The sequence below is a fragment of the Odocoileus virginianus genome, chromosome 4 (assembly GCF_023699985.2).
Source record: "Odocoileus virginianus isolate 20LAN1187 ecotype Illinois chromosome 4, Ovbor_1.2, whole genome shotgun sequence".
NCBI lineage: Eukaryota > Metazoa > Chordata > Mammalia > Artiodactyla > Cervidae > Odocoileus > Odocoileus virginianus.
In genome coordinates, this window is record NC_069677.1 from 40,777,363 (window position 1) to 41,065,720 (window position 288,358).

At 37.3% G+C, this 288,358-nt stretch overlaps 1 protein-coding gene across 9 annotated transcripts; it reads left to right on the top strand.

Moving 5' to 3' along the window:
- Positions 1–5,317: 5,317 nt before the first annotated feature.
- Positions 5,318–119,915, top strand: ZBBX (zinc finger B-box domain containing). Of its 9 annotated transcripts, XM_070466469.1 has the most exons (22): positions 5,318–5,665; positions 7,014–7,055; positions 7,478–7,592; positions 13,413–13,526; positions 17,666–17,779; positions 22,193–22,283; positions 29,761–29,809; positions 30,690–30,799; positions 36,934–37,029; positions 62,024–62,182; positions 68,217–68,388; positions 77,402–77,522; positions 84,983–85,092; positions 85,447–85,547; positions 86,960–87,039; positions 89,334–89,470; positions 97,115–97,422; positions 100,602–100,755; positions 101,502–101,618; positions 107,885–108,139; positions 117,730–117,868; positions 119,637–119,915. In XM_070466469.1, exons 4-22 carry the CDS (start codon positions 13,459–13,461, stop codon positions 119,761–119,763), a joined length of 2,508 nt encoding a protein of 835 aa, XP_070322570.1. In that variant the 5' UTR covers positions 5,318–5,665; positions 7,014–7,055; positions 7,478–7,592; positions 13,413–13,458; the 3' UTR covers positions 119,764–119,915. The 9 variants fall into 9 exon arrangements, with proteins under 9 accessions (XP_070322570.1, XP_070322569.1, XP_070322568.1 ...); XM_070466468.1 differs by lacking the exon at positions 7,478–7,592; XM_070466467.1 differs by lacking the exons at positions 7,014–7,055; positions 7,478–7,592.
- The last annotated feature ends 168,443 nt before the right edge of the window (positions 119,916–288,358 follow it).

Here is a 288,358-nt window from a genome sequence, read left to right on the forward strand (position 1 = left end):
TCTGAACGTTTTTACCTAAGCTGATGTAGGTGTATTTGTATTGGCAACACGTTTCAGGGACCAATGGAATTCTTTTTTTCCTTACCACTTTCTTTAGTGCATGCTTCTCAGTGGTGAATATATGAATGACACTGAGAATAACTGAGAATCACATTAATACATTCATGCATGGTGTCATGTTCATTTGTGAGGACCTTGCAATGAACACCGCAAGATAAAAAGGCCAAGTATGAATTTCATATCCATCTATTTTAGGTATGTTGGATGAATATCTCTATCAAATCCATCTCCTCCATAGTTTTTGGAAGGCTCCTGGGACGTTTTCACTCCTCCTTTAGCTGTGGTTTCTCTCTATATGTTGATGGCATGACCAGACACTCTAATATACATGACCCATCACTTTCCCTACAACTCGAGCTAATTTTAGTTTTGAAATAACAATCAGAAACAATAAAAATATTTCCGATTGCTATCTCAAAATTAAAAGCTTGAAAAGTGAACTCATTTCTGTGCCATCTCTGTGGTCCTCATTCTGTGAACTGTTCCCTACTTGACATCCACATTTCTTCAATCTTCAGATCCTGCTGGAGTTTATGAAATCCCCTTGAATCTCTTTCCTTTGGCCTGTGCCCTCTGCATCAATTTATTGCAGACTCATCATTTCTATCTTAGACGAATATAACCAGACTTTAAATATATCTTTTTGTCTCCATTTTATCCTTTGGTTCTATTTGCATCTCAGCAGGCTGAGATGATTATTTTCTGTTTTAAAAAAAATTTTGTAGTTTACATTGTGAACAATGTAATGTCTGCCGCTGCTGCTGCTGCTAAGTCGCTTCAGTCGTGTCTGACTCTGTGCGACCCCATAGACGGCAGCCCACCAAGCTCCCCCGTCCCTGGGATTCTCCAGGCAAGAACAATGGACTGGGTTGCCATTTCCTTCTCCAATGCATCAAAGTGAAAAGTGAAAGTGAAGTCGCTCAGTCGTATCCGACTCTTCGTGACCCCATGGACTGCAGCCTACTTGACTCTAGCACAGCTTTTTATCTTATCTCCCTGCCACGTATATTATGTCTGGACCAACCAGAACTTCTGGCTATGCCACACATGGCTTTCTCCCATACTTTGTGAATACAGTACTTGCTACATTACATATTAATTACTTGTGATCTCTTACTTTCCTCAATAGACAAGGGGTTCCTCAAAGGCAGAGATACAGCCTTTGCTCCTGTTTGTATCCACTTTAGGCAGTGTCTACAAGAGAGCAAGTGTTGAATAAATGCTGGTTGAAAATTGCATGCCCATTGAAGAAGCTTATATATTTATTTTTTCAACTGGGAAAGGACTATATATTGAAGGAAGCAGGAATTTATCATACTTCCTGATGATTTTCCTCCACTTGTGAAACATCAGTAATCATTGCCTTATGTTATGGAAATTTATTTGCTGAAGAATTCTATGCCATGGGTGACAGCCAGAAATTACAATGTGAGAAAAATTACAAAAAGGACAATGTCTCACCTTAACTATAAGTTTCTTCTTTTTCCTTTTTAAGTTTAGTTCATAAGATATATCTAAGTGCATTTATATCATACTAATTTATGTTTTTTAAAAATTGTTTTATAATTTTATGTTGCCTTTAAAGCTTGACTATCCTTGACAATTTGAAAAATCCCATACATATGTAATAGGATGTTATATTCAGTGTCTGCCTGGGCATGAGGAAAGTAGATGTTCCATTTCAAAGTAAGGCTAAATTTCAGGACTTGTAAAAAGGAGATGATAGAAAATCTGTTTTATAATCCTGATTTGATCATCAACTTCTCCCTATAATAAACTTTGGGTAGCCAAGAGTGGAGGGGATATTGAAAGAGCACTTTTGGCAAGTTTCTGCTCTGTAATATGTCCCATCTCCCTTCAGAAGAGGAAAGCTTGGTATCCACTATCAAAATATAATTTCAGAAATTAAGAACATGATGTTCTATAAATATATTAATAGAATTCACACATTTATTTGATTCATAAAGGAAGGAACCACCAGGATGGTTAAACTGGTTCAAAAATCTATATGCAAATGATGTGAAAATTGTAGATGGAATAAACCTATCAATTAATATATTACTTCACAGAATCAGAGCTTTATGACTAGTAAATGATAATCACAGAAAGGAATATTTTCCTAGAGGATAACCTTTGAGTGGGCTTTTAGAGTGTATCTGAAATGACATGTAGTTATTCCTTTAAGTGATTTCCAAGTTTCAGACAATGTTTATTAACTGTCCCTGACCGTCATTTCAAGCCTGGTAAGATGTACATCAGTGGGTCCATGCAGTTGGGGACACAGTGGGCTGGTTTTATATTCCATCTGAGCAGTCAGAAGTACAATTGCTAGGCTGGCAGGTTGCTGGTGTTTGAGCCAAAGAGAGATGACCATGCTGGCTGTCCTGCATTCCCACAGAGTGGCAGGGAGAGTATGAAAGAGCATTTTCTGTAGGTCTGACATGGAACATGCGAAAATATAAGAGAAAGTAGGTCATTTAAAATTCTCTCCAGGAGAACCACGGAGGCCCTGCAGAGAGAAATAAGAATGATCAGTTGATGCCTAGGGGTTCAGTAAGCAAAGGTCTAAGAAGAACGCATGGTGTGCATCCAGAGCAAGGCAGGTAAGAGGTCCTCAGTGGATGTAGGGGGGCAGTGGATGTGGTCTTTGGGGAGTGATCTTTCAACACCTGTGAGGCTCACACCAGGCAAAGCAGGACTTTTTTGTTTTAACCCTTACCCTTTCTGATGATCCTAATATAGGCAATCAATAAGACTAAAACATGAATGGATGATGCAGAATGGAAATCTAAGCTTTTCTTCAGGGTTCTGTGACTCCAGGCTTCCCTGCATTCAGGAGGCCCAGCCACTGTGAAAAAGAAAAGCCTTAGTGCTGTCACAGGTGGAGTTTTGACAATTATGTGGGACTAAACCTTTGTATTACTCATCTAAGAGCTTTTATTACCTGTGAGAGACTAGAAAGTCCTGAGAACAGCCACAGCTTTCCTCCACGTAGGGTCAACCAAGTGCAAAATAAGGTTACTTGATGAGTTGGGCTTGCTCAACGGAAGTTATGTGTTTGTGGGGGTGTGTGTGTGTGTGTGTGTGTGTGTGTGTGAGAGAGAGAGAGAGAGAGAGAGAGAGAGAGAGAGAGAGAGAATGAATGTGTCTTTTTAAGCATGACCTTGCAGTTACTTTTTGAAATCAGTTAAGTCTGTGCTCAATTTCTTCACAGTTAATTTTTATCTTTTTAAACTGACTATCTCCAGTTCAGAAAACTTGCATTCAGATCTTGTCTTCAGATCAGCACAGTAAAGCATGGATTTGCCCAAATCCTCAGGAATACCATTCCCTCCCTTGATATAGACGTGGCAACCTATTTGTAGAATAGTGTGCCAGTTTTGCTGGTACGTCAGTTAAACATACTCTGCATCAGCAGAAAGGATATTCTCTCTCTAGAGCTGTTACTTCTTTTACATGTTCAATTTGTCACGAATCATGTTTTGAAAGACAAGCACATCCTATTTTTCACTTTACTATGTAACTTGGCAGGGGATTGTTTCTTAGCTGTGTTTTGTTTTGCATAAGTGTGCATGAACTAAGATATTTTCCTAAATATAAGTATGTTAATGTCCATCTAAAGTTTTTGAAAAGTGCCAGAATAATTTATACAATATGACAATATTTTTATGAGTTTAATTTTCTATTGCTGCAGTCAATATGTTGCAAAAACTCATTTTTGAAGTAAAATCAGTGCTGGACAGAATTGATTAGGGTTTCACACAGCAGACTGCTCTAGACTGAGCTGGAATTGAAGTTTGTTTACTGCTCCCTCTGTCTGGAATGCTTCTTGCCTTGACTGTCCCATGTCTTCCTCTATTATTCAGAGACTTCTCTGATAATCTAACCTAATTTGAACTCTTAATTATTTCCTATTTCTTGATCCTGCTTATTCTTCAAAGCCCCCGACCAATAATTATATGTTTGTTTATTGTCAAATAAAATATACATTTGACAACAGGAGGGGCTATGTTTTCTTCACAGCAGTATTTTCAGAACCTAGAACAATGTTTTCAGAACTTGGAACTCCATAAATATTTGTTGAATAAATGAATGAATGAATGGATGAATGAATGAAGAGAAGAATGCTGGAAATAACTTTCCTGGCAATTCAAAGTACTCAGCTGCCTGAAAAATACAGTCCTGCACAAGAAAGTTCTAGTAGTATTACACATTCACTTGAAATTTGTCATTGCACTAGATTTAAAGGAAGGACTTGGTGAATTTTTACCATGAGCACTAAGATAACCACCGTAGCTACAAAATCACCACTATTTTTCAGCCATTTAGCATCTACTGTAGTTTAGTGCCTAAAACTTAACATACATTGTTTCATTTAATCTTTCATGTTACATCATACGTGGGCTAAACCAACGGTTACCTTATTTAACCAGTTAAACTGGGCCTTACAATTCCCTCAAGGTCCCACAGCAGGTGAGTTGTGGCAGGACCAGGACTCAAACTCAGCTCTGCCCTCATTTCTAAGCCCAGTCATAGCTGCAAGGCTATCATTGTCTTTTCTCATCTATGCTGGTTATAATCTTACACAGTTGAATCTACCAAGTGAAAACATTTAATGTGTTCTTAAATAGGTATTGGCAGGCACATTAATATGGAAAGCAGTGGTGCAAGAGTTAGTATCTCAGCTATTGCTTAGCAGTTGAGATTATTAGTCCAGTAATGAGATTCAGTGTGAACAAGCTTAGACATTTTTTAGACTGACTGCAGAACAAACCCCTGACGGCTCAGACGGTAAAGAGTTTGCCTGCAATGCAGGAGACCTGGGATCAATCCCCGGGTTGGGAAGATCCACTCCAGTATTCTTGTCTGGAGAATCCCCATAGACAGAGGAGCCTGGGGAGCTATATCGTCCATGGGGTCGCAAAGAGTCGGAAATGACCGAGGGACTAAGCCCAGCTCAGCAGAATCAACCAGACACCCTACTTGCAGCTTAAGTAAAAACAGAGATGAAAAACTACAGCATATTTGGAAAGCCAAAAATAAGTTCACCACAGGTGACTCTCTGCAAGGGAAAAGTTGAGAAGTGTGAGTTGATTCTCTCTCTCTCTCAACTCTTACATGCCCGCCCCCCATGTGTCGTATATTTGATATAAGGAAAAGAGCGTTTTAGGCATGTCAGAGACTTAGATTCTAGTCCCGAGTTTGCCTATTGTGACCTTTGGTAAGCAACTGAACAGTATGTATGTGAGAGTTCTGAACTGCTTGCGTTAATTCTTCGTGGGTCTGCCATTTGCTAGCTCTGTAATTTTGTGTCGTTATTCAAACTTTCTAGAACATAGCAGGGGCTCAGTAAGTGTTAGCCAACTGTTAGCTTCCGGCACCTGCCCTTTCCCTTTTCTCCCCTTTTCTTTTTCTCTTCCGCTCTCTCCTTCTTCCTCCTATTCTAAAGGGCTCCCTTGCGCCCTCTGCGGGCCGACGGCCATAGTACCAAGCCTTCTGGTTGCTATGGATACCGAGGTAACGCGGTAACCAAGGAGACCAAGGCGGAAGCTCTGGGCTGCCGGCTGCGGCTTGCTCGGGTGACGCCGACGTCTGGGGGCTCCAGGTGGGTCGGCTGGGTGCGGTGGCGGCGGGCGGTGGCCACCGCTTCGCAGTCGGCTTAGCGGGCAGCGCGCCGGGTCTGGGTGGTGCTGGAGCGGGCGGGACAGCAGGAAAGGAGACTGGGCTCCGGGGGAAGCTGGGGGTGCAGGCCCCGCAAGTGTTTGTTGAGCACCTGCCCTGGGTCTTACGGTGGGCCAGGCACGCGGGCCGCAGGAAGTGGCCTGACTTCCGGAGTTGAGCGTCTTTCTCTCCAAACAAAAGACTTTCCAGGCAGTGATGCTGTTGAATTCATGAAGGAGGGTGAACCCCAGATAGTGAAACTTGGGGCTTCTTCTCATCACTTGTACCCTTTCTATAACACAGACTTCTGGAATGAAGTCTTTTGAATCTTACTTGAAAAATTTGGTGCCCTGACAAAAATCATTTTCACGCTCCTTTTGTAACCTTCCTTCTGCCTGGGCAGCCACGTTCAGGCACTTCATTCTTAGAAGTCAACTCTTCCCAAGTAAAGATCTCGGTGAGGGGTGCCAGATTCCTGAGAAATCTGAAGCTGTGGAAGTTTTTTCTTCTTCCTCCAGTCAGCGTTAGAGGAGCTCAGATATATAAGTTCACTTACGTGTGTTTGTTATGCAGAGGTAGCAAGAAGTTAAAAGAGTATAAAGTTGGTTACCCAGGATTAGAACTATGCTAACTGTACGTTTATGGAAGACTAAACACATACACAAACATTACACACACAAACATACACACACACCTACCTCTACTTCCCTTTAGCACCTTGTCTAGAGTCTACTAAAGGTCTGTCCTGTCCTCCCATTATATTGCCGATTGTGTCACAAATTAATTATTTGAAGGAATCTCAGTCCTTTGTTTATTTCCTTCAGATCACTTAATACTTCCCACAATTATTTGCTTTTAAATTTTTTCCTACCTCCTCCATCAGAGTGTAAGTTTAATGAGGGTTAGTGCTATCCTTGCCTGGTCCACGTTGTTCCTCAGTGCTTTACCTGGTATATGACGCATGGAAAAAAGCAAACAGAATGATCTGTTGAAGTAGAAAAGAGGGTGTGTTTGTTTTAATTATTTTTTTTTCCGTTGAGTAGATTATTCATTGAATTTAAAGCAGTGGAAAAAATTGAGTACTAAAATCTAGCACATTATTAGTGATAGTACACTGCGTGTGGGCACTCCACTAATTGCTGGGGATTCAAAGTCCAGTGGTAGGTCTGCCTTCAAACATTTGGGATACTTGGGGAAATAACCTTTACATAAGCAAAGTGGGTGAAAAAAATAACACAAGGCAGCATAATAGCAAATGAGTGTAATACACATTATTATACATGTTCTTACAGGAGAGAATCTCACTTCTGATGGAAGAAACCTTCATGATAAAGGTGGCCTTCGAACTGGGCACTGAATAAAATAAAAGTTGGTGAACTGAAAAAGTGGAAAATAATGCATAAGGCTTAGGAAGATTGGAATGCATAATGGAGGATCTTAACTACTAAGCAGAGTAGCTAGGTATTTTTTCCCTGTGTTTAGGGGGAACTATTTAGAGACTAAATACATGGGAGCAATTTGACGCACACTAGGGTTTCAGTGGTGTCTAAATAAATTGCTGTAAAATTTAGAAAATAGTTTTGGTCAAACAGTTCTTTCTCTAAATTTTATGACAGGTTAAGAGTACAATAGTGGGAAAAATCTGAATGATATAGATTATTTTAAGTTGTAGATTTTAAATCCAAAGAGCATCTAACAGGACTGAGAATAAAATCATAATTTCTGGTTTGTCACCAATCTTTGACGGGAGCCTTAGTTTTCCCAGGCCTGAAAGATATTCACAAGAGAACACCTTGGATAACAGTGGCTTGTATGAGAGTGGATGGGAGAAATAGACTATCAATATATAAAAGGACTTAAGTTTCTAAAAGGTATGGTTTATACATTTAGAACTTATTATATGTAATCATATAAAGATTTTAGTTGATATAGAGCTAATAATAATTATATATTACTTTATTATTGTGCCTTTCAAATGACTTTTTAAGCTCCAGTAGAGTTTAAGTCTGACCCAGAGGCTCATTATGTTAAAAATAGACTTGAAATCAGAGCAGCTATGAATAAAGCAGCCTTGCCGCTCCCCTCTCTTACTTCTCAAGATGGTTTCTAAGACTTCCCCTTTCTGTGAACCCTGAACTCTCTGAAGCCCTTTAGGAGCTCACAGCTTTATAGCCACGAATCAGAGACCTTTTGTTGGATATTCTGCAAATTAGGGAGGAGGAGGCCCGCAGCATCTTACACCAGATAAACAATGAGGCTCAGAGACCCCTCTCACACAAAGGTCTCTTGAGTGTAAACTCGGTATTTTTAATATTATCATTTTTATTTTATTTAAGAAATATATTGAAATGTTCATTTACAGTGTTGTATTGGTTTTCAGATGTACAGCAAAATAGTTCAGTTATATATTATTCAGATATTGAGTATAGTTCTCTGTGCTATGCAGTAGGTCCTTGTTGGTTATCTGTTTTGTATATAGTAGTCTGCATATTTTATCCTTTCTCCTCCCCTTTCCCTTTTGATAACTATAAGTTTGTTTTCTATGTCTGTGGGTCTCTTTCTGTTTTGTAAGTAAGTTCATTTGTATCAGTTTTTGGGATTCCACATATAAGTGATATCATATGATATTTGTCTTTTATTTTCCCCTGGTGGCTCAGACAGTAAAAATTCTGCCTGCAGTGCAAGAGATCCAGGTTCGTTCCCTGGGTTGGGAAGATTACCCCAAAGGGAATTGCTACCCACTCCAGTATTCTTGCTTGAAGAATTCTATGGACAGAGGAACCTGGTGGACTACAGTCCACGGGGTCGCAAAGAGTTGGACACGACTGAGCGACCAACACTTCTGCTACTTCACTTAGTATTATAACCTCTAGGTCCATTTCATTCCTTTTTTACGGCTAGTAACATCCCATTGTCATTTTCACAGAACTACTTTTCAGTTTTAGTTAGAAGTTATTTTAAAACGATATCTTACCCCTTGATGTAAAGCCGAATTTTTTCAGTTTTTTGTAAATGAACCTGCACAGAGAAGGTAAAAAGTGGGTGACTTGGGTACCATTTAGTGCTGTGAGGGAGTGCTTAATTATCTTAATTGGCTGAAATACTGAATGCAGCCATGATATTAATCTCTGATTTACTTTCAAGGCCCATGGTAGGAGAAAATGACATGTACTTATTTAGTAGGCCACTCAAGCACAAGATATTATGCTATGGATTGTGTGTTTATAGTCCTTTCCTTAGCTTTTAAAAAAGACGTTAATTTTAAAATATTATATGTAGCATAATATTTTAATATTATAATATATTGTATATATAATACATGTGTATTTAAAATAAGGATCATATCAGACAGATAAATTATTTCCATTTTTTATTTAAGCAGTTTTAATTAAATTCATTTTCATTTAACATTTCTTGCTTGGGTCTTTAATTTCTTAGTACTATGGTAAATATTTTAATCTATTCAAAACAGCTTGCTTATTAGACCCCTTTAGTATGTGCTAAAGTAAGGAAAAATCCTTATTTATCGACTTTTAAATCTTCAGGTCTAAGATTATCTGGATGGCTAGAAGAATCAACTAACCTTAGAAAAGATAAATTTTCTATTACATGAAAACAGTGGTTTCCCAAATAGCCCATTGTGCCAGTGGTGTGATGGTAAATTCTCTTTGCCTAGGGCAGCTTTTGGGGAGAGGGGAGGGAGGCTCAGAAGGGAAGGGACATATACATATAATTATGACTAATTTGCATTGTTGGATGACCAAAATCAACACAACACTGTAAATTGACTTTTCACCAGTTAAAAAATAAATACAACGAGAAACAAAAACAAAGGAACAAAATACATGAGCCATTCTGGGTCATATTGTGTATATGTATCTGGGGGAGAACAAAGTTGAGGAGAGAAAAATGATGCAACCTAATAAATCAGGTAAGGAGAAAACTTTCCAAGCAGCTACTGAACTTTTGCTATTCAGTTATAAGAAAAAAAATTGATCAGAGGACATATGGAATTATGAGGTTTGCGTAACTGTATTTCCCTGGTTCCATTAGGAGACTAAAGTTTTGTGCTTTGCTATTCTTCCTGCTTGCATTGTTACATCCTTGTTGTCCCAAGAAGGTGACTAATTCTCTCCTGGTTTTAGGAAAGGAAATAGGCAGAACAGCATGACTCACAATTATAATTTTCCTTTATTCTTCATGCAGGAAAATTGACTCATGTGTGATTTGATAAAACATTTAATTGAGAAGAAGCCTCACTAATTGCATTCAGTGAAGTGAAATGCCCACTGAATAAGACTATTTATTGGTTAAGTAACATTATCAGCAGAGCTGTAAATTTGAATTATCTCACCCTAATGAAATTTACAGATTTTTCTTTCATTCATTTCAGTCTTTATGTATCCATTCAGCTTTATGCATAATGTACATACACATATAAAATTGTATTGTATATATCAATGTATAAATGAAGCTAAGGCAATTTAAGCTACTGTAATTAATCAGACATATTAATTTTCCTTTTTTCTTTTTTTTTAAATGATAATGATTACATTATGGAACTTTTCATGGAAAACTTACAGTCAATTGAGGGTCTGGCAGTTGGATTTCTGATAAAAATAAAAAAGGGATATATAGACTATGTTACTCTATGTTCTAGAATTTTTAAAAAGGTATCTTGTAGCCTCTGTTTGATAGAAATTTTACGAAAGTTTTATCTACAAAGAAAGGATAGGAGCAAACCAAATTTGGTTTTTCATTCCTGTGATTTCTTTAGTTCTCTTTGACACTGATTTCAGCTTTGAAAGACAGAACTGGGTGGTGGAGAAATGAATCTGAGTTTGATGTTTTTCCTAGTACTTTCTCCTTTCAGAATGTCCCACAGTATTGTCTTTATTTGTGTGATTTTTCCCTTTGACTGTGAGTTCTTTGAGGGAAGAAACCATGTCTCCATTCAAGTCACCATTGTGACTTTAGGACTTGCAATATGCATCAGAAAGGAGCAGCTGAATAACTGTTGATTGAAGGCACAAATAAACCTAGTCTTATGATATAGCCATTACGTTACTTACAATGTAAAATTATTTAGTATAATTCCATTTTGGAGTTCTCTTCAGAGAATAAATTCCTTCAAGATTTCTCCAAAGTAGTAAAAATCTACACTTCCAGGCTCGATTTGATTTCTGGAGGCAGAGTAACTTGAAACTAGATTTGAGTGAACAGTTGTTCCTGCTGGACAGTATCATTTTTAGTTTTGAATGAAGAATAGCAAAGTAGATTTGTGTGTTTGTGGACTCAGCAGACAGTCTCAAAAGAGACATTCCAAAAATGTTTTGATCAGTGGGTGCATCATTGAAATTATAAAGTAATCCCCCAGAGATTTGATTCATTTGATTGTGTGGACTTTAACGTTAAAATAGATTTACACTTGATTACTCCTATTTTATTACACTTGATACTGTATTTACTCAGGGTCGGGAAGATCTCCTGGAGGAGGGGAAGGCTACCCACTCCAGTATTCTGGCTTGGAGAATTCCATGGATTGTATAGCCATGGGGGTCGCAAGGAGTCAGGCATGACTGAGTGACTTTTACTTCACTCACTCCTATTCTGATGCCGTTTCTCCTAAGTCTTTGAGCAAAACTTCCAGATTTATTTCCTGTTCTTCCTTATAAAATTTTCATGCTGAGTTAAGTAAGTCAGGCAAAGAAGGAGAAATATCATATAACATCCTTTTTACGTGGAGTCTAAAAAGAAATGATACAAATGGACTTACAAAATGGAAAGAGACCTACAAACTTGGAGAATTAACTTATGGTTTCAGGGGTGGGGAACGGATGGGAGAAAGGGATAGCTGGGGAGTTAGAGATGGATATATACACACTGCTGTGTTTAAAATGGATAACCAGCAAGGACCTACTGTAAGGAGCTCTGTTCAGTGTTGTGTGCTGGCCTGGATGGGATGGGAGTTTGGGGGAGAACGGTTCACACGTACACATGTGGTTGGGTCCCTGCCCTGTTCACCTGAGTGTCACACATTGTTTGTTAATCAGCTATACTTCACTACAAAATAGAAAGTTAAAAAAAAAGTTTTATCAGGGACTCTCATTAGCTACATTCTGTATTCTGCATTACGAATGCTTTAACTAGGCACTTAAAGTCACCCATATTGGGCCTCAGCCTACATTTCCAAATTTACACCTACTTTCCCCTCTCCATTCAAGAGCTGCTTTCCCCCCACAGTGAGGAAAGTTCATCCAATCCACATGTTCATATGTTAGCCTCCTTTCACATTAAAGCCCCACATTAAATGCTAGCCAGCTTGAATTCTCTTCTTTGGCTCCCCTCTTATACCGGTGAATTTTATAGCCTTTGTAATTGCTACCTTGTTTTATGGTGTTTGTGTATAGGTCTTTTGTGCCCTGTTTGACTCTATACTATGAGCCAGAAAGCAGATCTTCTCCTTGAGTCCTTCATATCTCTCAGTATAGTGCTGTGTGTGTAATAGAGCCTTAATAAACATTTGTAGGGGTTATGAGCATATATATAAAATGATGGTATCAGATAGTTTGAGCATTTATACTATGGACTCTATGATATTGCCTCTTACATTTAAGAGTGTCTGAACCTTGAAAGTTTTTATTTATATAAAAATCTAATTGTGTATATGCTGTGCTTAGTTGTGTCCAACTCTTTTGCGACCTCATGGACTGCAGCCTGCCGGGTGCCTCTGTCCTTGGGGATTCTGCAGGCAAGAATACTAGAGTGGGTTGCCATGCCCTCTTCCAGGGGATCTTCCCAACCCAGGGGTTGAACCCAGGTCTCGAGTGGGTTGCCATGCCCTCTTCCAGGGGATCTTCCCAACCCAGGGATCGAACCCAGGTCTCCCGCACTGTGGGCGGATTCTTTACTGACTCAACCACAAGGGAAGCCCAATAGTTGTGCATGCAATTCAGTAATTCAGTGTTACAGAGTAAATGATTCTAGAACCCCGAGTAACTGGTTACTCAGGAAATAGGGTGTTCTGCATAACTTAATTTTCTGGTTAACTTGGAGTTAGGCAAAAAATCTTTTTTTATTTCATTTCTCATTGAAAAATTCTTTCTAAATATGCTAATTTCTGATTGTAGGCAGAGTATTGTTATAGTTTTTTGATAAATGAGGATATTAGACTACCTTAGGGTAATTACTGCATACCTTAATTCTTATTTTACATTATCATATATATATATATATATATATATATATATATATGTTTTGAGTTTGAATTGTGTTTCTAAGGTTCTTTTCACTATATTTAGCTCTGGATTTTATTTTTGGCTAGCAACAAATATCTGATATATATTTTTGTAATCTTAATCATAGAAAGAGTCAGAATATGTGCTCTTTTTGTTTTAATAAATTTATTCTTCACTTTCAGTTGAATGTTTCCACAGTCTTGTGCTATGTAATTTTTGGTAAAATTTTTGTTCCATCAGATATGTTATAGCTATAGCTATATTAGGGTGTAAATATTTGTATAACTTATATTTAGTATATATAATAATTTCTTGTTGCTTAACCTTTGATTTGACCTCATCTCTTAAAATTATTTCTGGTTTAAAATTTTTCCTGAATTATATGTAGTTTCAAATTCGTAATGTAGTCATTTTACCTCTGAAGTAATTCTTTTGCTTTTATTACTTTTTCAGAAATTTTCGCAAGTCACAATAATTTTTAGGCAATACTAAGAAAATCATGAACACCAAAGATTTTATGGTTCTTCCATGGGGAAAACCTGGAAATTCTGTAAAGCTAAAATATAAGTAAGTGCATATATGTTTATTACTTAAGTAGAAGCAGTTGCTAAAGTTTCTATATATCATAATTTAAATACTTTTCACGTGAAGCTGTTAAGAGTTGAAGTAAAATTTTGTGAATTATCATCTCCATTTTCTTCACATTGCTCTATTTTTATAAGAGAGTAGCTTTGAAATATCATAAATCTATCATGGTTTAAAATGAGGACTAAAAATATTTATGGCACAAGAATCTATGTGAATTGGGATCATCAACTATTGAAGCAACTGAACAGAAAGTTACTAATTTTTCTAACATTTATTCAAAATTATAAAAGAATCTCCCTGAAGAACTGAAAGAAATTGAAATTGAGAGAGACTGTTAAGGTGAGAAACCTTTAAACAGGGAAAAGAAATGACTAACTACCCTGAATTCCCTGCACTCTAGAGCAGCTTCCTTCCCAATAGCTATTTTACACATGGTAATGTATCTATTTCAGTGCTACTCTCTCAGGGTGTGTACCTAGGGCTGATTCATGTTGATGTATGGCAGAAACCAACATAACATTGTAAAGGAATTATCCTCTCATTAAAAAGAAATAAAATTTAAAAAATTTATAAAAAAAGATGTCAGTGATTACCCTTGCACTTTGCAATTTAAAGAACATTACATTGAATCAGTTCTCCTAGGAAGGGTACCTCCTGTCTTACTTAGATTGCCTGGAAGATGCAATCAGCCTGAACCAAACAATTCTGGGTATCGTGGGAATTTCAGGACTTGTAGGGGTACCAAAGGGTTCAGTGTACTCTTCCCCTTTGAGGTCATCTAGAATCACTGGAAATTTCCAAGGCCTTCCTCTCAAATATTATTCAGGACCAGCCAGCATGGGCTAGGGGCAGAGTATTGATTTTTAATATTAGTTTCTGAGTTCCCTGATCCAGATCAATAGTACTGTGGTTACTTAGTATCTTTAGAGCTTTCCTAACTCTCACTTCACCTTTGAGATACTGTGTGTAAAAGCATTGTGTCAACTAGAAGATGTTACATGGCATTATCATTATTAGGTTTATTAGCTTTTGGTAGGGAATGGAGCTATCTAATTGCTAGTATTGCCAATTTTCCTTTTTTAGTGCAAAAGAAATGGATCGTGCATTTTGCTAATGTGTTTTAAGTCTATGTGTATTTACCTTTAAACACTCATTTAACATTTGTTAAGTACACATATTCTACACACTGTGCTAAGGAATGATGGATACAAAAGAAGGAAGTCACAGTCTGCCCTCAGGCAGCTTGTGGAGGATGCGAATATATAAAACTGTATCTACAAAGTCATGTGAAACATGGTGTGATATTAAAGCACAGGCAGTTATGAGAACATGGCCTAAACTGCTAGGGCAGAGATGAGGAGGTCTTCAAGCTTTGCCTGAAAGATGCAGTTACTTGGGTGGTTACTGGGTGAAATGTGTGCAAAGACACACAGACACATAGTCTGGGGACTTTCAGGCTTAGCCAGTTTGCTAAGATTTATAGAACAAAATTGGAGAGACTTGCAAGTCACCCAGTTAATAAATTAACTTGTATGCCACTCTAAGGAGTTTAGGATTTGTCTTGGAGATGAGGGGGAGTCACTGTTCCCTGGCCTGTGTGTCTTCTTGATTCACCCATGATTCACAACCTATAGAGACTAGGCTGGGATCCCCCATTCTAAGGTCATTGCTCTGGAGTTTCTTTTCTTGCCCTTTCCTGTTCCAAGTCGTTTTTGTTTGGCATTGTCTTCACAATTGTCTTAGTGTTGTCTGACATGTTAGAGATTTCTCCAGCTCTTCTCTTTGTTTTCCAGCCTCCACACAGTTTTAGCGGGTTGTTCCTGCCTCTCAGATTTGCTGTGTTGACATGGTCTCTGTAGGATCAACTTCAGCTGCCCTTCTGGGTCTGCTGTCTCCAGGAGGAATCTTCTGTGTTGTTCTAGACCCACAGAATCCCACAGAATCAGTTTGACCACTTGGTCAGGAGGCCAGTTCCTTTTTTTAGTCTCTTTCCTCTACCACAGTGAGAACTTCCAAAACATTAAAACTTTTGTAAGCGAATAAGTGACACAGTCACATCTGTGCTTTTGGACTCTTCCTCTGGAGGCCATGTGGAAAGTGTTGTAAGCCACTGAGACTTCAGGCCAGTGATTCTGAACTGTGCCCACAGCCCATCCCGGAGTGACCTCGTTCAGGAAACAGCTCCTAGGGTTAGCTCGGGTTCCTTCCTTTTCCCTTTTCTGCTCAGTCTTTAAGTCCAGTTAATTTTGTTTCCTTATAGTTCTCGAATGTTGCCATTTTTGTCCCCACTGTCTCTATCTAGTCAGACCAGCACAATATCAGGGCTATGGAAATAGCCTTCTAACTGGCTTCCTTACTGTCAGCTTTGCACCCTCTAATTAATATTCCATTATACAGCCAGAGTGATGGTTCTTAAATGCAAGTCTGATCAATTCTCAATTCTCTTAAAACTTTTTAAAGGTGCTTATTGCTCATAGAGTACAAATCCCAGTTTCTCATCGTGGCCTGCACAGCTCCTCATGATGCGGCCACTGTCCGCCTCATCTGTTCCATTTCTTGCCACTTTCCCCTTCCTGTGCTTCACGTCTGGGGACGTGGCACTCCTAGTTCCTGGACCCACACACCGCTCTTTTCTACCTGTGCCCGCACTTTGCTTTCTTCCTGGAATACTGCTCTCACCACCTTCCCTTTGACCGGCTCTGTCCTCTCATCCTTTTGGGGCTCAGCTCAGCCTCCGTTCCCTTCAGGAACGGTTCCGCTGCCCCCAGGGGCTCGGAATGTGCCCTTATGTGCTCAGGCGTCCCCCTGGACTTCGCGATGAAAGCACCGTTACACTGTCCTTCAGTTACCTTCGTGCTTGGCTGTGTTCCTCTCTAGAATGGAAGCTCCACTGGGTCTCACATCCTGTCACTTACGAGTGCTTGTTTGTAGTTAGGGCTGAGTTACTCCTTGTGGAACAGATGTAATGAAAATAATGCCTCTCTTTCTCAATTTCTTCACCCACTTCACTGAACCCGCTGTGTAGCTTTTGCCTCCTCTTACTTTTCATTTATCTCCCTGGACTTGGGGTCATATCTTTGGCTCACTTGCTTTTTGGTGACTGCTCACTACCTCTGAATTATTCTCCTTTCTTATCTTCTTTATTTTTATTTTGGTTCCTTGCCAGAGCACACATACCCAAGTAGTCCACGTTGCTTAATTATAATAAAGCACCAATGAAATAATGAAGAAATTTAAACTCATGATAGATAATGAAAGCTAGAGAACTAGGTTGGTTTACTTCTACGAAACAGAGAGAGTGAGTGACTAAGGCTGAGAAGGACCAGAGTTGTAAGACAAAGGAAATGGCTGTCAAAAGCTTGCTGAGATTCAGACATTATTACAGAATCTTTTGTCCAGGAATCTGTTAGGGGGCTCTGCTCTATCCTCAGAAAGTTTTCTTTTTGTTGCTTTCCTTCGTGGGAAACAATCAGTGGTGCTTGCCTCAGTTTCCATTTATCCCTTTGATGGCTCCTTAACCAAAACTCTCAACAGATGCTTTCTTCCTAATAGGCTCCAAGCAAACTCTTCTCTCTCTCTCTCTCTCTTTCGTATTGTACATACATGGCATAAAGGTAGAAATTTATTGGAGTTTTCCAAGATGATTTATTTAGCAAAAATATGTATTCTGCCTATACAGAATAGTTATTTTAAACACTGTGATTCAAACTACTTGACTCCTTTGAAGGCAGTGTGAAAATTAGAAAATGATTTTTAGTTTATTTTCTGTTTGCGTGTCATGGATATTTGTGCATATATAAAGACATAGCTCATGCATAAAGTGAATATGATTTGAAACCTCTGGCAATGTAATATGAAAAACAAAAGTCCAAGATTTGAAGTTGTACCTTGCTTGAGGTTATTAATTGATGGCAAATGCTAGCTTTAGAAACCGTATTTCAAAGACAAAAAAGGAAGTAGTTAAAATATGCTATGACATATTTATTACTCCTAATTTTAATTAAGGACAAATAGGACTATAAAATTATTTTGCCTTTTTTATTTTTTTGGGAAGGGTTGGTTTGTTTGCCTCAGATGAAATTTTACATTTAAATCTTCTGCACTTAAATCTTATTCAGAAATGCTCAAGAACTGAGGATGGAGAAAGTACAGCTAGAGCTGGAGAATCAAGAGATGGAAAAGAAACTACAAGAGTTCCAATCAACAAGAAATAAAGAAAAGGAAAAACGAGGGTGGGTGACGCTTTTAAAGAATTTTAGAGAAATAAACTGATTTCCTTTTTATAAGCTGAGGTCCTTATGTCAAGAACTGTTTTATGTTCATGTTTTATGTTAATGTCAAGAACTTCCAATTTTTCCCTGGTGACTCAGAGAGTAAAGAATCTACCTGTAAATGCAGGAAAGCTGGATTCGATCCCTGGGTCAGGAAGATCCCCTGAAGAAGGGAATGGCTACTCACTCCAGTAGTCTTGCCTGGAGAATCCCATGGAGAGGAGCCTGGCAGGCTACAGTCTCTGGGGTAGCAAAGAGTCAAACATGACTGAGCAACTAACATGTTCACTTTTTTTTTTCCTTCCAGTGACGATCTGTCCTGAATGAATCCTTTTTGGATTTTACTGATGAACAAGCAATTTTATTTATTTATTTATTTATTTATTTTTTAATTTTTCCATTTATTTTTATTAGTTGGAGGTTAATTACTTTACATCATTGCAGTGATTTTGTCATACATTGAAATGAATTAGCCACGGTTTTACATGTATTCCCCATCCCGGTCCCCCCTCCCACCTCCCTCTCCACCCGATCCCTCTGGGTCTTCCCAGTGCACCAGGCCTGAGCACTTGTCTCATGCACCCAACCTGGGCTGGTGATCTGTTTCACCCTAGATAATATACATGTTTCGATGCTGTTCTCTTGAAACATCCCACCCTCGCCTTCTCCCAGAGTCCAGAAGTCTGTTCTATACATCTGAGTCTCTTTTTCTGTTTTGCATATAGGGTTATCGTTACCATCTTTCTAAATTCCATATATATGTGCTAGTATACTGTAATGGTCTTTATCTTTCTGGCTTACTTCGCTCTGTATAATGGGCTCCAGTTTCATCCATCTCATTAGAACTGATTCAAATGAATTCTTTTTAAGGGCTGAGTAATATTCCATGCTGTATATGTACCACAGCTTCCTCATCCATTCGTCTGCTGATGGGCATCTAGGTTGCTTCCCTGTCCTGGCTATTATAAACAGTGCTGCGATGAACATTGGGGTGCACGTGTCTCTTTCAGATCTGGTTTCCTTGGTGTGTATGCCCAGAAGTGGGATTGCTGGGTCATATGGCAGTTCTATTTCCAGCTTTTTAAGAAATCTCCACACTGTTTTCCATAGTGGCTGTACTAGTTTGCATTCCCACCAACAGTGTAAGAGGGTTCCCTTTTCTCCATACCCTCTCCAGCATTTATTGCTTGTAGACTTTTGGATAGCAGCCATCCTGACTGGTGTGTAATGGTACCTCATTGTGGTTTTGATTTGCATTTCTCTGATAAGGATTAATCTTAAAAATATACAAGCAACTCCTCCAGCTCAACTCCAGAAAAATAAATGACCCAATCAAAAAATGGGCCAAAGAACTAAACAGACATTTCTCCAAGGAAGACATACAGATGGCTAACAAACACATGAAAAGATGCTCAAGCAATTTTAAATTGCCCCGCATTTTTCTAACTGTGTTCCTTTCCTCTAAACCTTATTTGGTCTTTGCATGCGTGTCTGCTAAGTCACTTCAGTTGTGTCCGACTCTTTGTGACTCTATGGACTGTAGCCCGTCAGGCTCCTCTGTCCATAGGATTCTCCAGGCAAGAATACTGGAGTGGGTGGCCATGCCCTCCTCCAGGGATCTTCCCAACCAAGGGATCAAACCCGTGTCTTTCATGTCTCCTGCATTGACAGGTGGGTTCTTTACCACTAGTGCTGCCTCTTCTTGCAGTACTCTTCTTAACCATTTATAGTTGGGAATGCTGGGGCTTCTCAGGTGGCTCAGAGAATCTGTCTGCAGTGCAGGAGACATAAAAGACGTAGATTTGATCCCTGGGCTGGGAAGATCCCCTGGAGTAGAAAATGGCAACCTGCTCCAGTATTCTTTCCTGGAAAACTCCATGGACAGAGTAGCCTGGTGGGCAGGCTACAGTCCACGGGGTCACAAAAAGTTGGAAACAGTTGAGTACTGAGCACCCACGTATTGAGAACAGCAGTGCAGAGTTTCTCTTTGCTCCCATAAAAGTGCCATCAACAGGTGATTGCCAGTTTATGAGCAGCATATTTTTATTTATTTAAAAGACTTTTGGGATAGGGATTTACATGCACACAAATAAGAGTTTTCAAACCCTCAAGTATGTTTGAAATATTGTTAGCAAATATGCTTTAGCTGAAATTTCATTAGTGAGAACTCTCTAATAATGCTTGCATACCTGTACTAACTTTATGGAGAATTTTGCTTTGTTGTAAAAATAATAAATATAATTAAAATCAAGTATAACTGATAGTTATGTAATGGAAATGATCTCTTCTTCTCTCTAGGCTGACTCCCAACCCATTTTGTAGTACCACTTTTAACAATTAAAATGTTTGTCCCCACAAATGTCTTTGTACAAGCCTGTATACATATGTGTGCGTGTGTATGTGTATGTATGTGTGTAGGTGCGTATTTGGCATGTCTTTTACATTTTTACAAGTGAAGTCATCTATAAAAATATGTGAATGGATTCACATTCTACTTTTCTCCTTGCTATTTTTGCTACTCTTGCCACGTCAGCACACGGTGATCTCATTGTTTTAATGAGTGCATAATATTTCTTTGTGTGGATATAATAGCACTTATTTTTCAGATCTTTATTAAGTTTTTAGTATTTTGTGATTATATATGCTGTCATGAATATGCTTCTATATGTATTTTTGCTTACACATGTAAGAGTATCTATGGGATAAATTCCTACACTTGTAATTTTATATCAGAGTATATGGCAGCTTACCTTTTGGTAGATACTGGAGAACTTTTCTTTCCAATAGGCTGCAAAAGTGCCTAACTTTTTTCCTATGGAGAATGAGAGTGCATTCATATACTTTCGGTGTTCCTGAAAGTCTGGTAACCAGACTCGGTGTATTCAGTTTGCTTTGCTTAGCACTCAGGTGATAATCATCAAATATCTGTGAATTACCTTCTGAACCATTAAAGAAAATTCAAAAGTTGATTATAGTTTCAGTGGTATTTATCTTTAGAGACTAAGTCTTTGAAAAAATGTTTACGACAGAGCTAAGTCGCTTGAGTTGTGTCTGACTCTGCAACCCTATGGACTGTAGCGCCCACTAAACTCCTCTGTCCGTGGGATTCTCCAGGCAAGAATACTGGAGTGGGTTGCCAGGTCCTCCTCAAGGGGATCTTTCCAACCCAGGTATCAAACCCACGCCTCTTATGTCTCTTGCATTGCAGGCAGGTTCTTTACCACTAGTGCCACCTGGAAGCCTTCGTGACACATGCACACATCTAATAAGCAGAGCATTGGGGTTTTTTTTAAGAAAAACTAATTTTATATTGGCGAGCATTGATTTAATCAAAGATTTCAATGCGGTACATCATCCCAGGTGACAAAGTATATTGTGTGTCTTGGTGTCCTTATCCTAAAGATCCAATGGCCAGTTCTCCCTTTTTTATTGTTGTTTTTGGGTTTTTGTTTTCTTTTGTCTTTTTATTTTTTTGTAAACTTCACTGCTTTGGACTTAGTTTGGGCTCCTCAGTGGACCATGAATAAATATATCTGTGAAACGGAGTTCCTGAAATTAGCCCCCAAGAGTAAGTTTCCATTAGTGGAGGAACCTTTTCTAGATGTTTTAAAAAATGTTCTAAAGCTTGCCTGGGTTTTCAGAATAGTAAAATGCTTTTCTAAGGTCACATAGATAGTAAATGTCATAGCCCAAATGAGAACCTGCCACTCACTGGTCAGGAAGATGGAAGTTTGGTTTTCCAGTCTTGGTTTTATTATTTATTATCTCTGTGACCTTGGGCAACTTTTCTTCTCATTATTGTTTAAAATGGGACTTGGGCTCCCTGCTCTGTTGACTTAAGAGGAGTTTGTGAGGCTCAAATGAAAGTGCTTTGAAACTATAAAATGAAACCTTTTGCCTTCTTAGCAATCTCTGTTATCTTTCACTGTGGGAACTAATTTGAAGTCTTAATAAGGCATTCATCACGTAGTCGATCTGCTGAATTTGGGGGCATATTGCTTTGCTTCCTTTTTCTCTTTACATTTGTGAACACTTAGCTTTTAAAACTGCATGGCAATCTGTAAAATTTCCTATAACTCAATAAAACTATCTTTAGTCATTGTAAATGTCTTTAAAAATGAAATTCTTCATCTGTGTTTGGACATTTCACTTTTATTCATTTCTTTTCAAATCTTCCAAATATAGTAGAGTTATATTTTAGAATTACTGAGGCTATTGTGGCATTATTGATATTTCATTTTCATTTTGTGGTGGTCTGTTACATGTTAACAACTGAATTTCCATTTCCTGAAACAGGGAAAATATATTTGTTTTCATTAAAAGGAGAAATGTATTTAGTAATTACATTTTGTCTTCCATTGATATATATTGAAGGTCAAGTGGATATCATTGGAAATCTGGACAAGTGGGCAAATTGGGTAATCAATCATACATGATGTCACAAAATAAAGGAAATGTTATTAAGGTAAGAAAACACTATTTGATTCTCAAGCAGTTTGCTAAGAATATATAAATTATTTTTTCAGATCTTGCCTTCCCTTCCATACTTAAGAACTGACAATTCTTGTTTTTAAAAGCTTTGCATATTACTGGATTTTAAATTTTATTAAATTTTATGGGTTAGTATGCAACTTTCACTATTCAGATATGTTTTTGTTTTTCATCTGCAAGTTGATTTTTAAAAATTCACCTTCAGTTGAATTTTTCTAACTTCAGTTTCTCCTTTCAATTCAGTTCTGGTTTTCAAGTATGGGAAGTAGAACTACATAGTTCTGTATTAAAGTGAAAGTGAAGTTATTTGATCTAACAGATGACAGACTTTTTCTGCCTTTTTATTGTATCACATTTATTTAATGTGTTCATGTTCTGCTTGAATAATAATTATTCATAGGTTGTTGATTCCATGTGTGAAGATACCCAAGGGAAAACTGCTTTAAAATTTCCCAGCTATAGAATTTCTTTATCTTTACTGTGTATTGTAAAATATAACATTACATTATATTTAAGGTTAAAAGCAAAGGAGTATCCTTATGTAATGAAAACTGCTTTGCTTCTGTATTCTTTAGTACAAGATCCGTGACTTTGTAAGTTTTAACTTATATAGCTTTTTCCTTTTTATATACCTATCATTAAACTTTCATTGGACCAGTTGGCATCTACAAATATCTTATTCGGCACTTCTAGCCTTTTTGGCTTTGAAAAGGCATTTTATTCTTTACTGTCTTTCTCTTACTGAGATATGTGACTTTAATTTTTGAGTTAAAAGTTTTATAATCCGCTTTGCATTTTTCATTATCTTTCTGAGACATTGTTCCAGGCTTTAGATGTTGTTGTAAATATATTAAAAGTGCTGACTCTTTGTGATTATTGATTTATTTATTCAATAGCATTTATTAAGTTCCTTCTTTGTCTCATAGCAAATTGTCCTTGTTCTCAAGGAGATCCTTACATAATGTAGAAGACAAGGCACATATGAACATATCTATAAGAAAAGTTGCTATGTAATTTTTGCCATTTAGTGTATGAATCATTTGTGCTTGGGAAATAATAGTATACCTCTAAAATATTTGAGAGTGTGCTAGATATATTTGTTAGGAAAATTGATGAATAAGTCATAATGCCAGTTCCCATAAACCTAATAATTGAGTAGGAGTCACCCTCCTACTCATGGGTTATGAGTAGGGAGCATGGGGTGGGGTGGGGAGGCACAGAGATGGGAGATAAAGCAAGATTGGACAGGATGGGAGGAGGACTGAAAACCAGACTCAGGAGTCTTGACTTTTTTCACTGGGTGAATGGAATTTCCTAAGAGTTTTGATGGCAAATTTAAGGTAATGATGTGTATTGGCTAATCTTCTCAACATCCAGTGCATTTGGAGTTTGTAAGTAGAGTATCAGTTCAGTTCAGTCACTCAGTCGTGTCCGACTCTTTGCGACCCCATGTGTCGCAGCATGCTAGGCCTCCCTGTCCATCACCAACTCCCAGAGTTTACTCAAATTCATATCCATCGAGTCGGTGATGCCATCCAGCCATCTCATCCTCTGCCGTCCCCTTCTCCTTCTGCCCCCAATCCCTCCCAGCATCAAGGTCTTTTACAATGAGTCAACTCCTCACATGAGGTGGCCAAAGTATTGGAGTTTCAGCTTCAGCATCAGTCCTTCCAATGAACACCCAGGACTGATCTGCTTTAGGATGGACTGGTTGGATATCCTTGCAGTCCAAGGGACTCTCAAGAGTCTTCTCCAACACCACAGTTCAAAAGCATCAATTCTTTGGTGCTCAGCTTTCTTCACAGTCCAACTCTCACATCCATACATGACCACTGGAAAAACCATAGCCTTGACTAGATGGACCTTTAGAGCAAGTGATATTCACATTCTTTTTGATCATGTACCATATCAATAAAGAATTCATCTTGAGAATGAACTTTCTATCCACAATTTTTTATTTGCTTATAGATATAATTTATTTATATGCATACTAATTTACTAATATGTGCATTGTAAAACAAAATATGGAAGTTAATCAAGGATGATATAAATATGAAAAGGTGTTTCTTTTTCTCTCTTTGGGCTTCTCCTGAGCTGTCTCAGGCATGCATGTATGCTACTTTTGAGGCCACTGGTACAGAAACAGAGAGACTACTTACAAGACTATTAAAAGGTCAGATGAGAAGAGTTTGAATTAGAATGTAGTGGAAGAAATCTAAAGGAAACATGGAACCAAACACAGTGAGAAAGAAAAGGAGGAAGTAAAATATATGTGATATTCCAGGATGAATTGCCTAAAAGATAGAATAAATAAAGGAGCTGGAGAAAAATTTCTGGTGTTTAGATTTAGACTTCTTCCTTCCTTCCCTCTCTTTCTTTTCCCAGACCTATTGAGGTATGATTGGCTAATAAAATTATAAGATATTTAAAGAATACAACATGATGGTTTGATATACATATACATTGTGAATGGATTTCCCCCATTGAGTTAATTAACATATCCATATTTGCTTTATCTTTTATAAGAACATTTAAGTTCTACTCGTAACAAATTTCAAAGACTTGGAATTTTGTTTGCACTCTAATGTGCTGGCTGGAGCTGAGAGAGTAAATGTGCACCCTAAGAATTTGTAAAAAAGGAGAAAAAAGGTGTGAAGGATAAAGGGCAGGTATGAAGGATAGAGCTCAGAAAATATGGAGGCAAAGAAAACTTTAATATTTGCTCACTACCTGTTTTATACCAACCAACAGTGCTTTTCCTGTTTTATCTCTTTAAGCGCTTGTATCACTCTTAAGAGACAGTTCCTCTTTTTTACAGTTCCACAGATGAAGTAATTTAACACCAAAAAAGTTGAATAACTTGCTCATGTCTAAGGTCAGGGCCAAGATTTGGAATGTAGGTTTTCAGCTGAAGTTCTAAGATAGTTCAGCTTAGTTCTAAGATAATTTGCCAGCCCTCTATGAAAGGAGCCTGAGAGGAGAAAGAATGGGAGAAATAGAGTCAAAGTAATGTAATTTCATAGGAGATAAAAGTCAAAGAGAACATCTTTAGGAAAAAAATGGAGAAGTCAACCTTGACTGATGTATTTGTAACAAAAGAGTTGAGTATAGTTTTAGATCGATGTTTTTCGGTGGGGGGCCGTTTTATCCCCCAGGAGACACTTGGCGATGTCTGGACACATATTTTGCTATAACCACTGAGAGGGATATTTCTGGCCAATGGCAGTGGCCTCAAGTCAGGAGTACTGCTGAACATTCGAGAATGAGCTGGGCAGCCCTCATAACAGAGCATTATTTGGCCTAAAACAGTGGTACCAAGGTCACAGAATCCTGTGCTACACAATATAAAGTCCTGACTCATCTAGTTTTGTGATTTTAGACAAAAATTTAACCTTTTCAGGCAAAAATCTAACCGGTGACCTTTCTTGGTCTTATGTTACCATATTTGTAAACATGCATAACAGTACTTGCTGACTACTTCACAGAGTTTCGAGCAGTGCATGAGATAATATGTGTGAAACCAATTGTAACATGAGCTGAAAATCATATTAAAATGGTTATTTACAGAGAGTGAGAATTTTTTAAAAACAATACATTTGATTTGATGGTTGGGTTGTCATCAGATGTAAGAATTTATTTCAAGTTGTTGAAAAAGAAAGGCAGGTGGCAATAAGTAAAGGCTAATACCTTATTATGTGGGAGACAATGTGAGCCCGTTTGTAGCTGAGGGGTATGTTGACTAGTGGAGGAAACGCTGAAGATTAAATGAGTGAGGTGCCAGTTGCTCGGGGCTTTGAAGAGGTGGCTCCTTGAGGAGGGCTTGACCAAGGGAAGGAAGGCGCATTTCCTTGAGACAGGAAAGATGGAAAACAGGTGACAGTGAAGATACATTTTTAGAGGTTGCTTTTGACAGGCAGAGAGGCAGAAAGCTGTGGAAAAATCTTTTCTAGGAAAACCTCAACCTCCTTAGCAAACTTGTAGGCAAGATCAACTGTCCACATTAAGGAAGGGAAATGGGGGTGAATTTGAGTTTTGGGGACTGGAGAAGATCTGGAGCTGCCACTGTGGGAATCACGTTTGAGGTTTATTGGAGATGAGCACACAGGTTGCTGAAGAGCCATAGGAACCCAGTAGGCTTGTTCAGACTGGATTTGTAGAGGGCCCAGGAACTAATGGGGCTTCCCTGGTGTCTAGGACAGTGAGGAATCTGCCACCTGTGTGGGAGATCCAGGGTCAGTCCCTGAGTCAGAAAGATCCCCTGCAGAAGGGAAGGGCCACCCACTCCAGCATTCTTGCCTAGAGAATTCCATGGACAGAGGAGCCTGACAGGCTACAGTCTAAGGGGTCACAAAGAGTCGGATACAACTGAGCAACTAACACTTTCAGTTGCTATTATTTCATCACAGTGGTAGGTAGTTTTGGGATGTCTAAAAGGAAGGAGGTAAGGAGATTGTGGTTAGGGCCCAAAGAAACTCTGACTTTGGGATTTTGAAGGTGTGGCCATTCAGCTTGCTGCTTAGGTCCCAGGTTTGGTCATAATGGTCAGGGGGTGCTGAAGAGGCACTTTAGATATGCATGGCAGTCAGCCTGTAGGAGGGTTTTCAGCATCAGGATGTCAGGTGAACACAGACATTGAGCCTCCAAGACCATCACCTTAGAGAAGTGATGGAGAGCAATACTGAGCAGATGGCTGAGGTTCAGATGGGAGAGGATTCTGGGCCCTGGGAAAGGCAGTGAGTGGATGGTGGGAGCTTCGGTAGAGGCAACTCGGCTGAATGATGAGAGCAGAACAGTGTTCTGGAAGCAGCACTGAGGAGCAAACAGGGAGAACATTTTCCTTCTCTCTGAGTGAGTGCAAGGGAATAGAAATGTAGCTAGTCCCTCTGGAGAGTCCTGTGGGGAAGGATGTGTGTGAGAAAGATGAGTCCAGTTACTGTGAACTTTTGGAAGAGATATGTTAAGAAAAGGTTTAAGGCATAATACAGTTAGATGACTATTTAATAAGGGTTTCATAGAAAGGTGGGGCAGCCTGGATGGAAGGAAAAGTAGTGGAGAATGGCAAAGGTTAAGTAGCTAATTGGATTAAGAATGATACTTTTGGAAAAAGTGGCTTGTGGAAGGAGCGTGGGCCCAGCATGGCAGTTTAGGGCATTAGTGGCAGTTTGGAAGCATTTGTGAATGCTAGGGAGGCCGATGAAGACAGCATAGTCTGACCCCAATGGCCCAGATGATATGTCTGAGCCTCTAAACTGTCCTGACTCCTGATGAGACCCCCTTTAGTATCTCCTGGTGGAGGCATAAGTTGGCTAATGAGGTATATAGCTTCAGTTTATTGAATTCCTAATGTTTTATGCATACAAATATAGGCATATCCATATATATATATATATATATAACATATGTATGTATATATGTGTGTGTATATGTGTTTTCAGTCATGTGAGCATTGAGTCCTGTGAGCATATAGTCCATGGGGGTCACAAACAGTGACCAGGCTCCTCTCTCCATGGAATTTTCATGCAAGAATACTGAAGTGGGTTGCCGTTTGCTACTCCAGGGGATCTTCCTGACCCAGGGACTGAACCTATGTCTCTTGTACCTCCTGCATTGGCAGGCAGATTTCCACTTTGCTACCTGGTAAGCTTTTGGACTGCAAGAAGATCCAACCAGTCCATCATAAAGGAGATCAGTCCTGGGTGTTTCTTGGAAAGACTGATGTTGAAGCTGAAACTTTAATATTTTGGCCACTGCATGCGAAGAGTTGATTCATTGGAAAAGACCCTAATGCTGGGAAGGATTGGGCGCATGAGGAGAAAGGGACGACAGAGAATGAGATGGCTGACTGATGTCACCGACTCAGTGAACATGAGTTTGAGTAAACTCCGGGAGTTGGTGATGGACAGGGAGGCCTGGCGTGCTGCGATTCATGGGGTCGCAAAGGGTCGGACATGACTGAGCGACTGAACTGAACTGAAGCTTCTGGAGCAGGGTTGGATTAGGGATACACACACACGCACAAAACCATATGTTTGCATATGTGTGTGTGTGTGTGTGTGTGTGTGTGTATCCCTGGTCCAACCCTACTCCACCCTCATCTTTTTCCCCAACAGATAAAAATCAGACTTAGGAGGAAATTCTGTTTGCCTGAAAATAGCAAGCTAGCAGTTTGTTCATTGAAATATTGTATGCAGTTTGATTCATTTGAAGTAAATATGGCTGTATTCACAGAGCTGAAAAATATTCACAATAACAAGAACAAGCTACAATATGTCCCTAATAATGGGTTCATTCTGCCTTAGTATGTCCATTCTGCCCAGGTAGCCTATAACCACATGTTTCAATTCAAATGTATCATTAAGGTAAAAATATTGGAGAATTTGGTTATGAAAAAAGGGATTAAATTATCTGTAACTTGTATAACACTGCCAGTTTACAAATAAAAGAGTTTTTCACATAAAAAATGACTATTTCAATTCTATTTTCTAGTCTGCTGTGTTTGGTACATAGCATCTGAGCAGCTCCTTAAAGAATGTGAGAAAACAAATGCTCTTTTGAAGCAAACCCACTAGATTTACTGAGAATAATTAGGCCTAAATTTTCAAAGATGACTGCAGTGGTACAAGTTATAGACATAGAGGCAACCATTGTTCTCATATTCTCATGTGCAAATTGGGCAATTGAGCATGGAAATTGAAAATTGAAAATAAGGCATGAATTGACAGTGTGTGTGTAAGTGTGCACCATGCTCTGTGAATGTCTGTGTACTTCAGATGTTGGTTTTAATAAGACCAAAGCAGGTACTTGGAATCGGCAAGTCTGTTTCATTTCTTAAAATCTGAAGATCCAAGGATTTTAGGCAATTATTTATTTGAAATACCTAGCCATAATTCTTACATACTCAATTTTTTGGCTACACCTTGGGAAAGTCCGGGATAACAAATAATATATTTGAAAAAGGCTATGTCTATGACGCTTAAATGCTTTTCTAAATTGGGCAAATACAGATAATAATGTTAGCTTTTTACAGTTTTGTGAGCAGAATAGCTCAGTCAGAATTCAGTTTAGATTCAGTCTACACAAATATTAGACTTTGTGTGTTTTGGAAAGATCAGAGATGGAAAAGGCATACTGAGCCTTTATAATATTTAAAAGCTAGTGCTTTCGTAAAATCATTTCATACAGATGTGTAACTTTTGTTTAAAGATAATTTATGACATTTTTTTCTGAAAGTTGGCTTATATATGTTTCTAAAATACATTTTCCATTTGTGAATTTTCTCTTGATTTAATTAAAAGCTCTATATTTGCAGTAAAGATGATCTCCTATTATATTATTCAAAAAATGTTTGTTTTGTTCAAGATGCAGAAAAATGTTATGGCTTTATAGTATTTTTGTTAGTCACTTAAACTTTGAGTTATATCTGAAAAATAGTATCTGTTTTGTTAATACAGTTTTCTGCTGGAAAAGTGAAATTAAAATTACTGAAGGAGCAACTTGAAGGTAAGCAGTTTACACTGTATTATTAGGTATTGTAGATATAATTATTTTTTTAACCTTTGAATTACATAGAAAATTGAAGTTCTAAGACTATTCATGTAGTATAATGACTCTAAACCCAAAATGTTGACTCTTTAGCTGTGATATTCACAATATATTTTATCTGTGTTTTGGGGAAGGGCAATTATTTTATATAAAAAATCAACAGGATATGACTATAATAATAGTATTTTTGAAAGATGAGGACTTACATAGCATTGCTCCTTAAACTTTATTAATTAATATCTTAAACAGGAAGAAAATTCTAGCAGTATAAAATTATAAATTGAAATTTTACCCTAGGAAATTAAAGGAACATTGAAAATTGCTTCTTAAAAAGAGTTTAAAAGTAGCAAAACCAAATTTTGAATTTATGGTAATTCTAAAAGAAATGAGATTTATAATATAGAGGATAAATATTTAATTTGAATAATTAAGATAATTTGATAGACTATGTTCTAGAGATATGTATAACATTTATTATAGAAGTTGTTCTGTATTGGCTTCAGTTTCATCCAGAAATGGGACAGAACTCTATAAGAATTCTATCCAAAGTACAGTTTTTAACATTCTGTAATTTTATGTGTCTAGTTCAGTTGAGCTTACAGCAGAATGTATATGGATGGATGTGTGTGGCCCCGTGGTCACAGGGGCTGGGAGGGAGACTGTGGGCTCCCCAGTCTACTGGGAAGATTAGACTTGGCTACATGCCATTCTTATTGGGTACCTGATATGTATATACTATTTGAGAATATAGAAATGTGCATAATTTCCTTACTTTATCAGTCAGAAAACTGAACATTGTATTTTAATGTGATTAGTCTTTCTTTGTTTTTCCTTTCAGGACCAGTGAAACAACCACTAAATTATAAAATGGCAAATTCTTCTGAAAGTAACAAACCCAAGATAAAAGGGCAGGTTTGCGGGCAGTGTGAGAAGAAAGCTGCTCTGCTAGTACGTACACTGGGGTCAAATCTTGGAGCAGAACTCTCACATGAGCTCATACACTTGTCCTGACTTAACCTGCTTTGGTAGCCACGCACTTTTCCTTCATGACCCTTGCTAGGAGTGAATTGTGCAGGCTGCTGGGAAAGGCCAGTGCTAAATGATGCACTGAATCTCAACTTCTCATTCCTGTTTAAGAACATGACCTAACTCTTGTCCTCTCTTCCTTGAATCATGCCTATCAGCACAGAAATATGCTGCAGTATTTCCCAGACCAAAGAAGAAATTCTTCTTTGATCCCCAGATCTCTTCTTGCATCCCTTTCAGTAACACTTCTGAAGAGTTGTCTGCACTTACTATCATTGTAGTCTCTCCTCCCATTAGTTATAATTTACCTACTGTGAAATGGGCAGATCTTAAATGTATATGTCCCCATCGAGAAAATATAATATCCCAGAAGGTTCCCTTGTACCTTTTCCAATTAATTCCCTTTGCAAAACCAACTACAATTTGGATTTTTAGCAGCATACCTTTAGTGGTGCTAAACTTATTCTTGGAATTTATAAAAATGGAATGATATTGTATATTTTTTCTGTGTAAGGCTTTGTTGTTTTTTTGTATTCTTGACCCCTTTGTTTTGGAGTGCCACAGGGCTTAGTCCTCAGCCTCTTCTGTAGTCTGTTTATGTGGTTCTTTAGTCACTAAGTCATGTCTGACTCTCTAGCAACCTAGTCCATGGGACTTTCCAAGGTAGAATATTACAATGGGTTGCCTTTCCTTCTCCAGGGGATCTTCCTGACCCAGAGATCGAACTTGTGTCTCCTGCATTGACAGCCAAATTCTTTACAACTGAGCCAGCAGGGAATCCAGTCTATTTGTACTTACTGTTTGAATAGTTCCATCTCCTCTCTTGGCTTTAAAGACCATCTCTATTTTGATGGTTTCCAAACTTATGAACACATCTCTAATTAATATTTCCCCCCTGAACTTTCAACTCAGACTCCCAGTCAACACTTCTACTTGGATGACTAACGAAAATCACTAATTTAACATGTTCAAAATTCAACCCTTCAGATGTCCCCAACAATTTTTTTTCCTTACCAAGGTCTCATATCAATAAAGGTCAATTCAAACTACAGCCCTTTATAAAACAGGAACAGCTGAGTTGTACTCTCTAGTTTTGTGAAGCTGCCTCATCCATCAATACAACATTTATCCCTCTTTAGTGTATGTTTATTTTCTGTTTACCTACGATGTAAACTTCATGAGCATACGGACTTTAGCTTTCTTCACTGCTCTGTGCCCACCACCTAGAATTATGCCTGCAATTTAGTAGGTACTCAGCACATACTTGTTGAATGTGTTTATTTCTTTAGGGCTTCCCCAGTGGCTCAAAGGGTGAAGAATCTGCTTGTAATTCAGAAGACATAGGAGATGTGGGTTCAGTCCCTGGGTTGGAAAGATCCCCTGGAGGAGGAAATGGCAATACATTCCAGCATTTTTGCTTGAAAAATTCCATGGACAGTGGAGCCTGGCAGGCTATAGTCCATGGGTCCGCAAAGAGTTGGACACAATTAGTGACTAAGCACAGCGCACAAGCACACACATTTCTTTAAAATGTTTCTGTTGTTGAAAACATTGTTATCACTGAAACTAACTGAAAGAAAGATATCCAATATCTTTTGCAATTAAAATATCACACACTTTGGAAGCAGGTTTTTCTCCAAAGAATGTGATGGTTATAACTAATATTTGTGGGTTACTATAAATAATATTTACTATAATTTCAGAGAATTTAGCTGTAATCACTTCTGATTTAAGATTGTCTTACTGGCCTTATTTCATGGCAATTTTAACTGAACTCAGAGATTTAGAATTCTTTCTAGTAAAGAGCTAATAATACTAAATGTAAAACCCTGGCTCTTGGTATAATGCTGTTACTATTATATAATACTTCTTTTCTTCTTACTGATGTAATGGTGGACTATAATTTGAGGAATTTTAGCAAGTTATACTTACCCAGAAATGTTTAGAAAATATAAACAAGTGCTAATATTCCTGAAGCTTGAAGTATGAAAGCTAAAAGGGACTTAAGGGCAGAACTGAATTGTTGGAATCCACTGTTCATGATCTGAAAATCATTTGGCATAGGAGGTATGAGTCAATATTTCTTGTGCCTCCTTTTCTATGTGAACACTGTATAAAGGCCATGGAATTTGAAAAAAAATGGCACATGTAGATAAGACTTGACTTGGAAATAAAGGATCTGTTTTTCCAGGGAGAAGGAAAAGCAAGCAAAGGACATTCCAGACAGTGTAAATGGCTCCTGCTTTGGCTGGAAAGCAGATGAGAATAACAGTGTACAGTGATGACAAAACTGATCTGCCTGAAAACTGTTGTAAATAGAAGCCAGGATTTAGGCTCTAACTTAAGAAAGGATATTGTTTGATTTTAAATGAAATTAACATCCCATCATGCTTTTAAAGCACAATGTTATTTTTTTTAAAAAATATCAAGCTTGGCAAATGTAATGAACTCTGTAGTGTTGAATTCTAAGGTTACCTTGTGTTCTTAGCTTCCATCATTCTAGATCGTCATGCTGATTGGATAATCAGAATCAACCTCTTTATATCTTATGGCTTGACCTTCCTCAGAGAAGATTGTATAGGGATGGGAGGTAGGGATTAAGAGCTTGCCTTTTGGAGGTTGGCATTTCAACTTTACCTGTTGTTAGCTCTGTGACCTTTAGCAAATGACTTAATTCTTTTATATTTCTCTTTTCTCATTTGTAAAATGGGATAAAATGGATAACAGTAGTCTAGACCTCAGAGTTATTGAAGATAATGGTTAATGCATGTGAAGTATTTAACATCGTGCCTAGCACATTAAGAGGAGGTAGTAAATTGTATGCCTTTTTTGTTGGCACATTTTATATATGTTGTCTTCATATATATTGGTGGTAAAAATAAACCCTTCAATTTGCAAATTTCTTATTTTGAAAAGAAATTCCAGAGGCTTTTGGCTGTTTCTTTATGGCAAACGGGAAATGGATAGTTGAAAATTACTTATTAATTTGGCAAATGTGGATAATTTAATTAAACTCAGATGGATTCTAAAGTCTTAGCATAACTGACCCAGCTTTGATCAAATTAAAAAGTTATATGCTAGAACTGCACTTGGGTATTCCATCATTGACGAATCATCTGTGGTAGAATGAAGCCCTTATCTGTGTTTTTAGTATATTCCTGCCAGATATACAAATTGCCTAAAAAGATTTTCTAGTTGTTGGTCATTTTCCCCCAATTTAAATCCAAATATGCTTGTATAACAAAATATATGAGCTTGCTCTGTGACTCCAGCTTTGATCTTCCAGTACAATATCCCTTTGTTTACTTTCATTAAAAATCTATTGTTAGCAAATATTTGACCTAGAATTATATGCTGAAGGCTTCCCTTGTGGCTCAGACGGTAAAGAGTCTGCCTGCAATGCAGGAGACCCGGGTTTGATCCCTGAGTTGGGAAGATCCCTGGAGAAGGAAATGACAACCCACTCCAGTATTCTTGCCTGGAAAATTCCATGGATGGAGGAGCCTGGCAGGCTACAGTCCATGGGGTCACAAAGAGTTGGACACATTTTCACTGTATGCTCAGACTGACACTCAGTCGTCTATATTACATTGTGAAAATGGTGTCCAATATTTATGAGACATTCATTAAAATATCAGCTGGTATGTTGTAGAATACATTTTGAAACCTACATTAATACAATACTACTTCCATATGTGTATGTGAAAGTATAGCTTTTAATTTTGTACTTAAAAATTATGGATTTAGTTGTTTGTATCTTCATTTATTTGACGCTATAGCTCTTGAAACAAGAGTTGACAGGCTATAACTATTTCCTGTACTGGGGATAGTACTTATTTTTCTTCTGCTAAAATTATAAATCCAATTTTGTGTAGCTATAATCTCACTTGACAAATGCACTTGAATTCTGATAAATACTAGACCATGCCATTATTTGACATATTAGACTTATTTTATTGCAGATTTTATCAAGGTTTTCCCATAAATGATTAGTATTTGCAATCAATGGTCAATGATTAATTATTAGTAATGTGGGTATGGGTAAGAGTTTAAGCTTTGAGTCAGACCCTGGGGTTGAAATCCTGTCTCCAATAGCTGTATGATTGGACAAATTCTCAATCATTATGTTCCTTTGTTGCCTCATCTTCACAATGGAGGTACAGTGGTCATGCCAACCTTATGGGGTTCTTGTTAGAATTAAATGAGATGGAACACATGAAACCCTTAGAACAATGAGTAAGTGCTTCCCGAATGCTGTGAATATTGTCATTTGATTTGACTTTTCCTTTTTAGTTTCATTTTAGTTACATAAAATTAGTTACTCTTTTAACATTTTTTGCGGTAGTTTTCTTAATCATTTCATGTTTAGTAAACATGGCTACATTATTGTAGGTAATTGCATCATCATATGGGAATTTGCAATATAATTTAAAAAAATTAGTGAACTCCTTTTGAGTTTTATTGTATTTATTTTTCATTGAGGTATACTTGATTTACAATGTTGTGTTAGTTTCAGGTATACAGCAAAGTGATTTAGTTAAATATATATATATGTGAATATATATATATGTACATTTAGTTATGTATGTGTGTATATATATATATTTTCAGATTCTTTCCCTTTATAGGTTATTAAAAATATTGAGTATAGTTCTCTGTCTATACAGTAGGTCCTTGTTGTTTATCTATTTTATATATGGCAGTGTGTATCTGTTAGTACCAAGCTCCTAATTTAACCTCTCACCTTCCCCTAAGTTTAGTCTACTTTTTTTCATCCTACACACTCTAATACGCACTGTGTGATCTGCATCCAACAGCTGGTGGACATCACCTGGGAGCTTGTTAGAATGCAGGATCTCAATCCCATTCAGACCTCCCAAACCAGAGTGTGCACTGTAGCTAAATCCCAGGAGATTCATATACATGTGCAGTTTGAGAAGCGTCACCGCTGCATTGCACATCAGGCTACCACTGAACCGGAGGAGGCAGAAGACCCTGGTCTGTCACTCCCCAGCCTGCTCCAGCTGCTTTATGCATATTGTACCCTGATACAATGAGAGAAGAAGGAGGGGAGAAGATTGGTGGGCATCCTAAAGGGGGAGGAAATGAAAGAAAGCTGAAGGGAGTGTGAGCTCCTTGACACAGGCTTCCTGACTATCTCCAAGCCTTGTGCTTTCTTATTTGTGCTATCAGTTATTCTCAACCTAGGCCAAACTCAAGGGAATGAGGGCTATTAGCCATTTGCACCATTTTTTATCATACTGTAAGAGGTGTTGGGGTGCCTGTGCATCTACACAGTAGTAATTGCTCTTGCAGTAAAAATTTCATTTTCTTTCCTCACTTTCACTCTTGCTCAGCACCATCATAGGTAGAAGTATATCACATTTTCTGACTTGTCCACAAATTTAAAAAAATTACATTTTAACAGCATATAGCATTTGCTAGATAAATACACATTTGTGCATAATCATTTCATCAGGCATAAGCATTGCTGACATGTTTTTTCTTACACTTTTTTTTCCTTTGATGAATCTTCTAAGTATGCTTTTAAAAATCACATTTTGAGAATCACCAGTGAAGCAGTGCCATTCAGAGAAGTCTGTGGGGATTTTTGGAGACAAATGAATGATACACGCATCCTTTGAAACAAATTATGTCATATAAATCCATACAGAAAGATAGAAGAACTCATAATGAAGTAGTTTTGACCCAGAGATAACACTGTTAATTTTTACCAGGTTAAGAAATTTGATCTGAGGTTGCTGGGGTTTTTTTTTTTTTAGTGATTTATTAAAAAGTTTTACATATGTACATGCAACTAGCACTGAAGCCTACTTGCAGCTGTTATATTTATTTTGTCATGAGAATAGTTAAGGGTTTTCAAGTTAATTTTTCGGAGTTACATCTTAACTGGCACAAATGTCCTATTTCCTTGGGCTTCTCAATTTCTTGGTGTGTAATTGGAGAAATAAAGATGAGAGCAATGAGTTCTTTATGCATATGTTTTCTCAAAGTCATATTTGATGAGACTGTATGATTTTTCAATATCTTTTAAGGTATGCCTTGAATGTGGAGAAGATTATTGCTCAGGCTGCTTTGCTAAAATCCACCAGAAGGGGGCACTGAAACTCCACAGAACAACTCTTCTGCAGGTATGACATCTTAAAATGCTCTACTTGTAGTGTATTTATAAAATGTTTCAACAGGAAGACATACAAGACTTGTTTAATTATCTAGAATTTAGGACGATTTGCATTAATTTCTAAAATTCTATTATGTACAGTCTTTACATGTAACTTAAAATTACTTGACAACGGTAATCTGGATTTTATTTTGCTGTTTAAACTGTTCTTTAATATAGCTCCTGAAACACTTAGCTTGATTAGAATTTTTACATTAAGCATTCTAACTGTGAACTTGACATTTAAAACTTAGACAATATTTTTTTTCTATTGTGGTTTCAAATAAACACACAATTTGTTTTAAGTATTATTTCTATCTAGTTTATAAATAGAAATCTCTTGCTTTCTTCTCATGTTTATTTTTAAAAAAAGTCTTTTATTTGTCCTCCCTCACTGTTGTTTAAATAAGCTTATTTCTCAGGTTTCTACTTTTCCTCCTACATATCACCAGCGTTTATTATCCCCATGTAATCATTTTTTTTTAAATGCTTAAACTCAAACCCTGTCAGATATCTTTAAGTTTCCAATATTTAAACAATAAATATGGCTAGATATAGACTTGACATTTTATGCCAGATACATTTGATGATGCACTGGTTCGTAGATTTCACTTATTGTACAGAGTCAGTGCGAGGCAGTGACCCTGTACTGATGAATACTACTAGGATCCTGCTCCTAAGGACCTGGAGATAAAAGTAAGAACCCAGGATCTTGGGGTTAAGGGATTTAATATTATCGTGTATATTTTATGATTGTCTATATTTGGAAAGATCACTGGTAGACTTTAATCATTACATGTTGCTTCAACATATATAAGTGTCAATAGCTCTCACAGATGCTGAAGACCCGAGTCATAACGGACATAAAGCATAACACTGACCTTCCTTTTATCAGTATTTACCAAAGTCAGTTACTTTTGAGTGGCTCTTCAGTGTTTAGAGCCTTCTGGCAGAAGTGAAAGAGGGAAAACAAAAATCCACTGTCTATTCCCCTGTTTCAGGAAGTATTGTACAACTGGACAGTCATAGGAAATTAAAATGAATGTGCATAAACGTGAGTGTAATAGTTGAGTGTAATAGTTAATAGATAAATCATATAGAATTTAACTAAAGACACTCCACTGTGAGGGTAAGGAGTATAATCACCCCACTGTGAATTCACATTAGAATTTTCCATTCAGTGATTTATTCAGCATATTTTTCTAATTGTCACTCAGTGAATTTAGGCACTGTTTTAGCTGTACGGAGTATCAGTTCACTTCAGTTCAGTCTTCGGTCGTGTTCAACTCTTTGTGACCCTATGGACTGAAACTCGCCAGGCTTCTCTGTCCATAGGATTTTTCAGGCAAGAATACTGGACTGGGTTGCATTTTTCTCCTCCAGGGAATCTTCCTGACCCAGGAATCAATCCCCCATCTTGTCTTTTGTGTCTTCTGCATTGGCAGGCAGATTCTTTACCACTAGCGCCACCCTGGGAAGCCTTTCTTGCCTTTAATCAATCGTCCCATTGACTATCTGTCATTTTCTTACTATTTCTGTACGCTCTTTAGTTCTTTGATTTTTTTCAGTCATCTTGCTTTATTTTCTCCTTGTTTCCATCATTCTTCTCTGTGCATTAAGGTAATGTTTTGATGCTGTTGTATGTTGACCTGATGGTCGTTGTTAAGCAGTGAGCGTATATCTCTTTCTGCTTGGTGGTTTAGTCATATTAATCAGCCATAGTATTTTTAGTTCTTCACCATTTTTGGTAAAAGTCATGAGACTCCTTTTGGTCACCTGTAATTCACATACTATTGTAGGTCAACTGTATCTTAATTTAAAATATACATATTGTGGAAACAAGAAAAAAAAGTAATGAGTTTTTTTCAATGACTGTTGAATTCATACCTAATCTGAGAATTTATATCTGAATATTAAGCAATACTATATAAAAAGAAACCATTCTAGGCTAATGGCTGCTGTACTTTGTATTATTTAACCTATGGTGGCATTTAAGAATGACCTGTTTTAAGTGTTGTAAACCATTTTAACCCCAGCCTACAGATCAGTGAGTCTTTACAAAGTTCACAGTCAGTAGGGACCATTTTGTTCTGGCATATCTTGTTTCATTTAAGAGATAAATCCCTAAAAATTATCAAAGGCAAACTATTACCATTTCCATGTTGAATAAAATAATTTCAAAGGGTCTGTCTTTTGGTTTACAATTGATTTATACTTAGAAGTGATTTCAACACACGTTTATTTATTTTTTACCTTCTCCAGACCTCTGTGAAATAGTTAATTATCTGCAAAATAATGTGTAAATGCATAGAGTTACTGAGGATGAAAATTCTACTTCTATATTTGGAATAAATTTTCAACAATAAAAGTTGAAAAGAAAGATTTTTTTCCACTGGGAAAGCCTCACATTGGTGAAAAATAAGGTTTTAATATATCAGGAATTTGTATTTCCTTTTAACAACAAAAGATCAAGCAGAAGAGAACAAGGATAATTAGAAATAAAGGAAAATGGGGGAAAACAGATGAAAGGCATTCCATTTTGAAGTATGACATGCACAGAGGGAGGATGGATTGAGTAAATCATTGCTATAATCTGGTATGTATATTTTAAAAATTGGAATGGAGATTTTCTTAACCAGAGGAGGAACCTTGGGAAGGGAGTTGGTCAGTCATGAGGCAAGAGATAATTGAAATAGAATTTCCATGTTTTCTAGTAAGAAGCATTTATGTTCATCCTTTTTATCTACAAGATAAGGTATACCTATATACATATGGATTATAAGTGGGAATATTTGTTCATTTGAACATACATACAGGAGAATAATTGCCAGGCAGAACCTCAGTTATCATCAGAATACTATATGTTTTCTGACTTAATGGTAGAGTGTTTTCTTTCGTTTGACAATGACCAGTATCAGCTTTTAGATTCACATTATCATTATTTGTTAATGTTTAGAATACTACAGTATTTTTCGACCATGGCTAGTCATTTAGATAGTAACATGGTTACTTACTTGATGATCTTAAGGTACCAGTTTTAAATGCTATGTGCAGACATACTGGAGATGCTATGTTGTAACACCCAGATCCTCCTCTTTAGAACTGAGAAACCTTCCCTAACCTCCTGGAATGCTGTCTGCAGGTAGATCATGGCAGAGTTTCTCCCCAGGAATTGCCTTTGCCCAAAGAGAACTGCCTGGATTCTCTTGTGGCTCAGCTTGTAAAGAATCCACCTTCAATGAGGGAGACCTGGCTTTGATCCCTGGGTTGGGAAGATCCTCTGGAGAAGGGAAAGGCTACCCACTCCAGTATTCTGACCTGGAGAATTCCATAGACTGTACAGTCCTTGGGGTCTCCAAGAGTCGGACATGACTGAGCAACTTTCACACAAAGAGAACCGCCACCTCCAAGTTTACACTCCATTCTGGAGGCAGCCCATCCTCTGGTCAAATATCTGGTCTAGGTTAAGGTACAAATTCTCAGAAACCCATTGCCTCAATTGAGGATGACTCAGATGGTCTATTACAGCTGTCTTTGGGGGTTGACAGTTGCATCAAATTCAACTTTTCTCTTTGTACAGTTCTGCTATCTTCACTCTTTCACAGCCCACAGGTATTATTCTTAGAGCACACCCCAGTAGAAGTCAGGCAGGCAAATCTCAGAATCTTGGTGAACCTGATCTGTGACACTGTGTAATGTAGAGTCAGATTGTAGATGATTGTTGGCCAATTTTAGAATGTAGTGAAATTTTTGAAGGGCAATATATCACAACTCTTTCTTCACTTTCCAGATTCTAAACCAATTGAGCAATAGGTATTAGAGTCAGAAGGTAGAAATCAAAATATCAGTTCTATTATTGATACAGTCAGAATTAGTGGTTGCAGCACAGGTGTTCAGATAAATTCAGCTTCCTGATGCTTCCTGAAATTTAACTTTTTGTCCCTTCTCCCAGCCCTCAGATTGTAGACATTTCCCTTTGGCAGGGCAGGCTCAGTCTCTTAAGTCCTATTCTTTGTGACCCCATGGACTGTAGCCCCCCTGGCTCTTGTGTCCATGGGATTCTTCAGGCAACATTACTGGAGTGGGTTGCCATTTCCTCCTCCAGGGGATCTTCCCCACCCAGGGATTGAACCTGGGTCTCCACTGGGAGGCGGATTCTTTACCACTGTGCCACCGGGGAAGTTGGCACGGCAGGATTCACCCAGAAAAAACCCTCAGTGGAGATCTAGATTGGAATATCTTTCTCAGGGCAGTCAGCCCTTGGAGAAGCCAGGACAGGCAGAGGTGAGCCTACGCTCTTTTTCTTCCCAAAGCTTCACAGACAAGAATAGAAAGAGAAGGATGGGGAGTACATGTTCCCTCAAATTAAAGTACAGGTAATGTCAATATCTTGACATTATATAGCAATATATAAATTTGCTATTTATGAATATACTTAGCATTATACAAAAGAAAAAAAAATATTTAGAATATATATATACACAACTGAGTATTAGCTCAGTTTTTCTTTTCTTTCTTAAATATGAATAATTCCATATAATTTTGAGCTTGTCAAAGGGTTTTTTAAGCTGTTTTCTTATTGACCATTTTCTCCTCTATATCTTCTGATAACTTTCATATCTTCTAAGGAGAACTATTTCTGTCTTATTCATCACTGTATTCTTAGTGCTTAACATCATAGCTGGCATGTAAAAATCACATTTTTGAATGAATGAAAGAAAACATGCATAAATCCTGATGGATATGATTAAGCTCATGAAATAATTTAAGACTACATTTTAAGTGGCACAGTTTCTTTTTCTCTGAATTTTGAAAACCAAAGATTGCATAATTAATTACATGGTATGTTAGTAAGTTATGTTGGTGAAGGATTAAGGAAAGCTTTTCGTCTTGTGTCTGAGAATTTGACCTTCAGTTACCTTTCTAGCTCTTTTTTTTTTCTCCTAGGAAACAGATAAAAGTCTTAATATCAACTATGTTTCTAGACCATATATTCATAAAATGACTCTGGATTGGCAGATTGCCTCTTAACAGGAGGGCCATAGTTATAATACCCGGGGTGAGCCACAACTCTCCCAGCGCAGTGTGGGGAGCTTTGTAACCGAAGACCCTCTGGGGCTTCAGAACCATCAGAATGGGACTGACTCGGGAAATAAGTCCTTTAAGCGGCTCTGTCCCTCACCTCTCTGAGTGGTACTTCTGTGTGAGCTATTGCAAAACTCCCACCAAAAAATAACAGCTGATGCCATCTCATGGGCAAACTGTTGTTCCTGTCCTTCACCTTCTGAGCAGACTGTTGCCAAGAAGTGGTTTGATGACAACCTGGTGAGTCTGAAAGTTTATTTTACTCAGGTAGACTCCATGAAGGATGGTCAATTAAGTCTTTGTTTAGCTGACATTTCAGAAAACAGAATGATGTTATACCCAAAAGATAAATAAAGGACACATATATAGACATCACTGACAAGAATTTTTTAAAAAGCAGTTTTTATTAAGATGTAGCTCACATATGCTACAACTCATCCGTATGAAGTCTGCGATTCAGTGGATTTTAGTATATTATGGATGTGTGGTCTTTGATGACTAGCTGCTTTTCAGGTTCCATCTATGTTGTAGCATGTATTAGTGATTCACTTATTTATGGCCAAGTAACATTCCATTGTATGAATATCCATTCATCATTTGATGGACATGTAGCTATTTCCATCATTTGGCCATTATGAATAGTGCTGCTGTGAATATTTATGTACAGTTTTTTTTGGGATATGTTTTAACTTCTCATTGTTATATCTCTAGTATGGAATTTCTGGGTTGTATGATAACTCTAATTAAGGAATGGCCAGAGAGTGACTGCTCTATTTTATACTACTATCAACAGAGAATGGAAGTTCTGATTTCCCTGTGCCCTAGCCAACACTTACATCTGACTTTTTGATTCTAGTAGCCTAGTGGGCATGAAGTAGTATCTCACTGTGGTTTTCGTTTGCATTTCCCCCAATTACTAATTATGTTGAACATCTTTTCATGTGCTTATGGCTATTTTATATCTTCCTTGGAAAAATTTTGATAAGGATTTTTGTGAAGACAGTTTCAGAATACAGGGCATGTTTTAAATGTGGATGCATTTTAATAGCCTCTACCTCAGTGAAGTTGTATCTGTGATGGTGATATTTTTAGATGCCATACTAAGAAAAGCTGGGGGAAGGGAAGAGACTAAATTTGAAAGGGGTGTGAAAAGTGAGAGTAGGACTTCTGCTATCACCAGTGAAGAATTGGAAGAACATGAGTGGTTTAGAGAGTATATTACAGAATAAAGTGACAGAGTAACAGATGCAGTGGAGAAAAAAGAAGCAATGTGAGGGTTTAATGCAGTGATGGCCCAAATCCATCTCAAAGGGAAGTGAGGGTGTTTCTATAATATTTAGGCTAAAAGAATCTGTAATATAAAACTCATATATGCAAGCTCAGGAGCTTGCAAAAATATTGGGAGGATCAGATTAAATGACAACAAATATGAAAGTATCCTATTCATAGCAGGTGCTCCATACATTCGGTTTTATTAGTCAGGATATAGTATTTAAAGAAATTCAATGTTAATTGTTAGACCACCCACATTTAGAATCTAGGAAACAAGGTATATTAATGATAATGAGTCAAAGGGATAATGAGTCAAGAGATACAGTTTGAGGAACATTTTCAAAAATATTAGAGTAATATATATCTTGGAAGACTTTTGTGAAAATACAGTGAGGTAAAATTTTAGAGAAATATAGACTTCCTCCTTATCCAGACAGAGAATAATTAATCTCAATAATTAGAGGGGGCAGTAAAGATCATTAATCTGAGAACCCATGACTTACCAATAGAATATGACAAAGGTGAAGGGATTTTGCAAACGTATTTATGGTTCCAGATAAGTTGATTTTGAGTTATAAAAAGAGAGCTGATTTTGGGTGGACCTGATTTAATCAGATGAAAGCCCTTAAAAGGGAAACTAAGGCCCTTTCTGAGTCAGAGAGATCCTCTTGCTGGCCTTGAAGAGTAACTTGCCCCGGAGTGAGAGGGCCTGGGAGAGGCCACGTGACAAAGTATGGGCAGCCTCTAGGAGCTGACAGTAGCCAGCCAGAAAACTGGAACCTCAGTCCTGTAGCCTCAGGAACTGAATTCTGCCGACAACCTTGTAAGCTCAGAAGAGAACCCTAGACTCAGGAAGGAATGTGTCCTGAACCACACCTTGACTGCAGTCTTCTGAGACCTGAGCAGAGCATCCAGTTAAGCTGGATTTAGATTCTGACCCAAGGAACCCATGAGATAATAAATGTGTGTTGTTTAAAAAAAAATCATTAGTCTAATCACATGTCTGAACCTTTACTCAATCACAATGATGCTGATTATTTGAGGAGTCTTTATAATTTGCAAGTACTACTTATATTGTCTTAGTTTTTTCATGGAGTCTGATAAATTTTACAATAGTTTTTTATTTTTACTCTATTTTATGTTCATTTGTATTTATGAGATAAAAATCATCAGTTGTGAGGTAAAAGTATTGCTATGTATAATAAAACAAGTGGACAATTATTGATTGTTATTTATTGGTGAGTTTATTCTGATATGCCTAAGTGTATTAGTCGCTCAGTTATGTCTGACTCCTTGCGACCCCATGGACTGTAGTATGCCTTAAAATCTGTTTTTCAAAGTATTGCATATTAAATCACTTGTTCTTCATGTGTCTCAAATATGCGTAATTGCTGAAAGCAGCTAACTCATCTGGATGCATTGTACATGTAATATTAGTTGAAAACAATAGTACTTGCTAAGATAATTAATATAGTGCATAATTATATGGCATTGAAACTGCAAATAGAAAGCAGATTGCAGGTGTGAATTTTCTATGTTGTTTTCTTGTTGCTATTCTGGCTCTTTTAAGATTGCTCTCTAAATAGAATTTTTAATGTTGCAATAAAATTTGAAAGGCTGAGATCACATTTTGTTATCTTTTTTTTTTAGTGTCAAGTGATTGAAAAATTTTGACAATATATTACCTTTTGTGCCATTACATTTATATGCTATATTGTCTTGTTTTTAAATAGTTTAACTGCATTTAGTGTTTTATTTCATTATTCTCACATGTTACTTTATGATAGTACTAAATATTGAGTCCAGATTACTTTTATTTGACATTTACTGTCTATTGAATAGTAAATTGCATTTATAATCAGAGGCATGTATCCAGATGCTTGCTTATTTTTTATCTCTTTATGTGTCAAGGGGGAATAATAATATATAAATCTTTGATTAATAAAACCTATAGTTTCCGTTAGACCTTTAGAGGAAAGGAAAATCTAAGGGTTCTTTAAGTTCTACTTAAAGTTATACTGAAAGAGTGCTAGAATAAGCAATAAACTTCAGTCACATGAATGTCACACTTCTAGGATTTGATTCCTATCTAGCTTGCACTAAGTAGTTCTTTCTACCACTGACGTTTTTGTACTACTCAACGCAAATTCCATATCTGTTTTTAGAAATATGATGAGCAGTACTGGATTTGAAACATGATTCTGTTGTGAGTTCCTCTGCTACAGTTTTCTTTCATCCTGCAAATAATTTAGTTTTCTCCTATTTCTTCATATATTTATATGGGGACTTTTATTCAAACCCTGTTCTTCTTTTTGGTGTCTGCTAAATGGAAATTTCTGTCCTTGTTTCTTTACCTTTTAGCTGGCCTGAAGTTGGCCTTTTTTCTTTCTTTTGATCCTAACAGTAGATGAAAACTTTGCTCAAGCCATTTATTTAGGGTATCTTTTACTTCAAAGTTTCATAGAAAATTCAGAATTGACCCTATGGCAAAGCCTATTTTTAGGGAATAAATTTGTACTAAGACTACCTGTAAAGACGGATTCACTAAAAGTAAAATAACAGTTTGCCCCAAGAAAAGAGTATATATTTTAATAATGTGAAAAAACTGAGAGATAAATTTCATCTTGATCTTGGAAAAACAGCAACAAGGTCTTTGTTCCCTGCCCAGGAATTGAATCTGGGTAACCTGAATGAAGACTCAGAATCTTGGCCACTAGACCACCAGGGGCTAGAGGCTAGAAGCAAGGTTCCCCTGTCTCTTCTCGCCCCATTTGAAAAATGAATTTCTCAAGGAAGCAAAAACTGTAAAAACAGGCACAAAGTTTATTACTAGAGACACAACACAACATGGGGGAAGCTCGCAGAGAAAGACTATTTAGGACAGAAGCAAGGCAGAAATACACCTCGGGAGAGAAAGGGCTGTGGGCATCCTTCCTGATGAGGAGTGCAGTAAAGAGGCAGTTAACTCAGGGATACGGGGCAGTTCTTCCGGGTCTTTGCTTACCTTTGGCCAGTTATCTGGATTCTCTTCCCGCATCTGACCTGCTCTAGGACACTCCCCAACATGAAAAAGTGAAAGTGAAAATGTTAGTCGCTCAGTTGTGTCCGACTCTTTGTGATCCCATGGACTGTAACCCACCAGGCTCCTCTGTCCCACGGGATTCTCCAGGCAAGAATACTGGAGTGGGTTGCCATTCCCTTCTCCAGGGATCTCCCACCTCAGGGATCAAACCTGGGTCTCCCGCATTGCAGGCAGATTCTCAGGACACTCACCAACATGAGTGTGTGTCTTTTTGCCAACATGGATTCCAGCGTAGAGGGTAGTGGGAGGTTTGACAGCACCTATTATGGGTTGGTGCCCCCTCCCTTTTGACCCCAAAGCCTTTCTGCACAGATGCAGTCCAGGAGGTCTCTTTGACCTCAGGAGTGGTCATCTTATCTCTCTACTTCAGCAGCGCTCAGCTCCTGTCAGTAACTTGGTCCTTAAAGTGTCTGGCAAAGTCAAAGCTCCAATTTTACTCTGCTTGACAAACAGCAGCTGTCCAGCCCAGGGGCCCATTTACCATCTATCTCAAACTTTTTCATTCCTGTTTAATGGTTAGGATGTTCATAATTATGCATTTTTATAAATACTTTTTACTTTGCAAAGGTATTTTTACTAGGTGGAAATTTAATGGGCTTGTTGCATCTTGTTATAGATACATGATAATTTCAGAAAATTTATCTGCTTGATGTGGTTAGTAGTCCTTTTTTAATGTAGCTCCCGACTCAGAGAGATATAGTCTGGTTTGATATTGTTGATTTTAGATAACAGGATCCTTATACTCTCATCATGCACTGTATTTAAAGCAATATATAAATAGAAATATGCTAGCCAAATTAATTGGTGGAGGAGATTTCTTTGGGTAAATATACCTTGAGCAAATGTTTTGATGGTTTTTAATAAAAAGTATACTTTACTCTAAAACATACTTCTTCAGTGTACATGTATTACTGCCATAACACAATAAATGATTTCTAAAAAACTTGCTCTTCTGGATAATCCCCGACCTACCTAACAGGGCTCCGCATATAATTAGAGTTAGGGCTCTACGTATAATTCAAATCCTATGAGACTTTGTTATCAAAGCCCTAACAAAAACAGTAAACTCTCCTTATAAAACCACTGATGCATGGACCTTGAGGACTTGTGTTTTCTGTAATACAGGTCCTGCTAGCAGTTCACATCTAATGTCATCATTTTGCTTAAATGAAAACTCTGAATCAAACTGCTGTCTCCTTTATTAATCCATTACTTTGAATCAGAGAGAGTATCTTTATAACATCTTTATCTGCTCAATTGTGTCTGACTCTTTGCTACCCCATGAACTGTAGCCTGCATGGAATTTCCAGGCGAGAATACTGGAGTGGGTTGCCATTGCCTTCTTCAGGGGACCTTCCCGACCCAGAGATCAAACGCAGGTCTTCCTGCATTGCGGGCAGATTCTTTACATGAAAGTAAAGTGAAAGTCACTTAGTCTTGTCCGAACTCTTTGCGGCCCCATGGTCCATGCAGTCCATGGAATTCTCCAGGCCGGAATACTGGAGTGGGTAGCCTTTCCCTTCTCCAGGGGATGTTCCCAACCCAGCAATCGAACCCAGGTCTCCCAGTTGCAGGTGGATTCTTTACCAGTTGAGCCACAAGGGAAGCCCATTTCAGAAGATACTGTCTGAAAGTGTCTTTATAACTTCTTTATCTGCACTCATCTTCTTTCCAGATAGCTTAACTTAGTGGAATGCATGGTTATTAAAGTCATTAAAATAGTCTGTATTCCCACTGTGGGGAGGTCTTTTTATAGATTTTCAGCTTTTTTCCTAAGGTCTTTATATATTGCTAAGATTTTGGCTTTAATTGTGAGACAGCTTGCCCCTGATTACTTCAAAACAGTAATGTTGCTGGAAAGGAAAACTTAAGAATCAGTACCAGTCCACAGTTATACTGACATCATTCCCCTATTTACCAATTGTGTGTGAGGTAATTCACATCAAAGAAACCAAACTGTACATTTGAAAAATATTCTCGATAAGAGGGAAATGTGTTTTCTCAAAAGTAAGGCCAATAAAACTTATGCATACACATATTCCCATAAAAAATTCCATTAGTGCATAATTGGATCTTCCTGAAATGATTTTTATAATTAAAAGCTATCTGAATTCCAACTGTGTTCAACAGTCCTTGTAACCAGTGAATCCATAATGTTTTCTTGGGTTCTGTGCATATGGGACACATTTTTCCCCCTGTGTTTCTGCATATGTGTATACCTCTGTCTCTACCTCTATTGTTTGCCTCTATTATGTTGTACCCCATTGCTCATTCATGTTTGACTCTTCTGACCCCCTGGACTGTAGCCTGCCAGACTCTTCTGTCCATGGAATTTTCCAGAAAAGAATACTGGAGTGGGTTGCCATGCCCTCCTCCAGCGGATCTTCCTGATGCAGGGATCGAACCCACCTCTCTTGCATCTCTTGCGTTGGCAGGTAGATTCTTTACCTCTGTGCCACCTAGAATACAAATGTCCAAACATCTCTTCTGCAAGTATTAGTTTTCATTTTTAATACAAGGCTGTGGTTGCAGTAAATCTCTTCTAAAATTTTGGAACTGGAATATCAATGAAAGTTAGCACCATGAAAAGAGACATTTGAACATTTTTTTCAGACTTAGAACGTAACATAGGTCTAAACCGTGTGTGAACCTCATTGAACTGGAACTTCTGGATCGTATAAGGAGGCCTGGCTATGTCAACATGATCATTAATATTTATTGCTGGAGAGCCAGTGTTTGGGATGATGCTATAGTTAGAGTTCTGAAGCACTGACACTATATAAAGTATATCATTTTTCTAACTAAACTAAAACTTTTACTTTTGTACCTTAACTTCTGTAAGGTGCCATCCATTCTAAAATGCTATAAAATATCAGCCCTCTTTACTTTGATTAATGATACATTGTCAGAGTGATGAATTCTTCTAGAGTGTAATTTGAAAGATAATATTCTCGGGAGAAAAAAAAGTTCATAAGAATTTAGAACAGTTACCAGATGAAATCCTTACCATCATGGAGTGTAGCGAAGGATGTGGGGGAATCTGGAAATGCTGGCAGTAAATCACATTCTTTGGCTTTAGTTTAAGCTTCCATCTTACAGTGAGATATATGATTTACTATGTGTCCTGAAGGCTGTTTTAGTTTGATTTTTTAAACATTTTTAGTATGTGGAGAAGTTGCACACGTAAATTTATTCAATTTCAGTCTCCTCTGCCTCCTGTTGCTACCTATCAGTACTACTGTAGGTAAATTTTCATATTTAAAAGATGGACATGAAATTATCTGTAAGTTTTAAAATTTGAAAAGATCTTAATAGATATCTGGTAGCATTATGACACTTGATATTTATAGTTATCTATTTTAAATATTTTAAAACAGTAACCTTTACATTCTTGTTCATTGGTTACTTATTATGTAAAATGATAGTTGTCATATTGTTAAATGGAAGATAATGTGTTTTGTGTTGCAAATCTAGATATGTCCTTGTAAGCAGAGACAAAAGCCAGCAGGATATGTGTGTTCTCAGTTGCTCAGTTGTGTCTGACTCTTTGAGGCCCAATGGGTTATAGCTTGCCAGGTTCCTCTGACCATGGGTTTCTGCAGCCAAAAATACTGGAGTGGGTTGTCATTTCCTTCTCTGGCAGATCTTCTCAACCCAGGGATCAAACCTAGGTCTCCTACATTGCAGGTGGGTTCTTTACCTCTGAGGCACTCAGTGATGTTCTCAATGATTGCAAAAACGCAAAACACCTCCCATATTTTCAAATCTCCTTGCCTCAATTGGGAAGGACCAGTCCTTGTATTAGTTAGGTCTCTTTACACTAGCTTGGGCAGGAAAGAATTTTTTCTTGTTGTCAATGACCTCACAGATGTCTCATTATATGGGAGTAGGGGTGATGTAGCTAAGTCATGATAAGAACCAGAGCTGGATATTTTAAATTGCTGAACGCTCAGGCAAACTCCTTCTTCCACCTTTATTATTTTTTCTTGTGTGTCTTCTCTAATGTTTTCTTGTAATTAACAAATTACAAAGATACATAATTGAGGATCAGTGACAGGGAGAACAATGTTGCTTTCTTGATTTTTAAATCTAAATCTTGATGAGCTCAAACTGGTGCTTATTTCTTGTCCAATGAACCATGGCCCAGAGCGCAGAAATGTGTTGAGTAATTGTAACCTCCTTGGTGGGACTGGTGATGATGAGCCCTGCTATGGGTTAGGAAGAAATTCTGATAGAAGGGGACATGACAAGAGATTGAGCATTCACCCTAATGCAAATCTCTGCTATAGTCAGTCTAAGAAGCTTCCTGTTTGTTGATTTATTTTTTAATCCAAATTCCTTTTATTGAAATTTAATTTACATGCTATGAAATTCACATTGTAATGTACAGTTTAGTGATTTTTAAAGTAAATTTACAGTTCTGTGTAATAATCACCACAATTGAGTTTTGGAAAATTTCCATCACACCAAAAATTTCCTGGTCTTTTTTTTGCAACCAACTCTTTCTACCACTTCTTGTCCCTGGCAACCACTGGTCTGTTTTTTATTGCTTTAGATTTGTCTTTTCTAGAAATTTCATATAAATGGAATCATTCCTATGCAGTCTTTTGTGTCTGATTTCTTTCACTTAGCATAAGATTTCTGATATTCTTTTGCAGGGTAATATGTTCATTGTAATAGTTTATTGCATTCTGACCGTGAATAATATTCCATTGTGTGGACGTATCATATTTTCTAACTCCAGTCATCAACTGATGGGCACAGATATTTTAAAGACTTTTGGCTATTAGAATAATGATGCTAGGGATATTTGTGTACAGGTCTTTGCACAGACTTATACTTTTATTGCTCTTGTGTAGAATAGTTGAGTTCCAAGGTTAGTATTTGTTAACTTTTCAAGAAACTACCCAAAGAACAGAATACAGGTATTTCCTTCTCTGTTTTCTAAAAGTGTTTTTATTGGATTGGTTTAATTTCTTCCTTAAATGTTGGATAGAATTTGCAGGTGAAGCAACCTGAGTCTGGGCGTTTTTTAATGGGAAAATTTAAATTGCTAATTCAATTTCTTTACCATATTATTCTATTTTTTTTTTTCTTGAGTCAGTTTTGGTAATTTGTTTCTTTCATTAAATTTTTCCATTCAATGTAAGTTGTCCATTTGTTGGCATAAATATTTCAAATTCTACTATAATCTGGAAATTAGTGTAGGTCTATAGGGATGTTTCTTATATCATTATAGATTTGTTAATTTGTATTTTACCCCACCCCTTGGTCAGTTTAGTAAAGGTTTACAAACTTTTATAAATTTATATCCAACTTTGTTGTTGGAGAAGATAAATTTATCTCCAACTGTGGTGTTGGAGAAGACCCTTGAGAGTCCCTTGGACTGCAAGGAGATCCAACTAGTCAATCCTAAAGGAAATTAGTCCTGAATATTCATTGGAAGGACTGATGCTGAAGCTGAAGCTTCAGTACTTTGGCCACCTGATGCGAAGAACTGACTCATTGGAAAAGACCATGATGCTGGGAAAGATTGAAGGCAGGAGGAAAAGACCATCATGCTGGGAAAGATTGAAGGCAGGAGGAGAAGGGGATGACAGAGGATGAAATGGTTCGATGGCATCACCGACACTATGGACATGAGTTTGAGCAAACTCTGAGAGTTGGTGATGGACAGGAAAGCCTGGCATGCTGCAGTCTGTGGGATCGCAAAGAGCTGGACACCACTGAGTGACAGAATTGAACTGATAAAATTTTAAGTCTTTCCAATTTTAGTTGCATTGATATTTTGCAGTTCTTATTTCATCAGTTCTGCTCTGATCCTTATTTTCTGAATTCTACCTCCTTTTGGACTTTTTTCTTTTCTTTTCCTACCTTCTTGAAGTGAAGCTTAGATTGTTGATTTTAGATCTTTCTTGCTTTCCCAAAATAGCACTGAAAGCTGTAACTTTCACTCGAAGCACTGCTTTTCCTGCATACCATACATTCTGATATGTTGTGCTTTTATTTATAGTCAATTTTCTAATTTTCCTTGTGATTTACTTTTCATCCAAAGATTATTTAGAAATAGGCTGTTCAACTTCTAAATATTTATGATTTCCCCAAGTTATTTATTCCTGATTTATATTTTTTTGTTGAGATCAGTGACCATACTTTGTATTTCAATTCTTAATGAATTTATTAATACTTATTTTATGTGGAGCATATGTCTGTCTTGGAAAATGTGTCACATGATCTTGAAAAGAATTTGTGATCTGATGTTGTGAGGTTGAGGGTTCTTTAAATGTCACTTAGGTCAAGTTACTTGAGATTATTAAAGTTTTCTAAGTACTGATTCTCTGCCTGGCTATTTCATAAATTTCTGGAAAGGAGGTATTGAAATTTCTAATGAAACAGCTAGGCAGAAAATCGTAAGTCCATAATGTTAATTACAGTGTTAATAATGTTGCTATATATGATTTTATGCTTTAAAAAGAAAGACAATAAAAGACAAAAAATTAATACATCTTTTCCATTTACTCATATATTTATGCTTCTGGGTTGCTGTCTTTCTGGTAGATTTAATACCTTTCAGTCTTAAAACCTTTCTTTAGTATTTCTTGTAAGGCTAATATGCTAGAAATGAATGATCCTCTTACTTTATCTATTGAGGAATGTCTTTATTTTTGTCTTCATTTTTAAAGGACAATTTTCTGAATGTAAAATTATCTTTGGCAGCTTTTCCTTTCAGGGCTTCGTATCATTCTACTACCTTCTGGGTCTCCAGTTTTTCAGATGTGAAATCAGCTTGTTATTCATATTGATGCATCCTTATATGTAATGAGTCCTTTTTCTCTTGTTCCTTTCAAGTTTTTCTGTTTGTCTTTGGCTTTCATAATTTGATTATGGTATGTTTTGGTGTAGATCTCTTTATGTTTGTCTTTCTTGAAGCTTGTTGAGCTTTGTAAATTTTTGCAGTAGTAGTTTTTCATCAAATAAGAGAAGTTTGGGGGCCCTCGTTTCTTCCTGTTTTTTAATGCTCATTTCTTTCCCTCTGATATTTCCACTAAATGTATGTTGGATGCTTGATGCTGTCCCATAAGTCTCAAAAGCTGTGTTCATTTTTTTTTTTTTTCAATTTAGATGATTGATCTTGGTTGGTCTTAAATTTGATTGAATTTTTCATTTCAAGTCTGTTGTTAGTTTATATAGGTCGTACTCAAGAATTTTCTTTTTGTGTGTGATTTCCGTTTTTAAATTAGCCCTTGTATAGCTCTCATTTCTAGGTTTATCCCATTTAATGCTTACTTGGTCCACTCCTCATCCCAACTGGGACCAAAACCTCAGGTTGTTGGAGCCCTAGGTTTTCCTCATTCATTTATAACCAAATTTTCTAGTTCACTGATAACGCCAATGTTAACTTCAAGACTCTCCTCCACTGGAATCAGGCACACTCCCTGTTCACATGGCTAGTCTTGACTTAGGAATTAACAAACCTGAGAAGGAACATTTAAGATAGGAGCAACCCCATGCAAGTAAGCCTTACACTTCAGAAAATTCAGAGTAGTTTTTTTTTTTTTTTAATAAATATCTATCAGTTTGTTTGCTTTTGGTTGATTTCAAGAGTTCTGAAATCATTTTTTTAAACAAATTTATCCAGTTTAGTATTTGTTTTATGGTGGTAGAATTATGTACTGACCTCTTCTTTATTCCATAGCCAGAGATCTATTGAATTTGGCAGGAATTCTACTTTCTGGATATTTAAACTATATTTCTTATTTACAGAAAAATAGTTTGCTATTGTGATCTATAAAAAGACAGCAGTCATTTGAATGTCCTGTTTTATACCATCACTCTACTAAGTGTTTTTCATATAAGATATGTATTCACAACAGCTATCCTAGGCAGACTGTCTTCATTTTACAGGTGCAAACATTTAGGCTTAGAGAAGTAAATGATTTGCCCTTTTCTGTTGTTATTAAAAGTGCCATTGATTTTACCTGTATTGACTTTGACTCAGGTAGCGTGGGTATAGAAATGAATGTTCAAATGGGATTTTTAGTCATTTTTATCTCAGTAAGTCAGTTAAATTAGACTCAACCACCATTTCTCAAGTGCTTGTCAGCATCAAATGATGTTCTAGTTGCAAAGCATGAAGGACAGGTCAGCAGGGGTTTTACATGGTCCCCTCTCTCAAGGAATCAAGGGATTCATCATCACAAAAGAGAAGACAGATGTTTTCAAACAACTGTAACACAACTGACTGATAAGTGTTCTGACACAGTCATTCTCAAACCTAATGTAAGTTCAAATTACAGATTAAACTGTAGATTTTGATTCAGTGAGTCTGAGTGGGGCCTGAGATTTCCTATTTTTAGCAGGTTTTCGGATGACAGTGATACTGCTGATATATAGATCACACAGTAAAAAGCAAAACTCTAGCATAGATATAAGCTGGGAGTTAGTAGAGCACACGGAATTCATGGGCTTTTAAAAACTTGCTGTGGCTAGTTGAGGAAGAAAACTTCATCTCAGAATGATCAATAGTTTGCTCTTGGAGTGATGTCAACATCATGGTAGCATACGATGCTCTGTCTCTCTCTTTCAATGTACTTCTAATAAAACATCCACAACACAACAAAGCTTCCTCTGTCCAACACTCCAGGATGCCAGAGAGTTACACACATCTGTCCATCTAGGGGTGAATGGGCTGGAACAGCAGAGGAAGCTGAGCTGATGAAACAGCAGAGGTGGTACCCATGATGCCAGCCCTCTGGCCATGGCAAATGCTCCCGCAGCCCCGGAGAACCCACCTGCAGCCGGAGAGGCAGAACGCATGACTCCAGAATCCCAGCTGCAGCGGCACCCACAGGGAAGCAGGCAGTGGTGGAGGCAAGGGTCCTTCCAATCACGGTGGTGCCTGAGATTCCGGCTTTCCCCCACGTGTGGCAGTGGTGTACTCGAGCCTGACAACCCCAGATGCAGTGGGGCTGCTCACGACCCATGCTTTTCCCCCTGGCCGCAGTGGTGGTGCCTGTAATCCAGGTGACCTTGGATACAGTGGAGGTGTCCGCTGTCCTGGTGGCCCCAGTGGTGATGCTAGCAACAGCAGTGACGATGGCAGCAGAAAGGCATCAGCAGGCCCTGAGGCAGAGGCAGTGACAACCTGGGCGCTAAAGACGCCTCTGACAGAGGCTAGGAGGGTTGAAAAGTGCCCACCCTCAAAAAAAGCCAGAGGCAGCTCAGGTAAGGGAAACAGCATGTGTGCTAATATAGCTCGACTCTGTATCAGACCGATTACTAGTCAGGGGATTGAAACAGTAATCAGACCCTTCAAAAACAAAAGTCCAGGCCTAGACAGCTTCACAAGTGAAATTCTACCGAACATTTAAAGATGTGATAACTCTCCTTCTCAAACTTTTCCAAAAATTTTAAGAGGAGGGAATGCTTCTTTTACAAGGCCAACATTACCTTGATACCAAAGACTAAGCAAGAACAACCCACAAAAAATAAAATTACAGGCCAATATCTCTGATGAACATAGATGCAAAAATCCACAACAAAGTATTAGCAAGCCAAATATAATGCTTTAAAAGGATCATGTAAAATGATCAACTGGGATTTATTCCAGGCTTGCAAAAATGAGTCAACATTTTAAAATCAACCAACATGATACAACACAGTAACAAAATGAGGGATAAAAATCAAATAATCATCTCAGTAGATGCAGAAAAAGCACCCAACAATATTCAACATCCATTTATGTTAAAAAATATTTAATAAAATGGTGAAGTGGGAAATGGCTACCCACTCCAGTATTCTTGCCTGGGAAAATCCCATGGACAGAGGAACCTGGCGGGCTATAGTCCACGGAGTCTCAAAGAGTCGGACATGACTTAGTGACTAAACATCAAGTAATATACTTCAATATAATAAAGGCCACATATGACACACCTACAGCTAACACCATACTCAATGTTGTTGTTTGATTACTCAGTCCTGTCCAACTCTTTGCAACCCCATGGACTGTGGCATGCCAGGCTTCCCTGTCCTTCACCATCTCCCGGAGCTTCCTCGAACTCATGTACATTGAGTTAGTGATGCCATCCAGCTATCTCATCCTCTCTTGTCCCCTTTTCCTTTTGCCTTCAGTCATTCCCAGCATCGGGGTCTTTTGCAGTGAGTCGTCTCTTAACATCAGGGCTGTGTGTGTGTGTGTGTGTGTGTGTGTGTGTGTGTTAAATTGCTTTAATCATGCCAGACTCTTTGTGACTCTATGGACTGTAAGCCCGCCTGCAGGGCTCCTCTGTCTATGGGATTCTTCAGGGAAGAATATTGGAGTGGGTTGCCTTTCCCTCCTCCAGGGGATCTCCCTGACCCAAGGATTGAACTCGGGTCTCTTAACGTCTCCTGAATTGGCAGGCGGGTTCTTTACCACACTGCTACCTGTAAAGCCCCTTTCACATCAGGTGGCCAAAGTATTGGAGCTTCAGCTTCAGCAGCAGTCCTTCCAATGATATTTATTTATATTTCAGCAGCAGTCCTTCCAATGATATTTCCTTTAGGATTGACTGGTTTGATGTCCTTGCCACCAAGGGACTCTCAAGAGTCTTCTCCAGCACCACATTTTGAAAGCATCAATTCTTTGGCGCTCAGCTGAAGAATTTCATGCTCAATGATGAAAACCTAAAAGCTACCCCTCTAAGATCAGGAACAAGACAAGGATGCCCACTCTTACTACTCTTATTTAATATAGTATTGGAAGTCCTAGTCAGAGCAATTAGGTAAGAAGAAGAAATAAAAGGCATCTAAATTGGAAAGAAAGACATTAAGCTGTCACTATTTGAAGATGACATGATTTTATTCAGAGGAAACCCTAAAGACCTCACTGAAAAGCTATTAGAATAATAAACAAAAAACATAAATTTGCAGTAAATTTGCTATCAGTATAAAAAAGTTGTGTTTCTATACACTAACAATAAAATTGAAGAGAGAAATTAAGGAAACAATTCATTTACCATTGCAAAAAGAGCAAGAAATACCTTTTGCTGTGAAGTTGCTCAGTCGTATCTGACTCTTTGTGACCCCATGGACTGTAGCCTGCCAGACTCCTTTTTCCATGGGATTTTCCAGGCAAGAATACTGGAGTGGGTTGCCATTTCCTTCTCCAATTTAACCAAGGAAATAAAAAACCTGTGCATGAAAATTATGAAGATCTTGTTGCAAAAAATTGAAGAAGACCCCCCAAAAATGGAAAGGTATTCTGCACTCATTGGAAGAATTAACATAGTTAAAAATAACATACATATGATATATTTTTCACATATCTAGGAACTTTGAAGTATTATGGTGAATTTATAATCTTAATGATTCTGTTAAATTTTTCACCTCTTAGGATCGATAGATGGTTTAAGTTTGTTCTACAATTCTGCTTTTATAGAATATTTTTAACTTTGTTGCTAAAAATCTTGTGCTTTTTTTCTGAAGTCCACATTATCCTTCAACTCCTCTCTCCCCTGCAGTATGTAGGTGAGATAAGTGAAAAGAGTATGTCTATTCCTCTCTTCCTCATGCTTGTGCTTGGTCAAACATGGAAATAAATAAGTACAATAAAGTAAAGACAAAAATTCAACTTCCCACCTCCCACTCCATCCCACCCCTCTAGTTTGTCACAGAGCACCAGTTTGAACTCCCTGAGTCAATTATCCAAATAAATTAATTAAAAAAATAAAACATGCACACCGAGTTTTAACCGCTGGGATGCCAGGGGATTCATCAATTTTTGTAAATAAAATTTTATTGTAACACAGCCACAAGATTTAAAAAAAAAAGCCCAAACTCAACCTATCTCCACACAAATGATTGTATATATGTGTGTTATATATGAAAGTTGTTAAGAGAACAAATCCTAAGAGTTTTCATCATAAAGTACTTTTTTTCCTATTTCTTTAATTTTCTATCTACATGGATGACATGATGCATATTCACCAAACTTATTGTGGTAATCGTTTCATGATGTGTGTAGTTTTGTTAAATGGAAGCAGCAATGTTCATATCTATTATTAGAGATACAATTTAATAATTTAAGTTTCAGGAAACCAAAAATAAAGCACATTTTCTGTGTAAGGTGGTCTCCCCTGATAGCTCAGCTGATAAAGAATCTGTCTGCAATGCAGGAGACCCTGGTTTGATTCCTGGGTCGAGGAGATCCGCTGGAGACGGGATAGGTTACCCACTCCAGTATTCTTAGGCATCTCTAGTGGCTCAGCTGGTAAAGAATCCATCTGCAATGTGGGAGACCTGGGTTGGGAAGATCTCCGGGTTGGGAAGATCCCCTGGAGAAGGGAAGGGCCACCCACTCCAGTATTCTGGCCTGGAGAATTCCATGGACTGTATAGTCCATGGGGTTGGAAAGAGTAGGACATGACTAAGCAACTTTCACTTTCACTTTTTTTTTTTTTCCTGTGTAATGTAAGACATTGTGGGAAAGAAAATTCACATTGGCATTTTATATATTGAATTAACAGAATTTTAAGATGTTTAGATATAGGCTTCCAATGTTTCAGCTATTCATGACATTTACTTTATCATTTAGCAGTAAATTTAACTGAAGAATTAAATTATTTTTTGGCCATTTCAAGATCTCTTAATATGTTACCTAAAAGTGTTATAAGGATTGTTGAATTATTGTTAGCAAGATTCATTTTAAGACAGGAATAATCTTTGTTCTGTGTTACTTAAATATATATACTTGAATGATAATTCTGTCTTGATAATTTTATATAAAATTAATACTATTGCTTTCTGATATTTTTCAAAATATAAGGTATAAACTATAAATTTTAACCACCTTAGAAATAAATAATATTTTGTTGTAGGGAATTTAAAATTAGGTTAAATTGGATTACTTTGCTTAAAAAAATATTTGTTAAAGTGCAGGTATTTCTGGAAAAATGAAACATCACCATTGGCTTAATTTCCTTTTTCTTTTTTCTTGATAAATCGATTTTATTCAGGTTTAATTTATGAACCCATAAAATGTACCCATTACTTCTGTGTTCACATTGTTTAAAAATTGTAACATACAAACAACATAAAATGTTACCATCTTAACCATTTTTAAATGCACAGTTTAGCAGTGATACGTATGTTCATATCGTTATGTAAAATGCTCCTTTGAAGTATGCAGTTTAATTAGTTCTGAAAATATGTTTGTCAATACACTTGTGTAACCCCCAGTATAATTTAATGCACAGTATTTCTATCACTCCCCCCAAATTTTCCTTTGTGCCTGTTTATGGTCTTTGCTAACCGCAAACCAAGAATAGCATCAAGAAGGCAACAGGTCCTGGAAGGATTTGGTGGAAATGGAACCCTTGTACACTGTTAGTGGGAATGTAAATTGGTTCAACCATTATGGAAAATAATATGAGATTTTCTCAAAATATTAAAAATAGATCTACCGTTCAGTTAGACAGTTCTACCCCTGAATATATACCCAAAGAAAATTAAAAGAGGGTTTTGAAGAAGTAGGTACAGTCCTGTGTGGCATCACTCACGATATGGAAAGAACCTAAATGCTAGTCAATGGGAGAGTGGATAAAAAAGTTGTGGCTTATATACACAATAAAGTATCATTGAGCCATGAGAAAGGGGGATGTCATTTGGCCCTTGTGACAACATGGATGGACCTTGAAGACTTTATGCTGAGATATGTCAGACAGAGACAGAAAAATACTGTATGATATACTCTATATGTAGAATCCCAAAAGTCAAACTCATAAAAAACAGTGAGTAAGATGCTGTTTACCAGGGTAGAGTGGAGTGGGGGGATAAGACTGTTGTTTAAGGGTACAAACTCAGAACAAGTGGTGAATAAGCCATGGAGATGTAATGCACAGTATAGTGAATATAGACAACAATTGCATATTATAAATATGAATTTCTTTTAACAAATGAGGACTGCTTAAGTCTATAAAGGCTTTTTGATGATCCTTGGGAAAATTTGGAGCTGATGCCATAGGTCTGTATATGGACAGTAATATGTGTGCATAGGTCATATTAGTCATTTTTCATAGATAAATTTATTAATTCAGTGTGAAATAACACTGGTTAATTTGATGTTCACTGATTTATTCCAAAGCCAGATTGCAGTGAATCTTAATAGATTTACAAAAGGTCATACCTGGAAAGTGTCAATGTAGTCTTAGCTATTTAAATAGGTAAGTAGATGAAAATTTTAGAATAGGGATATTTCCATGGGAGAGTATAAAATAACCATTTCTGATCCCTGCTGAAGTTTGCTTCTGTCTTGAGAACGTTTGTTTAAGAAGCAAGACCTATTCCTTGTGTACCTAATACTAGGTTTTCAGCGAGTCTCTGAAGGGTTTGCATCTTCCCTCGAGAGTTTATCTGGTTCAAGCTCAGATGAGATCCAGACTCCTGCAGTGTCCTTGGGCAAATCAGGGTTATTGCTGCTAGGAAGCCCTTCAGAAAACAGGACCTTCCTGCGATTTGCCTGTTTTGTTCTTCCAGCCATGTGAAGGCATTTGACAAGGTCTTTGAATTCCTTTGTTTCCCTTATTATTTATTTTAATTCTGTAGCTCTCTCTGTCCCCTGCAACACCTTATCTTTATGTTATTTTGCTATATTACGATTTGCCAGGCACTGTAGTAACTGTAGAGACTTAAGAAGACATAATGTTTTTTCTTCTGTGAACGTTTATGGTATAGATCAACATCAAAAAATGATTCAAAATTAGTATTTGTGTGGGCTTGTAAAGATCTTAGAATAAGAAGAGGATACAAAGAATGGACACCTCATGTAGCTAGGGGAGGAAGGCGAAGAGGGGTTACTGAACCTGTGGGAGTAACTTGGGGTGAATCTAGAAGGGGAGGTAGGGGTCTGCCAGGCAAAGGAGGTAATAGAGGAGGGAGGGACTTCCTGGTATCTCATGAGCAAAGGCATGACAAGAAGAACTTGGAGTTTGATAGGACACTTCCTGATGTGCACTTTGAGTAGTTAATACTTCCTAAAGATGTTTTATCACCAAGAAAATACTCATTACTGCTTATTCAGACCCCCTCTACATCAACTATATTTAGTTCTTTAGCTATGATGTGCGCAAATAGCTCATCTATCTATTTGGGGTCAATATAGTGGAAAGGCTATGAGTCATTAGAATTATACACACCTGGGGTCACTTCCCAGCTCTGCCACCCACTCACCATGTAACCATGATCAAGTTATTTAAACCCTCAAACTTGATCACTAAAACAATGATAAAAATAGTTAACACTTTAGAGTTGACTTGAGGATTAAATGATATGTTTTTTAAGATACTCAAGATAATGTGAGCTCAGACTAGTCCTTCAGTATATGGCAACTCTCACTATTATATGGCTGATATTAATGGCAATTTATATTTTTAAATATTGAACAAAATGCATTGAATTTTGCTAGTCACAGAATAATGAAAACATGATTTAATATATATAAACTACTTAGGCTGACATTGGGCTTTTTATTCCTATCTTTTTTTTATAGGCAAAATCGCAATTATTATCCAATGTATTGGATGCTGCCCATCAGTTTATAAAGGAAGTTAATCCAGATGAACCCAAAGGGGAGAATCGGTCCACAAAAGAGATTAGTAAAAGCCGGCAGAAAACCAAGCCTCCTCTTCTGCAGGGGAGCAGCTCTCAGGTAAATGGAGAAAAATACAGTAGACATTTTCTGTCATACATGATCATGGCGACTGTCATTCATTCACATACTAGAGGTTTAGCGTTTTAAAGATGATTTGATCACATTGTGTTTAATATGAATTTGTTTTCTTATTAATCAAAAACATTTTTACTGTAAAAATCCTTTTGAGGGGATTGCTTTGATTTCACTGGCTGCTGGTTTTTTGAGGAATGACCTTTTGACTTTATTGCTTTCCAGGCATTTCCACCACATCAGGAAATGAATATTTGGGAGAAACATAAGAAAATAACAATGCAATATAGCAGTTTTATTTTAATCGGGATCTCAGGGAGACTAAAAGTGCAAAATCTTTCTAAGTGTTTTAAGTGACAGGCAATTTCACAGTTACTTAAAATCAGATTTATAACAAATTGTGTGGTTATTCAAATTGATTACTGATCCTAGATAAGCTTATATCTACTCATGTCGGTATTTTAATAATAGACTTGTATTGATTCTTTAGCAGGAAACAAATTTCCTCAAATTTTGATCCTTGTAATAATCCTCATTCTTTTAGATGTCACTCACCCTTTCACATGGGCTTTCCTGATAGCTCAGATGGTAAGGAATCTACCTGTAATGCGGGTGATCCTTGGTTCAATCCCTGGGTCAGGAAGATCCCAGGGGAAGGAAATGGCAACCCGCTCCAGTATTCTTGCCTGGAAAATTCCATGGACAGAGAAGCCTGGTGGCCTCGAGTCCACGGGAACACAGAGTCAGACATGACTGAGCAAATAACACTTTCACTTTCACCTTTCAGCGTAGTTCAGAAATAGTGACGTGGCAAAAGTCACGCACACACACAGCTTGTTACTTTATGACAGAGTCAGGCTTGAACTTCAGTGTGTTGAGTTTCAAACCTTTGATCAGAGAACATAAACGAAAACATGTTCTGTGTTAGCAGGGTCTCTTTACAGCAGAGAAACTATACTTGATTTGTCTAGAAAGAGTAGCAATCTGGTGGAGATTTCACTAGTAGACCTGCCACGGGTGCTTGTGAAGAATTATTGAATGAGTTACAGCCTTATAATTAGAATAATAATATGCTAAGGACCAACCATGCGCCAAACATTGTTCTATGTATTTTATGTGCATCATCTCTTTTTTATCCTTTTTTAATTTTTTCTTTTTTTCAAATGAGAAAATAATGTCAAAATATAGTTTTTTTAAATTGCCCAAGATATCATTGATTGTGGAACTTAGTTTCAACTCAGACCTTATAACTCCAAATTACTGGTTTTTAATCACAACCCAGAGGCTGAGATTTTAAGGGTTTCGCTTTCATGCTTGTCATTTTATCTAACTTATCCTACCAATAAAAATAGTAATACATCAATAGCCTCATATTTATTAAATATCATATGCTAGCATTGAGCTTAATCCTTTAGTTGCTTTATCTTATCCAATAATGACAATAACCCTATAAGTTTTGCATTATTATCATCTCATTTAACAGATGAGAAAGTCAGAGAGGATTTAAGTTACTAGCTATACTAGAAAGCTATAGGGCTTACTCCTTTGCCTGAGCTTTTAATCCCTAAATTAAATGCTGCCTCTTGTCCCCATCAGTAACTGTGTCTGCTCCATAGACCCTCTACCTCTGGTCTTAACCTAAAAACTATTAATTCAGTGGTTTCATCCAGGAGTGCCCAGTAGAATCAACTGGAGAAACATGAGGGAAACACATGTGACTGAGTTCAGCATCTCTGGGGGTGGTCCAGTGATGGGCTTCTAACACCTGCTGGTTCTGTCGACTACTCCTGTTTGGGCATCATTCCTGCTCTCAACCTGCATCCAGGGCACACGGTGAATACATGCCCCTGGCGTACGCTTGGTGCTCCTCTGTGCTGGAGAGCAGAGTTTTTCCAACTGCAAGAAACATCAGAAGTACTGCGTGAGCTTTTCGAAAATATGTATTCCTGGCTTGCCACTTGAATTTGGATTTTTTTACATTTAGGTTAGGGCCCAGGAATCTGATTTTTATTTATTTACTCTTTAGGACTAAATGTTTTATTTAAAATTTTTTTTAAGTGTAAGCTTTTTATTTTGTATTGAGGTATAGCCAGTTAATAATGTTGTGGTAGTTTCTGGTGAAGAGTGAAGGGACTCAGCCATCCATATACACGTATCCATTCTCCCCCAAACACCCCTGCCATCCAGGCTGGCACATAACACTGAGCAGAGTTCCATGTGCTATTAAAAAAGGTCCTTGTTGGCTAACCATCTTGAATATAAGTGTGTACATGACCTTCCCAAAGTCCCTAACTATCCCTTCCCTTGCCCTGGGCAACCATAAGTTCATTTCCTAAGTCTGTGAGTCTCTTTCTGCTTTGTGAGTAAGTTCATTTGTATCACTTCTTTTTAGATTCCACATATGAGGGATGTCCTATGATATTTCTCCTTCTCTGCCTGACTTATTTACTCAGTATGACCCTCTCTAGGTCCATCCATGTGTTGCAAATGGCATTATTTCATTCTTTGTAATGGCTAAGTAATAAGGAATCTGATTTTTAATTGGTTTACCCAGAAACTTGAATGCCTGGAAAATCAAAATGGTGGATTCAAGCCAGTGGATATCCTTGGAAGGGAGTGTAGTTCATGAAAGCTTTCATTTTACAGACTGAAACCTGAGCTTGAAATACTAACTCTGGTGTAACATTGGGCGATTTACTTAGCTTTCCTTTCCTTTTCTGGAAAGTGGGGATATTAAAACATATTTTGCAGGGGTATATTTGGCCTAGAGGGGCCACAAATGACAGCTGAAACATTTAAGAGTGAATATACCATCCTCTGGCTTTTTCCTGTCCTGTCACCCCTGTGTGGAAACCAAGTATTCCACAGGCGTAGCTGTAAAATGCAAATGTCTTATATCTCTTATTCACTGCTTGGAAGGGAGCTGCCCTGGAGAGCTGCTGAAATCACTGGAACAGTCCACTCATTTTGTATTAAGCACTGAGTTTTTAGTGCTTCTTCGTGAGTGTAGTGCACGCGCACACACACACACACACACACACACACACACACTGCTTACTACTGAATACTTGAAAATACCTTCTCATATACTTCTAAGACTCAGTATTTCCAAGCTAAATTCATCACCTCTTCTCCAAACCTATAGATATTACTGTTGGTGACAGCTCTCTTCAAGCTAGCAAGAACAGTTATTTTCTATAGTCATTTATCTTCTTCCTTTGCAATTCCAATCAATTACCATGTCTTAAAACCATCTGAAAACCCTTGAGTATTTGGTCACTTCTATTCTTACTGCTCTTCCAGATACTGAAATTAACAATTTCTTAAAGTGCAAAAGGTTTGTAAAGTGAAAAGGGCATTTAATTATCTCCCCTTTTGGACGTTAATAATAATTTCAATTTTGTAGGTATGCATTAACACAAATACTAATATGTTGCATGCTGCTGTGAAAACAGACTTTTTACTTTTAACAATATACTGTTGTTATTCATATAAGTAAATCCCACAACCTTCTCATTCTATATGAAAGTGAAAGTTGCTCAGTCACGTCTAACTCTTTGCGAGACTCTTTACAAAGCCCTGGATTGTGACCCTCCAGGCTCCTCTGTTCATGGAATTCTCCAGGCAAGACTAGTGGATTAGGCAGCCATTCCCTTCTCCAGGGAATCTTCCCAACCCAGGGATTGAACCCAGGTCTCCTGCATTGCAGGCAGATTCCTTACTGTCTGAGCCACCACGGAAGCCAAAGAATACTGGAGTGGGTAGCCTACCCTTTCTCGAGGGGATCTTCCTGACCCAGGAATAGAACTGGGGTCTCCTGCATTGCAGGTGGATTCTTTACCAGCTGAAATACTCCATTTATTAGATATGAAATAACTTTTTAAGCTATGCTTTCTGTTGATCAGTATTTACACTGTTTCAGTCTTTTGCAAGTATGAACTATAGTATAAAGAATAATTTTGAAAAATATTGTTTTGTATGTGTGTGTGTGTGTGTGTGTGATAAAATCCTAAAATTCCTAGGTGAAGAGGGTTATGTGTTTGTAATGTTGATATTGACAAATGGATGTGGATTTTAATTGGTTTCCTTACATTTGAACTCACTGTTCTCCAATTTCTTTCTCTCCCACACAGTGTGGGACTCTACAGTAGCTTTGCATTTCCAGTATATTTAAATATAATTTTCTCTGGATGGTGGGAGGATCCTTCACAGTCTGCCTCTTCTTCTTTCTACCCTTAATATTTTCTCATATCCCACTTTTTGCTCTGTGAATTTCCCTGGTGGCTCAGATGGGGTTTCCCTGGTAGCTCAGACAGTAAAGCGTTTGCCTGCAATGCAGGAGACCTGGGTTCAATCCCTGGGTCAGGAAGATCCCCTGGAGAAGGAAATGGCAACCCACTCCAGTATTCTCGCCTAGAGAATTCCACGGACAGAGGAGCCCGGTAGGCTCTAGTCCATGGGATAGCAAAGAGTCGGGCACAACTGAGAGACTTCACTTCACTTCTTCATATGATAAAGAATCTGCCTGAAATGCAGGAGACCCAAGTTCAATCCCTGGGTTGGGAAGATCCCCTGGAGAAAGGAATGGCTTCACTCTATCATTCTTTTGCTCTAGAATACTGCCTTTGCCACTTTTTGCCCATGGGATTCTTGTTTTCTCTGAGTTAAATTTGTGTTCTTTGCTTCTATCGTGGACTTAGTAAGCTGTGTTTCACGGCAATGACTAACATAGTGTTTGTAGGTTCCAGACGCTTTTTGTTTATGTTGAATTTTATATATGCACATATTTAGCAATCTTCTCTCAATTGTTCTCTAACAATGTGCCTATTTATTTTGCAATTAAGGGCTGAACATAGTGGATTCCACTGCTGTATCTAGAAGGTACACAATGGAGCTTAAGCAATTTGATCAGTGTAGGTAATCCACATTTTATAATTCAAAACTGTTGTGGAACTTATTTTGCTTTAGTTCCCCAATTTTGCTGTTTTCTGTGATTCACTGGATAACTGCCAAATCATACCTTCATTTTCTTTTGTGTATTCACAGTAAATCTATATTTTGTACTGAATTCTCCTTTCTCTCCAGCATTATACTGAAAAGCAGGCAGTGTTTCATATGCATTAATTGATATGTCCATTTATTCAACTGACTTTTAATGAGCACCTGCTTTGTGCCAGTTACTGCTCTTGGCCCTGAGGAAACGGTCAACATTCCAGATCCCATTATAGTCTAATGGGGAGAGATCATCAGTAAACACACATGTAGAGTAAATTCACATGGATATAAGTTACTGGGAGAAAAATAAAACAGACAAGGGATCTGAAAGTGGGGGAAAGGACTTTGTTTTTATGTCATCAGTAGGATCATTGCTTTTTCTCTGAGCAAGTGACATTTGAGCCAAGACTGAATGAAATGAGTGAAATGACTATGAAAATATGGAGAAGGGTCATTTCAGGCATTAGCTATAGCTAGTATGAGGCTTGATGGGTTCCTAGAATTGCAAGAAGAGATGTTTGGCTGGAACAGGGTGAATGAAGGGGAGACCTGGGGGAAGTGGAGTGAAAGGCAGGGGAAGACAAGCTTGTGTACAACCTTGTAAGCCCTGGTAGGAACTGAGGGATTCACAGTCTTGGAGGATTTGGAGCAGAGAAACCACCTCAGATTTACATGGTAATGAAACTGCTCTTTCTGCTCTGGGGAGGTTGCAGGGAGCAGGAGATTGGAGAAGTAGGGTTTGATGCAAGGCCGTCACTGGTTTCCAGAGAAAACCCTCATGAATAACACAGTGGCAAATCCTCAGTCCTATAGGCTCTAGCTTTAATATTTTTCAAAGATACCATTTATAACTGTCTATAGAGTTTTAAAGAAATCAGAAAAGCACGTAAATAAGTACAAATTAAAAACATTTGAAGTAAAAAAAAATGTGTGATTTCACAATGCTCAATAATCAATGCTTCCTGTATTTTAAGATACAGAACATTTGGCAAAGCACACTTAGATGCACTGTTAATTCATTTAGGTAGAAGATCCAGCAACAAAAAAAGAAGAATGTGCAAATCCAAGAGACAAGCCCTTGTGTGAAGTGCCTTTCAATGAAGAAGCTTCTGCCCAATCCTTTCAGAAAGTTTTAAGTCAGTGGAGAAATGGACATCATAACAGTGAGACACAGAACTTACATGCAGCAAAATCAGGTACAGTTTTTTTTTTTTTAAGTAAAACAAATGCTTTAAAATAAAGCTGATTTTATCTCCATTCTCTGTGAAGATGAATGCAGTGTTCAGAAGCCATTAACATTGGGATAGTAGTTTGATATAACTCTTCAAATGAGTAGTCACTGTGTGACCATTGGTTTGGTGGTTTAATATTTCTAGAACACTGAATGGGCCTTTTTGCCTTTTCATAAGTCTTTCTGCCTTATGGCAGAAAGCAAAGAACAAAAGAGACTCTTGATGAAAGTGAAGGAGGAGAGGGAAAAAGTTGGATTAAAACTCAACATTCAGGAAACTAAGATCATGTCATTCAGTCCCATCCCTTCATGGCAAATAGGTAGGGAAACAATGGAAATAGTGGCAGACTATTTTTCTGGGCTCCAAAATCACTGCAGATGGTGACTGCAGCCATGAAATTAAAAGACACTTGCTCCTTGGAAGAAAAGCTATGACCAACCTAGATAGCAAATTAAAAAGCAGAGACATTACTTTACCAACAAAGGTCCATTTAGTCAAGGCTATGGTTTTTCCCAGTAGTCATGTATGGATGTGAGAGTTGGACTCAGTAGTCATGTATGGATGTGAGAGTTGGACTATAAAGAAAGCTGAGTGCCAAAGAATTGATGCTTTTTGTTTGTATACCCCATTTTAGTATGTACCCCAGTATTACTCTGTGACTCTTATTTTATGTGCTCTTTTTTTGTGTTTTCACATTTTTATTCATTTTTTTACTTTTCTACTTTTAAAGGGACTAAGTCTTCTATAGAAATACCTTTATGATTGGTGCACTTTGAAGACATAGTATTTAAAAATGATAGAACTGATGTGTTGTAGCTTTCCTCTATAGGCTAAAGATTGTGGATGGAGATACTTAGATGGAGTTGAACTGCCTAATTTCAAAGGAATCATAGCAACCTGGAATGGTAGAGGCCAGAAGTTGGTTTATAACTATCAAAGTTTTAGTGAAAAAATTACCAAAATAAGGAGTAAGGAAGACTAGTAATTGATTGTTTCAGTTCACAGAGATCTGTGATACTAACTGGAGCACATAAGAATGAAAAAAATTTTATATACTCTCCTGTCTTTTCTGAGTAGAAAATTTCTATCCAATGCACAGAGACCCATCTTAAGCTACCATATTGGGGATTCAGAGTTTTTATAAAGTTTGCAGCCCTAAACCAGGCCACAGATCTGATATAGATGCTGGGTCCTTTTGCAAAGTTTTGTAGTGTGGTCACAGGGTATACTATGCATCTTCCTCTATAACTTCACTACAGAATTTACAGCTATTTACCAGGAAAGTGAAAGCGTGAAAGCGAAAGTGGTAGTTGCTCAGTTATGTTCTACTCTTTGGACTATAACCCGCCAGGCTTCTCTATCCATGAGATTCTCCAGGCAAGAATACTGGAATGGATAGCCATTACCTTCTTCAGGGGATCTTCCTGACCCAGGGATTGAACCCTGGTCTCCTGCATTGCAGGCAGATTCTTTACTGTCTGAGCCACCAGGACACCACCAGAATAAACATGCAGTGAGGAAAGACAATGCCCAAACTTCCAGAGGGGTCATTAGACCTTGGGTCTGAACTGACAGTTATCCCCGTAGTCCCTTAGTACCATCATAATCCGCCAGTCAGTGTTAGAGATTTGTAGAAGTGGAGTGATAGGTGGAGTCTTATCTTTATTCTGTCTCTTAGTGCATGGGATGGTGGGACTATAATGTGGTTATTTTCCCAGTCTTGATTATATAATGAGAACAGATATACTTTAGTAATAATGCCTATACTGATGGTCTGAGCTGTGGCATGAAGATTGTTATGGTTGTACATAAGTAGAAGACCCTAGAACTGTCTTCCTTCCTTGCCAATGTGTATGCTAAAATACCATGCTGGAAGCAAAACCAGGAGGTTGCAGTTTCTGGGAACTGCAAAGATTAGTGGCAACATCAAAGACTTGAAAGATGCAGGAATATTGCTTTTTATTATGATGGTTTAGTCACTAAGTTGTGTCTGACTCTTGGCGACCCCATGGACTGTAGCCTGCCAGGCTTCTCTGTCCAGAAGAATTTCCAGGCAAGAATACTGGAGTGGGTTGCCATATCCTTCTCCAGGGGATTTTCCCACCCAGGGATTGTACCTGGGTCTCTCGCATTGTTTACCAGCTGAGCTACCAGGGAAGCACATTTCCATTTAACTTGTATATTTGGTACAAAACCCAATGATCTTAGAAAATGACTGCAAGTTAGAGTAAACTTGATCAGATAAAGACAATACAGGTCATAGTTGCTTTACTGAATGTAGTATCTTTTCTGGAGAAAATCAACACATTCTCTATGGCTGGAGGACGGAGATAGCTACTGACCTAACCCAGGGGCTAATTTTGCTATAATTTTCTATATTCATCACTTTAAATATTTTAAGCTTAAAAAAAAATATTTTAAGCTTTGAAGGCCACTCATAAGGGTCATACAACTCTGCCACTGTAACATGAAAGACAATATATTAACAAATGAGTGTGACTGTTTTCCAGTAAAACCTTGTTTTTGAATGCAAATTTGAATTTTATGTAATTTTCACATGTTGCAATATATTATTCTTGTTTTGATTTTTTTCAACCATTAAAATATGTAGAAACCACTCTTAACTTGAAAGCCATACAGAAATGGTAGGCCACATTTGGTGCAAAGGCTATAGTTTGCTGCTGCAATATCAAATATATTCTTTTCTATTTCTATCAGTAAATATAATCAGAAATAGTTTGATATCATATGGCAGATGTCATAGTATACATTCACAATCTTGCTCCAGACCTCCATTAACTCTCTAGGTTTCTAGCCTTATATAGTCCCAAAGAACCTGGATTGTCTTGCTATTGCACAGAAGATAATGCTTGATTATTAGATTGATGTCTTGATGCTAAGTGCATTTGGTGAACAGGGAGTATCTGTTACAGAATGATTATATTGGATCCTTTCCATCATGGGCAGTAATTTGTTCTCACACGAAAAACTATGTATTTCAGGAAAAGATTTGCCTTCTCTTCCTGTAGTGTGCCAGCAGAACCTTTGTCACCATGGTATCTCACACAATGAGTGTCTGAGAGCAAGACACTCATTTTGTTATGAAAGAGGTATAGAGATAGCCATGAAATTCACTCATCTTACCATGTGCATCTCTATCCAGCAGGCTTGATAGTTTTATGAAATGGCCTGCTGAAGTTTCAGTATGGGTTCCAGCTGAGAAACAACATCTTGTGAGTTTGGGGTGCTGCTTTTCCTCCAGGGTACCGTGTATTACTTGAAACTCCAGCAAAATTTCCATTAAACAGGAAGCTGAGACTACCCCTTGCCATTTGGGGCTCATCACACTGAATTAATAGTCAACAAGTGTCACTATACTGACCATGTTGTTTCAGCACAGGCACGAAGGAACGATTGGATTGTTATCATACAGTAAAGAAAAGATAGACTTTATCTGTAAACAAATCAGCAGCAAACTTAATAGTTTTCCTGTGTTCAGTAATAATGTTCATTGGAAAAAAATGTGGTAGTCCAGTGAAAAGAAGGCTATGGTCTTGAATCTTTGGGAGTGAAGATTTGAGACACTCTACCAGGAAAAGGTATCAGCAGACAGTAAGGTTAACATCCAATAGGTGGTGAAAGAAGGAAGCTGTGGTAATCAAATCAAGGTAGGCTTCAGTTGTTATTGTTTAGTTGCTAAGTCATGTCTGACTCTTTTGTGTCCCCGTGGACTGTAGCCCGCCAGGCTCCTCTGTCCATGGGATTCCACAGACAAGAACACGGGAGTGAGTGCCATTTCCTTCTTCATGGGATCTTCCCAACACAGGGATTGAACCTGAGTTTCCTGCATTGCAGGTGGATTCTTTACAACTGAGCCAAAACCAGCTACAAAATGAAGAATGATGGCAGCTATGTTTTATGTTGAGTAATAATTTTTTTTCTCCTGTTTTTTCTCCATACTAATATGACACCTACTGCTGGTATCTAATGTTTAAATTTAGTTGGAATTGTCACTACATTGATTGGTTCAGTTGGTAAAGAATCCACCTGCAATGTGGTAGACCTGGGTTTGATCCCTGCATTGGGAAGATCCCTTAGACAAGGGAACAGCTACCCACTTAAGTATTCTGGCATGGAGAAGTCCCTGGACTGTATGGTCCGTGGGATCACAAAGAGTCAGACATGACTGAGCGGCTTTCACTGTGATACTCAGTGAAAACTTTGTATTTTCTTATGTGCTTCATACTATAGAACTTTGTATTTTCTATGTGCTTCAGACACAAGTCAGGTTTTTTGTCTTTTTTGCTTTTTTTTTGCTAGTGATAAAGAATCCACGTACTGATGTTGGAGACACAAGAGACACGGGTTCTATCTCTGGAGTAAGAGGTGGCAACCCACTCCAGTATTCTTGACTGAAAAGTCCCATGGACAGAGGAGGCTGGTGGGCTACAGTCCATGGGGTCTCAAAGAGCTGGACACGACTGAGCACACTACTGCTGCTGCTTGCTTTTTGCAGAGAAATAGACATACAAATGGAGGTTTATATGCAAACTAAGTAGACTGTCTCTCTGGATTCATTTTCTCTTATTTTTACGCGATTCTGTGCCTCTAGAGGCTGACTCTAGAGACTGCATCACATAGCTCCCTTGTTCTCTGGCTTCTAGTTGGGTTTGGCTAGTTGGAGACACTAGCAAAACATTGAAGGGTGAGAAGAAAAGGGAGAGGTATCCTCTCCGTCTATTTTCTGATGTGCTCAGATTTTGCAGTCACTGCATTGTCCGCCTATTTTATTAGAAACACTCAGATTACCATTTGTTCACAATTATTGCTTTCCATAGCTACTTACAAGACTCTGTCCTCTCAAGCCTAAGGTTGGTAACAGCTCCCACTATTTTTAGTCTCTGCTTCAACATTGCTTGTTCCCTCAGCTCTGCTCCCTGATTACAAGTTAGTTCCTTCATTTGACCTTCTTCAAATTACCCCTCTGAGATTTCTCTTTCCTGTTAGGACCTTGACTTATACTGATGATCAAAAAATGGATTTCTAAGAAGCCAAGGTTCAAGTTGAGGTCTAGAAAATGAGTTGAAACATAGAGACAGATTAATATGTGCAAAGCGCTCCATGATGGAGAGTTCCCTATTGTGTTAATGGAACTGAAGGGAGATGTGTGTGGCTGGATCTTAGAGAGCAAAGCAGACTATTGTAGCACAGTAGGTTGGAGAGGAATTACAGTGTGGTTTTTGTGGAGAAATCATCAAGATGAGGACTTCCGTTGATAAAATATGTGATTATTTTGCCTCAAAATATTATAACTATTACTGTTTTTGTGTGTGTATATTGTATGTATATGTTTATAAATATTTTACTTTTTCTAAGATAGTAGATAAAAAGAACGTTTATAAAATTTATGTACTTTATGGAGAAAAATTGCAGTAAGAACCTCTTCTCGCCCTCTTCCCGCTCTCTAAGAGATTATCACTAGCTTGGATTTTGTGTTTTCCCATTCCCTTAATTCCCTGCGGTTTATTGCATGTGTGTTTATTGCTTCTCTAAACAATATATTGTTTAACTTGCACGTATTTAAACATGGTATGGGCTTCCTTGGTGACTCAGCAGGAGAGACTCTGCCTGCAATGCAGGAGGTGAAGGAGACACGGGTTCAGTTCCTGGGTCTGGAAGATACTGACGAGGAGGAAATGGCAACCCACTCCAGTATTCTTGCCTGAAAAATTCCATGGACAGAGGAGCCTCGCGGGCTACAGTACAAAGGGAGGCAAAGAGCCGGACACGGCTGAGCGACTGAGCACACACACATACACTGTGTAAATGGAAAGCTAGTATATTATTCTTTTACAACCGGTTTAATATTTTCAAGATTATTTACTGAGATTTACCCATAAAGATGTGCATAGCTGCATTTCATTCACGTCACTGCTTCACAGTTCTCTGCTTATACCACTATTTACCTGTTTAAACATTGACAGTTGTCTGGCTTGATTCCCATTTGGGGGAGGAAAGAGGTTGAAGTATTTACTCTCCCTCTTCGTGTGCTGAGGTTTTTGCAGTGACTGTATTCTCCGCTTATGTTACAAAGCAACACTCAGATGACCTTTCATCCACAGCCGTTGCTTTCAGTGATTCTTACAAAGTTTTCCTACATTGTCCTCTCAAGTCTAGGGTTGGTAACAGCTTTTCATAATTTTTACTTTCTGAGTGCTTCAACATCACTTGTTTCCTTCACCCTACCCAGCAAACACTACTCTTAAGAATATTCTTGCCCAGGTCTCCTAGCACTCATGTGCACACTTTTCTGGGTTCTTATTCCTAGGAGTAAAATAAATGGGTTATGGGGGTATCCATGTCTTCAACTCTGCTAGGTAAACTTGAATTATTTACCAATGTATTAGTTTATACTCCCTCTTGCAGTGTATAAATAAATGGTCTGGCTGCTTCCCATTATCACCAACACAAATTGGCAGCTTAAAAAAAAGAATTGCTGGCATGATACAGATGAAATTGTATATGTTATTTGTGTACCTCATTACACATGACATTATGTTTTCCTATGTTTCTTGGCCATTAGCTTTGAATTTTCAAGTTTCCTAGTTATTTGTGTTATTGATTTCTGACTTAATTATGTTGTAGTGAACTCTAAAATCTGATTTCCTTCAGTGCAAAAGGCAAGTACTTACAATGACCTAGAAGATTCACTAATATTATGGCTTCCCTGATGACTCAGTGGGTACAGAATCTGTCTGCAGTGCAGAAACCTGGGTTCGATCCCTGGGTCGGGAAGATCCCCTGCAGAAGGGAATGGCTACCCACTCAAGTATTCTTGCCCAAAGAATTCTATGGACAGAGAAGTCTAGCAGGCTACAGTCCAAAGGATCACAAAGAGTCGGACACAACTGAACGAATAAACACAAACACAACTGGCCTCCTGGTTGTTCCTTAAACACTTTGGGCAAATTTGTATCTTAAGGCTTTTAAAAGCGTTGTCTATTAAGGAAAATGCCTGTCATTCCTTTAGTATAAACAATGGAACGTCTTACGCTGAAGGTAGCCAGGAAACCTTTAAACAAGGGAGCAAACCAGAACCTAAGGTACAGAGCTTGCATGGCATTGTTCAGGGAGGCATGCCTCATAAATCCATGTGTTTGAGATTTGTTTTCTGTAAGCAACTTCAAACAAAGATTATCCTGCTTAATGCATTACATAGCTAAAGACTCTTTCTAGAAAATATCAGTAATCCATTTGCCAGAAGGTCTAGCTAGCATATTCACAATCAAGGTAACCCAGGCCACCTGCCATCTTATTTCCTGGGAATGTGTCATTGGTGATGGGAGGAGAGTGAGGCACAGGCCAGCTGCTTCATCTCCTTCCTCCTCATCTCCCCCCTAAACTTGGGGATTATCGCTCAAGTCAGTGGCTTGACTTGGCCAGGAAAAAAAAAAAAAGTCCTCATTGTTTTACTTTCAGCTTTCCTGTTGGGATTTTTTTTTTCCTTCATGAAAAGGAGGACTCACAGTGGAGGGCTTTTCTTTCTCCTATGACTTGTCTCCTTGACTCCTGCTCTTTTAGCTCATGCATCCTGGTGGTGGTTCTCAGCTGTTGTTCAGTCGTGTCCGACTCTTTGCAACCGCATGGACTGAAGCATGCCAGGTTTCCCTGTCCTTCATTATCTATCTCCTGGAGTTTGCTCACATTCATATCCATTGAATCAGTGATGTCATTCAATCATCTTATCCTCTGTAGTCCTCTTCTCCTCCTGCCTTCAATGTTTCCCCCCATCAGAGTCTTTTCCAATCAGTCGTCTCTTCGTGTGAGGTGTCCTAAGTATTGGAGCTTTAGTTTCAGCATCAGTCCTTCCAATAAATGTTCAGGACTGACTTCCTTTAGGATTGACTGGTTTGATCTTGCAGTCCAAGGGACTCTCGAGTCTTCTCCAACACCACAGTCCAAAAGCATCAATTCTTTGGTGCTCAGCCTTCTTTATCAGACAGGACTGAGTGACTTTCACTTTCACGTGACTTTCACTTTCACTTTCTCAGCCTTTATATTCCAACTCTCACATCTGTACATAACTACTGGAAAAACCATAGCATTGACTATACAGAGCTTTGTTGGCAACGTACACCTTCTAGTTGCTGTATTCAGCACTTTTCTATACTGTGGGAAGAACGGGAGTGAATGACACAATCTTTTGGTTTATTTCCATTGTTGGCATTTGGCCGCTTCTAAAAGCTATTTATTAAAACCTGCAGTATGCGCTTGGGATTATTCTCTAGTTTTTGGTCTATAAAAAATAATTGTTCCCCTCTTTACTGCTTCCCTATTTTCTCCAAGAGTTTCCTCCTATTATGGTCAGTTTGGAGAAAGATCTAATATTTAGGAGGGCGGAGAGATAAGTAAATCTGGATTTACACCGCTCTTTTTTTTTTTTCCCCCCAGAAATCTCCATCAATTTTAAATATCTCTGAATGATGGTTTTAATTTAGTAGTACTTCAGAAGCATCTTAAGCATCTGGAAGTAAATTGCCATGTAGATATAAATTCATGAGGACAGTTGTCTCCTCCAGGTGCTATTCTGAGTTATTTATTTTCTGTTTCCCATAATGTGTAAATATTATTGTCAGCAGCTGTAATACATGCCTTTGCATGTGTATGCCTTTATAGAATATATAATGAATCTGTTTTTTTTTATCTTTATTGTGTAAAATAACTAGGTGCTTTAAAAACATTCTGAATCATAAAATTTCTTTCATTTCAAGAAATGATTGAAGAAAACTATGAAAATATAATACATCACCAATATTTAGCACTTTTGCAGCATTTAAGCATAGAACTATTGATTGTATAGACAAATATCAAGGCACATTTGCCTCAAAAATGGTGAGTTCTGTATCTTGAGAGATATGGTAATTTGTATCCTAGGTTATATTAATTATGTGTATTATGTTTGTTTGTTTGTTTTTAGATTCATTGGAAGAATGTGAAGTACAAACTAATCTGAAAATTTGGACAGAACCACTTACTATTGAATTTAAGGAAGATAGTCTATCTTACATGGAAAAATTATGGCTTAAAAAACACAGAAGGTATTTTCTGATTTTTTTGCATTATCAATAAGAAATGTAATGCTATTTCTGTTCCTTTCTTGTGTGACATGTTTTTTTCATAGCAGTGTTATTTATGTACTTCACATCTGTGTAAATAATTTTAAAGCAATATTAAATCCCTGTGAAACTTCTACCATACTGATGAGAATTTTAATTCAATTTATGTATGTAATGCATGGTTGATTTAGGATCTGTCTAAATGAAAATATGTATGTAGGGGGAAAAAAGGCACAACTATGATACACAGTTTAAAAAAATAGCAAAAATAATGCAATAAATGAAAGCTCACTTTGAAAGGTGATTTTTGAGGCTATACTCTTCAGAAACTTTGAAGCTACTTTTAAGTTAACCAGACTTTTAATTTTATATTTTTATTAATAGTATTCAAATGTATTTTATTCAAAAACTGTATCATTAGCTGTACCATTTCATAAATTGTTCAAAAGTTAAACTATTAAATATCAAACCAAAATGATTGAGTACATGTTGGAGTTGTTCATAATTTTACCATGATATAAGAACCATAGAGGGAGGTTCCTTTAAAGGCTGGGAGCTCGGTTTGCCCTGTAGCAGTGAGACTCACACTAGCCTGTGAGTCAGCTAGAGACTATGGCAAAATACAGATTCTTCTTCAGTAGGTATGGGCCGAGCCTGAGATCTTGCATTTCTGAATTCCTAACAGCTCCCATGTGATATTGTTATGGATAATGCTAGTCTCTGAACCGCATTTTGGCATGTAGGGTGTAAGAAAACCTGTCTAGAATATACCAGAAGAGTGGTTTTCAAGCTCTTGTTTCACTTCTAGTAATACAGGACCATCTCCTGAGATGGCTTACTCCATCTTTGGAACATTCTGCCTGCTATAATATCTCCTAGTGAACTGTCATTTTTTTCTGATTGGTTGTGAAACTTGGTCCCGATTCTACTAGTTCCCAGTACAGACCAAATTGACTTTCTGCTCTTCATGATATCCTTTCCTATTTTAAAATCATATTTAAAATTCAAATCATATTTAAATTCATATTTTAAAAATCAGTCTTCATGCCTTTCTTGAAACTTTTATTTGACAGATTACCATATCCCTTCAGCTGTTTTTCATGGATGTATTCCTTTTTCTTTCAATTTTCTTATTTTGAAATAACGCATGCAATTAAGTGTTACAAAACAGTATGAAGAATTTCTACATGTCATTCATTCAGCATTCCTTAAAGGCAACAGCTTATATAATCACAGCATATATCAACACCAAAAAATTAACACTGGTAGAATATGAATCACTAAACTACACGCTTTATTTATTTTTTTTCTTTTCTTTTTTTTTTTTTTTATTAGTTGGAGGCTAATTACTTTACAATATTGTAGTGGTTTCTGTCATACACTGACATGAATCAGCCATGGATTTACATGTATTCCCCATCTCGATCCCCCCTCCCACATCCCTCTCCACCCGATCCCTCTGGGTCTTCCCAGTGCACCAGGCCCGAGCACTTGTCTCATCCATCCAACCTGGGCTGGTGATCTGTTTCACCCTAGATAATATACATGTTTCGATGCTGTTCTCTTGAAACATCCCACCCTCACCTTCTCCCACAGAGTCCAAAAGTCTGTTCTATACATCTGTGTCTCTTTTTCTGTTTTGCATATAGGGTTATCGTTACCATCTTTCTAAATTCCACATATATGTGTTAGTATACTGTAATGGTCTTTATCTTTCTGGCTTACTTCGCTCTGTATAATGGGCTCCAGTTTCATCCATCTCATTAGAACGGATTCAAATGAATTCTTTTTAATGGCTGAGTAATATTCCATGGTGTATATGTACCACAGCTTCCTCATCCATTCGTCTGCTGATGGGCATCTAGGTTGCTTCCATGTCCTGGCTATTATAAGCAGTGCTGCGATGAACATTGGGGTGCACGTGTCTCTTTCAGATCTGGGTTTCCTCCGTGTGTATGCCCAGAAGTGGGATTGCTGGGTCATATGGCAGTTCTATTTCCAGTTTTTTAAGAAATCTCCACACTGTTTTCCATAGCGGCTGTACTAGTTTGCATTCCCACCAACAGTGTAAGAGGGTTCCCTTTTCTCCACACCCTCTCCAGCATTTATTGCTTGTAGACTTTTGGATAGCAGCCATCCTGACTGGCATGTAATGGTACCTCATTGTGGTTTTGATTTGCATTTCTCTGATAATGAGTGATGTTGAGAATCTTTTCATGTGTTTTTTAACCATCTGTATGTCTTCCTTGGAGAAATGTCTGTTAAGTTCTTTGGCCCATTTTTTGATTGGGTCATTTATTTTTCTGGAGTTGAGCTGGAGGAGTTGCTTGTATATTTTTGAGATTAATCCTTTGTCTGTTGCTTCGTTTGCTATTATTTTCTCCCAATCTAAGGGCTGTCTTTTCACCTTGCTTATAGTTTCCTTTGTTGTGCAAAAGCTTTTAAGTTTCATTAGGTCCCATTTGTTTATGTTTGCTTTTGTTTCTAAAATTCTGGGAGGTGGGTCATAGAGGATCCTGCTGTGATTTATGTCGGAGAGTGTTTTGCCTATGTTCTCCTCTAGGAGTTTTACAGTTTCTGGTCTTACATTTAGATCTTTAATCCATTTTGAGTTTATTTTTGTGTATGGTGTTAGAAAGTGTTCTAGTTTCATTCTTTTACAGGTGGTTGACCAGTTTTCCCAGCACCACTTGTTAAAGAGGTTGTCTTTTTTTCCATTGTATATCCTTGCCTCCTTTGTCGAAGATAAGGTGACCATAGGTTCGTGGATTTATCTCTGGGCTTTCTATTCTGTTCCATTAATCTATATTTCTGTCTTTGTGCCAGTACCATACTGTCTTGATGACTGTGGCTTTGTAGTAGAGTCTGAAGTCAAGCAGGTTGATTCCTCCAGTTCCATTCTTCTTTCTCAAGATTAATTTGGCTATTCGAGGTTTTTTGTATTTCCATACAAATTGTGAAATTATTTGTTCTAGTTCTGTGAAAAATACTGTTGGTAGCTTGATAGGGATTGCATTGAATCTATAGATTGCTTTGGGTAGTATAGCCATTTTGACAATATTGATTCTTCCAATCCATGAACACGGTATATTTCTCCATCTGTTTACACACTTTATTTGAATTTCAGCAGTTTTCAGCAGTTTCATCCTTATTCTGTTTCAGGATTAAGTTCAGAATCTCACAGTGCAGTTTTGTCCTATCTCCTTCTCCATTGCAACTCCTTGATCTTTCCTGGTCTTGCATGACATGGACATAAGTACTTGCCGGGTGTTTCATAGAATGTACTCAGTGTGGGTCCATCTCCTGTTTTTTCATAAGACTGAGGTTGCAGATTTTAAGGAAGAATGCCACAGAGAGGAGGTGCCTCTTAGTGCATGATGTCACATTATCGTACTGTCGGTAGAGCTCATCACCAGGTTGTTAACCTTGAACACATGGTTGATGTGCTCACCAAGATTCTCTGCTGTAAAATCACTCTTGCCTTAATAATGAATGTTGTGATCTGTTTGTGCTATTAGAATACCATTGACTGGGTGACTTATAAAGATGTTTATTTTTCACAGTTCTTAAGACTGGGAGGCCCAAGATCAAGGTGCCAACAGACTCGGTGACTGGGTTATCTTCTCATTGTGTCCTCAAAGGGCAGAAGGGGTGAGAGGTCTCTCTTGGGTTTCTTTTATAAGGGCACTAATCCCATTCATGAGGGGTCTACTGTCTTGAACAAATCACCTCCCAAATGCTCACCACCTAATACCATCACTTTGGAGGTTCGAGTTTCAATATACGAATTTTGTGGGGACACAGACATTCAGAACAGAGCTTTCTGCTCCTGGCTTTCCACAGTTTATGACCTTCTCATTTAAAGAATATGTCCCAATAGACCCCAATATCTTAAGTCGTCCTGCTGTCACTTCAAAATTCTAGTCTTAATTCTAAAGTCTTATCTAAAAAAAAGTAAATAAAGTCTTATCTAAATATCACCTAAATCAGATGTGGGTGAGATTCTATGCATGATTCATTCTGAGACAGATTTCTCTCTAACTGTGAATCTGTGTAATCAAAGATGTTCTGTGCTTCTGAAATACAAAGGTGGCACAAGCATAGGATAGATATTCCTATTCCAAAAGGGAGAAATTGAAAATAAAAAAGGAACAAGTCCTGAGCAAGTCTGAAACCTAACAGGACAATGCTGTTAGACCTTAACTCTTGAGAATTTTCCTCTTTGTCAATGCTCTGCCGTCCAGGCCCACTGGGGTGGAAAGCCCTCTTTTGGAGGGCTTTCACACTGAGGCAGTATTGCTGCCCTGAGCCTTGCCTGGTAAGGGCTGGGCCCCCAAGGCTCTGGGTGGCTCTGCCTGTTTCGCCATCCCCATGACTTGGGTGGCCCCATTCCTCTGATGACTCTGAGATGGGTCACATGGTTGTGATTCCCCTGACCTGGAATTGTGACTGTTCTAGTCTGGGGTCATAAGGGCAGCCTTACCCTCAAGTTTTACTGGACATTGCTGTATTGGAGATTCTCTGTTATGGGAAGGATTTTTTTTATTACTTAGTTGCTAAGTTGTGTCTAATTCTTTTGTGACCCCATGGGCTGTAGCCCACCAGGCTCGTCTGTTCATGGGATTTCCCAGGCAAGAACACTGGAGTGGGTTGCCATTTCCTTCTCCAGGAGATTTTCCTGACCCAGGGATTGGATCGAGCCCACATCTCCTGCACTGGTAGTTGGATTATTGACTACTCAGTCACCTGGGAATCCCAGTGGGAGGGATAGCCTTGATAATTTCTGAATTAACTTCAGGACCATTCTTCCATTTTCTTGGGTAATAACTCAGGTCTTCTGTTTAGATGACTGAGTGATCTCCCTGTTAGATGATCCTTTGGATATATACTGGTACTTCCTGTTATATCTTTTCAAATTAACATTTTCATTTTCTTCAAATAAATACCCAGAAGTGGAATAAGTAAATCATATGGTAGTTCTATTCTGTTTTCCATAGCAGGTGCACCATTTTTAATTCCCACCAACAGGGTATAAGGTTCCTATTTCTCCATATCTTCTCCAGCATTTGTTATTTTCTTACCTTTATGAAAATAGCCATTCTAGCAGGTTTGAGGTAGTATCTCATTGTGGTTTCAATTTGTGTTTCCCTGGTGATCAGTGATGTTGAGCAACTTTTCATATACCTGTTGGCCATCAATGTGTCTAGTTTGGAAAAATGTCTATTCAGATCCTGTGCCCATTTTTAATTGGGTTGTTTGTTGTTGTTGTTGTTGTTGAGTTGTATGAGTCATTTGTGTATTTTCAATGTCAATTCCTTATTAAATGTATGATTTACAGATATCTTCTTTCATTTGATAGGCTATCTTTTCATTTTCATTTTGTCAATGTTTCCTTTGCTGTGTAGAAACTTTTTAGTTTGATGAAGTCCCACTGGTGTAGTTTTCCTTTTTTTCTAGTGGATGTTTTAAATGCTAGGGAAGTTTCATGAAAGGGATCATACAGTTTGCATTTACAGTATTTTAAGGTTGGATATTATCAATTAGTTGGCATTTCTACTCCAATCCCCCTATTTTAATTATATCTGCTTCTCAGTCCTAGCTGATCATCAGGAGCATGGGGGCAAGTGAAAATGCTGATTTCTCTACCCAACCTCAGACAAATCAGTGTTTTTAAGGATCTTCTGAGGCAAACCTAAAAATCAATGTTTTTAAGGGTTGTCTGAGGCTTTGCATTTAAAAAAAGATTTTTCCTGGTGATTCTGAGGCTAAAAGGCCTGTACTGATTCCCAGAATAAATTTAGAACACTCATTTCAAGAATGACTTGGTCAGTTTAGTTCCCCCAATGAACTGGTCAATGTTGGGTATATATTTGTTTAAATTTTTAAAAAGGAAAATCTGGTGAGGTGATCCTGTTCTAAAGCATATGTTGTCTTTTATTTATGTGGCATGATCTTTTAACAAAGCAATGGTGCTAGGGTTTTAATATCCAGAATGCAGACTTAGTTTGTTCACTAGCTAGTTGTTTGTTCATGGGCAAATCACATTAATTCTCTTGGTCCACATCTTCTCATCTGCAAAACACTAAGTTTGAAATAGATCTAAGGAGCTCCTTCAGCTCCAATACTCTATTATCTGGACTCTGCAATGCTTTGGTTGAGGTTTCCCCCATAAAATTAGATGTTTTCACTTCGTGAAGGACTATCTAGATATTAGTACATGTATGTGTATCAGTAGTTGAATTTTTATAAAGTATTTTCATGTCAAATTGGAAAGAGGTTTCCAGTGGCCAGATGCCAGTTTGTCTTTGACCTTTAGTCTCTAATATTTTCCATCACTTAATTAAATTGTGGATGTAACATGCTCTTCAAAGCTGGATGATATATAAATATTTTGGAGTGTACTGACATATACATTGCATATATTGGGAAAATTCACAGTCACAATTTGCCAGGAGATCATTACATTTTTGGTGTCTTTGCAAATTGTGAGACAGACAATATAGCATTAATGATTAAGAACATGGGCTTGGGGAGGCAGACTGCTTGGATAAAAAATTCTCTTTGCTGCATTTACTCACTGAATGACCGAACAAGTTGGTTAACTTCTTTGTGCTTCAGTTTTCTCACCAAATTAAGATACTAGTAATGACTATTTAACATTCCTATTAAGATTGAGTACCCCCAAATGGTTTAAAACATAGTTTGGAACATTTTTTTTTTTGTTGTTATATTGATGTTACCTGTGGATATGATTAAGAAAGCCCTGAGTTTTATGTGTGGAACTCCACAAGCATATATAATCTAGAAGGGATGAGCAGCTACTTACTTTCTTATTTAAAACATGACTCCCTCCCCCACTGCTTTGGAATATCTTTTGGAATCATGCACAAGACCTCTAAAGATTCCCATGCTTCATTGCCTTGTATGTGAGACAGGCCACATCAAACTGCATTGTTAATCAGGTGAAAGATGCTTCAGCCACAGCACCTCATGTTCATATAGTGGAAGCCTGTTTTATCACCCTGTTGGCTTGGTGGAAATTTAGAAAAATACCTTCAGTTCCCTTAGAACTTTTCAACATATTTCCAAGGCTGTGAGATGCAACACACCTTTGTAAATTAGCTTTTTAGACAGCATGATGTTTCATGGACTCCATGTGTTTTTTACGAGAACACTGAATTCTATCATAACTTTGATTTTCATCCTAAACAGGAAAACAGTAGGATATGCAATTAAAAATCTTGTGTGACATTAATTTGATTTACAAAATTGTTTTAGTAGATTATGTTATGCAGTTGTACATTTCTTCTGTAAATTAGAGATATGACTATGATTTTCCTTATTAATTTTGTAGACTCATTTGTTTGTGAAATAAATAAGATCTCATCTGGAAAAATTTTAGATGGTGTACTTTAGGCTTTTAATTGCTTCTTGTTTTGTAGAACTCCACTGGAGCAACTTCAAAACATGCTACCGGACACCTTCATACCTCAGTGTAAAACCACTAGTGAGGCACAATGTTCTCAGAATGAAAATGATGAAGGTAGTGACGGTTAGTTCAGACTTGATTAGATATTTTTGAATTTACTATTTCAACTTATATACACTGAGCATTAATCAGCATCTGCTTTTGGTTTCCTTGCATCTCACTACACTGTACACTAGATCAGAATGGCACACACTCTCCTTCCTGTTCTCTAGATGTAGCTTGTTTTGTTTTAAATAGTTTCATTTAAAAATTGAATGTTAAATAATTGTATATTTTACTTGAGCTGGGAAAATTGAGAGTATTTATACCTTTGTGTGGCTGCACAGAACATTCTTCCATTGTTGCCTATGTTATTTGAAGATGAATTATCAGGTAAGGTATACTCTGGATGATATTATTTTTAATCTTATTTTCTAGTTGAGGATATCAAGATGCAATCCCCAGCTCTTTTTCTGTCAATAGAAGAATTAAACATAGAGAGACCTGAACCAGCTCTAAAAATAGTTGAACTGGATGACGTAAGTGCATAATGACCACTCATATTACTTAAAAGAGAGGAAATTCATAACACATAAATAATATGTAGTTACAGCTACATATTGTTTTCGGCAAGATAATTCTTTCATAATTAAGCATAGTTTAATAGTATAAATTTACAAGTGTTTGAATTTAAATATGCTGATAGGAATACAGCAAACTATTATTTTAATGTAGACAGTAAATTTGTGAGCTAAATTGATATTGTGTCATAGTATGGGAGATGAGAAGATATTTCAATCTTTTAACTTGTAGAGACAGTGTTTAGTGTTTGTTTTATTGAGTGGCCAAAGGTTTGTTCCAAGATGAACCTTTTGACCAACCCAGTATTTAGTTTTCTATGTTATTGTGCTTTTAAATAAAGATTATTCTCATTATATGATACTTATTTAATAAAATTTTTATGGATTTGTTTAATGTCATTTAATACTTTTTATTTAAAGGAAAAGTAGTTTTAAGATTTAATGGATTTAGTATAATAACTTGAATATAAACCTCTGGAAAACACCGAGTAAAATCAGCTGGAGCTAGAGTAAGTCAGAGCTACAGCTCCAGGATGAATTCATTTCTGAATTTCTCATCCTCTAGTAACTGAATATACCCACTGTCCTCAATATCGCTTTTACTATGGTTGTCACGGTGAAGGAATACAATAGAGGAAGTACTTTTTGACATACTACTTTCTTCTTTAGGTTAATAGCTTCTGCAGTGTGCGCACATGCATGTGTGTGTGTGTGTGTGTGTGTATGCCTAGCAACATATTTATTTCTGCCTTGGATAAACTGAAGATTCTGAACAGATTAACACATACATGCATGTATATTTGTGATGGCTCTTCATTAAATTGTTGCGGTATAGAGTAAGCTTATGACATGCTGGTCAGAGAGCTAAAAACATCTACTTGGCACTTGGGGCTTCCCTGGTGGCTCAGTGGTAAAGAATCTGCCTGCAATGCAGGAGACTTGTGTTTGATCCCTGGTTGGGAAGATCCCCAGGAGAAGGAGATGGCAACCCACTCCAGTATTTTTGCCTGGGAAGTCCCATGGACAGAGGAGCCTGAACTCCATGAGGTTTCAAAGAGTCAGACACGACTGAGTGACTAACATTTGTACTTCACTTGGCACTTTGTAGTTACAAAATAAAATCTAAGTTGTTATGTTTGGCTCTGGATGTGACAATGGTGATAAGATGAACTATACAGCAAAAGCCCTCAACAATTGTCTGTTGAATTTGTTTAGTTCTCTTAGAATTCATGTTCTATGGCATATAGTCAGAGAGTTTATGACATTTTTTGTGAGAAGAAAAATTCTCTAGATACTGTGCATAAGTTAGCTGGTTAATGTATCATAAATTACCTGAACATACTAATATTATACAACATCCGTTTAATAAGACTTATGAAGTGGAATTTGAAGAACCAGGAAATGCCGTGCCTTATAAAGTTGAGTTAGCAGATGCAGACAGTCAACAAAGGTAAGGTCTTTCTAATTCACTTTGAATGCTTGTTAAACACTCACAAAAAATTTTCTATCTTTTGAGAAGTTCACAACATAAAAAGCACATGAATTTAGTGTTAGAGCATATTTTACTTAAGCCATCTTTAAATTTGGGTACAGTATTACTGGGCTTTCCTGGTGGCTCAGTGGTAAATAATCTGTCTGCAGTGCAGAGATGCAGGAAGCAGAGGTTCGATCCCTGGGTCAGGAAGATCTCCTGCAGAAGGAAATAGCAACCCACTCCACTATTGTTGCTTGGAAAATTCCATGGACAGAAGAGCCTGGAGGGCCATAGTCCATGGGGTTGCAGAGAGTCAGACGTGACTGAGCATAGCACACAATATTACTAATATTTATCAGCATTCAATAATTAGAAAATTATCTATAATTATATGTTTATGCTTTTACCTAGCATCTGGATTATTTAATAGATGCTTCAGAATTTAGGAACTGTCATTATTTGAAGTGACTGACCAAGTCTTATATATTTCATGTAAACTTTCTTACTTTTTGCAAAGATACTCTTTGGATTTTGCTTACTTCAGTTTGTTATGAACCCTAAATAAAAATGTATATTAATGATTAGGTTGAGAGACAAAAAAAAAATCCTCCAAACTACAGATTACTTCTTAGGTGGATTTTACTGTGTGATAAATAAATGAATTATAATGATGCAGTTTGTAACTTTTAAAAGAAATTTGTCATTTCCGAATGAAAAATAACATCTAGCTGTGTCTACTAGTAATGTATAAATTATTCCAAGTCCTCTCTGCTGTTGAAACCTTGGCTAGGATTTCAGGTGGTCTGACTGCAAAGTATTAAGTTGGGTAAACAGCAGAATGAAGCTTCTATTAGGTAGCCCCTACACCGATTCTTTGTTTATATGTTCAGATCACCTTAGGCCCCTGTCAGTATTTTGGAACAGCAGTGGGCCTAAGTGATGCCCTTGGACCTGAAAGTATTCTGGCCTGGAGAATTTCATGGACAGAGGAGCCTGGCAGGCTACAGTCCATGGGGTTGCAAAGAGTTGGACAGGACTGAGCAACTTTCACTTTCACTTTGGACACATAGACCCAGATATCTAGCAGCAAATGTGCTTTTGGCAGGAGACAACCAGATTCTGGTCAGTAGGTAAGAGGTTTATACTTATACACACTACTATAAACCTAAGGAAGTACAGCATTTCTACTCTCTAGTTTGAGTCTTTTATATATTTTATCACAAGCCTTTCCCTTGACCTCCGTGTTAGACAAGGCAGAGAAAGTTACTGATTATGGTTTGGCAATAGTTTTGCATCTTGGGTTTGGAGGTGCCCATAGAGCTTCTTTTCTGGAAAAGTCATAAAGGATCATATATGACACAAAAGAACCTTTTTGGTCAAGCATAATCCATGAGTTTTTTGGTGGTACTGTGTAGGGCTTGCAGCTTCCCTGGTGGGCTCAGCAGTAATGAATGAGCCTGCAATGCAGGAGACTACCTGCAAAACAGGAAACGCAGGTTCCCTCTCTGGGTAGGGTAGATCCCCTGGTGAAGGAAATGGCAACCCACTCCAGTATTCTCACCTGGAAAATCCAAAGGACAGAGGGGCCTGGTAGTTACATTCCATGGAGTCACAAAGAGTCAGACACGAATTAGTGACTAACCCACCCACCACCATGTAGAGCTTACATAATATCAAGTATTATTAAATACATTATTCAACTCATAGAAAGTGTTATTCAGTTGTAACTATGCTTGTATATGGTAATCATCACTAAAATTGAGATATAAATACTGCATAAGGCTTTTGAACCCATATAGTCATGATGAACAAATAAAATGTTTATTTAAGCAATAAAATCTTGTTTTCATCAGCTTGATGAGACCGAAAGATACCTCTTCATTTTTAGAAGAAAGACCATAAGAAATTAAACTTACTTTAGACTATTTTTAAAAAAAGAAACTTTCAATGAAAAATTTGCAGTTAAATCAGGTTTGTTCCAGTTGCCTATTTCTTTTAAATTAATAATACTGTTAAGGTACTTGCTGTTTTAGAATGTGTCTACAGTATGTTGAAACAAGTATTAAATTAATGTGAATAACCCTATTTCCTTAAGGTTTTACTATATTTAGTTTAATAAGCTGAGTTTTAAAATTTATTTATAATTTATTTTTATTTATTTATAATTTAATTTATCAATTTATAATAAGTAAATTACTATATTATATTTTAACATTTTTATGTATAATTTATTTCAACTATGTCCTCTTGTTTTTCCGTAAACATGAAAGTCACACATTTCGTGATTATCAGAATGCTTTTCTGTATGAAAATGACATCCATCAACATCATGTATTCACCAAGAGAAAATCTGACCTCTTCCACCTTCTGAGTAACAACTCTTTTTTTTGTAAAGATAACTCAAAAGGTAACTTTTTTCATTTTTGCTTAATATTATTAACAGTGAATGTTAGTAATTTAATAAAATCAATAGGTAGGTATTGCAGGTTATATAAAGCTTTGCCTATTTGCTGTTTATTTTAAACCCAGATAATTTGATACTCAGAACATTGGTTGAAAATACGTAATTTTCTATCAAATATTCTTTTTAGTTAATGGACAATGGTATTTGTATTCAGAGAAAAAAACAGACAATATAAAACTATTCTGAAAGTTATTGTACCTGAGCTATCATTTAAAAGTTTACATGATTGGGCTCTTAGGGACAGAAGTCTGATTGGCATGCTTTACTTTGTCCTCCCTTGAGCTATTTATTTTCCTAAAATATTTGAGTTTGATGTAAAGTTTCACATAAGTGATAAAACCAAACCAATACAAATCATCTCTTTATATAACTACATTGTTATTACTAGTTGTACCCTGGGGATCTATAGATTAGAATACTGTGTACTAACGTCTGGTTTTAATTTCCAGATGCTGAGATCATTTTAAAGACAGTCATACAAAGTATCCTGGCCTGGGAGTCAGATTTTGTTTTCATTTCTGCCTTAAATCACTGTGTGACATTGAACATATCACTTCCTTTCTTAGGTCTCATTTACCAAAACTAAAATATAGGAATTAGATGATTTCTAATCTACTTTTATCTATTTAGGATTTTATTTTATCTACTTAGATTTTCAGAAAAAACAACAAATATTTCTTATGTTAAAATTTGAGAGAGACCAGAGATCATTACTTAAAGTAACTTATAGTAAAACTGATGATTACCTTTTCATTGGGTAGCAGATGGTAGAGAACAGTGATTTCAGGTAATCCTGCTGATTTTAACATCTTTGGATACTAAGCTTCTAAATCTTATGACCATGAACTATATCCGTATGGGAATTTAGGCCTTTGCAGGGCTCCAAGTCTAGGCCACAAGCTATTTTTAACCTTCCTGGAGCCTGGTGTTACAACTGTGTTTGGGAAAATGCTGACTACAAATGCCCATTAAGTGTTACTTTAAAGATACTTGATTTATTTAAATAGGCATTATTTTTTAAAGCTGTTTCAGGTTCATAGGAGAATTTAGCAGGAAATACAGAGTCCTCATATACTCTCAGCCTCCACAAATTCATAGTTTCTTTCACTCTCAGCATCCCAAACTAGAGTAGTACATTCATTATGTATCATTTTTACTGAGTCCCCAGGTTACGTTAAGGTTCTCTCTCGGTGGTGTACGTTCTGTGGGTTTGGACAAATGTATAATGACTTGTAATCAACATTATAGAATAACACAAAGTATTTTCACTGCCATAAAAATCCTCTGTGCTCTGCCTTTTCACACAACACTCCTTCCTAACCCTTGGCAGCCACAGATCTCTTTACTCTCCACTTTTGCCTTTTCCAGATGGTTATAGCTGAAATCATACAACAGTCTTTTCAGATTGACTTCTTTTACTTAATAAGATGCATTTAAAGGTGTCCCCATGTGTTTTTCTGGCTTGATGGCTCACTCGTTTTTATTGCTGAATAGTACTGCATTGTCTGGATGTACCACAACTTATTTATATGTTAACTTATTAAAGGACATCTTGGTTGTGTTCAAGTTTTGGTGTTTATGAATAAAGCTGCTATAAAAATCCATATGTGAGTCTTTGTTTGGACATAAGTTTTTAACTCATTCAGGTAAATAGCAAGGAGCACAGTTGTTGGATCATGTGATAAGAAATATGTTTAATTTTGTAGGAAACCACCAAACTGTCTTTCATACTGACTTTACCACTTTTCATTGCCACCAACAATTAATTAATAAGTCTTACTGTTCTTCATATTCTTGCTAGTATTTGGAATAGTCAAGAGTTTTGGATTTTTGTGATCCTAATAATTGTATTGTTTTCAGTCTGTCTGCCCTCTGATGGAGAAGGCTAAGAGGCTTATGGAAGCTTCCTGATGGGAGAGACTGACTGAGGGGGAAACTGGGTCTTGTTCTGATGGGCAGGGCCATGCTCAGTTTAGTTGCTCAGTCATGTCCAACTCTTTGCGACTCCATGGACTGCAGCACACCAGGCCTCCCTGTCTATCAACAACTCCTGAAGTTTACTTAAACTCATATCCATTGAGTTGGTGATGCCATCCAACATCTCAACCTCTGTAGTCCCCTTCTCCTCCTGCATTCAAATCTTTCCCAGCATCAGGGTCTCTTCAAATGAGACAGTTCTTTGCATCAGGTGGCCACATTATTGGAGTTTCACCTTCAGCATCAGCACTTCCAATGAATATTCAGGACTGAAATCCTTTAGGATGGACTGGTTGGATCTCCTTGCAGTCCAAAGGACTCTCAAGAGTCTTCTCCAACACCACTGTTCAAAAACACCAATTCTTCAGCTCTCAGCTTTCTTTATACTCCAACTATCACATCCACATATGACTACTGGGAAAACCATAGCTTTGACTAGATAGATCTTTGTTGGCAAAGTGATGTCTCTGTTTTTTAATATGCTGTCTAGGTTGGTCACTACTTTTATTCCAAGGAGTAAGTGTCTTTTAATGTTTTGGGAGCACCCCAAAATAAAGTCTGTCACTGTTTCCACTGTTTCCCCATCTATTTGCCATGAAGTGATGGGATCAGATGCCATGATCTTAGTTTTCTGAATGTTGAGTTTTAAGCCAACTTTTTCACTCTCTTCTTTCAATTTTATCAAGAGGCTCCTTAGTTCTTCCTCAGTTTCTGCCATAAAGGTGGTGTCATCTGCGTATCTGAGGTTATTGATATTTCTACTGGCAATCTTGATTCTAGTTTGTGCTTCATCCAGCCCAGCATTTCTCATGATGTGATCTGCATATAAGTTAAATAAGCAGGGCGACAGTATACAGCCTTGATATACTCCTTTCCCTATTTGGAACCATTCTGTCGTTGCATGTCCAGTTCTAACTGTTGCTTCCTGACCTGCATGCAGATTTCTCAAGAGGCAAGTCAGGTGGTTTGGTACTCTCATCTCTTCAAGAATTTTCCACAGTTTGTTGTGATCCACACAGTCAAAGGCTTTTATATAGCCAATAAAGCAGAAATAGATGTTTTTCTGGAACTCTTGCTTTTTTGATGATCCAGCGGATGTTGGCAATTTGATCTCTGGTTCCTCTGCCTTTTCTAAATCCAACTTGAACATCTGGAAGTTCATCGTTCACATATTGTTGAAGCCTGGCTTGGAGAATTTTGAGCATTACTTTACTATCGTGTGAGATGAGTGCAATTGTGCAGTAGTTTGAGCATTCTTTGGCATTGCCTTTCTTTGGGATTGGAATGAAACCTGACCCTGTGGCCGCTGCTGAGTTTTCCAAATTTGCTGGCATATTGAATGCAGCAATTTCACAGCATCATCTTTTAGGATTTGAAGTAGCTCAACTGGAATTCCATCACCTCTGCTAGCTTTTTTCATAGTGGTGCTTCTTCCTAAGACCCACTTGACTTCACATTACAGGATGTCTGGCTCTAGGTGAGTGAGATGACACCACCCTTATGGCAGAAAGTGAAGAAGAACTAAAGAGCCTCTTGATGAAAGTGAAAGAGTAGAGTGAAAAAGTTGGCTTAAAATTCAATATTCAGAAAACTAATATCATGGCATCCAGTCCCATCACTTCATGGCAAATAGATGAGGAAACAGTGAAAACAGTGATAGACTTTATTTTCTTGGGCTCCAAAATCACTGCAGATGGTGACCGCAGCACTGAAATTAAAAGACGCTTACTCCTTGGAAGAAAAGTTATGACCAACCTAGACAGTATATTAAAAAGCAGAGACATTACTTTTCCAACAATGGTCCATCTATTCAAAGATATATTTTTCTAGTAGTCATGTATGGATGTTAGAGTTGGACTATAAAGAAAGCTGAGACCAAAGAACTGATGCTTTTGAACTGTGGTGTTGGAGAAGACTCTTGAGAGTCCCTTGGACTCCAAGGAGGTCCAACTAGTCCATCCTAAAGGAAATCATTCCTGAATATTCATTGGAAGTACGGATGCTGAAGCTGAAACTCCACTACTTTGGCCACCTGATGTGAAGAACTGACTCATTTGAAAACACCCTGATGCTGGGAAAGATTGAAGGCAGGAAGAGAAGGGGATGACAGAGGATGAGATGGTTGGATGGCATCACCGACCTACTGGACATGAGTTTGAGTAAACTCCAGGAGTTGTTGATGGGCAGGGAGGCCTGGCGTGCTGCAGTCCATGGGGTCGCAAAGAGTCGGACATGACTGAGCCACTGAACGGAGCTGAATTGAATAACTGTGTAGTGGTATCTCATTTTAATTTGAAATTTTCTAGTGACATATATTGTTGAACATCTTTTCATATGTTTATCTGCCAAATATGTCATCTTTGGTGAGTTGTCTTTTAAGGTCTTTGGCCCATTTTTTAATTGGGTTGTCTATTCTGTTACTTTGAAATTTTAGAGTTCTTTTGCATATTTTAGATTGCAGTATTTTATGTATGTGTATGTATGTATGTATGTATGCAGTATTTTATAATTTTCTCCAATTATGTTGATTGTCTCCTCACTCTCATAGCAGTATCTTTCATGGAACAGAAATTTTTCATTTTAATGAAGTTGAGCTTATCAATGATTTCTTTCATGCATCCTGTCTTTTGTGTTGTATCTTAAAATGTCATTAGAATAACCAAGAGCATCTGAATTTTCCCCTATCTTCTAGGAGCTTTATAGTTTTGGGTTCTACATTTAGTTTTATTTTTTCTTAGCATTAACTTTTTTAAAGAGTCTGGTCTGTGTCCAGATTTATTTTGGGGCATGTGCATATTCACATGTTCCAACACCACTTGTTGAAAAGACTATCTTTTCTCCATTGTATTGCCTTTACTCTTTTGTTAAAGATCAGTTGATTATATTTATGTGGATCTGTTTATGGATTCTCCATTCTGTTCCACTGATTTGTTTTTATACTTTTGCTCATACCACTTTGCCTTGATTACTGTGTTGTTTATTTGCTAAGTCGTGTCTGACTGTTTTGTAACCCCATGGACTGTAGCCTGCCAGTCTCCTCTGTCCATGGGATTTACCAGGCAAGAATACTTTAGCGTTGCCATTTCCTTTCCAGAGGATCATCCTGACCCAGATATCAAACCTGCATCTCCTGCATTGGCAGGCAGATTCTTTACCCCTGAGTCACTAGGGAATCCCCTTGCTTACTATAACTGTATGGTAATTTTCTAAGTTGTGTCGTGTCAGTCCTTTGACTTTGTTCTTTTCCTATATTTTGTTGCCTGTTCTGGGTCTTTTGCCTCTGCATATAAACTTTAAAACCAACTTGTCAATATATACAAAATAGCTTGCAGAGACTTTGATTAGGATTACATTGAATCTGTAGATGAAATTGGGAAGAACGGACATCTTGACAAATTGAGTCTTCTTATCTATGAATGTGAACTAGTGTGAAAAAAACACTTATTTAGTTTGTTTTTATTTCTTTCATCCAGTTTATTTTTTTCATTCAGTTTTCCTTATATAGGTCTTGTTTGTGTTTATTTTTTTAGATTTATACCTGAGTATTTCAATATCATGTGCTAATGTAAATGGTACTGTATTATTAATTTTTAATTTCACTTGTTCATGTTAGTGTGTAGGAAAGCAAATGACTTTTGTTAGCTCAACTTGTATCCTCAACCTTGCAGTAAGCACTTATTAATACAAGGAGTTTTTTGTTGTTGTTGTTAGTTCTTTTGGATTTAGTACCTAGACATTCTTGTAATCTGTGAACAAAATCAAGTTTGTTTCTTCCTTTTCAGTCTGCATACCTTTTATTTCCTTTCTTGTCTTATTGCATTAGCTATGACTTCCAGTACAGTGTTGAAAAGGAGTGGTAAGAATGGACATCTTTGTTTCTTTCTTGATATTTGAGATAAAGCTTTTAGTTTCTTATTATTGAGTATTTTGTTAACTGTAGTTTTTTGTTAGGTAGTCTTAATATTAAGTAGAGAAAGTCTCCCTTTATTTCTAGTTCACTGTGATTTTTATCATGAATGAGTGTTGGATTTTGTTGAATGCTTTTTCTGCATCTGTTAATATGATCCTGTGATTTTCTTCTTTAGCCTCTTGATATGACAGGTTAGAATAACTGTTTTTTGAATGTTGAACCCAGACAACCATTTTTTATGACTTAACAGGGCTTCTAATGAATAGACTAAATTAAATCATATCTGTATTTTCTGCAGCATCACATATTATGCATTATTAAAAGGTTGTGTTCTCACTTTTTCAGCAGCAACAAATCCTAATAATGGAATTTTACAATCTAGCAAAAATACTGTAGAGGTTAGTTGTAGACATTTACACTTAGGAAATGACATCTCCTTCTACACAAAAAAAAAAACCCAAAAAAAAACAAAAACTAGATTCAGATAATTTCAAGCTTATTAGGAAAGTACAACATTTTCATAAAAGTTTATTACATTGAATAGCTTTCATAAAGGTTTTCTATAAAATATTTTTTTGACATACAACTTATTACATTTCTCACAGTACTTATGCAATTTAGAGGTGATAATTGAAAATGGAAGTTCTAAATATTATGTGCAATTGCTGAGTTATATAAACATTTGATTGCAGCAATGGGCTGTAAGAGAGTTTATATCATGGAAGACTATTTTAATTTATAGCTTCTACTATTTTACCCAGTCTATTTATACAGATAAGATATGCATATTGGAAAGCAAATATGGGCTAATCAGATGAAGCTATATTTAGTTGGATAAATATGTGTATGTGGTAATGAAAGCAATATAGTGTAAAATTTTTTTTAAGAATTTTATTCTTAAGAAAATCTAGACCAAAGTTTCATAATCCTAGTTTCACATTATAATCACCTGGAGAGCTTGGTGGGGGAGACGGGGAAAGAAACAAACAAGCAAAATGCTTGATTCCCACAGTCAGTGTTTGATTTAATTGGTTTGGGGTCAGGCCCATACACTGACAGTTTTAAAGAGTAACTTCAGATGATTCCATTGTGCATCCAGGTTGAAAACCAGTGATCTACCCCAAGTGATTTATTTAAAGCAGACATAATGAAGTAGGTGATTAATATAATCTAGCTCATTTTGTAGCTTTCCAGAGGCAGGTGTCTCAGCCTAAACACTTTCTGTGCCCCTCACTGCTGCAGCTCTTTCGTCTGGCAGACTTCCCATGGCCCTCTCTTCATCACTAGTTATGCTAAGCAAAAGAGGTAAATGTGGAAACTAGGGTTTTCTCTGCATTATTTCTCATAGATTACTGATATAAAACTTGGGTGGGAGAGAGGGTAGAAAAGTAGAAATTGAACCTCAGGCTGAAATGGAAACTTGTGTCAATTTCAAGATTGCATCACAAAATAAAATCTTGTCTCCCTCCATGAGTCTAAATCATTTAAGTCTGAATGTATAGGTGAATTAGGATTGTTGTTTATGAACATAAGCTGTATAAAAGTCTTTAAAACTGAGGACTCAGTAAAGAAAATTGATTTTAAAAATAGAGTTTAATGATAAACATTTATACCACAGAACTGTTGGTGAATGAACAGTTTAATCCATCCATTTATTTATATTTATTTACTTAACTTTTGTAAATATGTGTTTTCAACAGCAGGAACTTCACATGCAGATTTTGATACCTTTGTGGATCCTGATGCATACACTCCTGCTATTGAAAAATTAGAGGAAAACAGCTTTTTTGAGAAAAATTTGAAAGAGAAAGGCATAGATATAGAAAGTAATAAAAAACATGACGATTCCCACATAACATTTGAGAGCAAGGATTCTTTGCCAAGTACAGATTTAGAAAAACCCTGCATTAAGGAGAAATTATCTCAAGAGGACAAGAAATCCTTGGAATTCAGCAAGCTGCATGAGAGGCCAAACTTTGAAGATTCTAAAACTACAGAGTCACCACTGGTAAATATCTGTTATTTTTATTGTATTAAAATTTTATAATTATCATCATAAAAATGTTATATTGACACAGTATATTCTTAAATGTTACTTCCTATTGAATTTAAAATGTACAACCTTATAGTCAAAGAGTAACTCGTATGGGAAAGAATGTAAATGATTTACAGAAGAAATTCTAATATGGTAAATGCCATTATAACAAATGACTTTCTATGACAAATAATTTAAGGCCCACCTCATGCACCATAGTAAGAGTGCTGTTACTTTCCTAAATGAAATTCATTATTGTGAATAATTTAGTATAATAAATCCTTTCTAGCTTTCTACTCTATAGTTACTGGTTAAAATGAAAAAAAAATTGCAGCTTTGTAGATAAAACCAGTTTTGTGGCTTAATGTAACCATAACATTTAAAAGGTAATTCTTCAGGAATATAGCTAATAAAGAAATAGGGTAGAGTTTTGTTTCTTCTTAGAGGAAAAAGATAAAGTAGCTCATTATTGCATTACTGCCAAATTTAAAAACTATATTTGAATCTCTGTTCTATGTACTAAAATCTTAAGTGGTTATAATTATTAATAATAAGTTATTTAGAAATTGGACAAATTAAATGTTAAATTCTTTGGAAATTGGGCAAATCAAATATTTTAACAAGATTCTAAAGTCATTTGCTATGAATCGCCATAGTACCTAAACTGAAGATAGGACCAAAGAGTTACAGAATGAGTATTGAGCTGCTGCTACTTCTGCTCAGGGGATTGAATTTCTATACCTACTTAGTGATAGGCCTTGTTCCTTTTCAAAGTAAGAAATTAGAACTGAGACCTCTGTAGAAACCTTCGATCCCTAAAAGTCTCCTCTGTCTCTGAAGGAATATGCAAGGAGACATACTCACAGGTGCAGGATGAAAGGAAACTACTTTCTGCAGGGGATCAGGCCTAAGTCAATAAATATCTTATCTGAAAAATGGAAATCTTGGGCTTTCATCTAGGTTCGTTTAGAATTTGACTATACATTTCTTACTTGGAATCTGCAAGTTCCAAATAAGAAATGTTGGAATCTGCAACATTAATGTTGACCTGTGTGTACTGATGCCCTGATATTTCTGACAAAAGTAAACCCCAGCCCCTCGTAGAAAGACATTCCCACAATTAGCCAATAATAGTGAAAGTGAAGTCGCTCAGTTTTGTCCGACTCTTTGCGATACTGTGGACGGAAGCCCACCAGGCTCCTGCATCCATGGGATTCTCCAGGCAAGAATACTGGAGTGGATTGCCATTTCCTTCTAGATTCCCCCAAATCAACCTCCACTTCAGCTGAACTTCTCTTTTCAACTAAGAAAACAATTGATCATGGAATGAATTTCAGCAAATAGAACAAACAAGAACTCTGATTTTCCAGTTTCTAAAGGGCATCGTGCTTAGAACTAAGTGACACACACACTGTGTGCTGTGTTATCCAGAGGAATTCTGGATACACTCAGGTGTAATTATAGTAAAACACTTACATTGTAATAGTGTATGTCAACTTCAACACAATAATACAATTAATTCATTGAAGGCAAAAGGAGGAGGGAGGTGGCAGAGGATAAGATGGTTAGATAACATCCCTGACTCAATGGACATGAATTTGAGCAGATGCCAGGAGATGGTGAAGGACAGGGAAGCCTGGTATGCTTCAGTCCATGGGGTCACAAAGAGTCAAACACTACTTAGTGACTGAACAACAACAGCAATTTAATGTTACATATAAAGTCTAACATATATATTGTAGTGGAGGCACATGCAAGGAAGAATATGAACTAGACAGGACCTCTTGGTTTTAAATGTGGAACTGTCAGTTGTTAACTAGATGAGATTGGGCAAATTCACTCTCATTGTTCTCTGTTAACCTAAGCTTTAAAAAAGTTTCCATATTTTCAAATGTCTGATCCAGATATGAGCTCCACCAGAAGGGCTTCTGTGGATTGGTAATCAGTGTCTGGAAGAGCCGGTGAAAATGTCATGAGTAGGGACTTGACTCAGACTTGCCTTTGAAGGAAGTGCTTTATTGGTCCCTAGCTTCAATTTGTAATGGTTTATCATTTATATGACTTGTCCATTTGAATGGAGTTATAATAATTTTAATTGTGTGATTGGCACCTTGAAGTGGACTATGTTTGGGCATTATTTAGATTCATTAGGGAACTGTTAAATACTGATGGCCACTCTAATGGTATTTTAAGCCCATCTAGAACTCTCACTGGGCTTCCCCAGTTGCTCAGTGGTGGAGTCCACCTGCAATACAGGAGATGCAGGAACACAGGTTCAATTACTGGGTCCGGAAGATCCTCTGGAGGAGGCCATGGCAACCCACTACAGTATTCTTGCTGGGAAAATCCCATGGACAGAGGAGCCTGGCAGGCTACAGTCTGTGGGATCGCAAAGCTCCGGACACAACTTAAACCGAGGACAGCACAGCAGCTCAGCCTTCTCACTGGCAGATCTCTAATGTTTTCTGCCAGACTCAAGTACTTTATAAATCTCATTTATATTCTTCCCTGGGATGAAAGCATATCAAAATAAGAGTTCACACCATGGTAGGGGAAGCCTAGGCTTCAAATCAGCGAGATCTATATACAGAATCTAGGTCTGCTAGTTTTTAGCTATATAAACTTCACAAATTACTTAGCTCACTCTTGGCTCAGTCTCCCCTTGTATATTTTCTTCATAGTGGATGTTTTGTTAACTTGGATTTTCTCTGTGACCAAGATCAGATCAGATTTGTTTCCATCCGGTATTTTGCTTTCCTCTTTGCATTTATTTTACATATAGTCAAAGACACTAGTCAAAAGCATAGCATATGAGAAAGACTTTATTTTCCAGAGTAATTTATGTGCAGAGACACTGAGGGGAGAAAAAAAGGAAAGAGAAGAGAAAACTTAATTTTTTTTTTAAATGAACTTCAATCCTCCTTAGATTTAATGGCAGCTTTCAGATCATTGCCATAAGTGTGGTTTATGCATTTTTCCAAACTTACTCTGTATAAATGTTATGTTAACAATTTATGTCTCCACAACTAGAACCTAAACTTGATGTGGGCAGAATCCATGCTAAAAACATAGTAGGTGCTCAATGAATGAATTGCTACTTTGTGTGGATAAGATAAAATAAACTAAATTTTGTTGAATATTTTGTTTCCTAGTCGTTACAAGAAGTGGCCCTCAGGAGTAAGCCCATAACCGAACAATATCAAGGACTTGAAAGATTCTTTGTTTTTGATAAAAATGAAAGACTCAACTTACTTCCTTCTCATAGTTTAGAATGCAGCTCCTCCAATACTAGGATTACAATTGAAGGTAAATTCAGACATAAAATCAGATGGCCTATGGACCAAGCTTATAACTTTCTGACACGTTTTAAAAAACAGTTTGTCAACATCTTAGGCAATACTGAGTAATTCTGTTTACCAAATGAAATTGTTTTCTTCTTTTCTAGCTGGAATTATTGACCCTATGAGAGTTACCAAATATTAACATTTATATTTAAGGCAACTGTCAGAAAACATGACTATAATGAGATTGAGAGAGATTATTTTTAGATATTAGAAGTGTGATCCTTAATCAACTAATAGTACATCTTCAAATCACTTGATTAACTGTTAAGTGTTACAATTCTTAGATGCCATCTTAAAAGCAAATCTTAAAATCTTATGATAGTGGGAATTCACAGACATAGCCGTCATTTCCTTTTAAACTCAGGTCTTGGTATCACCTGTAGTCTTAGATTTCTTACGTATTCAAATGTATATTTTCACATGCATGCTATTATACTTTATGTTATATTGCCTGTATATTTTTAAAAATATTTATTTCTGTTCACACTTGTATGTGTCTTTTGTGTGTACAACCTCCTCGCAGTTTATAACTCATTCCTTTTATTGTATAATTATGAGATTTTTATCTTTCATAATATACACCTCACTGTCATAAATGTTTTCTCTTTAGCTAAATATTATCCAGTAAGACAATACATATAATGAATCAACAACATGAATGTCTCCTCTTTTTCAGCTTTATGTAATTTTACCGTTTTACCGTTTTAGGAGACAGAGAATGGATCCCAGACCACAGTGTAAGTGCATGTGCTGATAACACAGTTGCCTTGGGTGTTCTGAAGTTTTCCCAGAAACTATCAGCAAGGAGAACACAGCTAAAGACTGGTAAGATTGACTGTAAGGCTGCCGCTCCATATTGTAGCTCAGTGTGTTTATTAGTTTATCTCTTAGTACTTTACTAGGCACCTGAAAATTCATTTTGTCAGTTATTTAATTTAAACTTATTCATTTAAACTGTTCTGGACTTTTCTTCCAAAGCCAAAAAACCAAGAATAGTCATTACTCCTCTCAAACACATACATTTTACAGTCTTAGCTATTTTCTGCCACAGTGTACTAGAGAATGATATTTTTAAAATGTAGCTCAGGATGAAGCATATATATTTTGAACAACCCTTATAAAATACACACTGAGTTTCATTACACTTTCAAGAAACAGTATATTTATACTAGATTTTGTATCTTCCTCTACTTGATTCATATTATGATCACACAAAGCCATGAGATTGCTGTTTGCTGCTATGGTTAATACACTGCTGGTTTAAATCTAATGCTTAATGTGTTGGCCCTGGAATCTTGATTTCAGTTTATTAATTCTATTTTCTAGCCAAAATAATTTTGAGGTTTTTCTATACCATAACTCTTTTGACATATTGAATGCTCATTGCAGTATTTTTCTAGTAAGTGCATGCAGAGAATTTTGACGTCATTAAAATCAGTGGTGTTACTGGTTATTATTATCTGAAAGTACCTGATAAAGTAGATTTGCTTTGTGCTCAATTTCATATGAAGTTGCAGTTGATGACTGATGAATTAAGACAATTCAACACACATGGTGAGTATAACGACATTGTGCTGGGTTCTGGGGAAAAGAGTTGCCTGAGTCATGTTCTTTGATCTTGGGAGCTCATGATTCAGGAGAAACATTTGACAGGGGGGCACTGTTTGACTTCATCTGAAGGCCAGCTTCAAGCCAGAAATTTAATTACATATGATTTGTCCATATATGTAAGATTTATATTTCTCTCTTACCTTAAATGCTATGATTAAAACAACTTGGCCAGCTTAGATTCTTTCCATATGCATTTATGTTGAGAAACTGTCAGATTTTAATAGGCTTTTTTTTTTAGTGGAAAATCCATTCATGTATGATAAATGATTTTTGGCTCTATAATTAGATATCTCATATCAAAGCCTGGGCAGCTTTTTGAAAATTCTGGCTGCTTCCTTCTGAGGTAGTCAAAGGAACTTTTTAAAGTCACCATAGATTGATAAAGACAAACTCTCATGTATGCCATGAGAATTTGTTACTAGGACAAATCTTTGTAAGTAAGTAGCCAAATGCTTTGAAGTATCCATTTGCCCACGGTCTGTTGAAATCAGTAATTTGCTATAAAAAACATTTGAAGGAGCACCTACTCTGAGGCATGGTGATATAAAATAAGCCACCTTCCCAGAAACCTGAGAGCTTAGAGTCCAGTTCAGAGACTTGCAAGTGTCAGTGTGAGTGTAATCACCTGGGAAACTGTTGTGGCATTCCTAGATCTCACCGTTAGAAATTTTGATTCATTAAGCTGAGATAAAGTTCAGGGATTTGCATTTATTTTATCAATGATTCCACTTCATGCCGACATACATAGTACAAAAATCATACTTTGAGAAAACTGCTGTATAGATATGTTGTTGTTCAGACACTATGTCGTTCGTGTCTGACTCTTTGCCACCTCACGATCTGAAGCGTGCCAGGCTTTCCTGTCCTTCACTATCTCCCAGAGTTTGCTCAGACTCATGTTCATTGAGTCAGTGATGCTATCCAACCATCTTATCCTCTGTTGCCCCCTTCTCTTCTTGCCTTCAATCCTTCCCAACATCAGAGTCTTTTCTAATGAGTCTGCTGTTCGCATTGGGTGTCCAAAGCATTGGAGCTTCAGCTTTAGCATCAGTCCTTCCAATGAATATTCAGGACTGATTTCCTTTAGGATTGACTGGTTGAATCTCCTTGCAGTCCAAGGGACTCTCGACTCTTCTCCAGCACCAGAATTCTAAAGCATCAATTCTTTGACACTCAGCCTTCTTTTTGGTCCAACTCTCACACCTATACATGACTACTGGAAAAACCATAGTCTTGTAAATACATAAATTACACCATATGTAATAAAAGGTGTATAAAAAACATGAATAACGTGCTTCTGGAGACTGATAGGTAGCTAATAAGAGTACATATGATCAGTTATAATAGGGGTAGGTGCATGTGCATTTTTTTAGGAATGGAAGTGGTAAAATAATTGCTTTGCCATTGAAACCTATCTGTATGCAAGATTTTAGACGGTAGGTGAGATTTCAGCCAAATCTTAAAGAATTGTTAAGACTTCCCAGCTAGAGGTAGAAGGAGATAACTACAGAGGTAATGACCTGAAATAAAAATGAAAATTTCCTGACTATGCCACAAGTTACAGAAATCTCATGTTCTGAGTTGGTGCCAGTATCATAAAGGAATTACTCTTTCTGTAAGACTTTTAAATTTGTGAATGTAAAAACCTGGTGGCTATGAAATACATGTGTGTTTTGCAGCAAGTTCACTGATTCTGCCCACCCACTGCCAAAACCTACTGTCCCTCCACCCCAGCTTCCTCTCTCTGTAATCTGAGGAAATTATAGATTAACCCTGATCACAGTTACACTGTAAATGTAATAAAAGAAATTGTCCTTGGTGTTAGTTCAAGAATAATATGCTATGATTACTAATAAGACCAGCAGAATATTGGGATGATAATGTAAAATAGTGGTTTGGGTTATATTAATGGGTATAAGAATACCAATAAAGATATAAAAAATATTAATCACTCACTGAATAGCCTTTAATACAGTGGTAATTATTACTGTTCTAAATAAAACATTAGAATTGGATGAAATATAAACAGAGTAACCTGCTTTTTGCATAGTGTTTCAATAATAAATAACATTCTGACCAAAGGACTCAATATATTTTCCCCTGGATAAAGGTCACAAAACATATTTGTCTTTTAATATTCTTGCTCCACTGTGTAAATTACTGAGAATTCATACATTAGAAAATGTATTTTCTAAGTGCTCCTGAAACATTTATGGAAATATTATTTACATTGCCAGTGATGGCGTAAGTTATTTCCAAAAGGTTACTTCCAAAAGATTATGTTTATAATCTACAAACTAAAATACAGGATGATCCCTTTAGTCATGGCATTTTTCATTTGTGCCTATCTTAACTGTGTCTCTAATCTTAACCCTAGCAATAACATTAATAATCTTATACAGGAAACATTAAAGGGAATGACATATTTATCTAAATGAACAAAATAAATAAAACTAAGGACCAAACTGAAACCACTCTCTTTCTATGGCTTATGTACATTAAATTGCACTTTGAGTATACTTCCAGTAAGAAAAATAGTCTCTTTCTTTGCTGTATGGTAAGCATATCTGACCTACACCTGTGTACTTTTTTTTTCTCAATTGGGATCAATTAACCTCTAATACTGTGGCAGCCAGATGTTGTGATATGAGTTCAGCAAATGTTCATAATCTGAATTTTCTGAAGGGCATATACACTATGTTAAAATTTTCTCATCTCATATTTCTCTGTATTGGCAGAAGTCCAGTTTTTTTAAATAACACCTTTCATGTGTTTTATTTTAATGAGTTCTAAATTCCTTTAAATTGTGATTGAGATGTAGCACAGTAAGATAGAAGGTGTGGTTTTCTCCATAGATCTAGTAGTTTCTGTTTTTATAGCTGAATTATTGTATTATTGTTTATAGCTGAATTATATACTCTCTGACCTGTACTTCTACCATTACTGTTTCTACTGCTGGTTCACTTATGAAAGTGGCAGATTTGTTATTCTTGATGTCTCTAAATAAAATATTGATTCCTTACAGGTAAAATATTTCCAACTTCTAGTCATTAAAATAAATCTTAGGGATACTTACTTTTTTAAAAAAACATAGGCACATTTTTGTCAGTTGTTTTTTTTTAGAATTATCTCTGAGTGCAAACAGTTACCAAAAGGTCAGACTCTTAATTTATTTACAATTTCATTCCAACAAAAACTGTTTTTAAAATTGATTTCTGAGATGTTTATTAAAATTGGTACCCTTTGGGACTTACTTTAGTCAGTTTTAATTGCTTAAATAATTACATACTGCATTAAGATTCTTCAGTTCAGTTCAGTTCAGTCGCTCAGTCATGTCTGACTCTGCAACCCCATGAATCACAGCACGCAAGGCCTCCCTGTCCATCATCAACTTCTGGAGTTTAGTCAAACTCATGTCCATTGAGTCGATGATGCCATCCAGCCATCTCATCCTCTGTCGTCCACTTCTCCTCCTGCCCCCAATCCCTCCCAGCATCAGGGTCTTTTCCAATGAGTCAGCTCTTCTCATGAGGTGGCTAAAGTACTGGAGTTTCAGCTTCAGCATCAGTCCTTCCAATGAACACCCAGGACTGATCTCCTTTAGGATGGACTGGTTGGATCTCCTTGCAGTCCAAGGGACGCTCAGGAGTCTTCTCCAACACCATAGTTCAAAAGCATCAATTTTTTGGTGCTCAGCTTTCTTCACAGTCCAACTCTCACATCCATACATGACTACTGGAAAACCATAGCCTTGACCAGATGGTCCTTTGTTGGCAAAGTATTGTCTCTGCTTTTTAATATGCTATCTAGTTTGGTCATAAATTTCCTTCCAAAGAGTAAGTGTCTTTTAATTTCATGACTGCAGTCACCATCGGAGAAGGCAGTGGCACCCCACTCCAGTACTCTTGCCTGGAAAATCCCATGGATGGAGGAGCCTGGTAGGCTGCAGTCCATGGGGTCACTAAGAGTCGGACACGACTGAGCGACTTCACTTTCACTTTTCACTTTCATGCATTGGAGAAGGAAATGGCAACCCACTCCAGTGTTCCTGCCTGGAGAATCCCAGGGATGAGGGAGCCTGGTGGGCTGCCGTCTATGGTGTCGCACAGAGTCGGACAAGACTGAAGTGACTCAGCAGCAGCAGCAGCAGTCACCATCTGCAGTGATTTTGGAGCCCCAGAAAATAAAGTCTGACACTGTTTCCACTGTCTCCCCATCTATTTCCCATGAAGTGATGGTACCAGATACCATGATCTTAGTTTTCTGAATGTTGATTCTTCTTAGGGTACTAGCTACCTTCAAAGTAGATCTTAAAAAAAAAGACAAACTCAATAATCATTGACTGTTTATTACAAAACAGTTGCCTGTAGCCATTCTTCTGAATTTTACGGTTTTCTTTGAGTCAATAGGGTGGGCATGATGTATGACATATATTCAGTCAAATCATAATTTTAATGATAATGGCCATAGCACTTCTTTAAAGAATCCAACATTGTACACAAAGGCAATTTGTATTAAGGGAATGCAAGATTATCTTATAAATTATTTATATTTAATGTACATGTATTTATCTAAATCAAAATAATGATTCACTGTATTAACACTATACCTGTGCTATGAATATCTAAATTTGTGCCTTGAATATTCCCTTGGCATTTATTAAAGAATCTTGTGAGCAATACCAAATGATATATATAGTTATGTTTTGTTAGTACAAATTTTGAAGGGACTTTTTTTTTTCCTACTATGAAAGAACCACACATATTGAAAAAACTAACTAAATCAAACTTTGAAATAAATCAAGACAAAATGGTGACTGCCCTGGTGGAATAAAGTACTAATCTGACTCAGATCTCTGCTTCTGGAATTTTTCCACTGAAGTGCCCTATAGAGCAGCTGAGAGTGAACTAATATTTAGGAAAATTAGAAATGTACTCTCAGTTTTCTTTAAATCCTTTGTTTTTCCAAAAGATTTTGCATACTGTCTATTTTGTCTCCATATCTGTTTTAATAGATGAATGTGCACACCATCAAATAAAATTGGACCATTAGGAAGTGGTACCATGTTTATCCTAGGGGGTTTTTTTCTCTTACAAGGCACAGTGCAGTATTGTCCTAGAATGTAAGAAACGTAGTACAATGGTTGGCCATGGAGTAGATGATAAGATTGGTATGTTGAATTGTTCTGGAATTGACTGCACTTACAGACTTTTGTTTTAGTTAATATTGAAATTAGCTTGCTTTTCTCTGAAAGTAGATGAAATTAGGGAAGAGTAATCCAAGGTGTTCTTTATAACACAAAGAAGGTAATTTAGGATTCACAAAAGGAGGTAAAGCAAAATACATGATAATCTAAAGTTCATTTTCTCATAAATTCTGTTGCATGAATTTAACTGAGTTCAGGAGGCTAGTATTCTGTATCTTTTAAAGCATTCATTCAGAATTTTTTTAATGGTTGATTAATTTATTTTTAATTTTAGGCCAGATATCACAGAGACCTTCAACAGCAAATTTACCACTTTCCAACTCTGTGAGAAGAAGTTCCAGTTGCTTTTCTTCTCATCCCCGGTCAAGAAGTGCAGTTGCTCAATCACTCTCTAAAGCTGCTTCTGAAATTTCAGAAATTGAATATATTGATGATACTGACCATGACGAGCCTTTCTTAGATGACACTGATGATCAGCAGACCTTAGACAGTTTGGAAAAAGAATTAAATGAGCTGAGAAATCTTGCAGGTAATGCTATTTTTTTCACCATAATCAGTATTAACTCTGCCTTCTGCTTGATTCTCCATATCATGCTCCAAGCAAACAAACTTTTCCCTTTTCCTCTTTAAACCATGAACCTTTGTGTCTGTTTTCTTGACTAGCCTCTGATGTCACCCTGAAAATGTTATAGAACTTGTGTGTGCCCAGCCAAATCAGAGATTGTCCCCTTAGCTCATATAATTCACAGTTAAGTGGTGGCTTAAGGTCCTTCATGTGGGCAGAAAAAAAATGTTTTTTCTCCTTCCTACAAGCTCACTGAGTGACTAATCTCTTAGAGCCACTGCCCAATATTCTTGGAGAAAGAGCTATTCCATCTGATCTTTTGAAGCAGTATTTCTCACATTTCAATGTGTACATAAATCCTCCAGGGGTGTTGTTATAATGCAGGTGTATGTCTGGGGCGGGATGCAAGATTCTGCATTTTTACTAAGACTTCCCAATTTTGAGCCTTTTATTTTCATTCATTTCTAAAAGTTTTGATTGTGGCATTATTGAAAATGTCTGTTTTATCTTTACAGTCCATTGGCAAGTCAGATTAATTTAGCAATTTTTTTCCTCTGCACTTAGGCATTTCTCCACTGTCTTCTGTCACTGGATAATGTGCTAGTTTAGTACTTTGGCACAGTTTCCCCATTTAACTTTTGTTTGGTAGAATTTAATTGTCAAATTCTTTCCCACTGGTAGAGCTTGTGGTAGCTCTGTTACCTGAATCCTGTCCTGTTGGAGAATGCCTGCTACCTTTGTATTTGAATGGCAAATTGACTGTGGGTATTCTCTTGCATCTGGGCTTCCCAGAGGGTTCAATGGTAAAGAATCTGCCTATCAGTCAAGAGACGTGGATTTGACCCTTGGGTCAGGAAGATCCCTTGGAGAAGGAAATGGCAACCCACTCCAGTTTCTTGCTTGGGAAATCCCAAGGACAGAGGAGCCTGGCAGGCTACAAGTCCATGGGGTTGCGAAAGAGTTGAACACGACTTAGCGATTAAACAACAAAGTCTCCTTGGGTCATTTTTCTCTTAAACCTTGTACGCACTGATTCATCCTTTCCTGGATCTGAATCCTGCTGAGAAGTAGTTTCAAGTTTCTCATTTTTTACTTCACTCTCTTTTGCATGTGACATGCTTCTTTCTTGATTGGATGTGTGAAGAATTTTTTTCTTAATATTTGAAATTCAGTTATTAGACCAGGATTGTATTTCAATATCAGTAATTCAGCATTTCTTAAAGCACAGAAGTTCCTCTTTGTTTTCAGAGAAATTTTCTTCTGTCGTATATTTGAATTGCTTTTCAGTTCCATTTGGGTTTTTGCTGCCAAGAAACCTCTTTTGTTTATGTTGGATCTCTTTACAATGTTAATGTTTCTTCAACTGCTTTAAGCTGTTTTTATTTTACTTTTTATTTACTGTGACTAGCTCAAGTTTGTCTCTTATATCAGCATTTCAACTTTCAGCTAGTTATCCATTCTTTATGGACTGACCCAATAAATTAGCTCTCTACAGGTATTCTTTTTTTTGTTAATTTTTACTTTGATGTAATTTAAACTTAGAGAATTGCAAGAATGTAAGAATAGTATAAGGAACTTCCATATACACTTCACCCATTTCATGACCTGTTTGTCTTTTACCTCATTTGCACATATGCCCACACACACACACACACACATACACACACACAAATACAACTCTTTTACTGAACCATTTGAGAGAATGTTACAAGAATCATGACCCTTTTCCAAAAATATATTTTAGTGTATTTCCTACAAGCAACAGCTTTTTCTTGTGTAACCATAGTATAGTGATCAAAATCAAGATTAAACATCAATACATTGTAATTCTCAAACCTTCAGTACATATCTAGTTTTTTTTAATTGTCTCAGTGATGTTCATTATAGCATGTTTTTTTCTGGTGCAAGGTCCAATCCAGGAACAAGTTTGCTTTTCCTTTTTGATGTCTGACATGTTGCTGTTTGATCTTTTAAAGTAGTTTTATTCTTTTTAAAAATGTCATTCTTATTATTTATTCTGTAACCAAAGGATTTATGAGAGAATTTTCTTAGGGTCTTGATCTGTTATCTACCAGATTTCTCTTTCACTTAATCATTTTTTGTGTGCAGTGAATTCTTGGATTCCAGTTTGTTTGCTGTCATTTCCTTGCGCCTTACTTGTTCACATGCGTTGTGAGTGGCTTTGCTTGTATCTTTTGTCTTTTCTGATATAGTGAGACTAAACTCTCCCTAAAATCTACTGTCTTCTCTCTACTTGGGCTGGACGTGTCCGTCTTCTCTATGGAGCTGCTGTTTGTGAATTGGCCATTGACTCTTTTCTGTATCCCACTGGCTCAAAGGCACAGGGGAGAGTAGATGAAGGACTGAGGAATCCTTCCTTTACTGGAGGATCTGGGCTCTCTTGTCTTTTTCTGGATTTTATTGAATGCCAAACTTCATTGGACCTGATTTCAAATGTGTTTGTCTCTGTTGGGCCACCTGTGGGTATGCGATTATCTTGCCTCTGCTAAGATATTATGGTGGATGTTCAGGGCTTAAAAATATTTTCAACATTTTCTCCTTGCTTTCCCCTTACCCACTTTTTCCCCCCAATTCTTATGGTACTGGTAAGACTTGTGAGCACCTCAGATGACTCTCCTTTTCCTGTTACTAGTTTGTGTGTGTACTGAGTGGGCAGGAGAAAGGGTGTGGACAGCAGTAGGCCCCCAGCTGGACCTAATGAATCTTCTCTTCATTCCTTTGTTGTCCCTGACTTGTCAAGGTTTATTATGTGAATTTGTATCTCTTCCTTTGATTCCACTTATGATTTTATTTTTTATTTTTCTCCCTTTCCTATTCATTTCATTAGGGATTGGGGAAGAAGAAATTGTGATTCATCTTTACCTATCATGCACTTGCCTTATCCCGCATTACTAAAAATCAAATATAAATATGCTTGGAGGTAATTCTCATGTCAAAAGTCATTTCTAGGGACTTCCCTGAAGGCTCAGTGGTTAAGACTTTGCCTTCCAATGCAGAAGGTAGAGGGCTGAATCCTGGTTGGGGAGCTAAGATCCCACATGCCTAGTGGCCAAAAACAAAACAAAACCAGAAATGATATTGTAACAAATTTAATAAAGACTTTGAAAAAATGGGTCACATAAAAATACCTTTAAAAAATTAGTTCAAAAATTCCATGCACTAGATCAAAAAGATAGTAATGCAATTTTTAATCAGAAGATGAAGGTTGTCTTATTTGGTAAACTGATCAATTTCATTATTTACAAATGAAATACTTTACAAACAGTAGTTTTGGGTTGTTTGTCTCTAACCTCTCAGCTTTTTTATTTTGTTTATCAGGTTTGTCCTTATGTGCTTCACCTTTTCCCTGTCACTCATTTCCTCATACACCCACACCAATATTTTCACCAGAATACATAACTTTTCATACATTAAAAACAAGTACACACTACATAGCCTGTGAACTACCAGAGCTTTTTGATGGGTCAGGAACAGAATGTAATCACTTATACCCAGTCCACCGGGGAATGGCTGTCTTTCTCTTTGGGAAGATTGGCCTTGGATGAATGCACAGCTTTGGAGATATTCACCTGGAGCTGAGGAAAGAGGAGGACTGCACATCAGCCAAATCGTCCCAACAGTCAGGGAGGCGACAGCTGCGGTGGTGCAATCAGGCTTTGTTCTGGAAAATTCATTGATTCTGCACAGACTTTTATATTCTGTACGGCATCAACGGGTAGAGAAATTCCATGCACACTCACTCATGGTGAGTTCTGAAACAACTCTCAGTGAAGGCTGGTCTCCCACAGATACAGCTACACAACTGTCCTCATACAAATGTAAATGGGTGTGCATTTCCATGAAAGCTGCCTTTTTTGTAAGCAACATACCTTCTGACTGATTTTATGTCAGCTCTAGGATACCTCCACTTCCTCCAAGTTCTAGGAAAAGAGCCCTGCCAAAGAGTCTGGAGAAGAGAAAATAGGAAATAATTACATTGAGTAGTGTTTCTCCTTCGACTCCGATTGCTGAGGCTGACAATAGAGTCATTTCAGAAGGAGATGGGGCCAGTGGGAGCTGAGGATATGTGTGTGTGTGTGTGTGTGTGTGTGTGTGTGTGCAGGCTGAATCAGGAAATAAGGAGCCAGCAAAGCAGGGTGGTTGACAGCCAGGCTCTAGGGCCAGGGGCTTGGCTCTAAAATGTGGAGCTACGAATTCCCAGCTTTGTGACAACGGACTAATTATTATACATTCTTAATCTCTCTCTGTATCAGTTTCCATGTATGAAAGATGAGTATGATAATAGACCTTATCATAAATTGTTCAGTGATTGAATTTGAGTATATATTAAATACTATATTTATAAAAATTTTGCCCATACACACACACATGCACTTTAACATTGAAGTGCTTAGCACATAGTCTGTCCTGAAAACACTGTTAAATTATATAAGAAACCAGTGGACAGTGCTTTTGACATACAGTAAGCTCAGTTGCTCTTGGCAAGTCCAACTTTTAGTCAAAAACATAAAATCTGTTTCTATTCTAGAGCCATGTGTTCTTCTGGACCACTTTGAGAATTATAGTTAGCTCTAGTTCATGCCGTATAATTATTCCTCCACAAGTACTTTGTAAATAACACTAAGTTCTGCTTATGCTTTAGTCTCTCAGTCGTGTCCGACCCTTTGTGACCCTTTGGCCTGTAGTCTGCCAGGCTCCTCTGTCCATGGTATTCTCCAGGCAAGAGCACTGGAGTGGTTGCCATTTCCTCTTCCAGGGGAACTTCCAGACCCAGGTATCAAACCTGTGTCTCCTGTGTCTTCTGCATTGCAGGTAGATTCTTTACCACTGAGCCATTACCAAGGCATTTTTGTCAGTTTTTGGATATTGTTATAGGCTGAATAATTTGGAAATATCAGAAGATTTGCATTATGAGAAAATATCAGTAATCAAATACAGTAAAGCATTCACCTCTTCAGTGGTTAAAAATTATTGTTTGGGGCCTTCTCTGGTGGTTCAGTGGCTAAGACTGTGTTCCCAGTGCAGGGGTCACAGTTCAGTCCTCGCTCAGGGAACTGAAATCCCACATGCCACACCGTGCTGCCAAAAAGAAAAGTCTCACTTGTTGTAAACTCATTCTGACTTGTCGTTTGAGTTTTTGTGGCCCTTAAATTCCTTTGGCAATCCTATGCTTGTACGAGTCCACAGGTACTCAGCTGAGTAATTAAAGACAGAGAACTTTTTCTTAAATAAGACAGAATAAAAATCTACCTGATACTAGCAGATGTAGCCATACTAACTACAGTATGAAGTCAAATAGTGAGGCAGTGGTTTCCTGAGTAGTTAGAAGGTTGACCATCAAGTAAGACATTAAACTGTAAAATGGCTAATCAGGATTATAGTTATCTAATTAACTAGATAACCCTTGTAAAGACAGTCAGGTGAAATTGAATTAGAATGGCAATTGTTTTTGCTATAAAGTATCTTGGAATTTCAGGAAAAAAAATTGAGTGACACATGAAAGTGAAAGTCAGCATATTAGAAGCATTCTGATGTAAGAATATGAAGCCATTCAGTGAGTCATAATAATCACTGTTTGTTCTTATATGAGCTGTTGCTCCATTTGATCTTCATTGCTATCCTGTTGGTAGATGGGTGAGGAAGTGGTGCTACTTTAGGTCTCCCTTGTGTGACTACAGTAAGTGAGACTCTGGATGGTGCAGTGACTGCCACCCATGGGTGCCCAGGGGCACCCACGCACAAACCCAGGCAGGTCTGCCCCACGTTCCTTTGTTCGATCACCAGAAACGTGTGCCACTTAAATAATTTGAGATCCTTCCTTCAGATCACTATTGTGATCACTTGAGAGGGAGAAGGTGTTGGGCAGAGTCAAGGCAAAGGAAAGAAGTGTTGAAGGATAAATGAGGCAAGACAGTGGAGGAGGGGAAACAGGCTGGTGGGTTGGGCTGGGTGGGCTCGCAGGTTACTGGAGGAGGGTCCTGATGGTCATATCTCCCGAATATCGGGATGTCTTTTGTGTGTGTATATAGTCCTTTAGAAGTGGTGTTTGTTTTTGTTGGTGGTGGTGAATTATTTACTGGGAAATTGCCTGTTTGCTTTCTTTCTGTTTCTTGAAAGGGGTTAACCTGTCATTTGGTCCTTCCTTTCCTCTTTACTTCATTTCTTTATTCATGTGTGTTTATTTCCCTGTAGAATAAAGTTTTATGTATGTGTTTTAAGTGACTTGAGTTTTAGAAATATACTGTGGAACTTTGTACATAGTCGATTTTCCCTCTTTGCCATTCTTTATTATTGCATTTAAGAGATTCTTCAGTGATCAAAGAACATACACATATCCCATTTATTCCAGGGATAGGAAAGATTTAACTTCAATCCACTCTCAACAATCAGCTGATCTGACAGTTATAAAGTAAAATCTCCAATGGAAAAATCAATGCAATCTTCCCTGGTCCCATATGAGAAAAATCAGAACACTTGGGTTTTTGTATGGTTGACCTTTTAGGTTTTAACACTAACCTGCAGTAGGGTTTTTGTTAAAGTTTAATTTTTTTCTGCCTTGAAAGTCAAGTGATGTCTCCTCTGCTCCTGTTAACCGAAATTAAATAACTACTCCTATTAATTCTGAAATAAAATTTTGAGACTGAATGATTATGCAAAAATGGTCCCATTCTGTTTCTACAATTTGAATTAGCTCAGTATTCATTCAGTTAGGACTTGAAAGACAAACAGAGAGACTTGAAAGACTAACCTCTCCTGGTGGGATTCCTTAGATCTAAGCATCACCATTGGGTTAGCACTGTGGTTCTACCAATTCCAAATCCTGAGCTGACTACTTTCCCATGGGTAACATTCTCTTTCATGGGGTATGTAAAGGGACCTTGCATACCTGTTTTCTTTCACCTTGTGGTGGGGGGGGAGGGGGGACACCTCCATGTGGAGAAGATAATAGCCCAGTGCTAAATAATTAGATTCTGGAACATAGTGATTTATGATTGTGGTGAGCTGAAAGAGCTTAGGTTGAGTTCCAGTTCTTCTACTTGTAGTTGTGTGAACAAGTTATCAGTCCCTAGTGGGCCCTGAATTTCCTAATCTCCAATAAGTGGGGATGGGACAAAAATTTTCACTAAGGAATCTTTTGTTTTTCTCAGAAGTAATTTTATAGAGAATTCCCAAACATAAACGAGACCAGTGAAAGCTGTCTTGCTTGCTTTGAGGTGATGGGAGCAGAAGCCTCAACCCTCAGCTTGCCGGATTTCTCCACATATTGTCATTGTGAATGCTCTGGACTTCTAAGGACACTTACAGTTGTAAATGTATTGATGTCTATCTTCAGTTCAGCCGCTCAGTCGTGTCCGACTCTTTGCGACTCCATGGACTGCAGCATGCCAGGCCTCTCTGTCCATCGCCAACTCCCAGAGTTTAACCAAACTCATGTCCATTGAGTCAGTGATGCCATCCAACCATCTCATCCTCTGTTATCCCCTTCTCCTCCTGCCTTCAATCTTTCCCAGCATCAGGGTCTTTTCAAATGAGTCCATTTTTCACATCAGGTGGCCAAAGTATTGGAGTTTCAGCTCCAGCATCAGTCCTTCCAGTGAATATTCAGAACTGATTTCCTTTAGGATTGACTGGTTGGATCTCCTTGCAGTCCAAGGGACTCTCAAGAGTCTTCTCCAACACCACAGTTCAAAAGCAACAAATCTTCGGTGCTCAGCTTTCTTTATAGTCCAACTCTCGCATCCATACATGACTACTGGAAAAACCATAGCTTTGACTAGATGGGCCGTTGTTGGCAAAGTAAGGTCTCTGCTTTTTAATATGCTGTCTAGGTTGATCATAACTTTTCTTCCAAGGAGTAAGCATCTTTTTATTTCATGGCTGTAATCATTATTTGCAGCGATTTTGGAGCCCTAGAAAATAAAGTCTGTCACTGTTCCCACTGTTTCCCTATCTATTTGCCATGAAGTGATGGGACCAGAGGCCATGATCTTAGTTATCTTGCAGGAGGGATATTCTAAGTTCATTTTTGTAGGGGAATCTCTGCTTGCTCACAAACTTCAAGTTAATACTACCCACCCCCAATTGTCTTCAGCCAGGGGTTTAATACATGCAGTCTGGTGTTTCGTCCTTCTGATCCTGTCAATTTCATTAAAGTGAAGGGAGGAATGCGTGCTAAGTCTCTTCAATCGTGTCCAACTCTTTGAGACCCTGCGGACTCTAGCCTGCCAGGCTCTTAGCTGTCCAGAGGTTTCTCCAGGCAAGAATACTGGAGTGGGTTGCCATGCCCTCCTCTAGGAGATCTTCCCCACCCTGGGATCGAACTCCCCTCTCTTACATCTCCTGCATTGGCAGGCGGGTTCTTTACCACTTGCACTACCTGGGTAAGCCCAGGAATAACAGACAGTAATTTTAATAGTTTTAAAAATCACCATAGCATAACCTCATGTGGAAGTTAGATGGCTCTGACAACATTATGTCTAATTACATAGTAATCATATTTACTTCTATACTTGATATTTTGGTAGTTCACATAAGAAGGTATTGCTTACACATTTGCTTATTGAACTTGCACTATTTGTCCTTACTCAGACTGAATCAGGAGAAGGCAATGGCAACCCACTCCAATACTCTTGCCTGGAAAATCCCATGGACAGAGGAGCCTGGTAGGCTGCGGTCCATGGGGTCACTAAGAGTCAGACACAACTGAGTGTCTTCCCTTTCACTTTTCACTTTCATACATTGGAGAAGGAAATGGCAACCCACTCCTGTGTTCTTGCCTGGAGAATCCCAGGGATGGGGGAGCCTGGTGGGCTGCCGTCTATGGGGTTGCACAGAGTCGGACATGACTGAAGTGACTTAGCAGCAGCAGCAGCAGCAGGCTGAATCACAGGCCAACTTCAGGAAAAAGAAGATGATTTAAGGCTTTTCCCCTTTCACATATACATGGTTATTATCTACCCAAATTAAGCAAGCCAGTCTAAAAGAAAGAGTTGCTTTTCCAAAACTAACCTTTGCCTCAGATTGTGTGGGGGCAAGCCTTTTATTTCTTAGAAGACAAAAAGATATAATAAAGTGTTTAACATTCAGGCAAGTTGAGGAGTTGCACAATATCGTAAGTTTAAAAAAGATTGCTTGTATTTCCTTGGAACTTTGTAAAACTTCAGAGCATTTGGCACTTAAGTTTAGTGTATGTTAAAAATCAATGTGGCTAGGCAAAATAAGTCAGACTGCTGTTTAGTTGCTAAGTCGTGTCCAACTCTTTGGGACCACATGTACTGTAGCCCACCAGGCTCCTCTGTCCATGGAATTTTCCAGGCAAGAATACTGGAGTGTGTTGTCATTTCCTACTCCAGGGATTGAACCCCAGTCTCTTGCATCTCCTGCATTGCAGGCTGATTCTTTACCACTGAGCTACCTGTGAAGCCCCTGTCCTTGTACCGCTTAAAGTTTACTGAGTAAACTTTCGGCACCATATGCTTTGTATTTGTTTCTTGAATTTATGTGTTGACAATGCATGAAATAAAATATTTCAGATCCTTCAGAAAAGCTCTACAGCCTATCCTCAGAAGAGTTACCAGCCTTCAACAACCATTTACTGAATACAAGTCAGACCACCCTAGATTTCCTTAAGGCCTCATGTGCGAGGGGTCTCTGTAGATTTGAGGAACAGAGGTAGGTTAAATATGCTGCTTATATGTACAAAGAGTGCATCATAAAATTTTTGACAACCCCCAACTAGTTACCTTGACTACATAAATAAAGATTGTCCTCATGTGTGTATTTATATGGCTATTCTTTATAAAATGTTTAGGTGCTTTGCTAACCTTTCATCAGGATTTAGTGAAAGGCTTATGAAGTTGTTGCTTTAATGTGAAGAGATAATTCTCTGCTGCACAATGCATGTCAGGAAAATGAAAAGACATTTGGAATTTAATAACCCTTCAGCATTTCTTCTTATATTGAAAAACAGTTGCCTTACTTGTCTTCATTAACTTACTGAATTTCAATACTTTGCATTCATAGACTCTTACTCAATGTGAATAAAGTTTTTAGAATAGAATATTGAGAAGTCTCCTTCTTGAAATCAAGTCTAGATTGTCAATGATATCATTTTAATCTATATGACTTCATTCTTCCCTTACACAGGATAAGAGCATTTAGAGATGGTGATCAGTTTATAAGGCACATTGGTAAAACTAATAAATCTTCAGAAAAGTAGTCTATCATGTCAAGGTGTTATGGTCATACTAGAATTCCCTGAAAAAGGAAATGTGATTCTTCTAAACAGACTGAGAAAAAAGTAAAATAAAATCCCCTTGAATTATAAATTCCTTTGATTTGTTGAAGTCTAATATTGTAGTAAAAAGGAATCAAGAGTTCATATTCTGTCCTTCTGAAGGAGAAAATCATTTATCTGTGGTCCAAGGATTTTTCCATTTCTAACACCACTTAAATTTTTTTTTAAAAAGGGATCAGTATAAAGTTGCTAGTTTTTTCCCTAAAGATAAACCAAAGTAACTAAACCAACTTCATAAAAAGAAGGATATTTAGGACTAAATATAAGGGAATTATATTAATAGAATAAAGCACAGTTCTTTAAAATTAAAAATTTCATGAAAAAGTTATTACCTTGTCCTTCTTTTCTCTATTTAGGCCAGTGAAAAGTTCTTTTGTTTTTGTTTTTAATCACATTTAAGATCTGAACTGGACCACAGACAAGAGTTTACGAAATGCTGGTTTAGCCTGTTTGGGGCATAAAATCCAAAGAAGAGTTCTATCCATCACAGGGTGAAATATTTTATATTATTTAGTAGTGTACATGGGTTGAAATTTTTAATAACTTGGACCAAAATATCTGAAGTATGCAGACTCCTCTCTGTGCCCCATACTACTTCTGACTCCAAGCCTAGGACAGCAACACACTAGAGTTTCCATGAGTTCCTTTTCACCATAAGATGCAAGAAAATAAAAGAACTACATAATTGCTGTCATTAATTTTGGCTTTGGCATATCTAGACTGGCTATCCACATGGTCCTAATTTACTGTACACAAAAGAAGTGATTTATCTGGCAGCCTATGCATTGGAATTCTGTTAAACAACCAACGTAATGATGAATGTTCTTAACAAGAATCTAGAGGCTCTGCAAGTTTCTGAAGTACCTTCTAAAGTATCATCAATGAAAGATGCAACCAGAGACCATAAAATCTTCTCTCCTTGGTTCCACTGTGGCTTTATCTCTTGAGAGGGAGAATGATGAGAATCACGGAGGCTTGGTTTATTGGGCACATTGAGAATTATGGTCTCAGCCCATGGAAATAGCCCCCCTCATGTCTCCCTGCCTCCAATAACTTCAGTGTGTGTAGTATTGATCAGAAGATAAATGAAGAGTTGAAACCTGGTTCTGTATATTGTGTATTGACCTTTTAATGCATTTTCAGCTCTTCTGAAAAGGATACTGGAATCCAATCTTTGCTGACAGTTTCTGAAAGCAGTACGGACGAAGAGGAAGAAGATTTTCTTGACAAGCAACATGTCGTTTCACTCCCGTGGTCAAAGAGTACCTAGTGATCATTCACTACTTTTTCCATTTTGTACCTAGAGTAAAGCAAACCTGAAAAAAGTTATCAAGTGATTACTTGTCCAGGTGATAGAGAGTTTTGATTATTGTCTTTAATATTTCAAGGTTTACAGACTAATAAAAATTAGTGATATTATAAGTTTAAGGGCTTTTTCTTCCAAATTGCACATTATATTAGAAACATTCAATGAAATTTTAAAAATAAGTTGTAACTGTGTCTCTAAGAACTTATCAGAAGGTAGTACATGATTATCTTTTTTAAATTAATTGATTTTTATTGAAGTATAGTTGATGTACAATATTATATAAGTTAGTACATGCTTATCTTTAAAGTTATATTTAATTGTTAAATTATATTTTAAATAATTATATCACCAATGTACATTTGATGGCCTAGTTACACTTGGCAGTATCACTGAGACTGGAATCCATTTTTTACTTTGTTTCATTATTTTTTTTTTTTTTCATGTTAGGGTTTTTGACATTTACAGGTGTTTTGGTAGCATCAAAAGTTGCTGCTAGAAAACAAAAAGAGGACCTGAAATAAAATGAACATGATACTTGCCATTCTCTGTTATGGTAAAACACTGGAAATATCCCCTAATTATCTTATTTTGGGAGGGCCAGTGTGATGGTTCATTTTATGTAGCAACTTGGCCAGCTAAAGTACTCAGATATTGGTCACATTTTATTTTAGATCTTTCTATAAAGGTATTTTTCAGGTGAGATTAACATTTAAATCAACAGACTTTGAGTAAAGCAGATTACTGTCCATAGTAGACTGAGGTCCTCTAAGGAAGAGAGAATTCTGTCTTCAGACTGCCTTCAGGTGAAGCTAAAACATCAACCCTTCCCTGGTCCCAAGCCTAGCTGTCTGCCCTGTAGAGTTTGAATTTGCTAGCCATCACAACTGGTTCTGTTCCTCTGGAGAAGTACAAACCGTGTTTCCCTGACTAGTACAAACACAGTCAGTATGGAGGATTGTTGTGATAGACTAAAAAAAAACAAACCAAAAACTACATTTCAAAGTGTTTGCTAGTCCTGAGTGGTAGTGGTCCCTGGGGTTGGTTTGTATTCAAGGTTTCACATAATTTTATAATACCAAGAGTTTCAAAAGGGACAGAAGATGAAAGGAGGATAGTTTTATGGATATCACTTTGCAATGTCTTCAGACAGTTTCTCCTTAAGGCATTTGTTGCCTTACCAGAGAAACATCCCTACAGGTTGGCATAACCTTTATGCCATCACCACAGCACAGTCATATCTCAGGATTCAAACTCTTTTTAATCTGGATAGTATTCTAAGATTCTAAATTCTGAGATTCTGGGTAGACCCCATATAGACTTGATGGTTGCTTAGTGTAAATCTATCTTTGGTACTTTTTTCATGGCATCAATAAATTGTGCTGGCATTCACACACATCATCTACTTACAGGGTAGAAAAGGATGATAAAGAGATCTATCAGCATTTCTATGTCTTTTAGCATACAAATGCCATTTATAAAAAGTGATTTACATAAGTGAACACAAAGTAATCAGGAAAGCCAATCTTACTATCAGAGTATAATTTCTCAAAAGAAATAACTTGAAGAATGTGAGTCCTCAGTATTGTTATTGTTCTCTGAGCACTTCTTCCACCACAATCCCCAAGAGAGACAACAGTGAGTCACCCTTGAATCTTTATCATTTGTGTCAAAAGCCCTTGTGGTGTCTTACCCTGAGGCTGAATTTCAGTATCTGTAGTTAAAATGGGGATTTCCTCTTCGTCTGTTCAGATAGGAAGAGCTGCTATTTTTCTTTTCAGCGTGTCTGCTCTGGTTTAAAGTTTCTCGGCTTTTCTTCTCCTCCTTTGCTCTAAGACATCTTCCTTTCCCTTTTGATGAAAAAGAAAATTGTTTCTCTGGGTGCAATTTGTAAAACTCTTATTTTGTTTTTTTCCTCAGATGAAATGGTAGGAGATGTTATCCTATTCTCATTAGGAATGTAGGCCCACTACTCTTCTTTCTGTGTATTCAGTCATGGCTTGAATCTTTCATTAACTAGCTCAGAAGGAGATTTTATAATATTCTATTACTTTTTATAATTAAGAGTTTTGAAGTAAAAATTAAGATGATAATTAGTTGTCATTGGTGCGTTTCTGGCCAGAATTTGAAGTAAGCAATGAACCATTGACTTTGTCATTTGACTTCCAATATAGCATTGAAATTAAACATGAGGGTCCTTTGGGGCAGAGCAGACCCCCTTCTGCCTTTATTTGCTTCCCATAACCACACATTTAGAAAAGTTCCTAATTCATTCATCATTAGTCTAATGAGGAAATAAAAAACTAAATAACATTAGAACCTTTGCCTGAAGCAACTTCAGTGTGTTCTCTCATCTTGGAGATCAAGCTTAAAATTGTTGTTAAAGGCATGAGCCTAGTTCTCACTGTGGAATTGAGAGAGTACCAGACATTCTAGAAGAATCACAGCCATATTCCCAATTCTAGAGTTAGCACAGTGTGCCTCTAGAAACTCCTGGACAAGTGATAACATTTTACATGCACATTGGGATTTCACAATTTATATTCAGACTTGCCTCTGGTGTACAGTCAGAGTAAGTCCTGTAATTTTACAATTCTGGCCGTACACATGATGGAAACAAAATTAAATTATAATTGATAATTTAATATGTCTTTTGATACTCGTTGAAGTCATCCATATTTGGTGCACTCTATGTCACACAATGCAGGTCAGTGGCACATCTCAGGCTTAAGACCACCTCATTCTGTGTTTTATACAGGAGGGGCAAGAAAATTTTTTCTTGACAGATGAAATACACAATGGCTCCATCTCTATAATAAGGCACTGAAATATTTAAAATAATGCCTTGATTCAGAAAAACCAGTTCTCTTTGTCCCTATGATTCAGTTGTTGGAAAGATCTTGAGCAAAGCTTATCTCATCTTGGCTTTGGGCACATGCCATTTTCTCATCTCCAAGGTCTCAAAATGTACCTTCTTAACAGACTCTTAACTTCTATCTAAATTAATTCCCATTATTCATTTTATTCCTTCTCATAGTGTCCTACTTTTTCCTCTGTAGCACTGATAATTTTTAATTTATTTGTGTGCATTTTTTAATGTATATCTCTCAACTAGATGGTACATTTCAACAGAGCATGGAGTTTACCTGTTTTGTTCACCACTCTAAGTTTAGCCCCTGTCTTATGCCTGGCTGAGATTGAGTGGTCATTAGTAATGAATGAATGAATGAAAGAAATAATGTACAGGATCCAACTGATAAGCTGTCTCAACCCCTAACTTTTCCCAAGGAGAGACAGCATAGTATATATAGTGGGAGAAACACAGCTTATCAGGTTACACTGTTTACTAGATGGCAGATCACTTAGTTGAATGTGTTCCTTTCTGAATTGGAGGAAACGATACTGACTGGCTTGACTTAGCTCAAAAGATAGTGTGAGTATAAAATGTATTGAGTGCAGAAACCCTTTGGGAACTAGAAAGTGTTGTGCCATGCTTATTATCATAATTTCTCATGTGTTTACCCTACGATCATTGAATATACAGACAAATTAATGGATGGATTAATTAGTGAATTTAGGGCCAAGTTGACATAAACAATCTATGAAAATTACTCAGTATCAAAAATGAAGACTGCATCAGTGAGTTGGACAATTAGATTGAATATTGTATAAAGCTGGCATTTATGTTGAAATCTAAATATCTAAATTAATTTAATTAAAAATATTTCTGAAACATTATTCTCTGTGTTTATAGATTTCTGCTATCATGTGTAAATTCAGAGTTTTTAAATATTAAAATTGCACCAGTACTTTATAAACACTGTGCATCATACTTCCAGAAAGGAGAAATTTTGAAAACATACTATTTATACCTCCCCAAATCTGTTTTTATAGAGCATTCTGTTTCATCATAATTTTCATCCCTGGTTATTTATTACTAGCCACATTTGCATGAAAACAATCTTTATCTCCTTAGAGTTCATCTGTGCCTGTAGTTTATCCCCCACCTAAAGTCATAACTCTTTGTTAGTGATACACTGATTGTTTGCTGGGTAAATGATTATGATGTTGCAAACAGGATTATGGCTTTAGCTGGGGAATAACCAGAAGGCATAGACGAACTTTAAGGAAATAAAGATCCTCCTCTTTTAATGCAAATGTCTTTCATAGTTAAAGGAAAAGGAGAGAATGTTCTTAATGTTCTCCATGAGGTGACAGTTATGTTTAAAATGAAAAGATTTAATTGATTGATGGGATTATCTTCTGTTTCTTTTTTTCTTTTCAGATACACATACAGTACAATAGCATTTATGGAAATGTGGGTGTGAAAGGGCTCTTTTTATGCCCTTATTTCTGCCAGAAGGAAGCAATAGGTTAATTGTTTTCTATTCAGAAACAAATATACATTATTCTACATACAAATGCTTAGCAAAGTTTCTAGGAGGGAAGTGTATTTCATCCATATTTATAATTAACTGAACCTTATATATTCTAAATAACTCTGAAAGAGATGTTTTAAAGTAAGTTTTGGTATAATTTCACATTATTTAGGTAATTGTCATACTATTATCAGATAAGATTCTGTCCTTGTTTATTCAAATGATCAGAGTTCTTTGACAGCTTCTATACTCAAAAAAATGAAAGTTGCAAATGGAAGCATGAGACAGACAGATGCACATTTTAGTTTTCAAAAGTAATCATCACATTTACTTTATCCTCTGACCTCCTATGCCGTAGCTCTGGAAGAATATCTTGTAAGGTAGACTACTTAATCTGTTAGGATTTTGTTTGTTTGTTTGTTTGTTTCCTTTATATTATAGGAAACATCAAAGAACAGTGGAATAACATGGTATTTACTTCCTTGTATGTAAAGTCTAGGATTAGGCAATCAAGAGTTCATCAGGCAGATACATTTCACTGTGTTGCTTCTATCCTGAAGGTCTCCTCATCCTCAGTTCAGTCAGTCGCTCAGTGGTGTCTGACTCTGTGGCCCCATGAATCGCAGTATGTCAGGCTTCTCTGTCCATCACCAACTACTGGAGGCTACTCAATTTCATGTCCATCGAGTCGGTGATGCTACTGAGTCGGTGATGCCATCCAGCCATCTCATCCTCTGTCATCCCCTTCTCCTCCTGCCCCCAATCCCTCCCAGCATCAGGGTCTTTTCCAATGAGTCAACTCTTCACATGAGGTGGCTGAAGTATTGTAGTTTCAGCTTCAGCATCCGTCCTTCCAATGAACACCCAGGACTGATCTCCTTTAGGATGGACTGGTTGGATCTCCTCGCAGTGCAAAGGACTCTCAAGAGTCTTTTCCAACACCACAGTTCGAAAGCATCGATTTTTCAGCACTCAGCTTTCTTCACAGTCCAACTCACATCCATACATGACCACTGGAAAAACCATAGCCTTGACCAGATGGACCTTTGTTGGCAAAGTAATGTTTCTGCTTTTTAATATGCTATCTAGGTGGGTCATAACTTTCCTTCCAAGGAGTAAGCGTCTTTTAATTTTATGTCTGCAGTCACCACCTGCAGTGATTTTGGAGCCCCCCAAAATAAAGTCTTACACTGTTTCCACTGTCTCCCCATCTATTTCCCATGAGGTGATGGGACCACAGGCCATGATCTTAGTTTTCTGAATGTTGAGCTTTAAGACAACCTTTTCACTCTCCTCTTTCACTTTCATCAATAGGTTTTTTAGTTCCTCTTCACTTTCTGCCATAAGGGTGGTGTCATCTGCATATCTGAGGTTATTGATATTTCTCCCAGCAATCTTGATTCCAGCTTGTGCTTCTTCCAGCCCAGCATTTCTCATGATGTACTCTGCATATAAGTTAAATATGCAGGGTGACAATATACAGTCTTGACATACTCCTTTTCCTGTTTGGAACCAGTCTGCTGTTCCATGTCCAGTTCTAACTTGCTTCCTGACCTACATACAGGTTTCTCAAGAGGCCGATCAGGTGTTCTGGTATTCCCATCTCTTTCAGAATTTTCCACAGTTTATTGTGATCCACACAGTCGAAGGCTTTGGCATAGTCAATAAAGCAGAAATAGATGTTTTTCTGGAACTCTGTTACTTTTTCAATGACCCAACGGATGTTGGCAATTTGATCTCTGGTTCCTCTGCCTTTTCTAAAACCAGCTTGAACATCTGGAAGTTCATGGTTCACAGATTGCTGAAGCCTGGCTCGGAGAATTTTGAGCATTACTTTACTAGCTTGTGAGATGAGTGGAATTGTGTGGTGGTTTGAGCATTCTTTGGCATTGCCTTTCTTTGGGATTGGATTGAAAACACCTTTTCCAGTACTGTGGCCACTGCTGAATTTTCCAGATTTGCTGGCATATTGAGTGCAGCACTTTCACAGCATCATCTTTCAGGATTTGAAATAGCTCAACTGGAATTCCATCACCTCCACTAGCTTTGTTGGTAGTGATGCTTTCTAAGGCTTGCTTGACTTCACATTCCAGGATGTCTGGCTCTAGGTGAGTGATCACACCATCGTGATTATCTGGGTAATGAAGATCTTTTTTTGTACAGTTCTTCTATGTATTCTTGCCACAGGGATGGCAATTTTTAGCCATCACCAGCTGAGTCTGAGGCAACTAGAAGTAGGGCAGTGGGGAGAGCAAGATAGGCACTTCCTAAATGAGGCAGCTTCCTTGAAACTAGTCTCTCTGGAAATCTCACACAGTACTTCTGCTTATATCTTATTGGCCAGAACTTATCCACATCTAGATGCAAGGGAGCTTAGAAATGTAGTTGCTTAAGTGGTTGTGTTGCTGCTCAGAATAAAGCTGGGGCTGTGTCACTGGGGAAGATGGGACGAGAAGATACTGAGGCAACTGGCCTCTGTCACAGAATGCTATTCTCATCCTTGATCCACAGCTCCATGCTCTCAGAATATATGGATTTTGACATTAATGTGATTTGAAAATACACGGTAGAAACCAACCTTTTGAGATTTAAATCACTCAAATTTAAGAGACACAGACTTAAATCATTCAATTTCTTATAGAAACCATACTTCTTTTTTTAATTTGAAAGAACTACTGGAGTTACACAGAGACGTCATCATTATTCAGCTTCAAGTTTTCACCTTAGGACTTCTTGAAACACATTCTACATCTCTTTAAAGTTCAGTCTTTGGGCTGGTGCCCAAATCCAATCTGCTTTGGCAAAGACTCAGTGCACTCTGTTAAAAATACTGTGATAGGAAATATTTGTCTCAAATGAATGTTCCAATAGTAGGCTATTTTGAAACCTATGATGGAAATTTTCATAAGAATACACAGAGAACAAATATAAAATAATTTCTTCTTATAGGATTGTTGAATATTTGTACAGTGGAGCCAGAGATTACAGATGCTTTCAGAGATAAAGCCCCAAGGTTATGTTCCTATAGGGCACTGCTGAAATCCTTTAGAGTACATATAAAATGAGAGATTAATTGCTTTCAAACTGAGTTCTGGGGACTCTTAGTGTTTCTTGATCTGGTTGGGGAGTATAAGTGGGATTGAGTTGCCCAACAAAAGCATCTGTAGCTGGATATTTTTTATATGAAGGGGTTCTTTGTAAGACTGAAGAAAGAATTCTGTGAGAAAATTTAGAGATCATTGGTCTAGTGTTTGGGAAGATTTCTGAACGCCCTTTTGTTAGGGGAAGCACACTGATTGAAACCGCCCACCCTGGCCAGGCACCATAGTAACCATTTGCATGAGTTGTTTTACAACAGGAGGTCCTGGTAGGGAACAGGAATAAGCCTCCACCACCCAGAAGAGTTCGGGAAAGGTCAAAGGAGACACCACCTGTCCGACCACTACCCAGAATCCTTCTCTCTGGCATCCATCTTGGCTGAACAAGGCGTGCACCACCAGGAAGGACTCTGAGTCAGAATGATTGGCTAAAGACAACCTGGAAACTAATCCCATCACCATAAAACCCGAAACTACAAGCCATGTGACAGAGCAGTTCTCCTGGGTTCCCTTACCCTCCTACTCTCCACCCAGGTGCCCTTTCCCAATAAAATCTGCTTTGTCAGCACATGTGTCTCCTCGGACAATTCGTTTCTGAGTGTTAGACAAGAGCCCAGTTTTGGGCCCTGGAAGGGGTCCCCCTTCCTGCAACACTTTCAGGCTGGTATTCTGGGATTTATGTTGTCACAGAATATTAGATGTTGTTAAGATACATGACTGGATTTATATGTCTTTGGTTTAAGACTAGACTCTAGAGAACTATGGAGGGAAGAGTTTCTCCTGCTCAATTTATTGGAAGGTATTCAAACATTGGAGAAGGAAATGGCAACTCACTCCAATATTCTTGCCTGGAGAATTCCATGGACAGAGGATCCTGGCAGACTCCAGTCTGTGGGGTCGCCAAAGAGTCAGACACAACTTAGTGACTAAACAACAATCCAAACATTATCCAACTTTAGTCAGCTGCCTGTATTGCTAACTGACTTCTAGTTAAACTTTTTTTCTTCACAGACAAAAGCCCACTCAAAATATTGAAAGTAAAATGGGCTTATTTTAATGGGAAGTGGACTTGTGTGGAAATCCAAGAACAGGAACTATAGGAGAGTTGACCTCACAGGGATTTAGACTTGGCCTTGAGATAGTTCTCTCTCCAGATGGTTGTGGACCCTCATGGGCCCCTGATTGGAGGCCGCGGTGGGGGGCGGGTAATAGGGCACACATTAGCTCTGTTTCTCCTTGCTGGAATGGTCCAGTTTATATTTGCAAATCAGGTAATGTGATTGCCTAAGGAGGGCCCTGGGCTGGGTCAGGCTCAAACAATTGTTTCCAGACCATGGAGAGGGAGTGGAGAAAGGGAAGGATAGATTGTTATAAAATATGGCCTCTGCACTCAACAGGCCCAGGGCAATGATTTAAGGCTGTTTTGAAAAGTGAAGTGAGTCTGATAACCACAGTCCTCCCTGGAAGGCCCTCAGGGAAGGAATGCAAAGTCAAAGAGAGGAGGTCTGTGGGACAGTTGTAAAAATATTGGAGCGGGTGTGAGGAGAGGGACAGTAAAAGGGAGGGAATGGGGGGCTGGTGGCAGGTCAGGATCACCCTGAGGCATGGCAACAGGGCAGGCGGTCCTTGTCTCAGACAGCAGCAACCTGCCATTCCCTGAGAGGCATGCTCTTCCTAGACCTCCTCCAGGTCATGTTCCCAAACATGACTGGAGTATAAATATTACTCTATTCTCAAAGAGCCATTGCTGAAAATGAGTAACCTGGATCTTTGGTCTAAGATTTTTTCCCTGATGTCCTCATCACAATGCTTTTTCATTTCCAGGACTGATCTACTTGACAACTATGAAGTGAAATTTCACACCGAATTCTCCTTGGGGCAGAGTATTCTCTGGAGGCCCCAGTGGACTCTCAACAGCAATGTTACAAATGTGGCAGGTGCCTCCCCTTGGCTTGCCTGCCATCCACAGCCAGATGAGTCTGACAGCCTGTCTCATACAGAGTCCCCTTTATTGGTTTTTGAAATAGTCCCATTTTGTTCTTTATGGAGAAGGAACGAAACCTCAACCAGATGCTTGTGATTGAAATAAGGGATAATGATGATAAAACTTTCACCAAGGACATGTCTCCTCCTGCTATCAGATAAATACCAAGGTGAAAATGAGCCGTTTAACCACAAACAAACATTGCACTAGGGGTAAATGGTTTATTTTCCAAGTTTGAAACAATTATACTTTGACAGCATCACTCTCAAGATTTTAGGTTTATTATAACATCATTAAAAATACATTTATTTGGTATTAGTGGAACGTAGTTCATTACACTGTTACATAAAAGACAGATTTGACATTAAGCTAGTTAAAAGGTCCCAATTTAATTTTCACATTTCTAAAAATATTTCCTACATTTTCATGAACTTAAGTATCTGACTCACTGAGACTTCTTTAAATGAATACAGTTTTATTTTTCTATAAATAAGAATGATATATTATAATTGTACCAAATGGCCAATTTTTTATTGTATGGTATCTTCTGTTCTAGAAAGAGAAACACTTCAGTTTCTCAGCTAGATTTAGAGAAATTATTCTGCTTGATTCTACAACACCAGTGAATGTAAATGGTACTTTAGAAGAAGTGTTTTTGCATTTTCTTCATGAAATCCCAACAGTACAAAATTTAAATTGAGCTTGACCTTTTTTTTTTTTCTTCTTTTTTTTTCTGGAATGAATACTCATTTCAATACTCACCACAGATTTAGTAGGAGATTTGTTAATAAAGGGGCTTCCCTGGTAACTCAATTGGTAAAGAAACCACGTGCAATGCAGGAGCCCCTGTTCAATTTCTGGGTCGGGAAGATCCGCTGGAGAAGGGATAGGCTGCCCACTCCAGTATTCCTGGGCTTCCCTTGTGGCTCAGCTGGTAAAGAATCTGCCTGCAATGCGGGAGACCTGGGTTGATCCCTGGGTTGGGAAGACACCCTGGAGACGGTAAAGGCTACCCACTCCAGTATTCTGGTCTGTGAGATTGCAAAGAGTCAGATACGACTCTGCGACTTTCACTTTGTTAATAATGGAGATAGAATTCCTATCTCTTGTTCAATTCAAAAAGTTCCTTTTAGAGAGGGGACAGCATATTGTTATGACTTCCACTGAAAAAGAGACTTCTTTGAACCCATATCCTCATGAGCCATTCCCCTCATAATCACTTTTTTTGCTCCTTCTATAGTAAAATTTCTCAAAAGCAGTATCAATGCCTCACCTCCTGTGTTCTCTTTGACCCATGAAATTAGGCTTTTGTTCTCGCCACCTAATAGTGTTCTTGTTAGTAACAACCTCCATTTCTCTGAGAGGTCACCTTAGCCTCTCAGCATCATTTGATGTGGTTGACTCCTCCATCCTCTTTGAAACTGTTCTTCACATTATCACTGGGGACACACCACAGTCTCATGAGTTTTTTGTTTTTAATCTTAGTGACTGTGTCTTTATAGTGTTGTCTGAAATTCCTTCTACTTTTCTCAGCATCTGAATATCATGGATATTCCCTGAAATATTGGGGAAAAATCTTGTGGTCTCCTATATCCATACTTTTTAAAAGTGATCCTTTCCATTCTGAAATACATAATTTCACCTTAAAAATCATCCCTTAACTCCGAATTAGGATATTGGCAGGTCAAAAGAGAACTGTTGATTTTTCTTTGCAAACTGGCTCCTCCTTCCCTCTTATTTTTCAGTGACAGCACTGTTTACCTAACTGCTCAAGCTAAAGACACTAAGAGTCACCTTTGAATCTTCCTTTTCCTTGCAGGCATTAATCCGTTCTGCAGTAACTTCTGTTAAATCTGTCTTGAAATAGGCCCTGAAAATTTCCCATCCAACTACCTCCTCCATCACTCCCACCCAATCCACTCCTCTCACACTGGACCTGATAGCTTGACTTCATAAAACAGCCAGCATTATCTTTCAAAAATGAAGATCAGATCATGTTGTCTCCTCAGCGCAAGCCCCTCCTTGTGTTACAGTTAGAACTAAAGTCAGTTTCCGAATGTCCATCAAAGCTTCATAAAATCAGGTGCCTGCCTCACTGTACAGCCTCATGGCCTACCCTTCCTTGAGCTCCTGTGCTCTGAGCTGTTATTTGAACTCAAGAAGGTTCTAGCTTTAGGACCACTATACTCACTCTTCCATCTGCGACTCTCCCCGCCACCCACCCAGATCCTTGCAAAGCTTTCCCTTCTAGATCAGATCTTGTCTCAATCATCAGGCAGAGAAGTTAGTTGCTGCTGTGGCTGTTTAGTCTCTCAGTCTTGTCTGACTCTCTACGGCCCCATGGACTGTAGCCTGCTAGGCTTCTCCGCCCATGGACTTTTCCAGGCAAGAATACTGGAGTGGGTTGTCATTTCCTACTCTAGAGGATCTTCCCAACCCAGAAATTGAACCTGCATTTCATATCTCCTGCATTGGCAGGTGGTTTCTTTACCACTAGTGCCGCCTGGGAAGCCCAGAGAAGTTTCACTGGTCTCTTTATATAAAGGAGCCACATGTTTTCACTCTACTCTCTTGTATGCTAAATATTTTCCCTACCTATTATACAGAAAGCATTGACTCACCTTTTTATCGACATCCTCAGAATGTAAGTTCCCTGAAAGCTGTCTCATTCATAACCATGTCACCAGTGTGTGTCTGGCACAGAGAATATTAATTGGTGAATATCATCATTAGTGAATACTGATCGAATTAAAGAATATTTTTTTCTTGGCAAAGATCTGTAGGTAGAGGTTGAGAAGAAATTTTCTATCGCAACTTTCTAACATACATTGAGCATCATAATGTAAACATTTTCATTGCCTTACAACAAGGATACCTGGTAAGTACTACCAATATTCCCTATTTTGCATATGAAAAAATAGACTCCCAGGATGATTAAATAATGTGCCCTAGGCTACTGAGCTAGTAAGTGAGGGTGTTGGATTGCAAATATAGGCCTTCCCATTCCGGGAGTCTATACTTGCCAATGTGTACAATACTTCCTTTCTACTTTTTTCCACTTTAGTGAACTTTTAAAAGAGAGTTTACTATTGATTTATAGAACAGATCTTAATCTCAGGTGCTGGGATTGGATTTTGAATAGTAAATTATTGAATGTAGCTTTATTATAGTTTAATTCTTTAAAATGTGTGTTCTTGAAAAAAACAACAACAACAAAATCTCCTAAATTGCTTTGAATAGATCTTGGCTGAATAAAATATCAATAGTAAAATTTAGATGTGTGGAAATATTTATACTCTTGGCATCACGGTGGTCATTTTTCTCCTAAAGGTTGTGTATGTAGTTTTGTCAGTGCTAAAAGGTGGTTGGCAGGGGAGCTAAAGCTAGTGTCTGGCGCTTTTGTCCTTGGCTGTAGGCTCAAGTACCACTTGCATCATCAGATTTCCTAGTATTCCTGGCCACAAAACAATTCTGTGAGGCACCTCATTTATATCAGTAGTCAGTATTAGCCACTTAATAAACATTTTTGACAATCCATTATGTGCTAGGCCCTGAAGTAGGCTCTGGGGCTAAATGAATAAAGTATGAATCCTGCCTCAAGGAATTTGTGATCTGATCCAAAGGATAGACACATGAATAATTGCACTAATGAATGCAGATTTACCTCACCTCTCTGAGATTTGTGTTAAGGACGTCTTCACAGATGAAGTGATCTTCAATTTGGGTCTTGAGAATGATTTAGATGTTGTCATCTCAGCCAAGACAGTTGGGTGGAGGTTGAAAACATTCTTGGTAAAATTTATGTGACACAAATATCCCTCCCAGAGAGGGCATCAATTGCCTTTTGGGGTTTCTCATTAATAAGTTCAGTAATTATCATTTAGTTATGTATTCAGATAATTTATAACTTGAAGATGGAAGATTTTGCACTTCCGTGTACTAAGTTTATCTTAAGATTTGACATCAGGTATCAGTATATTCTCTAAGCCCGAGGGATTTGATAGTCTACCCTAAAGAAACAGGAAACAATATAATCTATTTTCCAATTTATACATTAAGTACTGATGACAGTATGGAAAAAGAGCAAGGGGGACCTCCACTTATACATGGGGACAAGCTGAAGGCAGCCATACGTGGCAGCATGACTAGAATATGTCACACAGCAGAACAGCAAGGCACTGAATTGTCTTCTCGAATTACCGGAAAAACAGTCATCACCAGGGAACTCTGGCAAAATGAGCAATGGAGTTCTGAACTGTCTTCCTTTTTTTTTTTTTTAAAACTTTATGGAAGATGGGAAGCAGTATCTGTACTATTTGTTGAGATATTTATTCCCTGCATTGTCATATGCAACTTAGATTCAACACAGATGAAAATATTTTATGTGAATATGTTTGAAACTCTGCTCCATGGAGCATTAATAAGGTGGTTCTAAGAAGACCTCTCAGGGTGGAGGACATACGGGCAGGGTTGCAACCCCTACCTGACTTTCAGTGCAAATACTCTACTTCTGTCTTTTCCCTATCACTCTTTCTGTATAGGATTTTTCTCCACTGAAGATTTCTCATCTGAAATATTTAAACCACACTGTTCTAAGTGCTCTCTGATGAGAAAGGAGCCCTTCTTATGACTGCTGTTCTAATTGAGTGGAATAGTACTGTGTACATGCTTAGAGCAGCATAATGCACAAATCCCTAAGATGGACTGCCGAGCACCTTGTTTTGGAAACACTCAGCTTGACTCAGAAGCTGAGTCATTGTTCTAATGACGTACTTTTATCAGGTGAAGAAGCACTTTAACTCTGTAGCCTCTGATTCTACCAAAAGGAGTTTAAGCAATAACCTCTTAATATGTAAAGTGACTCTACAGCCTATTTTTATTCACTTCTAGTTGTAAGAAGCTGAAGAAATAAGAGAGATTTTTAAAACTCTTTTCATTTAAGTGATATCCAATATCAGAGGGTTTTTTCTTTTTTCTTTTCTACTTTCAGAGTGTTTGAAAGTGTTTTGGAGATAGACCTGAAGATATTGGAAGGGTCCAGGACCTAGACCAAAATCATATTTCCTCTGTGGGACAGGCACTGGAGCTCAGGGAAGGTACATTATCCATCTATAGGCAAAGGGAATGAGCCAGTCTTATGCACACACATGAGAAATAACAGGGAAGAACAAATAGCTGAGCTCCTGCCGACCCCTGGTATTTAGGACAGTAAATGGAGTAAGATAAAGGTAGAACAACAGCAAGAGAAGATCCGCAATGTTGCCAGATCATCAGAACACGAGGCTCAGCAGCAATGGGATACATGGAGGCTTGATCAGAGAATTAGATTGAGTGCATTTCTTACCTTGAGGTCTCTGGAATATGGGAGAAGAGGTCCCTGAAAAGCTCCAGGGAGTTTGTGAATCCTATGAAATTGTAAACTTGCATAATTTTGTACTCTGGAAAGAGTTCATGATGTTCTTCAGAATTTTAAAGTAATCTATATATGAAAACATTTCACGATTTCTGGATGGTCCCCAAAGGTAGATTGGACTAAGGTAAAGGTAGACTTGATGATGAGGTGTCTGAATAACAATCTGCTTCTCAAAGAAGGATAGAGAAGGACCCATAATGTGTATAGAAGTCAGCCTACCAAAAAGGTTAGCTGGCCCCTGCTTTGAGAGAGAGAGGAAATTAGGTGAAATATAACTGTCTTTCCTGAAGGTTCTCCCACTAGCCAGAGTTAGGGAAATTAACAAAGTGCCACTTCCAGCTCATCAGGGGAGATCTGAGTGCTTCCTCCTTTCCAGTGAGGAGCATGTACAGTAACGCAGGACTTAAGTTCTCTCCTGTAGTCATCAAATGTTTATTTAGTGCCTACAATACATTTGACCGTCTATGGGGTCGCACAGAGTCAGACACGACTGAAGCGACTTAGCAGAAGCAGCAGCAGCAGGCATATAATGGATTTTAGCTCTCATGAAACTTATATTCTAGTAGGACAGATAAGAATAAGTAATTATAGATTGTTGTTAGAGATAGAAATAAGCAGAGTGCTGAGACTATTAGTTGGGACAGACTGAGTTATGCAGCAATAGCAAACGAACATTCAAAAATGAGTGGCTAGTTCACTGAGGCTTTACATTGTCATTTGAAGAGAAGGCTGATGATATTGCTTCCATCTGGGACATTATCAGTTACAATAGCATACAGAAAGAGAATGAGGTAAACAGACCCTCCTTCTTTAAACTTTTAATCAGAAGTGACATGTCACCTCCATACATATTTCTTTGGTTGAAGAAAGATAAAGAGTGATGCATCATTCATCATCATCTGGTCACTCAGTCATGTCTGACTCTTTGCAGTGCTCCAGGCTTCTCTGTCCATGGGATTTCCCAGGCAAGAATACTGGAGTGGGTTGCCATTTCCTTCTTCAGGGGATCTTCCCGACCCAGGAATCAAACCTGGGTCTCCCATATTGCAGGCAGATTCTTTACCATCTGAGCCACTATGGAAGCCCCCTATAATTATATATTTATGTATTTATTATATGTTTAATATATACCATAATATTTCTCAAATATATATTTTTGGTTGGGGTTAAATCTACCTAGCTATGTACAGTGATTTTTAACTTTTATAAACTATGAAATTAGACTGATTTGAAATTCACACCATTTTGTGGTTTGATATCATTCTGTGGTTTGATATCATTCGAAGTGATGCCTATCATATCTGCAGAACAGATATCTGCCTTTAAGTATGCCAGTTGATCCAAAATATATTGAATTAAACAAACATTAATCAATTTGCTTATGAGAAATCTGAAAATAATATAGTGAATGTCTTTAGTTGATTTGCATTGGGATGTGATAGTTGGTTAATTCAGAGACTTACTGGGTGACAAATCTAGCCCTGAGGTGGAGATAATGGACTGCTAATTGCATGCATTTGAGTCTGTTAATTTTCTGTTTCCCATCAGCTTTGTTCCCTCCCATTGGCATGTCTGCCAAAGCAGATCAACTTAAGTTGCTGGATAAGAGTAAAGTGCTTGTGGCATTAAAATCTCCAGCCATTTCCCTCTCATATACTGCGAAATATATATATATATATATATATATATATATATATATATATATAGTTCTTCATAAAAGAAACATTGGAACAATTAGCTATCATAGAGACATCTTTCTCTTTTAATGCTTCATATTTACATGGAGCCGTTAGTAATGAGGACATACAAGTTGGATCATGGGGATAACTAAGAACACATTTAGCAAGAAAAACAGAAGTCATGAAATCTCAAGGGCTTTAAATACTTGAACTTGGATCAAGAAAAACATTATTTAAAGGCAGACATCTTGCCTGAATTTTCAAGTTGACCAGTAGGTTATAAGGGGCATTTGGTCATTAATCATACTTCTGACAGAAGAGAAAGAGTGTTAATAGAAAGTTAAGAGCAAGGATTGACCTGAAAGATCAATTTAACCCAAACCAATGATTTTATAATGGAAACTTGAAGACCAGAAAGGTTAAGTAACTTGCCCAAAGTCATAGAGCAAGTTAGAATCAAAGTTGAAACTAAATTTTAACTCTGGATTCTTATACAAAATCTCTTCCAGAATTTATGACTTATGGTTTCCTAGCATATTTCTCCTGGGAAAAATCCATTTGGTTTTTACTCCTTTACTGGGAAAAAAAAAAAACACCTTTTTATTGAGTACCTACCATGTTCCTATTTGGAATTGTGAATCAATATGCTCTCGACTTCAAGAGGCTAACATACAAGGAAGGTTTGGAGGATAGTATACAGTAGTGATGAACTCAAGCAGAGTGCCAGGTATGGGCATGGAGTGAGAAGTCGAAGGGGAAGGCCGTATTAAGGGTGGAGAGTTAGTCTAATGATAAGTAGATGATTGTTAAGGAAAAAGGAAGTGGAACCTACTCTGGATGACAAGCACCTTCATGTAAGATTTCAAAAGGTGTCCTCTTTGAGAAGTTACAGCCTAGTGGCACATAGCTTGAATAATGGACAGAGGACTGGATTTCAGCCCCAATTACTCCCTGTGCCTAACTTCTTATGTCAGGCACAGTCATCACAGAATAAGCAGAAGATGTTCCATGCCAAGAGATCATATTAGGAAAAACTATATGACCTTTCACCTGTGAGGGCATTATTAGTTTAAGAGAGATGGGACAAATCCTACACCTTTCTCCTACTCTTCCTCTTCCTAACTCTAACTTCCTGATCTGTCTAAATGCCAGAGAATGATATTTTGTATTGCTTATAACATAAGAAATACAAAATATTTCCTTCCTTGGAGAAGGAAATGGCAACCCACTCCAGTATTCTTGCCTGGAGAATCCCATGGATGGAGGAGCCTGGTGGGCTACAGTCCACGGGGTCACAAAGAGTTGGACATGACTGAGCGACTTCAAAATAATATACCTTAATTTACATAAATTAATATTCTGGGCTGTAAAAGAGTATTTATTACAAGTTTTGGACCTTGGCTCTACCAATTACTTCTTAGCTATGTGAAATAGGGCAAGTTCAGTTCAGTTCAGTCTCTCAGTCGTGTTCGACATTTTGTGAACCCATAGACTGCAGCATGCCAGGCTTCCCTGTCCATCACCACTTCTGGAGCTTGCTCAAACTCATGTCTATTGAGTCTGTGATACCATCCAACCATCTCATCCTTTGTCATCTCCTTCTCCCGCCTTCTTTCCAATGAGTCAGTTCTTCCAATCAGGTGGCCAAACTACTGGAGCAAGTTACTTTTGTCCTATAAAATGCAGACAAAGCATGCAGTAAGATTCTTCTGCAATTTTTGTGAGTGCTTAAAGAGTAATAATATCTAGTGTGTGTATTCTCAGTTGTGTCTGACTCTTTGTGATCCCATCAGACTGTAGCCCACCAGGCTTTTCTGTCCATTGTATTTTCTAGGCAAGAATACTGGAGTGGGTTGCCACTTTCTCTTCCAGGGAATCTTCCTGACCCAGGGATGGAACCCACATCTCCTACATCTTCTGCATTGGCAAGTGGATTCTTTACTACTGAGTCTCCTGGGAATCCCAATAATATCCAGAGTGCTCCTCAAAGTGCTTGGCATAGAGAACATGTGCTAAGTCACTTCAGTTGTGTCTGACTCTTTGTGACCCTATGGACTGTAGCCTACCAGGGTCCTCTGTCCATGGAATTTTCCAGGCAGGAATAGTAGAGACAGTTACCATGCCCTCCTACACAGGATCTTCCTAACCCAGGGATTGAATCCACATTTCTTAGGTCTCTTGCACTTGGTCAGGTGGATTCTTTATCACTAGCGCCACCTGGCATATAGTAAATTCTGCCTAATGTTAAGTATTAACATCACATTTGATTGATATAGTTTATGGTGGCTCAGAGGGCAAAGAATCCACTTGCAATGTGGGAGATCCGGGTTCGATCCCTGGGTCAGGAAATCCCCTGGAGAAGGAAATGGCAACCCACTCCAGTACTCTTGCCTGGAGAATCCCCTGGATGGAGGAACCTGGTAGGCTATAGTCCACGGGGTCACAGAGAGTCAGACACGACTGAGCAACTTCCCTTTCCCTTTCTTTGATTGATATAGTGATACTATAAAGTCAGCAGAAGTACATGAATATCCCATTTAACACATGATCCACATATCACTCAAGCTTTCACACCCAGTTAATATCTTTATGAGACTGATCATGGGTTGTAGAAGCTCAGCACCCTTCTAAGAAGGTTTTTGTGGTCTTCATGGCTTGCATTGTCATGATTGCCTTGGCTCCTCACTCTATTCTTGAAGAGGACTCACTCTCACTGAGTCACCCCTTCTCCCTCTGAATCCCCTACTATTTACCATCAACTATCAGTATAGTGTAACTATATTACTCTCTAGTGTAATAGAACTTCCTCTGAAATTTGAACAATTTGGTGAGTGATCAAATTGGACCTTATACTACGACACAATTGCATTCATCTCACACGCTAGCAAAGTAATCCTCAAAATTCTCCAAGCCAGGATTCAGCAATAAGTGAACCGTGAACTTCCAGATGTTCAAGCTGGATTTAGAAATGGCAGAGGAACCAGAGATCAAATTGCCAACATCTGCTGGATCATTGAAAAAGCAAGAGAGTTCCAGAAAAACATCTATTTCTACTTTGTGACTATTTGACTATGCCAACATCTTTGACTATGTGGGTCACAATAAACTGTGGAAAATTCTGAAAGAGATGGGAATAGCAGACCACCTGACCTGCCTCTTGAGAAATCTGTATGCAAGTCAGGAAGCAACAGTTAGAACTGGACGTGCAACAACAGAATGGTTCCAAATAGGGAAAAGAGTACGTCAAAGCTGTATATGTTCACCCTGCTTATTTAACTAATATGAAGAGAACATTATGAGAAACGCTGGACTGGATGAAGCACAAGCTGGAATCAAGATTGCTGGGAGAAATATCAATAACCTCAGATATGCAGATGACACCACCATTATGGCTGAAAGTGAAAAAAAAAAACTAAAGAACCTCTTGATGAAAATGAAAGAGAGGAGAGTGCAAAAGTTGACTTAAAGCTCAACATTCAGAAAACTAAGATCATGTCATCCGGTCCCATCACTTCATGGCAGATAGATGGGGAAACAGTGGGAACAGTGGCTGACTTTATTTTTTTGGGCTCTGAAATCGCTGTAGATGGTGACTGCAGCCATGAAATTAAAAGACATTTACTCCTTGGAAGGAAAGTTATGACCAACCTAGACAGTATATTAAAAAGCAGAGACATTGCTTTGCCAACAAAGGTCCATCTAGTCAAAGCTATGGTTTTTCCAGTAGTCACGTATGAATGTGAGAGTTGGACTATAAAGAAAGCTGAGCACTGAAGAATTGTTGCTTTTGAACTGTGGTGTTGGAGAAAACTCTTGAGAGTCCCTTGGACTGACAGGAGATCCAACCAGTCCATCCTAAAGGAGATCAGTCCTGGGTGTTCTTTGGAAGGACTGATGTTGAAGCTGAAACTCCAATACTTTGGCCATCTGATGTAAAGAGCTGACTCATTTGAAAAGACCCTGATGCTGGGAAAGATTGAGTGCAGGAGGAGAAGGGGATGACAGAGGATGAGATGGTTGGATGGCATCACCAACTCAATGGACGTGAGTTTGGGTAAACTCTGGGAGTTGGTGATGGACCTAGTGTGCTGCAGTCCATGGGGTCACAAAGAGTTTGACATGACTAAGCAACTGAACTGAACTGAACACCCCTTCTCCCTCTGCATCCCCTACTATTTACCATCAACCATCAGTATAGTGTAACTATATTACTCTTTAGTGTACTTTAGTGAACTTCCTCTGAAATTTGAAAAATTTGATGAGTGATCAACTTAGACCTTATACAGCTAACAGCTTAAAATTTATGTTGACCCCTTCTCCTGCCTCGCTGCAGAAATTTCCAGTGCTGTGACATCATATATTGTGTCCCAGACTCTTACTCTTGTCATCTTGTTGTCATATCTCTTTCTTTCCTTCTATTTCCTCCTTGGTTTTTATTCCTCTTTGCACTCTCCTTTCAAAATTAAGAATGAAATTTTCATTTTCTCATGTGAAGAAACAACTAAGACTTTTTTTTTGGTCTTGGCTCCTATTCTCAGGACCTTATCTCTATCCCAAGTGTCTTATCATAGACCTTTTCTAAATAAAGACAATTCTCTTCCTGGACCTAGGCCAGATGTTAAGAAAATTGGTTTTTTTCTTTTGTGCTACCACCACAGGAGGAAACCGAAGCACAAAAATTATGTGGATTGATGAAAGTTACCTGTATGCTATTTAGCAGAACAAGGACTTGAACTGAATTGCTTTGACTTAAATCCAGTACATTTTCTGTTGTCTTCTTATTTAAGAAATATCTGTGAGATACTTCAGTGTCTTGTCTTTTGACATATTTATTGAGTATGTGTTCAGTTGAAGGCACTATTCTAGATATTAAAAGTTTTAAAGATGAATAAGATTTAGTCTGTGCTCTCAAAGTACTTAAAAATTTACTGTGGGCAACAGAATTCTTTACAAAGAAAATGGCCTTGCATTAACTAGAGTAGTTTTGCTCTTTCCAATATTACTTATTGGGTAACTAAGACTTTTGCTGAAGCAATAATTTATAGTTTTAAAAAAAATAATAGGAAAAGAAATAAAAGAAAAAAGAGATAATATGTATAGACAGATTAGTGTAGAAGTTCTTTGGCTCACCATTACAATACTTTCTTAAGCAGATGCCCTGATATTTCATGACTAATAATTTGATTCCTTTCTCTTTAAATTACCATATATTGTTTTAAAGTTTAGAATAATGTAAGGTGAAAATAAAATTAACCTCATTTGCCCTACACATTTATTTCTGTTAATTTTTGTCATATTTCCATTTAGTTTTTGTCATAACATATACCTATACATATAGCCAGAGGAGAATCTTTCTGCATATAATTGGTGTAATGGACTAAATTATGTTCCTTCATATGATGAAGTTACAAACCCCAGTTTCTCAGTATGTGACCTCATTTGGAGACAAAGTCTTTAAAGAGGTGATTAAGTTCAAACAAGGCTGTTAGGATGGGGCCCCGTGACTGTGTCCTTAGAAGCAGAGGAAGACGTAGGGGCCAGCATAGGTAGAAGAAAGCCCATGTGGGGAGGTGGCCATCTGCGAGCCAGGAAAATGGCCTCAGGAGAAACCAAGTGCCAATATCTTTATCTTGGACTTCTAGCCTCTAAAACAGTGAGAAAATTAATTTCTGTTGTTTGTCATGGCAGGCCTCACAGATGAATTCAATTGGTGTCATGTCTTTTCCACAACTAATATTAGATCATGGGTGTTTTGCCGTGTCAATAAAAATTCGTGATGAGCTAATATGCCACTGAAGGGAATCACCATAATATAGTTCACTGTTCCCTGTTGTTGGATAGTCAGCTTTTTTTCCTGTTTGCTAAGGAACTCTCAAAGTTCAGAACTAACGAAACCACAGTCTCCTTGGGGTGATCCAAATGGGACATTATTTGGTTGATTTTCTGTCAGTTTATTTAAACTAAGAATGGTAAAATAGGCATTCCACTTTCTACTACAAGCAATGTTGTTTGATTATAGAGCCACCTCATTATTGGTAAAGCAGTTCAAGGCCTGTCATGAGAACCTTCATACTCAGGGTTTTAATGACTATTAAGACTTGATATGAAATGAAATTTTGCAGAATCAGTTTTCATATTTTCTTTTTAAACCCTTCATTTCTCAGCTTTTATTGTGATTTGAATTTCTTCAAAACAATAAAGAGGACTACCAACAGCTTACATCTTCAGATTTTATCTTTGGATTCTTTAATCTAACAGCTTTGCTTTCAAATAGAATTTCATAGACTGTTACTTGATCATATTGATTGGTTCAGCTTACTAAGTTGTTTTAAAACCAAAACACGGAGATGTTGCATCCTAATAAAGGCTGCATATTGCCAATAGCTGCTTCTCAGCTGTTTAACCCACATCCTGATAACACTTCTCACAAATCAGAATTGAAGAGAACAATTGCCCATTCTCTGCCCTGTTACAGTATTTCATGTGGACAAGCTTTTCTTGAAAAGTTTGAAACGTCATAGCATGATAGGAAGACCACTAGACTGTTAGTCACAGTTGTGCATTATTCAACCCTGCTTCTCTCACTAAGAAGCTATGTGGCTTTGGATATCTCTAGGGACATCCTTAAACCACATACTGATTACCTGGATGGTAAAGGTAATGCTCACAGTAGGCTCGGTCTCTCCCCACCCACCACAACTGTTAGCGACCAAATGCAACTGAGGAAGCACAGGTGCTTCACAAATCACAAATGTTAGTTATCATTATTTCCTGGTGTGTCGATGACCTACATTGACCTTTACAAAGAGAGAATACTGTGTGCGTGTGTGCGCACTAAGTCCTTTCTTACCAAGAGAGAATACAGTGTGTGTGCATGCGTGCTAAGTCACGTCCACTCTATGTGACCCTAGGGATTGTAGCCCACCAGGCTCCTCTGTCCATGGGGACTCTCCAGGCAAGAATACTGGAGTGGGCTGCCATGCCCTTCTCCAGGGGATCCTCCCAACCCAGGGATCAAAGCTGCTTCTCTTATGACTCCTCCACTGGCAGGGAATTCTTTACTATTAGCACCCTGGGAGGTCCAACACAATGTGCTTGGTATTTAAAATTGGAGGCCTTCCTAAAATAAAGAGAACGAAACCTTTCCTAGATAAAGACTCTAAGCATTTTTCATGCCTTCAGGGAACAATTCTCTAGAAGTTCATGTTCCTATCTGGAAAGTTGTATATTTTTCCTGTTTTGATGAGTTTTTTTTTAATTATAAACTATTTGAAATGCAGAGACACAACAAGCAACAGACTGCATTTCTTAGAGTTTGACTCACACTGTTATTTTTAGTTATTTAAGCTGTTATTTTTAGACAATTTTTTTTGGTGGTTAGAATGAAAACTTAGTTATACCTTTCATGTTAGTGCAATTTTTACCTCAGGAGCTCCTGACTCTATATTGGTAATCTAAAATAAATTATCAATCAGTATAGGTTTGTTCCTGTTTAGAACTGAGGATGTCCAGTCTTCATTTAATGTCACTAGTTGGAAACCATCCATGATGGAGCACTTACAAATTATTTCAGAGTGGAAAATATTCTTTGACTTTTCAACTGTTTAATTAGAAATAGGTAACATTTTTTTACTCATGAGAAGATTATTCTTCTTTTCTTTTCTTTTTTTTTCTTTTTTTTTTTTTTTTTAGTATTTGTGAAAGGAAGGAAAAGGGGCTTATATTAGTGAAAAATTTTCCTGGTAATAGAATTCTCTATTCAGACCACTGAGTAGATCTAAAATTAACTTCTGCTTTGGAAATACACAATTGTGCTCCCATTTCAATCTACTTTTACCAAACCCAACCCTATTCTACCATACTGACCCTGGACTGATATGAGAACCAAATATAAATTTAGGTTGTGTTTGAGTTATTGCACAGCAGGGTCTAAATTGTATACTGTGATTCTTGTGGAGGTTTTAAAAAAATTAAACCATTCTGGGCCTGCTAAATCAGCACCCATTGGGATGAACTATAGACATTCAGAACACAGGGACTCCTGATAGACAATAAAGTTAGAAACCACTGAATTAAGTGACTCATCCTTAAATAGGCTAATGACTCCTTCCTTTGGTCAAGTTCTTCTTTCTGCCTAGAACATACCATCCTTTCCATCTTCTAAGGCCCAATTCAAAAGCCACCTTTCCATGAAATCATATCTGAACCTTCCAGAATGGGAGGGATACCAATAAATTCATGTTCCTTCCACTTTGTTCATACATCTTTGGTGGAACATGTTCTGTCTTGCAGCAGTTACATGAGAGGTGTCTTTCTCTTCACTCTAACTAATGTAGGTTCTCTGGGGCAGGGGGCACATCTTACTTCTCTTCTTCTAGCATCTGACCAAAGGTCCATACTCATTTTTCACATTATCCTTATATATTGTGAATAATTCAATAAATATTCATTAAGAAAAATTCATCAATACTTCAGACTTCAGGAGAAATTGGGGCAAAAGAGGAAAAAGGTTAGTCATGCAATTAGATAAAGTGGATTACAATTAAAGTAAAACTGAGTTTTTTCCCAAAAGGACTGTGGAAATGAGGTGATAATGAAAATCCTGAGTATCCTCTAGGAATAATTTTTCCAGATAAAAATTAGAGCATCCAATTAAATTTTAATTTCAAGTAGGCAGGTGATTTTTAGTATGAGCATTCTCCTTGTAATATCTTGGGAAAATACTCATTGTACATCTGAAAGTCAAATTTAACTGGGCCTTCTCAAGTGGTGCTAGTGGTAAAGAACCCACCTGCCAATGCAGGAGATGTAAGATGTTTGGGTTTGACCCATGAACTGGAAAGATTCCTCAACTGGGAAGATCTCTTGGAGGAGGGCATGGCAGTCCACACCAGTATTCTTGCCTGGAGAATCCCAGGGACAGAGGAGCCTGGCAGGCTACAGTCCATTGGGTTGCAGAGTTGGACATGACTGAAGTGTCTTAATACATGCACTGAGTTGAACTGTGAGTCCCCAAAATGTGTGCCACCTGGAACCTGTGAGTGTGATCTTGTTTGGAAATAGGGTTTTTGAATAAGTAATCAAGTTAAGATGAAGTCCTATTGGATGATGGTGGACCTTAAATTCAATCACAAGTGTTTTTACAAGGAAACACAGACACACAGACACAGAGGGAAGAAGGCCAAGTGTAGATGGAGGCAGAGATAGGAATGATGATACTTCCACAAGCTAAGTAACACTGAAGAGTACTGGCAACCACTAGAAGCTGAAGAATCAAGAAAGGATCCTTCCCCCACAGAGCCTGCAGAGAGAGCCTGGCCCTGCTGATACGGTGATTATAAACTTCTAGGCTCCTAACTGGGAAACAATAAATTTTTGTTGTGTTTGCAGCACTTTGTTATGACTCTTGAGAAAATGAATACATTGCATGTCCAGCATTTTTATTTGCCAAATCTGGTAACCCTGTGGAGGATCTCTTCAGTCTCCTAAGAATATTCATTCTATCATATTACCAGGCACCTCACAATAGCAGGGTACATTGTGACTATAGCTTTATATTCATAAAACATCTCTATTAGGTCATAGTTTCAGTGGAAATTTGATTATTAGAAAAGATGAATTTTTGATAGATTCTAACACTAAACAAAAATCCACTGGTTTTGTCCATAATTATGTGCATATAGCAATGTCTTTTAGAAATTTTACTGTTCAGTTCAGTTCAGTCTCTCAATCGTGTCCAACTCTTTGAGACCCCATGAATTGCAGCATGCCAGGCCTCCCTGTCCATCACCAACTCCCGGAGTTTACTCAAACTCATGTCCATCGAGACGGTGATGCCATCTAACCATCTCATCCTCTGCCGTCCCCTTCTCCTCCTGCCCCCAATCCCTCCCAGTATCAGGGTTTTTTCCAATGAGTCAACTCTTTGCATGAGGTGGCTAAAGTATTGGAGTTTCAGCTTCAGCATCAGTCCTTCCAATGAACGCCCAGGACTGATCTCCCTCTGGATGGACTGGTTGGATCTCCTTGCAGTTCAAGGTACTCTCAAGAGTCTTTTCCAACACCACAGTTCAAAAGCATCAATTCTTCGGTGCTCAGATTTCTTTACAGTCCAACTCTCACATCCATACATGACCACTGGAAAAACCATAGCCTTGACTAAACTCCTCAACTCGCTGTATGATGAGTAGAGTATGAGAGGCATGATGAAAGAATATGTGTCTATGTGTGATCCCCTAGGTCAAAGGGCATAGCAGAGGGCATTAGTGGCCCACTTCTCATCCTCTTTGCCTACCCAGAAAGTCACCTGCCAACAATTCCCATACAGTCTGATGGTTTTCTGAGTTCTTCCACCTCAAAGTATTCTCTGAATGCTATAGTTATCCTACTTGGCAACATAAGGCCAGATGAACGAGGAAGTTCATGCCCATGAAGTGACCCTCCATCAATAAAAGGTGAGAGTTAGTGGGTCAATCTTCCAGCTTCATCAGTTCTCCGTGGTACAATCATGAAACTTGTCTTATAGTCTCTCAAATGGTCTCCAACGTATTTGGGGCCAAGTTGCCCACAGAGGTAAACTGCTTATCAGCTCACACTTTGTTGGCTTCCCCTTCCTGCTTCCTTGGGGAACAGGACTTCCCTGTCCTGCTTCTCTCGAAATCACATACCAATTTGTGTTTAGAACTTTACCTCTGTATTTTTTTTTTTTTTTTGGTTGTTTGTTGTTTTCTTTCTCTTTCTGCTTTTAGAAAACTTCAGATAAAAACAAAGTAAATGCTCACTTTTAAAGGTTTATGTTTTAAAATAGATAATGTTAAATTGCATTCCAGAAGGATTAAATCTGCATGCACTCCTACTATATGGCCTTTACTTTCATTTAAAAAAAAAAAATGAAAAACAAATTAAAGACTTGCCCAAACTTCTCCATCCTGTGTGACAAAGATAACCTTTGGCTGCCTGACAAGTGCAGGGTGCTTTTGAAGGTACATTATGCCGTTAATGAGTCCAGAAGCTGAAATTTTAATGAATTGCTCAAAAAGCCTAAGTCAAAAACTGGTTAGCTTTTGCCCAGTGGTTTTTAAAGCTTTGTGTCTCCATTCAGATCTGATAAGTATTTTCTCTATCATTTGGCTGGAAACCTGACACAATTTTAATTTGGACCTTTTAGACAAGACCCTTTCCATTTAATCTTTCAACTCTTAAAACATAACCTCACTATTTTATGGCTTCCATTTTTAAGCTTTTCTCTTTAAAAATAGTCACAGGATCTATGCTAACAAATTTTTAATTGACCTTTAAAAGAGCTATGCCACCTTCAAATATAAATAGGTGAAAGTACTGTTGATTTTCTTGTCATAACCATACTAATACATTTCAAGGGTATTATACAGAAAGTTTTTACATTTTAATTTTAGATACTCATGTGCTGTGACAATAACATTGGAAAGGAAAAGGAGAGATCTTTAGGCTAATAATGCCCTTATATGAACTCTATCCACATTCATTACCACATGTAAAAAATACAGCAAACAAAAAGAGGTCAGTATAGGAATGATTCTAAGAAATTGTTTCAGTAAGGGGAGATATAGACAACCAGGACATTACTATTCAAATAACTAAGATGTCTAGAAAAGGGTTATTATGTTTTCTTTCTTTCTTGGGTCTTGGATAATTCTCAAATAAAATGATGGAAAGATCAATGTCAATCTTCTAGAAGAGATCCTTCAAATGACCCTTTTTTTATTCAGCAATGAATCCTGGAAATAATTCCTTCAAGGTTGATTAATGAGATTTTTCTAAAATAGCCGGTAGGTACCTATACAGACTGAGCTGTAAGACTTGTGTCATGAACACAGATATTTACCTTGGTCCAGCTCCAGCAGTTCTGGAGAATGAGAAAAGATTAAGTGTTAGTCTTTCAGTCATGCCCAACTCTTTGTGACCCCATGGTCTGTAGCCCACCAGGCTCCTCTGTCCATGAGATTTTCCAGACAAGAGCGGGTTGCCATTTCCTTCTCCAGGAGAATGAGAAAAGATGTGAAACAGATCACCAGTCCAGGGTGGGTGCATGAGACAAGTGCTTGGGCCTGGTGCACTGGGAAGACCCAGAGGGATCGGGTGGAGAGGGAGCTGGGAGGGGGGACCGGAATGGGGAATACATGTAAATCCATGGCTAATTCATTTCAATGTATGACAAAAACTACTGTAATGATGTAAAGTAATTAGTCTCCAACTAATAAAATTAAATGGAAAAATAAAAAAAAATAAAGAATATACAATTATCTCCATAAAAAATAAATAAATAAATAAATAAATAAATAAAACTAAAAAAAAAAAGACAATGACAAGGAGTAAAGAGATAAACATCTAGATTTTATTTGTGTTTGTGTGTGATATGGGCAACTGCCTTTATTTATCTATATGCTGTAAAGCCAGCTCAGTATAGGTAAAGATGATTTAGCAAAATATTGAGATATCATTTGACTCATTCGGTTGGACCAACTAGGGTAACTGAAGAATGATATGTTGCAAGATGAAGAGATGATCATTTTTATTGCTTATTTCATCCAACAGTGTACTGTGCCTTTGTAGACTGCTTTAGATAAATGAGCCTTGATGGTGATAGCTTAGATAAGATTTCTTATGTTAAAAATGTCTTTATTTTAATTGTAGTTTTTAAAAGCAGTTCTATTAGAAATAATGTGTAGAAAACCACAGCATGTTTATAAGAATCAAGAAGCTTTTTTTTGTTTGTTTTAAGAGATCAGATCTGTGGTTACCAGAGGTGGGGATGGGGGTTGAGGGAATTGGATGAAGGTGGTCAAAAGATGGGAACTTCGTTATAAAATTACTATGTACTGGAGATATAATGTACAACATGATGACTATAGTTAACATTACTGTATGATATATTTGAAAGTTGCTAACAATCTGAAAGAGACACGTGCACCCCAATGTTCATCGCAGCACTGTTTATAATAGCCAGGACATGGAAGCAACCCAGATGCCCATCAGCAGACGAATGGATGAGGAAGCTGTGGTACATATACACCATGGAATATTACTCAGCCATTAAAAAGAATTCATTTGAATCAGTTCTAATGAGATGGATGAAACTGGAGCCCATTATACAGAGCGAAGTAAACCAGAAAGATAAAGACCATTACAGTATACTAACACATATATATGGACTTTAGAAAGATGGTAACGATAACCCTATATGCAAAACAGAAAAAGAGACTCAGATGTATAGAACAGACTTGTGGACTCTGGGAGAAGGCAAGGGTGGGATGTTTCAAGAGAACAGCATTGAAACATGTATATTATCTAGGGTGAAACAGATCACCAGCACAGGTTGGATACATGAGACAAGTGCTCGGGCCTGGTGCACTGGGAAGACCCAGAGGGATCGGGTGGAGAGGGAGGTGGGAGGGGGGACTGGGATGGGGAATACATGTAAATCCATGGCTAATTCATTTCAATGTATGACAAAAACTACTGTAATGATGTAAAGTAATTAGCCTCCAACTAATAAAAATAAATGAAAAAAAAAAAAGAAAGTTGCTAACAGAGTAGATCCTAAAATTCCTCATCAAAAGGAAAAAATATCTTTCTTTTTTTATCTACATAAGATGATAGATGTCAACTAAACTTATTGTGTTAATCATTTTATGATATATATGTCAGTCATTATGCTGCCCTTAAATGAGCTTGCAAAGAGTTGGACATGACTGAGCAACTAACCGGGTCAGGGTAAATGTCGAGTGCTATATGTCAATTATTAATAAATCTCAATAAAAACTAAAAGAAAAATTCAAGTAAAAATGAGGTGGAAACTAAATTTAAAGAAAGATGGAAAACAGATGCAAGCTAGCTAGAATGTTTTTAAAACAACAAAATGTAATTAATCATAATTAAATCATATTAATATTTCTCTATACATATATTTAAAAATTAGCCATTTCATAGATATGGCTGAGATAAACTAGAAAATAGCAGCTCATATAAAAACAGCAAAAACTCTAGTGATATTACTTGACTCCCCTGTTTAACATGTGACTGTCAAAGAAAACAATGCCATAAAAAAGGAGATTTTTGGAGAAGTCTAAGGTGGCAGCAAAAGAAGATCGTGTACTCACCTTCTTCCACAGACCCACTGAATCTACTCCTACACACAGTAGTTTTTCCTGAAGGAGACTTGAGGACTGATTGAACAGCTTCTGAACATAGAGGGACTGCAAAGAAATGTGCAGGAAAGATGGAGACGTGGTATCCACAGGAAGCCCACCCCTGACATAGTGTCCTGCAGTAAGTAGAAAGAGAATCACTGAGGAGTCTAAGTGCAAACTTGCCTGCTTTGGGACACAGTGAAAAAACATCAGTTGACGGGGCACCTAGACTAAATGGAAAGGAAATTCAATTATTAACCTTAAAATATCTGTCAACTGCTGGGACTCTCCAAGGTTGGAGGCACCAGGCAAGTGCTATTGTTTGTGTACCCTTAGGATGGACCCCAGCTTGTGCCCAACCCAGGTCCTGCCAGCCTGCCAAAATGACCTAGGTGTAGCAATCCTTGGACTTCCTCTGGTCGCACACACTCTAGTTCCAGTCATCTGGTACGCACAGTCTACACAAGGGATGCTTACCCTTGTAAAGGCACACCTTTAAGCCTGGGAGAGGTAGCTGTTTCACCCAATTCATAGAAACTATTCAGAAAGTGTAACAAAATGAAAAAGTAAAGGAATACATTCCAAGCAAAAGAACAAAATAAAACTCCAAGAAAAAAAATCCAAATGAAATAGAGATAAGTAATTTACTTAATAAAGAGCTCAAAGCAATGGTCAGAAAGAGGCTCAGCAAACTTGGCAGAAGAACGAACTCCATTTCTTCAGCAGAGTTAGAAACGCTAAGAAAGAACCAGTCAGAGCTGAAGAGTACAATAACTACATGATGGAGGTCATTGAGAAGAATGTATAGCAGCCATAGTAACTTAACAAGTGGGTGAGAAATGATTGAAAAGTGGCTTTTGTGGTTTCAGACATATCACAGGCTTTGTAGTATGCATATATGCTTTTTTACTAATTGCATACACTGTGGAAATCCAAACGAGTTAGAGAGAGTGAAACTCCTGAACTTCAATGTTAAGTGAAGTCTTGGGTTTATGTGATGCCAGATGGTATAAACTCCTCTGACAGCTCTTGATTAGTTTATATTGGAAACCACTGCTTTAAATTCTTTGGAATGTAGAGATAGCTTGAGGCTTTCTGTAGGCCATTATAAACATCAGAAATGATGCATTTTAAGGATGCCATGGCAGCTTCAAGTTCTACAGCATACATGATTATTTTGTTCTCTAAGAAATCCCCAGAATATTATTGTCACAGCAGATGGTGTGACTCCACATTGTAAGAATTACTACATATACCAGGAAGAAAAGTAGTTTTATTAAATTTTAGTCTGATTAATACTGATGCTGATTAAACGCATACTTTCAAAAGGGCTGGGCAACTTGAATTTCTATGTAAAATATTACTTGGCAAAAGATAAGGCCATAGTTTGGCCTATGTTTTGTTTTCATGTTATTAAGAATGTTCATGATTATTTTGAGGATTTTTCATATTATTTTATGCTAGATAAGAAGGAAGGCTCTTTAGGTTATAATTACTCAAAAGCAGATTGACTAACACTAATCTCTTGTTGCCAGGTTCTGTATCAATTTGAATGATTAACCTAAGAGTTAATAATGAATTTCCATTCAGTGATATTGATCAACTATATTCCTAGTAGAATTCTTTTCTCATTGGGAAAATTGTGTTGTATTAGCAAAAATAAATGCTAGGGGGAAAAAGAGTTGTCAAATTGTTCTGAAGCTTAGGGAAATATATTCTAGTTCATCCCAAGATTACACAATTTCAGGCAGAATCAAAGACAAAAGAGGAAAGCCATCTACCTAAGAATCATTGACCTCATATAACAGTCACTATCTGGGACTTTAATGGTAAATTTTGGGAATATGGAACTGCATATCCTTGTGAGGTAGATTAAAAATAGCTGCAAACTATTTGTCACACTTTCCACAGAGTGATTGACTATATTTCCCCTTAGAATATGGCAGAGATGGTGCTGTGTTAGTTCTAGGTCAAGACTTTATGAAGATTGGACAATTATGTCTTCTTAATCTTAGAATTTCACTCTTTAGACACTCCTTAGGCTCTGAACCCCATCCTGAGAACTCAGCTCATGGAAAGAAGCTCTGGTTAATAGGCCAGGTGAGCTGTGAGTGGATTACTATGGGATGAGCCATCTCAACGGTCCAGTCTAAGCAAGTTTTCCTAGGACTAGAAACCAGCTTGTGCTGCCTGGCACAGAAGAATCACTCAGTTAAGCAGAGTAAACCCACAGAAATGTGAAAGATAAAATGGTTATTGTTCCAAACCATGAAAAAAGAAAAAGGAAGCTATACAATAAAAGCTGAGAGAATCATGACTACCACAAATCCAGTAAAAGAACATATTTAGTGACTACTTGATAATCTCCAAAGTTTATTTTTTTACACTGTTTGGCATATACTATGATTACCTCTTCATCCAACAGTGCTTTTTTTTTAAAATAAGGTTTTCAATATTGAGAAGTAAATTTATTATAGCTTAGTTAATCAAAGTGTGTTTATTATCACTTTCACATCTCATTATTGGTAGTCCTACATTTGTAACTTCTATAATTGCTTGCACTGGTGTTTCTTGCCCAGGGAAAACCCTCAGGGAACTTCAGGCCTTCACTTTTCTTTAGAATGACCTCTGATTCTACAATTGGCCCAGCTCAACTAGATCCTTGTAGCTGATAACTCTCTGAGCAGAAGCACCTCCCCATCTTGGGTCATCCTTTAGGGAGAACGTTGCCATGGGACAAACAGCATCTAATTTCACATTCTATTCTTTGGGGCCAAAGTTAGAATATAATTACTTAAAGAGGTCGCAGGGGCAGCTTGTTGCTGGGGACTGTTACCTTGCAGGATTTGTCACTTTGGAGCCACCATATTTATCTTGGCAGCCACTGCTTTCAGGACAATTCTGGGAGTTGTCTAATACTTAAAATCTCTTACTCTGCTTTCAAACTGAGCCAAGCCTTCATGAAGAGAAGCACAGCCATGAAGACCTGTAGCTAATCCAGAAAGCCCCAGTAGACTCTTTGCATTGGGATGTTCTGAAGTTCATGTCAAAGGCCGATCAGCTCACTGGCATTCTCCTTTCAGTGTTCTGCACACTCACCCCCAGGTGTTTATGGTGTGAATTTCAGTGAATATATCCATTTCAGAGAAGTGATAACTGACAAGTTGATAATCTCACACCTGCACAAAACCTGTAGCAATAAAACCATGTACATTATTTGCAATTTTTTAAAATAAATGATATGTTTTACCTTATTCTATCTTCAGAATCCTGTGAGAAGGTTACTACTACTGCTAATTTATTGATAATGAAACTGTGGTTTCAATTGGTCAGAGCTGCTTAAATTGCAAATGATATAACTGTAATTAAAAGAAAAATGCTTAAGTTTCCAAAGACAATAAAATTTTCCCTGTACTACCTAGATGTTATGCATACTATCCCAGAAATATGTACATGAAATGGCAAGATAAATGAGCAAGAATATTCATTGTGCACCTGTTATGATAATAAAAACAGTAGACTAGAAAACCAAACATCTATCAATAAAGTTTTTTAATTAAATTAAAGCACATATGCTCATGAGATTCTATAATATTATCAAAATGTAAGGTGGGTCTCTATGGACCTAAACAGATATTTAGTGAAAAAGGCAATTACAGATTATTGTGCAAAATAAGGAAATATCTGTTAAAGATATACATGTGCTATAATGGACACATGTCATTATACATTTGTCTAAATTCTTAGCATATACTAGAATGAACTCTAATGTAAATCATGGACTCTGGGGTACAAGGAACACTGTGTACCTTCTACAATTTTTCTGTGAATCTAAAACTGCTCTAAAATATAAAGTCTTTGCTTAAAAGTGCTTTTAAATATCTCTATATATCTTCATATATTTATATCTTTATATATATGTATAAAATGGACAATATTCTGGAAAGATTTGTACCTATTTATTGGTGTTTCTCTGGGATATAGAATTTAGGGGGATTTGGTATGGGTGTGTGTGTGGTTGGCATTTGCTTATTAACATATATCAAAATTGTGGTCAAATAATGGTTGATTTTTGTGTTTTTTAATGTTTTATTGTTTTGAAACTTTTGAAGAGTATGGCCCATTCCTCCTGGGCTTGTTGACATCTTTCAATTTGGAAAGTTGAACTAGGCTGAGCATAAAGAAGAGTCTCTAGGTGTCAACATGGAGAGAATTTTTTTTTAAGTGGCTTCATTGTGTTCAGATCGCAGGAATCTGTTTCCTTTTCTAAAACCTGAAGTCTTTCTCTGACTTCCAGTCTTCTGGAATAATGTAATTAGAGAATGTAGGGGACAGGAATTTTGCCATGGCACAAATTGACATCTTAATTGAACTCATAACATGACATTGACCTGTCAGATTATGAGAAGTGAAAGTTTTAGTCGCTCAGTCATGTCTGACTCTTTGTGATACCATGGGCTGTAGCCTGCCAGGCGTCTCTGTTCATGGAATTCTCCAGGCAAGAATACAGGAGTGGGTTGCCATGCCCTTCTCCAGGGGGTCTTCTGGAACAAGAGATTGAACCCAGGTCTTCCACATTGCAGGCAGATTCTTTATTGTATGACCCACCAAAGTATCCTAGGTCAAACTTAATTCTAAGAAACAGACATTTAAAAAATCTTATAATCTCCCCAATTGTAATTTTCCAAGTTTACTCCCATTCTTCAACACATCTCCAACCCAAAAATATAACAATCACCATCATAAGATTGGAGTAAAGTTTGAGAATTACATTTGTCCAGCAGATCCTTAATTTGTCCCTTAAAATTTCAAGGGGTTCCTCAACAACTTTTGGGGGGTCTTTTGTCAAAAATCAGCTGCCCTGACCTTATATACTGGATAGCAAGAAGCACACTCACATCACCCTTTCCACTGCCGTCTTGTTTAACTTGGAGACACGAACACGGGCCATGGCAGGGAAAGCACCAAGTCCTAACCGCTGGACTGCCAGAGAATTCCCAAGAATCACTCTTGCTTCTACAGGTATTCTAACCCAAACAGCAGACAGTAAATGAGTAAAGGAAAGCCATCCTGTAGATGAAAGGTTAAAGCCATCAAGTCTTCAGAGTCAGTCGAAGGATGAGGAAGTATTTTGTATTCTTAATACCTCATTGTAAATATTAGATGCATGTCTGACTCTCAGTATCATAATAATGAACACTTAAAATTGCATTATGGATCTTTTTTTTCTTGTGCTGATCACATTTATAACATTTATTCATCCTTTAAGATTTTGACATACTCACACGGCACAGGGAGCTCAGCTTGGGGCTCTGTGGTGCCCTAGATGGGTGGGAAGAGGAGAAGGGGAGGGAGGCACTGGAGGGAGAGGACGTAGGTATGCTTATAGCTGATTTGCTTCATTGTGCAGCAGAAACTAACACAACATTATAAGGCAACTATACTTCAATTCAAAAAAAAAAAAGGTTTAGTTTAGGCATCACAGTTAACCACAGAGGTTAGTGGTGCTCTTAATAATGATTTCCTTGTACATAATTCACTTTCAGGTCTTTCACAAGGTTTTACTCCTTCTCTCTCTCCATCTGTCTTCTCCAATGACTTATGAAGTCTTTTAAAAATGCATGTTTTATAATATTTACCTGTTTATTTGTAGATCTCAGATGGATCCAAACATTAGACACTCAATAAATGTTTTGATAAATGAACAAACTAAATCTTCCTCAATACCACCCTACTTTCTTGTGTCAAAAAGTTTTTTGCTCACTTCCCACATGTTTTTCCTCCAAATAATTGATTTTAAGGTAGGTAGTTCCACTTATCCCAAAGAGTTTAACCATACTGTCTTTAACCTCATGCATATTTTTATTCTATTTTTTTTTCTTTACTATAATCCCAGATTGTCTTCTTTATTTTTAAGGTAATATATGGAACGTATGTCATTCTGGAGATCCCTGGGATTCTCTCATGCTAGTTTTCTATTTGAGACAAACTACCACTTATTATAATATTGAAATATGTTATCGATATTAGCTGTTTTTTATAAGTTCCTGTTTTGTGATTCAATGCAAGAAATGGAAATCATAAATCACTTACAAATTTTCATAAATACTGGTGAATGAAATACTAGGCAGTTTTATGCAGAATTCCAATATTCATTTGTATCCTTTGCCACCTCGGATGGTAATATCCTTTAGTATGTATTTTTCAATATTAGTCTGCTGCAGCCTTGGTATTTGTTTGGCTCATTTCAATTTATTATTCAAATGCAAATTGGAACTGCCGAATTTTACATGACTTATAGCTAATGTTCCAAATAATGTTTGTTTTCATTTTACTAAGCAGCAGCACAAGGGGATTTAGTGTGACAATGGAACGCAAAGCTCCATCATTCACAGTCAAAAGAGAGATGTTGTTTGATCCTGGCCTCTCTGAAAACCTTCAGTGCCAGTCACCAATTATCATTTTGCCAGGATTATTCCAGCTTTGCTCTGATGCACACACCATCCTCCTGAATTTAGCAGAGTTGGCTCTGAGCACTCCAGATGGGCCACCAATATCCAGGAACAATTCTTCTGGAGTTGGGGTGGGAGAAGATGTTTTCATGTAGTATAATCCTCACATGGGACCAGCAACCTGAGTGAAATTTTGCAACTCCTTTTCAAAGATAGCTTTTTCACTCTTGCCACGATTCTGCCAGAAATGTACTTTTTTACATTTGCCATCTCACTTGGCAAAGAAAAGTACCTTTCTGAATAAGATTGGTATCATATATAGTATTGTGACAAGAGAGGGGGAGTTAAAAAAACAAAACTTTACTGAGCATTTTGTGTCTAATAGAAAACCTCCCTACTTTAGCTCCTTTTCACTTCTGAAAAATAAACAATCAAAACCCCGAAAGATCAATACCTGGAGAGAGGTCACTTTTTGCTGGACAGAAATGTAGTATTCCAGTTAGAAGATAACACTTCATCCTCATGCTATAATAAAAAATGCATTTTAAATTTAAGTAGGTAACTATTTCAAAGGTGGCGGGGGAGGGGGGGATGTGGCATCCCAATTCCTGTAACGAAAAGAAAACTCAAATCATCAACATATGATAAGCTAGAGGAAGTTTTGTGACTATGGCAACTTTGTCAATGGGACTTTACTCCTCTATTTGTATCAGTGATATGTTTGAAGGTGGGTACCCTTTTCCATTCTTCAGTTCCAAATTGTCTGCTTCATTTTATTGATACTGTTGGCTGAGAAAGCCTTTTGTATGTATTTCACTGTTAGAATGAAAATTTACAGAAATCAGTAATTTAGATTAAGTCTGTGCTTCTCTTTGTTCCTCTAAGGCAGAGGAAAGTAGCAATATAGTTGCAGCTATAATAGAAACATGTAATAGAAACATGGCATTCAAGGCAATCGGACTCAAGAGAGAACAAGGACCCCATAACTTTCCCAGGTGGCTCAGCTGTAAAGAATCCATCTACTAAAGCAGGAGATGCAAGAGAAGTTTCGATCCCTGAGTCGGGAAGATTCCTTGGAGTAGGAAATGGCAACCCACTGCAATATTCTTGGCTGGAAAATTGCATGGACAGAGGAGTCTGGCAAGCTACAGTGCATGGGGTCGCCAAAGTCAGACATGACTGAGCTCACACACGTAAAACTTTCAGTGTTAGGGATAATCTCAGAAAGACTTCTCCCAGGCCTGCCTGCAAGATGATTGGTTCTTGTTTATAACTTTCTTTCCACAAATATTTTTTGAGCATCCAATATATGACAGCATTATGCAGGTTACCTATGAACAGCACATGACCGCTGTCTTCATTTTACTTAGTAGAATTTCCCAGTGTAATTTGGCAAGAATCAAGAAGAGAACATTTAGGGAAAGACTACTGATTCATGGCAAAACTGCTATGCTTATATATTAAAAATGTATATGGACAAAGGACATGGATAGACTATACCTCAAATAGATAAAAATTTGAAACAACTTTTGACATAATATAATCAGTACTACACAAGAAAAAAGAAAATTAAAGCAAAATACCCCATTTCACATATATTAAGTTAAAATGCTATATATAAATAGATGCTATATAAAAATGTTTTATGTAATATGTAATGTCATCTATACATAGAAAACATTTATATATACCAATGAGTATGAGCAATTTTAAAATTGTTCCAGTTTTCATTGTGAATGAGAAAATAAGTAAAAATCTTTTTATGAGAAATGAGCAACATTTATGAAGAAAAATTAAGGGCACATTGATATAATTCCGTGCACTGAAATTTACCCTGTGTGGAAAAATCAAAAGAAAAGTTGGTTATGTGCATCAAGATGTTCAATGGATTTTTGCCTATAATACTAAAAAAAAATTTAATGCAGCCCAAATGTCTATTACTAAGGGAAGGTTAAGTCAATTATATTTTAACTAGATAGAACAATGTACAGATGGAAAATGATGATTGTGAATATGTGTCACTTGAAAAATGCTTATTTCTATGTAGGAGAAGCAGAATAAATGCTGAATTCAGTTAAAGAATTCTAGTATACATAGATGATACATGGAAAAATGAAAGAATGTGACTCCCTGGGATGGCAATATTTTGGATGATCTTAAAGAATGTTCTGATTGTAGTTTTAATGTTTTTACAGACTTCATAATAGGATCACATTTTATGATCACAACCAATATTGAGTATTCAGGGAAAATTAATGTAGCTTCTTCTGTTTGCTCCATTTTCTTTACCAAACATAAAGTTTACATAAACAAAATCTACCCTTACAGAAAACAACTCAGAAAGTTAAAAAACAAAAAATGAGTCATGTAACCACAATCACAATCAAGATAGGAAGTAAAGGACAGAAAAAATTCTATCCTCCCAAATTCTATCCTGCCCCTAGAATCAACCTCTGCTCCCATGATGAGCTTTGGTTTTTTATTTCCCATAGTTTTGCTTCTGAAAGGATGATATGTAGGTAGAATTATAAAATATGTAGTTTTTTTTGAGTCTGGTTTATTTTACTCAGCATAACACATCTGTGATTTTGAAATGCTATTGTGTGTATTGGTAGATTTTTCCTTCTTGCTATTTATTGATTTCTCATTGTATAAATGTACCACCGTAATTTTATCCATTCCTTAGGGGAGGGACGTTTGGGTTGGATGTAGTTTAAGGGCAATCACACATAAAGTTGCCATATAAACATGTAGTTATAGGTTTTCTTTTTGTATTCTAATTATTTTGAGATATTGTTAAATTCACATGTATTTGTAAGAAATAATACAGATGAATCTTGAGTTGCTAATAGTAACATTTGCAAAACTATAATATAACAGCATGGCCAGTATATTGAAAATGACTTGGGGTCCTATTAAAATCTTCTGTTTTAGTAGGCAATTAACCTGTTGTGTTTAGCATATAAGTCCTGGCCTATTGTGGGCTGTGTTTCCAAAGCATCATTAAAAGTGCTTATTTCACATCTTTATATCTTTTTTGGTGAAATTTCTATTTGAATCTTTTACCCATTTTGTTTTTTATTATTGACTTTTAAGAGTTTTTAATCTATTTTGGATATAAGCCCTTTATCAGTTTTTTTTTTTTTCATTTATTTTTATTAGTTGGAGGCTAATTACTTTACATCATTGCAGTGGTTTTTGTCATATATTGAAATGAATTAGCCATGGATTTACATGTATTCCCCATCCCGGTCCCCCCTCCCACCTCCCTCTCCACCTGATCCCTCTGGGTCTTCCCAGTGCACCAGGCCCGAGCACTTGTCTCATGCACCCAACCGGGGCTGGTGATCTGTTTCACCCTAGATAATATACATGTTTCGATGCTGTTCTCTTGAAACATCCCACCCTCGCCTTCTCCCAGAGTCCACAAGTCTGTTCTATACATCTGAGTCTCTTTTTCTGTTTTGCATATAGGGTTATCGTTACCATCTTTCTAAATTCCATATATATGTGTTAGTATACTGTAATGGTCTTTATCTTTCTGGCTTACTTCGCTCTGTATAATGGGCTCCAGTTTCATCCATCTCATTAGAACTGATTCAAATGAATTCTTTTTAATGGCTGAGTAATATTCCATGGTGTATATGTACCACAGCTTCCTCATCCATTCGTCTGCTGATGGGCATCTGGGTTGCTTCCATGTCCTGGCTATTATAAACAGTGCTGCGATGAACATTGGGGTGCACGTGTCTCTTTCAGATCTGGTTTCCTCGGTGTGTATGCCCAGAAGTGGGATTGCTGGGTCATATGGCAGTTCTATTTCCACTTTTTTAAGAAATCTCCACACTGTTTTCCAGAGTGGCTGTACTAATTTGCATTCCCACCAACAGTGTAAGAGGGTTCCCTTTTCTCCACACCCTCTCCAGCATTTATTGCTTGTAGACTTTTGGATAGCAGTCATCCTGACTGGCGTATAGTGGTACCTCATTGTGGTTTTGATTTGCATTTCTCTGATAATGAGTGATGTTGAGCATCTTTTCATGTGTTTGTTAGCCATCTGTATGTCTTCCTTGGAGAAATGTCTGTTTAGCTCTTTGGCCCATTTTTTGATTGGGTCATTTATTTTTCTGGAGTTGAGCTGGAGGAGTTGCTTGTATATTTTTGAGATTAATCCTTTGTCTGTTGCTTCGTTTGCTATTATTTTCTCCCAATCTGAGGGCTGTCTTTTCACCTTGCTTATAGTTTCCTTTGTTGTGCAAAAGCTTTTAAGTTTCATTAGGTCCCATTTGTTTATGTTTGCTTTTGTTTCTAAAATTCTGGGATGTGGGTCATAGAGGATCCTGCTGTGATTTATGTCGGAGAGTGTTTTGCCTATGTTCTCCTCTAGGAGTTTTATAGTTTCTGGTACAAATATTTCCTCTGGTTTGTGGCTTGTCTTTTTATTGTTTAACCTTGTTTTGAAGAGCACATGTTTTAAAGTTGGAGGAAGTTAAATTTATCAATCTATTCTTTAATGAGTTATTCTATAACCAATTTTTATTCAATTTTCATATAAGGTAAGTTGCTTTTGAATTGTGGTGCTAGAGAAGACTTTTAACACTTTCTTGGACTGCAAGGAGATCAAACCAGTTAATCCTAAAGGAAATCAGCCTTGAATATTCATTGGAAGTACTGATGCTGAAGCTCCAATACTTGGACCCCCTGAGGTGAAGAGCAGACTCATTCTAACAGACTCTGATGCTAGGGAAGATTAAGAGCAGGAGGAGAAGGTGGTGACAGAGGGTGAGGTGGTTAGATAGCTTCACTGACTCGATGGACATGAATTTCAGTGAACTCCAGGGATAGTGGAGGACAGGGAAGCCTAGTGTGAGGCAGTTAATGGGGTCACAAAGAGTCAGACACAACTTAGCAACTTAATTACAACAACAAAGTTGCTTAAAATGAAGACTCTTCATTGTTTCACCTATGGATATGCAATTTTTCCAGCACCATTTACTGAAAAAAAGATTCTTTCTCCATTGAATTTCCTTGCATGTTTACTGATAATTGAACATACATGTGTAAATCTGTTTCTATTTCTGAAATCTCCAGTTCCATTGGTCTATAGGTTTATCTTTATTTTTAAACTTTTTATTTTATACTGGGGTATAGCCAATTAACAAACAATGTTGTGATAATTTCAAGTGAACAGTGAAAGGACTTGGCCATACATATACATGTATCTATTCTCCCCCAAACTCCCTTCCCATCCAGACTGCCACACAACAGTGAGCAGTTTCGTGTGTTATACAGTCCTTCTTGGTTATCCATTTAAAATATACCAGTGTGTACATACCCATCCCAAGCTCCCTAATTATCCCTTCCCCCATTCTTGCCCCCAGCAACCATACGGTCCTTCTCAAAGTCTGTGAGTGTTTCTATTTTGTAAGTAAGTTCATTTGTATCATTTCTTTTTAGATTCCACAAGGAAGAGATGCCATAGGATATTTCTCCTTCTCTGTATGACTTCACTCAGTATTACTCTCTGTAGGTCCATATGTTGTACATGGCATTATTTCATTGTTTTTTTTTATGGCTGAGTAATATTCCACTGTATAAATGTACCACATCTTTTTTTATCACAGGTTTACCTTTATTCCAAAACTATCCAAAATGAACCAGAACTAGTCCGGCACTTGTTACACATTTAGAAATCAATTCTTTCAATAATTGAAATGTCAAACTTTGTTTTGTTTGTTTGTTTTAAATCACCTTGTCAGGTTCTAAAAAAAAGCCTATTGAAATATGAGATATCAAATGGTATTGTCCAAGGGCACACAGAGCCCCAGTGGTAGATTATTTTTTGTTCCCTTTTCCCAGCTGTAGTGCTTTTTTTTAACAGTCTTTAAGGCAACGTGCTTTCCTGCCCTAAACCCAGGTATCTAAGTCTTTTCCATAGGAGAGATAGATGAGAAGAGTCTGGAGAAGGATTTTGTGCTTTTTATACAACACTCTCTAACACCTTCACCTGGAAGAAGGTTTTTATCATTCTTTACAAGTCTTTATCATTCCTACATAGTCTTTCTTGTAAGCATATCTTGTCTTTGAAGAATCTTCATGAGCCGATGTGAATTCACCTTGTATCTGTGGCCTCAGGGATTCTGTATTCTCATTCCTGTCCACAACTGGCCTATAGCTATTTTACCTGAATTCTTTTACCATTCTCATTGGCAACAGACTGTCCCCTGGGTAAACAAGTGCTCCATCCCCCCAAATTCTACCCTGCCCCTTAGAATCAACCACCGCTCCTATGCTCAGATTTTGATTTTATTATTCTTGGAGGTAACTTTTCTCCTTGGATTTCAGGTCAATGTTTTTTTCTGAGACCTCAGCTCTCTGATGGGTTCAAGAAAGTTGTAGATTTGTTGATTATCTGGTAATTTTGTTTATTTTTGTTATAATAGAGGAAGAAATACTCTTTAGCTTTCTGTATTTTAAGCACAAGTTATAAATCTCTCTGATTTGTTCTAGGATATGGCAAAATATTTGAGTAGAATTTCAATTTTCACTTGAACATGACTTTTGGATTAACCTGGCTAGCCAAACTGATTTGAATCATAGACAAAGTCATCTTGTTGTTTCTTAGTCTCTAAGTCCTGTCTGACTCTTTCGCCACCTCATCGACCACATGCCAGGTTCCGCTGTCCATTGGATTTCCCAGGCAAGAATATTGGAGTGGATTGCCATTTTCTTCTCCAGGGGATCTTCTTGACCCAGGGATCAAACTCATATTTCCCAAATTGGCAGGTGAATTCTTTACTGCTTAACCACCAGGGAAGTCTGGACAAAGTCATAGCCATGCACAATTTATCCATAGCTTTATAATACTTGTGGCAAGAATGAGTCATATCTTTAGTTGCTTTGGTTGGTTGTACATCAGCATATGATCAAAGAGAAACTACCTATAGATAGGGTTAGAGGACACTACCACAGACAATTATCAGTTGAGAAACTATTATTTACTTTATCTCCCATATGCTAACATTTTGCATATATTAGGTCTAATTGTTTGCAACATGGCTTTCAGGTAAAGGTTATGGTCCACTGTCTAAAGATTAGCAAATTCAATCTAAGGAAGGTTAAATTTTTATTATTACTGTTATTTTTTGGCCACACTGTGAAGCATGAGAGATCTTAGTTCCCTGACCAGGGAATGAACCATGCCCCCTGCAGTGGAAGCTCAGAGTTTTGACCACCTGGCCACCAGCAAAGTCCTTGAGGAAGATTAAATTATGTCCTCAGGTACCAGAGGCAGTAAGAGGCAGGGTCCTAACTTGACTTAAGTTTAGCTCCAAAACAAATCTTTATCTTTTTCTTTCTCTTTAACATTTATGTAACCTCAGATTTCACTGTATGATCGTACATTTTTGACACTTGGAAGGGCCATTTTTAGTTTCTTTGGTGAGATTTAAAATAAAATAAACAACAACCAATAAACAAAGTTGCCTCGCTTCATGGGAAATAGATGGGGAGACAGTGGAAACAGTGTCAGACTATTTTGGGGGGCTCCAAAATCACTACAGATGGTGATTGCAAGCCATGAAATTAAAAGACGCTTACTCCTTGGAAGGAAAGTTATGACCAACCTAGACAGCATATTAAAAAGCTGAGACATTATTTTGCCAACAAAGGTCCATCTAGTCAAGGCTGTGGTTTTTCCAGTGGTCATGTATGGATGTGAGAGTTGGATGGTGAAGAAAACTGAGCACCGAAGAATTGATGCTTTTGAACTGTGGTGTTGGAGAAGACCCTTGAGAGTCCCTTGGACTGCAAGGAGATCCAACCAGTCCCTCCTAAAGGAGATCAGTCCTGGGTGTTCATTGGAAGGACTGATGCTGAAGCTGAAACTTCAATACTTTGGCCACATCATGCGAAGAGCTGACTCATTGGAAAAGACCCTGATGCTGGGAGGGATTGGGGGCAGGAGCAGAAGGGGACGACAGAGGATGAGATGGCTGGATGGCATCACCGACTCAATGGACGCGAGTTTGAGTAAACTCTGGGAGTTGGTGATGGACAGGAAGGCCTGGTGTGCTGCAATTCATGGGGTCACAAAGAGTCGGACACAACTGAGCGACTGAACTGAATTGAACTGAACTGAACTGAATCTAAGGATTCCAAAAGTGGGCAGTGTTGGTTAAAGTGCTGTAACAGCCAGGTTTTATCTTAATGCTTATTTTTTGTTCATAATAAAGTTTTATTTTTCAGCATAATATTTACCTCAGGCAGCTCTTGACCTATTTTCCAGATTGAAATTGATTTTAATCCTTAATTTTCAATCTGTTGAAATGTGATAGAAGATTTAATGTAGATTTGATGATTTTATCAGTTTAAAATAAGTGCATAGGTATGCTTTTAGTGAATCAGAGTGAGTTTGCCATGAACTTAATAAATATTAAGTTGGTTAATATTTGTTCCAACTGTATAGTTCTTTACTAGTTCATTCCTTGGCCTAATTTGTTGTTGTAAATTGTGTTTTTTAGAGCCCCACTTCACCCTAATTATATATTTTAGGCTCTATAAAACTGATTTCTTCTTCCTTGGGCACAATTTTTAATCTCCCAAAGTTTTAAGTATTTGCTACAGTTTGGCTGAGAAAGGTTTGAGATATAGTTTTATTTTGATTCTGCTAATTATAAAGTCTCACAGGAATCAGACTCCTCTTTAATTAAAAGGAGATAGTATTCCAACAGGCTATCATTTGCAACAACAAAGCCCTTCTGAAAAATGACTTTTGGCAAGTAAATACAAATATATCTTTTGGGTAATTACCTATCTTGTTCCATATTGAAAGCTTTGTGTTGCAAAAATTAAATAAAACATCAAGAAATGTTCAGGTATAATGCTTCAGAGATAATATAGGAAATGAGGTCAGGAAAATCATCTGAATATAGAGGAATAAAAAACATAAATGAGCATCTTTTTAAGATTCTGAGTAAATGTGAATGCAATAAACTATTTCTAGGTTTCATCTTTGCTAAAGGCTTTTCTTTATGACTGATCCTTTTTGGAAAATATGCTGTACAATTGATCAAATCTAATGTAAAGGTAATTGTTGCACATTACTTTGGTAATTCTCAAGAAGTGCATTTCTGACTATTTAAAAGATAGTTATGATGTACAAGACTTCAATATACAACCTTGTTTGCAAGTACAATTCATTTTTAATACAAATTAAAATTATCTTAATTGTGTTAGATAAAAATCACAACTTCAATTTTATATGCTGAATGAAATGTGTCTTTTTGAAAGTCAAATAACTTTACTCAATGTGCATTTTGAATGATGAGTTTTCTCCACCTGAAAGATATTTGGTTCTATAATTTTAAAGATGTTGACCATATTTAGATGATTTTTGTGAAATTTATTAAGCATACCATTCCAGCTATTTATACTGATAAAGCGTCATACTATTCATGATGTTCTTGGGCTTCAGGAAGAAAAAACAACAAAAAAATAAAGAGTCCATAAAGCAAAAACATTCTGAATTTAAAGGTATATTGATATTCTTATTATTTACCAACCATAGGGTCTATTTATAGTAGATAATGAGAGTAATCACCCTCAAAGGAGAAGTTAGAGGATTATTCTAGTTTGGGATTTTATCCAAAATATATGACTTTATTCAGAATAGATTTTATATAAAAACAGAGACACTTCTCTTGTGGTCCAGTGGTTAAGACTCTGCCTCCAATGCAGGGGACACACGTTTAATCCCTGTCAGGGAACTAAGATCCTACATTCCATGGGGCAACTACACCCATATACCACAACTAGAGAGAAGTCCAAACCCTGATGCAGTCAAAAGCAAATAAATATTTTAAAAATAAAAATTGAATAAATAAGATGATCATATGCCTTTTAAGTGACATTGTAAATGATAATGACTAGTGGGTTCTTGATGATGACTATAAGATGGCAATTTAAAGAACCACATTAAAGCATTTCCACTTGCTTGATAAAGGCGTCAGAATGTGTGGGTGCTTGTGTGTGTGTGTGTGTGTGTGTGTGTGTGTGTGTGTGATGTGTTTCAGACACTCTGATAAGAGTCTGTCTGCTAACTCTTTCAAGAGCTGGGTTTCATTTTTTAAGAAAAAAACATGCAGATTTGTGCATGACTCCCCTTAATTAAGTGACTGCATTTCAATAGGGAAGTTAGTTCAACATACCTAATTTTACACCATCCTTTTTATAGGTGGTTTAACATTGGAGTTATATAAACCTCCACAAGATTTGGTTGATTTCAAAATATGGCTATTCTAATGAAAAAACAAATAGACTTTTTGATGACTTTGTGCCTTCTATCTCTGAAATTGTAGACATTAACTCTCTTGTTAGCTCACCCAGCTCAAAAATATCTGGCTAAATAAGTCCTTTTCCAGAATTTCCAGTATCTGGATCTCAGCTTCATTGAAAGCTCTCCAAAATGTAAGATGTACTTTTCGTGAACAACACTCTGCATGCAGAATCCCATGATGACTTTTTAAAAATGGCAATATATATCCATTTTTTATGAAGTTATGTATTTTCTATTTGGAGATTTCATTTTCCCTAATTATGTTGATGGTGTTTCTTTTTAAATTAGATTTTCACTATGTCATGTCTTATATTTCAGTTTTAAACAAATTTGAATTTATTTTTGTATATGATGTGAGAAAGTGTTCTAATTTATTGATTTACAATTAGGTGACCAGCTTGCCCAGGACCACTTGCTCAAGAGACTGCCTTTTCTTCATTGTGTATTCTTGCCTCTATCGTAGATTAATTAACCACAGGCGTGTGGGTTTATTTTTGGACCCTCTATTCTGTTCCACTGGTCTATATGTCTGTTTCTGTGCCAATATCATGCTGCTTTGAGTACTGCAGCTTTATAGTATTGTCTGAAGTCTGAAAGAATTATGGTTTCAGTTTTGCTCGTTTTCCTCAGAATTGCTTTGGCAATTTCGGGTCTTCTGTAATTTCATATAATTAAGATTCATTTATTCTAGTTCTGTGAAAAATGTCATGGATATTTTGATAGCGATCATACTAAATCTGTAGATTGGCTTAAGAAGATGTGGTATATCTATGCAAAGAAATATAACTCAGCCATAAAAAGAATGAAATATTGCCATTCATATAATTAAGATTCATTTATTCTAGTTCTGTGAAAAATGTCATGGATATTTTGATAGCGATCATACTAAATCTGTAGATTGGCTTAAGAAGATGTGGTATATCTATGCAAAGAAATATAACTCAGCCATAAAAAGAATGAAATATTGCCATTTGCAACAACATGGATAATCCGACATGGATTATCATACTAAGTGAAGTAAATCAGAGAAATACAACTGTCGTATTATATCACTTGTATATAGAGTATAAAAAATGTTACAAATTAATCTATATACAAAACAGAAATAGACTCACAGACACAGAAAACAAACTTGTGTTTATTAAAGGAGAAAGGGAGGTGAGGAGTGAAATTTGGAGCATGGGACTAACAGAAGCGTACTATTGAACATAAAATAGACAAGCAACAAAACCTTATCATAGAGCATAGGGAACTCTATTCAATACCTTGTAACAAACTATAATGGAAGATAATCTGAAAATACATGGATATAAACATATATATACATATAAAACTGAAAAAAAAACTACTAATGTAATTAAAGGATATTAATCCTTAAAACCTGGGATTTTGGGGCTCCAAAATCACTGCAGATGGTGTCTGTAGCCATGAAATTAAAAGACACTTGCTTCTTGAAAGAAAAGCTATGACCACCTAGATAGCATATTAAAAAGCAGAGGTATTACTTTGCCAACAAAGGTCCGTCTAGTCAAAGCTATGGTTTTTCCAGTAGTCATGTATGGATGTGAGAGGTGGACTATAAAGAAAGCTGAGAGCTGAAGAATTGACGGTTTTGAACTGTGGTGTTGGAGAAGACTCTTGAGAGTCCCTTGGACTGCAAGGAGATCCAACCAGTCCATCCTTAAGGAAATCAGTCCTAAATATTCACTGGAAGGAGTGATGCTGAAGCTGGAACTCTACTTTGGCCACCTGATGCGAAGAAATGACTCATTAGAAAAGACTCTGATGCTGGGGAAGATTGAAGACGGGAGGCGAAGGGGATGACAGAGGATGATATGTTTGGATGGCATCACCAACTCAATGGACATTAGTTTAAGTAAGCTCTGGGAGCTGGTAATGGACAGGGAAGCCTGGTGTCCATGGGCTCACAAAAAGTCAGACATGACTGAGTGACTGAACTGAACTGAACTGAATCCTTAAAAAATTCAAGCCCATTGTCATTGGGTAGCTGTTGATTACTGTTAATGTCTGAGAGACAGATGTATTCTCTTTTAGCAGCTGCTGCTGCTGCTGCTAAGTTGCTTTAGTCGTGTCCGACTCTGTGCTACACCATAGACGGCAGCCCATCAGACTCCTCTGTCCCTGGGATTCTCCAGGTAAGAACACTGGAGTGGGTTGCCATTTCCTTTTCCAATGCATGAAAGTGAAAATTGAAAGTGAAGTCACTCTGTCGTGTCCAACTCTTAGGGGCCCCATGGACTATAGCCTACCGGGCTCCTCTGTCCATGGGATTCTCCAGGCAAGAGTACTGGAATGGGTTGCCATTTCCTTCTCCTCTTTTAGCAGAAAGCTGGTCAAATGTCATTAAGTACATATAAGAAATCAAATGACAATTTACAGCTGATAGATAAGGCATATAACAATATCATCTTATCTAATCTTAGAGAAGATAAAAAGATATAAACATAATATTTTAGATTAGATGATAGTGCAGCATAAACCTAGTTCTTAGAATTAAAATTAATAAACAAATAATGAAGAAACTATTCAATAGTCTTAGCAGTTTAGTAAAGTGAAAAAAAGTGAGTCAACATAATGGCCTGTGCTTACTGCTTAGTAAATAAGCTAGATGTTGAGGTTTTATAAATAAGTCTCTCTATCTGTCTTTCTATTGTCACTAAGGCTGGAACCCTATGAAGCATCTCTGAAGGGTTAGCTGTAGTGGATAATGTAAAACTCGGTGGGCTGGTCATTAGTACATGTAAAATGGACCAATTCTAAAAAGACCTTTATAAATTACTATGGTATAATCACTATCTAGCTTCTAAATCCATCTTCCCAGGGATGTGAATTGGAAATAATGATGAGTTTCACATAGTGAGGAGCCTTAGTAGATAATGGTGACAGGAAAGAATTGGCTGAGCATGTGGAGAAATAACAGATTCTGGGAATATGGTACCGAATTTTAAAGACTAGACTCTAAAATAATAATTAAATATATTCCTGTAAGGATGTGCTTGACATCTCAGGGCATAGTAATAGTAAATTTTGATTGGTTTATTTAGAAATTTTCATAGGAAGACTTTAGAAATTTCTCATTTCCAAATGACATTTATAGCTGTGCAAAATGATTATTTTTTTTCTCTACCCTGAATGTGACATTACTACTATTCTGGGTGGCTTAGTAAACAAGGTATAAAATTTTGTTCCATGACTGCATATAAGTGAAAGTCATTCAGTCATGTCCAACTCTTTGCAACCCCAAGGACTGTACAGTCCATGGAATTCTCCAGGCCAGAATACTGGAGTGGGTAGGCTGTCCCTTCACCATAAAATATGCTTTTTGTTTGTTTGTTTGTTTTATGGCTAGATAACCTGTTTTAAGTTTTGGATTTTGGTTTTTTAAAAATAAGATAATCAGAAATAGGCCCACAGACATAGAAAACAACCTTACGATTACAGAAGGGGAAAGGAAGGAAGGATAAATTAGAAGTTTGGGATTATCAGATACATATTGTGCATGCGTGCATGCTAAGTCACTTCAGTCGTTTCTGACTCTTTGCGACTCTATGGACTGTAGCCCATCCTCTGTCCATGGGATTCTCCAGACAAGAATATTGGAATGGGTTGCCCTGCCCTCCTCCAGGGGATCTTCCTGACTCAGGGATCGAACCCGTGTCCCCTGTGTCTCCTTCATTACAAGCTTATTCTTTACTGCTGAACCACCAGGGAAGCCCCAGATATATACTACTATATATAAAATAGATAACCAACAAGGACCTACTGTGTAGCACAGGGAACTAGACTTAATGTTTTGTAATAATCTATGAGGGAAAAGAATCTGAAAAAGAATTTATTTATATACACTCTCTCTATATATATACATACATATACAAATGTATATATATGTATGTATCTGGATCACTTTATTGTACGCTGAAACTAACACAGTGCTATAAATCAAGTACACTTCAATTTTAAAAATTAAAAAAAAAAAAGGAAAACAAAATTGCAGTCCTTTAATAGTGCTGGATGACTTCTTCTCCTATGTGGATTAATGGATTTATGGAGATACCTGGACAATCTAGAATGGCATAAATTCTAGAGGCTTTCAGTTCACATGGTGTCATCACATGGCCTTTTTATCCTGCGTGACTGACACGTGAAGAGGTGGAGGTTCTGCTTGATGTTACTAACCCAGTGAATGTGTAAAAATGACCTCTCCCCCTCTTCTTCTTGGCCTTCAGTACTTCCATGAAAGCATATGATTCCTGGGGTCATTTTGCAGCTATGAGTGGAAAATTTAAAATAATCATCATGGAAGTTCCCCATCCTGAAAGTGCCTACCATGGGTTATCTTGTTATACTGGAATTTGTTTATACAAGTAGTCTGTGGCTTTCTAGCTAAACACATCTTAAATAATAGAATCTTTTTTTGTTCAGTATATTCTCTGTGCTTAAAGCTTTTAATATCGCATGGGTCCTATATCCTCACCGTATTAGGGTTCTCTACAGATAAAGATCGATAAGATATATAAGAGATATATGGAAAAGTATATATTCTGAGGAATGGGTTTCCCAGGTGGTGCTAGTGGTTAAGAAGCTGCCTGACAGTGCAGGAGAGTCTTGGGTTTGACCCCTGGGTCGGGAAGATTCCCTGGAGGAGAGCATGGCAACCCACTCCAGTATTCTTGCCTGGAGAATCCCATGGACAGAGGAGCCTGGTGGGCTACAGTCCATAAGGCAGCAAGAAGTTGGACATGGCTGTTGTTACTTAGCATGCACACAACTATGGAGGCTGAGAAGTCCCACCATCTGCTGTCTGCAGGCTCCAGGAAAGCTGGCATTGTAGTTCTAGTCCAGACTGGAGGGCCTGAGAACCAAGGAGCCCAATGGTGTACATTCTATCTGAGTCCAATGGCCTGAGAACCAAGAACATTGATATCTGAGAGCAGAAATAGATGGATGTTCTAGCTCAAGCAGAGTGCAAAATTCCTCTTTCTCTGCTTCTTTCTATTCAGACCCTGGATGGATGGGCTGAAGCCCAACTGCACTGGTGAATAGGATCTTTTCTACTTAGTCTAATAATTCAAATGCTGAGTTCTTTTGGAAACACCCTCACAGATACACCCAGAAATATCAATAATATTTTACCACCTCTCTGGGCAACCCTTAGTCCAGCCAAATTGACATGCAAAATTAACTTTTACATTGATTACTCTACTTCAGAGTCACACTGGTTATTAATTTTGCTAATGAAATGTGGAACCCAAAATTGAAGATTATATCCTAGACAGGATGACCAGTGCTGCTTGAGAGAATCTTTCTGTTTTTGCCAGTGCTATAAAAAATTAAATTAGCATTCTAGGTAATTCCAATAAGCTGTTTACTTTGATGTGGTTATTAGTAACAAATAAACAAACATGAAAATGACATTCCATAAAACAAAGTAACATAACAACACACTTTGCATCCACTGTGAGGCCAGACATTTGCCTTCTTGTATATTGTTTAAAATAGAAGCATAACACTTAAATAATTCTCTGAAATAACTCAAACAAATAATTCAAATAAAGGTAAACTGAAGACAAAAGAGTGGGTCTTTTTATTTCCATTGCTCAAACACACATCCCACTCAAGAAATAACAATTTATGGCAAATTCTTTTGGAATTTTTTCAAAGCACTTATTTTTATTTATTAATTTACATGGTATGTATTTTTGCAACTTTTTATTTTTTACTTTCAATATATATTGATAAATTTTTCCTATTGATGATTGCCACTTACAGATATTTTTAACTGCTTCTAGCATTCCATGACACAAAAATGTTTAAAAATACATTTAACTACTTCATTATTAATAGGTATTTCAACATTTTCTAATTTTTGTTATTACAGTGAAATTGAACAATGCTATCCATTTTCTTTATGTACCTGGATGGATATTTTTTTGTAATAGATACATTTAAAAATAATTGAGTCAAAGAATTTGTGCTTTTAAATGTTGAATATTGTATCAGTCATAGTTCAGTAAGGAAAACACAAATACCACAAGCATTATGAAAATAAAGGGTTCATTATAGTGATTATAGCTTATATAAATGTAGGCTGGAATTTTTGTTGTTCAGGAAAATGAATTTTGTTAGCAGTGTGTACAGTTAATATGATGGAAGACATATATAGGAATAATAAAAGGACCTTGAAAAATGGAACTAACACTTCGATACTTGAAATTTGGAAAATTTATGAAGAATATATATCTATATATCACAATGGCTAACTGTGGCTAAAAGATTGATTTTGAACAAGAAATAATATAAAAACATATTAGATGGATTAATCATGAACAAAGGCACGGAACCTGGAATGCAGTGGGTATAACCAGGAATTAAAAATTATTCCACTTTGAAAAAATAAAAATAAAATAAAAATTATTCCACTTTGGATGAAGCATTGATCATCTGGATGAAAATAGTAGAATATAAAACCGAAGATGAGCTCATATCATGAAAGACAAGGTAGAAGGCTAGTTTTGTTTTCAGGCATAAGAAACAGAGGTGGAGAAATGTAGCAGTAATGGAAATGAAAAGACTAGAGCCAATTTGAGATTGTAGAGGTCAAAGCTCCACAGTTTAGCATGTGAAAGGAGTTAGAATGTAAAAGAAGAATCACATATTTCTGTACATCTGTTGATGCAAATCTGCCTTAGCCAATAGTGGTTAGCCCATAAGTGAGCATCTTAAAACATTACAAACCATTGCCTTCTGTTTATAAGTCTACAGGCGCTATTAAAATAGTTGAGCAGAAACCAAATGAGTAATAAGGGTTAAGAACTTTATCTGTTGTCCAGACATCTGTACCCTCAGCAAGCTGTCAAAGGAAATGCTGTCTTGGAAGCCAAAGTCACCCAGGGGGCTAATCAGCTTAAACACATGACAAAAGTCATAGACAATTCCAAAGTGCTAACGACGCTAACTAATAGTGCTGCTTGCCAAGGAGTTGCACATCACTGCCAAAAGAAAAAGAATGGTTCCCTCTGATGAGCTCTTGGAATTCTTTTTTTAAAAAAAATTTTATTTTTTTCCCTTTTTCAATTATACTTGGAGAAGATAGTAGTAGAGAGGAACTTATGAACACTCCATCTGGTGAGAAAACAGAGATCACAAAGTTTGGCTGGTTTGGGTGCCAAGGAAAGGTGGTTTAAAAGCAAGGCAATGAGTGTTTGGGGATAGAGTGCTGCTTCATGAATGTTTTTGCAGCCCCAGCTCATTTCTTAGGTTTGCCTTCTTTTCCATGGCTGGCAGTGTGAGGAATTAATGATTGCTCAAAATTTTTTAAAGATCACTCTGCTCTCTGACTTTCAATCTCTCTGATCATATGACAAGCTAATAAAGGTCTTATGTGGCTGGATTTCCCTCTTACTTTTCTCTATCAGGTTTCAGTGTGAAACTGCTAAAGAGCAAGAATGAATTGAAGTGTTTGTGAGTTATTACTGTGGAACTATTATTCCCTTGTCTTCTTGTCAGTCTGTTCACCAGAGTCCCTGGTTAAATTTTACTTCATTTCCTACACTTCTCAATTGACAGGAACAGTGAAATAATAGCACTATAATCTTGATTTTTCTGAACATGACATTTTGTGTTGTATCTTTATTAGTTATTCTGTGGGGTACCTGCATGGTTCATCTTATATCTTTGTTCTTTTGTGAATTCTCAGGGTGGCCATTTGAAAACTTTAAAATGTGGTCTTGAGAGACCTTTCTAACCTTTTTAATTTAAACTCACCTTAAGGTTAGTCTTTATTTTTACATAGATTTGTAGATCATATTTCTGGTTTATAGTTCAAATACATATTTTTCCACTTGCTAATAGAACATGGTCAAGAATGGTATTATAATGTGCATTGTGGTTTTGTACACACCACTCACTCATTTATTCTCTTATGTTTATTTAACAAGTATTCACTGAGTAACATGTGTCATGCCCTGTTCTAAGCACTTGAGATTCAACGACAAACAAAATAGACCCCAAAGGGGCCTATCTTTCGGGGATCCTAGTTCCTATGGAGAGACAGAGAGACAGTAAGTGAAATATGATACTGGTCGTAAGTGCTGTGAAAAGGGTGCAGTGAATGCCAAAAGAAGTTAGAGAGGGACTGTGATTTTAAACAGGGGGTCAGAGAAGGTCTCACTTACAAATTGTATTTGAGCAAAAACTTTAAGGAGTTTAAAGATCAAACCACGTGATCACCATCTAAGAACATTTCAATCTGAAGAAACAAAAAATTTGAGGGTCCTGAGGAGCGAGAGTGTATTTAGAGGACCACAGAAAGGCGACTGTAGCTCTGTGAAAGGAAGGAGGGGAGGAGAAAAAGATGAAATTGAGCTTCAGAGAACATGGTAAGGGCTTTGGTTTTTATTCTGAGGGAGAAGACTTTGGAGATATTTGTGCCAGAGAAGTGATGTTATCAGAGTTATGTTTCAAAGGATCATTTTGGCTGCTCAGATTTGCAGTGGTGAAGCAGGAAGAACAATTAGAATGATCTCTGTGCTCTCATTCTAACATGAGACCTCTGAATTCACAGCTTTAGTCTGACTCTAATATTTTTGAAAGTGTCATAGAATTTGCATGTATATTTTACTCAAAAGAGAGTAGAGAAGAGCAATTGAGGACTAGAAATCAGAAAGCCAGTTATTGATCATAATTCGACCTCAGGCAAGTATCTAACTTCTCTGAGTCTGCATTCCTCTGATAGCATTTCCTTTCTACATTATGGAGATGAATGGCGCTAGTGGTAAAGAACCTGTCTGCCAATGCAGGAGACTTTAGAGATGTAGGTTTGATCCCTGGGTTGGGAAGATCCTCCAGAGGAGGGCATGGCAACTCACTCCAGTATTCTTGACTGGAGAATTCCATGAACAGAGAAGCCTGGCAGGCCACAGTTCGTAGCGTCACAAATAGTCAGACATGACTGAAGTGACTTAGCACAAATGTGACAACACATGTAAAGTTATTCACATGGTGCATGCAAATAAAATAATAGGCTTTCATTAAATGTTGTCTATTATTAGTATTTGCTATTTTATTATTACATTTTCATATCATTTAAGAAAGAATGCATAATATTACATCCTTGGTAGTTATTGAAGAGGTAATCATGAGCCTCCATTTCAACCAATTATGTAAATAGTGCACCGTTCCCTTAAGGACACAAAGGAATCTCCTTGGAAATTTCAAGAGTAGGATAGATTCTTATCTGTCAACTGGTGGCCACACATCATTCTTAAAGCTCTGATTCTGCTTGAAAACAGACTGACACCCCAGATTACCCCTACAAAGCCATTTTACCTTCTCACTGAGAGTGGATAATAAGCTGAGTCAAATGCCCATGAACATCAGTTTCACTCATCCTGCTCTCTAAGCTTGGCCACAATGGGGATGCATGTGGAAAAGCATGCACTTAAAGAGAAAACATTTTTGTACATATTGGTATGCCTTAAATGTTTGACTATTTAAGATCCATTCCAGCCTGAGAACATTTAGGAGAAATAAAGCTTAGATTCAAATGCTACATTTTTAAAGCAAGATGAAGGAGAGAAATGAATCTACCTGAATAATACAGACACAATTTTAAAGGCCTGGAAAATTAGGCAATCTGATTCTACCATTCCAATTTCTGGGCTTAGAGGAGGTAGACAGACAATAGATTCCCTGGGAAAGGAAGAAGAAGCTCATAGTGTTTAGATCTAGTGCACGCTCCCAGGTAGTGCTAGTGGTAAAGAATCTGTCTGCCAATGCAGGAGATGTAAGAGACTCAGGTTTGATCCCTGGGCAGTGAAGATCCCCTGGAGGAAGGCATGGAAACACTTCAGTATCCTTGCCTAGCGAATCCCCATAGACAGAGGAGCCTCGTAGGCTACAGTCTATTGGGTCTCAAAGAGTTGGACGTGACTGAAGCAACTTAGCATGCACTCATGCACTAGCCCGATATACTTATGTTAAAGGGCTTCCCTGATAGCTTAGTTGGTAAAGAAACTGTCTGCAATGCAAGAGACCCAGGTTTGATCCCTGAGTTGGAAAGATCCCCTGGAGAAGGAAATGGCAACCACTCCACTATTGCTTAGGGAACCCTATGGACAGAGGAACCTGGTGGACTGTAGTCCATGGAGTCACAAAAGAGTTGGACACAACTTAGCAACTAGAGCAAACCATACAGCTACTAGAGACATCCAGGGCTTTTAAAATTTTTGTGAGAATTATTTTCTTGGGGTCTTTTGATCTCATTTGGTTGAGAGCAGTAATTTGTGGGATGCCCAGTTGGAGAACTAGGACTGCATCCTCTTTCAGAGTTGGGTTTGACACTAGAAAGTTAAGAGGCTAAAGTAAGTTCTAGAAGAAAAGCAGGGAACCGTTTTTCTTTTTACAAGGCTTGCTTAGGTCAGAGGCTCTGTGGGAGAAAGATTAGAGCATACAAACTTATGTCTTTAATTATTCTGAGTCTTTTCAAAAGCTTTTTTATTTTTTTTATTTATGGCTGCTCTGTGCTGGCACATGGAATCTTACTTCCTGGAACAGGGTTGGAAACTGTACCCCCTGCAGTAGAATGCACAGTCTTTAACCAGGGAAATCCTGAAACTATTTAGATTTTATTCTCTCATAACATTACTTTGAGTTGCATAATAGTACTTTCACCCATTTTATAGATGTTGAACAGGTCTCAAAGTGTTAAAGATTCTGCTGAGATCTCAGATTGAGGTAGTAATAAAACTGGGTCTTAAACTTGGACCCTCTTCCAACAAGATCCTGTAGTTTCTCCTTTTTCGAAGGATATATTTGCTGGTCATTTTTTAGTGGTAGATTATATATTGCAGTCTTCCAAATGGGATGTACGCTTACCAAAAAAAGCCATGTTGCTGAATGTTAAAACTGCTAACTTGGATATGTGGTGTGGCAGATGCTCTAAAATGACGGTCATCATGACTGCGATCTTTAGTCAAAAGTGAAACTTTATGAGTAGCAGGGCTGCAGTCATTCATATTTAAAAATAGAATTAGTAAAACAATATATATATAGAAAGAAGTCCCATGGTCCACTGCTTGTAAGGAGAATTCTTGTACTTTATTGCTGGACCAGACTCTATCTTGATGTAAGACCTTTAACTTCACACTTGATTGACTTGTACCTCTGTCAATCCAGATGGAAAAATGGGGAAAAGGCCAGAACTCACTGAAAACCAGATGCTGCATCTGAGCTGTGATTTCCTAAGTAAATGAATTACAAAACATTGCAGAAAACAGTATGCTTTTGAAATATCTTGGTGAGACTCAGTCTTGTCCCATGTTTAAAAAATTAAATTTAAATTAAAACATATATATATATATACATATATATGAGAGAGGTTATAAATCTTAAATGACAATAATTTGAACACAATGGCATTGCAAGTCAGAAATGAAGTGATTTTTTTCATTGTTCATGAGCTCCTTAGTGAGACAAGCGTTTAATGTTTGCTTTTGGGAAGAAGGGTGAATCTGTACTGCTAGAAATTGCCTTTGTGGAGGTATTTAGCACATGCTAACATATTTAGAGGGCTTCTCTGGTGGCTCAGAAGGTAAAGAATCCTCCTGCAATGAGGGAGACTTGGGTTCGATCTCTGGGCTGGGAAGATCCCCTGGAGGAGGGCATGGCAACCCACTCCAGTATTCTTGCCAGAAAATCCCCATGGATAGAGGCGCCTGGCGGGCTACAGTCCATGAGGTTGCAAAGAGTTGGACACGACTGAGCGACTAAGTACAAGTACAAATGTATATAGAAAATAATAATTAAGGAAATAATAAAACAATAACTAAGGTACTTAACATGAATTAATCATTAGGAAATGTAGCTCCTAACATGGAAAAAAATGAGCCAATCAAGTTCAGAGGCAAAAGGAAACCTATTATTTCCAATAATAGAACTTTAAGAGAATTTAGCATTTCCAGGTCACACAGAGGGTAAGGACAAATACAACTCCAGTGTAGAAAAGTCTGTCATCAACATGTGGCCTTAAAATCTAGCTGCTTTTATCATTCTCATAATTACAATGTGAACACTGGAATATCTAGTGAATGAAATTAGAGGAAAATTGTTGGATGCAATGGAAATTCAATCCACTTGAGTTCCAGGCCTAGAGGCATGCTGACCGTGAAAGGCCAGATTGGACAAAAATGGTAATACCACCTACAGTTTGAATTACATGATACCAACCAGAGATTCTGTGAGGAAAAAAGTAGGAGAAAATTTTGTCCTCAGGGCAGCCACATTTGGCTGAGTTCCAGTGGGAACTGATGTGGAAATGGGAAGCTGATAAGGGCTCAGGAATATTTTCAGAGTTCCTGAGAGATCATAATATACTAGTTTATAGTAACATGTTACAGAAACTCTAAAATCACAAAACACAATTCTTTTTTATTTCTATTCTTTTTGTGTGAACTAATCTCCTTCAAGACACAGTTCTCTCTGTATCTACCCTGTCCAATATCTAAGTTATACTCTTCAAGTTAAATTTTGAAAATGAAAATTTGATAATGTCATTCCCCTGCTTGCCATAGGGTAAATCGAACTCCACTACCATGGCTTTTGAAGCCTAGTCTGGTCTCCTTTTACCTTCTCCATTCTCATCTATGACTAGACTGTCCCAGCTGCTTCCTCTTACCTTTTCAACCACTCTGATTCCCCCATCCATCTTTCTCAATTTCCCTCAGCCTCTTTCCTTCATTGGAGCATTTTATTCTCTGCTCTTGCACAGCACAAGGTGAAGGCTTCTTCTGGCCTCCTGAAAAGGGTCAATCTCTTTTCACAAAATCTCTTACAACACTTGGAAGTACTTGTCATAGATGTAAACTGAAACTCATTTGCCAGATTTAAGTAATACCTTTAAGCCTTCTCTAGATTCTGTTTCTTTGAGAATTGGCTTTGCTACCTACTCAATGTCAGTCAAAAAATGAATGAATGAATATAACCATATGTAATATGATATGCTTGAATAGAATGCAAATGGCTAATAGAACTGTAATTATACAGGTAAGTCAATAAACATGATTTGGGGAGAATCTCTTTATGAATAATTATATTTTCCAGTTGATATACAGTTAATTACCTAGCACAAAGGAGGAAGCTAAATTGTTTGCTTATCAGCCAAAATCCATAGGCAATGTTAAAGCACTACTTTAGAAAATTCCTTTCCTCCTTCAAGTGCTTTATGTATGTGTAGTGATAAGCTTGCAGCCCATTTTCATCTTCTTTCCAGACTGTGTCATATAGTAAAAGTAGAAAATGCTTCATGCTTGCTGTTATGTCTTGTGGGAATTCTATTACATCTAAAACATACGTGACAGTTCAGACACCAACTGTGCAAGACATATAATATACCTTCCCTCAATGGAAGATGCTGTTTGTTGCTTGAATATATATATACTCCTCCATTCTTAGTAGTATAGACCCTCAGCCATGTCCGACTCTTTGAGACCCCACAGACTGTAGCCCACCAGGCTCCTCTGTCGACAGAATTCTTTAGGGAAGAATACTGGAATGGATTGCCATTTCCTTCTCCAACGGATCTTCCTGAACCAGGGATTGAACCTGGGTCTCCTGCATTGCTGGCAAATTCTTCACTGTCTGAGCCACAGGCTAAATGAAATGCAGGGTCCCTTGGTTGCAGAGAGCAGATGATACTGACTTCCTTCCTGTCCTTTGCCTTACTTTCAAAGCAAAAATGTCACCAGTGGTAACCAAGTCCTGACCTCCTTGGAAAGAGAAAAGTTATTTGGAAGGCTCTTTTACCTCAGCTTGTGTGATGCTAAACCCTTGTAGCCAACCTAGTCTGAAAAGTGAATGGATGCTAAACTTACTGAATACTCTCTTGCCTTTTAAAAAGGAATGTATATGTTAAGAAAACTCTTGTGATCCTGACAGCCATAATGAAATTAATTTTCAAAGGATGCACTGCCCTTCTAACCCAAGAACTTTTCTCTTCACTGGTCTTTATCAAAGACCCCATCAGCCAGCTATCCTGTTCCAAGAAGTCTTCCTCATCAATAAACCTGTCCTTTGTTTTATGTATGATCTTTACATAAGTGGGTCCTAAACAAATCCCTAGGTCTTGCACATGTTCCTGCTCTATTAAATTCTAAGTGTGTATCTCACAAAGGTGGTTAATGGTGGAGAGAGGAGCATGGTGTGGTAGTAAGACCACTGAGTTGATCATCAGAAATCCTGGGTTCCAGTTCTGGCTGTGGGAAATTCACCAGATAAAGGAGTTATTTCGGTTCCTGACACAGAGTAAGAGATGAATTATCATCAACTAACATAAGTATCACATTATTGGTCTATAAAATTGCCAACTTTGTTTCAATGACTAAAATGCTGTGTTGTTGTTCAGTTGCTAACTTGTGTCAGACTCTTTTGCAACCCCATGGACTGCGGCACACTCCATGGACTGCGGCACACTCCATGGAGAGTAAGTGAATGGTGCCAGCTACTGACAGCTAGAGAATTTGTAGATTACTCTCACATGGAAAACAGAGGGGAACATCCTTCAGTCAGTTCAAGGTGACTTTGAAAATTAATGAAATGAATAACAGAAAATTATTTTGCCCATAGACAAATTAAATTAGGTGACATAATTTAATCTGGGGTTAGGTATCAGAATAAGAGAGCTATAAACAAATTGAGTAACTATATATAGTTACTAGTTGTATACAACCTATGCATCTTCTGTCACAGGTTTTATAGCTACAGTGACCAGGCATTTGTATCCCTTAGCTGGGGTCTTCAATACTGGGGCTGCGGACTGGTACCTTCTGTCAGATCAGTGGCAGCATTAGATTAGAAATACAGTGTGCAATAAATGTAATGCACTTGAAACATCCCCCCTCCGCAATTCCGGTTCATAGAAAAATTGTCTTTCATGAAATCAGTGCCTGAGCGCTAAGTCACTTTAGTCGTGTCCGACTCTTTGCGACCACATTTACTATAGCCCACGAGGCTCCTCTGTCCATGTGATCCTCCAGACAAGAATGCTAGCGTTGCCATGCCCTTTCCAGGGGATCTTCCCAACCCAGGGATTGAACCCGCATCTCCTGTGGCTCCTGCATTGCAGGCAGATTCTTTACCCCTGAGCCACAGGGGAAGCCCCCCATGAAATCAGTCCCTGGTGCCAAAAAGGCTGGGGGTAGCTTCCTTATGAGACAGCCTAATCCCCTTGCATGTTCCAGCCACCCTGGTCATCTTTAAATTACTCAAAAGTATAGAACCCCTTTTCTGCCTTTCCACAAGCAAATCTCTCCTGCCAGGAAAGTCTCTCTCCTACTCACAACCATTCTCCCTACCTAATTAAACCCTACTTAGCTTTCAAATCTCAGCAAAAAATGTCACTTTCCCTAGAAAGCCTTCTCAGATGACCTCAGACAAAATCATGTCCTCTCCTTCTGGGTTTACCGCTCCTTATAATTTTCCTTCATAGTAATTACTTTAAAATGGACACCTGATGATCATTTTATCACAGTCTATTTTCCATTCCTCTGGGAAAGACAGAGTTCCATTAAGGCAGGGCCACTGTTTGTCACACTCGTCTGGTCATCCAAGGATGCCTAGCACACAGGGCTGGTGGATAAATGGCACTGCATATGTATGTGCTGGGAGAATGAATTTCAGAATTCAAGCTAATAATATCTGAGTAACTTAATATATCGTCCCATCACTTCATGGCAAATAGATGGAGAAACAGTGGAAACAGTGGCAGACTATTTTTTGGGGCTCCAAAATCACTGCAGATGGTGACCACAGCCACGAAATGAAAAGACACATACTCCTTGGAAGAAAACCTATGACCAACCTAGACAGCATATTAAAAAGCAGAGACATTACTTTGCCAACAAAAGTCTGTCTAGTCAAAGCTATAGTTTTTCCAGTAGTCATGTATGGATGTGAGAGTTGGACTATAAAGAAAGCTAAGCACTGAAGAATTGATGCTTTTGAACTGTGGTGTTGGAGAAGACTCTTGAGAGTCCCCTTGACTGCAAGGAGATCCAACCAATCCATCCTAAAGGAGATCAGTCCTGAGTGTTCATTGGAAGGACTGATGTTGAAGCTGAAACTCCAATACTTTGGCCACCTGATGTGAACAGCTGACTCATTAGACAAGCCCCTGATGCTGGGAAAGATTGAAGGCAGGAGGAGAAGGGGATGACAGAGGATAAGATGGTTGGATGGCATCATGGACTCAATGGACTCCATTTGGTGATGGACAGGGAGGCCTGGTGTGCTGCAGTCCATGGGGCTGCAAAGAGTTGGACACAGCTGAGCGACTGAACTGAACTGAACTTAATACACTAGTGTTTTTGTATAACTGCACACTGTCACATAGTACTTTCATATTTAAATTCTCAAATTGAAGAACAACTAAGTGAAGTCAGAGGCCACAACCATTCCATAAACCAAATAGGGATGCTCTAGAAGTTCAGCAGGGCTTCCCAGGTGGTGCTAGCAGTAAAGAACCCAACCTGCCAATATAGGTAGACCTAAGAGACATGGGTTTGATCCCTGGGTGGGGAAGATCCCCTGGAGGAGGGTACGGCAATCTACTCCAGTATTTTTGCCTAGAGAATCCCAGGGACAGAGGAGACTGGTGGTCTATAGTCCATAGGGGTCTCACAGAATCTGGCATGACTAAAATGACTTTGCATGCACTCATGCATAGGAATTCAGCAATGGTGTATTAGTGGTAACTAGAATTGGCTTTTATGTTATTCAAAACTGTTGTGTTTTGAATATCTATGAAATATCAAAAAAATGGATTTTAGAATCATAACTGAAGAGCTCACAGAGGGATTTGCTGACTTTGTCTGATGAAAAAACAATGTATAGGGTGGAGGTGAGAGGACACTCTGATCCCCCCAAGTCATTTCATGTTGCTGACTTAGGCAGCCCCCAGCACAGAGAAGCCTGCTTGTCAGAGCCTGACTGCTGTGGCCCAAGCCAGGATTGGGGTAGAGCTCACAAACCAGGGCTTTGACTGGAGAAATGCAGGGGGAGGCAGTTCAGAGAAGAGTGCCCCCAAGACCTCCTGAGGAAGCAAAATCTAAGTAAGAGCCAGGAGACAGGATCAGTCATAAACTAGAAAGAGGAGGTTCAAGTATTTCGAACCAGGGTGCCAGAGGAGATAGAAGTGAAAAAATAAGGGGCCTAAATAGATAGTGGGGAAAAGGCAGGCACAAGCAGGTTTTGGAAAGTTGGTAAATTTAAAATGTTGATTACATTTGTTTCCTTGGGTCATATCTGTTGGATTTGCCTAGCTCCTGACTTGTCACTTGTGCCGAGCACAGGCTCAGAGGATCCCAGTCTTGTCATGTCCTAGAGCCCATTTTCTGAGTTATGTATGATGGCCACCGAAAAAAGAGAAGTTGAATCACACAGATAATTCCTAATTTCTGCATGATTTGCCAGATCCTATCTCACAGGTATAAACCTTGCTTAGAATCTCAGATTGGATTTATTATCTAGTGCTCTTTGAAAAAAGAAGTTATATAAAGTCACTCCAAACAGGTTTTAAATTTTATAGTGAATAGGGAAGTAGATCAATTGTCATAGAATCAGAATTTTAGTAACTGGTGTGAAGTTAATATTCCTTTAATAAACATTAGGTAGTGAAATACATACTGTTGCATAACAGATCCTATATAACAGTCTCCTCTTGAATCTATCTCCAACATCATTTATCATAAATGATAAATTTATGCTTTATTTTCATTAGCAATTTCTTTGGGACTGCACTGGGATCTTTGCTATGACCAGTGCTAACTGTGAGAGGAGCAGCTCAGTAAAAGATTACTTCCTTCTATATTGTGCAGAATGCTCCAGAAGAGTTTATGGGAATGAGCACAGTGCCTCTTAGATGAAGGCAGGATTAAGGGATTTCTTAAAAGAAGGAGCCTTTGACATATTGAATCCCGTACTTTTGAAATGTGTGATGCCAGGGGCAGAAAAGGAAGGGTGTTGCTTTTGATGAAGCAATATCCTCTCTAATAAACCTCAATTCTGTGCATGTAAAATAATAAAACAGTAGGAATCATACCTGTTTCTAAGAATTAAAGCTGTTCCTGCAAAGCTAAACACAAAATACAAAACTAATGCCTATTGTGGAGGAAAAAGGTTTCTTCTGCCTACTTATCAACTATATATCATCTATCCAATCAATCATTCTCTCTCTCTCTAGTCATTTATGTCTAGCTATCTTTCAGACAGACTTCCCAGGTGGCTCAGTAGTAAAGAATCCACCTGTCAAGCAGAAGACTCGGGTTCGATCCCTGGGTCAGGAGGATCCCCTGAAGAAGGGGATGGCAACCCACTCCAGTACTCTTGCCTGGAAAATCCCATGGACAGAGGAGCCTGGAGAGCTACAGTCCATGAGGTTGCAAGAGTCAGACATGACTTAGATACTAAACAACAATATCTTTCAGACAACTCTCTACTGAACATCACCATTCCAAGGATTACTTTCCATGTTTGTGAATATCTCATTTCTACTTTCCTTTGTACCTTTTCCTGTGAACACAGAGCATGGTACATAGCAGCTGTTTTGTAAGGGTTGTTTGCGATAATTTAATTTGTTTTCTTGAACTGAAATTATTTTTTTTTCTCAAATGACCCGTCAACAGTAGCCAGACTCCTTACTACTTCATCAATCACTACCATACCATGCACTTACATTCTCTCCCAAACAAAACAACATGATGATGATGATGGTTGTGATAATGATGATGACAATGACAATGTCACAATACCCTTTTCTCTTGATCTGATCTGTAAGGGAAGTACAGTTAGTGAGGAAGTATTCATGACACAGGATCTCTGAAACATTCTTTCCCATTAATACAAAACTTCTACTGTATCACTTTGCATAACTTTACCACCGCTTAGAAGTTACACTGAGATCTGTCACTGTGGGCCATGTTGAGGCTCTGTAGGAAAGAGAACTGTTTCAATAGGCTCCACTCAAAGTGACATTTTTCTCTTGAACATCGCTATTGTGGTAGTGACCCTGGCAAAAAAGGAGATTTATTTTCCTTTGTGTTCTTTTTAATGAGGTGTAGGTGGAATAACTTATGGAGACTAGAACACAGGAATTAAGATCTTTTTCCTCTCGATCAGTCTTTGTAGTCAGAGAAGGTAGATATTTGGTGAATGAGAAATTTAAAAAGTTCTCACTAATAATTTATTTGATATGGAGATTGGTACTTTTATTGTCCCTGCTCTCCCCCTACATCTAAGCACAAAAACTTACTTGTTCAAATTATTTTTAAGTGGACAGGAATTAAAAAAAAAATTCTGTAGTAATGGATTGCAAAATGTATGATGAAGCATTTTGAAAGAAGCTCTGAAGACAAGTGATTATTTATGCATATGTGTGTGTGTGTGTGTGTGTGTGTGTGTCGCTCAGTCATGTTGGACTCTTTGTGATCCCCAGTGACTGTAGCCCACCAGAATCCTCTGTCCCTGGAATTTTCCCAGCATGAATACTAGAGTAGGTTGCCATTTCCTCCTCCAAGCGATCTTCCCCACCTAGATATTGAACTAGCCTCTCCTTCACTGCCAGGCGGATTCTTTACCACTGAGCCACTTGGGAATCCGTGATTATTTATACTTGACTACAAAAGCTGATCTTCTAAAAATTCAAGTATCCACTGATCTTGAGGAAGGAAATAATTACTTCTATTTGGAATTAACATGACTAACTTTGGTTGGAAAATTGCTATTCCCTAGATTTTTCAGGAAGCACAAGTTGTAAGCTTCTATAAATTAGGCCTTCTGAGATTTTTAGAGTCCTTATAAAAAAGATTTTTGTGTTGAAACCATTAGATTTATTTCTTAAAGCTGGGAGTTTTAATGTCTTTATGTTAGAGTATTAAAAAAAAAACAAGAAAGCTCTCTCCTTTCAATTTTTCTTTATTCCTTTCTGTAGATGTCACTGTAGTATAGGAAAAAGAAACAGCACTTTTCTTCTGAAAATATATGACTTCTATATGCAAATAAAAGAAAGTGGTGATTTGATTTATTATGCTAGGGTTGTCATATCAACAATAAGGTTTCCAAGCAACTAGCAGAATAAATTATTTTATAGATTTATTTGCTTAGCCTCATAAAGTGGACCAAATGGAAGATACTGTTTTTTCTACCCGTGATTATGTGGTAATTAAAAAATGTCATTATAAAGAAATTATGCATTAAATTCACATTATTAAAGAGAGTTCAAAATGAATCATGTGAATGCAATCAATGCCAAAAGACTTAATGAAGATTTGCTGCTTACAAGGAAGCATTGTTGGCTTATGTTTATGTATTTTCAATAATTGGTTTCTAGTGTCTATAACCACAATTTGCATAAAGTTGTTCTGAATTTACTCTTCAAAGGGTCTAACACATGCAGCCTTGGCTCATTCGGTGTACCCTTTAAATACTCCTTAGAATGACCTCCTCACAGAACCCTGAGCTCCTTCTATTAGACGGAGTGCCTTAGAATCCTGGACATATGCAAACAGCCTGTGTCAGTTCTTTGAAAGACTTCCAAAAAGTTACTTGAATGTACTAGAAAATGAACCATCACCCTGGGGATGTTAGAAACTTGTTAGACATTCACGATCTGTATTCCCCAAACATCCTTGTGTAGTTTAAACATTTTCATTGCTATTTTTGAGTTTGCTTAGGGATCTACTTGGGAAAAGCTTGGCCTCTATGTGATAGATCTGGTCTTCCTCCAGCCTCTTAACTTTTATTAAAATTTTATCCAAATTTTTTGATTTGTTCAAATTGCTGATGTTATTGGGCTTCCCAGGCGGCACTAGTGGTAAGGAATCTGTCTGCCAATGCAGGCAATGCCAGAGATGCAGGTTTGATCCCTGGGTCAGGAATATCCCCTGGAGAAGGAAATGTCAACTCATTCCAGTGTTCTTGCCTGGAGAATCCCAAGGACAAAGGAGCCTGGTGGGCTACAGTCTATGGGGTCTCAAAAGAGTCAGACATGACTGAGCAAACCCACACACACACCACCCATGGGAAAAAAAAAAAGACATACCAAACTTCTCAGCTTAGGCAAGTGACTCAAAAATCCACCATGCTATCAGTCCCAGGATCTGGTATTTTGTATTTGTATCCAACTACTGCAGATGCATTTGCTGATAGAGAAAATTATTAGTGCTCATAGAAAACACCTCAGTTCCTTTGATTTACCAAGAATGGGTTTCCTTTCACTTTGTTTGGATTCCTCAGGAAATATTATTCTTTTAAAAACTCATAGGCTATATATAGCCAAAGAATGGGGAGGGAAAAGAAAAAACTTATACTGAAAAATTACTAAGTAAACCACAGCATTCAACTGGATTTTTTAATTTAAAACATTTGAGGAAAATATAGCTCCAATTCAGATGCATCTGCTCCATTATTACCCACATCTTTCATACCCTTATAGACATTTCAGAGACTCAGCAAGTGGAAGAGAAATATTTCTCCCTTCAAATGACATTGTCCTAATATTATTAAGCTTGCAACATGGTTGCCAAGTAGTGCTGCTTCAGTCCAACTTTAGACTACGGGTGTTTTCTTCCTTTTTATTTTGTTGTACTCAAGACACCATTGCTTCGGAAGAAAGGAAAATCAATTTTGAGATTCACGACAGTGTTACATATACCCAGGCATTACAATAAACAGCCTTCTGTACTGCACTTGTTTTCTTGTTACCTGTCAATGCTCTGCTTCATTGCATCTGTATCTTATTTTCAATAGCGTGCTCTTAGGCAAATTTTCCCTATTATCTTTCTGGAGAAGTCAATCTATGTTCATCTTCTCCTGTCACAAAAAACAAACGGACAAATTTTCAAAGAATCTTACTCAGTCTTGTCCTTTTTTTCCCCTTTACTTATCTATAAAATTTTTGTTTGTAAAACCATGCCTTTGATTTCTTAATTGAACTCACAAGTGGCTGCATGTGCTTTCCCAGAAAGAGACAACCTGGGGCTATAATTATTTCTGTGAAATAGGTGAGAGATTGTAAAGTGCAGAGGGAAAGTTTCCCTCATTTCTTTCTTTCTTTCTTTTTTTTTTCTGGTATGATTTCCTTCGAGTCTTGGGAAAAGCCATCATGATCAATGCTTGTCAAACTTGAGTGTATGGAATAATCACCTGGGGACCTTATTACAAGGTAAGCTCTGGTTCTGAGAGTGTCTGGGTGGGGTGGGGTGGGGGGCGGTCCTGAATGTCTCTGCTTCTAAACAGCTTCCGGGTAATGCCCATGGTGCTGATTTATAGATCACACATTGTGTAGCTGCATCCTGGAACATTCCTGTCCTTCCGGTGAAGAAGCTGAAGCCTAACAGCTGGACAGATGTACCAAATGCATTTCTTGGTTTGTTACTGCATTTTTTGGTTTGTTACTTGATCTGCTTAGAATTTCAGTGTCCCAAAACAAGAAAAGATGTATTTTCCTCTGCAGGTTACGTGAGGAAATGGATGCCAACTTCCCTGTGCTGGGAACCCTTTCTTTTTCCCTTCTCTGTATCTGGTTTAGGACTCTTTCCTCATCATGAATGTTTCCATGTTTAGTCATCAATAAAATTGGCATAGAAGAAAATCAAATTATAATATCTTTGGAACTTAGTGCTATCATTTCTTTTAATTTGAGAGACAGAGGTTTGGGAAAAATATGCAAATTTATCTTCAAGTAATCAAGAACCACTTGATAGCAAAGGCAGAAATATTTTAACACTAAGATTTCATCGTTATGTTTTAGTATAAGTGTTTCTATTTTTAATGATAGCTTTCCAATAGTAAAATAAGTGCAATAAAATAGTTGGAATAAAACACTGATGATGAAGCAATTAATTTTCTTTGATGATTCATTTTGTTATCAAGGGAAAAAACAGTAATTTAAAGGCATGGATATTGCTCTGGGTGTCAATTAAAAGAAACTTTGCCTTTTTGAAAAAACTGAACTGAAAAGAATCTGCTTTTGACCCCTCCTTCCATCTCTAATATTTTCTGCTCTGACTACTTAGGCAAAGCTTTCTTATTCTCATGTTATTCAATGAGTGTCCCCTTTAGAATGTTATGGTTGGTCAATAGGGACAGTTTTTTCAGATGAATTAAAAATTCCCATTTTGGCTTTGTTAAATCGGAACTTTGTACCCAGGGAAATTTGGTAGTCTGCATATGTCCATTTATCAGTTGTTACCATACAATTGCCGTTCTAAAAGTGGAAAATAATAAGATATTACCATTGCCAAGTTGAATAATTTGTCATAGTGAATAAAAATTCATGCACCTAGATCCTGTGGGACCATGAACAAAGGTGGAAGAAAAAGAGGATTTTGGTCAGTGGAAACCAAGACCTAAAGATACATACTATTAATGGAGTGCAACTCAAAGCTGAGTTGACAGCCTAGCAACAGTGCTAAAGCAGGGAAGTAGGGAACAGGATAACAGAAAACTCAAAAGTAGGGCCTGTTTGAGCCTCTAACACCTGCTTATTTAGCGTTACAAATGAATGGCTTCCTAAGGTGGAACTCAGGTCTTGACTTGAATATCAACAAGATCAGAAAGTGTCCCCTAATTGTATAAAAATTGTGTATATATGTGTGGTTTGCCTTGGAGAAATCTGTAATTTTCAATAGATCCTTAAAGGGACTCTTGACTACCAGAAATGAAGTTCCAATGCTTTATAGTAAAATACATTAACTCACAGCACATGGTGAAGAAACTCTCCTTGGCCCTAAATGCATTTAAACTCCGTGTTTTAGATTATTCATCTGTGCAAAGAATGCAGACAGACATATCTTCTTCTTTTACAAAGGTAAGTATTACTTTGTGTCTGAGGCCGTGGGCCTTTTCTACTTAAGATAAGCCAGATCAACTTTTAAGAAGCTTTATTTAAAAATGTTTTCTACAGAAACTGTGGGAGTGTGAATTTTAGAAATGTAGAGAGAATTAATTACTATTATGGCCAAGTTCTATGAATATGAGACATTTTACTTGTTGTCCTTGTAAATTTACTGCAGTCAAGAAGGAAAGCTTTTATTTATTCATATACAGTATTAACATAGAAAAATCAAAAGAGTAAAATATGATTTTGAATAGTTTTTTCTAATTATAATTATTTATCTTGATTTAGTTGAATAATTTAATTGCAAAAAAAATAGAGCTCTTTCTCCATCATAATAGTTCTTTTTCTGGACAATCTGCTCCGTGGTTTCTGTTTCTTTTTGCCTGGCTCAACCCAGTACAGTCCATTCATAGACAATAGACAAAGGAAAAGAATAATAGACAAAGAAAAAGTGCCCATCTGGCCTAAGAAATCCTTTTGTACACTGGTGAATATATGTCAACATGAAATATATTTACTCTTTCTGAAAAATGTCAGTGCACGTTACATTAATTATCTTTAGGTTTGATTGGATGTTTTTTGCAGACTCAGGCCATGGTTGCTGTGTGGAGTGTTTGCCTCCTGATACAACATGATTTTTGGTGCATATTGTTTCATTACAGTGGATTTTATAGTAATCATTGACAAATTACATCATGTCTGACAGGACAGATGATCTTCAATACACTCAAGAGGACACTACTATGTCTTTTTGTAAAATCAGAAGTTTTCTACTTGTGGAAGTTGGGCAGAAAGAAACAGAAGATGATGGAAAGTCACATATTGACATCTTTGCACAGAATAATGGAAAGATACAATGACTGCTAGATTACCCAAATTTTATGGATAACAGTATTTCTAAGGCATTAAGGAATATGTAACATTTATATTTAAAACATGACTTTGCATTATGTACTCAATTTGTGCTAGACTTTTTTGGTTGAGCCATAGAGATTCAAGGAAGTTGATTTTTCTATTTCTTGAAAACAACAGAACAATGAACAGCTATACATAATTACTTTATCTCTATTCATCCCACCAAGGCATTTAATACTAGTCAGCTGAGTCAGTAATCAGAAATATAAGTTTATTCTTGGAAAAATCTAACTAGCTATCATTTCTAGGATCATGTTTAGTGTTTGTGTTAAATGTTTTTTCTAAAGAGACAAAATAAAATGTTGTAGTTAATAACAGCTTTCCTGGAAACACATGAGGTAGTACTGGATACAAAGGTAGAGTATTAATTTGAAAGATTATCTGCCTGCATGGAGTCAATACAGTGATATCCCTCTGTATGTTTTCATAGATAACAATGGGTGAGACATGCTACTCACAACAACAGAAGTGAAGACACCTTTAGAACATTCCTGCTATGTTTTGTCAGATATAACACCAAATTTTATCATTTAAAAATGAACCCCTATTGAATGGACAAATATGGCCACAGGATCAAGTCTATTTTGATCATTTTACTAAGACAATTCTTTATTTTAGGGGCAGTAGAAATTGAACATCTTTATTTGAACATTTCATCAGGACCAAAGTGTTTTTGTTTCTCTAAGAATTCTCTGTAGATTAAAACACCAAATTCTGCTTATATAGTAGACTGCTTCTAATCTGTTGTTGAACATCTCTGAGATTCAAGGTTCTTTCTTTTTTTCTATTTTAAAATAAGAAGATTAAATTCCTTTACTGCCCCAAAATGCTACAAAACTGTAAATGTCAACTGAAAGTAATGATAATTTTTAGAAATATTACCAAGGAAAAATTTTAAATCAAGATTTTAAAAATGCCTATATTCCCTTATAAACTCATTGAAAGATGGATAAAATAATAGAGAAATTGTCTTTCCAAAAATTTTTTTTTCTAGGTAGAAAGAATTTTCTATGAATTCTTAGGTAATTGTGATGTTTATTGTAAGTTATTCTGAAGTTCTTTGTACGATCTTGACTTATGTAAAAGTCTGATTTAAAATTTTGGTAGGATATGCAATGTCAAGGCTGTTTGAACCGGAAGTGTTACTCATGCATTTTCTGTTGTAGCAATAGTTCTGAGAGGAATTCATGTCCTGATATTGCTGGTAGGTTACCAAGCTCGGGGAGATAAGGGACTGCTCATGGTCACTTAAGGGGCTTCCCTGGCGGCTCTGAGAGTAAAGATTCTACCTGCAATGCAGGAGACCTGAGTTCGATCCCTGGGTCGGGAAGATCCCCTGGAGAAGGGAATGGCTACCCACTCCAGTACTCTTGCCTAGAGAATCCCATGGAGAGAGGAGTCTGGTGGGCTACAGTCCATGGAGTTGCAAAGAGTCAGACATGACTTAGTAACTAAACAACAACAATAATATGGTCACTTTGAATGAAAGTGAGGAAAGAGAGAATTTCGGCTGCCTGATATGATGTTCCACCTGTCAGCCAGACTGTTTCTCATAATGAATAATTTATTCCCATTAAGAGGTAAGAGCAGATAGTTTGTATAAATGTTGAGAAAAGGAACTGAGGAACCCAGTAATAACATTCTTAATTCAAATACTTAAGTTCTATATATTTGATAAGAATATAACTTGATTGAGCAGCAGCTCTGATTGGAGAGGAAGGCTATCCTTAACTGACTGAAGAGGAGTGCAACTATAAATGTTACTTTCTGCAACTGAATATGTAGTCCTGGTTTGGTAGTAAACAGTCAGTCCTTGAGAAGATATATGCAAATAGTACAGAGACATAACAGTCAGGTACAAAGACTTTAAAACTATGATAGAACTGATAAATGCCAAACTGTTCACATTTGAATTATGGAATTTAACATGTTTTGAATTATGTATACCTCATAAAACCATCACAATGATAAGGGTAGTAAACACATTGATCATCACCAAAAGTTTCCCACGCTCCTTTATAATCCTTGCCTCCTCCTGCTCTGTCAACTAGGCTGGTCTGCTCTCTGTCATTAAAAAGTAGCTTGCACTTTCTAAGATAGAGTATGTGTTCTTTTTTCTCTTTTAAAAATTTAGCATAGTTATATGAGATTCATTTACATTGGAAGTATGGATAGTTCATCACTTTTTGTTTTTGAGTAGTATTCCATTGTATAGATACACCACAATTTGTTTGTTCATTCATCTATCAATATTAATGAACATTTAGGTCATCTCCTGAGAGGGCAATGGCAACCCATACTCTTGCCTGGGAAATCCCATGGACGGAGGGGCCTAGTAGGCTGCAGTCCATGGGGTCGCCAAGAGTCGGACACAACTGAGCAACTTCACTTTCACTTTTCACTTTCATGCATTGGAGAAGGAAATGGCAACCCACTCCAGTGTTCTTGCCTGGAGAATCCCAGGGATGGGAGCCTGGTAGGCTGCCATCTATGGGGTCGCACAAAGTCGGACATGACTGATGTGACTTAGCAGCAGCAACAGGTCATTTCCAGTTTGGGATGTTTTACTAATAAAGTTTCTGTAAACATTTGTGTATAAGTCTATGTATGAACATATGATTTCCTTTCTCTTAGGTAAATAAATACACTAGAAGAGAGCCAGCTGGGTGATGATGTTTAATTTTTTTAAGAAAGTGCCAAGCAGTTGTGTCAATATACATTTTCAGGAGCAATAATGTGTGAGCATTTCATTTGCTTCACAAACTAGCCAGTGTTGTATATGTATATATATATATATATATATATATATAAAACTTTATTTATTTATTTTTGGCTGTGCTGGGTCTAAGCTGTGTGGGCTTGTCTCTAATTGCAACGAGTAGGGGCTACTCTCTGGTTGTGATGTGCGGTCTTCTCATTGCAGAGGCTTATCTGCTGTGGAGTACAGGCTCTAGGAGTGGGGGCCCAGTAGTTACAGCTCCCAGGCTCTAGAACACAGCCTCAATAGCTGTGGTGCAGGGGCTTAGTTGCTCTGAGGTGTGTGGGATCTTGTGGGATCAGGGATAGAACCGGTGTCTCTTGTACTGGCAGGCAGATTGTTGACCCCTGAGCCAACAGGGAAGCCCATCTGAGTTTTTAACGTAAACATGTGGAGAAATCCATAATAGGTATATAGTGATATTTCAATATGGTTTTAATTTGCCTTTCCCTAATAACTAATTTGAAAGTTATGACCAACCCAGATAGCATATTAAAAAGCAGAGACATTACTTTGCCAACAAAGGTTTATCTAGTCAAGGCTATGGTTTTTCCAGTGGTCATGTATGAATGTGAAAGTTGGACTTTGAAGAAAGCTGAGCGCCGAAAAATTGATGCTTTTGAACTGTGGTGTTGGAGAAGACTCTTGAGAGTCCCTTGCACTGCAAGGAGATCCAACCAGTCCATCCTAAAGGAGATCAGTCCTGAGTGTTCATTGGAAGGACTGATGTTGAAGCTGAAACTCCAGTCCTTTGGCCACCTCATGCGAAGAGTTGACTCATTGGAAAAGACCCTAATGCTGGGAGGGTTTGAGGGAAGGAGAAGAAGGGGACGACAGAGGATGAGACGGCTGGATGGCATCACAGACTTGATGGACATGAGTTTGAGTAAACTCCAGGAGTTGGTGATGGACAGGGAGGCCTGGTGTGCTGCGGTTCATGGGGTCGCAAAGAGTTGGACACGACTGAGCGACTGAACTGAACTGCATTGAATAACTAATGATTTTGAACATTTTTATATGCATATTTGTCATCAGTATATGATGACTCAGATGGTAGAGAATCTGCCTGAGTGCTGGAGACCCAGGGCTGATCCCTGGGTTGGGAAGATCCTCTGGACAAGGGAATGGCAACCCAGTCCAGTATTCTTGCTTGGAGAATCCCATGGACAGAGGAACATCCAAGGGGTCACAAAGAGTTGGACATGACTAAGTGACTCACACACACACACATACACACACCCCTTCTTTGGTGAGTTGTTTAACTTTTTTGGGGGTCATTTTTTTGTTGTTGTTAAATTAATTTGTCTTTTCTTAGTATTGAGTTCTAAAACTTCTTTATATACTCTAGAAACAAACCAAAATTTTGATATACAGGTTTTGAAAATATTGTTTCCCTTTCTGTGAGAATCAAGAGTCTCTCAGTAGTGTCTTTTTAAGCAGAAATTTTTAATTTTTTTGTAGTACTATTTAACAATTATTTTCTTTTAGGGATTGTGTTTGTTGTATCTAACCCAAATTCACAAGAGTTTTATCTATTTTCTTTGGAAGTTATGAAGTTTTGTTTTTTATTTTGGATTATGGTCAGTTTTAAGTTAAATTTTTTTTTTAATATGAGTATTTACTCAAAGTAATTTTTTGGCATGTGCAGATACAATTATTCCAGCACCATTTGTTAAAAAGGGAGAAAAAAAAAAAAGACCTATCCTTCACTGAATTGTCTTTCTTTGTCAGAAATTGGTTGATAGCACATGTTCAAGTCTATTTCTAGCCACTGTTTTTCCTTTGATATATTGGATGCCAAACATCTATCTTTATGCCATTATAGTACTTCTTGATTTTTTTATTGGGGTTATAATAATATAGTTGACTTTGGAAAAATTGATTCTAATATTGATTATATTAATGTAATTAATCTTGACATTGACATTGAGATATACCCTCAGAACTGGTATATCTCTCCATTTACTTAGGTTTTTAATTTCTCTCAGAAATATTTTGTAGTTTTTACTACACAGGTCTTTATCCCTAAGTATTTCATATTTTTGGTGCTATTTTTAATGGGACTATTTTTGTTTTTAACTTCAATTTCCAACTGCTCATTTTTAGTATATAGAAATGCAGGTCAATTTTGTACATTGATCTTGCATCTGGAAGCAAGAAGCCCAGTGACACTTGCTAAACAAGTGTTCCTGAACTCACTTACTAGTCTGAGTAGCATTTTGGGGTAGGCCTGCATGTGTGAGTACTCAGGGACTTCAGTCATTTACGACTCTTTGTGACCCCGTGGACTGTAGCCCCCAGTCTCCTCTGTCCATGGGATTCTCCAGGCAAGAATACTGGAGTGGGTTGCCATGCCCTCCTCCAGGGGATCTTCCTGACCCAGGGAGTGAACTTACTCTCCTGTGTCTCCTGCATTGTAGGCAGATTACTTACCACTGAGTTGCTGGGGAAGCTCTGCATTTTGTGGTAGTTTTTATCAAGTTTTCCACATACATAATCATGTTGTCTATGAATAAAGACATTTTGAATTCTGTCTTTATTACATAATAGGGTCTTTTATTGTTATATCTTCCCGTATTATACTGACTAGACCCCCTAGTACAATGTTGACTAGAAGTGTGATAGCAAGAATCTTTACCGTGTTCCTAATCTTAGGGGGAAAGTTTTCAGTCTGTCATCAAGTGCAATGTCAGTATTAGGTTGATCACAGATGCCTTTTAAATATCAGACTGAGAAAGTTTTCTTCTATTCCTAGCTTTCTGGCTGTTTTTAACAGGAATGGATGTTACATTTTGTCAAGCATGCTTTCTAGTGGTAGGTTTAGGATTTATGGAATATGTCTTTAACCTATCACAAACTACCTTGGAGTGATATACCATTTCACATGTAGTATAAGAACTGTATTTTATTTCCCAGGGCTGTTGTAATAGTTCCATAAACTGTGTGACTTTAAACAAGAGAAATTTCTTCTTTCACAGTTCTAGAAGTTATAAATTCAAAATCGAGGTGTCAGTAGGGCCATGCTCCTTCTAAGACTCTGGGTACATTTTTTCCTTGCCTGTCCTTAGCTTCTGGTGGTGGTTGCCAATCTTTGGTGTTCCTTGCTTGTAGCTGTCTCACTCCAATTTCTGCCTCTGTTGTCACATGTGTCTTTTCTGTTTGCTTATCTTTGAGGCCCTTCTCCTCTTCTTGTGAAGGCAAAAGTCATATTTGATTAAGATTCCACTTACCTTACTTATTTCAGTGTGATCTCATTCTAATTAATTAAATGTGTAACCACCTTATTTCCAAACATGCTCATATTCTGAGGCTCCAGGAAGAACATGAAAATTTGAAGGGCATTATCCAATCCAATACAAGAAATTATCAAGAAGATGCTTCCATTTCTTCCCTCTAGAACTATATAGGGCTATTGTTTATATACTGGCAGCTCTCAGTACATAAAGACAGCAGCTGTTTTACTCTTGGTACCTTCCCTGCTGACCAGTCCCTGCCTTGCCCACACCCTACTCACCCTACTGGTATTTCCTCTTAATCACAGAACCTAATTAGTAAAAGCTTACATATTTGCTTCAAGCTCCAGCTAGTGATTATTCTAATCTTTACATCAGAACTATTTCTACTGTGATAGAGTATCAACGGGGTGTGCCTATCTGCTGGATTTCCTGGTAACTGATGAGCCAACCTGATGTTAATTCCCTCTGTACCTAGTAACCTTCCCCTCCCCATCATGCTGCCACATCCTGCCAGTCATCTGCATTGTAGGGTGTATTAGAAAAGATCCTGATGCTGGAAAAGATTGAGGACAGGAGGAGAAGGGAGTGACAGAGGATAAGATAGTTAGATGGCATCATGAGCTCAAATGGACATGAGTTTGAACAAACTCCGGGGGATAGTGAAGGACAGGGAAGCCTGGCATGCTGCAGTATATGGGATCACAAAAAGTTGGACATGACTTAGCAACTGAAAAACAACAACAACAATATACATACACTTATGTACTATATATAATTTCTTTGTTACTTATATGTATTGCAAATGTTTTCTCCACTCTGTGGTTTAACATTTTCTTTTTCTTAAAAATAGTGCTTTCAGGTGAACCGATATTCTGACAAGGTAATTTAATTATCAGTTTTTCCTATTATAGTTAGTGATAATGAAAAAAGATAATCTTACCTATTTTGAGTTCATGAAAATATTCTTCTCTGCTACTTTCTGGAAGATTTAATGTTTGTTAGAGTAAAAATCCACCTGGAATTAATTTTTGAGCATGTATGATAGTAGGAATCAATTTTATTTTTTTTCTTTTTTATCTAGATGTACAGCATTTTTTTTAAAAGATCATTTTTTGTCATTACCTTTCAATCAAACATTTTCTTTGTCATTTATCAACCATCTATATATGGGAAGGGAGAAAGGGAAAGATATACCCAACTAAATGCAGAGTTCCAGAAAATAGCAAAGAGAGATTAAAAGGCCTTCTTAAATGAACAATGCAAAGAAATAGAGGAAAACAATGGAATGGGAAAGATGAGAGATCTCTTCAAGTAAATTGGAGATATCAAGGAAATATTTCATGCAAGGATGGGCACAATAAAGGAAAGAAAATGTAACAACCTAACATAAACAGAAGAAGGCAATGGCACCCAACTCCAGTACTCTTGCCTGGAAAGTCCCATGGATGGAGGAGCCTGGTAGGCTGCAGTCCATGGGGTTGCTAAGAGTTGGACACGACTGAGTGGCTTCACTTTCACTTTTCACTTTCATGCATTGGAGAAGAAAATGGTAACCCACTCCAGTGTTCTTGCCTGGAGAATCCCAGGGACAGGGGAGCCTGGTGGTCTGCCATCTATGGGGTCACACAGAGTTGGACACAACTGAAGCGACAGCAGCAGCTGCAGCAACAGAAACAGAAAATATTAAGAAGAGGTGGCAAAAATACACAGAAAAACTATATAGAAAAAAGGTCTTAATTACCTGGATAACCACAACGATGTGATCACACACTTAGAGACAGACATCCTGCAGTATGAAGTTGAGTAGGTCTTAGGAAGCATTATGACAAATAGCTAGTGGAAGTGAGGGAATTCCAGCTGAGCTGTTTTAAATGCTAAAAGATGATGCTATTAAAGTGTTGCACTCAATATGCCAGCATATTTGGAAAATACAGCAGTGGCCACAAGACTGGAATAGGTCAGTTTTCATTCCAATCCCAAAGAAGGGCAATGCTAAAGAATGATCAAGCTACCGTACCATTGCATTCATTTCACATGCTAGCAAGATTATGATCAAAATTCTTCAACAGGTTTTTGCAGTACATGAAATGAGAACTTCCAGATTTACAGGCTGATTTAGAAAAGGCAAAGGAAACAGATCAAATTGCCAACATTGGTTGAGTCATGGAGAAAGCAAAGGAATTCCAGAAAACCTTCTACCTCTGCTTCATTGTCTATGTTAAAGTCTTTGTCTGTGTGAATCACAAAAATTGTGGAAAATTCCTAAAGAGATCGGTGTATTAGACACCTTACCTGCCTCCTGAGAAACCTGTATGCATGTTAGGAAGAACAGTTAGAACCAGACATGGAAAAATGGGCTGGTTCAAAATTGGGAAAACAGCACATCAAGGCTGTATAATGTTACCCTGCTTACTGAACTGTGCAGAGTATATCATGTGAAATGCAGGGGTGGATGAATCTCAAGCTGGAATCAAGATTGTCGGAAGAAATATCAGCAAACTCAGATATGTAGATGACATCACCCTTATGGCAGAAAATGAAGAGGAACTATGGAGTCTCTTGATGAGGGTGAAAGTGAACATTGAAAAAGCTAGCTTGAAACTCAACATTCAGTAAACTAAGATCATAGCATCTGGTCCCATCACTTCATGGAAAATAAAAGTGGAAAAAGTGGAAACAGTGAAGATTTTCTCTGGGGGAGGTCTCCAAAATCCCTGCAGACAATGACAGCAGCCTTGAAATTAAAAGATGCTTGTTCCTTGTAAGGAAAGCTATGACAAAACTAGACAGCACTTTAAAAAACAGAGACATCACATTTTCTGTAAAGGTTCATATAGTCAAAACCATGGTTTTTCCAGTAGTCATGTACAGATGAGAGAATTGGACCATAAAGAAAGCTGAGCACAAAAGAATTGATGCTTTTGAACTGTGGTGTTGGAGAAGACTCTTGAGAGTCCCTTGGACAGCAAGGAGATCAAACAAGTTAATCCTAAAGAATATCAACACTGAATATTCATTGGAAGGACTGATGCTGAAACTGAAGCTCCTCTACTTTGGCCACCTGATCTGAAGAGCCGATTCATTGGAAAAGATCCTGATGCTGGGAAAAACTGAGGACAGGAAAAGTGGTTGACAGAGCATGAGATTGGTGGGTGGCATCACAGACTCAATTGACGTGAGTTTGAGCAAATACCAGGAGATAGTGAAGGACAGGGAAGCCTGGTGTGCTGCAGTCCTCTGGGTTGCAAAGAATTGGACACAACTCGGCAACTGAACAACAACAAATATATATATGTCAGTTGTTGAACCTACTTTTTGTTTCACAGGCTTATTTATCTATTTTGCAACAATGCCACACATATTGCTTTAGATTTATAATCAATCTTGATATCTGGTAGAGTAAGTCCTCCGTTTCTTCTTAATGTTAATGGTTTACAACCAAATCATTACTTTTTGCAGAAGCATCACATTGATTGTATAGCACTTGTTGAAACTAAGCGATAGCATTTAAATTCATATTGAAAATGGTTTTTCTTCTTAAAATATTTTTCTAAACTTCTGAAGGTTAATCTTTGTTTCTTTTCTCACCAAGAATATATCAATAAAATTCTTGAACATTGAAGATTGAAAAATTATCTATTTTTGTCCCATGTTGCTCATGGCATATTATAAGTAATTAATCTTCTCAACAATTTTTAGCTTTAGCAATTGCTATTAGCATAATTTCTTATTAGAATATTCATAAGATATATCTATTTATTCAAGTACCTTTTGTAGATTTAAAAATCCATTATTTCAAAAGTAAATGGACTCTAAATTCTTAATCTTTGGCAGTAAGTTATGTATTAGGAAGATAATTGAATCTTTTAGATGACTTTGCCAATTAGCATAGGAGTAATAACAATAGCGATCTGTGCACCCTCGTGCAAACAAGGCCATACACAGGTTTATAAGTTCACATTAATATGTGGAAGTTGCTTAGAGACAAGCTTTGGTGACTGTTTTCTTAGTCTCTGACATATTCCAGTGGATTCATAATAAATCCTAGTTATGAGGAAAAAGAGTGCCACTTGTCTGAGAAAAATTAATGGAGGTGATGCCAAGTCATCACACATCCTCACATTCTGCCTCATAGTCTCCACTCACTCTCTTGTGGGTGAATTCACATATAGAAACACAGGAAAAATTGAATAAGGACATATCTTGTAAGTTGCAAAACAGAACTGTCTAAAAGAAAAGAAAGTCTGGAATGTATGTGGTTTAGTCGCCAAGTCGTGTCTGACTCTTTTCTCCTGCGTTTCAGGAGAATTCTTTACCACAAAGCCACCAGGGAAGCCCTCTGGAATGTGTGTGTGCGGGTGTGCGTGCAAGCATGTGTGCTAAGTTGCTTCAGTTGTGACCCACTTTTTGCGACCTCATGGACTGTAGCCTGCCAGGCTTCCCTGTCCATGCGATTCTCCGGTCAAGAGTATTGGAGTGGGCTGCCATTTCCTACTCTAGGAGAATCCTCCTGACCCAGGGATAGAACCTGGGTCTCATGTTTCCTGCATTGGCAGGCGGATTCTTTACCACCAGTGCCAATACTAAGTAGTAAATCAAGACTATTGTCCATGAATGTAAAGATTTTAAGTATGTCTTTTTACAAAAATGGAGCTGCCTGTTAAGACATTCCCGAGCTCTAAACTGCCCTGTGGTGGCTTTCTTATTCCTTCAAGATTTTGTGTGTATGTGTGTGTTTGTCCACTTGAACCTGTGTCTGTCTGTTATGTGTTTGACTAGAACCTCACGCTGTGATCTATGTTCCCAGGTGGCCCTTGCTCCATCGCTTACCTAGAGAGAGCCCTGCCAGATTCCTACATATAATGCAGATTGTTGCTAACCATTTTTCCAAATCTTCCAATCAGTTATTTATGCCATACTCAAAATTCCATGAATAAAAAAGAACTATATAGGAATTCAAATATGTAATACAAACATTTATAAATGTGTACAAATCATTTTGGGCTACAAAGAGTTATTGTTTTAAAGAGTCAAAGAGGATATTATCTCAGAAGCATATTTATGATCACTGAAGGTCTTCTTATACCTGGAAAATGCGGTTATTATAATCTTGTATATACCAGGGCTTTCAATTGCACTTTGTGACAAAGATCATTTGTCTTTTGTTTTACTTTGTAAATAATTTCCTCAAAAAATCCATATATAGCATGTTTCAAGTGAAGCATTTAATTTACATAGTATAAAGCTAATTAATTACAAAATAAGATCAGCATTAAATTTAGCCATGTAATCTAAAATAGCCAAGCAGATGTTCATGTTTTTGTTTCTTTATGAATAAACAAATTCTATATTTACCATTTTTTAAGGTGCTAATAATCATATTTACCTTATGAAATCACCTCAAAGGTTGTAAGGCTATTTTAGGTTAGGAAAATAACTGATAGGATGAGTATACAAAATCTTATTTAGCAATAGCCTATATATTTCCAGATTTTTTAATATTACAGAGTAGTATGACTTTAATTAAAAATTGATTTATATAACATATAACCACACTTAAAGAATTTGCCTAGGAAAATAAAGGGAACATATAGTCATTGAAAGGGAAAAATAGAATGCTATTTGTTCTCACTATAATTACATAAGAAAAATGATATTTTAATAGAAAAAACACAGGACAGAGATAATTTCAAATTATAATTCTTGAACCCAATTTTTATAAATCTTACACAAATGTGCAATTTTTCTTTTTCTGCCACATATTAATAAAAACTTAGTTGTAGATCAGCTTTCATCTATATAACAACATCTGGGAACTGATGCCCTAGGAAAAAATCTTTGCATATGGTGGCAGCCTTCATGCAAAACTCTTCTCCCTTTTGGTAAAGTAAGACTGTCTGCTAAGTCAGTGATATGTTCAAAATGCTAGAGTATTCTTAACTCAAATGAATTATAACATATTTATTCAATGTTAGTTCTGTGCTACCTGGTAGAAATAAAGAATAAGATTTGGATTTGCTCACAAGGAATGCCACTGTTTAGCTGGGAGTGTGCAGCAGAGCCCCACACATGTTCTTGGCACCACCATTGTGTTCTTTGCAGGCTCAACTTCCAATGGAAGCCACTGAAACCTGCCCTATTTGCAGGGCTAGCAGAAAAGGCCAAGTAATAAAAGTCTTCAACCTCTCACCCCTTACCAGGGGCATTTGTGTTTAGTTGCTCAGTCCTGTCCGACTCTTTGTGATCCCATGGACTCTAGCCCACCAGGCTCCTCTGTCCTTGGAATTCTCCAGGCAAGAATACTGGAGTGGATATTGCCGTGCCCTTCTCCAGGGGATCTTCCCAACCCAGGGATTGAACCTGGGTCTCCCACATTGCAGGCGGACTCTTTACCGTCTGAGCCACCAGGAAGACCACCAGGGACATTTAGTAGTTACATAGCTGGACTTCTTTGCTCACTGATGAAGTACTCTAAGGTTTGTATTTTACACTTTTACCTGGATTCCCCAAGGACCCACCCCAGTTTTCTGTGGTGGTAGCTTTCTGATTTACACATCTTTTACTCTTCTGGATTCTTTCCCCTGTCTCAGCCCTGCTCATGAGGACTATTGTTTTCTGATATTTCCTCTCTAAGAAACTACTTCTACTTGAAACCTTGTCTCAGAATCTGATTTTGGGAGAACTTGAATAAGACAAAGTTGCTACGAATTATGTTGTAAATTTGAAACAAAACAATAGAAACAATAAAATAACTCATTTAAATGGTGCTTGGTTAGATTAATATTAAAATTGCAAAAAATAATTGACAGCAAGAAACTTTAGCATTATCATTTAATAGCTGTGTGACTGGGCAAGTCAATGATATATTTTTTTTTCCTAAGCTTTTTTTCCCCATGTCTTTGTTTTCCTTTTTAATTATTGTCATTATATTTTGTTTGTTAAGAATACAACATGAGATTTAACCTCTTTAAAAAATTTACACATAATGATACAGTATTGTTAACTATAGGCATAATGTTGTACAGCAGTTTTCTAGAATTCATTCATCTTGCATAACTGAAACCATATTTTTTGAATAGCAACTGTCCTTTCACCCTCCTTACAGCTCTCACTAACTGCCATTCTATTCTCTATTCCTGTTTTACTATTTTAGATTTCTCATACAAGTAGGATCATGCATTATTTGTTCTGTATCTGACTTATTTCACTTAGCATGATGTCCTATGGATTCATCCATGTTGTATATAGCAGTTTTTTTTTAAGCTGAATAATATTTTATTGTGACTGTGCACCACATTTTCTTTATCCATTCATTCCATGGTGAACACTTAAATTTCCATGTCATGGCTACCGTGAGTAATGCTGCTGTGAACTTGAGAGTGCATATATATCTCTTTGAGATACTTAACAGTTCATTTGAATGTATGCCCAGTAATGAGATTGCTGGATCACACAGTTGCATCATTTTACATTCCCATCAACAGTCTACAATCATTCCAATTTTGCCATATCTTCACCAACAATTGCTATTTTTTTCCTCAGTTGTACATAAGAATAACAACTTTTTCTTGACATTGTGATTTATAATGTTATATACCTTATTATTATGTGAAGCACCAATGCATTAGAAAAGACCCTGGTGCTGGGAAAGACTGAAGGCAAAAAGTGAAGAGGGTGGCTGAAGATGAGATGGTTAGATATCATCACTGACTCAATGGACATGAATTTGAGCACACTCCTGGGGATAGCGAGGGACAGGGAAGCCTGGCATGCTGCAGTCTGTGGGACTGCAAAGAGTTGGACACGATTTAGTGACTGAACAACATTTGTATATTTGGTTATTGTCTCTGTTTCTGGTGCAGAGCTCCTAAAAGGCTTAGGACTTCCTGTGTCAAGAGCAATAAAGTTGACTTTTGTTATGTTAATGAATTGACCAGGAAAGCACCTAAGGAAGGAGCTGGTTGCCAGTGGAAACACCCTTGAATAGAATGTTGGAACTTTCAGTGCCTGGCTGCTCCTCAGGGGTAAAGAAGAAGCCTGAAAAGCAGGAGATGCAGGAAACAGGAGTTTGATCCCTGGGTTGGGAAGATCCTCTGGAGGAGGAAAAGACAACCCATTCCAGTGTTCTTGCCTGGGAGAATTCCATGGACAGAGGACAAAGGTTCCCAGAGTCAGACTTGACTGAATGACGGAGCATGCACATGGATAAAGGAAGACTTGGAGATTGAATAATTGGCCAATTATTTCATCAATTGTCCATGTGTATAAAGAAGTTTCTGGAAAAATCCAAGAGGAGGAAATTTCGAGAGCTTCCAAACCAGAGTGCTTCCTTGTGTCACTGTGCCAGGTCCCAAGCCCTGGGAGCACAGACGTACCTTTGTTCAGGACCTTACCTTCTATATTGCCATCTCTGCATCTGGCTGTTGATTTATACTTTCTATAATAAACAGTGAATATAGTGAGTAAATTGGTTTCCTGAATTCTAGGAGCTGCTCTAGCAAATTAATTAAACCAAGGACAGGGTCATTGGGACTTTCAATCTATAGCTACACAAGTGAACACTGGACTTGCAATTGGTGGCTAAGTGTGTGTGTGTGGTTGTGGTGGGGGCTGTCTTATAGGACTGAGCCCTAAACTGAGATATCTGATGTTATCCCTGGGTATGCAGTGTCAAAACTCAGTAAAACTGTATGATACCTAACTTGGTGTTAGAGAATTGCTTTGTGATGTAGGGAAAACCCACACACACTGGAATTGGTGACAAAAATTTTACTTTCTTAATAACTGTTAGGCACAGATAGGACAATACATATAAATATATTTGTATAAGTAATTCACCAATATAAGCTGTTAATATTTTCCACGTCACTTTACACTTATCTTATAACAAGGTATTCATGAAAAATATTATGAAATAAGGTATGTTAAAGAAACATCAAATGATATAAAAGTGTATAAATTATTAATTAAAATTTTTTCTTTGCTGTGCCCTGCGTGGGATCTTAGTTCCCAGATCAGGGGCTGCATCCATAACCCCTGAAATGGAAGCTCGGAGTCTTAACTACTGAACATCCAGGGAAGTTTCTAGAAGTGTATGAATTAAAATGATCTCACTCTCCACTTTCCCACTTTAGCCCTTTTCCCCAGTGCCCAGAGCAACCATTGAGGATTTCCGAATTTGGTTTTTCTAATGATTATCGTTAATTTGACACTGTGTGTTGTGCTCAATTGCTTCAACTGTGTACGGCTCCTTGTAACCCCATGGACTGTAGCCCACCAGGCTCCTCTGTCCATGAGATTTCCCAGGCAAGAATACTGGAGTGGGTTGCCATACTGTCCTCCAGGGGATTTTCTTGACCCCAGGAATCAAACCTGAGTCTCCTGCATTAATCAATTATGATCAATTCCATTGACTCATCACCTTGAAGTATAAGAAATTTGGTATCATTATTATACCCTGCTGTTGTTGCTCAGTAACTCAGTCACGTCTGGCTCTTGGGACTCCATGGATTGCAGTTAAACCAAGTTTTCCTGTCCTTCACCACATAATTTTTAACAGCTATATTTTTATTTAGGTTTTTTTTTTTTTTGAAGGTTGTTTACCTGAACTTTCTTAGATCTGTGCTTCTTGACTTAGCAAATTTTGGCAGTATTTATTGACTTTTGTTTTGAAACAAGGAAATTAGCACATCTGCCTTTCTTTCTGTCTCTTCTGCTTCCCATTCTTGTTTCTGTTATATTATTATTTTTACAAGGTCAAAGTTGAAGACAACACATTATGTTCTGTAACTCTTAATTCATTATCCTATCCTTTGTCAATTTATAGATTCTAAACACAGAAAACCCCAATAGCTTGTTAGCGATTTATGATTACATAAATATCACACTGTAGTAGAACCATCAGAACAACACCTAGGAAAATAAATTCTTGTGTTACTAATTATTTTTCTTCAAAATAATATTCTAAGCATTTTTCTTTTTTTATGATTTCACTTTATGCATTTGTTTATTTTTGCTGTGCTGGGTCTTGTTGCTCCATGAGCTTTTCTCTAGTTGTGGCGAGCAGGGGCTGCTCTTCATGGCAGTGTGAGGGCTTCTCATTGCAGTGGCTTCTCAGGTTGCGCAGCGTGGCTCTAGGGCTCACAAGCTTCAGTAGTTGTAGTTCCTGGGCTCTAGAGCACAGGCTCAATAGTTGGAGTGCATAGGCTGAGTTGTTCTGAGTCATGTGAAATCTTCCCAAACCAAGGATCAAACCTGTGTCTCCTGCATTGGCAGGCAGGATTCTTTACCACTGAGACACCAGGGAAGCCCTCTGAACATTTTTCTCATAGAATCTGTTGATCAGGAGAAAACATTTCAAAGAAATGAAACTTTCTGCAGCTCTTCAGTGTGATACTGCCACTGATGCCTTATATCGTACCTATTTCTAGATTCCTTATTCTTGTCCTGGAACGTCTCTTTGAATAATTTGTTACTACAGGGAATTTTAGGATTATTTTGCATGCCTGAAAACACCCTTGTATATCTGATAATTTCCCTTGTATAGATTTCTAGTGATGTAAGATGATTTATATATCATTTTGAATATTATTTTGGGGATATACAATAGAGTCAGTTAATTATTTTTTTAGAAAAAATCTTTTTTTGTACTTTGAATTGTGAAAGTTTGCCTTAAAATTTCCTGGTATGATTTTGTTCTTGCTGTTGTTTTCCTCAGTCTGCCTGGTGCTAGGTAAGCTAATCGGGAGAAGGAAATAACAACCCACTTCAATATTATTGCCTGGAGAATCCCTTGGACAGAGGAGCCTGGTGGGCTTCTGTCCATGGGGTCACACAGAGTTGGACATGACTGAAGTGACTTAGCAGCAGCAGCAGGAGGTAAGCTAATAAATCTGAATACTTGTGCCATTTTTTGGCTCTGGACCTTTTAAAAAATTATTTAATTAACATTATTAAATATTTACTTATTTCTCATTATAGATTAAGCTTTTGCTGCATGCTGGGATTAGAGATAGAAGCTGAGGTAAAATGATACCTGGAAAAACATCCCTGGACTTTGATACAAAGTAAGGATTTAAGATACATTTACCAAATTTTCAAATAGGTAAAAAAGTAATAGTTTAGGGAGTGGGGAGATGGAAGAAAGTAATTCTCTTCTTTAATAAATTTTATCTTTGATATATAATGTCCCTTTGAAAATGTTATGCTTTTGTGAATAGAATATTATCTCTAATATCTCTAAGTCCATTAAACAAAGATTCATGAGAATCTTCTTGAATCTTCTTCTGCTCCCTAAATTAGCATTGCTTCTTTCAGTATCATGAATTGTATTGTTTATTCATCTTGATCTTTGACTAACTTGATATAGATTTTTTTAAATGTCTAGTGATCTCTTTTGGGTCTGTTATGTTGAATTAGTTTGAGATTTTCCTGTGCACCATGATTATTTGTTTCTCTGTTGGGTCTTTCCACCAAATGTGAGGGGAATTGTAGGCTTGGTGTGAGTGACTGGGTAGATTTTTCTGAAGGATACATGGAAGAAGAGTGGATTGGTAGCTGTTTTTTTTTTTCTCAGGTGTTAAAATAGCTAGAATTCTTTGGTCTTGTTTACTCCTAGAAACATCATCTGTTTCTGCTGCATCAATTTTTTCACTGCTTGTATTTTGGATACAGAAAGAGCTTCAGTGGAAATTTCCTTATTTTACAGGTCAGGAGACAACAGTGCTGGAAATTGAATGACTTGCATAAACTCAGAGAATAAATGGTGGCAAAGGTGAGTTAAAGAATTTAGAATTCCTGATTATAAATCCAAATATTTCCCATAATCTCAAGACTTCAGCTCCATTTGGGAAGTGTATGTTCTCATTCATATGTAACCTTCTAGGGAAGCTTGACAATAATAGCAGAATTATTGCGCCAATGTCAGCTAGGTGTTCAAAGCTATTTAAGAAGCAGAAACCGTCTGTATAGGATAGGGAGATGTTAAAAGGTATTTGACCTAAGAGGCTGAATGTCTATCTTGTTCTTGAACAATTTTTTATCGGTCTGAGAAGTCCCAGAGAGAAACATATAGATGGGTATAAGTCTATTTTGAACAGCTATTCAAAAATAAAACATTTGCTAAGGATAGTAACCTTCTGAAAGTCATTGTATATCCGCATACACAAAATCTGAAGAAAATTGGGGAGAGCTCAGAAAAGGAACAATATCTGATGTAAACACTGAATAGATATATAAACTGAATAGATAGAAGAGGGAATTTCTACTCATTTGTCAAATGTGTTTTATACCTTATGCCAAGTTATACCATCTTCAAGCAGCCTTATGTAATCTTCACCTCAAAGAACTTCAAAGAGAACAATCTAATGAACTTTTCACTGCTCATCCCGTCTTCTTACCTGCAAGGTGAGACTAATTTGCTATTTGGCATGCTGAAGTTAAAAAGAGTTTGGGGAATAAGGAAATTTCTGTTTGTCTTTGAAAATAAAGCTAATTCAGGGTAGTCCTGCAAATTGTAAAATGATGCTCTTTGTAGACATTGTGAAAAATGCCTCTAATACCATAAGAGAATAAAGTCTACTAGTTTTCAAGAAATTTAATTCACTTCCCAAGTTAATTCTTTATCTCTGTTTAACTTAAAAGTAAGGAAGCTAGTTAAATTAAAATTAACTTTTAGCATGTCTTTATAGTTAAATGTGGTTACACTGTAGTTCCTGCTAATGAGATGTATAGAGAAAGAGTCAAAGACTTTTGGTGAGCCAATTGGGTCTGAAAAGTATCTCCCAAAGTAACAGGATCAAAAAACAAACAAACAAAACTATTTTGTTTAAGTATTCTAAAGGGACTGATTTATAAACTAGGATGTGAAATTATTATTGTAATGAGAGATACAGCTTAGAAGATTACCAACATTTGGCATTTGCAAAGGAAATCTTCCTTCTGTTGGGGCAGTATACTAAGGACTCCTTGAGTCTGTGAGTTCAGATGGACAAAAATCAAGTTAGGATTTTTAAAAAAGAATATTTCTCTCAAACTACAGTAGCTGAAAACTTATTCTTTATGCTAACAATATTATAATTAATAACAAATAATTTTTTTTTTAAGAATCAGCTCCCTTTCTCACATGGAGAAAGTAATATGTAAGAACTTCTTAAATGTTTAATAATTACACTAAGTGAAGGAAAGAAATAAAAAAGCTCAAATATTTTCCTTTCTCTTTTTTTTTGGCCTCTAAATTATTTGGCTGTGATTACCCAGTTGTTTCACAATGTTATGATATGCTTGAGCAGAATAGAACTTCATTTCCTTTAGTTACTTTCCAGTCACCTTTTTGTTGTGTTGTTTCTGTTTCTGGTTTGAGACTATAGAGACAGGCTGATCCCAGAAGCAGTGTGTTGAGCTTGGATTCAGAGCGCTTGGATTCAAATCCCCTTTGTATTTCTTGCTAATTGCCTATGTCTCATTTTTTTCTCATCTGCAAACCAGAGATAAGGCTAAGGAGCCTGTGGTGAAATGGGATAACATATGTAAAAACAAGTGGCATTACTCCTGGCACATAATGGGCATTCAGTAAAGTGCTGATTGAATCCGAGTTCATGCTGATCACCTTTACAGGATGTGGGAAACATCCTGTTTTGTTTTGAATGTATTTAAGAAAACTTGATCAATTCACTCTCTCAAATGGAACACACATTCATAACTTCTCAGTTCCTTAGACACTGTGACCTATGTAGATGTCTAGGTTCAAGTCTATTTTTCCTTCAATTTTATAGGGCAATATTTTCTGTCTCTGTTCCTAAATTATAGGTATGTCTTCTTTTAGAGCTTATTGTGTGTTATAGACACATTGTGTGCTGGTTGAGAGTTCATTCTGCTCACGTCTTCCTACGTTACCATTCAGTAACTTCATGTTAAGAGCTTGAAATCAGCCATGCTGAGAATATTCACAACATGGAAATTAGCAAACACAAGTCAAGATTTCAGGCTGATGAAAGTTCTGTCATCTTGTATCTGCTTCATGGTACCCTAGTCATGTCAGGAAAAGAACAACTGGGACATTGTGTATTACTTTTCTAGGCATTGACTTCCATTCACAGTCATTGTCCAGAATTAAGTAAATGGCTGAGCTTGAATGCAAGAGAGCAACGGAATAATGAGTATTGCATGATATGTTTTGTGAGCACCATAGTTTATGCTGTGGATAGTGGTTAAATGTTAAATTAAATAACTGTTAATTCTCAGTTGTAGATTTTGTTGCTTTTGAGAAAATCATTTTGCTAATAATCAATAATGATTATCCTGATGCAGTAAAATTATCTTTATTTGAACTTATAGCTATTCTTGGATGAAGATGGCTGGTCAAACACCCAGAACTGATGAGGTAGGTCTACTGGGATGATGTTTTTCAGAAGGCCTGAGAGCCCTGTGAGAAAGAACTTATCCTATGGGAAGAAGGAATGAATCTACAAGTTTGGCCAAAAATAGAAAATCTTTGATCCCAAAGAAGGAACTTTCAGAGGAATAACATGGAGTTTGTTCCTCATGTATGACTGTTATCTCAGGTCTACCTGCACTCATATTTATATTTGCAGGAAGGAGGAAGAAGAATAAATAAAAGCCAATAAATGCTATTTTGTATCTACAATGTATAAGACGTTGGAGCACAAACTATGATGCCCTAGATTACTGATAAGGGAGTAAAATGAAGAATAGGAGAAGATAATTTTACCCACTTTCCCACATACCTCTGCAATAATCCTTAACCTTTGGTAAAAGTAATATACTGATGTCTAGAATAATATACATACAGATGTATTTAGAAACACATCCAATGTATGAATTCTAGCAGTCCATATGGTCCCATGAGATGTGTCCCTGCTAACATTCTCATGGAGTGAGCAGTGCCAACACAAGGGCCCTGGTGCCTGGCAGAGGTGATAATCTTAGTGGAGTTAACTGTAAGCAGGAGACAAGTGGAACCTGACTGAAGAGTGATGCATAGGAAGTGAGAGTATTACTACTGGGATGAACCATTAGCTAGTAGGAAGTAGCACTACCCAAGATAGAGTGATACTGTTTTAAAACTGCAGAGCCAGTTGAAGTCTCTACTGCAGGCATTGCTTTGAGTAGTGAGTTTGTAGAAGAAATAGGACCTGTATTGTTGTAGGGCTTCCCAGGTGGCACAGTGGTAAAGAATCTGCCTGCCACAAAGGGATAAGGAAGTTGTGGTACATATAAACAATGGAATATTACTCAGCTATAAAAAAGAACACATTTGAGTCAGTTCCAATGAGCTGGACAAAACTGGAGCCTATTATACTGAGTGAAGTAAGTCAGAAAGAGAAACACCAATTCAGTATATTAACACATATATATGGAATTTAGAAAGATGGTAACGATGACCCTATATGCAAGACAGCAAGACACACAGATGTAAAGAACAGACTTTTGGAGTATGTGGGAGAAGGCAAGGGTGGGACGATATGAGAGAATAGCATTGAAACATGTATATTACCATATGGAAGACAGATGACCAGTGCAAGTTTGATTCATGAAGCAGGTCACTCAAAGCTGGTGCCCTGGGACAGCCCAGAGGGATGGCGTGGGGAGGGAGGGTGGAGGGGTTTCAGGATGGGGGGACACATATACACCCATAGCTGATTCATGTCAATGTATGGCAAACACCACCACAATGTTGTAAAGTAATTAGCCTCCAATTAAAATAAATAAATTAAATTTTTAAACAAGCAGATAAAGCACACATTGTTAATACAAACTGCAATGATAAAATAAGCACAAAGTTGCTGAGATATAAAGCACAGGAATTTGATAATGTCAAACGAGCCACTTAGCAGAACAACAATGCCTACATACGATTTAGAAATATAGATGATTAATTGTCTCTTCTCCTTTATAAAATTGCTAAGTCTTCTTCTGTGACATTTGATTAAAATAAATTATTTTTTCTGCACACACACACACACACACACACACACACACACACACAAAGAATCTGCCTGCCAATGCAAGAGATGCAGGTAATGTGGGTTCAGTCCCTGGGTTGGAAATATCCCCTGGAGTAGGAAATGGCAATCTATTCCAGCATTCTTGTCTGGAAAATCTCATGGACAGAGGGGCCTGGTGGGCTATAGTCCATGGGGTTGCAAAGAGTTAGACATGACTGAGCAGACAGACATACAGATATTGTTATGAGTTCTCAACTGTTTCACCAAAAATGAAATTTGAATGGGAAACTCTAGAAGATCTGTAGTACCAACCTTATAGAAATAAATGAGTCAATATATATGTAAAAGGCTTATATAAATGCCTGGCACATAGTAAATGCTACATAAGTGTTAGTTGCTATATTACTGTTATTATTACTGTTATATTTCCTGTACCATAATCATCTTATTCCTATGTATTTTAAAATTAAACAGCATTCTGTTTAGAAGTAAAATAAAAACAAAATGAATAAGCTTTTGGAGTTTATGCACCATGGATGTGCATGAATGATTACTAGTAATAAGGAAATTAGTGTAGAGAAGTGATGCTAAGGTCATTTTTCTGCATGGACGTGTAAAGTAGAAAATAAGGATATACATTTTACATTTCAGTTCTTTAAGTCTAACTTTACACCTTATCTATATGAGAGTTAGATTCCTATAAAACTTCAAGCTGTAATTGATTTATACATTAGAGAAGAATTTAGAAAATACAGATTACCCTTCCCCATAATGATGAGGTGAAACAGTACAAGGCACATGCCATTAGGTACTGAGCATGGAACGATACATGGGAGCTTATGTCAATCATTTTGAATAAGTAATGCTTTTAAATATAGTGCATACTTTCTCCACAGATGTTACTAGAACAAGGAAATTTTGAAAGCAGTTGTCTTTAAGTAAGTCATTTCTGCTTCTTTGGAATATATTTCTAATATTAAGTCATTAATGGTGCAGCATGATGCAATTGCATTTTCATACACTTTGCAATGTATGAAAGGTGGTGTGACCATAAAAACAAAAGAAAATATCATCTAGGTCTTTTTGTGTGTGTGGTAATAAGCGTGTCCCATCATGTATGAAGGGTAAAACTGGCTTTTGACTATAATGCTTACCCACTGCAGAATGCCATGATTTATAAATTTTAAAGCAATCTTGGAAAGAGAGCATATTGAAAATGGAAAATTAAAAGCAGAAATTTAAACTCAGAAGAAATGAAAAAGTAGGAAAAACTTGAAAATGTAATAGGAATACATAGATAAGCAATAAAATAACAGAAAATCAAGTAATACCATCCTGCCATTGAATGTTAATTTGCCAGATTTATTTCACATTATACAAGTTCAAAGTAAAGATGAAATGGGTAACTAAGAAGGGTTGTTCCCTTTTCTTGTCTTTCCCGTAATGTCCCTGGGGATGATATGAACATTCTCATATATTAAGCTAGGAACTTAAGGTATCAAACTAATGAGGAATGACTTTCTTTCATATTTCAATTTGATAGGAAATAAAATCATGCATTAATATGCATGGACTTTCATAGAGTATATTTACAACACTTTCTTTTAAGATGTTATTCAATTGTATATCCATATCCCTAACTCTAGAACAGTTTATCTAGTTGGAATTATTTACTTGGAGAGGAGGAAGAAGATGAGAAATCTTGCATGTATGATCTAACATTCTTTGTTTTTTTTAAATGACCTAGTCCTTTATTTTGGCCTTTTGTATTGATACACACAGAGATGATTCTTATAGCTGGTTGCTTATAACAGAGACCGTGAAGGGAGTCTTTCACTGTCTGCTGAGTTCAGCTATTCTGGGTAATTGGAGGGAGCTGTGGCTTTCTCATCCTGACCCTTTAGAATCAGCGAACCAGCATAAATGCCAATATGTCACTTCCAGTGGGAAAGGAAGGAATAACACTGAGATCTTCTGTTATACATACACGGAGCAGATAGGCACACAGGAGACTGAGGTGGCTGACTTCTGGTTAATTTTCTCTCATTGGCCTAGAAAGAGAGCACTCAGGCTTTTCTCCTGAGAAATGCTGGCCCAAATCAGACTGGTGCCAACCCAATTAAGGAAACGGTGGTGTTTTCCCCTGAGGAAGAGATGTAGGGGAAAATGAGAAGCAGTCCCTTGTATTTGGTGGTTATAGTGTTTTGATTTCAAATGCCTTGTCTTGCTAATTTGCATACCCTCTCTTCCGGAGTTCACTACTCTTATTTCTTCCCTCTTTGCCTTCCTTTCTCCCTCTAACCATGCAATAAATTTAGCTGGATCTATGGTAGAAAAGGGCAAACCAACTACATGAACATAGAAAAGCAAAGGGGGTGACTTCCTCCAGAAGATCGGTCTTTCAAAGAAGATACTGGTTGGTTAGAAATATGCTGGTTAAACTCCTTGCGGGGTTGCGTAGGTTGAGAATTACAGGTCAAGGGAGCAGCCTGTGCAAAGACACAGATACATACTGCATTGTTGTATCACATGTATTGAGCATAGAAATGCTGAAAGTTGAGATTTTATCTGATCTCATCTCCCTACTAGAAGGAGTAGGTTATACTTCTAAAGTGGAACATTTAGAAGTATATCGATTCCAAGGGTGAGTTCAAATTCTAGATGGCGCCATAGATTAAAAACAACAGTAATAAAATCTCATGCTAAATCTGGATGTGCATGGGGCCAGAAGTGAGGAAGTCCAACTGGGAGTCCTAGATCTGGATATCATGTAGGCAGAGATGGAGAGAAGAAGAGGAGAAGAATAAAGGGAGAACATCTGGAATTTACGAGCCTCTCCCTGCTCAGTTGCCATCTTTTGCCCTTCTCAGACTGTCTGCTGCCCAGAATGTTCTTTCCCCTATTCTCTGTTAACTCTTACTCGCTTTTTTATGTTTTTTAATTTTATTATTGGAGTATAATAACTTTACAATGCTCTGTTGGTTTCTGCTATACAACATCATGAATCAGCTCCATTGTTGTTTAGTTGCTCAATAGTGTCCGACTCTTTGTGACCCCACGGACTTCAGCACACCAGGCTTCCCTGTCCTTTACCATCCCCCAGAGACTGGTCAAACTCATGTCCATTGAATCAGAAATGCCATCCAACCATCTCATCTTCTGTCATCCCGTTCTCCTCCTGCCTTCAATCTTTCCCAGCATCAGGGTCTTTTCTAATGAGTTGGCTCTTTGCATCAGATGATCAAAGTATTGAAGTCTCAGCTTCAGCATCAGTCCTTCCAATGAATATTCAGGACTGATTTCCTTTAGGATTGACTGGTTGGATCTCCTTGGAGTCCAAGGGACTCTCAAGAGTCTTCTCCAGCACCACAGTCAAAAGCATAAATTTTTTGGCACTCTGCTTTCCTTATGGTCCAAATCTCACATCCACACATGACTACTGGAAAAACCATAGCTTTGACTAGATGGACCTTTTTTGGCAAAGCAAAGTCTCTGCTTTTTAATGTGCTGCCTAGGTTTGCCATAACTTTTCTTCCAAGGAACAAACATCTTTTAATTTTGTGGCTGCAGTCACCATCTGTAGTGATTTGTGAGCCCAAGAAAATAAAGTCTGTCACTATTTCCATTGTTTTCCCATTTATTTATGATGAAGTGATGGGACTGGATGGCATGATCTTCATTTTTTGAATGTTGAGTTTCAAGCCAGCTTTTTCACTCTCCTCTTTCACTTTCATCAAGAAGCATTCAGTTCCTCTTCACTTTCTGCCATAAGGATGGTGTCATCTGCATCTCTGAGGTTATTATTTCCCTTGGCAATCTTGATTCCAGCTCATGCTTCATCCAGCTCAACATTTCACATGATGTACTCTGCATGTAAATTAAATAAGCAGGGTGACAATATACAGTCTTGACCTTCTTCTTTCCCAATTTGGAACCAGTCCATTGTTCCATGTCTGGTTCTAACTGTTGCTTCCTGACATGTACACAGATTTCTCAGAAGGCAGGTAACATGGTCTGGTATTCCCATCTCTTTAAGAATTTTCCATAGTTTGTTGTGATCCACATGGTCAAAGGCTTTAGCATAGTCAATAAAGCAGAAGTAGATATTTTTTTGGAATTCTCTTGCTTTTTCTACGATCCAGTGTATGTTGGCAATTTGATCTCGGGTTCCTCTACCTTTTCTAAATCCAGCTTGAACATGTGGAATTTCTTGGTTCACGTACTGTTGCAGTTTGGCTTAGTGAATTTTGAGCATTTCTTTGCTAGCATGTGAAATGAGTGCAATTGTGCAGCAGTTTAAATATTCTTTAGTATAGCCTTTCTTTGGGACAGGAATGAAAACTGATCTTTTTCAGTCCCATGGCCACTGGTGAGTTTTCCATTTTGCTGGCATACTGAGCACAGCACTTTAACAGCATCATCTTTTAGGACTTTAAATTGCTCAGTTGGAATCCTGTCACCTCCATTAGCTTTGTTCGTAGTGATGCTTCCTAAGGCCCACTTGACTTTGTACTGCAGGATGTCTGGCTCTAGGTAAGTGATCACACCATCATGGTTATCTGGGTTATAAAGATCTTTTTTGTATAGTTCTTCTGTGTATTCTTGCCACCTTTTCTTATTATCTTCTGCTTTTGTTAGGTCCATACCATTTCTGTCCTTTATTGTGCCCTTATTTGCATGAAATGGTCCTTGGTATTTTTAACTTTCTTGAAAAGATCTCTAGTCTTTCCCATTCTATTGTTTTCCTCTATTTCTTTTTTATACCCAATCAATTTTATTTTTTATTTTTTTTCCATTTATTTTTATTAGTTGGAGGCTAAGTACTTTACAATATTGTAGTGGTTTTTGCCATACATTGACATGAATCAGCCATGGATTTACATGTGTTCCCCACTCCGATCACCCCTCCTGCCTCCCTCTCCACCCGATCCCTCTGGGTTTTCCCAGTGCACCAGTCCCGAGCACTTGTCTCATGCATCCAACCTGGGCAGGTGATCTGTTTCACCCTTGATAGTATACATGTTTCGATGCTGTTCTCTCTAAACATCCCACCCTTGCTTTCTCCCACAGAGTCCAAAAGTCTGTTCTGTACATCTGTGTCTCTTTTTCTGTTTTGCATATACGGTTATCATTACCATCTTTCTAAATTCCATATATATGCATTAGTATACTGTATTGGTCTTTATCTTTCTGGCTTACTTCACTCTGTATAATGGGCTCCAGTTTCATCCATTTCATTAGAACTGATTCAAATGAATTCTTTTTAATGGCTGAGTAATATTCCATGGTGTATATGTACCACAGCTTCCTGCTGTGATTTATGTCGTAGAGTGTTTTGCCTATGTTCTCCTCTAGGAGTTTTATAGTTTCTGGTCTTACATTTAGATCTTTAATCCATTTTGAATTAATTTTTGTGTATGGTGTTTGAAAGTGTTCTAGTTTCATTCTTTTACAAGTGGTTGACCAGTTTTCCCAGCACCACTTGTTAAAGAGGTTGTCTTTTTTACATTGTATATTCAGAGTCATCAAGACAGTATGGTACTGGCACAAAGACAGAAATATAGATCAATGAAACAGAATAGAAAGCCCAGAGATAAATCCACGAGCCTATAGACACCTTATCTTTGACAAAGGAGGCAAGAATATACAATGTTTTCCTCTATTTCTTTGCATTTTTCACTTAGGAAGTCTTTCTTATTTCTGCTTTGCTCTCTTTGGAACTCTAGATTTAGATGGGCATATCTTCCTTTTCTCCTTTGCCTTTAGCTTCCCCTTTTTTTGTCAGCTAATTGTAAGTCCTCCTCAAACAACCATTTTGCCTTTTTGCATTTCTTTTTCTTGAGGGTGGTCTTGATCACTGCCTCTTGTACAATGTCATGAATCTCCCTCCACAGTTCTTCAGGCACTCTGTCCATCAGGTCTAATCACTTGAATCTATACATATATCCCTTCCCTTTTGAGCCTCCCTCCCATTTCCCCACCCCTCCACTCCCACCCTTCTATGTCATCACAGAGCACGGGGCTGAGCGCCCTGGGTTATAGAGCAGCTTCTCACTAGCTGTCTGGTTCACACATGGTAAGGTATATATGTCAATCCTACCCTCCCAATTTGTCCCACCCTCCCCTTTCCCCATGGTGTCCACATGTCTATTCTCTACGTCTGCATCTCTATTCATGTCTTGCAAATAAGTTCTTGTGTACCAGTTTTCTAGAGTCTATATATATGTGTTAATGTATGATACTTATTTATCTCTTTCTGACTTTCTTCACTCTGTATTGCACTCTCTGTTCACATCTAAGGGGATGCTTTCCCTCAAATTCTTCTCACAGTGAGGCCCCTAGGTTAGGATGCTGAAGGCCTGAACCATGAAATTTGGATAAAGAAACTGGTAGGTTTTTAGGTTAGCTTAGGTAGAATGGACAAAGTCGTGGCTACTTTCACTTGATGAATGAAAGGCAAGGCTGGCTAAGTAGTTTGTGGGCCCAGTGCTAAATAGAATGACAGACTGCCTTGTTTACTAATGATGAAGTTCTAAAGGTGAGGCTGAAGCATTTGATCAGATGTGAGGCCCTTCAATGAACAAGAACCAGTGTACCTGCACAGACCACATACGCCTGACGCTAGCCCTGAGGAAGGAAGGGAGAACGTGGAGAGGAGGGTTATTTTTTGCATAAGGGGTGAGTTGTGACAGTTGTTTGTGACACTTTGATCAGATGGTGTCCAGTGGGCATATCTGCCGGTAAAATAATCTGTTTTTATTTTCTTCATTACCTACCTGCTCCCTCTTAGGTCCTATAATCCACATTCCCTAGGAGTTTTTATATTCTAGGATGGAACAAAATTTTAAACCAAAAGAATAAATGAATCTGCTTAAAAGTAAAAAAAGGGGAAGCTTTGTCTCCATCAGGATTATAGGGTGTATTGTGCTAAACACTGGGAAGGAAAGAATCCAGTTGACTGTTAAAGTGCACTGAAAACAGTGACTGATTTCCCAAGCTGAATCCTGGAGATTTGAAAGCAGTAATAATCTTCCAAAGGTACCTTATTTATTGACCTTCCCACCTCAGAGATTTTTATTCATTTTTTACTTTATATTCCTTGTGGTTGACTTCTTTTTAGTAAGCCATTTATTTCCCTAACAGTCTTAACGGTATTTGTTTCTGAAATTACATGAAAGTCAATTATGAGGGCTCCAATTTAAAATCGTCCTATGCAACCCAGCTTCCTAGTTTCTGACATGGGTCTTTGTGGAAAAAAAGGTGACTGGTGTTTAGCTATTGTGTTCAGTCTATTGAAAGATGACACGGATGATGGTGCTGCTGACTGCTCTCCCGTGACTCATAGATGAAGTTGCCTAGTAACTAACCCAAAATAACATCGCTGATGCACATCAAACCTGAGACGCATGGGCTGCTGTGAATCAGGACAAAGGTGTCCCAGTCAGCAGCTAACTTTACTTCTCATTCATGGTTTTAATTTGGAAATCCTATGGTCTTTGGTCAGTGATCCATAGAGTGAATAAGAACTTCTGGGTATATAACATCAAATCTAGTGGCTTTCTCTTTTTTTCTTTACTGACAGTGGTATATAGGCTTCTTTGAAGGTTTGATCCAATCATGAAAGATATGGGGGTCAGTTCAAACTAAACAGAGTAATAAACCAGCTCAGCCTTCAAAGTAAATAACACTTCTCTGGGATTTGTAATCTGAGTTGCTTTCTATTTCTATTTTTTAAATATCAGAATTAAGATATACTCCTCTTTCACAATTTAAATTTAAAAGCCCCCTTGTTACATGTTCTTCCAAAAACATATGTATATATTTTAGTGCAATTGATTTTAATTATGTTATATTCAGTCATTCTTACCTTGCATAACTAAAGACTGGAATGTCAACTGTAAAAAGAATGATTACAAAAATTCCAAACTACTTGTATGTTTTTATATATGCAGATATGTGTGTATATGTATGTTTACATATGCATTCACATTGTGGAATTCAGTAAAGGGTAAAATGAGATGAAGATGGAGAAAAGTTCATGGGATTTGCAACTTAGGTCAGCATTGGTGATGTCTGTCTAAACAGTTTCAGTGAGCTTTGTCTGTACAGGCTCTGACAGGGACTGAGGGATAGAAGCTACGTATTGTTAAGGAAATATAGGTGTTATTGTGGATGCTATTTTTAGAATAGGTTGCAAAATAAAAGAAGTATCTCTTGTCTTGATTGAAAAATTTGAGAATATCATGTCAACTCTTATCTCACTGCCTTTCAAAATCTGCACACTCATTATGCTTCTCTAAATGTGCTTGCTGCAATTTATTGCACTTCTTTTCAGTAGTAGCTGTCTTTAGGCAGAGACTAAGGGTGTCTCTTTCTCCTAAAGCACTTACCGACTTCATTTCTTATTTGTGGAGGAATGTGTGTTTGTGTTGGGGAGGGGACTTTCTTCATTCACATTGTCTTTCACACAGTTAGAGACAATTCTCTGCATTTTGGGTTTGTAGGTATGCTTGGCTTAGGATATGTGAATGGTAGTGCATGCTCATGCACCTGGACCCCATGGACTGTGGCCCCCCAGACTCCTCTGTCCATGGGATTTTCCAGGCAAGAGTACTGGAGTGGGTTGCCATTTCCTTCTCCAGGGGATCTTCCCAACCCAGGGATTGAACCTGGGTCTCACACATTGCAGGCAGACTCTTTACTGTCTGAGCCACAGTGGAAACCAAAATAAATTAGACCCCATATTGCTGTTCATGTGCTTCCAGCAGTGTGTAGCCTTTCACCCACAACATAAAGAGCCAGGTTGGAGAACAATTCAGCTTCTCTCTTTAAGGTAACAGCATTCTTCCCCAACTGGCTATGTCTCAATAGGGAAGGGTGTCGAAGTCAGCTGGATGGTAGTAATTCTATCTAAATCCTAACTGCATTTTTTTCAATGGGGTAAAAATAAATAATTATCAAAATATCACATTTATTTTACATTTTCATTTTCAGCATGGAAAATAAATTAAGAAGAAACTAAATTTTAATCTATTTCTGTAATTTAAATATATATATAATTTAAATACATATTTAATATAATTTAAATTTAATATTTAAATATAATGTCAACTATTGTAGAAAATTTCTTATAGACAGCAATAATGAGATATGTGATCTTAATGGGATTAACCAAAAGGGAAAAGGACAGTTGACTTTCTCAAGCACTCTTTGAAAGTTCGAGTTCCCATTCTACATTATAGAAATCCTGAGAAACAAGGAAATCTGAAAATATATGTTGTTAACAATCTACCTCCTGAAGTCAACACAACTGGTTATGAACAAACTGTTTCTTCGATTTTCACTTTAATTTTCTTAATGTTTGTGTTGGAAATTGTGATCAAGTTGTCCAGGACTTCAGAATGATCACCTTTAGCATTTATCCCCAGTTTTAATTTAGAGTTTGGCTCTCATTAATGTCATGCTAGGAACACTTTTAAATCATAATAACTATTAAAGTAAGGATGTTCTACCTCTTACGAGGTGGTAGCTGCTGGAATGCTCTACCCAGAAGACATTTGGGCACCTAGGTGCCTATTCTTTCAGCTGCTGCTAGTATTGACAGCAGAGGACTTAAAGCTAACTACTTTACTAGGAATTGCGTCACTAGAAGGAAGCTGCTTCACCCGTGTCATGTGTCTCCCCAGGGGCAGTCAATACTCAATGACTTGACCATGTGGGGACACACAAACTTGACCCCTCACCTCCATTATGGAAAACTTCGAAGGCAATTTCAGCTTCAAAATTTACTATAGGGTTGGCCACGGTTCTGATGCAACAGCTTCACAGTTTGACCTCTTCCTCTGCCTAATTCATCCTTCACAGGTATTATTTCCCCATCCCTGGTAACTTTTGCATGAAAATCTTAGTGTCACAATATATTGTCAGCTCTTTTTTCACACTATTCATTTGAAGAATCTGCCTGCAATTCAGGAGACTGGGATTTGAATCCTGGGTCGGGAAGATACCCCAGAGAAGGAAATAGCAACTCACTCCAGGATTCCTGCCTGGGAAATGCCATGGACAGAGAAGTCTGGCAGGCTACAGTCCATGGGTTTGCAAGAGTCAAACACGACTCAGCTAAAACACCACCACCACCATAAGCCAATTAAGAGTGACATTTCCCCCAAGCAATGGGGCCCAGAAGAGTTCTCTGACACTTCTGAAATATGTTAAAGAGGAAGTAACAGAATATGATTTTAGAAACATTATTTTGGCCACTAAAGGAATGAGGGATAAGGGAAATGCAGAGCTATCAGTTCAGAGGCTGCTTTTGCTCATGTGAGAAATGTCAGCGGTAGAAAGACAGCTGATGCAGTGTTTGCCTAGCCACTTTCCTGAGCCACATGGGAGAGAGAATCGCTGGACTTAGTTGGTGGTTGGATGTGACATGTGAAGGAGAGAGTGGAATCAGAGAGGAATGAGAGATTTCCAAATGTGTTGGCTGGCTGAGTGAACGGCTATGTTTTTCACTAGATTGGGATAACTAGAGGGGAAGGGAAGTAGGCTATAAAGGGAAGATAAATTAAGTTTTAGACCAACTGAATTTCAAAAAAGGTACTTAGAATAGAGTGATGTCAAATGAGGGAGGAGAGGCTACTTTGACTTGGATATTAGAAATAGCAAAGTGTTTTGTATATTTTCTTTTGGTAAAAAATAAGTAGTATTAGTCAGACTTGATATAGTAAGATACCTTTTCTATCTTTATTTTTCTTTGTCCCCGCTGTCTATAGTTCTCAAACTTGTTCTCTTCACACCAGACAACTCAGATGGGAGCTTTATTTGAGCATGTGCATCAATTTACCACAGCAAAAAAGATTCTGGTCTGAGAAGGAACCCCCAAAAAGCATTGGAAAGACTGGTTATCTGGTTGCTGACAGTCACTTTCAATAGCCTAACAAATTTCAGTTCCAAATAGAAAATGAAGCAGCAAGAAAGTTAGGGTATATTGACTTCCTTGTCTCAAAAAAAATATTATTCAGTCATGCCTTAAATTCTCTTTATTTTACTAAGGGAAACACTGAACAAGATTATTTTTCTCTCGTTTAAATTATAAATCTCTATATAAAGCTTTCTATAGTATATCATAATATATTACATGTATATTATAAAAGCATATATATATATGTATGTATTTTATAACTTCACTTCTGAGAAGCCCCAGTAGATCAAGAGGTAAAGAATTCGCTTGCAATTCGGGAGACGCAGGAGACACAGGTTTGATCCCTGAGTTAGGAAGATTCCCTGGAAAAGGAAATGGCAACCCACTCCAGTATTCTTGCCTGGAAAATCCCATGGACAGAAGAGCCTGGCGGGCTACAGTCCATAGGGTTGCAAAGTCAGATGCAATTGAGCTTGCACAGGCACACCAATAACAACTTCAGATCTATCCACATGACAAATATGGGCAAAATGTAATCATTCCTTCATCATTTTTTAACTTGGCATCTAAGTACAGAATAAATTACAAGAAAAAAATTGTTTTGGCAAATATCATGCTTTAAGGGCATATATAAAGGAAAAGTTTATAGAATATGGATTACACAAGCAGAGACTTGTGTATCTGCCCTAATTGTGATCTTCTCAACTTGTGAAACTCAGAAGGACTTCCTTCCTCGTTTCATAAAAGCAAGTCCTACATGTCCTGATAATGAATTGAGTCAATTACTTTGGTATTTATTAATGAACTGTCAGCATGTGAGCACATCCCTTCATTGGGATGGACTCAGGAATTCCTCTCTTGACAACTTTTCACACTAGAAAGGTCATACCAATAATTAAAACAGCTTGCTTTGGATGAGACAACCTGCATGTCACTATTAGTGTATGCAAAGACAATAATAATGCGGTCAAAATAATCAGTTTTACCATATTAGATATATTTCTTCAAAAGAGCTTAGACCAGATCATCCAGACATTATGTATTTTGATCATTTGTGCTTTGAGTCATCTGCCATTTGTGTATGTTAACTTGTAATTTTCCTTTTCTCTTTTAAAAAATACAAATAGACTCGAAGTGCTGGAAAATATTAAAAATCAAGGAGTAACAAGAAAATAGTCTTTGTTTCTCTATGAGTCATATACTTTAAGTGTAAATATGAAAATGTGGCCTCAATAAGCTATAGACTGATGCCATCTGCTCACCTGTGGCTGTTTCATGGCACAATGCCTACTTGCAGACACATGCTGGAGCTCTAGAACATGACATACTCCTGCCTGCCCCTACTCCTCCACTGCCCTTCTGTTCCCAGAAATGTTTATTTATGCAGAATTAGGAGTAACTGGGAATAACATCAAAAGAACAAAAGCTCTGTTACTTGTAATTATTCATCGTCTCAGCCTCTCTAGAATTCATTTTTCCTGCAGAAGCGTTATAAATCCCACTGGATCATATGTCAGAAAAGAAGAAAAATTTCTACCTATGGAGCACTGAAGTATCACTTTAGTTTTAGATGAAGAAACATGAAGTAATTTCACTCCAACCCTTTCAAAAGTTTCATATATGACTTCTTTCAATTTTGACCTACCACCAGGGTAAAACCCACATCTATTCCATTAAAAGTCATGAGGTTTATTTACTTAGGGTTTTTGATGAAAAGTGAAATAAATGTCATAGTGTAATTAAAAGTGACTTTTTTAAGAGTCAGTGCTGAGTGCCATCAAAGGAACTTCTGTTAGATGGAGAATCGTTTCATCTTCCTGAGTCCTGGACCCTACTGCTGGACATCTAAGCCAGCAGTCCCCAGCTATTTTGGCACCGAGGACTGATTTTGTTGAAGGTAATTTTTTCCACGGACTGGGTTGGGAGATGGTTTTGGGATGATCCAAGTGCATTACATTTATTATGTCGCTGCTGATCTGACAGGAGGCAGAGCTCAGGTGGTAATGCAAGAGATAGAGAGTGGCTGTAAATATAGATGAAGTTCTGCTCACTTGCTTGCCACTCACTTCCTGCTGGGCTTCCAGAATGGGTCTGTGGCCAGCTGGGGACCCCTGATCTAAGCAAAGGCAATGAAGTTAATTGTTGAACATACGATGCTTAGGAGTGTGAAACCTAGAAAATGTTGTCTAATACATTTGGGATTACATATGAGTTTCTAAAGTAGAGAACTGGCTCTTAAATTCAATCCATGAAAAGGGTAATCAGAGATTTAACCTCCTCTTTAGGGGCTTGGCAGGTGGCTCAGTGGTAAAGAATCTGCCTGCAATGCAGGATATGCAAGAGACATGAGTTCAATCCCTGGGTCAGGAAGATCCCCTGGAGAAGGAAATGGTAACCCACTCCGGTATTCTTGTCTCGAAAATCCCATGGACAGAGGAGCCTGGCGGGCTACAGTCCATAGGGTCACAAAGACTCAGACATGACTTAGCGATTACACAACAAGAAGAAGGAGGCAGCAGTAAGTAGAGAAAAGTTGGAGCCAGCTGAAACTCCTGGTTCCTGACTAAGTAGCTGGGAATGAGTGCACATTAAAAAAAAAAAAAATTCTTTGTGTCTTGTTAATTTGATAAAAAAGTTGGCAGTGATTTTACTTACCTCATGTGGTATATAGTATAGGGAAGTAAAATAGGGAAAGCTCCTGGCATATGGGAAGTCAATGCTCAATTTCCCTTGCGTTTTTAAATCACACCTGTTATTTGGAGAAATGTATTGTTAAGTGATCAATTGCTAAGTCCCGTCCAACTCTTTATGACTCTATGGACTGTAGCCTGCCAGGCTCCTCCATCTATGGGATTTTGCAGGCAAGAATGCTGGAGTGGGTTGCCACTTCCTTCTCCAGGGGATCTTCCTGACCGAGGGATAGAACCCTCATCTTTTGCATCTCCTGTATTGGCAGATAGATGCTTTACCACCAGCGCCACTTGTTAAGTACATATTTTTTTTCTGTTAGCCTTTTTGGCCCTCTTTTTGAGCTAACACAAAGGATTGAATTTTCAAATCTAACTCGTGTGAACCAAAAGTATTGCCTGTTATTAATCTTAAAGGCATTCGGGAGGCTCAGACAAAGTAGGGAGAAGTCTGGGTTGTGAAGGGCAACTCCTGGATCCTTTTTTTCCTCCATAAGACTTGTGCTTTCTGGCCAGAGTAGATGTGGTTTTCCAGTGAGATTATCTCCTCAAACAGGAGGAGGATTTTAGTTCTTGCCATTTTATACCATGGTTTATGTATTAATGTCCAAGTTTCATAAATCTACAGATTCTGGGTTTATTAACTGCAAGGAATCCTTAGCCATAGGAATGAATGAAATGGCAACCCACTGTGTATTCTTGCCTGGGAAATCTCAGGCTCAGAGGAGCCTGGCGGGTTATAGCCTGTGGGGTTGCAAAGAGTCAGACATGACCTAGCAACTAAAGAACAACAACAACAGTCCTAAAAATGGGCGTCCTTTAAAGAATATTCCAAGAATAAAGATCTTCTTTTTATTCAATGTTAGTACTGTATTTGCCTAGAGGTCTAGAAAATTGTTGGCAAGTATATTAGACTAGATGTCCTGACTTCTATTATTTCCCACAGCTGTATCCCACTGGTTAAAGGAGCCAATGGATCACAGCTACTTTGCTACCTTCCCTAGATCTCCTCCCTGTTTAACAAAAGGTTAAAACATTAGCTGGCGCAGGGACATTCAGCTTCCTCTGTTTTTCTCACTGTACCTTCATGTAAACTTCTGATAAACTGATCCTTGTGAAATAATGGAAAAAGTGCTGGACAAGCATTCAGGAACAGGAACCCATGTTCTTGCCCTGATCTTGTGCATGTTGCTAAAAGACTTGGGGGGTTTTTTGAGGATTACGCTAAAACAGACAGTGTAATCTAAATACTTCTGAGTCATTTCTTTATCTGTTACATTGAGATTATACTTGTCTTGGATATTCAGAAGGATTTGGGGAGTTATATAGTACAGATAAATGAAAAATGATAGAAGGTGTAGGAGTGTAATATATTGTGCACTTATCAGCTCCTTTATTGTTCAATTTTTAGAGAGATGTATACTAGATAAAAATCAACCTTTTCCACAATGAAAAAATTTGGGACGTATATGAACCATGCTTGTTGTGATGTAGTTAAACAATTACAAGAATATATAAAATATATATAAAAAGAATATATAAAATTTTTTCTTAATTCTATTCCCAGAGATAGCCAGTTGAAATTTACAGCATATCATTTTAGACAGCATATATAATATATATGCAGGCATGCAACATATCTTACTCTTTCTCTATATAATTATCTATACATATATAAATGTTATTATATTATCATTAAAATTTGCAACTTGCTTTTCTCCTCCAATATTTTGTCATGTCAATATAAATGGATCTACATTATAATTTTTCCTTCTTAGGTAGTCTACGTTTATATTCATATATAAACTTGTTAAAGTGTTAGTCACTCAGTTGTCCAACTCTTTGTGACCCCATGGACTGTGGCCTGCCAGGCTCCTCTGTCCATGGAATTCTTCAGGCAAGGATACTGGAGGAGGTTGCTATTTAGTAATTACTTAATACGCAACTATTAGTGAAGTGTCTGCACTAAACCTTTGGAGTTTATAGTTATACTAATTTTATGCATCATGATAGTTTGTAATACAAACTGCATTTTTACTAGAGCAGTGGTGCTCGTTCTCAGCTGCTCAGTCATGTCAGACTTTGTGATCCCATGGACTGTCGCCTTCCAGGCTTCAGTCAATGGCATTTTACAGGCAAGAATACTGGAATGGGTTGCCATTTCCTGCTCCAGGCGATCTTCCTGACCCAGGGATCAAACACGCATCTGCTCTGTCTCCTGCTTTGGCAGGTGGATTCATCACTGTGCCATCTGCGAAGCCCATAGCAGTGGTAGGGGGACTATGTTTACCATACTTATCTATGGCAAAATGATTATGATGATATATTCATAACACATTTTATATACATGATAACAGCTGATGGTGATTGAGAGCAAATAAGTGCTTTGTATTAATGTACATTATCACATTTAATCTTCACAATATTCCTATAACATAGGTACTATTAGTGTTTCCAGGTCACAATGAGTAAAAGTGATACGTAGAAGGGTTTAAGATGGAGATCAAACAGCTAGTTAATGATCTGATTGAGTCCAAAGCACAAGCTTAAATACTATGTTAGACATCAAGAAAATCTAGGTTCCTCCATATATTGTGATGGGAAGTTAAGTTTTCATTTTTCCCTTTGCCAAAGTTCCTAAGCATATTTGAATGGGTGCTTAGAGTCTCTGGTTCCTCTTAAGAAAAGAGACTTCAATAATTATCTTCTTAAAATAATTGAACTTGGGCTAGAGGGTGAGAGAGGGAGAGAGTAGCCATAACCAGTAAGTAAGTTATATTTTCATTTTATTTCCAGCAGTGCTGTTCTTCACAGCTCAACCAAACAAACTGCCAATATTTTCAGTTCACTCATAGCTCTATATGGGCAGCAAGGTCATTATTACTTTAGGGACCCTTTAACTCAGCAGTCAAAGCCACATCGCTTTCTGGCTGGGGCTCTGGGCTTTGTCTTCACCTTTGGCTGTTGGGTTTGATTGGCGCAGTGGTTATTTTCTTTTTAAAGCAGTCCAGTCCACCATAAAATTTGAGACATTTTCTTTTCATCATCATGAGAACATGTCTTCAGTTATTGCCTAGTCTTTACATAAGGGTAACCTAAGATTTTCAGAGTGGTGAGATTGACAGCAAAATTGTATTGGGCTTCTTTGAGTCAATTTTTCATTCTCTAGTGGGTCACCTTCATCTGCAGTTAAATTCAATCCAGAGCAGTAAGAGCTTGAATAGTATTCAGTGCCTCACTTATGGTTTACCATAGGGGGTCTTTCTCAGGGAAATCTGAGGCTCAAAGATTTCTTAAAACTGCCAATATCTACTGCAAAAGTGTTAGAGAAATTTTGCTAACTTCTACAAGTGGGTGGAAGGTTAAGATGATAGAGTGCAGAAGGTATTGAATCCTAAAGTACCCTAGCTGTTGCCTTCTTTGTATTATACATTTCACTCCTTCATCTTCCAAGCAAACCAACCAAAGTTCTAATGATTCACCTGGCTTCAGCTAGTCATGGTCATTGATTTCCTTCTTGCACTCTTGGTTTAGGTGTCTTTCTCTGTAACTGTTTTCTGAAGGGCATCAGAAACTTCTGCCCCCTCATCCCTAGGACGATCTTAGTACTAATTGTTACAATGTCTTGAGACTGACCACCATATTGATTAGGAAGTCTGCTGTCTGAAGGAGAGTTACAACAACAAGGTCAGCTCTCTTTGAACCCATTTACATATACTGATTTATAAACACCTCCCCTATTGTTATTAACAAGCAACCAGTTGGAAAAAATAGTTATTGTCTGGATGACAGTATGATTTGGCCAACGTATTCGTCACCAATTCCCATGAGCTTACCTCTAATCCCATTTATTAAGTTGAAAGACCCTCATTTTCCTTTTCTAGGAAGCCATACCTCTATCATCAGTACCTCATCCTTGCTGATACAACTTTTTAGAACTAGAAAGTGTCAGAAATTTACTCTAGTTGCAAGCAAACAAGTTAGTTTGCTCATGGAAGTGGGCAGAAGACATGAAATTCTTGTGTCAAACACAAAAGGCCTTATTTCTCACAACAATATTGATCCTTTGAATATTAGCATTTTCTTCTTTTAGTCCCTCTGTGATGGGAAGAGGAACAGATGATACCTGCTCAAACAGTATCTGAGCTTAGGGAACCCAAATCATTCACGGCAGCAAACCAGATCACCCTTTGTTCTAGTAAGAGACATTAACTTTATCATTTGTTGTTGTTGTTTAGACACCAAGCCGTGTCCAACTCTTTGTGACTCCATAGACTGTAGCCCACTAGATTACTTTGTAAGACATGTGCAAATGCAAGAGAATGATGAAAAATTGTCTCTTGACAGGGTGGTTGGTTATGCCTCAGCTGGCAAGGAAGTTTCAAGATTTATAATTTTGAAGTTTTCAGCCTTGTCTATGACTGCCCACATGTTTTTATCCATGTCGCAGCATTTCATTCACTCCCTACCACTGCCTTAGCTGGCTGGATTGGCCATTTAATTGACACAGCAATTCTAACTGTTATGATCAGATGTTGGGCTTGGTTCTCAGCCATGTCTGCTTCCAGCTAGAAGAGATGAAAGCTCTACAAAGCTCCCAAAGAAGCTTTCTAATTGTCCACTTGCATTTCCTGTTGAGTCACACATCTCAGTTTCTCCTTCACTTCTTGTACACTCTCCAGGACTTCAAAAGTTAAATTATGCCACCATCTTTTATAATCCATGTTTGGTTATTATTTTTGCAACTGCATTTGTTATATCAATGCCACAGTTATTTGATTGCTATTTGCCTTCACTCTGCATTTCACTAAGTGTTATGGATGAAATATTTATTAAAAAGGAAACTCAATTTTCCTCCTACTCTGGAGGAAAACCCAGTTCTTCCCTACTGTGTGTTTCTTACTTGTGAATGTCTTTGCTACTGATGCAAAGCAGTTCATTCTGGCCAAATATGTGGAGAATTTTCTCCACACCAACCAATTTTCTGTGGAAACCAGTTGGGTCTTTAATTCATAATCTAACTCAGTTCTGACACTACCTGGAAAAAGAGTCAGATCCCATTGGGTAAGGGCTCATTCCCACAAAATTCCACTCCCTCACTGTCCATCTTTTTTCCTCACTCCAGACAGCGTTTACAAGCCCAGGTTATCACTTCTGCCTCTTACCAACTGGCTATAAGCCAGAGATTCCAATGACCTCTTCCTGAGTTTCAATTAATTTGCTAGAGTGGCTCAAAGAACTCAGGGAAGTACGTACATTTATCAGTTTATTAAATGATATAATAAAGGATACTGATGGACAGTCGGGTGAAGAGAGACACAGGGTGAAGTCCAGGAAGGTCCTGAGTTTAGAGTTTTGTCCAGTGGGCTTGGTTGTGTCATTTTACTGGTGTTTGACTCTTTGCCAAACTATAATAAGCTCTCAGAACTCTGTACTTTGTGATTTTATGGAGGCTTCCTCAAGTAGGCATGATCAATTATTTCCAGCTCCTCTCACATCTCTGGGGGATGAATGATGGGGCTGAAAACTTCAAGCTTCTAATCATGGTCTTTCTGGTGATCAACCCTTATGTAGGAGCCAACCCAGTCTCCTCAATAAAACAAAAGACGCTCCTAGTGTTCCTATCACTTAGGAAATTATGAACATTTTAGGAGCTCTGTACTGGAAACCAGGGACATATATAAATATATATATATATATATATATATATATATATATATATTTCTTATTATCTCACAGTTGTGTCCTCCCAAAATTCATATGTTGAAGCCACAATCCTCCACTGTGAATATATTTGGATATAGGGCCTGTGAGGAAGCAATAAAGGCTATATGAAATCATAAACTCTCAAAAAAAAAGAAATCATAAACTCTCATTCTATAGACTAGTTCTCTTATAAGAAGAGGAGAAAACACCAAAACTCTTTCTCTTTCCACATGTACCCAATAAGGAAAGGCCATGTGAACACACAGTGAGAAGGTGGCTTCTACAATCCAGAAGAGAGCTCTCACCAGAAATCAACTATGCTGGCACTTTGATCATGGACTTCCAGTTTCCAGAAGTGAGAAGATACATTGTTTTGTTGTTTAAACCTTAACATCCAGACTGTGGCATATGAAGCCAAGAAGACTAAGATCCTAAGCCACAAGCAACGGTAATTTGAATTATTGTAATATGCCCACCTGCTACAGATTACCCATTCCTTATTTCTTCCTGCCAAATTGATTATTCCTGTATTCATCAAATACATATATATATATAATATATAAAATATATATATATATATATATATATATATAAATATATTATATATATATATATAATATATTATATATATATATATATATATTTTTTTTTTCCCCATCAGTCAGTACTAGAAAATACATCACATAAACTCCAACTGGGTAACTTGAGAACAGTTTAATAAAGGACCTATTTACTGTCTTCTGAGCAGGGTGTTAGGAGATCCACAAGAGGTACAGAACGTCATCACTAGGTGCTGAGGCGATAAGAAGAGACAGTGGTTACTGGAAGCTGGGAACCGAGACTGCTGAGTAGATAGGGCTGCCGGACAGGACCCCAGGACCTCAGGAGGAAAGGCTGGCTGTCCCACTCTAGTCCTCATGCGAGGATCAGAGAACTCCCTCCTCTCAAGACCCCTTATCACTTATTTTCAAACTGTTTTTTCTTTTCTTTTTTAAATGTAGTGTTTTGATTGTACTGAACCTTCCCATCATTTCAGGACTGGGTACATACTTCAGGTATGGAATCATCTTTTATGCATGTGACGTTTCTTCTAAACATTTACACACTTTCAGAGTAACTTATCCTTCACTTTGGATCTCAGACAACGAATCTCATGTAGATAAAGCAGTTGATGGAATGGTATATGATCCCTCTGCTGGGGACACACGTTTTCATCAGTTGAAGGATGAAAGTGGATGCAAAAAAGCAAAGAAGATGAATTGTAGAATAACTTCCATCCGCTCCCACCCTAGGCTCCCTTTCGCTTTTCTTTATCTTTCTTCCCACTCTGGAAGCAGCTCGACATGGCTGTTTGGATGGAAGGAACAGAGTGTTCCAGGGGTACTGGTTTCTCTTCCATTGGGTTGCCATGGTCTGGCTGCCATGTTTGGCAGAAGGTCAAAGTTGCTGGGAATCCACGGAGATGTTTCTGTTTCCGCAATTCAGAAGCTGTGCTCTCATATCTAGGAGAAATACTTGTGTCCTGATTTTTACTGGTTCTGCATTATTCTAGTTTCTTTTGTGTTTTCTTATACCCTTGCCGCAAATTGGTAAATAGTTCTTTTATCAAATTACCCAGATTGAAAGTGCCATCTCTTTCCTGTTAGGACCCTGAAGATACATCCACTCTGGACTATATTGCTTCCTTGGCTCCTTTAGGTCTCTGAGCAGTCTGATGGAATAGGTTATGATAACACTTTAAATGTAAGGATACTGAGGTTATACAAGAGGTTGGTACATTTCTTTCCAGGGCTTCCCAGGTGGCTCAGTGGTTAAAGAATGTGAATGCAGGAGACAAAGGAACTTTAGGTTCGATCCCTGTGTCAGGAAGATCCACTGGAGAAAGACATGGCAACCCACTCCAGTATTCTTGTCTGGAAAATCTGATGGACAGAGGAGCCTGGCAGGCTGCAGTCCCTGAGGTCAGAAAGAGTCAGACAGGACTGAATACTCAAGCACATTTCTTTTCAGCTTTCGATGAATTGCACTTTAAAAAAGTTGAAATCATAGCTTGTACAAGTTATATCTGCTTTTTTTCTCATCATTTTCTCTTTGCTTGTGTCATGAAGTTTTCTTCATAAATATAATTTTAAGCACTGCATGACAATCTACTTTGTGGATATGACATGATTTATCAAACTCGTTCTCTTATGCCAAACGTTTGGATCATTTTATGTTTTTCACTACTCTGAATAAAACTGTGATAAACATTTTTGAGAGTGGCACTATCTAATCTGATTTGCTCATCAGATGCATACGTATAAATATGCATTATATGTATAGATATACATATAATATGTAAATATATACAATATGTACTTAATAAAATATATAATCTATAATATGTACATATATTCAATTTGAAATATTCTTCTTCTCTCTATGTATGTACATATACATACACACATATGTGTGTGTGTGTATATATATATATATATATATATATATATATATATATTTATATAATGTAGTCAGTTCCAAGAATAATTTATTCTAAGAATGAACTCATTGCATGGACCCAGAATAAGAATCTCTCTGCACAACAAAACAGACACACACACACACACACACACACACACACACACACATATATATAATATTCATTATAAACACATGTATCTATATAGTTAGGTATTTATATGTCTCTATATAGGTTTACTTATTCATTTATTTGGAACATGCATGAATGTATATGTGTATATGCATGTGTTTGTGTGTGTGTTTTGTTGTCCAGTGAGTTTCTTATTCCAGTTTTTTTTGTTCAGTTCTTTTGTCTGTTAATCTTGCCAGAGATACAGGGAAAATAGTAGTGTTTCCAAGCAATGAGTTAGATCTCAGAATAAACTGTTCTTGGAGCTGACTATTTATTTTGAGCAGGATAGAAACAGTGGTAATGGTAATGTCTTATATTTAAACAGTACAGTAGAACTTACAAGGCAAATCTCACATGGCCGAACAAACTTCCCTGTATGCTAGACTGGATACATGGAGAAGAAACAAAACCACAAGTTCTAAGATTTGCCACAATGTCAGTTTGGTCACTTGCATATTGACACTGAGTCTGAAAAATTCTGAAAGCTCCAGAGTGATTCTAATGAACACTAGCATCCCATTAACTGTATTTTTCATGACTGAGAAGGAGCTGAATAGTCTAAGCTTGGGATCTGTACACTTAGCCCCTCCTCTGCTATTTACCAGCTGTACAAAGATTTTATTTTTCTCAACTTTGGATTTTTCATCTGTAAGTGGGGCTAAGACTACCTTCCTAACATAGCTATTGTTAGAAAGTTCTTTGTGCTTATTTTTTATGATCCTAGATGTTATTGCTTGACCTTGCCTCTGCTCTTACCTGGGGTAGGCTGTTGCCTCTTGGTGAGTCTTGAAATTTCACAGCTGTAATTACTTATTTGCACTAAAATCACTCTTACTTGCAAGAACAACATGGCATGGGATCTTTTAACACAGAAGAGTTGCCCAGAAAGAATGTGAGGAAACTTCCTATCCTTGTATTATAAATTTAAATTTCCGGGGAGGCACGAATGAATAATGATGAACATAGAGTCCTGTGACCCCCTTACCTTTAATATTCTCATGTGTGATAGAGACTTGAGTATGGAGATCTATAACTAAGTATATAACTATGAGAAAAATAAATATTACTATGAGGAAAATGATAATGGGACAGTGTTGATAAACAGAAATGGAACTTTAGTTTTTATAAATCTAGGAAAACTTAGCGTGGGGTGGTAATTTGGGCAAATTGGAGATGCATGTCTTATATTGGATCTCTGGAAACAGACTCTGAGGAACAGAATGACCTGTAGGCTCACGGGGATGTGCTCTTGAGAGATGCATTTGTAAGAAAGTGAGGAAGGCGGAGTTGAGCAAAGATCTCATCTGATTTCACGGAGAGCTCTAGAGCTGGAACAGGCCTTCAGAGTTGTCCTCAACTAATGGAGAGGAGCCACTCAATGGCTAAGGGCCCTTACTGGGAGGGAAAACAGTCTTGAGTTAGATAGTTTCTTGCAGCTGGTCAAGTCCATCTCAATGTGGGACATAGCTATGAGCTGTCAGCAGCTGACATTTCCTGTAGAGACTGAATGCAGGGCGAAGAGGTATAATGGTTATGTCAGTCCTGAAGAGGGAATTGGAACAACATAGATCATCATAACCTTTCTATGCTGCTACCCAATTTCAGCTCGTTGTTGTCATGTGGAGAAATGAAGCTGATAAAGCCAAATCTTCCAGTGTTTCAAGAAAATCATCTAATTTATCTTACTGAGTTAAATCTACCAATTTAAAATCTTTGTCAAATGTAAACTATTATAAGACACTCATGTCATCTCAAGGATCCTGGTTTGCTCCCAGTTTAATATTTAGTTCAATCCTTTCATTTTACAGATGAGAACATTGAATCTTTGAGAAGAAAATAGGAAGTTCAAAGTCCCAGAATTAGTCTGAGAACTTTGATTTCCTAGTTCCTAGTGCAGTGTTTCTTGCTCCTTTCTCTAAATCAAGCAAATGGATATTAGTGAAAATGTGCTTTTTCTTAAACAAACTTAGTGCTCATCAGGTCTTCATAGGACACTACAGATAATATCTTGTTCATTAAAATTTATTTTAGACAGCCCCAAGGGAAACACTTGGTACTGAACACTTGCTCGGGGGAGGCCCTTCATAAAATCAAGCAACACATGGCTGACCTCCTAATTAGGAGATTAGGATAGGTCTGTAAGTCTCTGGGGATCCATAAAAGATTATAAATAGTTGAGAAAGTCAGATTGTAAAGTACATTCTATAAGGGAGTTCCAATGGAATGGCTGTCTTTTTTATGCTCTTCTACTTAACGCTAATTAGGTGCCATCAGAGTTAGAAAATATTTTTTACTGAACTTTTAATTTCTTATAGAGACACTTGTTCAGTGTCTTCATTTTTAGGACAGTGTGTATGCATATGTGTTCAGTCATTCAGGTGTGTCTAACTCTTTGGGACCTTACCGACTATAGACTACCAGGCTGCCCTGTCCATGGGATTCTCCAGGCCAGAATACTGGAGTGAGTTGCCATGTCTGCCTCCAGAGGATCTTCCTGACCCAGGGTTGGAACAGGCAGCTCCAGAGCCTCCTAAACCTCCTGCATTGGAGGTGGATTCTTTTACCACTGAGCCGCCTGAGAAGTCTCCTTAGGACAGTGAAAGAGAAGTAGAAGTTTCAGGGAGTTAAGAGAAGCCCTTTGATGGCCAAGGTCAGTAGAGTTGGTGCATCCTCCTTACCCTCAGATTGCCAACTTCCGGCACATGACAGCCCCAGAGAAAAGTCTGTGCTTGCGATAATCTATACCTAGTTTAAAAATAATCTTTTAAGTTTAGAACAATTTTAGGCTTATAGAACTATTATAAAAATAGTACCAAGAGTTCTTTAAACCCCATACCCAATTTTCCCTGTTATTGATTCTTATATTAATATAATACATTTGTCACAATTAACAGACAAATATTAATACATTATCATTAACTAAAGTCTATATTTTATTCAACTTTTTTCAGTTTTGCCATATTATTTTCTATTTTAGGATTCTATCTGGTATGCAATATTACCTTTATTCATTGTGTCTCCTTGACCTCATCTTGGTTGTGATAGTTTTTCACAATGTTTTTTGTTTTTGATGACCTTGACAGTTTTGAGGATTACTAGTTAGGAATTTTGTAGAATATCCCTCAATTGGAAATGTTCTAATGTTTTTCTCAAAATATGACTAGAGTATATGGTTTTGGAAGGGAGGCTACAAAGGTGAATTACCATCTCATCACATCACATCACATCAAGGTGACATACTGTCAATATGACCATTGATATCAACCTTAATAATTTGGCTAGACACATCTGCCAGTTTCTCTCCTATAAAGTTATTCCCTTCTTTCCATACCGTACTATTTGGAAGACAGTCACTATGCATCATCCACGCTTAGAGTAGGAAATTATGTTCTTTCTGCATACATTATTTGCAATTTTTCTCCACGGGAGACTTAAAGTGTTTTTGCTGTGAATGAGAAGAGTAAGTTCATCTACCCCTGACTTATATTAGAGGCATATCAACATTTTGAGATTATTGTTTACTTCATTATTAAAATTCTGCTATGAAAGAAGAAATGAAAATTACAGGCTTTGATATCCTGCTATGGTTGTGACATGGATTAGCTAAAAGGAATATTACTTTTCAAACTATGGAAGGAAATTAAGATAAGGCTAATCACTGAGTTTTTATGGGGACTATGTTTTATTCTCTGATGGTACTGATTTTAAATGCATTAAATTACTTTTTTGTCTTCTTTATTTTTTAAATTATGAAAATATGGTAACATTTTTAGAGAAGACTTGGACAATACAGAACAAGTTTACTTATAGTTCAACTATATATTACAATTATTTTTTATGTAGATAAATTAAGATTTTTAGTTGGAGTTTCAATATCAAACTCTGAAAAGTTAACAGAATAAATATACAGGGAAGTAGAAGGGTATAGTAGACCCAAAAAGCACTATGGAACAATTCAACATAATTACAACTTATACAATTTCACACAACGATAGGATAATAAAATTGCTTTTTAAAAAAGCGCTAATACTTTTGATGTTCAGCCAAGAAAAGGACCAATTCAATCGTATCTGCAATGTTTTCCTTACATTTTTACCTTCTAGCTATTGTTGAGTATGTGACTTCTGGAGGAATAAATATGGCATGGAATATATCCTATTGTGACGATCGCATTTCCTCCTTCAGAAAAGGGCTGTTGAACAAAACACAGGACTCTCCTGATTGGCTCTGGGTACCTCTGTGCCGAGTATACCATAACGTCATGCAGATCATTTCAGCAAGGCTCAGCGACAGTAATCTGTGTTTAACATACAGGCACAGCAATGATCAAAAAAATGGTTTGTCTGGTAGATGTGGGTCAGTGCAGGGGGTCTAGGCACAGACCCTTGACTTCAGCTAGGTTCATTTCTCATCAAGGCGGCACATTGCAGACCCTACATCATTTTTTCTTTTTGAAATGTTCTACTTTTAGAGGAAATTTTAAGGGAGAATAGTGATTTTGTCACCATAACAAAACAGGATTATAACATCTGTTTCACAGTGTAGCTCGTATCTTTTTTGACAGTTCTTACACATTTCTGAATATAACATTTCTTTCCATTCTGATGCCACACTTATGGCTAATATCACTAGATACAGAATTGAACATATTTTAAGAAAAACTGCCCGGCTAGCACAGTCTGTAGAGCTTGAGACTCTTGAGGATATATTTTCTTTCTTTCCTTCCTTCCTCTATTCTTTCCTTCCTTCTGGGAACATCCAGAGAAGATGATAATGATATAAGAGATTTGCCTGTGAATTCCAGGGAATGCGTTGGAAAGTTCTGGAAATAAGAAGTAAGGGCAATGGGGTCAGAAAAGAGGATTTTCAGAAATTTGTTAGGGTAAAATCCTGAGTAGTGGTAACTTTGCTTGTTGACATAAACAGCAGTAGAAAGACTTCATCTCCCATCATTCTGAAATAATTTCTACTTGAAACGCATTTTCCCATTTTGCACCTAGACAAATACTGTTTGTGTGTCTTATCTTCTCCATGTAATATTTTTTACTCCAGCTCAGCTATCTCCTTTTTTCTTTCTTTGCAGAACACACACAATCAACCACACACTCTTGGCGATGCCATTTGTATAATTTGCTCATTCAAATCCTTACTATTTACTATGTGTAAAGTAATGAATAATGTACTTACTATGTAAGGAAGTAATGAACAGAAGGGCATAGTCCCTGCAGCTGACATGAGCAACTGTATCTGTTTGTATATGTTCACTATGTCTCTTGTATGCTTTCAAATGGTAAAGGTCATATGTTGTAATTATCCTATATCCCACTTAGCCCCTATATGACACAGTCCTATGAAACTACTAAGTGTTTCATAGCTATATCACAAAAAGATTGAATGAATAGTTTTCGGCTCTCTCTTGAAATGGATGTGTAGCAAACATATTATGCTTAGATAAAGAATATGACCATATGTTTAGATAAATATGTTTTTGATGATTTGCAAATCAGCCTTTTATCATCTGTTAGCATTTCCAAATTATCTTACTGCTAATAAGGGAAAATGCTTTATATACTACTCATTTTTTATTAATTTTTAAAATGGTTATTGCCATCTTGAATAAAAGACCTCAGGAAAATGATAATAATAGAAGCAGTGGAATCAATTTAAAAAGCTCGTGAGTCAGGAAAAGAGTTTAGTAGGAAGAAATCTGAGGCAGGAAAAAAAGAGAGATTAAAAGAGACACACTGTTAAGGAACAATAAAATGTAATTCCAAAGATTATCTGATTAGTTGTTAATATCAATGTTCTCTAACTTCTTAAACAATTAGCTGGTGAGCTCATTCAGAGGAAGCCTGAACAGGGAAAAATTAAAAAAGAAAGCAACACTAAGATCTTAATGTTTGAGTGAGAACTCATATTCTATTTTCTCAACCAAAGGATGAAAAAGACATAATTGCACAAAGCCACATGGTTAGTAAATATAGTGTCAACCAACTGTCATTTAATACTGTTGGTAAATTCTATTGAAATTATTTTTCCTTTAAGCAGAATGAGTGAGACAAATAATGAGTGGAATGTCTTCAGGATTTATGAATGCCTTAACTTTTCCCTCGGGATTAACTCAAGCACAGACCTATATAAAGAATAATGACAATAAAAGAGGCACTTCCATCAGCGGTAGAGGAGAGCAGAAAAAGACAAACAAATGGTGAATCACAGCTGGGTTGTAAATCTCAGTTTTTAAGTATACTTGTTATTTCCTTGATCAGATGCTACGGAATACATTGCAGGGAGAAACTCGGGGAGCACCACCCAACTCTCAGAACTGAAGTTTTGGGGTAGGATCACTATTTTGGAACCATCGAAGTTAACTCACTTATCATCTCCCTGACAAGTACTATAAAGACAGACCAGCAATGTGTGAACAGAAGATAAATAGCAGCAGATCTGTGGATGAGGAAATTCAATTCCCAATGAACTGAATAGAGTAGAGATGACCTTGGCTGTCCTTTCTGGAATATGTGGCATATGATTACTCTCCAGTGATCCATAAAAATGTGGTAACAACACAGCATTAGTATTAATAACTTGCATTTTTTCCATGTGCTTGAAATATAAAATACTTTTATATAAATTATTCTATTTGAGTACCGTATTTTTACTGTGATATAGGGAAGAATATATTTTCTAAGAAGGAAACTGATGCTCCTGACTGTGGAAAGATTGTTCAAGGTGATCCAGCTATTAAGTGGCAAAGCTGGCACTAGAGCCAAGGTGTCCAGCCCTTTCTCTTGTGCCTTTTCTGATAATTGCCATCAGGACCCAGGCCTGACACATGCTGCTCCTCTGTCTTCAGATCAGAATCTAAAATACAGAATCTAGTTTATCATAATCTTGCCCTCACAAATTCAGTAAATTATTTAAAAAAAAATGAATCAATCTTAAACAAATATTGGCTCCCCTGGTAGCTCAGATGGTAAGAATCTGCCTTCAACTGCAGGAGACCTGGGTTCGATCCCTGTGTCTGAAAGATCCCCTGGATAAGGGAATGGCAACCCACTCCAGTATTCCTCCATGGAGAATTCCTTGGACAGAGGAGCCCAGTGGGCTGCAGTCCATGGGATGGCAGAGTTGAACATGACTGAGTGACTAACACTAGACAAATATATACATAAATTGATGGTCTGTAACTTGTGTTCTTATTTCTTTAAGTTTTAGAAAATCTTAATATTACCTATGTGTATTTTATGCATTTGTCTTACAGTTACTAGCTGCTGAATGGGCATATCAGGTGAACATAACCAGACATTATAACATGAATAATGTATCCAAGAAGACATTTTTTAAGAACAAGATAACAGGTCCCACACATTTATTTCCATAAGTAATATAAAAATATTCTATGGTAAATAAGACTTTCACATTTTTATAAAAATGAAGTTAGTTATATCCATCGACTGTTCAGTTCAGTAGCTCAGTTGTGTCTGACTCTTTGTGACCCCACAGACTGCAGCACGCCAGGCTTCCCTGTCCATCACCAACTCCCAGTGCTTACTCAAACTCATGTCCATAGAGTTGGTGATGCCATCCAACTATCTCACCCTCTGTCATCCCCTTCTCCTCCATTGACTGTTGGCTCTTTTTAAATGTTACCTCACAGAATGTCATATAGTTAGAAATGATGAAGCCCTTTGAAAACATAAGTTTGTCCTTTAAGTGGCAAATATTGCAATTAAAATTCATATTCACCCTCAAGCTCATTTGATGTCCTTCAGAAATGATGAGACTGGCAACCAATCTGAATCAGTGTGTATTGATCTTAATGCTTATACTAATGGCTCCCCTCTAATTATTTAAACCCACAACAAGCAACTTAGTAAGTGCCCAGGCAGTGTTATATCAATACGTGTGACTTTGTGACCCATGGTTTGTGTGTAAAATAAGCAACTTAGGTAGTTATAAAAAAGTTTACTGAAAATCTCCCAAAGCAGCTGGTATGTAAACCTTTAAAATGTTAGAGGAGTTCAGGGAACCAAAGTTGGTATTTTTATGGAATGTTTAAAGCCAGACATAAATATTTTAGTGAACTGAACTGCTCACTCATCTGGAGTTTACGACTTGGTTCAAAACCATTTATCTAGTCAGAAGCTAGTCCTAAACTATAGTTTAATATTTCTGTTATACAATTGCAGCAATGAAATATTACTGATTCTCAGTTTAAAGAGTTCTGTATGGCTGAAAGAGTTAAAGAATGTGGAAATAGTTGGGTATGATTAGCAAAACCAGTAAAAAAACAATAAAAATATATGCATTTTATGGAAGAATAATCATTTACTTTTTAGCAACCTCAGGATTATATGCCTTGAAATATTTTTTCCCATGACCAAAATAAGGACCTTTGCTGAAACCTCATGAAACAAAGAAAGAAGGCAATAAATATTAATAGAGGTGTTTACATGGTTCTGTAGCTGAATTTATGCTTGCAATAATACAGGTACACTCTCCAAATTGCTAGCAAGGGGAAGAAATGGGCTTTATTAATGTCTACAATTTCAAAGTGCTGCTCCAGATTTTACTCAGGAAATTATTGCTTAAAATCAGTGGAATGTGTAAGACTGTTTTCCCTTAGTTTCTGTACTGCATCTTGTTTCTATTACTCTTTCATTTTGAAAATTTCAAGGTTAAACAACGAGCTCCTTCATGGTATGACACAGTAAAATGAAATTACATTAAAAAAGTAAAAAAGTTTGAGCTAAGATATTGGATAATGCAAAGGTATCAATGCAATTACCATGCTACCATAGCAATGAGGAATTCTGTACAATGAAGTTATCTTCTTCAGGTTCTAGAAGAGAGTTAAATGCATTTTTATTAGAATGAATCTTTTTGAGGACAAGGACACTGCTGTATCCCAAAGGCCTCAAATGACGTCTGGACTAAAGTAGGCATTTAAGAAAAAAATTTAAATTAATTAGAGATAATTACAATAAGTCAACTACAAACTAAGTTTACAACATGCAGAAGTATAAGACTGTGAAATTTGCTTTACATTTTCACCAAGATACTAATCCAGCACACCAAACTCAACATTTCTAAAGTCAAACAATATTTTCTTCCACAATAGCTTTATAGCTGATCATTCTCTGTTCTAATGAATGTCATGATATATTTCGTGACATTCCAGGTAAAGTCTCAGTCATGCATTACCCCTATGTATTACCCTATATGTATCCATATCATCATCTTAGCCCCTTCTAAGGCTGATGTTCTGCCTGCCTACTCTACCTTCGTAATATTTTTCACTTAGCTACATAGTCTCCAATTTGATTGCCACTGTTCTGATTTGTTTGTCTAGGATATTTTGTCCTAACAAGTATAAGAGTCTATGGCTTCTTTGCCTTCAATTTCTGTTCTTTTAAAATCACTCTGAGATGATGGGACTTGTAAATTGTATTAGTTTGCACCAGATTATGCTGAATGCACAGGGACAAAAATTATCTTCTATAAAAAAATAATCATCTTTACCCCTCAAACACACCCTATAAAGTTGTGTTAGTAGCCTAAAGAAGATGAAATAAACACCCATGGAGAGGTTAAATAACTGCATAACTTCATTGTTCTCAGCCTGCATTTGATGCTTTCTGCTATTTTACGCCTCCTTTTGCACATATGTTGTTTCTTCAGGCAGAGACTGGCTTATAAGCTTTTAAAATGTTCAACAAAATGTTGATAAATAGATGAATCATTGGTCAAGCTTGAAGGGGGAGAGTTTAATTGTATTTGAGAATCTCATAGTTCCAGTCTAGCATCAGGAAATAATCAGTTTTCAGAGAATCTGTATCTATTCATTTATACCTCATTATCATGAAAGGAACACATCTAATACCCCAAATATTTCAATTGCCAAGTCAGAAACTAAAATATTTACAGTATAGGAGGATGACAAGGAAGAAAGGATTGGTAGTATAAAGCATAATCTCCAACGAAAGAGCTACATATTAAACCTCTTTCCTTGATCAATTTTGATCTTTGATCTTTGATCAACTCCTCAGTTTGTGCTATTAAGAAAGCGAGAAATCACTAAAAAACATATGAAACGATGCTCAACATCACTGATTATTGGAGAAATGCAAATCAAAACTACAATGAAGTATCACCTCACACAGGTCAGAATGGCCATAATCAAAAAAATCTGCAAACAGTAATTGCTGGAGAGGGTGTGGAGGAAAGGGAGCCCTCCTCTGCTATTGGTGGGAATGTAAATTGGTACTGCCACTTTGGAGACCAGTATGGAATTTGTTGAAAAACTAAAAATAGAACTACCATATGACCCAGCAATCCCACTCCTGGGAATATATCTTGAGCAAACCATAATTTGAAAAGATTCATGCACCCCGGTGTTCACTGAAGAACAGTTTACAATCGCTTGGACATGGAAGCAACCTAAATGTCCATCAACAGAAAGATGGGTAAAGAAAATGTGGTACATATATACAATAGAATATTACTCAGCCATAAAAAAGAACAAAATACTGTCATTTATAGCAACATGGATGGACCTGGAGATTGTCATATTGAGTGAAGTAAGTCACACAAAAAGACATATATAACATGATATCACTTACGTGTGGAATCTAAAAAAATGGTGCAAATGAATATATTTACAAAACATAACTGAAGACACAAATGTAGAAAACAAATTTATTTATGATTACCAAGGGGGAAAGGCAGGGGGAGGGATAAATTAGGGGATTGGAATTGATATAAACAATTACTATAGATAACAAATAAGGACCTACAATATAGCACAGTGAACTTTATACTCAATATTGTGTAATAGCCTTCATGGGAAAAGTATCTAAAAAAGAGTGGATATATATTATATAAATATACGTGTACATATATATTTCACTTTGCTGTACAATGTGAAACTATTTCACATTGTTGTACACCTGAAACTAACACGGTGTTGTAAATCAACTATACTCCAATAAAAATTGTTTTAAAAAGTTAAGTGTGAAGAAGACCAACATTCGCAAAATAGAAGATTAGCTGAGTAAGTAAGCATTGTGAAGAAATCTCATAATTCAGATACATTAGTCACCTTGAGCAATCAGAACATAAGTACTTCTGTTTGATGACTAACTATAGTATAATTGAAAACTTGGAAGGAAGGATATTTAGTTGTAGCAAAAATCATATAAATAAATTAGGTTTAGTTAAGTATTTTTTAGTTTCCTTCACCATTTACCTCCTGCCAAAGAATATGATAGTCTACCTTTTGATGAGTTGATTTGTGAGTTACTAGTTCAAAGGCCTTTTTACCTAAAATTACTTCTGTCTCCAGCATCTTGCCTGGGAAATCCCATGGGCAGAGAAGCCTAGTGAGCTACATACAGTCATGGGGTCAAAAAGAGTCAGATATGACTTAGTGGCTAAACGGTAACAACAACTTATTTCTCAGTCTGTGCTCTAGATGTTCCTGAAGCCATTTACTCATCCAAAAGTAAGCAGTTTTATCTTCTTCAGTAATTCACTACTCCCTTTTGTTGCCCAGAAGGAGTGACGCTTTACAGTCATATTTTTCCACATATAGGAGATAGATAATTGGTAACACTTTAAGGACGTAGGTAATTAAACAGCAGGGTTGAATACCCAAGTTGCTTAATTTACCAGGAATCATTAATGTATAGCACTGCTTTAATTGGTTATATTTCAAAATTATAAAATTGTGGCATTTAAAGTAATTGTTTCTGGGTTTTGTGATTATTCATTCCACTGTGTATTTGACTTTATATTTAATGGGCAGTATGATAGTTTATTCTTTGTAATCAGATAATCAACTTACATTTGTGTATTTCATTAACTTATTATTTCATGCTATTAATTTGTTCAACAAATATTTTATTGGTGAGAGAAGAGTTCTGTTTTATTTTTCAACTATCTTCAGCAAGACATCATTTTAGATAGATTCAGAAAATGAATAAGGCAAGTTTTCTGTCCATAACTGGAGAGTTGCGGAAAGACATAGAAATAATTAAATAGGTACAACATGGTAAGTAGAATTAAAGGGATTTTGACAAAATGGTCATGCAGCACAGAGAAATAATGAACTTTTCCTGACAGTTCCTAAAACAGTTTCATCAAACAGACAAAATTTGATTTGGCATTGATGATGAGTAAATGTTTATTAGGTGGGGGATTTCTTTTAACATTCTATTCAGAGATTGCTTAAAATGAACCTAGATACCTAGGGGAGAGGTCAGTAATGGTCAGCATGCAGGATACGTGACAGAATAGACTTTAGACTCTAAGATAGCTCACTTTTTTGGTTTTAATCATATCTTGAGATCTCCCCTGGCCATCAGAACTACCAAATGCTATTAAATCACAAATGCTGTTACTTTATATCAGTCAATATTGTTACTCTTACAGAAAAATGCCCTGATCCATTTGCTTTGCAGTAGCCATGCAATGGTTTTTCCACACCTATTATTGTTCTGAACTGATGTCCCAGTTCGGCCTCTGGCTTCCAAGTCCCTGATCCCAGATTTGAAATGACATCCCCCTCCTCTCTTAATTAATTGAGCTTTTTTGACCGACTACAGAAAACCTGGCCTCTGAGTAACTGGAGAAATCCCTTAAAAATTAGATTAATTCTCTCTACAATCTTTTGTGGCAGAACATGAATATATGACTTGAAATGAATTTGCCTGAGGTAGTCAGTATTAAAATCAAAATTACTTCTTCAAATTGATTCAAGTAAGTGTTCCCAAATAGGGCATGCCCTTTTGACTTCAAGTATGTTCCTTGAATTTTCAGACTTCCATTCTCACAGTCTTCACCTGGTAGATCTTGCTTTATCCAAACTTGGTATATATATTTACCATCAAAGAAGCAAACTCTTTCATCAACATTTCTTTTATCCCTACTTAGTTCTATGGAATCATTTACAAAGCATATAGCCCTTTTGTCTGTCCTTCTAATGGTGTCTTCCTTGGGAAGGAGAATGACATAATTTGGAATCAGGTAGAAGTGGACTTTAGTGTTAATCCTTTCATTTACTCACTTAATGATTTCATGCAAATTATTTAAATCTGTGACCCTGTTTCCTCACCTGAGAAATACAGATAGTGATCCTACTTTGAAGCATTATTGTGAAGATTTAATAAATGCAGAACTCTTAGCCCATTGTCAGCCATCAGTAGACATGTAACAGTAGAATAACTCTTGTTTTGAAATTATGATTATTACTATATGCCTCCTGCTCCACTTTCAAAAAATCTACTATTGTCTTGTTATTTTCCATCAATAATCTCTTTACAACCTCAATTTAAAGTCGAGCCTCTCCTTTACATCAGCCAGATTTTGACAGGAAAAGAAAAACCACACTGGACATTTCAACAAAGGTCTTTGATAAAAGGAACTATAGAGGCATAGGTATGGAAAGCTGAAAGAATAAAAGGAAGTGTTGTGGCATTAATAGCAGGAAGCAACTGTTACCCCAGAGGACAGATTAAATTGCGCAGAACCTGGAAGCTGGGGGGGAAGGTCCAATGAAGCTGGGATTCAGACCTTTTAGAAAGGGTGTTGCCTTTGCTGCTGCTGCTATGTTCAAGGATAAGCAGTGAGACTGGTTCTGAAAGTATAAAAGAAGCTGGAAGATGCAGTCAGATGCTCTTATCGCCTTCTCATTTCTCTCCAGTGCCCTTGGTTGTAGGAACGCTGTAGGAACCTGATGGAAAATGAGCAGTCCAAAGGAAAATATATTTGGCAGAGTCCTGGCACCAGCCTAATACAGCCCAGTCTAGATTAGTGGATTTAGAGCTGAGAGATAATGGATTAAAGGCCACTGTGGTCCAACTCTGGCTACTGAGCATCCTTAAATACTCCTCTACAGATATTTGAACTTTAATCTAACAGGAATTATAATACAAAGCTCTTGCCTGACAAGACATAACCTATCCTAAGGCAAATGAAGATTCTTTAACTTACCCTTTAAAGGGAGATACCAAGTCCAGAGGTCATGAATCTCCATGGTGTTTAATAAGAGGTAATTTAGTAAAACACGATAAAGTGGATCCTGAATCACCACAACGTGCATGCAGCCTATATAATAAAATGTGAAAAGTTCATAGACAAGAGCAGATTTCTTTGAAGGATATCCTTAGGAGCAGAAGGTGTCCTGGGGAATGGGATAAAGTAATTTTCCTGTACCCAGACTCAAGTGAAGGGGAGTTCAGACAGAAAACACTTCTCTTCTAAATTCCAGTTCATACCCACTTTTTATTACTATTAGAAGCTTTATCTTTGGAGTACTGGGATTTTTTTCTAGTCAAATTTGACTATCAAACAAAAATTACAATATTGAAGAAGCTGACAAGCTTTGCAATTTTAAAACGTATCTCTTAAAATAAGCAGGCTTTTGTGATATCATCAGCAATGTATAATGCACTAAGCCAGGGAGTGGTTAGATTGGGAGAAATCAGTAGTTCCAATTTATTACCCACTACAGGAAAATAGAAGAGTTGCCAGCTTCTTAGACAATTTGCTTCAAAGTTGTCAAGAAACTTCAGAGATATTTAAGTGGATGGCATTATAGAGCAACATAGTTGCATCTTTCTTCCTCTGCTCAAAACTAAAAATGAATTCAACCTTTTCCATGGTACATAATTTAACAATGACTGCTATTTATTTTGCTTAATAATAGAATGAACAATGTAATAGGATGCTGTAATGAGGCTGCTTTTGTTTTTGGATAAATCAAAGGTAAATCAAATCAAAGGGTAAAATTCAAGGCTGTTTAATGTGAAGTTTATAGTATAAGGTTTCACAATAGCTGATGCATGGATGTAAAGTGGTCTTCATTTTCTTTTCTTCTCTTTTTTATATTCATGTTTCATTGGAAAGGGCTTCCCTGGTGGCTCAGCTGGTAAAGAATCTGCCTGCAATGTGGGAGACCTGGGTTAGATCCCTGGGTTGGGAAGATCCCGTGGAGAAGGGAAAGGTTACCCACTCCAGTATTCTGGCCTGGAGAATAGTCCATGTGGTTGCAAAGAGTCAGACGCGACTGAGCAACTTTCACTTTCATTGGAAAGGAACTTCACATTCAAGAAGCAGTTATAAAAATAAGGGAAACACAAAAACAAGGAACAAGAAAAGTGTAAAATATTTTATCACTTGAAGGAAATAGATTAATTGTTATATTAAAGGCAAATAGTTTGAAATTCTGTATTGAAAGGCAGAGACTGTCAGATTGGGTTGAAAAATAAAACCTAGGTATATAGTGCATACAAGAACACACTTAGATAAAATTTAAAAAGTAAAACACCTAAAACAAAAAATCAGGCACTTTCCTGGTGGTCTAGGGGTAAAAAATGCAGAAGGCATCAGTTTGATCCCTAATCTGGGACGATCCCACATGTTGCAGAGCGACTAAGCTTATGACTACTGACCCTACAACTGAACCTGTGACTAGAGCTGGGGATTCACAACTCCTGAGCCCATGAGCCACAACTGCTGAAGCCCGCATGCCCTAGAGCCTGTGATCCGAAGCAGGAGAAGCCACGGCGATGAAAGGAGTCCCCACTCACTGCAGCTAGGGAAAAGCTCCTGCAGCAACAAAGATCCAGCACATTCAAAAATAAATAAATAAAATTAAAAACAACAGCCAAAGATCTCAAGCAATCAGATTTCTGTGCCCTTTTAACTTTTTTGATTAAAGAAAAGCTAGTAACGGACAAGCTTTGTCCTACTTTTTTCTTCTGTATTTGTAGTTATTTTTGTTGTTAATTTGATGTTTTCTAACCAAATCTAGATACAATGTTAGGGTATTTCTAAAAATTAATTCCTGGAGAGCAGAAAGTCTTTCAAGTGGTATAAATTCATGCAAATATGATTGCACATTATTTTACCATGTATATGGTCAGGCTTTTGTTTGGAATAAAATAATGTTAATAATTTTACATAAAATTTAAAGCCAATTTTCTTAAAGCAACTTGAAGGAAAAATGTTTAAGAAAAATATTTTTATGACGACTTCTGAATGATATCCAGGAGACTCATCAAGTCCTATAGTACTTGCTGATATTTTGTTAGCTTATCTATGCATGTTTTTACACAGTATATTTTTATAGATTTTAAAATTTGAATACATGGAAAATACTAGAATCTTCTATTTGGGAATTTTTTTTTCTTATTTATGGGAAACTAGCCTTGTACTTAGAACAGAGTAAGAATTCAATATATTGTTTTAACTGATATATTTGATTCAAAGATGAAAAGCTAATTCACTGAATAGTTGCTCTAGATTTCCATATATTTTTAGAAACATGAAATGTCACCAATAATATATGAAGCTTTTTAACAATAAATATTTTAAGGTAATTTTAATCTTTCAGAGAAATTGTAAAAATAATACAGAGAATTCTCATATACTTTTACCCAGCCTGTCCTTATGTTAACATCTTACCATAACCATAAAAAATGATCAAAATAGAAAATTAACCTTGGCACAATACTATTGACTGAAGTACAGCACTTATTCAGGTTTTACCATTCTTTCTATTACCATCTCTTCTGGGTTTCAGGATCCAATTCAGGATCTCACACTTTTGTCGCCTTGTCTCATTGCTCCTCAAATCTATGATTTTTCCTTGGTTTTATTGTCTTTCCTGACCTTGACGGTTTTGAAGAGTATTGGTCAGTTCTTTGTAGAATGTTTCTCAATTTGGACTTGTTTAATGTTTTCTTATAGTTAGATTGAGATTCTGCATTATTAAGAAAGACATTACAGGGGTGAGGTGTCTTTCTGGTGCATTATATCAGAAGACATCTGATGTCAGAATGTCTTCTACTCCTGATGCTATACGTCATCCTTTGGCTAAGAGGGTGTCTGCCAGGATTTTATGCCATTAGTTTATCAATTTTCCCTTTATAATTACTAAATATATTGAGAGAGGTACTTTGAGACTATGTTAATGCCTTGTTTCTGTTTAAACTTCTGCCGGCTTGTTCAGTATTTATCAGTATATATTGTTGGCGACAATTATTACTGTGGTATTCTAATGGATATTTTCTATTTCCCTCGTTTCTTCTATATTTATTAATTGGAATTCTTCTGCAGGGAAAGGTTACCATGTATCTTCTATTTATTTGTCTATTATTCATTTATAGCAAAATGGGCTCATTCTTAAGAAATTTTTGCATTATATTCAATACTATAGGTACTTATTTTGTTGCTCAGATTCAAACTTTGATCATTGTGAGTTCTTTCTGGTCTTCTTAATGCTTCTTTTTTCCTTGCTTTCATTTTAGAACTTTCTTAGTTTCTGGTACTATAAAATGTTCCCAAACCTGAAACCAACCATTTTTCATAAGAGTTGATTTTATTTTATTGGAAAATGGTATTTAGGAATCAAGATCTAGTTGCAAGATATATTTTTTGAACTTTTGAAATTAACTCTGTTGAAATATGGTTTATATACACTAAGACGATCCCATTTAAAATATCAAGTTCAATTTTGACCAATAACATACACTTTTGTAACCATGACTCAAATCAATATTTAGAACATCTCCATTATCTCCTCCCAAATACATCTGCCATTTTAATGCCCATCTTCCCACTTCCAGTCCCTAGACAACTACTTACCTGCTTCTGTCACTATAGATTAATTTGCATTTTCTGGACTTTCATTTAATAATGCAGTATGTACTTCTTTATATCTGAATGTTCTTACTCAACTCAAGGGCTTTAGAATTCATAATTTTAGAAGAATGTATCAGTAAGCTGTTCTTTTTTATTGCTGGGTAGTGTTCTATTGTATAAATAGTCCACAATTTGTTTAATCATTCATTTATCAGTGGGTATTTGGATTGTTCTTTATTACAAGTAAAGATGCTATGAATGTTGGTTTACAAATCTAAGTGTGGGCAGATAACTTTATTTCTCTGGGGTAAATTTTAGGGCTAGAATTGCTTGGTCTTATGGCAGATAATTTGTTTGACTCTTTAAAATCCTGTTAAAGTATTGTCCAATATGATTGTGCCATTTTATGCTCCAACCAAAAATATACGAGAGTTCTGAAACAGTTTTTGTTTTTATACAAAGTATAGGTAGTCACTTTTTATTCTAAAGTTGAGCTAACTTTAAGCACTTTATAAAGAAAAGCAATAAACAAGTAGATTTCTTACTTATTATAATGTAATTATTTACTGCACTATATTCAGGAGATTTAATATATGGATAGGTACCTGAAAAGAATGATTAGGGAGGGCTTTGTAAATTATAATTTTGTTTTGTTATCCAGCTGACTCACATTCATATTCAGGCCTTTCTATCTTTACTCAAAATTAAGGTGTTGTATCCTAAGGCCATGGGAGAAAATATGAACAAGACACAAAAATTAGAATGACATATGACCCATCTAATAGTATCTGATATTAACAAAGAACATTAGATTTTATACTTCTAAGAAACCTCTCATTACTATTTCCATTTTTCATTTATATCATAAAATGTACAATTTATGGGGTACAGTATTATGGAATTGACAAACACATATAGTTAGACATCCATCACTGTCATGATGCAGAATAGTTCTGCTTCCCCCCGAATTGCCTAATGTCGTCTTCTTGTAGTCAACCCCTCATTCCACTCCTGGTCCCTGACAGTTATTGCTTTGCTTTCCTCTCCTGTATTTTTTTTTTTGTTTTTTTGGAGGGGGGAGTCCACATTTCTTTTTCATGAAATTCCCTCTATATCCAGATGCAATTATTTAGATGTGATCATGTGCTCAGTCCTGTCCGATTCTTTGTGACTCCAAGGACTGTAGCCCACCAGGCTCCTCTGTCTATGGGACTTTCCAGGCAAGAATACTGGAGTGGGTTGCCATTTCCTTCTCCAGTGGATCTTCCCAATCCAGGTTTTGAATCTTCATCTCCTGCATTGCAGGCAGATTCTTTACCATTGCACTACCTGGGAAGTCCTTAATTATTCAGATAAGCATTGGTAAATGTTTTATTTCCTAGGCTTTGGTTTTGAAACATTTAAAAATCATTATTTCTTAATACTTGACAAACTTCACTGGAATCATTTACAATGATTTACAACGTAAATTTACATTTACTTTGTAAATTTGTAAATTGTAAAATGTACATTGTAAAATGTAAACTTACATTTACAATGATTAAAATCATTTAATGTTTAATTTGTAAAATTTGTACTTTGTAAAATGTAAATTTACATTTATAATGATTCCAATGTTTACAATGATTACATTCATTTACAATTTACAATAACTCATTTGGTGGGTTATGAAAAAATTTTTTTCCTTTTATTATGCATGTATTCACCTTTCTGATCATGCCTCTTGGCACAAATGTGCTTTAAAATATCTATTTAGTCCCATGAAACATGCCCACAGAGGCTTGACTTACCACATTTGTGAAGAAGAACTGAAACCTAGACCATCAAGGTCCATACCGTGATCATTTTCAGATAGGTCCAAGGAGATGTGAAGAGCCAGCTTGCCTGGTGGCTCAGTCAATAAAGAACTCCCCCTGCAATTCAGGAGACTGCCTGCAATGCAAAAAAATCAGGAGACCTGGATTTGAACCCTGGGTCAGGAAGATCCCCTAGAGAAGGAAATGGCACCCCTCTCCAGTATTCCTGTTTGGAGGATCCCATGGGCAGAGAGAGGACAGAGGAGCCTGGTGGGCTACAGCTGGGTTGAAAAAGTCGGATACGACATAGTGACTAAACCACCACTGCCACCAAGGAGATCTGAACTTTACTTTCCATGCGAAAAAAATCAAATAACTTAAAGGTCCCACAATAAGTGTGCCAAATGAGTCTGGACTTTAAAAGAAATGTCTCTGGCATTATAAACTCTATAATTTTGGTACTAGAGGAGAATCAAAGTTATAAGAAATGATGACTTTTCAATGGTATGCTTTTAGATGAAGATTCCACAGAAATGCAAAAACACAAGCAGATCTCATGGAAGTATTTTGGAAATTGTGTATAAAAATAAAATAAAACAAAACTAACTCATTATCCAGATGTTAATTACTAGTACTGAGGCATTCACTATGATCAACTTAATTGTATATTTTGAGCTTAATGTAATAGTATTTTAAAATAAAGACATTTAAATTTGATCAGTTCAGCAAAACTGAACTGATTTTTAAATTTAATATCATGTATAGCCCTTTATGATGACTCATATATAACAGAGATTCTGTACTAAGAAATTAGCATATTAAGTTTATAATTTATTTCTTTAATAGAAAGCAAAGCATGTTCAAGAGTCAATGTTTTCACCGACAAAAATATTGGGAAATATTAAAATACACGTGTAAGAGATGTTATTAGAATAACACAATTTCTTTGGAAAAATAATAAAGTAAATGAAGGAAAAAGATCAGTGCATTGTCCTTATGGGCATTTCAACAAACATTCTGTACTATGGGATTACAACAGATGTCAATACCAGATCTGTGTACATTTGAATTTCCAATGCCTAAGTATTTGAGAATCCTGGTATCCTGTGATTCAAAATACCAATTATTTGAAACTTGAGAAAACAAGTTCCTTTCTTGAAAAGGATGTCAATCAAGTGTCCAAGAGGAATCGCCAAAGGAAAAGTGAGCTTTGAAACGCTCAGATGTATAAAACTATAAAATAAAATTGCTGCTCTGGTGTTTTATTTACAATGAAGTATGAACAGGAGTAGAATTGTTGATTGCTTGCTGAAATGATAGACAGAATTATTAAAGCAATTGTACAGAAATAAATTTCTGAGACTACAGGGGAAAAAAAAAATCTCAGTTGAGGAACAATTGATTCAATGACTATTTAGAGAGATGGCCTACATTTTTTCACCATCTGTAGTCTTCATTTTCATGGGCAACACAATCCCACTGAATTTGTGAGTGTTTCTGAAAAAGAAGAAATGAGTTGAAGATTTGCTGATAATTGTTGAAGCTAATAATGACAGTGAAGGCTTTTTATTTTTAAGCTTTTTCTTCCTGTTCATTTTGCTCTAAATTTCCTAATAACCCATTCACCTCAAAGAATGACTTTGGTTGTTTAAAAGTGTATAGCCAGATATTTTCATGTCTAATTTGCTCTATCATTCACTCTATCTCTACTGCTACCATCTACATTGTTGTCTGTTGTTAAGTAGTTTTAATTATAATTTAAAAAAATTTCCACTTCCTTGTTTCCTTGGCTTCTTGTATAAATTCAGTATTGCATAAGACCTGACTCAAATTAAAATTCTTAACACTTTCCTGGATGTAGCCTGAAGTGATAATTCCTTTCAATAATTTTTTAGAGTAATCTTTATCCATGCATTTCAAGTGACGTCTTTCCTACAGTTGCTCTGAATGGTTAAGTATTTTCTTGTTCAATTCTTATGTTCCACGGTGTCTTAGTGATGGATCCTGTCTATATCTCAATGATAACTGGGACATTGCCTTGGTATGGTAGATGCTCTGCATATATTTTCCAGGTTCACTTACTATTTTATTGAGTATACTTCACTGTGAATTTAATAATATGCTTATTTGCCTACTTCATTGGATATTTACATTGAAAATATTATACATGTCTAACTATTTAAAATAATATTATTTTATTTATAGCTCTTTAATTACTTCTCCAGTGAAGAAAAAAATTCATATAGCAGTATTTACCTTCTTGTCAAGGATGAAGAATACTTGTCTACTTTTCTGGAGAACATAATATTTCTTGTATCATGACCACATCTCCTTTTTCTTTTTTTGTACAAAGAAAAATTTTAGATGCTCAGGTCTGTTAACATTAATTAAGTTATGGGTAAGATGTATGTCCAAAAATATTATGAATATTAAGGGTGTCCTGAAAGTATTTTTAATGTTAAGAAAATTAAACTCCTGTAGGGATTATAAAAATATACACAAAATAAGTGGAAAACTGAAATGAGGAAATTGAAGGTGATATGCTACATTCAGTATATTTTTGATAAAAATATAAAAAGGAAACACCTTAGATTTAGAACATAAAAAAAAACATTAAAACTCCAAGTTAGATCTTTAAAACAAATGCTTGCCAACAAAATAAACTGTACCTGAGGCTGTATCTACTTAGATCAAACTTTTACCATGAATAGTTGGTAGAAGTGTGAAGGATATTTAAACTTCTTGATGCAGTGAAAGTGAAGTGACAGTGAAAGTTGCTCAGTCGTGTATGACTCTTTGCGACCCCATGGACTACACAATCCATGAAATTTTCCATGCCAGAATACTGCAATAGTTAGCCTTTCCCATCTCCAGGGGATCTTCCCAACCCAGGTTTTGAACCCAGGTCTCCTGCATTGTAGGCGGATTCTTTACCAGCTGAGCCACAAGGGAAGCCTCTGATGCAGTAAAGAGGAAAAGAAAAACAAAAACCAATCAGATATTTAAAAATCCAAGTCTCAGTTGTAGATATTCACGACTTTCATGAGCATGGAAATGAAACGATAAATATCCAAATAGAAAATAACTACTCCTACATACCTATCACGTGTAGGGTCCAATGACTTTATCCTACCTCCATAGCTGCTGCCCTGGTCTCTTGCCTGCAGAGGTGATCAAGAGATGTTCATGGAATAAGTAGAACTCTGTGACTTAAATGGGTTATGGGTTGAACCAATTTTGTGCTCTTAATTAAGGTAGGATGACAAGAGAAGTAAATCTCATATAGATAACGAATTATTTTTTTAATATGTAAAATCTGATGCTCATATTAATGTGTCCAACCACCAGTTCAAAGTATGTATCTGAAATTTTGTACAGAGTACCAGTTAATCCAAAGATATCAACCCTGAATATTCATGGGAAGGTCTGATGCTGAAGCTGAAGCTACAATACTTTGGCCACCTGATGCAAAGAGTTGACTCATTGGAAAAGACCCTGATTCTGGGAAAGATGGAAGGCAAAAGGAAAAGGAGGAGAGAGAAGATGAGATGGTTGGATAGCATCACTACCTCAATGGACAGGAGTTTGAGCAATCCCTGGGAACTAGGGAAGGACAGGGGAGCCTGGTTTGCTATAGTCCATAGGGTTGCAAGCAGTCAGATACGACTTAGCAACTGAAGAAGAACAATAACAGGTACATGTATATTCTACTTTTCTTGCTTGTTTGTAAAGAGCATACTTGGCGGAAGTGGAGAAAAATCTTTTGAGTCGAAATCATTTGATTTCCCTCTTTCATGTAAAAAATCATTTCTATATTCATAGTGTCTAGCTTTGTTTCAAGATGATCTTATATCAATCTTAAAGTTGACTGAATCTCTTCCCAGCATGTAATATGATGCATTTTTATGAAAACTAGAGAACATTGAAATCCTTATGAAATATATAATTGTTTTGTTTTTTATATTATAAATCATCAGAATAAAATAACCATATTTAGATAGAAACTCTACATTTAACATTTTGAGGAACAGCTAAATTGTGTTTCAACATGACTGAACCATTTTACAGTCAAATCAGCAATGCATGAGGGCCTCAATTTTTTCATATCTTTATTTTCTTTTTGTTTTTAGACATCCTAATGGATGTGAAGTGTTATCATAGTTTTGTTTTTCTCTGGTAAATAAGGATATTTGACATATTTCATGTATTTATTCATTCATATATAATTCCTGGAAAAATGTCTATATAGCTTGTTTGCCTATTGACCATCTTCTCACTGTGTCTTCCTCACATAGTGGAAACAGGATGAAAGAGTTCTCTGGTGTTCCTTTTATGAAAGCACTAATCCTGTTCACCCTTATGACCTAATTACATTCCAAATTCCCTACCATGGTGGTTAGGATTTCAACATATATATTTTGGGTGGTACAAATTCAGTCCATTGCACGGTTTTTGCCATCAAAAATGTCATTGCACATTGAACGTCTCATTGAACATCTTGCACATTGGATTATTTATTCTGTAGATACTTAGGAAATTTGTCTATTCTCACCTAGTCATTCATTTATATCTGTATGGACTCTTAGAATAACTTTTGATATTTGGGTTATAATCCAATATTACTTTATTTATGAATATTTTGTGGCTTAAATTCTTTCAGATTTGGTTGTTGGAAACTATTTTAGTTGAGCCCTATATCCCTTTGATATAACTTCATCATTGTAGGAATCTTTTAAGCATTTCCTTACTTTCTGGCATTATAAGATTCTTCCGGCTCATCTTTCATATCTTGTGCCTGGTTTTAGAATCAGTCATTTATCCAAAGAAATCTAGTTCCTCATATTCAAAAATGATACTAGAAGCAAAGATATGGGCACTAGGAATACTCATTGTTTCTGGGATGTAATTATTGATACTTCCAGGATCTCTTCACCGACAGAGCAAGGAAATATATGTCTATTCTAACCCAATAGCTATAAATATTTCTATCTTACTACTAAGGTAAATGTGATTTCAGATTGATTTGTTCAACTCTAATCCATTACTGCTTAGATCATTATAACCTCCATCTGTTGCTTATCTATAAATTTCCACTCTAGCAATGAGAAGTGATAACTTCACTTAATTTAATTCAACCCTGAAGGTATAGAGATTTTTGCATTGTTACCTTGTACCCTATGGAAGATAAATTTATTAACTAAGTGTAATGCTTATGCACATTCCTTTAGCCTTTTGTCTTTTAGACTATTAATTCCCTTAGTTAATTATGCTAATACCCTAGTTCCCATCCTATTCAGTGAAGTTATGTTACACATTTTTAATACTATTAGATTTTATTTTTAGTTTGTGCATTCTATTGATGGATTCACCTAACCTCTGAAATAATTTTTAAAATTTGTATATATTAAAATTGATTCCTCATGCTGTACAGGTCAATGGGTTTTGACAAATGCATTTTTGTTTTGTATTCACAATTAAAGTATCATGTTTATCCAGTCATGTACTGATGAACATACATGGTTGCTCTAATTTGGGGTGATTATGAGTAAAACTGATATGAACTTTCACATTTAGATTTTGGTGTGGACATCTGTTTTCAAATGAACTGGGTAAATATTTAGTAATGTGATTGCTTGATTGTATGACAAGACTATGCTTAGTTTCATAAGAAAATGCCCAGATACCTTCCCAAGTGGCTGTACCATCTTGCATGCCCAGCAGTAGTGAATGAGTACTCCTAATTTTCAACATGCATACCTTTGCTTTCTTTTTCCAGTGGGCACCATCCAATTTGTTGAGATCCTGAATAGGACAAGCAAGAGATAGAAGGATACATTTTCACTCTCTCTTCATGAGCTGGGACATTCAGATTCTCCTGCCTTTGAACATCAAAACTCTTGGCTCTCAGTCTGTTGGGCTGCAGGACTTACATCAGCAGGCCCCTGGTTCTCAGACCTTATATCTCAGGATGAATTATGTATCTAGATTTTCTGCAGATGCCACATCCTGGCATATTTCAACCTCCATAATCACCATGGGCCAATTCCTATAATAAATCTCCCTCTCTCTCACCTCTCTCTCTCTCTTATTGTTCTGTTTCTCTGAAGAACCCTGACTAGTACACATAGTGTTTCCTGTCAGAAAACTAAAACCTGCCAACTCTTCTAATACATACATAACTAGTGAATCATTTCTGGAAACATCTGGAAAGTTTTTCTTAGAGAATTAAGATTAATGTCTAAGGGTTATACTCTATATCTTTACCTCTATTTATCTATCTAGTTAACTGTAAACTTATAATAGTAGAAATCTGATGACAAAAATAGACAGTTACTGTGGTTCTTTCTTTCATCAATGCCTCTTGGTGAGAGTGGTGGGGACCTGACTTCATGCTCACAAATGTACACAAGAGACAAGAAGTCAGATATTTGGTGTAGGTAGATTAATTTATGCTTTGGAGGGTTTGGAATTATTTCCTGGTGACCAGTGAGTTGAGACACAATTGCAAATCTATATATGGCAGTTCCTTTAACAGCTGAAGTAAACACCTCTGATCTCAGGTCTTTTCTTATTCAGTGTGGGAGATGTGCCAGGGTAGTTCACGTCCATAGAAGGGAAATTAAGAGACTTGCTTCAGCAAAAGCCTATTTTGGTTCTGTTTCTGGAAAAAAAAAAAAATGTACCTACACATTTCAAACTGCTATAGCCAAGGATTTGCTGACTCCTTTCTGGTCAGGCTTCACAGCAAACCAATCACCCAGAATGTGACACCCAGGGTACCTCCAGTGCAATAGATGAAGACTGCCTGATAGGAGCCATTTTTATTGACCTCTCTAAGGCATTTGCTTTAGCAGGCCATAAATTACCCCTGCAAAACTTCAAAAATGTGGGGCCTTGTAGAGACTGCATAAAGTGCTTTGCATTAACTTGAAGAATTGTACAGGAAAGAAAGCCCCACGAGCATAGATTCAAGGGAATTACAAATGGGACGCCTGAGGGCATATTTTATTTTCTCTGCTTGACGATTATCTTACAGTCTAATGTGTTTTCTCCCTTGCGCACATGTATGCTGATGATATAGTATGGTTTTCCAGAACAACACAGATGCCCCGGGGTAGCCCCCACTGCTTGCACTCCAACTTACTGAGCTGTTTTTCCTCCAGAAAGTTGATTCAAATGAAACTTGATGCCAAAATCTCAGTCTTCCCTTTCAAGGGTTCATAAATTTAGCATCTCATTAATGATTAACAACTAGGTAACATTTCAGAATAGGCTGAGTAAGCTTCATTTCTGGATTGTGACTTAGCCTTGCTTTGGATTTTTATTTTTTTATTTTTTATTTTTTTGCTTTGGATTTTTAAAAAGCACACTTTTCTGTCTTTTCATTGCCTGTAAAAATGGCTGGATGGGAAAGGGTGCTCTCAATTAACTGTGATCACAATAGCTTCTTTTTTTGGGAGGGGGGTGGATGGGTGGAGAAGGAATTGGCTTTATGCCAGCCTAGATATTTCTTGGGCAATTGCTCTCCCAGTGCACCTGGCTTGACAGGTGTCTAAGCATCTCTCGGAGACTCTTAGGAGCTTGCATTATCCAGCAGCTGTGGAAGCTGATAAAGCCCTCGTGAAGTGAAAATCTAGGATCCTCACAGGCAGAACACGTTCTAAGCTCAATGGCTGGTGCGTCCTCCCAAGCCAGAAGGGGAGGACTGAGAAATGTATTCAGACCAAAATGTGCACTTGCGAATTTCATCTGTGATCATTACTCTAATTGTCATAAAGTATAAATGGTGCAATCTGGTACTCAAAAGGGCAGCTGAGACTGTCATATTTCATAGAAGGAAGGTAAAACCTAGCAGTTCAGAATCATGGAGTGATGCATGGAATGGTTCATTAAGATAGTGTAACTTTATTTTTTTAAGTAGGAAAGCTGAGGCTCAAAAAACTTACATAACTTCTTGAGGTCATAGAGCTATTTTTAAATAACAAATTTGGTGTCAGGGAGATGGGATTATAATATAGGAATACAAACTATCTAATAGAAAATATATCTAATAAAATACAAGATAAGGTAAGAAATGAGACAAAATTTAAGCCTATTTGGAAAAGTAACAGTGTTTTGTCAATTGTCAATTTTTTGGTTCTCTTTTGAAAATTGAGTTGACTGGTTAACATAAAAACAAGCCATCTTCATCATACTGATTTAAATGTCCTATGGTAAATAAATGTGATTTTTTAAATTGAAACTCAGAACTGCCTGCTGATTTGTGTCAAATTAATCAAGCCCTACTTAGCAGCAGCAGCACTCAATCTTAAGGCTAAAATTAATGGTAGCAGAGATATTGTGTTTGTGTGTTTTAAAAATCTGAATTGCTCATTGACAGTACTTTCTGCAACTAAGGCCAACCTCACTTGAAAAACAAGAGACAAAATGCCAAGTATTAGAATGAAAGATCCCTGTGGGAGATGTATCTTTGCCTCTCTTTACTTCACCCACTCTTTGGTCTTTGACCTTCTCTCTTGGTTTTCCATCCTATGATGCTAGCTCTCCTAATTTTCAGCCTCCTTTCCTTCTAATCCAACCATAATTCTGGCTGTTTCTCAAATACTTCTTGTACTTTATTCTGTGTGTTGGTTGAAAATATTCCATTTGTAGGAGTTCCTTCTTATTTGTAGTCTCCTATGGAAATCCTTCCCATTCATTAAGAGTCAGCTTTTCTGTTCGAAAGTTTTAACAATCGTGCTACATGGCAAAGTGTTCTTCGTCATTTAAATCTTCATAGTTATTTATTTTCATCAATCATAATGTGGTTTTCCTTTGCCTTATAGTTTCTACTAGATTGTGTTGAAGAATGGTGATGGAGCTATATATTTTTAACTCATGCAAAATTTCAAAAGAACTTTACACATAGTAGCCACTCAAAACTCCATTGAAAAGTAAATGACATTGATTCAACATGACAGTGTTATCAAATTCAGACTCTGAAGACAGTAGTGTTTCCTGACTTTGAATGTTAAAAGCCTAGGCAAAAGGCACATCCAATTCTATATTGTCACATTGCTATAGAGATATGTATTTGATCTTTCATTATCATATTTGTTTAAAAAAATAGATATAACAAGTAAATGCTATTTTCTATAATGGCAAACAAAAAACAAATGGCATTGTCAGGGTATGATTTAATAGATGATATCTCTAGCTATATTTGCTGCTTTATATTGTGAATATCAATTTGAAGGAAACTGTTGTTAACGTCAGTTAAAATATATGGCAGTATCTAGAAAATCATAATGTTGAGCAATTAAGCCCTTAGAAGAGTCTAACTTTATGTTTATAGTTTCAAACTATAGTTTTGTTGTTACTAGGTTAGAAAGCAGTGCAAAGACTCTATTCATCCCTGAAGTGAATGGGATATTGAGAAAAATCTGGCAGCTCCAATTTGTCTTGTGAAATTTCAGTGACAGCTTAGAGTTTTGATTTTGATGGGTGAGATGTTCTTGCAACTTCCTTTGAAATGTATCCAAAATGTTTTTTAGTAATCTTGGCATTTGCTGAAACTTTATACGTCTTATGTGTATATGTGTGAGTATGTGTTTAACTTCCTTGGGATTATACTGGTTAGCTTATACTCTTGGATAATGTTGTTTGTTTCCAGTAAGATACCACGTGGTTAAATGGGGATTTGGGGGTTGAATCTGTACAAATGGAATACAGCAAAGCTTAATTAGTTCCCCTAACAATTGAGCCACTGCCTTTAATATATTTACAGATTGCTCCATTCAAAAAACCATGAACAAATATATCTTACATTGTGTTGTATACACTGTGAATTCTGATTAAAATACTTGACCGAGGGATACATAAAAATGAAAATAATAATAGCACTCATTCTTACAATGACCCTACAAAGTAGTTATATGAATCCACAGATCCAAAGTGATAAGTTCTATGGGAATGTAAGCTTGTTGACTCCTAATAAAGAGTAAAATATATTTCTGAATAAATGCTTTTCTTGCAATTTTCAATCTAATCAGAGTTTGAAATTGTTTCTTAGAATGTGCTGGATGCACTTGGTTTGGAAATTAGGATGGGTAGGTGTATGGTATAATTTTATATGTATAACTGGACTCTTGGATCAACCCTGTGGAGGAAGATGTGTGGAAGAGGGTAAGGGGTAAAAGCTGAGAGCTGGGATCTTTATTATTAAGGGTGTAAAAGTCTCATGGAAGTCCTCTACTTTAATGAATTACTTATGTAGGTGTTACAAACAGAATAGTGAACAGTTTTTCCTTATGCATCATATGTTAGCTCTCTGTATTCCTTGCCAAGACTCATTAATCAGTCAATATCTTATTATTGATATTCTATTTTATCTGTTATTTGAACATTGTTAATCTGTGTATTTTCATAATATTTTCTCACCTAAAAACTGGTTTAACAATCTGCAAAAGCTATGAAATACATAAAGAAAAAGTGATATTCCATCATGTATTTGTGATATGTGTGATATGACCTATCACATGGGAACTCATACCCCAAAAACTTCATATGTTGAAGTTCAAATCTCCAGTACTTCCGAATGAATTTTATTTGGGGATAGGGTCTTTACAGAAGTAAATAAGATAAAATGATCTCATTAGAGTTGGCCCTAATTCAGTACGACAGGTGTCCTTATAAAAAGGGGAAAATTGTGTGAACATAAAGACAGCCATCTACAAACCAAGGAGACAAAACCAGACCAGGTCCTTCCCTCACCATCCTCAGAAGAAGCCAACCTTATGGACATCTTGATTTCTGACTTCTCAGTCTCAGAACTCTGAGAAACTACATTTATGCTTTTAAGCCACTCAGTTTATGGCACTTTTTACAGTGTCTTAAATAATTAACATACACATGCTATTAATAATTTTGGTGTAGTTATTTCTATGGTAGAGTTAATGCTAGAACTATCTAAGTACCACCAACCTTCTTGATTCCTAGCCCTGGTCTGGAAGTAAACTGTACCTAAGAAAGTTTTTCTGGGGCTCATTTCTACTTCATACCAATAACCTTGTTACCATGTCCACCCTATCCTTTAAACCATATCTCTTAAGTTATCCAGCTTCCAGGCTGGCTTCACAGAAGTGTAGCCTCTGTGCTCACTCGGGGCCCCACTCTTTCTAAGGATCCTTCTTGCTCAGGGCCCCACTCTTTCTAAGGATCCTTCTAGAGCTCTATGTTTGGTTTGGTGCTCTGCTACCTCTGTCTTAAAATCCTTAATAATTTCTGAACAAAGGAACCTTTATTTTTACTTTGCATGGGGAAGCACAAATTATATAGCTAACCCTGTCCAGTTCCCCCTCCCTGTATAAGAGCACCCACAGTGTTCTACTTACTGTGGAATTCTCTAGTTCCACCTAGCTATTCTTCATTATTACTGGCTTCTCGGAGCCTTCCAGGGTTTCCTTCTATAGCAAGGGCTTCAGACATTCCTATATGGGCTGATTTACTTTGGATGATTTCTTCTGCCCCACTATCAGCATCTTCCTTAGTGGCTTATTCTAGTTTTCAGACTCTAGTTTCATAAAATGCTATCAAGGATAAGAGCTTCATTTTTAATCTAGCTGTCATGATAGGAGACATAGACATAATATATGGTTAGTAAAATTTGGAGAGGTAGGCAATAGCTCATCCTTACACCCACTACACTGAGAATGGGTTAATTTTGACATTTTGATAATAGAAAAAGAAAGAGTATTGTAAATTGGATATGCAGGCTATGCCTGCTAGGATGTTTCCAGCTATGAGTTCTAGAAAATCCAAGTAAAAGGGGCACATTTACTCACTGTCTATTACTCACAAAAATTAGGCCATTTAAAGTTTTACATGATAATAAAACTAGAGGGAGGCAGGATCCATTTCTGGTTAATTTCAGTGGTTGAAGAACCTCATCAGGGACTCTGGTGCCAGGAAGGTTTCTACTCTGTTTTGTCCAAAATGTCAGTGAACTTCCCTTCATAGCTATAGGATAACAGTAACACTTCCAGGTATCAGACACAGACTTGACAACTCATATTTCAGAAGAGAAGATTTTCCTTGTACACATCTCCTTTTTATTTTTTAAAATTTATTTTTAATTGGAGGGTAATTGCTTTACAATATTATGTTGGTTTCTGCCATACATCAACAAGAAGCAGCCACAGGTATACATATGTCTCCTCCCTCCTGAAACTCCCTCTCACCTCCCACCCCGTCCCACCCATCTAGGTTGTCTCAGAGCACTGTCTGAGCTGCCTGCATCATACAGCAGATTGCCACCAGCTATCTATTTTACATGTGGTAATGTGTATGTTTCCTCACTACTCACCCTCTCAATTTGTCCCACCCTTTCCTCCCCCCACTGTGTCCACAAGTCTACTCTCTATGTCTGCGTCCTTATTGCTGGCCTGCAAATAGGTTCATCAGTATCATCTTTATAGATTCCATATATATTCATTAATATACATCTCCTTTTTAAACCAGCGATCCTTCCCCAAAAGTCTTACATTTATGCCCACAACTCAACTACTCACAATTAAGGTTACCACAGTTGACACAGACCAATCAAATACTCATCTTGGGTCTTGGGAGGTGGGGGTTCTTCAGTTCTACTAAGATTGTGGATACTTGATAACAAGAGAGGATTTGGGTCTGTTGGAGAGAGAATTGGGAATGGCTGTTGATTAGGCAATAATGTCTATCTATAAATATATTTGTATCAATATCTCTGTATCTCCAATAAGGTGTTTTTCCCAACATAATATGACTCAACTCTTTTAGAACTGGCATGGTGGATTAGAGTATACAGTCTTGTAATCATGTAGTAAATAAGCAGCTGGCAATGTGTGGGATGTCCATACTTATTTCTGGATGCAATTCCTATCCTGAGGCACTACTAAAGTACTGGGTAATGATTGCTGAATGACCATTCATCCAAAGGAACAAATAATATGTGAATCTGCCTGGGGACTCAACTAGCTAAAATTGGCTGGAGTCATGCAATATGCATCGAGCTTGGTCAAGAGAGGAAGTTGGGTCATAAGCTCAGGCAGAGTGTAATTGGCTCGGGACAAAAGAATGGATGAGACTAGGTCACCGTAAAGGATCTGGATAACATCCCTAACTCAGCTGATGCTTTTTTCATTCTTAGCCAGTGTACATTATTTGATAGATACTCCCTTTGTTGCCATAATGTAGAGGTCCCATTGGTGATATAAGATGATTCTACAATAAAAATAAAATTAAAAAAACAAAGGAAAAAATAAACAGGAATGGTGAGAGTGGGGAAAACTTCAGGTGCCAGGAATTCATTTGCTCAGCATGCATTTTAATGCAAGCACTGGGATACATTATGACCCCCTAGTGGCAGATAGCTGGGTCATCCATGCTAGCTGACAGAACGTGAGAACTACAAGACACTTTAATTAAAGTCAGAAGCAAAATTTATAGTCAGGAACTTATGAAAATTAGGATGACAAAAAGCCTCCTATTTCCCTTTCAACTGAGCTCCCTCTTTTTCAGAACCACAGGGTAGCATCAAAGAGTATTAGTAAAAAGAAAAATGTCTAATTATAATATATTCATGACATTCTAAAATTAATATATTCCTGCAGTAGGTGATGAATACTTTATAGGGGAGTATTCCTAGTCAGTAGTTGGAGAAATAAGTTAAAATATATTAGGTCTGTGAGTCAAGTGTCTGGAAAATGCCTCTTTTTCTTTTGTGACTTTAGTAACTAGAATGCAGAGAGACTTCCTTTCCAAGTATTGTTGGGAGGCAGCAAACTCTTGAGTTGACTCTAACTCCTGTCTATATTTTTGGGTCAACTAGCTAATTGGGCAAGCATCATTAAAACAGAATACATGGAGCAGAAGGAACAGAGATGTTTAAGCTTGACATCAGGTCTGCCAAGATGGTAGAGTTCAGAATGTCGAGTAGGGAGAGGAAGATGTTGCCCATCTCTGAAGTTAACATTTTCTAGGATCTTCACTGATGAGTGATAAGTTACCCACCAACTATCTCTACTTATGATTCTCTGAAAGGTTATATGCCTATGATACCTATCAATACAATTAAATATTACTATATGTATCAGAGATTGTTGTCAGTTCTGGTTTTGAGGTAAACTGCTGCCAGCTGATAATTTACTGCCAATATCACATATGCCATCTGTAAACATTTGTTAATATTTTTAGCTTTCTGTTCTATTACACTATTTTCCTTTTCTTTCATCTTTGTCTGAGTGCACTGATCATATCTTAATCTTGTATTCATTGCTTTCTTCACATATTCCGCCTTATTTCAGAAAAGACTTAAGAAGCTAAAATAATAACTTAACGTATTCCGAAGACAATGACTTCTCTCTTATGACTTAGATGTGTGATTATTCAATAAAAGCATAAAATATGTCATATCCCTTATTAGAAACTTACCAGGCTCATTTCATTTTATTTTTAGACTGTGTGCCTTCTAAGTTTTTACTGTTAATGTTTACAAAGGATCAGTCAAAATTCAAAAGGGTCATAGAATGCTCACACATTTTAGGGAAGAGTCTCCCTGGAATTAGATGAGATTTGAAAACTTCAAAAATGAGACTGCACATCTTCCACATCATGAGAATGCCAAGACGGGCGCAATGGTGGGAGTTCTGTGTAGCTGCTTCTCCTTATGCTCTCATCACACCACAATGCACTTGTCTGTTCATACAACTGACATTTTTTCTGTGGTGGGAGCTGAGGGGGAGAGTCCATGTATTAATTTTATCAGAAGTCCAAATCACAGATTCACTGTGCCTGTCATAGAATTGTTGTTTAATAAACTCACATTGAATAAACAAGGAAGAGATGAGAGACCATTGCTTCTTTTGGTCCCCAGGAAGAGAAGCATTCTGCTGAAAGTCATCTTCTTCAGTTTAGATGCACAGTCTGAAGCTATAGGCTGATGAAATGGTGATAGAAATAGTCTCTGCCTAGAGGGTTTCCTGCTGTGGAAAGAGGCTTACGGTGGTGCTCCATGAGCCACAGCAAGAATACCTGGGTAGTTATCCCTTTGACTTTCTGTCCAAAGAAGATGCTCGGCTGGGAGTAAAAGCAAGCCTTGCTGCTACTTCATCACTTGCCATACAGGACCTCTGAGTGTACTGTTACAACTGTAACCGACAGCAGCTCTTTTGTTGAACTCTGTCCTGAATGCTCTGATAGCATTTACGTTGCCACCCAGAGTTATAATCTGACACTGTTCTCAGAATGAAAATCCCTCAGGTAAAGGGCCTAATTAAATATACATGGGTTTTCCTTTTGCCAAAGGACAGCCAAATACCACTTCCTTCACATTTGCTTAAGGAAAACTGTGTTTCAGTTCAAAAAGAAATGAATTTTGTTCCGAAATAAAATATGGCACCTATGAAATCATAGAAGATGTAATTTAAGGAAAACCAGCTCAGTATTATAACAGGATTTTCTTATCAAGCTCCCTCCAGATGCTACAGCTGTCACTGAGGCTATGCCAATGTCTGGTGTCACGCCAGTTTGATGCAAGTTGGTTCCACTTGTCACCCTTTCAATTTCCCAGCCGGCCTCAATTTTAAAGGGCATATTAGCATTATCATAGCAATCTTAAAGATGTGTCTTTCCTTGACTTTAAGTCTGTTTTGTTTCTAAGTCACAAGGTAAAATGAAATACCACTGAGATAAAAAGGATTTTATTGTCTATATATGACATGGAATGTTCTAATCTCTGACCAAAGAAATTGAAGGTTTTTCAAAAGGTTCTTCTATGAGAACACTGCAGCATAGCCTCAAAGAGAATAAGAGGTGCTTCAGAACACACTGGTTTAAATAACAGGTAGGGGGGTGCTTCCACTTACACATTTTGAAAAACCTCATACCTATTGCACAAACAGAAATAGTTTCATTGGAAGTCTTTCAAAGAGTTCAGAACTGTGTGACAAAGTAGAGAAATCCCAAAGCAGAAATTCACTGTAAATTAAATTATTGAACAGCAAAATGACTTGTTTTGCCAATTATTAATGGCAAATCTCAAGGTTGCCTAAAATATAGATGTTTGCTTCAGCATCTCAGCTGCCTTCTGTTTAGATGTTGTATGACTGCCTTAAAATTATACTCTTAAACTTGAATTTTGAGACAGAGATGGTTGCTTTAAGATGAATTAAATATCACTGTTAGTTGCTAATAACTTATTCTTTCACACTTTCTGTCATCACTGAGGAATCTATGTATGATACAAATACAGAGACTGTCAAGGGTTTTCAGTTTTTTGGCATGTATCACTTTTGTTTTCTCTGTCATCTCAGATACTCAGAGCCTCACTTTGTTCAGCCACAAAATGGGGTACTGATATCTACCTTACTGGGTGGCTATGAAGGCATAGAATAGGTAAGCCTTAGCAGGAGAGTGGGAATGCGATCGGTACTCTGCAGTAACTGGACTCTCTCAAGCACAAATACACACGCATGCACACGTGTGTGCATGCACACACACACACACACACACATACATACCTTTATGAAGATATAAAAGAGGAAGCCTTATCTGCAACTGGTCACACTGGTCTGGCTAATTTTGGAAGTTAATCAAAATTTATTTAAAAATCATTGAGATCTTGGATTGCATTACACAGAAATAGCAAACCACTGCCCTGAGGGAAGAAATAGTCCGGCTGTGTGGTTTTCCTTGAAACATAATCAGAATGAAGTTTCAGGGGCTGGGATACCTTCAGATATATAAACCCTCAGCCCAGCATTGGAACAAAATAAGAGTCTTGATCCCCAGGGCCTGTAATGGTCTACTTCCTTCATGAGGTCCCAGAACAAGTAGTACCATGTTTCAAAGGGATGCAACGGGGCAAAGGAAGATTGGGACAGACTGTGAAAGAGTTGTGTTTACATATTAAAGAGTGAGTTAGTGTGGACTCATCCAACTACTTTCATACAATCCACTTATGCATTCATATCTATGTTTGTAAAAAAAAGGTGCTTGCCTTGGTTGTACCACAGAAGCACTGAAGTAAGGGGAAATTAAGACACAGAAGAAGTACATAAAGCAGTTAGGATACTGTTTTGTTGACGTGTGTTTATCATACTCTACATAGAAAATTAGTAGAGGGTAGTGGTTAAAGACTTTGTTCCTGAACCCTGCTTCTACTATTACTAACTGTGAGGCCCCAGGCAAGTTCCCTAATGCCTCTGTTGTGACTCCATATCTTCTTGAATAAAGCATTAGGAGCTATACCATAGGATTGTTATAACGACTAAGTAAATCATAGACAGAAAGTTCTTGGAATTGTGCCTGGCATATTGCATATACTCTATCTATTACTATAAATTATACAAGGGCATAAGCTAGGAAGTTCAGATGATTAACGACTTGTCTTGATGAATAGGTGGGTAGTTTATGTCTTACACTGGTGGGACAAAAATCTAAATTGCTTGAGCTTCTTTACACATTGTACTTAACCCTTTTCTGTTTGCAGTTTGCAGTCTTTGTACAATCATATGACATTATAGACTAATAAAAGTTCAGATTACAAACCATGGCAACCACCATAATGCCATGAGTTCATTGGACATATAAAGGGAAAGTCACTTAACCACCCCTGCCCCAGGTCTCTGTTTGACAATGCTGGCCCCATGGAACTGTTAGGAGTAGTAACTGGGATACTGTATTTGAAAGTGTCTAAGAGATAAGTGCCAAATTCACCTTACTGGAATTTGAAGGTGACCTTATGACAAGGGAAGGCAAAGCAAAATGCTTAGATGAAAACTTGAGGGGGCTTCCCTGCTGGCTCAGTGGTCAAGAATCTACCTGCCAATAAAGGAGATGATCCCTGATCTGAGACGATCCCACATGCTGCCGAGAAAGTAAGCCTGTGCAAAGTAAGCCAATTACTGAACCTGTGCTCTAGAGTCCAGGAGCTCCAACTATTGAGCCTAGGCACTGCAACTACTAAAGTCTGTGCACCCCATAGCCTGCGTTCCACAAGGGAAGCCTCGGCGAAGAGAAGATTGCATACCACAACTAGAAAGTAGCCCCCACTCGCTGCAAATAGAAAAGAGCCACACAGCAACCAAGACCCAGTGCAGCCAAAATAAATAAATAAATTTATACAAAATTTAAAAAAAGAATCAGCATCACACTGCCTTTAAAAAAAAAAACAACTTTGAGACAAATGCACTTTTCTAATACAGTAATCCCCAAACCACTTCTCTATGTGGGGAAGTTATGTTCTCTTCAGTTTAGGGTCATAGGTCTTTTTTTTCACACAGGGTGTGATTTTGTCAATATGAGCAGTCCTGGAGTTAGATAACATCTGTATCCGTTTTGACTCTCCCTCTAATAGCCAAGTAAGAACTTGGGTAGCCTTCTCAGCTTCCTCTTTTAGAAAGCAATAACGCCTTCCTTCAGGCTTCCCAGGGGTGCTAGAGGTAAAGAACCCACCTCCTAATGCAGGAGACCTAAGAGATGTGGGTTCAATCCCTGCAGGAAGATATGGCAACCCACTTGTGTTCTTGTCTGAGAATCCAATGGACAGAGAAGCCTTGCCAGCTACAGTCCACAGGATCACAGAATCAGACACAGCTGAAGCGACTTAGCACTCACAGACAGTGCCTTCTTTGTCACCTTCTGAAGGTTACTGTGAGGACAAAATGTCACTTTGTAAAGCTTTACAAGTACTTGGGTTTTTAACCCCTGGTGTCAGTGACTCACCATCAGAGACCTCAGTGACATTACGGGGGAAGAATGCTTGTTCAGGCAAAAGCAGGAACTTGGTACCAGACCTTAGTTGAACTTCTTGACCCTTTTCTTTCTAAGCTCTGTGGTTTTAGGCAAATCAGTTATCTCTTCAGACCATCTAGAAAAATGGGGGAAAAATTTACCTTTGGAGGAGATTCTGGTGAATTACTCTCATTCAAATGTCAAATTATGAAAGAGACAACTTAGATAACTAATTTCTGTCACATCTAATTTCTAATGGTTTATTTTAAACAGGTTCTCCACATTCACAGATGCTGATGGCCTGAACAGATAACTCTGTTTAGATGCTGGTGGTGGGTTTAGGGGGTGTGTGGATAGCATTCAAATATGTACACCATGAACCTTGTGAGGGCAGATGTCCAGGGATGAATGAGTTGAATGCGTCCGTGTCTTGGGTAATTTGGTAAACTTGTTTACGTTTAAATTTTATTTATTTTTAAGCTATTTTGAGTGCTAAAAAAGAAAGAGCAGTCCATACAAAGAAAAATTATGGTTCCCTCCTAGACCAATTTCCGTTGACAATCATTTACAATTCTTGGAGTTATTATTCCTTATTTACTTACGTTATTAGTCTTTAAAATGATTGCGCCAATACTTAATTTTGCAGTTTTAGAAATTTCCCATCATATCTCAACCATTTAGAAATTAGAATTTAGGGCTCTTTTATCATCCATCGCCTCCAGACATATGTCCTCTCCTTCCGTCGTTGGTATTCAGCTCTAACTCACTTTTGGTTAATTCCGTGGTGCCAGGTTTTCATCATCCAGAAGACATATCTTCTGTTTTACTTTGTTTTGATTTTATTGCTGAGTCAAGCAGTAGTCTATGGATTTACTTCCTTTCCTCAAGAATTTTGTATATTATTTTCAGAATTAACAGGCTCTTTTATTTCCTTTGCTTGGCATTGTTCTTGTGCTAGATTTCCGCAAAGCTAAACTTGTCTCATAATCTCTATTAGTCTTAACCTTCTTTTTCCCCGTGATATCCCAGGTTTCCTTTGCTTATCTGACCTAGTACTGCCTCATCTGCAGTCAAGGTGTCATCCTGGGTTTTCCTTTTGTGTTCCCTGTGATTCTCTTTATTTCCCTTTGACATGGTTCTTAGATCCCATGTTTTCCCCATTTGTGATTTATTCTGGCTCTTCCAGCTGCTGAATGCATTTCAAGTGTTCTCTTTCTTAATTTTTGCATCCTAGCCCTAAGTCCAATAGGTCATTTGTTTGTAACAACTAGGGTGTATGCCAGTTTAATCATTTACATGCAAACTGGGAAGAAGAACCAGACATGGCTATTACAGATAATAGTATCTTTGTTACAAGAGTATTGATCTGATAATGATAGTGACTGAAGTGTTCATTTTAGTCTTTGGATTGTATCTAAACTGCTCAGTGAAACAGGATCTATGTCAAAGCTCTGTAACTTGAATTTATTATAATTTTCCTTTTCAACTTGATAGCTTCCATGTTCTAGGCTATTTGTAATTTTTGTTGGTTATTTAAGATAAGCTTTGGAATTTTTGTGTGATCATAGGTTGTAAGTATTGTTACTTACAGTAGTCATGTATGGATGTGAGTAGTCATGTATGGATATGATAGTTGGACAATAAAGAAAGCTGAGAGAAGAATTGATGCTTTTGAATTGTGGTGTTGGAGAAGACTCTTGAGTGTCCCTTGGACTGCAAGGAGATCCAACCAGTCCATCCTAAAGGAAATCAGTTCTGAATGTTCATTTTAAGGACTGATGCTGAAAATGAAGCTGAAACTCCAATACTCTGGCCACCTGATGCAAAGAACTGACTCACTGGAAAAGACCCTCATGCTGGGGAAGATTGAAGGTGGGAGGAGAAGGGGATGACAGAGGATGAGATGGTTGGATGGCATCACCAACGTGATGGACATGAGTTTGCGTAAGCTCCGGGAGTAGGTGATGGACAGGGAGGCCTGGTGTGCTGCAATCCATGGGGTAGCCAAGAGTCAGACACAACTGAGCGACTGAACTGAACTGATTGCTACAAAAATGATCAAATAGATAAAATTTAGTAAGCAGAAATAAGATGTAAAAATCTATCTTAGTGAATGTCGCTGATGCTAAACAACTTCAAATTTAAAATGGCAGTTCTTTTACTAATTAGAAAAAAAAAGATTTTGGTAACAAACAATAATGAATCTATTTGTAATTTAAAAAATAAATTTTGCAAAAAGTTAAAATAATGAATATTAAAAAAGTTTATTGCTTCTGGATCATAACTTTGGGACCATTTAGAAAATATGAGAAATTAAGAAGAATGAGTACATAAGCAGCTTAATAATTTGGCATTATTTCTTAAATATAATAAACAAACTTGTAAAATTTGGTTCAAGAGTATTACCTACCAAATTGCTATAGTGGGTTGTAATAGCAGTCCTGCAAGAACCTTATGAATATGGATTTTTTTCCCTTAGAGTTCTGTACAACTCAGAAGGCTCGGACATAGCAAAATGAATAGATTCAGAATGCTTATTGTTGCTTCCACTAGGTGAAAGACCAACGATATTCCACTGGTATTCTCAGATAGCATTGTAATGAAAAATGGAGAGGTGGTTTTTTCATGGGTCTATCAGCCTGAAGTCCTCATCAATGCAGTTAAAAATATATTTGCTGAGGATCTGCTCTATAGGCTTCTCTGGGGGCTCAGACAGTAAGGAATCTGCCTCTAATGCAGGAGACCAGGCTTGATCCCTGGGTCAGGAAGACGCCCTGGAAAAGGGAATGGCAACCCACTCCAATATCCTTGCCTGGAGAAGTCCATGGACAGAGGAGCCTGGGGGGCTACAGTCCTTGGGGTCACAAAGAATCAGACACGACTCAACAACTGAGCATGCGTGAATACTGTAGAGAAAGCCCCGTGTAGACATCAGGAGCACCAAAATGATAAGGAAAAAGGTATTCATTCTCAAGATGCTTTCAACCTAATGGGGCTGACTACCATACACAAGTAGCTTTGACATAAAATAGGAAGCAAAGTACTTGAGTAGAGAATTTAGCCAAGTACTGTGAGAGAAAGGACCATTTAGTTCTGACTGGGGAGCTTTACAAAAGCTTTGAGGGGAGATGGATTCTGCTTTTTGAATAATAGGTAATTCACAAGAAAAAGAAATTAAGCCTATATGCTATCTTATATTTATATTGATTTGTAGCCTGCAGAATTTTCACAGAGGTTTTTTTGTTTTATCAATGTGATTGTTATTATTATTGTCCACTTTACAAATGAAGAATGTAAAACTCTAAGAAGTCTAAATGACTTTCTTAAATTCATAGTTGTTACAAGTGGTCAGGGATAGCACTGTTGGGAAAAAAAAATGCTTCCAAAATCCAATCTGATGATGGTTTTAAGTATAATCCACTCTTATGATGTTATGGTTGGCAGAGACCTAAAAATGTCAGTCTCACCAAATGTGATTTTGCGTACAGGAACAGAATGTTTCTTTGATTCTAAATTACCCCTGCAATGATTCTAAAAATTATTTGCCACAGTGAATATAGATGGTCTACAAAAGTGTTTCTAAGCCTTCCCCTTCATGAGAATGACCTAGAAAGATATTTTAAGAATGCACATCCCAGCCCCTTTCACCACTAAACATCCCTATCTGTTTTATCAGAAAAACTGGGACTTGTGCTAACAGATCAGTATTTTTTAATTGCTCCTCGGCTAACTAGAATTGTCAGCTAAAAATGGAACATGGTTCAAAAGAGGAAAATGAGAAATGTAATTATTTTTCCCAATTTTCCACTTTTTTCCTAATGTACAACTTTGTATTATATCACCAATATATATAACTAATTTTTGAATGGAACCGGGGACACTGATGTGAAACTGAAGACAATGCTGTATGATTAAAAATTGGATATATCTGATTACCTCGTCATTTCAGCCAAGAATGAACACACATTTCTCCCAAGATTTCTACTGAAAAACCTTTTCAAGTTCAGAGTTTCTTCACTGAGTTATCTCTGTGCATGTGTCCTCAGTTGCTTTGCTTATGTCTGTCTAACTCTTTGTGACCCTATGGACTGCAGCCCACCAGTCTCCCTGTCCATGGCATTTTGTAGGTAAGAAAATGCCATACTGGAGTTGGTAGCCATGCCCTTCAACAGGGAATCTTCCTGACCCAGGAATTGAACTTGTGTCTCCTGCATTGCAGGTGTATTTACTTCCCGAGCCACCTGGGAAACTCAAGTTATCTCTAGGTATACCCAATGTAGTTACTGTTTTAATTCTTAAAAAAATCTCATTATCTGTGTACATATGACTTCTTTTACTTAAGAAGAAAATATGAGGTTTATATGCTGCTTGTTTTTAAAAGTAAACTTTCTTTGTTATGAGTAGCTTGTGTACTTTGCTCATTTTCAAATACTATAGGTCTTCCCAGGTGACTCAGTGGTAAGAATCTGCCTGCCAAGCAGGAGACTTGGGTTCAGTCCTTGGGTCAGGAAGATCACCTGGAGAGGAAATGTCAACCCACTCCAATATTCTTGCCTGGAAAATTCCATGGACAGAGGAGCATGGAGGGCTACAGTGCAAGGGGTGGCCAAGAGTGAGACACAACTAAGCAACTAAACCACCCCCACCACCACCAAATACTATGGAACCTGTTATCAGAAGAACCACTGAGGTCATTTGGGTAAGAAGACTACAGAATAAAATGTTCTAGAATAGATTCTGAGGTGGTGGTTTGTTCGCTAAGTCATATCCGACTTGCGACCCCATGGACTGTAGCCTGCCAGGCCCCTCTGTCTATGGGATTCTCCGGCAAGAATAGTAGGATGGGTTGCCATTTCCTTCTCCAGGGGATCTTCTAGACTCAGGGATCAAAACTGGGTCTCCTGCATTGCAGGCAGAATTTTTACCTGTGAGGGAAGCTACAGAACAGGTTATGAGAGACAGTAGTAAATAACTATAATCACAAGATTTCCCTCTGCCTTAAAATGTATCAGGTTTGAAGTCAGTCCTGAGTTGAACACTTCCTCTGCCAAACTTAATCTTCCCATATGTTTTGTTAGGTGGTTCAAAGGAGAAAATGTAGATTGCATGACTTCACAAACTGTAATGTGTGATTCAAATGTGATGATGAGGTGGTGATAATGATGATGATCATGATTTACAAGGCAGTCATTTATTCAAATCCCATCTTTGTCACTAATCTTTGTGATTTTGACAAATTATTTTACATTTTGAAACCTTGAGTTTATCATCTATATTAAACTTAAGGTAACAGTTTTTTCTGTTTTTTGTTTTTTTTTAGAATTATTAACCAACAAATGTAGAAATATAAGTCCTCATAGTGCCTGGGTCACCACAGGTACTCAAACAAGCATTCAATCATGTCTTTTTTTTCTGCTTCCTTAATTCTCAAATTTACCTTTATTAAGTATCACTTTGGGTATGGTATTTCTGGGCTGGTGCACAATCCCACGGTAGTGGTAAAGAATCTGCCTGCAATGCAGAAGACGTAAGAGATGAGGGTCCGATCCCTGGATGAGGAAGATCCTCTGGAGAAGGATCTTCTCCAGATCCTTCTGGAGAAGGGTGGGCAATCCACCCCAGTATTCTTGGGAATCCCATGGACAAAGGAGCCTGGCAGGCTACAGTCCATGGGGTTGCAAAGAGTCAGCCATCACTGAAGTGATTGAGTACGCATGCACAGTCCATGAGATTATTCTCCTTATTTACGTTATGCATTAAATTCTGTGCAACCCCCCCCCTCGCAATAGTACATTGAGCACCAGGACCTCAAAATAAGACTTTCCTTGGAGAGAGGATCTTTATAGAGGTAATTAGGTATTTTAATTGAAAGATCATAAGTGCCCCTAAACCAATATGAGTGTTGTCCTTATAAGATGAGGAAATTTGGTTGCAAACCCAGAGGGGAGATGATATGAAGATACAGATAGAAGATCTGTAGTCCAGAGTGAGAGGCCTGGAATAGATTTTCCTTTCATAGTCCTCAAGAGAAACCAATCCTGCAGTCACCTGTCACCTTAATCTCAGTCTGCCCTTCTAGAACCATGGGAAAGTAAATTTCTGTTGTTAAGCCATACGGTCTATGGCACTTTGTGTTGGCAGCTTTGGCAAACAAATACACTAGTATACCGGTACACTTAAGTAACATGTTGGCAATTTAATTTTGCAAGTCCCAGCCTGGAGAGCATCACAGGCTTGTCCTCAGCCCCTCCTTCACCCTTGTGATGCCGGCGTCTGACAGACAAGGTCATTACGGTTCAGAGAACAGGAGGAAAGTGCAGAAGAACTGTCAGTGCCTGGGACAGAGGATGTGCTGTGAAGACAAATGAAGGCAGTCTCTGGCTCACAGAGCTGCTCCAGGGATCCGGGTCTGTCCAATGCACCTGGGTATAAGGAAGCTTAATACTCAGCTGAGGGCAATCATTCTGCTTTACTCCCTGTCACAGAGATTAGTCAAAGGGAGGGGCCCACCAACCAAGCTGACAGGACATTTCCAACTTGGTGCTGGATGCAAAGTAAGTCTTTACTTATCTGATTGTGGAGTTGTGAGAATTTGGCATAAGTCAGAATCTCCAGGTGACCTTTCCACAGAGATTGGCCAGTCTCAACTAGCAGAGAAGCTACAATTAGACACACTCTAGCATATACATCACTGGTTTCAGTCTTCCGCACTGGATGCTCTAATCCTATCCTTCTCCATTGGTTACTTTAACCAAGACATTCTTCATGTTGACCAAACAAGCCTTTTAAGAAAATTTTTAACCACGTAAGTCTTGACTGATGCAGGACATAAATAAAATTTTTGAAAAAAAGAGCAGTACAATAACATATATTGCATATATATATATATATATATATAATAATATAAAATATAATTTCCTCCCTAAAAGGAGATGATATTTTCTCCTATAAGTGAATGGATAGTTGACATTTACTTTTTGCTTTTTCATCTATTATTAAATTCAGATGAATAATATACATTTGTTGTAAAACAAATTCCAACAGGAACTCTTTAAAGTAAAAGATGCTTCTGCTTTCCTCATACCTTCTCTTTTCCTAGAAGATGCAGATTATCCATGTGTTTGTGACTGTAAGAAATTATAAATATACATTTATATTTGTGTTTATTATTTTAAACACATAAAACTATATGTTAATTATATAATTTACCTACCATAATATTCCCATTATATTCCCCACAAAAATGGGAAATTTGGGACTCACACTGTATCATACTGTAAGTAGGTTGCTTTCGGCTACAAGTAATAAAATACACAATTTAAAATGCTTTTGGCATTGAGGAAAATTTGCTGATTCACATAACAAAAGTCTAGAGGTGGCATTTTCCATTTACCTGTGAGCAGCACAATGACGTCTATAACATGGAGCTATCTTAAGCCTGTTTTGATATCTCCCCTCATTAGTCACAAGATGATTAAAGCAGTTCCAAGTTTCACAAACAGACATCACAGTATCCAGCAAGGAAGAGAAAGGCATTTCTTTTCATTTGTCTCTTTTACTAGTGAGGACAGTCTTTTCTGGAAGCCTTACAAGCAGACTCGTCTCCCCATTCATTACTAAGGGGAATGTCCCCTGTTGAATGATGTCAGCCATGTCCCTCCTCCTCTCACCCTGGACTCAAGGGAACATCTTATGTATACATGGAATCCTAACTAAACTCTGTTAGCAAGAGAGACTGAAGGGCATGAGGGTGGAACCTGGTCTATGCATAAGAAATATACATATGACGTACACAGCCCTGAACTTTTGAACTCAAAATTAGATAATATTTATATAATACAGCTATCTCATCATTTCAAATGAAAATATCATATTTATTTTATGCACTTAAAAAATTAAGGTTAAATTCCCATATAATAAAATTACCTATTTATAATGAATAATTCAGTGGCAATTAGTACATCAGTATATCACAATGTTGTGTAACCACCAAAGATATAACTAGCTCCAGAATATTTTATGTACTTTGCATGTGTACTCAGTCACTTCAGTTGTGTCCAACTCTTTGAGACCCCATGGACTGTGGCCTGCCAGGCTCCTCTTCCCCTTGGATTCTCCAAGCAAGAATACTGGAGTGTGTGGCCATGCCCTCCTCCAGGGGATCTTCCTGACTCAGGGATTGAACCCGCATCTCTTATGTCTCTTGCGTTGGTGGGCAAGTTCTTTAGTACTAGTACCACCTGGGAAGCTCTTTATGTGCTTATTGATGGCTTAATTTCCTAAATAAAAACTCATTAATTAATTTTGTAGCTACAAAAAATAAACTAAGCTAGTGTTGATGAGGAAACCACTGCTCCCTTTTCTTCTCAGAAAGCTTTCTGTATTTAGGAAGACCATGAGCACAATTAAAAGCCTTTCTCTCAGAAAATTTAACTGTTTTGTCAGGAACTTGCTTTGGTATGTTTCTGTCATTACATGATTATTGCATTCCAGTTCTCTATCCTAACTTTAAGAAAATTTACAAATATGTTTTATTCTTCAGTCTGATTGGGTTTCATATAATTCTAGTAGAAGATTGTTAGAATTTAAATGCTAAACACCAAGAAAATAACTTTTCAATTATAAAGTTGGTAGACATAATTTTTTATTTTTCTTTCAGTTAGCCAAATGCAATTTGGTAGACAGGTAGAGGGCCAGGTAAAAAGAACATACTGCATATCATACTTTAAAAAGGCAACTAGGTATAATTCATGTGGTTATATAGGTTGACTATGCTTTCAGAATTTGATCATTATCATTTAATATCATATTGGGATGTTTTCAAATCTGCTGTGCCAGGCACGGATTATTCTCTTTGAACTTGATGTATGTCAAAGAACTTTGTAGTTAAATATAGACTTGGGATTTCATGGCTAAAGTATGTCTGCCAGGAAAAAAAAAAAAAAAAACATAAAAGTTTTCAGAGACAAGTCATTTTCCTTTAGAGTTTAGAAACACCAGTCTATTACTAGCATGAATTTTTATCTCTCTGTCTTATTACTATTTTTTACAATTTTATAACACTTCTATTTAGATTTTTGCCCTGCATACATTGCAATCACATCATGGAACTTGAGAAATTAATTGACTCAATATCTCTGAAGCTTACTATTTAAGTGTGTAGGGAAATTCATTTTGGAAAAGATGAAACTGAAATTATTGAAAGTCAGTAATACCATTGCCTACAGTAAAGCAATTCTAAGTTAGGGAATACTTTCTTATAACACCTTGTCAATGAAAGGTGCCTGTCTTTCAATACTACTGTGGTTTATTACAAGATAGGGCACAAGACTAAAATTATTTGAGAATTGAGAGAAATCACATGTGGAAGTAACTAAAGTTCTAATTCATTGGAAAAGATTCAAAGTAAGGAAAAGAAATCAATGAGACAATGTTTCTATATACTATGTTAAAAGAACACTGAAGCCTGTTCTGAGCACATCTTTGGGTCAAATTGACAAATATCATAGGACAGGAAGAACCCTGAGGTACACTGTTGAAAGAGTGCAAACACTGATGCTAAGCGTGCTATGCCCTGTCTCTGTCATGTCCAGCTCTTTGCAACCCCATGGACTGGAGCCTGCTAGGCTCCTCTATCCATGGGGTTCTCCAGGCAAGCATACTAGAGTAGGTTGCCATGCCCTCCTCCAGGGGATGTTAAGCATATCTAGCTCTTAATTCTTGCTCTGATATTTACAAGGAATGTAAACATGAACAAACTATGCTAATTCTCTGACTCCATTTTGCCACCGGATGAAGCGATTTTATACTACGACCTTTCTCCTTCTAGAGAATATTACATAAGATATTTGTAAATAAAGCTAAGTAAATTACTCAGGGAAGTGCCAGGCTAAAAGTAGGTACTCTGAATTCTAGATATTTTATTATTTTTACCTGTACAGGCTTCTGGTGGATTCATTTAGATGTTATTGCTAAAAATACACACACACATATTAGCTTTTGAAATAAAATATATTTTGGAAACATAATGAGGACCTATGACTCTCAGTGTATTTTCTACTCTCACATACCTAAGGGATAGATAGCAGATGACTATGGTAGTGATTTCCAAAGTCTCTGGGATACCTGTGTGTTTGTGTGCACGTCTGCAATCCCCACATGACCCCAACATCCCTACTTTCTCCATCTTCTTGCTTCTTGCAATTAATCACCACCTCCAAGCACATAAATAGGGCATTTCAATCTTACACTCATTGACCTTACACAGGATATATTTCAAAGTTCAAATTTTAAATGGTGAAGACGGCATCATTTCAAATTCAATTAATCTTTGCAATGGAATTTTTACAGAAGGAATCTTGAAGATCCATTATAATCACCAAAATAACATCTATTATTTAGGTTGACATCTATAAGATAACATTGATGTTGACTGATAATCCTAATCTCTCAAACTAACACCTCATTTGTTTTCCTATTACCCTTTTTGAGGAGCATGCAGTCTGTGCCTCCTAATTACTGGTTGAAGGGATTGATACATGGATGCTGTGATGTTGTCTCTAATGGCTGGTTTTGCTATGTTGTCTTTTTGTTTTGAGCATCTGGCAACCACGAGGGAGTCAAAGAGGCAAATTTACTGAGGAAAAGCTGAGGAAAAGATTTTTTAAAAAGAACTCGTTGTTTTTATGTTTTTTTCTCTCTTCCCTCATTCCTACTGTCAGTCTATCAAAGCCACTGTGTCCCAACAGTGAGGGCTGGACTAACAGAACTAGCATTTAAGGTACTTCTTTTTGCTCCAGCTGATCCTCAGTGAGTTCATTTTAAAGATTATTTCCTAAGAATTTGGGAGGCCTTTCAAATTCAACAAATGTATAAATTTGGCAAATTTTGCGCAACTTGACTTAAAAAGTTCTGAGAAGTGGAAAGAAATTGCTGTTAAAACTACCCACAAAGTTCTTGAAAGCAACCTAAGGACTGCCACAATTAAGGCTCCAACTATCTTTAAAAGCTTGTTTAACAATCTTTTCATTTTCTTAATATTTCCACAATTGTTAGTATTCTAACTGCTATATGTCAGGGAAAAACTATAGACAAAATACAGCTTTTTGTACAGGAAAATACATTACCCAGGGATCAACTATTTACAGGAAGAGTTTTGGAGTAAAATATCTCAAAGGTGTGACATTATTGCCCACTTTCATATTTTTGCTTCTTATGTGATGTTTGGGCCAGATTCGGGCATCAACAAAAACTTATTGTGGGATAACTACATGATGGAAGCATTTTCAAGAAACATTGTCTACTTCTAATTTACATTTTATTCTTTTGTATTGTTTATATGTTGCTAAGAAATGTTTTAAGACACACACATTGACAATTTTCCAAGATAGGACAAAATAGTCCAATTGACAGTAAAACTTTGTTTGAATATTTTTATAAAGCAATAAGTTTCTACAGTCAGTATAACTTAGTTCAAATTATAGAATAAGGTTGACATTATTTCATTTAAAATGATCCATTGTGTTGAAGAGTGTGACAAAGTAGCTCAATGTCTAATCCTGACATTTAGGAACGGTAGAATTGCAGTAGGGATCACAGAAGGTTAGATCCAAAAACGACCTCATGCATATTCTTGTCCAACAATTTATAGATCAAGAAACCTTTATAAGGAAGTGAAATGACTTGCCCACTTCAGAAAAAGAAGCTCAAGATTAGATCAAGATAATATTTATTGCAGCAATATTAAACCCCAAGAACTGCACTTATACTGCATTTGGAATTTGACAGCAATTTTGTGAAGTTGATATTCTTATCCTTGTTTTACAGATAAGGGAGACTTGAAAACGTTAAGGTGGTTTCTTGTATATCTGCTAGTTAACATGTGGTTAATTAAGCTTGAGCCTAATTATCCCTTTGGTATACAAAATGGAAAGTCAATAAACTTTTTTGAGTGAATGAATGAATAAATTAATGGACTGAAAAGAATGCCTCAAATGTATCAATGTCCCACAACACACCATTGGAGTTCCAGTACATAATTATTTGTTTTAGTTTATCTTATTTGCAAAAGCTTAATTGACTTATATAACCTTAGCTTAACGCTTTCCACAAAGATTAATGCAATTATAATGGCACACATCTTTGCTGATAAAGACAATGACCTACAATTATTCCTTATTAAATATATATGTGCAAATTCCAGACCCATCAAAAAAATGATGCCTTGGCCTAATTAACTTTGATTTATGATCTAACTAGGAAATGACTGTAAATGGGCAGATATTTAAGTTAAATTCTCCCACATTATCCTGAAATGGAAATTAGTATGTATTTAATTTGCTCTCAAATGTGGATTCTCTTCAATTGTAAAAATTAGAATTGGGACATAATTCTAATTATGGGCATAACTCAAGCCATTTTAAATAATTTGTGACTTAAAACACTGGTAGAAAAACTCACATGTATTTCTAACATGATTTTAAAAGTTTGACTAATTTCTAACATGATACAGGTAATTTTTGGGTATAATATGAATTGTAGCTATTTTTATAATCAAATTATTTTAGCTATCTTAATGATGTTGAGAACATTGCCTGTTCTACCTAGCAATTACACCTCTATACCTATAAAAACATTTCAAACTGTTTGTAGGTATATATGTAGTCGTCAAAATCTGTTACAATTACTTTTCATTACTTTATTGAGTAGGCATAAAAAACTATTAGACCTTTCTGGGAGCTAGTATTTTTAATAGGAGAAATGGTAGCAGAAAGCAAAGAGGTAGTATAATATACCTACAAAGAGCATAAATAGCCATCAAGTGACAAATCTTTGGTGTCATTGAAATGCACTATTTTTGTTTGTTCATTTTTTTGAGGCTAGCCTGTGACTTTTTCATAACACAAATTAAATCTTTTAAAATATTGTCTAGAATATTTTCAAAAATAAGACCACAACTTTTTTCTTGCATTAGCTTATTAAATTTTTTAGAGTATATTTCAAGAGAGTAGCTTGTATAGGCCTGATTACATAGCAGTGAGTTCTAATAAAGTTCCAGTGTTTATAACACAAGAATATGAATGTTATAGTGGAAGCAAATATTCTTGGTTTTAATTACAACATTACTATTACGTATGTGTAGCTTTCTTTCTCTCTCTGAACCTGTTTGGCTATCTATAAAATGAGAGTATAGGTAATGTTTATATTGTAGAGTTACTTAAGAAACAAAAATTAAACTAACAGTTACTTAACATTTACTGTATGCTTAGCAGACACTTTTCACATAAATCATCATTCTTTTGTATCATTGATGTGCAGTAAGAATTATAATCCATATCATTTTCAAGATAAAATATAACTTTGCTGTGTTTATATGATTCAATATGAGAATTAAGACAGCTCCCTTGATTCAAATTTAGGGCAACCTATTTTAAAAGTCCATTAAACCGAAATGCTAACATTGCATGAAAAAGTACCCAGTCCATAGTTAGCACTCACCTATAGTTGAACATAAGTGGGTACAGGAGTTTTCTTACAACCACTGCAAAATTTACCCTCTTTTTAAAATCCCTTATTTTTACTTTAGCTTAAACTCAAGAGTGAAACCTAGGGGATAAATTCTGTGTGTGTGTGTGTGTGTGTGTGTGTGTGTGTGTGTGTGAGGTTTTTTTCTTTCTTTTAGTTTGTGACCTATACTTGATTCAAGTAAAAGTAATGAACAGTTTTCTCTGGTCACAGAATGACTTAACTTCAATTTGATGCTCAAGCAACTAACCAATAGGGGGCAGGAGAACATCACTACTAACTATAGTTGGTGCTTGTCCAGTTTAACAATTCTTATCTAAAATTCCTAAGACTTAAAATATCATTGCGGCTCGCCTTGGTATTTGCATTTGCTGTACTGGAAGTAGTTGCTCAAATTTAGTGTATTAATAAGGTGCTGTAACTCTTAGTAATGTTAATGAATCAAGCATTTTGATTAGCAAGGCATGTTCAGGGGAAAAAGTTAAGATTGCATATTCAAATGAAAGTCATTAAAATGAACACAGAGCTGAAAATGAAAATGTGACGCACATAAATGTTCCTATTATCACAAGATAACAGAATGCTGTTCAGGCAATTTTCCTG

Excerpts from the sequence above, each read along its gene's own strand:
- ZBBX (XM_070466469.1), top strand. The coding sequence starts at position 13,459 with ATGAACACCAAAGATTTTATGGTTCTTCCATGGGGAAAACCTGGAAAT. Across the intron at positions 85,093-85,446 it reads AAATGATGAAGGTAGTGACG|TTGAGGATATCAAGATGCAA; the intron begins GTTAGTTCAGAC and ends CTTATTTTCTAG. Across the intron at positions 108,140-117,729 it reads TGAGCTGAGAAATCTTGCAG|ATCCTTCAGAAAAGCTCTAC; the intron begins GTAATGCTATTT and ends AAAATATTTCAG.